Genomic DNA, 230048 nt, shown 5'->3' with positions numbered 1-230048 from the left:
CTCAGGTCAGGGCGTTCCAGGCCCAGGGGTTCCCCTCAGGTCAGGGCCTTCCACGCCCAGGGGTTCCCCTCAGGTCAGGGCCTTCCACGCCCAGGGGTTCCCCTCAGGTCAGGGCGTTCCAGGCCCAGGGGTTCCCCTCAGGCCCAGGCTTTCCAGGATGATAGTTCCAGGCTCAAGTGTCCCATTCAAGCCAAGGGTGCCCAACTGACACACCTCTTCATCCAACATCTAAAACAACCCCAGGCTCCGGCTCCGCCGCAGAACTGAATACTGCTTGTCCCGGGCAACCACCATCATGCGTGTATATTTTGAGGTATCATAGGACAGTGAAACCTGATTAATTTCTCCATGTTTATATTAATAAACAGCAGCTAATTGAAGAAGCCTTGGGCACAAATTCTGACATTCAGCATTAAGCTTTTTGCCTAAAAGCTAGTTTGAATAGACTAATTTAAATCCACTTTTGCAAATTTTACTCTTGCACCTCTGTATTTTATAGATAAGATTTCTATATATTCTATTTAAAAACCTGTTGCAGAACCAAAAATGCAGAAGACTGAAAAAAATTATGCCTGGCCTGAAAGAAGCCGTTACTACACAAAGTTAAAGAGGTTACACAGAGTTAAAAAGGTTCTACATCGTGAAACACTGTAAATACAAGTCCATGTTAACAAGTTTTCTGTCTAATGTGAAATCCCAAGTCTGCACGTGCATATTAAGAACATTTAACAGGCTATAAATATTTACAATTCCTACAAAGGAAGGATGCTTTAGTGGTTGGCTGTTCAGCTCCCAGAAGGACGCTCCTTTAGCACATACAAAGCTGTATTATTGCAAAGTTTTTCTGGTACACTAGTTCCAAAAATACATACAACTATAAATATTGTCTGAAATTTGCCCCAATGCCAAAGACCACCACAAGGCCTATGGATTACTACATCCTTCTTTTGAAAGAGGAAGTTGTTCAAAGGCTTTTGCTAACCATCTGGAGAAGCCAGATTTCATGTTCATAAAATGTTTTATCTCAGGGAACTGAAAAGGAGACTGGGATAGTGATGGGACAGTTCGCAGTCTATGATTCTCAAGTGTCTCAGAAATTTTAGAACAGGCTCTTGCAGTTTGCTCCCTTCAAGCAGGATTCCACTTCCTTCAGAATGAAAGTATTTCAGATGGTCTTCCTTCATGCTTACTCTCAAAATTAAATAAAATATAAAATCCACCCACCCACTCTTTTTTTTTTAATTATTTTTTTGCAAAATAGAAAGCAAAGCTGTCTTCTAGGCACAAGTATAGCATGAGCCCTCCTTTTTTTAAGCAAGTTTATAGTACTCCACTACTGATCCTTGCTGGGCTTACTAATGGGTTTCCAAGCTTGCTACTGTCTTCCCCTTCAGTGAGTAAGAATAAGCTCCTTAACAACAGAACATCAAATATCTATATCCTTCTTCATATCATCTTTTTTGCTTCTGTCCTGCCAGCACCTCTTCTTTATTAGCTTCTCCTAAATAATAAATGCTCTTGATTGGTGCATTTGAAATGCCTACCTAAGTCCTTCTTCTAACTCCAGATTTTTGTCTGAAGGTGTTTCTACAACAGATACAGTTAACTACTAACTGGGGGCGTGGAGGGTGGGGTGGGAAATGACTGTGTTTATAACAGCATGAGCAGTACATGCAGATGGGCAGACATTGGCCATGCATAACTTATTCTTTGGGAAGAAAGTAAGAGCAGAAAATCAAAGAATGGATTTTGAGGAGCAGATGCCAATAAACAGATAATTGGCAAGTAAGATCTTGTGGCACAAAATTAGTTACAAAGTTTCTTTACTGAAGGCAGAAGTGCAAGTATCAATGCAAAGAAAGGAGAAGAAATGTAATAGAACGTGATTTGACAGGGGTATGATAAGAAAACAGGAAAGGAAACAAAGAAATCAGAACTGTATCAGCTTTCTTAAAGGATCAGTATAAAAGAATGGCAGAAGCATACAAGGGCAAAAATTAAAAAGGCCAGACAGATCAAGAGCAACAAGAAAATGTTCTATAGACACACTAGTAGGAAAACAACAACTGTAAGAATTGTTGGTCTGCTGTTCTGAGGGAACACAACTGGGTGGCTAATGTCCAGAAGGCAGAAGCATTTACTGTTCTTCTCTAAAAAGGTTAACAGAAAACAGGAGCTAGGTCAGTTAAACAACAATGACAAAGGGCAAGATTTCAGCCTTCAACAAGGTTGAAACAGGTTAAAGAGTGCTTATCTAAGCCAGGTGTTTTAAAAACTGTTGAGTCTAGACTTCTTCCCAAAAAATGTTCTTACAAGTGTTAACAGTTACCTTTCAAAACTCATGGAGGATAATGAGGTATTTGAAGACTAGAAGTGGCAAATGTGCCTGTCACTCTTTCTCAGAATGCCCTTCAAATCCTTGAAAACTTTGATAACAAATCACCAAACTTCCAGATACAAACTGGTAATTTGTTATCAAGGAGAGGAGTTAGCAGCCAACATAAATCTGTAAAGACAAGGCACATAACACTGATCTGATTTCTTCTCATGTCAGAGCACCAGGCCTCATGGACAGAAGTGGCAGAATATCAGCTTTAGTATAGTAAGACTTTTGGCAGTATCTAGATGGGGTTCTAATAAGCAAGCAAAGGAAGCATAGCTGTGATGAAATTTCAGTACAATAAGTAAAAATCCTGTTGAATATCCATCGCCAGAAAGTAATCATCATCAGTTCTATCTCAAAACAAGTATGTTTGAGTGAGGGTCCAAACATCAATGTGCTATTCCTATTCTGTTTGCTGTTTTCTTTAATCACTTTGGTCACAAAATAAGGAGTACACTTGTTAAACCCAGAAGCAATCTGAAAGTGAGAGGGACTACAAGTGGTAGAACAAAAAATTTTTAACAATGCTCTGAAAAATGCCAAAGTACAATGCAGGCATGAACAATATTCTACAAAAGGAAAGAACTGACTGCACAAGTTCAGGATGGGGCTGCTAGGCTACATGCCATTACTATAAAAGAAAGCAATGAGGGGTGATGGTGCCTGACAAACTGGTTATCTTCCCATCTTTTTTATGCCATGAACAAAGCAGCCTGCTTTCTTTATAACATACAAATCTTTGCTCTGTATATCCCCCCTCAGTTTGCAGGCAGCCTTTTTTCTGAGTCTTATAAATTACAGAGTTTGTGGCCACCTTTATCTACAAAAGGGGATAAAAGAGCAAAATTAACCTTTGCTTCCTTTCCCTTCAAACTGCCCAGCACCAAACTTTCAACGAACAAAGTTATGAAGACTATCTGATTTCTCGTATTTGGACTATTTTTTCAGAATTTCTTGTATCTTACAGAATTTGCAATGGATGGTTGAAGCTATATTTTGTTTTGAATACTCCTTTCCAATGTAGTCTACTAATCAGGACGGGAAACTGAGAACAGGACTCTTAGTACTCTTTTCTTCCAGTGTGAATCCATTTCTCTGGGTCTCAGTGCAGCTTCAGGCCCCACCTTCAAAGCCGGGTAGTATTTGTATGAAAAGCACCAAATTCTGGAATCAGGTGCGAATTAGATACCTAAACTAAGATACCTAGCAAGATAGCCAAACTTACTGAAGGAGTAAGGATGCTACTTTTCTGTGAAAATCTAGGTTGAAGTATTGTACTGTATTATTGCAATTATTATTTACACAAGAGACATTTAAAAGCTACCCAGCCACTTTCTGTATGCGTTATTCTCTCTCCGCTCTAATCCGGGAGTAAATACCGCGTTTTACGCGCCGAGAGCCCCGTGGCAAGTAAGAACACCGGCATGCTACCGGCTAAAGGTCACCATGAGCCGATGTGCTTTCTAAAAGGGAAAGTACCCGGAGCGCTGCGGGAGGAGCGGTCCCGGCTGTGCCCACTTAGGCAGCGGCGGGGTCACCGGGCTCCCGAGCTCGGCAGGGCCCAGCGAGCCGGCCGACCCTCGCCCTCCGCACGGCGAGCCCCTGCTGCTCGCCCCGGCCGCCGCAGGCCTGCCCCGCCGAGCCGCCCCAGCGCGGCGCGGCGCCCCCGCGCTCTGACCGTGACCGGGCCCCGGCCTCGCCCCGCGACGTGCGGCCTCTGCCCCGCTCCGCCCCGCCGGTGAGCCGCCCCCGAGCGCCGCCGGAACCTCTGGGCAGGGTCCGCCGCGCTCCCAGAGCTCAGCCGCCGGCGGGAGGGTGTCCCCGCGGCTCCGCCGGCCCCGTAGGCTGCCCTGGCCGCCTCCCGGGTGGGCCTCCGCCGGGCAGCGCACGGCGGGCGCAGCGGCCCCGGCCCGGCCCGGCCCGCTTTACCTGATCTCAGGCGGGAGCCGGCAAGCCGGGCCGGTACTGCCGCTCCGGGCGGAGGCACAGGCACTCCAGCCCCACCACCGCCCCCGGCCGGGCCCGCCCCGCTGACATCAGGCGGGCGGCAACGGGCCGGACCCCGCCCGCCGTCCGCACCGCCCCTGGGGCTCCCGGCAGCGGGGGGCCGGCCGACTCGGAGGTGCGAGCGGGGCGCGGAGGCCCGGCCAGCCCGGGATCCCACCCCGAGGGCCCCCCCGACCCGCGGCGGGCACCCTCGCTCTGCCGCCGCCGCCGGCTACCTCCCCGAGCCTCCTGCTCTCGGCATCTTCGGATCCGCCGAGCAAGGGCCACCAGTGTGGCCACCCCAGACCTTGTGCAGCCCTCCGGGGCTCCGGGCATCGTCCTGGGGTGCAGCAGCTGTCCCGGTCATCGCCAAAGGCCTTGACCTTGGCTCCACCACGTGTTGCTGTGGGGGTCCCCTAAACCCTTACGCTTCTCACCTTCCTTCAGTACCCTGACACAGGGCTGGTACCAGCGTGTTAATTAAGAATAGTTAGCTTGGTTTTTGTTTCTAACATCATAACCTCATTCACCAAGGGATGGTTTATTTGTGACATTATAATAACACCTTCATGTTCCTTCACAGCCTTCTTTTTAAATAAATACCAGTTTCTTAAGTGAGGTCTGGCCTCAAAAAGACTGGGAACTCTTGTCCTAGTGTGCCGCTCCAGAAAAAAAAAGATGGTTAATGTAAATGAAAAACTGTTAAAATATTTTAGGGCTTCTTCACTGTAAACACTTATTTAAGCACTTTGCCAATTCAGGTGTGTCTTCAGAAGTCTGGTTTCTTTAGGATAATTGAATTTGGCCATATAACTTCTAAGTTACTTAATCCTTTTTTGAAGATGTTTGATTCAGGAGCCTTTTTAATTACTGGCTTAAAGAGCAGTGGATATTACGGTGTCAGAGGAGACCATCCTCTAGCATAGTTCATTAGATGAGCATAAAGGATGCAAAGGATAAGGATTAACCCTCCAAAAACAAATTGGTTTCCCCAGTCTGACATATCTGGGACATCACAGCTTCCCTCTCACCGATGAAAACATCTAAGATTGAAGCATAGTGGACTTTACATAGCTATAAAAGAAAGCGATCGGCTTACAAAGAAGTGTAGGAAACATAACTAAAAGGGATCTCCTCTTTCAGGAGTCCCAGGCTTTTAACATCACAGGCATCCCTACCACATAAACCTCATAACTATGTTAAATTCTGCCTTCAGACTTAGTATGTTTCCGGTCACCAGACAGAGTCTTCCAGAACTTGACTGGTCTAGTGTCTAGAATGCCGCTTCTCACTTAGAAAGAAAAAGAAAGTGTATGGACTTTGGAAGCAAGATCAGGCTACCCTACAGAGATGCTGTTTGCCACTGCAGGGAGAAAGTTTGTACAGCCAAAGCTCAATGGCAGTCGAAACTGGTCAGTACTGTGGCGGATAACAAAGAGATGCTTTTTAAAGTATTCTAACAGCAAGAGGAGGACAAAGAAAACATTGGTCCGTTACTTGATGAAGTTGCTCACCTCACAAATAAGGAGGAAGATAAAGCAGAGACATTTAAAGCCTTCTTCACCTCTCTTTAACATCAATGATGGGCCCTGGGATGCCTGGAGCCCTAGGCTGGACAACTGTCACAGGGGAGTGATAAGCTCCCAGCTGACCTGGAACTTGTATGGGATTTGCTGTTGCAACCAAATGTACATAAGTGTATGGGGCCTGATGTGATTCATCCCAGGGTACTGAAAGTTTGCCCATGTTATTGCAAGACATCTCTCAGTTATTTATCAATGGTCTTGGAAATCTGGCGAGGTCCCAGTAGACTGGAAGCTAGCAAATGTTATTCCAGTTTTCAAGAAGGGCAAGAAAGAAGACCCTGGTAATTACAGGCCTGATAGTCTAACTTTGGTGCCTGGTAAAATTATGGCGAAGGTTATTCTGGCAGTTACTGAAAATCACTTGGAAGACAATGCAGGTATCAGTCGAAGCCAACATGGGTTCCTGAAGGGAAACACATGCCTCACTAGCTTGATGTCCTTTTATGACAAGATTACCTGCCTGGGGGATGGAGGGAAAGCAGTGGATATGTTTGGGGGTTTGTTATTTTAGCGAAGCTTTTGGTACCATCTCTCACAGTATCCTTCTGGGCAAAATGTCCAGCATACAGCTAGACCCACGTGGAGCACTGCCTTCATCTCTGGGGCCCCCAGCATAAGACGTGGACCTGCTCAAGTGGGTCCAGAGGAGGGCCACGAAGATGACAGAGGACAGGCTGAGTGAGTTGAGGTTGTTCAGCCTAGAAAAGAGAAGGCTGCGGGCAGACCTTATAACAGCCTTCTAGTGCTTAAAGCAGGGAGGAAAGCTGAGGAAGGACTTTTTATCAGGGAGTATGGCGACAGGACGAGGGGTAATGGTTTTAAACTGAAAGAGGGTAGATGTAAATTGGATGTTAGGAATAAATTGTTCACTGTGAGGGCAGCGAAGCACTGGCACAGTTGCCCAGAGCAGCTGTGGATGCCCCATCCCTAGCAGTGTCCAAGGCCAGGTTGGACAGGGCTTGGAGCAACCTGGTTTGGTGGGAGGTGTCCCTGCCTGTGGCAGGGGGGGTGGAACTAGGTGGCCTTTGAGGTCTCTTCCAACCCAAGCCCTTCTGTGATTCTATGACCTGATGATCTGACTGGTGGCCAGTAACTAGTGGTGTTCCCCAGGGCTCAATTTTAGAGCAGTTCTCTTTGATACTTTTATCAATGACCTGGACACAGGAGTTGAGTGCACACTAAGTTTGCTGACAATACTAAATTAGGAGGAACCATTCAGGTTATTCTTGAGGGGAAAGAGACCTTACGCAGAGATCTGGATAGAACAGAGCGTTGGGCAATCACCAACTGTATGACATTTAAGAAGGACAAATTCTGGGTTCTGCACCTGGGATGGTGGAATTCTGGCTGTACGTATACACTGGGGGACAGGAGGCTGGAGTGCAGCCCTGCAGAAGGGGGTTTGGGGGTTTCAGTTGATGGTGAGCTCCCTATTAGCCAACAGCATGACCTGGTGGCCCAAAGGGCCAGCCGTATCCTGGAGTGCATTAGGCACAGTGTAGCTAACTGGCCAAAAGGAGTGATTGTCCCACTATGCACAGCATTGGCACAGCCTCACCTTGAGTACTGTGTGCAGATTTGGGCTCCGCAATGTGAGAAGGATAAAAATATATTAGAATGTGTCTAAAGCAGGGCAACAAAGATGGTGAAAGGATTAGAGGTCATGACTTACGAGGAGTGGAAATGACACAACAAATATGCACGATAATTTAATAGGCACTTAGATCCTAGTCTTGGTCAGAACTGCAGTTGTTCCAAATAGCACAGAAGACATCCAGTACCTTGCAACACCTTCTGTAAGACTGAAGTGGGAGGAATAGGAGTACTGCTCTGATAAAACACCCATAGGGTTAAATAGAAGCAAAAATAGATGTCATTTGGTCAAACTGATGGGGTTAACCCTCTGTTTCTCTTTCTGTATCTTACAACACATCCTGTAAGTGACAATATACCCAACCACATGGCTCCATCCCTACATGGAAGCATTATCAACGTTGGGTTCTTCTGCTCCATGTAAGGATAGCTGTGTTCACTGCAGGAGCGATCAAGGCCTAAACAATGAACAAATTCCCTTTAGGCAGTCACATATTTTTCCCTGCTTCTTAGAAATGTCACAGCCAAAATGACATTATATTTTACCTCTGTTAAAGGTATTACCCTCATTCAGATACTGCCGCCATAGATCTCTGGTTCCCAGAAGTATTTTTGTTCATACGGACATTTTTAGCTGGGGAGGGCAGGAGGCCGTCACTCCAGGCTAAGACATTGAGAAACTGAAATTGTGCATACTGTTCTTCCTGTGATGTTATGTAGATCCTTTCTATGCTATTTTGAGCCCACTTTCTAAATCCATTTTTATGATGGTCATTTACCTGTGATTCATTGTCCTTCACTGTTCAGAGGTAATCCTTTTGTCTGCTTTTGCCACCTCTCATTCTGTGGTGTTTGTCAGGACCTCTAATATCTGTAATCAGCCAGTCAGCTTTTGATATTTCATGGGGGTGCCAGCTACTGCTGCAGTGCATGAAAGCAGAAACTTACACTGTAATTGCTATACAGATCTACTATATGGATCCAGAGTGTGAATTTAGAGGGGAAAGGAGGAACTTAGTACGCCGGAAACCCCTCATTTCACTGCCGTTACCAGTGCACTTACACTAGCACCCAAGCCACTCCAATTCTGCCATGACCACAGACAGCTCTGATTCACATCAGAAAGCAACAGAAATATCATTATTCTGTCATTTGATGGCATAGTAGAAGAATGCAAACAGACCACATCGTAAAACCCCATCTCTTAATTGTAAGCAGTCTCCCCTAGAGGTTCTAGTCCTTGTGGTACAGAACCGTGCTCAGATATTCTTCTTAAGCTTTCACTCCAGTTTGCATGTCTCCTGTTTCTTTTCTCCTTGGCAGAAAGCCAGCTGGAGGAGCGTCTCTGCACTGCAGTGAAAAGCTGCAGCTCTGGAAAGCTACCATATCAAAAATAAGCAGCAAGTATTAAGACTGAATCACCTGAAAACAGAAGGCACTTCTGCCAGCTGGTATGAAAATACCTGAAAATCTTCATGTTTTAACATCATGTTTTCCCTCCACGATCTACAATCCTACTTTCATGATAGAATTTATTGTACGCTGCTGTTTATTTGCAGGTTTATTGCTTTATTCACATATTTACCTGCTTCAGTCCAATCCCTTGAGACAAACTAAATTAATGCTGCTATGCAGGTTACAACACACAGAAATAATTTAAAACTTTCTGATGCGCTAATTCTCTCTGTTCATAAGATTTACTTCCTAAAGATCATGGCCAGGGGTATCACCACTATTTAATGTGAAAAAGACCTATTGCATCATCTCCTAATTTATCTGTGGAGAGATAGAGCACCTTTTGATTAAAGATTTCAATTTGAGAAAACCCTGTAAGCTAGTAACATCAGTTGTAGCTTGCAGAGATAATTATTCTGGATTTTTCCCCCTTTCTGTGGTTGGCTTTTTTCCTGATTGTCTTCTGTCGGAGTCTTATGATGCTATAGAATCACATATGCTTGCCAAAATGCTGACTGCCCGAACCTTCTGAGGTTTCGTCTGTGTCCTCACTGCAGGCTTGGTGGGTACTCGGGAACAAAGCAGGGCAGGACACTGGTTTATCTACCGATCAAGCTTCCTAAACTGCAGCTCATCCCTACAGAAACCTTGCCGACTGTGGGGAGCAGAACCTGACACTCTTGTAGGGAACGTTGCAGGTTGTTGCTGACTTGACTCTCATTTTACAGTAGCTGGGTTGCTTTTCCACCCAGCTGCATCAGCACAGGATGGCTCTCCCTTTCTTTGTCAGAAAAGACGTGGATTTTTCTATCTGTAACAACTTTCTGGTGACTCCCTTGTTCAGCATGCAGAAGTCTCACACTGGGAGTTTGCTCAGCTTTTCCACATACTGCATTGAAATGCTTTGAAGATGTGGCTAGCTAGAACTGACTGTCAGTGGTGTGGACTTGTGCCCTTAATTAAGGCCCTCTCTGGTCACTCTGGATGGTAAGAACTCCTGTCTACGCAACTATCTGTCTGCTACACAGCGGCTGGCAGCTCACAACAGTTTTACACTGGGTAGCTAGGAAAGTTCAGAGAGATTTTTCTCTTATCTGATGTTTCTGGAATCCAGGAAACCACCTCACTCACCGCTGGAGACCATTACGTTTGTCTTTAATGGAACAGGAATAAGAACCACCAGAAGAGATGAAGATCTTACTGTTCTGCTTACTACCAAGCGATGGAGAAGAATGAAGGCATATAAATGGCAATGCCGAGCCTGGGCATCTTTCAGCACCTCTGGCTTCCATGATTTTATTGTGGGTATTACAACAACTCAACACCAGGCACTGAAAAATCTCTGTGGATTTCCATATTTAACTAACTCTCTCACACTCAGAGCATAAAGGTAAACTGAAGTCCTCTCCAAATTACTGTTTTCAAGGCCGTGAGCACCTCAGCTCGGCAACCGCACTGCTCTTCCCCTGGTGCGGCAGGGGGGAGCGCAGCTGTGCCCAGCTCAGCTGGGACACCAAAGCCTCGCTCCCCAATGCTGGCTGGAGCCCACCAGCAGCCGCTGTCCCCTCAGGGTGGGCAGACAGACCCCTGCGGGCAGGCAGGGTGCCACAGGCCAGCACAGCCCTTGGGACTGCCTCAGCTGGGAGAGAACTGGGGCCTCTCGGAGCAGGAGGCTGTTTTGCTGATCGGAAACCGAGCAAAAAGGAGTTCCATGTCTAATAGAAGAAGAAATGCAGTTCATTATATTACGATGTAATAAGGGGAAATAGCACGCAGTGCGATAAAAGGAAGCAGTACAAGTTATTATGGATGACACGGTAACAGAGCAACAGGAGCAACATGTCGAATCCTTCCTGCAGAGGGTTACAGGGACCGAGACGAGGCAACACCAGCAACGAAGGCCCCCATGCCACCGCCCGAGCCCACCCTTGGGCCGGGAGCCCCACTGCAGCCGGCACCAGGGTCTGTCGGTAATGGGGAAGCTCCCACGGCGCGACCACCCGCCACGGAGTCCCCTGGCCCGGTCCCGCAGCTCGCCCGCCTTTGCGCTCGGGGAAGGACGCAACAGCTCAGGCACCGAGGGGACGCAAACCTTGACGCTGGTGGTGTCCCACCGCGAGGCCCCGCCGCATGGGACTTGTTGGGGGGCTCAGGGTGACCCCCCTGCTCTGCCAGTTTGGCCTTGAGCTGCCCGAGCTGCCCGCCGGGGTGGCGCGGCCCTGATCAAGGCCAGGGGGTTCCGCAGCAGTGACCGGTTGAACACCTCCTCACCACAGCGGCTCTGCCCAGGCCGGAACGGGGACCGAGAGCCGCCCGCGGGCCAGGGCCAGGGCCAGGGCCAGGGCCCGGACCAGGACCATGGGGGCGGGTGGGCGGGGCCCCACAGGACACGCCCCCTCCCCTCCGCAGTAGCGCGAGCCCACGTGCCAGCCCGGCCAATCAGGGAGGGGCTCCGGGCTCTTTAAGAGCCGTGCGCCAGTCACCGCGCGCTGCAGCAGCGGCTGCCGGCGTTGCCATGGAGACTACGGCCGGGCCGGTCGCTATGGAGACGGCAGCGCCCTGGCTACCGGGCGGGCGGCGGCGCCGGGAGCCGCGGAGGCACGCGCTGCTGGTCGTGATCGGGGAGATCGGGACGGAGCCGGAGCGGGGAGCGCTGCGCGGTGCCCTGGAGCGCGGTGAGGAGCGAGGCCGCGGCGGAAGGCCCTGGGGAGGGGCGGCCCTTGCCCCCCACCCCCCTCCGTTTCCGAGTGCCGCGGGGATGCGAGCGCTTGCCGCGTTGTCCCCGCCGCCCGGGGCTGCCGGTGGCCGCGCTGTCCTGCGGCACCGACGCCCCGCCGCAGAGCTTCGTGTCCCTCCTCCCGGAGGGGCGCGGTGCGGCCCGCCGGTCTGGGCGGGGGAAGAGACTCGGGGCCGGCGGCTGAGGGAAGGGCCGGTGCCCCGGCGGGGCCGGGAGGAGGCGGAGGCCGCCCGTGAGCACGTCCTGGGGGCCGCGAGTCCCGGGAAGGGCCCGGGGCTAGGGGAGAAGCCCCGCCGGGCTCGGGCGTGGTTCGGGCCCGGTGGCCAGGAGGGCGGTTCCGGCGGGGCCGAGCCCGGTGGCATCGGTGCCGAGTGGGTCCGGCTCCATCCCTGCCGTCACCGCACTCGCAGGCCTTCAGGCTGTGAACTGCCCCATCTTTGTTATTTTACCACCCAGCCCCCCCCGCCCCGAGCACGCCGTTATTCGCATTAGCAAAATGTGGTTAACACTGGTTGTGAACATCCTAAAGCTTGAAGATGTGTTACGCTTCTAATTTCCTCGAGTTTCTATTTTGTTAGTGGCTCAGCGGATTACCTCTTATTTCCCTCTTACCCCAGGCTTCTAACTTATTAGTTGGAGGATTTGTCCTTCTGGGCTGCTTCGGTGCAGGGGGACAGCTGCAAACAGGGGCCCCACTGCTGGGGCCTCTCCCTGTCTGAGGAGTGGCTGAGGGGGGATAAGCTACCACAGCAAACTGCTTCGGGAATGACACAGGGCAAAACAGAATGGCCGTGAGGGTTTGCTCCTCCACTAGCTGTACTGTGGCAGTGTCTGCAGGCCTTGGCACTGACTTAGTCTTTGTACATTAGATGCGGCACTGTTCAAAAGGGAGGGGGATAGGAGCTGGTGAGATGGTGGTTCTTGCTTTGTGGCACTTTCTGGCGGTTCTCAAGAGAAAGGAGAGGCCCTTAAGGCCCATCAGGACCTTAAGGGAATCCCTGTTTTAATAAGCAGCTTGGTCTTGCGCCTCTGAGAAATAAATAACAGCCTTTTGACTTTGCATGCACTGCTTTCCCACCCCACCCCTGTTTCCAAGACGCATTAGCTTAAAGGATGCCAGTGATAACAGTTGTAACTATTGGCCAGACTGTTATTTGGAGATATTTCTGTGACTGTTTTCCTCCCAAGCGTCAGCAGCACTGAGGAACAGATGGACAGTGCAATTTAAGAGGGGGCGGGTGTAAAAATGTCAAATTTCATCCAATTTCTCCACTTCAGCATCTTTTCCATCCACCTCTGCTGGCAGGCCACTTACCAGCTACTCTGAGAGCACTGTTTCATTCCCTCTTCCAAGGGATGGCTTTATTCAGCTGGGGGAGGTCAGATTATGACTATTTGGCCTCTGAAAGCCCCTCTTCAAAGGGGCTGTGCCAACTTCCTGCACAACAGGATGATCATCTTTGCTTGGTGCTTCACTGAACGGGTGTGCCAACCTGCGTCTTTATCCGTTCTCTGAATCTTTGAAACAGTGACAGAACAGACTGTCGACTAATGGATTTTGCTCTTTGATTATGCGTTCCTATGCTGATCACCTGGGATTTCCCATTGGAGATAAAAACAAATGCCGATTTTGCAACATAATTTGTAATCACCACAGGAAAAGTTCTAAAGTTAGTTTTTGTCTGACCAGAAACCTACTGAGATTCTACCAAGTGCAGATGCCTCTTGGCATTTAAGCAGTACTGGTAAGTTACTAACAGTAGAAGTGAACTGCTGAGGGAGCTAGGAACCTGGATTTCAGACTTTCCTCTGCCACTGACTTGGAGTAGGACCTCCAGCTAGTCATAGGGGTGTTTTCCCCACTGTGAAACAAGAGAATGACCTCTTCTTGAAATAGACCAAGATCTTCAAATTGAAAGATGGATATAAAAAATAACAGCTAAAATGGCAGCAGGGCCTTGCATTCTGTCAACAGATAGCATATTATAATGTTGGAGACAGTTAAATTCTTGATTCAGGGAGTTCAAGAGATGTGGAAATGTTGCACATGTGACTATTCCCATTTCTTAAGTGATAGCTTGCTGAGGAGGGCTCACCTGAGGCTTGTGTGAGGGTAGAACAAGCTGCTAAGCAGAAGATTTGATTTCCTCAGGAAACAAAGCAGTGTAAATAACAAAATGTTTCTGCCTTTCGGAAAAGTGTTTTTCTGCAACCTGGTAAGTATGGTAAAGGGCTTATAGCCCTGATAACGATCAGATTAACAAAACTGGGAAATAAAGTTAGCAAAGTTGGACCTAAGTGTTACATACTATACATCTAGATAGGTTTTTCAAAAGGATGAAAAAGCTAGGCTTTGTTTTGTCTTTTTGTTGGCTGTGGTGCCCTGTCTGTGCAAAAAGGAAAAATGAAACCACAAAGATTTTTTTTTGAAGGGTGAATAAATCTCTTGCTCTGGCTGATCCAAAAAACACACTTTCCCAGGCTTCTTTCCATGCCTTGGTTCAGGAGAATGGAATAGTGAATTTAGCACATCATGGGAACTGTCATATTTCCATGTGTAGCACTTCTTAGGTAGTGGCATTGTGTATCTGTGGGATGCTTGAACAACACTTACTCTAAAATGCTGGGTTTATGTTTCTGTTCCTGTGTGACTTTTGTCCAGTTGGGAAACAATATCTGGAAGACTTGGTCTAGTATTGAAGGGAAATGCCAAATCTTATAAGCCAGTGACCTCAGCAGGAAATAAAAAAAGTTCACAAGGGCATAAGGAAAGAGATGGAAGGCTGATGAGTCACATGGTACCTTACCCAAGCTGTGCATGTGCGAAAAGCATGAATATTTAGAAACCTTATTATGGTATAATTTGCACTCTTGTATCGGGAGGTAGAAAAGGTTCTAATCATCAAGGACAATGTTCTGGCTCCTGGGCTCTGGGATGGTAAATGGAAATTATGGCAGATGGGAAGAAGTTAGGAATAACTTCAGGCTACCTGGAGGGGAAAAAATGTTGGAGAAATAATCACAAGCAGGATGATGAGTGAGATGATGATTTCACTCTTTTCTTGCTCTGAAAGAGGATCTATCCTCTCTGCATCCTAGAGGGTGTAGCAGTACCTCAAATAGCATTTATTGCTGCAGTAGGACACCATGACAGTGACACAGCAGCTAGAGTCAGCAGGATTTGCCCTGCAGAGTGCCACCTTGTTCCTGTCCAGGTCAGAATACTCATCAGTACTGCATTAAGGTACACTTACATTGGACATTTGTTTAAACAATCATGTTTTCAAAGAGCATAGCATAGGAAAACATTTTGTTCTGCTTCTTGCTCCCTGCCTCTTATTACACATTTCATTTGTGCCTATCCCATACCCAAACTGAGAGGAATAGATTTTTCTGTGACACTGAAAGTGGTAGTAGATGGTTTTCCCAATTTACTAATTACAACCAAAGTAGTTTGGTTTTTTTCTTTTCTTTTTCCCCCCCTGTGATGTTCAGAGGACTTACTGAAGGGGTTTCTGTGCACTTTGCAGTGCACTGTCAGGTGATAAATAAGCTATGTTACTCTACTGTGTCAGCTCTCACCAGAAAAAGAAACTAAGAACAAAGTTTTCCTGAGCTGTTGTAAGTTCTACAGACCTTGAGAGTACTGAACTGTGTGATGCAATGATTACTAACTCTGCCTTGGTTACATGTAGAAAGCTGGAGCTTGTACCTGAGAAGACTAGTGGCCAGCTGAAGCTGTTGCACAACATGGAGTTACTGTGTTGGAGAACTAGAACTGCAGTAACCGGGAACGATATCTCCATGAAAAATGAACATGCTTCCCTTGAAAGAAGGGAGATACCAGATGCAATAAAACATTATATTTACGCAAGAGAGGACATGTCCCCAGAAGACAGTGGAAGAACTCTCAGTGAGAATTCCATCAATTAACAGTGGGGCTGAAATTCTTGTTTCAGTTAACTCCTAGAAGTCTGTGGCATTGGCCTTCAACATCTGTACTTCAGCAGGCAGCAGCACAAGAGGCTGGTTTTGTTCATGGTGCCAAAATGTAGTATCACACCATCTAGGAGAGGATGCTTCTCACTGGGATGTGAAGATCTGTGAGCTGTAGTGTTTGGTGTCACCCAGAATGTACAGCCACTCACACTGAGGTCTGAAGGTGACTTCCCCAGCATGGCATGGTGCCACTTTCTTTGGGAGCAGATGCTGCTTCCTGCTGTGATATGAAGGCGATTAGCTTACAAAGATTATATAGATTAAAGAGCAAACTCCAAGGGTCTTGGTGGGATCAGAGGCTCTGAAGGAGTGATTAAGCAGAGCAAGTTGTGGGGGGGCTTCTGTGGCTTGGAGGATGCACAGGCTATTAGAGCAGAGAAGCTGGTGTCTCTGAGCTGTTTGGTAGGCTAACCATCCAACAGACCATCTCTACTAGTGACCCATGCTGGAGAATGCAGAAGATGTAAGACTAACATAATGTATTTGCTTGGTGAGGCAGTAGTGTAATTCAGCCTCGATCCCTTATAGTTTGCTAGTTTCACTTGTGTGGAGTGCAATTTGAATGAAGGCTTGCTCACTGCATGTACTTCAGGGATAGATGTTTGACAGAAGGTAAGCATCTCGCGGCCCTCCCCTTCTGAAGACTTTCTCCATCCAAAGTATGCTTTTTGGAAGAGCATCACTGGTGCTTGTCTCCTGTTGACTTCTTATCTCTACTTCTGTTTCTGGAGTAAATGTAATAACAGCTCACTATATTCTTTTTTTCTCTCTCTTTATGTTTTTTTTCTTGTTGGGCAGGAATTCGTTCCTGGAACATTAACCTTCTGTCCTGTGACCTGAATCAGCAACTGCGACTCTTTGTAACCCGGCACCTGGCTCAGTTTTCTTCAGAAGTTAAAGGTCAGCTTTTTGGCTTATCAGCATTAACTTTTAACTTATCTTTTGGGTTTGAAACAAATACAGAATAAAGCTAATTTATTTAGAATCAAATCACATGCAAATGTGTCAAATTTAATTAGTGGGGGGTTTGTCTGGGATTCTGCAGACAAGAAAAAACATCTGAAAGATCTGTTGGATGCAAGGAATTGAACTTAAATTACATATCTTACTACTGGGATAGAAAGAATAGAGATATATGCTGTCTAAAAGCCTATTAAGCTGGTAAGTTACAATTTGTCTTCTGTACCTTATTCAGGTAGCACAACATAGTTTTACTTTGTAAGCTATTTATTATGTATCTCTTCTGGGTTTTAGAATGTACTTTTGTATGCTCAAAATGTGTTGCAAGTAGTGTGTAAGACTCATCAAATGACTTTCTGAATCCCTTTTTGAAGGCCTATCTCTTCTTCCAGAGAACAGTGAACAAGAGTATTATAAAAATGACATCTAAGGTTAGAAAGCATGCCTGCTTAGCTTGTAAAAAGATTGAACTCTGGTTAGGCTGTTATAATACTTTTATGTAACATATCTTAAAGTCACTATAGTAAGCACAGATGACCCTGTTGCAAAGTCTTGTTTTATATAAGGCTGTCTTATAGCTCACTATATATTTTTTCACTCTTGTCAAAGCTTCTGAATATATTTTCTAGCTGGGGAAGCTGTTCTCATAATGGGTAGCTGTGAAGGAAGGTACCTGGACTCTTCTTGAATGTGCCACTGATTGAGAGGTCTCTTAACTTTCCTGTGACTTTTTAACATGGGGATGGAAAGTCTTCCTCCTTGCAAAGCAGTGTGTGTGTATACACACACTTGTGGGATTAAAATACTGTATATGAAATGTATCAGTTGAAACACCCAGCAGAAGATCTGTCTAACTTTGAAGCAACTGTAACAGTCTGTGGTACAGATAGACCAAGCACTAGCAAGTCACCATAAGTATAACAGTCGCCCAAGAGTTCTTATAACTCAGGGCTGAAATACCTGGATTAATATTTGCAACGTGTATCCCCCTTAGTTCCTGAGGAGAAGGGTGATAAATGTGATGTCAGTCTATAACGAGGGTTCCATGAGGGATCTGGGGAACTGCAGGTCTGTTAAGTCAGGTCTACTGGGCAAATCAGTAGTCTCTATAATAAAAGGCAGAACTAGTGTCTACCTGGGAAGAGTCACTATCGGTTCTGAGAAGGGACATCCTGCTTTTCAAATGTCTTGAAGTTTTTTTGAAGAGATCATAAAACAGAAATGATTTAGTCTACCAGCCAAAAATGTTCTGGGAATCTAAGTCCATTAAGTCTGTTTAAGGAAGCCTGTTGGCCATAGAATTAGGGGCCAGGCTTTGGTATGCAGAAGTTATTGAGAAAAAGGATGGGCAAACCGAAGTTCTGATGTAAATAGCCAGCTTTGCCAATGGAGGTGGATTGCCAGTTGAGTTCAGCAGGTATATGCTGCTTAGCATCGCTACTGAAATGTTAGAGTGAGCAGTGAGGCAATCCAAAGTCATTTGGGACTCAGTAATGCCGAGTCCTGACTGAAGAATTTAAGCTGTGTAAAGTAAATGCCCATATGCAAAATCAACCCCCAAATGCAGCTTGAAATTAAGAAAAAAGCGGCTTCTGAACTGACCATTACCATGGAGGAATTAAATTCTGTAGTTATGATACAGTTCATGGAAGGATCAATTCAGTGCTTGGCAGCAAACAAACCAGAACAAATGTTAGCAATTATTGGGTAAAAACAGAGAACAAAACAAGCAGCATCATGGCACTGTGTATTAGATCCCAGGTCTTTGAATACTGTGCAGTTTTGGTCCTCTTATCTCAAATGTAGTGGAGCTACAGTAATGCTCAGAAGGGTAATAGAGGATGGTCAGAGGTCTGGAGTAGCTTTCTTTCAAGAAATGATCCAGTAAGCTGAGATGCTTCAGTTTGGAAAAGAATGGACTAGAGAGATGAATAAGACCTAGGGGGAATTAAATTAAACTGATGGAAGTCATGTTCAAAGAAAATATGGTAATATGGTTGCACATTCAGCCAATAGTGGAGCCACAGAATTTATCTCCACAACCTCCTTTGGCTAAAAGATAGGTGGTTCAAAAAGGAAATTGGATAATTATTTGAAAGAGATCCTTTGGGGGGATTACTAAATGAATGAGCCAAAACAGGGGGACTTTATTGTCCCTTCTAATCTTACTTAAGCCTATTACAGAACACTCAATACATATTTCAAAACATTAAATCTCAAATGAGGCAAAACAGAAGAAATGAAGTAGCAAACAGGTCCAATGAAGGATTTCTGTTCACCTGTGCATCCACAGACACTCCTTAGATATTTATGGGCCTTTTCAGTGTGCTGTTACATACATTTAGTTCTGATTAATTTCTGTAGCTAAATGGCATAGGTCAGCTGGCATCTTTTTGCATATCCAACACAAACTTGTGATCTGGGTCTGACAGAGACTTGATCTCACCTCTAGAAGAACATCAGACATGAATGTTATTTTTACTAGCCATTCACAGCCACTTCTGGTCTAAGAAACAGAGGCACCTTGTGGAAAAACTTCTTTGGCCTTTTCTAGTGGGACTAGGAAAGGGTAGAGCAACATACGAGGTATTTGTTCAAGTTGTCTCCTATTATTGCAGCTAGTTAAACAGTGACCTGTTAGATGCCAGTTTTCTATAACTGGTCTGGGGATTTCAACTCGATAGCCCCTGTCTGATACAGACTTACACTGTTGTAGCAAGCAATGAAGAGTTTTCTGCTTTGTAGGCAAATACCAGTGCAAGGGGAAGTCGAAAGAGCAATCCAACATCCAAACATGTCTGATCTATTTTATTTAAAAAAAATAATATCTGAAATATGAAAGGAGTTAACTGGAGAGGAAAACGTTTAACTGAAACAAATCACTGGGCCCTGTTGAAGGGCTGTGTTTCAGTTAAGTATAATGCAGGTCTGGAAGCTCTAGCTATATGGGCCAGACTACTAGAGCAACAGCTGAACAGCTTGTGGCTGGCAGCTTTTTTAGAAAGAGTAAATGATAATTATTGCTAGTTAAAAAGAAACTCATCAATTGAGCTGATAGCCTCCTTTTCTATTGAAGCCTTTCTTGACTCCTATAACCCCAATTTTGGACAATCAAACCCCACTGATAACTGAAAGTACAACGCTTGCGGTTTTGTCTTGCTTCAGCTTTTTGTTACGATCTAGTCTTTATCTGGGATAATGGTGATGTGTGTGTTTGTCACCTCCAGGTTGGACTTCTGCATCCTATTAGGTTCAGGTCTGAAAGCAAGAAATAACAGAACTGCAGTGTGGGTAGGAGACTGCAGTTACTGTGCAGAGCCTCTGGCTACTGGTTCTCTCTGTGCCCCATTTTAAATTCAATGCTTCATGAGCTGGCAAATAGCTGCTCTGTAAAAAGCCTCTGTCATGGCAGGGGCCTTGTGGCTCTGTAGGCGAACTGGACCTAGAAGTTAATCTGACAACCATGTCTCTGGTCATGTATGACAGGACAGCTCTAACTCTGGAGAGGTGTAACTGGAGCCTGAAGCATTATTTTGATTCAGGCTGTAAAGCAGGAAACAATTAAAAGGACTGCAACAATCTGTAGAGCATGGTAAGTCCTCTTGTCTGAAGGCTTTCCCCTATATCAGCAAATACTTAATTTATTAAACATCTAAAAATGCTAGTTATCTTCTCTCCAGAAGTGATTGCTGCAAGAGTTGTATAAGGTTCCATGCAACCTCTGGTGGGCTTCCTCACTTGGGTCTAATTGTCTGGAAAATGTGCTATGTTAGTCATGTGGCCTAAAGGATTGTAGGTTCTTGCCCTTCATCCATTGTGATCTTAAGGACTCAGGTTCTTATTGCTAATATTGCATTGGTAACGTAATGGCAAGGCTAACATTAATCTCTTTAATGAAGTGCTGTGGTATCACTGGACCTGAAAAATCCTTGCTTTATCCCACCAGAGTCTAAAGATCCTGATCTGTTTTCCCAATAGTGCTTAGCATCAGACAGGCATGTGATAAGAAGTGTTCAGTGTTTGCTCAGGAAAGTGCTAAGGTGTGTGTAGCATTCCAGTAACATGAACAGTTCTGTGGTCTGTTTACATGCTTCACTGACAAACTTGCTGATCAGTAGCAGTAATTTTCTAATCTGTATAGAAATACAGATTGTTATAATTATGCTTTAATTTGACAGATATTGGTGGTCTCAACTAAGCAACAGAACAATGGCCTGTCAATTTAGAACAGTTTGCGATCTGTAAGTCTGTTTTCTATCTTCTGGCAGTGCAAAATAGGAAATTGATACCTATTTTCCTTTCCATAATAATGGTTCTAGTGGCACAGTGCAGACTTTAAGCAGCCATTGCTATCTGCAGGATCTAGTGGAGCTGAAGAAACACGCTCTGTGATGCAGGGATTTCACAGTTGCTGTGTATGAACTGCTGTGTGCTGGAGAAAGTTCTGAAGTTGGCTCAGTCAAATGGTTCCTTAGGATTCTGGTGCTGTTGTACTTCAGCAACACTGTGGAGAAACAGCGACAGAGTTTAGACACCAGCAGGATGCTCTCTGTAGTCAAGGACAATTCCCAGCTTCTCCTAGAGGAACTTGCCTGCAAATTGTCCCTGACCAGGCTGTCCCTCTGTTCAACAAAAAAGTTTTTTACCTGGGATCAAGTGCAATTCTAGTTTATCCTCTAGCAAATATTGATGCAGGACATACTGAAGAACAGTCTAGCGTATATGGCTTCTGGAGGTGCTGGAACTGAAGATTAGGTTTTGTTTATGCAGGTGTTGCTCTTGTGGTGTAAGACATTTCCCAGATACTGTTATCTCTCCAAAAGTGATATGCCAAATAAACTATTTTCTATCAAATTTAGTAAGCTAATCTGAGGGAGGCCGTGCTCCTCCTATATACTGTGAAAGTAACTCCTGGTATGAATTCCTAACCCCATTTAGTACGAACAGGGCTATTGTAGCTTCGATGAGTTAGTTACAACCTCAGCAAATTGTCACTGGTCAGTTGGAGCAGGTGACACGCTGTCTAAAAAGGTTGGGTTTTCTGTTCTCACTTACACCTTTTATTTGCACAGAGATACCCCAAACAGACAAGCCTTTAAGCCCCTTGGCAGGTCTTGCCTTTGTGCTTGAGTTTGTCCCATGGGTCTGTTGAATAAAAGTATCCTTATGCTTCAGAGTGGTTCCATGTGGTTATTTGGACAAGTCTCCAGATGTGCTTGTTTTCTGGAAGATGATGCAGGCGTTTCGTGTAACAGAAGTAATGTCTTCAGTAGTTCAATAGCTTTGGAAGCTGCTTGATTGAGAAGAGCTGGGGAGAGAAGTGGGTGGTGGTCAGATTCTTTTCCCTAGGGGGAAAAAAACCCCTACCTAGTTGGTTACAGTAGTTATTTCCAAACTGTATTTGTATTATGTTAACGTTTGGTGTTTGAAGCTGAAATCAAAATGTTAACTGCAGTATTCTGTGAGAACAGAGAGGGCATAGTTATCCCTCTGTCAAATTTTTAGCCTGTTTAGAGAGGATGAGGAACAAATGAGTCTCAAATGTGGTACAAATGAGAGATGAAAAGCTGAGACCGTTGGTAACGGTGAGGCGGTCATACGAGTGATATCTAATGCAACTTATGAAAGTTCATTTGTGTTGGGGTTATTTTTGTGAGTTTTGAGTTTCTTTTTCTCTATGCTATCTTGCTGGCTCTTTTCTGAGTATCACAATGTGACTTTTGCTGTAGGGGTAATCTCACAGCTTAGTTTCCAGGGTATGGATGGTAGGGACAGCAAGAAACCAAGCATGGATGTGATGATGACCTGCCCAAAGGGAAAAAGGGTAGTCCTGGATGGCAGCAGCAGAGCAGAAAAAGGTAGGAACAGCTGTGGAAGACCTTGCAAGACAAACTTTGAATGTGTTATGGAGAATGTGAAAGCTAGTAAATGGTCTGATGGATAAAAAGGGTGGTGTGATGAGGGAAAAAAAAAAACCCAAACCAATTCAAGGTGAAATACTGAAGGCTTGTGTGCTCTTCCATGGTGAGGGTAGCCCAGTTTGCACAGTTTGCACAGAAATAGCCACTGGCTGCCACAATAGTTTAAGATGATGTCCAGTGTCTCCATGTGCTGGAAGCTAATAGTTTACTACAGTCGAGAGGAACTGTCTCTTTCCAATAAAAATTGACATGGTGCAAGGTGAAATGCTCAAAATAATTACTTCTCGGCACAAGGGAAGTGTGCTTTCTGGTATCTGTTTTGATGTTCAGAGAAAACAGCTTTTCCCCCTGAAAACAGTTCTCTCTACACAAAGATTAGCAGCTGCTTTCGGCCTGACTAGGGGATTTTAAATAGCTCAACAGCCATTCCAGTGATCTTTCCTCCCAAATCATACTTTGTGTTAGTCTTAGAAAACTTTTTATAAATAACTAATGACAGAATTGAAAATCAAGCAATTAAGAACAACATTGAGGTTGAATTTGATGGAAGAAATGCATGAAGTCATGAAACATTGATGAGATACTTTTCTTACCTCTGTAAAAGGATTATCAGAAATATTAAACACTTTCACGTATTAGCTTGCATGTTTCTTTGCAAACTTAAATGTTTTATGCTGAAAGCCAGCAGGGTTTGTGTAACAGTCTAATAACTAGCTGCCTTGCAGGCAGATGGCCTTCAGGTTCTGAAGCCTTTCATATTCGACCTAATACACAGGCTTCCCGTCCTACTGATGCCTTTGTTTTACATTTAATGCCAATTGAGGGTACAGATATATCTGCCACAGCCCACTGAGGATGTAGCAAAATTGCATTACAGTTCCAGAAGGCAGCGGTCTTTTTGGATGAGTGCTGCTAGAATGCTATTAACTTGAGCTAGAAGAAGGTTTTTTTTTTAAAAAAATTGTCTTTTACAGCCTCTCTAGAACTTACAGGCAGCCTCAAAGAGGCTGGAGGCTTTCTCTTCCCAAGGGGCAATGAGTGCAAGTTGCACTGGGAGAGGTTTCAATCCAAGGTAAGAAATTTCTGCACTGGGAGAACAATCAGTCACAGGAACAACCTCCCCAGAGACACAGTAGAGTCCCCATCACTGGAAGTTTTCAAGGTGTAATTGAACAGGTTGCTAGATAATATCATCTATGTTCCTTCTCCCATGGAAAATTGGACCAGATGATCTTTTGGAATCCCTTCCAACCTGGGCTGTTCTATGCTTCCATGAATTCAACTTTGCAACAGATAAAGTACAAGGAGTTTTACTTGTGGCACAACGCTGGTTGTGTTAAGTTACAAACCCAATAGGAAGCAAAGGCAAATGCATGAGTCTGCTATGCAGATCTTGGTCTCAAAAGTCTGCATTTGATCCTCCTTTTACAGTAACACATCTCTCATAGGTTAATGTTGTCATTTGTACAAGTGACTCATCTTCTTTGTGGAACTGGGAATGGCTTTGAGTGTCAGCTTGTGCCGTATACTTCTTTTCCACTACACTGCTTAGTTAGTTTTCAGTGATCAAGTCAAATGTGTGACAGTAAAAAAAGCTGCCTTGTTTAATCAAATTATAGCTCCCAGATAATACAGATGACAAGTTTGTGTGCTCAAGCAAAAAAAGCAACAAAAGGCAAAAGACTAATTGCTTGTGAAAATTACAGTGAAAGGGTATGTTCCTCACAGCTATGGCCTCTTGCTAGAGAAACATGGGTAACATAGGTCATCCAGTGATGGATTTGCTTCAGCTTTTGGCTGTTAGGGAAAGGACTACTATGTCATTAACTTGCATGTTTAGGTAGGAAAAAAACTCAGTGGTTAATGTTATTTTTTTCACAGGTGCAATAAAGATTCTTTGGACTTTTAGATACAATTTGTAGTCCTTGAGCAATTAACTTCCCTGCACCGTTTGCTGCCAACATACTTCTGACCAGAGAAATATGAAAGCAAGCACTTGTCAACTTCTGTGCTTCTTCCCTATGTGCTTGGGGACTGCCTTTGCTCTTCTAGTAACCATACTGAGCATGACCTCAAAGATCCTGCGAACTGCAGTCTCCCAAAATACAGCTTCCCATGTTGTAATTGCAGCCCGTGTTTCTGGTTGCTACGTGTGGCTGCAGTGATCCCAAGCATTGCTCTTTTCACCTGACTATCTCACAAACAGCTTTAGATTCTTCTCTCATTTAAAGTATGTAATTTAATAATTAATCATAAACTGGTAAAGAATATCTCTGTGGGACTTGCAAGCACCACCAGGATCTACCAGTTGGACAGACTTTAATCAGTTGCTTGTGCGTTCTGCAAGAATGTCCTGTGAGAATGCTATATGTCAGGGTGTGTAGTTGTACTGGTTCAAGCAAAAGGTGCATCCAGCACAGTGACAAAGAATGGATGTGTGTGCAGGAGTGTAAGATGAGCACATAAATACTGCCTCCTTGTACCATCCTAGCTCACATCTCTTTCCAGTTCATGGAGAGGTATGTTTTCTATGTGTTGAGTAACACCTTTCAACTTCCACAAAGGTTTTGAGTCTTTCCTTGCTAGAAGTAAAAAATCTGGCAAGTTCCATGACATGTTGCAGGAAGAAACCTGCAACCTCATTTTATTTCCTTGGATTCTTATTCGTGTCTGGTTTCATTTTGATGTACCTTCCCACACGGGACAATTCCTGTCCAACCTAGTTATGTTATAGGTTTGGCATATTTGCCTTATTATTTCTCCAGATTGAAGAGGCCTGATTTACCTCATCGTTCCTTATGGGGAAGCTGTTCCATACCTTTAATCTTTCTTGTTTTATTAATGTTGCCTGGATCTTCCTCTTTGAGATGCTGGGATGTGTGTAGTGTTCGTAAGTGGTGTAGAGCTATGTATTTACACAGCATCACAAGTTTGTTTCCCCCGCCTCCCGCCTTGTTTTCCTGATTTCTACCATATCTATTCACTTTCTGACGGCTGCTGAGCAGTGAGCTGACTTCTGAATAGAACTGAGACTATCATAACCTCAAGATCTCTCCCCAGTGGTAAATAGTTAATGTCATTTCATGTGTGATTTATACTGATAAATAATGGCAAATGAAACTCTCTCAGTCTCCCTTAGCAGTTCCTCCTCAGCCATGCTAATAACTTGGTATTATCCATAAGCCACCAGTCTGCTCTGCTCCTTTGCAGGTTGTTTATGAATATAGTGAATAACATGACTCTTGGAGTAGGCTTATATGACATGCCTTATGAAATAATAATTACACTATATCAATACAACCTTTGAGATTTTGACAAGCTTATTTGTTTTTTTTAAGAAGCAAGGTCATATTTTCTGTAATGCCATGCTGATCGGTGTTCATTTTGTGTTCTGTTTGAATCTTTACTGCTGATGGGTTTTCCAGCCTTCTAGGACTTAAATGCCAGAGCACTGGAGCTCAGGCTGGAAGCTGAGAGCTTCTTAGTCCATCTCTTCAATCTCGTACAGAAATTACCTGTTTTTATAGACTTAGTCTGATTGATACAGTCTCCCACCACCATTACTGTTAAAATAGAAATTATTTCATTGTGTCTAAAATATACTCTTCATTTCTTCCAAATACAGAACAAAAATATGTACTGAATATTTCTGGGTCTATTTGCCCTGCAGAGCTAAATTTAAAACGAGAGAGCACAAAAGCAAAAACTTGTAAGATCATATATAAAACTGTATTTCAAAATGCTGCTTTTCCCATCTTTAACAGACATTTTTAACACTAAGAGAGCTCCTCTGGAAACTACACATCTTGAAAATTCTCTTTGATGATAATATTGGGCTGCATTTTATGCATTCGAAGCCAGCATACTGCACCTTCTTTGGTAGGCCAGGCTAGGAAGTTACAAGGATAAATCTTTGTTTTCCTTTTGTGCATTTCAAAATGTTCTTTTATTCATAAGGTGCACATTACGGCTATCACTGTGATACCCAAAAGGCTACTTGGTGAAGATGAGAAACCAGAGCTCCAATAAGCCATTTTGTACTTCAGTAAGCAGAGGTCAGTTTAACATGTTCCTTCCTTTCATGCTGTTCTGACCAAATGTTGATTACTGCCTGAAAGGGCGAGTGGTGCTTCTCTCGCACCAAAATTCATGTACACATTAAAGTGATCCCCTGCAACTGACATTTCTGTGCATTTGTTATACATTTGAAACTGCTGAGGCTTCAGTAAAATCATATAGGATCTATTCACATGAAGCATCATTCCTATGAAAGAAACAATTTTTCGTAGCTGCTCTGGTTCTGTTAAGCTCCTCTACTGAACAGTATGGTGAAAATTCTGTTCAGCTTTTTAAAAGCAAATAAGATCAAAGGAAATGCCTTACTGAATCACATCAGTGGTCTGTCTAGCCCAATATTCTGCCTCCAGAGGTAGCAACAAAAGGTGCAATTCAGGGAAACACACGAGCCTAACTGCTTTTTTTGGCCACCTTCTGCTCCCCCCCGGTCCCTCACTGGGCATAATGGTTAAAGGGCACACCATGAGCACCTCCTTTTACTTGAATCTACAAATGCTGCCTGCCTCCACAGGCACGTGTAGCAGCAAGTTCCTGAAATTCACTGACTGCTGTCTAAAGAAATTCCTCTTGTGTTTTAAGTTGATTTAGCTGTATTGAGTGCTCCCCAGCTTCTAAAACTTTTGGATTTAGTGAGTAACAGCCCAATATACTAGCTTTTATTTAATTTATTTTTAATTAAGTGCCTTTCTAAATTGAAGAGTTCTGGATTTTTAGGACTCATATGATAATGCTACTGTTCAAACCTAACCTAAGCTAAACCTGAATCGATAGATGCAATACTTTGTGTTATCTTCATAAAAAGCAGCAGCATGCGGTGTTATCCTAGGTCATCTTTTACCCTCATAAAGATAATAGAGTTCATGAAGCTGTACTTCTAAATAATGGAAAAAAAACCATCACCTTTGAACAAGGTCCATCACGTAAGTACTTCATCAAGGTGCTAGATTCCCTATTTTAATCACTACTCAGTGTTGCTGCCTTCTGTAATCGTGGGCCCTATTTATGGCATGGTGTGTTTATGACTTCTTGTAGTACTTGACAACAAATATAAGATTTCAAGTTCTCATCCTCGGCTGTTATTCATGAGTGGTATCACCACAAAATAAACCTTCCTACCTGTGCTCGAGACTTCAGCATCCTCTGAAACCTGACTGGCTTCCATGATGTTTGGCTGAGGTCAGTGCACTGCTGGCCCAGGTTCTGGAAGCTGGGAAGCTGAAGCGGCTGTTGGGAACTCAGCATTTGAGCACATAGAGCAGCATCTTTTTTGACCTTGGTGAACATCCAGTTCCATTGTTCTGACAGCTCAGGCATTTCAAGGGTTGCAGGCACTGTTTTTAGCACCTTACATAAGATTTTTTTTTTTCTTAGTAGACACCTGCCATCTTTCAGTTTGTAACCCATTTTAATTCTGTTTTTTGCCTAGAATAGCATTTTCTTTTCTTTCATTGACTGACTGGCCTTATTCTCTTATCTCAACTTTTTTGGTAAGCTGTTTATTTTTTTTTTTTAGGAAGTGTTCAAAGTCTCTGAGTGAGCCAGTTAAGGGGGAAAAAAAAAAAAAGGGGCCTTGTGCTTCCACTCAATGCTAGCAGAAAAACAACAAAGGCTGCTGAAGACACGGTTTTCTCCATCTTATAATATTAGCAGCTTTCACAGTTTGTAGAGGATCTGTATGATGCTGAACAGTTCTTTAAACAGTGCTCTAATAATTATTTCGTGTTGTCTAGCACAGCAGTTGCACACAGAATAAATTTGGGGTGTGTGTGGTTTGGGTGGGGTGGGTTTTTTTGTTTGTTTGGTTTGGGTTTTTTTTTTTGGGGGGGGGGTTAGTGTTGCAGTGACATTCCTTTAACTTGACAAAGGCAGCATTCTCTTGGTGGCCGTGTGCACTGTAAGCACAGCAGCTGCAATGACAAAGTGACCTCTTAAATAAGACTAGTTCTAAATAGATGCTTCTTTGGGAGTCTTCGTGTTGTTCCATGTTTAGCAGAGATGTTGAAGCTAGAGGTACTAATTACAAGCTAATGCAAGCTTTGGGTGACTTTTTATGAATGTTGCTGGGATTCTAGCATAGAGATTGGTAATTAAAGCTTTGTTAATGTATTATTAGCGTAACATAATTTCACTGTGGCTCTTTATGCTTTTCCCCTCAAGCGTCCCTGGCTTCAGTGGCTTAGAGTAGGCTTCTCCAATCCTTGTCAACTGGACCTTGCTAAGACAAACAAGATGAGCAAAGGGGAAGGAGGATTAAGTAGGAAAATAATCTTTAACATGTGACAGTTTCAACAGCTGTGTATAATTTTCTGACAGATTTCTTGGCCTGTTTTTTCTCCTGTGCTATGAATGCAGTTCCCCAGCTCTCTTCCTTTGCTTTTAAAGAATCCTTAGCGTGGGCTTGAGGGGGGAGTCTCTGACCAGCTGCTCTCAATGCCTGAGCATTGCAATTAAACAGCTGGAGGTAAGTGGCTTTGGGTGCTGCAGTGCTGGTCTCTTTTGAGGGCTGAGGACGCTGGGCTGAGCCATTACCATGCCTGAGCCCATGGATACAGCTGTAAAATTTGGCCATCATTTTCTGCAGCACTTCCCATGGTGGCTTCATGAGGTGGAAAGCCTCTCTTTGCTTAGAGCCATCAAGCGCGCACCGTCTCACTGCTGTAGTGTGGAGTAGAACAACTTGGCAGCATTCATGTGCTAGATGCGAGAGGAACGGGCATGTTGTCAGCATCCCATATGGGTGCACCGCTTTGAAATGGCGGCAAGTCCTCAGCCTGAGGAGGGTAACGCTGCTTCTGGTGCTCTGCTGCGTCCAGCTCAGGCAAGAGAACTGAATTCCCCTGAAGTGATCTCGTCTAGCATCTTCGCTGCTATTTCAGGAAATAGGTGCAGATTCAGAAGAGTGAAAAACTGTGGAAGGAACCTGTTAATCCTATTTTGCCATGAGATTAATTGTTGTCATGTGCTATTGTAATTTTAATGCCATAATTCCTACCTCCTTAGAAAGCAGATGTCCCTCAGTCTGACTGGCTCTGTTCCAGGATTTTGTCTTGCCCTGTTAACCATGGCATTGCTAGAACATACACATTTTTCCTCCCCCTGTAAGGACTTCAGATTGCAGACTGGAGGCACTGTTTTCCTTTCCTGGCCTGCTGTTGCTTCTTTTCTGGGGGAGCTGGGATGACATGCTTTCTATTTGACACTGAGAATTTATAATAGCCTTTGCGCTAGGAAACCATGCATTCTGAAGTGGAGTTAGCAGGGATCATTAAGGGCTTGTGTCTAGAGGTATCTTTCTTCTGAAATACCAAATTGTTTTCGCTCCATTCTGTGTAATGGAATGCCTTGCTGCTTGATTTGGAAACTTTAGGGTATTGTGTCCAAAAGCAATCAGTTTTTCCTGATTTCATGCTAGGGCCAATGTGCTACTGCAGAGGATCCACACCAGATCCCTGTTCCATCTGTGATTCTTTCTACTTTTTGTTTTATCCTGCTGGCCTGTATGAAGCAGTAATGGAACAAATGAGTCAATTCCTGAATTCGAGCTTTGGAAAACTAAGAGCACTGTGAAGAACATAAGTTCCCTGCCTGAAGACAGCCCCCTATTTTTATTTTAAACCAAATTAATGTTTTAACTATCGTGTGTGTTTTATTGGGGGTGTATGTGTTACGATTTTTGTGTTATACAGACTTTAAGGTGAGGCATTTTTTGGTGGTTTTTTTTTCTTTTTTTTTAATGCATCAGGTTGCAAGCAGTCTGCTATAAAGCATGGGGAATTAGATTCAGTGCTTAATTACCCATGGTTAAAACTGTGCCTCACTTCTATGTTGAATTTGTTTATTGTGGTTTCCAGCCACTATATTGCATTCTGCCTGTATCTACTGGGACTGAGTTCTCTTCTGGAAGAAGTCTTACTACCCGCAGCTGTCTTTTCTCCTCACCTCATAAAGTATTCAGACTAATTTTGGGTGGTTTGACCTCAAACAATGCTTGTAACTGTGTTAGGATTTTACCAGTTTTAGAATCTTAGAATCTGCCTTTGAAAAATTAAAACCCTAGACTAAAAAAAACCCCACAACCCAACAAAAAATCTCTTGAGTCATCTCTGTAGCGATCACGTTATTGATCACTCTGTTACTCTAAATGAATTACCTGCAGTACATCCACAGCTAGCTCTCTACGCTGAGCTGAGCTCATGCGTGCTGTTCTCAGCTGTGAAGTCGTTTCCTAAAATATATCCAGTTGCACAAGTATGGTGTAAATTGCTTGCTCTTGTCTGTAACATGTTTAGTCCAGTAGACAAGTTAGGTCAATGATTTTGGTACCAATCATGAGTTCCAGTTAACAATTAGAGTATATTCTTGCAGGTAACTGATTCCTTGATAACAACAGTTATATGAGATTCCCCTAGAAATATCGTGAACAAATATCAGCTCCTGAGCTGTCCATCATTTAAAACTGATTTTAACCTTCCCAGTACAAGCTAACAGTCTTCTAGAATGTGAAACTATTTTCTTTCTTTTTGCCTAACAATACAAATGCATCAGACCTGTCCTTGGCTGCCTGAATGGGCTTCCCTGTAGAACCATGAGTCATAGTCCAGATCTTGATTCTCACTTCAGGATGGTCGATGACTTGAGTTCAGGGATAGGATGGCTCCTAACGTTGCAGGGTACAGCTTGTCATAAAAAACTTCACAGGGAGCAGGCCTGCATTGCATGCATGAAAATGGCACATGCAGATGTGGTTTCTGGGAGGCTGCACTTGGCAATGGAAGAGTTCCTACATGGTCTGGTGGCCACCACAAGCTCATTTCTTGTTTGGTATGTAAGTGTGATTCTTCGACCCGCTGTCTCTAAACAGAATACTATGGACATCTGTGTTCATTAAAGCAAAATGTTTGGCACAACCAAAGATCCCTGCTGTCTTGTGGGGGAAATGGTAGAGAATGAGCTGTCTGCCAGAGGTGTTACATGTGGGGCTCATTTGTTGCAGAGAGGCAGTAAGACACTGCTGTGATAAAAAACTTAGCCAGCACAGGCAACTATTGTACTCCACCCCTCTCCTTTCTTTAGTCATCACTTAGGGCTGGTGCGTAGGGGAAGCACACTAGCAAAGCTGTCAGTACAATGCTAGCAGTAGCATTCCCGATGCAGGCATACTTACTTGAGAATAAATCTTCACAAGCAGATTGTGTTGGTACAATTACTTAACTAGAAATAAACTGATGTAGTTATTCTCTACTCAAAACTAGTCCTTACACAAAACACAGACAAAAATAACGCTTGATGATGTTTTTTTCCTTTTCTGCATTTTATGTCCACAGATAATTAACTTCCCAATTTTGCGAGTTTCTTAGATCAAAGCTCCTAGAGTTGAAGTCACCGCAGTCATGAGTTCACTGGTAGCTTTTCTAAAGTTAGAACTTGCCCTACTAAATTATTACTCTTGCTTCTAAAACCAGACATTGTGGTTAAATATTGTTGGCAGTTCATGGAATTCAGATTCTTGAAGCGTATATGGAGGCAAAGAGTAAAAAGCAAGCAGGTTTGTCCTGGAACAGTCTTTTGAATCCTTCAAGGAAAGTGGAGGTAGTGCATTGTGCTGAACTAGTTCTGCTCTACTAGCTTTCATATATAAAGGTTTGAGGAGTCTGTTTGAATGGACCTTCAGAGAAGATTATCCCTTTAATTTCGTAGAAAAGGAAAATAACAACGAGATTGTTGGAAGAGTTGGACCTTTTTTCAGGACGTAGAGCATATTTTGTTGTTTTGTTTTCCTTGGTACTTTGTATGCTGGTAGATGTGGGTGTTTTCTTGTTTGTTTTCTTTTTAAAAGAAATACTAAGCCTACACTGGTCTGTTCTTGTGAATAACTCAGTGATTTTGATTTCTTGGTCCTTTGTTAAATGGGTTTGGTGGAATGTGTTTTAAATCCATTTAAAAGAATGGTGTTTTCCCCCAGGGATATTGGTCCTTCTATGTAGAACTTTCTAGGACAGACAAGCTGGATGAGACTTAAATTTCTCATGGTTAAAAAAAAAAAGGACAGGAAAAAAATCTTTAAAGAACACAACAGGACAAGGCTGTATTTTTCTTTCACATGACACGTTCTCAGTAGTTTTACTCATATTTTAGTAAACTGAGGCCCATTCTGGATTTTCTCTACCTTCAACTACTTTGCCAGTAGTTATTGTGGAAATTGGTTATGGCTTTTCATAATGTTTCTTTTTAGGTGAATGGCCTGGGTTTGACCTAATCATACCTCTCTGCTCCTGAAATTTTATTGAGTACTAATGATTCTGCAGGAAAATCTGCAGTAGACAGTATGACTTCTATAAAAGAAATTCTCCTGGGATCACTGTTCTAGAGGTGGAATTTGCTTGCATTTTTATTCCTGTTTCATGGAGATGAATAATTCAAAGTGGTTATTGATTTTATTTTTTTTTTCCTTTCCTCCCCTCCATTTGTTTTTCATCTCTGGTTTCATCTGAGCTGCATCCTTGCAAGAAAGCATGTGCTGCAGTGCTGATCTCATCCTACAGGAGGGCGTAAACCCAAGAGGGAATAGTGCCTAAAATGGATGTCCTTTTTGATCCAGTGTCTGAAGAACATTTGCTTATTTCGCATCTTCTTTCCGTTTCTTGACTAGTAGGCCTTATAAGCAGCAAGTGGCTGGTAACTGTAATATCCCAAATATACACACAATTTACTAGCACTAGTTCGGAGGGACTAACATTTTACTACTTTACATTTAAAATACACCTGGAAGAACAGTTCCTGTTCTGTAATCATAATATACAGTTATTTCTTGTGGTACCTTTGCATGTAGTAGCAACTAGATCCTGTGGCTGTTAGTTTTTTCTTAGAATTTTTTGTTTGTGTTCAGACTTAAATTCATTGAGAGGAGCCTCCATACAATGCCAGTTAAATCAGTGTGAACCTGATGGGTTACGGGTTCTGCAGCTTCAAGGAATGTGGCAGAGCTGTTCTGCATTGCTTACAGAAAAATGCCTGCATTTCAGCATCTCGCTTTCCAATTCTGTCTTACTGAGGAGAAGTGAGACTTGTATGGGTTAATTAAAACTGTACCTTTTTTTTAAGCACATCCTCTACAGTCTTTGACATAAACCACAGCCAGCCCAAACACTGTGTAGAAGGCACAGGTTTTTCTTCAAGTAGATGTGTGCTGCTTGTTGGAAACACTTTGGGAGAAGCCTTTACCTTGAAGTCAGTATTAGTGGTATTAGGAAAACACTAGGGTTTGATCCCAGTGTCACTAAGAAGTCACTAGGATTTGATCCTCATCCCTCTGTAATAAGTAACTAAGGGTAATTGCTGATCAAAGGGGTTTTTAACAAAAGGAATGATCTTGCTGTAACAGATTTGAGAATGTTTTGTCTGGTGAGAAAAGAGTTAACTGTTAACCATGAGGTTGGAGATGTACCTCCTCAACTTTGTCGTTGTCTAGACTTTAGTGTAAAAATAGTTTAGTTTGTAATGTACAGCTTCTTGCTATGGGACTGAGAGCATAACTGTTTGCTTAAACCGGCCTTGAAGATGAGAATAAAAGGGCTGTGTTACTTGTCGGAATTTGTGAGCCTGGATGGAGCTGCGACTCCCCGGCTGCCCAGCGCTGTTTTTACTTTCCTGCCTTAATAAATACTTAGTGAATTTATTTCGGACTCTAGCTATTTCAATTTCAACTATAACACCTCCTTCCTCTCTGGTGTTTTGAGCCACGCTTTTGGGCTCCAAGGGAGTCATGCTGCACTCATGCAGGGGACACACTGCTGTTCTTACTGTGCCCCAGTATTTGCCTCAGTGCCTCTTTTCATGTTCCTTCTGGTCTTTTAGTGCTGCTCATGTTTGCTCCAGTTTCGCAGCCTTGATTTATAAACCTCTTTATCCTTTCCACCGAGAGTTCTAGACAGGTCATCTTCTGTTGTTTTCCCTAAAGCTTTTGAGTTGCTGAGTTAAATTAGGATCACCATTTTTAAAATCTTATTTTCTGGGACAAGAGAGACCAGAGTGTTGCCACAGAAAACTCACAGGGTTCATGAATTTGTTTAAAGTATGAATTGGAAAAGAGGCTGGTGACAGGTGCTGACAGTCTCTCTGGACCGCCTTGGGGATGCTATTAACACAAAAGTAAAACCTTACTTGGTGAAGAAAATGATACAGAACTAAGCAGAATGGATGACTTGGGCTATCCACCTATAAACTTGTGAAATACCACAGCAAGTTTAGAGAAGCTAGTTCTCTATAGCTCAGGCCCTGAAGTATCAGAAAGAGAAAAAGATTATTCTCAAATTAAAGAATAGAAGCCTAAATATGTAACTGCATTGGACCTGCAAAGCAGCTGAAAGAATTCAATACTTAAGGGATGGAAGGTTCCTTGAAATAGAAGTATACAAACAACTATTGAGGTGTAACTTCATTTAAAGTGGTTATTTAAAAGATAAGAAAACTTGGCAAAAATGAGAAACAAATCTTTAGTCAGAATTTAAGCAACCATACAGAATTAAAAAAGGTACAAATATCTGTAAATAAGAAAGGAAAGAGGAAGTAAGGAAGACTCAGTAAATAGTTGCATAGAAAAATGCAGAAGTATTCAGCAAAAACTAGTAGCCTTTAAAAACATCCCAGTAAAGCCTGTAGGAAAGGAGTAAAAATTGCTGTACCTAGACAGAAATGAGGATAGCCAAGAGGATTTGAGAACTGATTTGCTGAAGACTAACAAGTAATTAGTTCTTTTGGTTTACTGAAAGCAGATAGCCTGTGAAAGTCAGTAACTGGATAGTCAAAGGAAAAGCAAACCTTCCAAGACGACGGATGCAAACAAATCCCTGCGCTTCTCTGCAGTCTTGTCTATAGCCTCTGCGCAGCATGCCATGGTGATAGCCTGCTACCTCTTCTCTTGTAATTACTTTGACAGTCCTGTGTAATGAGATCTCACAAGCCTGGGATGCAGACTAACGGAGGGGTTAGAGTTCTGTGCATTGAGAACTGCACACTTTTTGTGCAGAAGTGCAGAGAAGTAAGTACCTGTCCTTCCTAATAAAAGCATATAAATCAATATCAGGGCTATGGCTGGGTCAGGCTATGGTTATTCTTCTTTGTCCTAACACTTTTCAGAAGCTGGTATACTGTTCATTGGAATCTCTGTTCTCATTAAAGCCCTTGGCCTATAGTTGTGAAGAAAATCAAGTATTTGAGCAGAAGGCAGTGAGCAACTCAGAGCTGTTGTTCAGAGAAGCACGACCTACCTAGACTGAACAGGTATTCTAAGCCCTATTCAGTATTACACTTTAGCTGTAGTTCTTGGAGGTCTCACATTTCATAAAAACACCCAGCCTTCACTTACATAAAAATGTTTTAAATATCATGGTAGAGAAAAGCATGGAGATGTGACCCTGGTGGCATCCTAAAATTTGAAAATAACAGAAAAACATTTTAAGAAGTTGCTCCTGTTATTTTTTGCAGGCCTGGGGCAATAGCCAGTCTGTGGCTTCTTAGTATTTATGATTCAGCACATTCCTGTCTATTTCCCACTGTCTCACGTGTGGAGTTATGAAATAAGCATTCGCATTGTTAACAGTTATATTCCATATGTTATTCCATATCCTAGTCAGAAGGGAGCTTCACCTAACATCCCAGGAAGCTGAGACCTTTTCAAAGCCTCATGAACAGGCAACAGAATTCCTCAGCCAAAAGACAGGGTCTTTGTTTCAAACCATAGTGATTTGGTGACTGTTGTCTGCTTGACTAATTGGAGAAGAACTTCTTTTAGTCTAAGTGGGGAAAACTTCATCTCTCTTCTCTAATTCAAGAGCCGCAATAAATCTGTCCTTGCATCAGAGAGTAATAGTGTCCTTAAATACCAATGTTCCAGTGGTCCTTGGAAGTGAACATCAATGAGCCTTACCTCAATACTGGTAAGAGCACTGGTTTTCTGGTTTGGGATTTTTTGGTTTTGTTGTGGTGTGGTTTTTTTGTTGTTTTGTGGGTGGTTGGTTGTTGTTGATTTTGGTGTGTGTTTGTTTCTTTTTTTCTTTTTTAATCCTAAACTTCTGTGTACTCCTGTTCTATGGTCCTGGTGCCAGGTCTGTGATGTCCTATATCTGTCAGGCAAACCTCCTGATTTCCTGAAGGACTGAAGAAACATAAATATTCTTGATTATAGCATCATAGCTCTGTAGGTGTTACTGGGTTTAGAAAGTAGGAAGTGGAAACTAGAAGCTCAGTGCCCTCTCTTTAGGCAGTGGAAGGGACTTGAAACTCAGCAAGTGCTTTCCTAGTTAGTGCCCCTTTTCTTCTGCTTTTGACAGCTATTTTAAGCCTTTTTTGCTAAATGATCATTTGCTGTGTTCTTTAAACCTAAAAAGAAGAGGTTATCTGCAACTGTTACCTGATCACATGAAGGCAGGAGGGTTTCCTCAAAGAGCTGCTGTGCAGGAGGCTTTTTAGGCCAGTTAAGTAACTGGTGCATGGTAAAGGCAGTAGCTGTTTTAAGAACCTCTTGGGCTTTGAGGAAGTGTCTTGCTGGTCAAGCAGTACATATACACCAAAGGACTGTGCTTTGTGCAGAACACCATACCTCATAAGTAGTTTTTCTTTGTAAAAAAACACTTGCAAAGCACAAAAAGATGCAGTCCTGTCTGCTGGAGCCTGAGCACGTAACCAGGAGTGGAAAGTGACAGTTGAATTAGAGACAGTAGATGCATCAACCTTCAGTCATGAATTCCATAGAGATAACGATTTCTGATGTAAATTCTCTGTAGCAATTGGAAGACACTGAATTTTATGACCTGGACAGAGACTTTGAGGCAAAAGGGAGGTGAAAGCATGATATGATATTGTTGAAACAATGTAATTTCCTTATAAAACAAGGTCATGGATGGAAGATAACAAATTGCCCTGCTATATATTAAAAAAGTTTTAATATGGTTAAGGACATCAGACTAGTTCATGCGTAAAAGTGTACTTGCATGACTGTTGACAGGGAAGGATTTTGGAACAACTACTAATATCTGTAAATGTCCTGATTAGACAGTTATATCAAATCTTACTTTGCTGCTTGAAATAGAATATGCTGTATCGATAGAAAAAAATCAATACAGAAGGAGACCATGCTGCCCTAAATTTCCTGCTAGGGGCTAAATTTGGTCACCGTTGTAATGGGCATAGAAAAGGAAAAGGCTGCAGAGTTGTGTGTCACTGTGTGAAATGTCCTAGCGCGTATGCCCTTCCCATATGTGCTGGGGGGGAGCTGTGAGCCTGACGCGCTCTGAAGAATCTATTAATGGCAGTGCAATTTCCAACACAGAACAGTTCTGGACCGAGGCTGTCTGAGCCCCCTCCCTTCCTTCCCACACCAGTTGCAATGATCTCTGGAGGGACACACAGATGTGTCTCGGTGTTGTGGGTTTATTGGGAAAGACCTGAAAAACTGTAAGCTGGATGTAATTATCCTGTAGGCCAGGTCCATGCTGTAGGCTGCCACCTGGGCATTTCTTACACTTAGCTGGGTGATGTTAACTCAAATATTAAGAAGCCTAGTTTATCTGCAGCAGTAGTGGCAAATATAGTCCCTTGCTTTGTCCTCAGCACTGCTGCAAAGCAGCACCTTTTAGGTAATCTCCTTGGCTCACCTTGTACATCTTAAGGCTGAAGAAGGGGGCTGCATGTTTATTTTGCAATCGTTCTGCATCCCTCGCCTGTTTACTTTGGTCTTTACTTCTGACTCTGTATTCACTTCGACTGTGCAAACCTCTCCAGCTTGTGATATACTGGTTATAGTGGGATGACAGGTGCAGTAAGTGGTTATAATGATCTCCTCTGTTTCTAAGAATATCTGTTGTGGTGCAGAGGGGATAAAAAAATGAGTCTGAAGTAATGATGAGCAGAGGAGGCTGGGAGCATGGACAACAAAGGTAATATATTAATGTTAAGGGTATAGGAGGAGGGCAAATATAGCCTGTATACATATGCCAAAAAAAAAAAAAAGTACAGGGAGTACACTACAATAGATTTTCTCTTCTATGTTTTGATGGAAATTGGTAATCTTTTGCTAACTGGTGGCTAAAAAATTTTCCAGAGCTAGATTGAATATGCAGTTCCAAGTTGTTATATTAAGGATCAACATAAATGTCTTCAGGATATGAAAGAAAAAACCCTGGAACATGGGACCTTAAAAAGGACTTGGAAGGACCTGGGGACCACTAAGATTAGTGTTACACCAGTGTTCTCAGTGAACAGATGGATACTGGCAGATGTTTCCTGATGCTGTTCTTCACCATGGTGAGGGAGGTTCTCACCAGCATCACTGTCACAAGCAACATGCCCTGGATCTGTGCGGGGCCTGTGCTGTTTGACACGTTCATAAATGATTTGGGTATAGTGTTAATGCTGAAATAACAGAGCTGCCTGCTGATTCGAAGTTATTGATGACCACTACATCAAGGGCTGGCTCTAAAGAATAGCAGCAGTCTCAATGCTTAGCTGCAGTCAGAAAGCAAATGGAATGCTAGGAATTAGAACAGTAGAAAACTCCATAGAAAACATCGTTATACCCTTATGTTGGTGTGTAGTGCTCACAATTCTTAAACGTGTTGTGCGGTTCTTCTCCCTCTTTTCCTGTCTCGGAAAGAATATTTTAACAAGAGAAAAGTGACAGGGGTGATCAAAAAGGCTTCACTACAAGAGGAGACTTAAAAACCAACCAACCAACCAACCAAATAAAAAACCCCACAAACCTAGCAGTTCTCACATTATAGAAAGGGCAGTGGAAGAGAGTGTGACAGATCCAAGAATACAAAACATCTAGTGAAGGTTAATGGGAAATTATTCTTTTTTTTTTCTCTCTCATAACCTAAGAATTAGGGGGTATCAAATGAAATCACTAAGCAGAAGCTACAACCCAAATATACAAAAGGAAGTAATCTTTACATGTGATTTATCACTAAACAATTGCCACAGAGTTCAAAAGTCTATGTAGCTTCAGAAGGCAATAGAGAAGCTCATGAAATTTCTACACAAAGATGCAGAAACAACCTTTGTTGGTCAGTGAGGGCATCTGCCAGGAGCCGAGAGGTGTAATTGGGAGTAAATCAGTCTGTCCTGTATTCTGTGCTCTTTCTCTAACTGTCCACTCGTGGCTGTGGGCTAGGTGGACTCATGGCCTGATCCAGTGTTCCCATTCTACAGTTCTGGAGGATTAAGGGTCATGAGAAGGATTTTGAGGCTAAACTTTATCAGATGAGGGAGCAGGGATGCACAGATACACTATGGAATGGGCTTTTCTGCATCATCTCCACTCTTTACAGGCACGGATAAAGAATACAAGGAGGTATGGTGGGCTGTGTTCTGACTGCTGTCCAAACAGTTTTAATTAAAACTATCATACCAAATTGACCGAAATGATTGATCGTTACCTTACAACTAGCAGAACTAATTACAACAGCACCAAGAAGCAGCAGCATGAAAGAGCCTGGGACCAGCAAGCAGGCTTGCTTCTGTTCTTTGAGGCAAACATTTCATAGAAGTGAAAGCTGGAATTCTGTTCCCCGTGACTGAGTGCAGGGTTGGGGAGCTGAGCCCTCCTGCAGCCAAAGATGGGACACTTCCAGTATGTGCAGTGGCTTGCTTCTCCACATCACTGATCACTTGTTTCACAGCCCTGGCTACTGTCAAGAATCCATGTCTGTGAATTCCATGATGACAAGACTTTGCTGAAGTCACATGTAAGTGCTCAGTAGACACTGAACTGAGTGTTAAGATCAATGGGTGGCTGCAGCCATTCAGCTGTGGCCCCTTCTTCAGCATATATAGAACTGTTCTTCATTGTAATTCCAGCCCTGACATAAACCCAAAGGAATTTTTACTTTGAGGTAGTCTTTGTAGTTTCCAGTAGACTTGATCCATTAGTTTCTGAATTAAATAAATGTAAATCCCTAGATTCTCATTCCATATTATGTAGTACACATTTCAAAAAAAACCTTTTCGCTTTCCACCAAAACAGAAAAAGGGTCAGCTTTACTGGGTTCTCTGCTGAGTTCATCAGCTCTCTGCTCTTGTTCAGACAGCAGGAACTTGTACTCCTCTTCAGAACCAAGGCTTTTTCACCCAAAAAAGCTGGCTTCAGACTGAACCCTCATTTTCTTTCCAAAGATGAAACCCTTTTAAGTATTTCAGTTGAGAATCATGCTTGAAAGTGTTGACGATTACCTGTCTGTGTTTATGTTGGTGACCAGAACCTGCTGCCCTCTGGGTCGCTGGCAGGCCGGCGTGCCTTGCTGCAGTTCTTTCAGAGAACTTTCCAACACTTCGTCCCAGGATCTAACAGTCCAAAGGTGTGTGTTAAAAAGAAGCGCTCGATCACTTCATGGCAGTTGTTGCTGTATTCCTGTGGCTGCGAGGTTATGCTGAACTGATGATTCTGGTGACTGGAAGGGAACTGTGTCCCTTACCATCTGTTAGCTGTCTGGTTTGACTGTCAAGTGAGGGGTTGGGCACAGATCTACAGAACTGCTCGCTGCAGTGACTTTTGTGTCAGAGGTGAAAGCAGCATCCAGAAGGCTCTGTTCTCTTGCAGTACTCACCACCGAGGCTCCAGCCCACTGGGAGTGGTTCCCAGCCACCGCAGCAGACTAACTGGCATCATCAAGCAGCTGGTGTTACTGCCTGTGCATTGGAACTGGCAAGCAGGAAGACTGGGATGTGACAGGTGTAATGGAGCAGTTCAGCAGCTCCCATAGCATGGAACTATCTTTTTCAATTGTGCGTCCCTTGTGAGGTTTTTAATCTTTGGTCTTTTTAAATAGGGCATTAAGATGAGGATGTGTTCATTGTTAGAAACATATGAAAATCTAAGAATTTTGATTCCCAAACATTAGTTTTGCCTGAGGTTCACAGATACTTGCCACTGATTGGCAACACCTAAAAACTACGGAAGAAAAGATTCTAGTTATTTTTTTTAAACTCATCAATATTTTGTGATTTTATTCCTGAACGTGCTATTGTCTCTGACAGCCCTTGGAAGATCACTGAGAGGGAGACTTGCTGTAGTCTTTGTAGGCAGGACATCTCCAGCTTCCCCAGTTAATTTGTAATCTAAAAGTAAGACAGGATCTTGTATAAGGCCTAGGGCACCGGTAGCAGTTTCAGCACTTGCTGTGAAAAAAGGTCACTTCTGGTGATTGGCTTGCCTTGGAGTAAATCTGTTCCAATATCAGACTGATAGGCCTAAGCCCAGCAGAGCGAGGAAGCGTGCTTCTCTGTTGGGTGCTATGGAGGTCAAACGAGCCAGGCATCCGTGCTGGTTATGAAGCAAATTGCGAGGTTCTTAGAAAGTGATTTAAACCTTTATCTGAAAACAGTGCTGGAAACAGGTGTCCGGAGGTCAGGCTGCCGGTGTTCTTGCACCGCTCATTCCAGTTCAGTTGTGGGTTCGGTGGGATCCGAGGTCACCCATGACACAGCTCAGTTCGCCAGCCACCGTACACCAGTGGCTGCGATGCCGTGCCTGTGTCCTGGCCCCTTATTGAACTGGGGGAGCTGCTCTGCAGTGGGACCCCAGCATGAGGCTCCGGCTGAAGTGATTCATGCCGAAGCCCCCCTCCGAAGAGATGGGGGGTGTGCCCCTTTGGGGTGCTCCCATGAGGAGTAGCCTGACTGCAGGAAAAACCCGTGCGGGTAGGGTGGGAACCCGCACGTTTGCGGGACTTGGTGCAGTTTCGGGGATTTTGGAGCGCTGGCCAGAACCCCGGCAGTCCGGTGGGACTGCGCTCCCCCGCAGCCGCCGCGGAGCCCGCAGCCCGCAGAGGGTTAAGGCGGCCGGGCTCGCTGCGGCCGGTGCCGGGGGGGGGGGGGGGGGGGGGCGCAGCTCCGCCCCCCGCCCGCGCTGACACCGCAGCTGCTCCCGCAGCCCGGGCTGTGCCGGCGCGTCTGCGGCTCCTCGGGCCCCGCACGGCTGCTGCTGCTCCATGGGCCGCTCGCCGCGGGACGGGATGGTACGTGCGCGGCCCCTTCCCACCCTGCCACCCCCCGCCGCGGCTGCCAGCGGGGCTGGGGGGCTTGGGAGCGGGCAGGAGCGATGCTGCTCGGGGAGGGGGGGTGCAGCAGTGAGCCAGCACCGGCTTTGTTCTTGCTCTGATGCCCTTGGCTGCTAGGAAGAGAGGTGGTGGCCCTGGGGGGGTGGGCTGTAGGTGCAGGTACCGGCTCCTGTCCTCCGCCTGGTCCCCGGGCGTGAGCTGCTGGCCCTGCGCTGCCCTTGCAGAGCAGCGGGCGAGGAAATCTTTGTGGAGATGCGTTTTTCTTTCCTTGGAACTTGAGCCGGAGGGCGGGGGTGGGTGGGCAACCGACTGGTGGCTGAGGGGGAAAGGACTAGTAACGAGAGGGAACAGTGGCTGCAGATGGAGGTGACTTTTTTTTAAAAAAAAATGATCTGAGGACCTCGCCCCTTCTCAGCTGCTTGAGCCCTGAGTATAGGAGCAGAAGCCGAATTCCCCAGCTGCTCAGCTGTTTACTGCACTTGTGTCATTAGCTCAAACGCAGAGAAGGAAGTATGAAGATGGGTCTAGAGAAGAATCTGGAGAAGATATTATGCCTGTCAAGGACTTAAGGAGTCCTGCAGCATTATGATTTATCCCAGTGTGGTCTTTCCTGAAGATGGGGTGCTACTGGGGAAGGGAGGAGGTGGCACAAGGCATCTCACAGATGCTCCTTTCGGGCAGGGCTTGGTGAAAGCCAGTATTAATGTCTGTATCACTGTTCAGCACCGTGCTGATGCTGGAATGAGGCTAATGCCAGTCAGGAGGGGGGAGGGTTGTTAAGGTGGACTGTCATGCTGATGATGAGATGGCAGAGAGGTACAGGGCCCCTTTTCCAACCTCTCTTTCCTTTGGTGCTGCACACCCACACACGAGCGGTCTTGAAGTAGCTGAAGTCTGGCTTTGAGCTGCTCAACGCTACAGTATTTCACTACAGGAAGCCAAAAAGCATCCAAATGCGTCCAGTTAGTGGGGGAGGAAAAAAGGGAAGGTTCTTGTAAAATGTGAGTGATGCAGCCTTTCTAGGGCAGCGGAGAAGAGAAGATGCAGCCAGGCTTGGAGCTGATTTTCATCTAGTAGGCTATAGGGAGGGGTTTTGTGCTTTGGAAATGAGAACAGCAAAGCTCTTTCCTGTTCCTAGCAGTAGTCCTTTGTCATCCCTTACCCTGCTATGTTTCCTGTGTAGCACAGAGGTGCAAAGGGCCAGCTTCTCCCTTTATCATTAGGTCTCCTGCATCACCGGTAGTACTGTGTGGTGGTGACACCTTTGCAGTCCACAGACACACAGGATTCTCTTTTCACAGGGTATCTTTGACATCCTTCAGTGTTGCCACCAGCAAACACCTTGTTAAAAGTGTTAAATCATCTGTATGCTAATGCTAAAATGTGTTGAAGGATTTCAAAAGAGAGCCTTTTATCTCCAGGGTCCAGAGCTAGAGGGGCTGTAGCAGGGTCTGGCACAGTGCACAGACCAGGGTATGTGAACATGAATATCTCTCAGATGCTGCTGTTTTGGGCAAGAGGGAGAAGGAAAAGAGGCAAACCTCATTGACCAGGGAGGGAGCAATGAAAAGAAGTCAGCGGTGATGCCAACAAAAGCTTTCTTAATAGAGAAGAGAGTGGGCTGACAGCGATCAGACTGGGACTGTCAGTGATGTAGGGAGGGGAAAAAGGAGGGAGCTGGACACGTTTATCACACAGTGAGCTTGGAGGGGAGGAGCGTGGCTGCTGCACACTCACACACGCAGAAACACACGCGCACACACACACACACTGCGGCAAATTCTGCAGCTGGTGCCTGCTGGCTTATGACTGCAGAAAAAACAAGCTCTGGTTTAAACTCTCTGATCTCAGAGACGAGGCTGTTTCTATTCCAAGTAGCTCTGGTTCCACTGTGAAAAGCCCTGCAGCGTGGGCACTGTTCCAGAATGACAGGAATTCCTTTTTCTTCTGATGGGGCAGGGGCCTTTTGCTGTATAAGGTCAGTACCCTCCTTATCTCCTTGATGGCTCCGTACTGGTTGGTGGCATCCAGACTGCATGTCTGTCCTTATACTTTCTCCAGCAAGTAGCTATTGTACACAGGCTGGGAATCGGTGGGTTTTCCTCTCCTCCTTTCCTTTCCTGCAATCTGACAAGGCCAGGTTGTCAGATCCTCTGCCCTCCTCACATTCAACAGGCAGAGAGATGTGTAGCTTTGCAGCGGTTTCTTTCCTGACAAAACAATCCAAGTCTTGTCATGCCTTTTTGCCACTCTTCCTCATGTCTGTGTTGTTGGCATACCTGAGTCATGTCCTCAGCAAATGCGGGGGTAAATGGATGATGGACTTGAGCACAGGAGTGTGGTGAGCACAGGCTCTCTCTGGTGAAAGCGAGGAAACCGTGTGTACATGAACAGGAGGTGCAGGGTCTCATTCAAAGGAGCACGGCTGGACACCAGAGTAGGGGTGGAAGATGGGTTCCTCAGCAAGAGCTTCTATGGTCTTGCACTCTTTGTACGTGTTCATACACAGACCATCCTAAGTAACTCCTGGGATGGCTGCATCTCACAAAGGAAGAAGAAACTGAGAGCCAAATAAGGATTCAGCAATTTATCTTTGGGGTAGTTGTCTGAGTAGAGAGATCCTAGCGGGTGCTACTTCTGGCCACTTGGCTAGCACAGCCAAGTGTGCTAGGTGCATTGTCACAGGGTTGCCACTACTAATTGATGGGTAGAGAAGAGAGACTTGAAAAGAAATGCTATGGGGGACCAAAGACGACGAGGTTGTCTGGTTAGCATACAGGGACCGGACAGCAGCAACTAGCTGAAAATGAAGGGTGTATCCACTAGCCTGCAAAGTGTTCGTTAGGCAGAAGCACCTGGGGAAGAAAGGGAGGTGCTAAAGGCTAGCCATCAGCCCAGTAACTGTGTGTGGGAGGACAGACAGTGTTATATGTAAATGAATGCTTAGAAATTACTCTGGGGGGAATTTACTGGGGTGGAAAAGAGGATTTGTTTTTCTTTTTTGCTCAAAAATCCAGAATTAGCTACAAGACCACGTCTTTCTGGACTCCAGCATCAGCCTTGTAGCTGTTGATAAGGAAAGACTAAAGAAAGTATTGAGCTACTTTGGTTCTAACTTTTCTATATTAGTTTTTTCTTCATCTCCTTAGAAGTACTTGGTTGAGTAGTATCGATTCCTCTTACAAATACATAGGCTTTGCGTTTGGAGTAATGCTTTCCCTTCTGCTAAAGCATTAAAAGTAACAAATTTCTACCAGTTTTCTGAAAACTGGTGGGGCAGCAGAGGGGAGTGATCCCAATAGGTGCCTTCGCAGGGACAGTATGCATTCTGTTTGGGCTGCCATCGGGGCACTCACCACTTAGGCACAGGCCATCAGACAGTGCACTTCTGTCTCCAGGCATGCTGCCACTTCACCAGTTGGTGGTTGTGACTCATGAGAGGGGCTGAGGATGTTGTAGGGGACTGCAGGGAACATGGAGGGAGCTGGGATTATTGCAGCGCGACAGTGCAGGGTGGACACAAAAAGCAGCCTTTGTTAATTCCATGCCTTGCTGTGCTTAAACTCTGTGTCTTGTTTTTATCTTCGCTTCACGCTAAAGAAATGGAGATAAATTTCTACACATGCTGACTGGTGACTACAGATCAGTTCTCCTTTCACACCTTTGTCTCCAGGATCTCAAAAGCTACTGGAGTACTAATGGAACAATTAGTTGTGTATCCGGCTCTTCAGGAACTCTCTGTCCTTCTGAGCCTTTATTCATAGATGAATTTGAGCATTGGTGTCCTCGGCTAGCAGGTTCTTAGTTCTCCCAAGACAGGCCTTTAAGTCTTGCTGGATCAATCTGTCAAATGTATAGAATAATATTGGGTTGGATTTTTTTTTTTTTTTTTTACTGGGGAGTGCAATTTTGATTCACTTACACCTTTCTGAAAAGCATCATCATCCCAGTTTCTGTGTTTTGAAAGAAAGCAAGACCCTTCTTTTCTTTTGAAAGTAAAGGCTTGGATAGCTCCTCTAAGAGGATGAAGGTTGAGAGTCTCAAGTGGAAGGAGGCATGTAAGTCACAGAAGGTGTAGGATTTAATATGCGTGTCTATTATCAGTGTGTCCTACTGAATAACTTGTGTGTCTCTTTGCACATACTATTGTCTTGCATGAGCTTTCTTGTGAAACGCTGAAGTCTGGCAATTTACTAGAACCTACCTTAGAGCTCTGGATTCACAGTTCAACCAGGCATGTAAGGTATTTGTGTCTCTGGCATTCTGCAAAACAAGAAATCTGTTGTAAATTTGTGCTAATTCTTGAGGTCCTGGAGAAGAAGGTGCAATAGGAGGAGGACTCATCTGTTGTTGCCAGTCAGACACGTGAAAATCTATCTCCTTGTCTTGAGTGTGAAATGAAGGTGAAAACAAATCACAGAGCTTAGGTACAGCAAGATGGTTTCAGACCCCTCCTAAGCAAGAGGCTGAGCCTCTTCTGACTCCCCTGGGAGTCAGCTAAATGCCTTAGGCAGCACTGGCTTAATAAGTGGTTGTCATTGAATATGCTCATAGAATACCTGACCTGAAATTCTTGCAGCTGTTTTAAGGTTGGAAAGGAGAGTCCGTTCCTGCCTCTGAGATACTGGCCATGGTAATAAAATAGCAATACCAGCTGGCAGGACATAAGCAGCACAAGCTATAGCTTTAGCTCTCACCTGGAGACTTGTCCTGAAGCTGCATGGTACCGCTGCACAGGTGAGCTGGCATTTGCTAGCTCTGCTTTTCATGTGTTTTGGTAGTCCTGAGAAAAGTCCTTTTGGGTGTTTCTAGTGAAAAGATGAAGGCTATAAAAGCTTAGTGCTGTTTTTCATGACGTGTTAGAGCTACAACTAGATTGTGCTAAAAAAGCATGGCAGCATAACTGGCAAGTCTGGATCGTTTGTTTCCTTTATTGACTTGAAAGTTAAAAGATTAAGTTAATTGCTTTTGCACTTGCTGTAGCTGACCTTTATTTCAGCGGGATCTAGCCATCTTGCCTGCACCACTCTATTAAGCTCCAGTGCCAAATTCTGAAATAATTAAGGAGAAAACTGGAAGGAAAAGGCCATTAGTTATCTCTCTTTCGGATGTTGCCTGAGGAATGTCAGTCTGTCGTCAGGCACTCAGGGTGCTAATAGCTGTCTTAGAGGAGAAGTGGACAAGAAGCCAGTGATTTACCTTCTGGTTGACTAGATTTATGTTCTGAAAAGCTTCCTAAAATGGTTTAAAAGGAGTGAATTGCAGTACTTGGACGGAAATGCAAACACTGCCCAGGCCATATAAGAAGTAAGCGGCTTCAAACAAATCTGACTCCTTTCCCTGGTAGAAAAACAATGGTTAGGGTGGTTCTCTGTGGCTTTGACCTTCTTTTTGAAGAACCAGAGTGCAGGCTAGTAGATATGAACACAATATGTGTTTTGGCCCAGTTCCTGGTGGCTGGATTTGCATGGGAGTTTTAATTGTTATGAGGTTTCTTTCTTGCTGTTGGTCCATAGGCAAAGGCAACTGTCAAGGAAGAGGGAGGCATGGGAGTGTGGAAGGGTTTGTGCTTGCACGGCTCTAAGGGAGCTGAACAAGTGAGGGGCCCCGAGACAAAAGTATTCGTTGTAATTGAGGCTCTTCCAGTCCTCTTTATTCTCCCAAGTCAGTAAGTCCAGTCACCGATTCCACTGTGTAATTGGCAAGCTGAAAGAGACCTGGCTAGACCGGGTAGCGTTAAGAAGTAGGGGCTCCTCTTTGGAAGTGAGACCTCGGTGAGCTCAGTGCAGATGCTGGTGAGAGGCAGTGCGGAGCTGGCTTGTCACCAGCACTGAGAGAAGAAGATGTCCCTACTCAGCTGGGAACCTCCTTGGCTTCTCCCAAATGCCCCTCTCTTCAGTGCTGAACAGACAAGGACTGCATTTGCCAGTGGAAGGGACAGGAGGCCTTGAAGCTCTGCACTTTGAAATAACTTTCTGTATCCCATTCATTGTTGCTGTACTCTGAGCTGTAAATCAAATCACAGGAATCCAGACCATGTAAAGAATCTATTAAGTGGCAACTAGACCCAAGAATGCAAAGTTAAAATGCAGCAAAGAAAGATGTTGGCAGAGGACAGCTGCTTCTTCTCAAGGGCTGGCAGAATACAGTCCTTCTGTGCTTTACCACCCCAGCCACACAGAGTCCACAGCTGGGTTAATATCTTTATCTTAAACGGAGATGACATTCAGCCGGTCATCTTCAAAACAAGCAGGTGAGAGGGAAGAAAAGCTACTTAGAATGAAACCGTTAACAGTACAGAACAGGAAGGAGGTTTGAGGAGTCTAAACGGATCAGAGACAGGAGCCTCTTGCCAGAAATGTGGCACCTCACTAGGCAGACAGGAGGAAATCTCAGAATTATTTCCTTATTTGTGACAGCCATCCCTTTCTTGATACATCCAAGCTCTCTTTGCCTCAGGCCGCTTGCTTACACATTTCATGTTGATCAGTTGTCAGGGGGGAAAAAACAAATGAGAGAGAAAAATAGGACAAATCATGAACTGTACCTCCAAGTCAGTCAAGAGTCAGCATTATGCAGATACTTCAAAACTAGAAGAAATGTGCCATTGTCTTGAATCTGTGCTATGTTCTGGTTGTAAGAACATATATCCTGTGATGCATGTTCTTATTAAAATTAAGAAACCAGAAGCTGTCTGACTGGGTGACATAAAGGAGTCTTCAGCTGTGAAATCTGAAACAGGGCATCTGCCTCAGTGCCAAGGGGAACAGTTTTGTGGGAGCCTCTGTTCAGGGACTGGCAGCAAATCACAGCTGAAGTCCCACTGACAAGGAAAACATGAAACATTAATTCTGTTTCCAAAGGGACCTCTGTATGTCTGCCAGGGTGTTGGTGGAGTGAGGGCACCAGGTCAGAGGGTATCTTAAAGTTTAGGTTTTCTCTTGTGAATTTAACTGGAGATGTTTAAGAAGTTACAGCTCCAGCTCCTCACAGCTGGAGATAACGCCCCTGTGCAGAGCTGTGCTCTTGGTTCACGTGAATGCCATACACTGTTTCACAGCAAAAGGACGCAAGGCTAGGTTGAGTCAGCAAAACTGCTGAAGGGAACAGAATCTCTCGTGACCGATTCTGCACCTGGCAAGCTAGATGGAAGTGCTCTTCTTGTCCGTTAATGTAGCTCAGTGGTGGTGTAACTTCCAGTTGAGGGGTATTTAATGAACAGTTAGGAACAGTAACCTCTGGAAATAGATACAGCTGTTTCCAAACTGAACATCTGTGCCTTCAGTTAGTAGTTCTAAAATGGCTGAGCTATCAAATTGCTCTTTAGCATAAAAGTGAGACAGTATGTGCAATTAGGAAGCGATGAGATTGTTGCTATGGTTAGCACAGTATAGAAATAGAACTTGCCGGGGAAGTGGCTGTAGATGACATGAAAATCACAGGGAGGAGGGAAGGTAGGAATTACACAGGCAAATGGTTACGAGGGGTATCTCCTGCCCACAACCTCCCATACCTTAAAGAATATTTCACCTCCTCTGGCCCTGCTGCTGGTTCAGCTTTGTAGCAATTCCCCAGGAGGTGGTCGGTCATTTTGCAGAGCCTGTTCTTACCTTAAAGCATGATCAGTTCTCCTGACATGCAGTAACAGTATGGTGAGGTAAGTTATTAACTATCTCCAGCTAGATCCACAAAAGGAAACCTGAACACACCTTCAGACACCTCAGCCCTCTCCATCCTGACAGACTTGGCAATGGTTCTGGATGCCCCTCCTGCTTTGTGTAGGTCTTCACACACATGCTACAGTTTTTGACAGTATTTAATATGTTGTGCTTTCCCATTTTCTTCAAAATCTGTTGCTGTCTGCTCCTCCCAGAGATAGTAGCCTTTTGACCCTAAAGACTGGTTGCTGCTGTGGTTTTTTTCTTTCTCTGGCCTGCCCAGTGTGATTCTTAATTAATTTCACTCTTTGAGTCTGCTCCTGTTGAGAAACTTCTCTCCTTCTTGGAGCTTTCTTGCTGATGCTGTCTTCCTTCTGTGCCTTTTTTACACCGAGTTCTTTGCTTGTGGAGTTCTGCAGCTTTTAAGGCTTTTTCTCTGCCTCTGAGCTGTTGCAAAGTTAGTGCCTATTCTGTCCCAAATCAGCTGCTCTCTTCTATCCTGATCTTAGCACTTGATGGCTCCTTTTACACTGAGTTAAGTTGTACCAGTGTTTCCTGGAAGCATGTCTGCAACTGATTGTCCTGTTTGTCCTCCTGAAGACAACTGGGTAGATGCTCTGGTTGGAAACTCTCTGTCCAAAGCCCTGGGAGGGGTACAGAATGTGTCACCGGCTCTGCTCTGGCTCACCTAATGCTCTTGCATGTGCTGCATCCTTCTCCACTCAGTCCTCTGTGTGCTGTGCTGCCAAGCCTCCTGTCACCTGCCTGTCACCCTTTTCGCCATGCACACAGCCACACATCAGGAAAACCTTGAACTCTTAAGGGGGTTTTAGTGGATGTGGTGGTGTATTCCTGAGTGGGTGCTCTTCTACCCTCTACCTAGCCTCAGTCTAACTGGAGTGTGGGTAATAGTGGTAAATATACCATGTGTACCCAAAATTCCCATCCATCTGTGGCTGGGACGTTAACGAAAGCTAAAACCAGTACCTGGAGATTTCCCCTTGTTAACAGGCTGAAGTCAATGTGTGTGTGCTTTCAGGTCTGCAGTCCCTAGGGGATGCTTTGCTTCATAGAGCTGTTTGTTTTATCTTCAGTCTTTCTGCACACTGCTTTGTGTTTTCCAGTCCTTTGTAACTGTCTATTCAGTTCCTCCAGATAAGGCAAGTCTCCTGTCACACAGTCACAGGCTTTATTTCAGTGGTGCCATGATTTTAACTATGTGATTCAGTATCCCAATACAAAAAATCAGCACAGACTATTTTGAAACTTGCATAAAAAATAAAAACTCCCACATACAAAAACGCTTTCCTGCTCAAACACCATTGCCTCCCTTCCCCTTCTCTAGGTGCAGTTTAAAATCCCTCATTTTATGTTCCATGTGGTTTCATCTGTGACCTGTTCGGTGATCACTTGTATGCTCCCTTCCATTGCTACCCAGGGCAGCCCATAGCTCTGCCCTAGCCTTCCCTTACAGGGACTCAGCTCTTTGCTTCTCAATTTTCAGCTGATTTTCATATTCCTACTAAAAATATTTTTTCTCTTTGCTAGTATTCAGTGATTCTCTGTTTCTTTAAGAGAAAAATCACAAAAGAAAATCTTTAAGGAGATAGATCTTAGATTTAGCCATTGATAAATAAATAGATACTTATTTATCTATTTCTCCAGAGTGTTTGAAGACCTAAAAATAGAAAGTATAGGAAATAAATCTTTACTGTAGACTTTTTCAGACCACGAGAGGCAGAACACTTGCTGGTGGACCGCAGAGCACTGCCTGAAGCCAATTCCTCATCAGTCTCAGCTGTTGAATCACACTAGAAAGCTAAAACTACTGCATTTTCCTAATGATGTTTTTATTGTAAGTGGTTACTGTCACTGTTGCATGTTGTGAATACAAGTTGGGCAGAGGCGGCTGTGGGACAGCCCTTTCAGCTGTGATCGCCTCCTGAGCTGGCTGTACCCTTTGCTCTGCTCATCTTTGGAAAAGAAACAAAGAGCTGGATGTGTCCAGAACTGCTGGGACCGCTGCATCTCTTCAGGAGCCTGCACCCAGCAGTCAGGCACCAGTGCATGCCGCAGCCTCCCCCCTAGCCCTCCCAACGCCTCTCGGTCTCTTCTGGGCAGTTCACACCAAGCTCCAGCTGTAGTCCTCCGCTGGTGTTTCTCCACTTGCCTTGCCTGAAAGCCTCAGCTCCTCTGACACAACGCTATGTTAGAAGGTAGGGAGCTGTACGGTGGGAGTGTCCTGTCCTCCTGCTAAACAGTCTAAGGGCATCCACGGGGCTGTTAGAGATTGTGTTGGGATTCCTGAGCTGGAACCAGCACACGGATTTAGGACTGGACCAAAGCAGAGATACCTCCCTAACCGCAGGGCGCTGCCAGTCCAAGGGTGTTCTTTGTGTCTCCTGTTGAGATAGCCGTGGCTTGCATAATTAACTAATTATTCCTTAGAGTCGTTGGGGGAGGGAGCAAAGACAGTCACTGTACAGTCTGGTGTTCGGGACGCAGATGTGTGAAGATCCTCTTCACGTCTCTGTGCTGGTGGGTGCTAGCTGGTACAGCTAGCTTCAGCCAGAGTGGCTGAGAGCAATCCCTCTCCATCGCTGGCACGGGGGGAGTCCGTGGTCACCTGTCCCCTGAGAGTACATGCCAACAAGCAGGCCACTGTGCCGTCTTTCTTTGGGTTCTCATCATCCTCTGAGAAGATGGTGACTGGTTACAGGCTTCCAGCTTTCCACCCAGGCTGCAAGGAGGAGCTGCAGGTGAGAATCTCTTGTCTGAGGAGGACAGAAGTGATGGCGTAGCGTTGGGGCCCAGATTTTATTCCTCGGTGGCTGCCTCTGCAGCTGCTAAGCCAGTTGGTGCCTGTGGAGCCAGAGCAGAGGCAGCCGGCAGCTGAGCCTCTCGTGTCCCAGGAGAGCTGAAACAAGCTCGTCCCCTTTCCTTAATACTCTTTTAAGGCAGACCAGGATTAGGATGTAAACAGCATGTTGATGGTAGGCATGGCCAATAGCAAATTGGAAGGTGTTTCAAACAGTCGAGACAAATGAAAGCATAATCCCAAGAGCCCAGAGAGCAAAGTGGTGGTGGCAAGAAAGAACAGGGAGATTCAAACTGAGGAAGTGCAGTGACCTTGTCATATCTTCTCGATCTGAACATATGCTGAGCCCAATACGGCCATTGTTGTCGGGAAAAAAAAAAAAGAAAAGAAAAAAAACCCCAACAACTGGATGCCTGGGATTCTGTGTACGTAAATAAATGAGTATTCTGAAAAGAATTTTCTCAAAGTTTTTAGGGAAAAGAAAAAGAAGCAAAAATAACTGCTGGATTACAGCAAGTTTAAGAGAAAATATTTAATTGCTTTTAGCAATAATTGTAGCCATTATTTTACTCTAAAAGGATGTTCTGTTGTATTCTAAAGCCCTGAATATTTTGCTTTGAAATTAAAAAAAAATGTTGTTCAAGGACAGTTTATTAGTAAAACCATTTATTGTTGCCGCCAACTTAAGCACTGCATCAGCTTCGGAATCTAATTTACAGCCTGTGGAAACTAGTTGAGATTGTGGGTCATCCCCTCTGTCTGGAGTGGGAGGAACTGGCCAAGCCACTTTCCTTGTGTCTGGGTGATGTGGCTGGGAAGCAGGCTGTAACTGGGGACGTGGCGGTGGCCATCGCCTGCATGGCTAAGCTCCCAGAAGTGGGCACAGCCTGCTTCCCTCGGAAGTCACGGTTTTCTTTAAAATTGAATCTGCCTAAAATTTTTCCTTTCTAGAACCCACCACAAATGCCCATGTGCCATTCAGAGTCTCTTCAGCCCAGCCCTCAGTGGAGGGGTTTCTTTTTAAATTTGAGGGCTCTCCTCTTGAATGGTTTGGGCACACAGACAGCAGGAAGGCTGTGTGCAAACTTCCCTCGTGCCGCTCTGCAGCACTTTTCAGTTCCTGCTGCTGGTGCTGTGGTTGCCCACAGAGTGCCCACAGCTCTGCCCGCAGCTATGAAATCCCCTAAGCACGTCTCTAGGGTTGATGCACCCCTCTGACCCCTTGTGACAGGTCAGGGCTGTTACTCATGACGTACAGCAAAGATGCCCAGGTACAGGGAAGCTGAGAGGTGTTTCTGAGATGCACAAGTCCAGGTAGGGAGGAGCTGAATGGTAAATTTGCCATTGCTGGCTTGTGCACTGCCTGCCAAAACAATCTTTGTGTTTATTTTATATAAATTCCTGAGCCTATCTGACTAGCTGGCAGAGCGTCTGAATCTCCACCAGCCGGAGCCGGTCCTACCAGCTGTGCAGTGTTCAGCGTGCGTGCTGGAGGAAGGAGCTGCCGCAGCTGTGTCCCCTTCAGGTGCTGGGTGTAGGATGTTGCTACCAGCCAGAGCACATCCACTCCTCTCCCTCCCTGAACAGCACAGGGCTTCCATGGTAGATGGGGGCGGTGTGTCCATATTGCAGGAGGGGTATTCGCACACAAGAGAGGCAGGACCCTGCTCAGAAGTCTGTGTGGGACCTTTCCTCCCCTCTGGTCTTTATAATCTCTCCCCCAAGGAGCTGCGGCTTTGCTGTACTCGGGACAGCAAAGTGTTTGTGAATGAATGCGTTGTTTCATTTTCTCTGAATGGACACCATCTGGGGCTGGATCCTTTTTCTCCCATTGGCACTGAAGGAGCTGCAGTCGGAGACTTCACAGCCTCAGAATGAAAGAGTCAGTTACTATCTCAGTGTTATGATGTCATTGCAGAATGAGGGAAATGGCAGTCTTTCAGCTTGCACTAGCTGATGTTAATTATGCAAATATATGCACTCAGAGAACCCTCATGCACAGTTTTGACTGTCTTCAGGGGTGGACTTTTTCAATAGAGCATCAGGAAGACGCTGTCATACAAGGCTCAGCTCTTGACTAAAGTGTAGCAAAAGGTACTGAAGCATAGCGATAGCCGGGTTCTGGTTAAGAAGAGTCCTTTCAGAAATGCCGCCCTGAAGAGTTATGTTCATAATATCAGGTAAGAGATCAGAAAGTTAGGAAGAATCATTTTTTTAATCACTGTGGCTTGTGTGCCTTGATAACATGTCCAGACTGTGGCTTTACAGGTAGAACCTGGCCTGGTAAGGCCAAATAATCTTGGGGACAAAAGAGGTAAAGGGTGCAGGAAGGACGAGGGAGGTAATGAGGAATCAAGAGTGCTCCCTGGATGGGGAGAGGATTGGTTCCCATGTGGTTAGATGAACAGTCTCCACCCTTTGTATGGTGAGGTCCTGAGAGCTTTGCAGCTTTACGCCCTGCCATCAGATACATACAAACACCAGTAAGATCCCTCCCCTGAGTTTTCTCTTTTCCAGGCTAAAGAGTCGCAGCCCCTCAGCCCTCCTCTTATCAGAGATGTGCCAGGCCTTTAATCACCTCTGTGGCCCTCATGCTCATTACAGTTTGGCGTACCAGTCTGATATTTGGTGTATCATGACTGACTTCAGCACAGTCTTTCCCTTAAGAGATGACTCATTAGCGCTCTGGCCTGGGTGATTGTATTTCGCAGAGATGAGAGCCTGGGTCCCACTGCCCTGACACTTGGTCTCTGATTTCAGCACGGTGATTAGTAACCATGGTTCTTCCAATTCTGATCAACAGAATAACAAGATCTCTGAGGTTTGATGGCCTGAAAGATTAAAAGCAAATGACAAGCAGCAGCCTTTGCAGCTGTTCGGACCAGCCCAAAATTTATTGTTCAACTACAGGGGGGGTCAGGTGCTTTCAATTAGAGTGGCAAAACGCACGGCATGCAAGGATCTGTACTGGCAGCATGAGCTCCCTTTCTGCCTCTGCGGCCATCTGTCTCCTTCTAGGATCATCTCTTTCTTGGGCATCCTGTTTGTCACATAGTTAACCTAGAGCACTGTTCTTTGTTTTAGCCTAGAGTGACCTCCCCGCATAGTCCTTTTTGCTTGACTGCTCGTCACTAAAACAACAGTGTCTGGTCCTTCGTTCTCTCGCCTTCCGTCTCTGTGCGCATGTAGGGAGCCCTGGGTGGTTAATTCACATCGACCCCAAAATCTGTGTCGCTTTGCTCATCACTTGCTGTCCTCTGCCAAAACCAAATTAATTCTACACTCAATGGGCCACATAATCATAGAATATCTCAACTTAGAAGGCAAGTCCAACTCCCTGCTCCTTGCAGGTCTGGCTAAAACGAAACCATATAACTAAAAACATCGTCCAGACACTGCTTGAACTCTGGCAGGCTTGGTGCCATGACCACTTCCCTGGGGAGCCTGTTCCAGTGACCGACCACCCTCTCTGTGAAGAACCTTTCCCTAATGCCCAGTCTGAGCTTCCCCTGGTGCAGCTCCATTCCGTTTTCTTATGTCCTATTGCTGGTCACCGGAGAGAGGAGATCAGCACCTCCCCGCTGCTGCCCCCCTTGAGGAAGCTGTAGAGTGCGATGAGGGCACCCCTCAGCCTTTCTAGTATGTAAGCTATACATACTCTTAAAAAAAGTAATAATAATCAGACTTTTTCCTCCCTCCTCACTAATGATCCATGACTGCAGCCTGTACGCCCTGAAGTGCCCCTGTAGTATTAGCCGTGGAAGTTCCTCTGGCATGGCCTGGGGAAGCTGTTGTTCATCACCTCTGGGATTTTTGTGTAATGCCTCTGCAGCCAGTTCCTGCTGACTGCCATCCAGGAGGTGGCTGCCCTGTAGAAAGAGTTTTATGTGTGCCCTCTGTGGTGCGTCAGGATGAAGGTGATGCTCATTCTGCACAACAGCAAGTAGTGCAACCTGTGTGGAGAAGGAGAAATGCCTGTCTGCTCCTGAAATTTTCCATGAGGTCATGAATGAGGTACATTTGTGTATTAAATCTTTACATATGTTATGCAGCAAGCACTTTGTGCGGTAACTAAAGCCATGAGTCAAAAACTGCCTAAGAGACAGAAAACAAATTGGAAAACAAATATATGGTCAAGCTTGTGCAGCACCCAGAGGTAAAATACAAGGGCTTCATGACTTCACGCTAAATATAAAGCTGATCGATACAGTAATGGTGAGGAAAGGGGTTGGAACGAACATGGAGGTGGCTAAATTTGTAGATGACTCAGTTACTTGTACCTAGAAAAGACCATGAAGAACTTCTGCAATTAAATTGAACAGTCATCATCATGTCCCTTTAAATTCATTGTCAAAAAATGCAAAATCAAGCACACTAGAAAAATGAAACCTTTCAGACTCCTTACAAGGGCTCAATTAATAGTGTCAAAGCAGGGTGAAATTTGGATATCACTGTGTACCCTTAACTGAAGACTTTTATTTGGTGCAAAGCTAGTGTCAGGTTATGTTATGATACATAAAAAAATGAGGATGGGGGATAATACTGAAAATACAATAATGCCATCCTAAGAATCTTCTGTGTTCATTTTCATCTTGTATACTTCTGCTTTTACTCCCAATGGGCGTAGCAGAACTAGAAGAGTTTGAAGGACAGGTGATGGTGGTTATGAGGGACTAGAGAAACTCCTCTTAAGAAACTGATGGCGAAGACTGGGGGCTTTCTGCTTTTTGGGGACATGATGGATAGGAACATTCTCTGGAAGCACACAGGCATTGTGGTGACTGCAGTGATCCAAATGTGCCTAAATATGCACAGTGAAAATTCGTATGAAATGAGAAATTCAATGTTAATGATGTTTACTCCCACAGTTACTGGGGGAGAGGAGATTCCACTTAACACAGCAGCTTGTGAGCATAGTTTAAGAGGGCTGAGCAGCGTCAGGGATCGGTGTTCAGAATGCATCTGGGGATGTGTGGTCGGAGAGAGATGTTCGGATGTTTGTTCGAGGCAAGTTGAAGACTGCAGTCTTCAGGAACCTGAGAAGGATATTCCTTATACTGGTAAATGTAATTAGGGGATTTTGCCATTTGCAGTGGTAGCTCCAGGCATGCATTTCACTGCGATAGGGCTCTAGTAAGGACAAATACCTGACAATGACCTGAACAGTGTGCTTTCAGTCACACCTCTACTCATTTCTGTGGCACGTAATTTTTGTTAGCAAGAAGAAGGGTGCCCCAGTCTGTAAGTTTAAATCACTTGTCTGTACAGCTGCTTCTGCAGGCCTGTATAGAGGAGGCAGCCAGCAAAGGGCCCCTCAGACTGATCAGCACTTGGACTCAAAGAGACTTTGCGATGGTGACGGGTATTCCCTCAGCTGGGCACAGCCCAGCATCTGCTCTGTCGCATGCAGGGGTGCTGCTGGCCCCAGGCTGGGGGAGGCTGCTGCGGGCAGCCTGGCTGGGAGCAGGGGCTGGGGTACCCACCCTGGGGAGTTCACAAGCCGGGTTAAGGTCACCGTGTTGCCATCTCACTCACAGTTTGCAGTTCAGCCTGGGGTTTGTGTGCTGCTCTGCTTCATCACTGAATTAAGCTGAAGAACAGTTTTGGCATGCGTGTGTGTGTGCAGTGACTCAGTGTTTCTGGAAATGGCCTGTCTGTGTGGCTGTGCTCCTGTATCCTTCTGAGAACTGACTGCTGCAACTGAAGAAAGGGAATCTGTCCAACAGTGAGTCAGAAGCAAGGCTCTGGAGGGCTGCATGGCTTCATGGAGTTACAGGATCACCGAATTGTAGGCTGGAAGAGACCCCTTCAGATCGACTAGTCCAATCCCACCTCTCAAGAAGGGTCAGCTGGAGCAGGTCTCCCAGGACTGTGTCCAGCTGAGTTTTGAGTATCTCCAAGGATGGGGACTCCACAACCTCTTTGTACAAGCTATTCCAGTGTTTGACGCACCCTCACAGTAAAAAAAGTGTTTTCTTGTGTCCTGTCACTGGGCACTGCTGAGAAGAGAGTCCGACCTCCTCTTCTTCATTCCCTCCCATCAGGTATTTATACATATCAATAAGATCCCTCCCCCTTCCAAGCCTTCTCTTTTCCAGCATAAACAGTCTTAGCACGCTCCACCTCGCCTCAAATGAAAATGCTTCAGTCCCTTAATCATCTTCGCAGCCCTTCACAAGACTCGGTACTTCACCACTCCTGCCTTCCATCTGCCAGCAGCTGCTGGCCCCACGGCTTGATCCCTTCTCTTTCTCTCAAGTTTGAAGGGGACAGCCCCTCGGGGGGGCGAGAGGCTGCGAGCAGAATGCTAACCAGCCCCGCTTTGTTTACTAGTCCCAGCAGCGACAGCTCAGCTGCTTGGGCTTGAACCAAAGAAATGGCAAAGAGCAGCAGTGTTTTCATCCCGTTACCCTGCAGACAGGCCCCCTTCCCTGTACAGCTGGCGTTGCCCACCCAGCACTGGCCAGCCTGCAGCCCTCCGCCTGGCATTGCCCCTGCAGCACCTTGGCACCTGGTGCCTGGAAGGATGCCCACAAGCTGGGCACCAGTGACTGCACTGGGCCCAACAGCCCTCCTCTCACATGGCACAAGCAAGAGGCTGCTGGTGTTGCGTCTGCACACCAAGCCGTGTTCTCCAAATGCCGTGGTAACAACTGCCAAAAAAAGGCTGTCTGGGATGTCTGGGCAGGAAGGTGGGAAAAAGCTGAAGCCTGGGGAATGGCATGGTTTTCACTTTGTCCCAGTCCTGCTAAAAAATGGGAGCAGATCACTTCTGTTCTGGGTGCTCTGAGGAGCACATGAGTGGAGGTCCTGGCGTGGGGTGAGCAGTGTGAAAACTGCCCAATGCAATCAGCGAGGAAATGAGGTGCTCCTTGTGTTCGCTGCTGGATCCTAAACAATGCCGAGGTATCAGCAATGCCTTTACAATTACCATTACCCCGAGGGTGAGTGGGTTCTTGCTTCTTTTGGCTGCAGTGACTGCCCCAGGACGCTTCCTGGGCCCCCCTCCTCTGCCCACCCTCCCGCACTGCTCCCCACGAGCTCACTCGCAGCATTCCTTCTTTGTGCAGGGGCTTGGTTCCCAGCCTCTGGCATCCATACACCACATCCCACACTGAGTGGCAGAAATGCCACTGAACTCAGTGCAGGCATTTCCTTTGCACAGTGATGGTTTTGTTTTAGTCTGGAGGGACTGTTTTCAGATAGACAGAAAGGACCCAAGCTCAGAAAGCAGCCAGAGATGCAGGGTATAAATAGTTCTGCTGATTGCTTAGAGCTGCTCTCATTTGGGGCTGAAAGTTGCCTTCTGGGCATATCTGTCTGGCTTGTACTTAATTGCTGGCAGCCAGAGTACAACATCCCAGTAAACTGAGTTTGATTAAAGCTATACTGAGCGTTGGCCTTTCCCTGACTCCTTTCTTTTTGTGTCCTTTTGGTGTCTCTTTGCAATAATGGTTTGATCATGCTATTTCAGAAGGGTTGATACCTGCCTAGAAAGAGAGCGGGTGGGAGGCTGTGGAATAGGGAGGATGGAAAGAACAACATTGTCAGAGAGCGGCAGTTGTCTGGAAGAGGAAAAACAGAAGTTAATTTTCAGTGAATATCTCTGGTCCTCCAGTCTATATGAGGGGTTAAAGCCTATGAAAGATTTAAACCCTATAAATCATACATTCTAACAGTTAAGTTCTACGTGCCTGGCTTGCAGAGTGGATGTAATGTCCAGAGGTAGGTATTTGCAAAGCCTAGAATCCAAAAAATTATGCGGTGCCTGCAATGTCAAGGGAAAAGCTGCAGGAAGGTCCTGTACCTCATCCTGCTTCCCAGGGCCGTCTGACGTGGGCACACAGCGATGGCTCTAGCCTCGCCTTTCAGGGTGCCAGGCACTCACCACTGATCTTTCTAATAAATTAGTAGGACCCAGGCATTATGTCAGGATTTTGCTAAATACCCATGTAATGCTCGTGCTAAGGTAAGCACACAAAATGCTTTTTTGCACTACCAGGCTCTTGCTTGCTCTTCTTTGGTTCTTCCTTTTTTGTCTAAATATGCATAGAGTGAGCAGAGCCCTGTCTGAGTGCCTGAGTGACTCTCACAGGAGGGAGACAGGAGAACCAGCGCTTTTATCACCTAGGTGGTTCCCATAGCAGCATTTTTCCTCTAGGAGTGCCCATTTGGATTAAAGAAAAACACTTGTAAGGGAAAACATTACTAAGAACTACGAGAGATTCATTATTACTGCTGCACCACACTAATGAAGGGTAAGTTGGCACGCACCAGCTGGCTCACAAAGCCCTGTGGTGACTAAGGCTTGGACAACCCAAAATCTCTCTCCATGGTAGCTGCAATGAGACAGGACACTTCTGTCTGGAGGGGGTAACTGGTCTGTGCCAGTGTTTATGGGGCACAGCTGTCTGGCACAAGCGGGCAGCTTGATATGCCTGGCACTGTGGACTTCAGAAGACGCTGGAGTTGAGTTGCAAATTGTGCTGATCCAGAACTAGGGTTTTTTTTCCGTGTTACTGAAAAGAGTTTGCTTTGTTCTATGAGACTCAGGTATTAAATTGGGTCTAGAATGCAAGTTGAAGCCTTGCAATCAAACCAGTGCTGAAGTGGAATTTCTGAGGCTAAAACATCGGTAGGCAGATATTGTCTCACCAGCTTCTCCCATCCTGTCTAATCCCCTACCTCTCCTCAGGCCAAAGAACCCTCCATCACCGGAGTGACACCCTGGAGACAGTGATCCTGGTAAATCCCAATGTGGACAGCATCGTGTCTGAGGTAAGCACGAGATGCCCGCAGGTTTTCTCCGCATCAGCTCTCCTGCCTTTGCTTGACATAGCGGTCACGATCACCACACTTTGCACCTTCTGGACAGTTTGAACATCGCTGCCAGTCTACTGCAAGGAGTAGTGAAGTGGCCAGGTGTCCTGTTCCTGGTCTTGCCAACAAGATATATGCAGAATTTACTGCTAGACAAAGAAACACAGAGAATGTATTGTTTCTTGTGTGCTAGCCCTTTAGGAATGAACTTTCCTTGGAAGAGTTAGTGCCTTAGGATCACCTGATTATAAGGATCTCTCGGGAGCTTGTAGAGTTTCCTAGCAAACAAGGTGGAGGGCTTCTGAACCTTGAGCACTCTACTTGGATAAGAGTCTAAATGTGCCAGCCTCTTCCACAGAAGTGTAATGCCAAACATCTTCTCTTAGCATTAGCCTACTTTCTCGATGTGAGTGATGATGTGACATGGAGCTGTGTCAGGCAGGCAGCAGCAGTGTCTTCCCTCTTCAGTAACCTACTCTCTTGTATGTAGAAAACTTAACGTTTTGGCTGTTTGTGAATAATGTGTTAAGTACTGCCTGCCTGGCTGATTGGGTGTCTGCGTGCTCGTGAGGAATCCAGATAACTTGCTTTTTGACTGCAGATCTGTCTCATGGTAACAGGTCCGCTCACTGGTGTGTGATTCATCAGCCCACAAACTACTGATCTTCTGTGGTCAGAGCTCAGACCAAGAAGGAGACTTGATCCTGCAGACGGGGACCTTCACATACCAGAAGTTTGCTGAGATACTTTCAGACCCAGAGGTGGGTGTGAGCAGTAAGCCAGCATGTTCACAGAGCGCGTGACCAGAGCAATGCAGCCTGCACCACTGCTTCAGGTGGCAGATCCACAGAGGGATGGGCTTGAAATCCAGCCAGAAAATTGCACAGCGTAAATAATTAATGCTATAGTCTTGGGCATCGTGCTTTAACTCCCTGGCTTAAGTTTTCCAAGGTGGCAGGCACTGAATTTAGACAATTGATAGCAGGGTTGCTGTAATTACATCAGCAAATCTGCCCACCTTCATTTATTTTAGGCTGATTGTTCTCACTTATTTCTGGTACCCATTTATTTGGACATGAACTATTCAAAACAAATGGCTGTCTAAGCAAGAGAATTAGTGCAAAGAAGTGCACTAACCTCATTCCACAGACTTAGGAAGTTTAATGCTTCTTTGCTTGGGATATGTTCAGCACAGCTCTAAGGAGCATTGGAAATTATACTGACCTTAGTTCTACCTATAAATCATGTAGTATGTCCCCCAGACCTGTATGTATATCGGAGATGGAGTCACAACTTTCAAGATAGGTCCCAGGAAAGAAAGTAAATCTGAAAAAAATAAAGTCCTGTGGCACTAAAACTGCACAAAAGTGCTATGTGATCTTTTGGTAGCTGATGAGTGAGGATAAGGTCAGATGATGATGCTTAGCACTGGAGAGGGTACCTGAGGGTTAGAATTCACAAATCAAAAAGAAACTGCTACTTTTGAGCCCGAGCCAGGGACTGATATCCCAGGTGAAACAGGGAGAAGTAAGGAAAGAGGACAAGGCGGTTCCTGCTTTCGTTTTCTTTCCTGAGGTCTTGTCACTGTGCACTCCCAACAGTCAGGAAGCATAACAGCCCATCAACATTAAGAGTCTCAAAATAGAGCAGAATGTGGCCCCGTGCATCTATTTGCAGTGGGCTTTTGGACTGTTTAATCTACCCACAGTGTTCCCTGTCAGTAAAGTGCTCCCTGTGATTTCAGTATTTCTGCATTAACTGGCTTTTTTTTTTTTTTTAAGTGCTGAATTGGTCTCAGAGCTCTGTTTGACCTTTATTTGTCTGTGCTTGTCTCATTAGGTCACCCAGATTCTTAGCAACATTGATTCAGATATCAAGGCCTCCCTTACTGTGTCGTGCTTGGGAGAAGGAGACTGGAGCAACCTTGGGCATCCTCGATTTCAAGAAATTATTAATCTGAAACTGAATCCCGATCCAGTTCTGCCAGAAATGGATGGGGTGTCTGAGTTTGCAGAATATGTCTCCGAGACAGTTGACGTGCCGTCTCCGTTTGATCTCCTGGAGCCACCCACGTCAGGGGGCTTTCTGAAGCTTTCTAAACCCTGCTGCTACATATTCCCTGGGGGAAGAGGCGATTCTGCTCTCTTTGCTGTCAATGGGTTTAACATCCTTGTGGATGGTGGCTCTGACAGGAAATCCTGCTTCTGGAAGCTGGTAAGGCACCTGGATAGAATTGACTCAATCCTGCTCACCCACATTGGTGCGGACAACCTACCTGGCATCAATGGGCTGCTGCAGAGGAAAGTCGCTGAGCAAGAGGAGGAACAATCCCAGGGCTCTACCAACTACAGTGACTGGATGAAGAACCTAATTTCCCCTGAGCTAGGGGTGGTTTTTTTTAATGTTCCTGATAAACTGAAGATGCCTGAATCATCCATGAAAGTAAAGAGGAGCATCGAAGAAGCTTGTCTGACACTGCAGTATCTCAACAGACTAGGCATTAAATCAGAGCCTCTCTACAGGGTGGTGAGCAGTACCATTGAACCTATCACCCTTTTCCACAAAATGGGAGTGGGTAAGCTGGACATGTATATACTGAATCCTGTCAAGGACAGTAAAGAAATGCAGTTTCTAATGCAGAAATGGGCTGGTAATAGTAAAGCAAAGACTGGCATAATTCTCGCGAGTGGGAAAGAAGGTGAAATTTCTGTTCCCTATCTCACATCCATCACAGCCCTAGTGGTGTGGCTTCCAGCTAGCCCAACAGAGAAAATTGTCAGGGTTTTGTTTCCTGGAAATGCTCCTCAAAATAAGATACTGGAAGGTCTTGAGAAACTCAAGCACTTGGATTTTCTGAGGTACCCAGTGGCTACTCAGAAAGATATCACATCTGGAATACCTCCACCTGTGCTGAAGCAGACCAAAATTAAACAAAGAACTGACAGTAAAGAGAGTCTTAAATCTTCCCCCAAGCCATCTGTGGCAAAGCAAGCTAAGAAAGAAGAGGCAGTTGAGGAGGGGATTAAGGAGGTAAAACCAGAAGTCGTAAAGGATGCTAAAATTGAGAAAAAGGTTAAAGAACACTCGGAGAAAATCCCTGAGAAACCTGTTAAACATGAAAAGATAAAGACAGAAACAAGTGATGCTCTCAAAGCTGAGAAAAGAAAATTGGCAAAAGACAAGGTTGGAAAAAAACACCTCAAAGAGAAAGTATCCAAACTAGAGGAGAAGAAAGACAAAGAAAAGAAAGAGATTAAGAAAGAGAAAAAGGACTTAAAAAAAGATGATGGAAAGAAAGAGGAAAAAAAAGATTCAAAGAAAGAGGATAAAAAGAAAGAAACCAAACCAGAGCCCAAAAAAATTTCTAAACCAGACTTAAAACCATTTACCCCAGAAGTAAGAAAAACATTATACAAGGCAAAAGTTCCAGGCAGACTCAAAACTGAGAAGATCAAAGTCAAACCTGAAAAGGAGGTACCTGCTGACCTGAAGACTTCACCAATGGAGAAGGCACCTGTACAGGTGGAGCCAGGAGAGACTTCCATAGCTGAACAGAGGTTAGTCCTGTCTTCGCCAGAAGATCTTACAAAGGACTTTGAGGAACTGAAGCATGAGGAGAAAGGGGCCTTGCAGGTGACTCAAGAAATGTCTGATATTGAGGTTAGTGATAAGGTTGTGAGAGTACCTGAAACAGAGATAAAAGACTCTGCTGACATGATTGTTCAGAGTTGCCTTGAAGCAGATCAGATTTTGAAAACAAATATTCCTGAACAGGGGATAACTACTACTGATACAGAAAAAGAATCACCAGCAGAGGAAAAGGCAGTCCATCAGCTAGAACTGAGAGCAGGTCATGCTGAAAAAACAGAGGAGGAAAGAAGAGCCGTAGATGAAAATTATGACATGAGATACGGCGAGGGAAAAGCTGAGCAAGACAACGAAGTTCAGCTCCTTCCAGACAAAGTACAGGTACCATCACAGATAGACCTCTTAGAAAAGGGTGCTCGGTCACCAGTGTTCAAAGAGGAAGAAAAGGAGGAAGAGGAGAAAATCTCTTTGGACAGAAAACAGTGGGAAGCAGAAACAAAGACTGGTGAAAAGTATATTGCAGGGACAGAGGCACAGGAAGAGGGTGAGAAGGAAAAGAGAGAAGATGTGATAGAAAAGGCAGAACTGGAAGAAAAGGAAGAACAGCATATGAAGGCAGAGGAGAAGGTGGAAAAGAATAGAGACTTATATGATCAGGATGAGAGGAGGGACAAAATATTTACCAGTACAGAAAAGGAAAAAGAATTTAGTGACATGGGTGAGAAAAACAAGTTAATTGGAAAGGACGTAACAAAGGAAGAATCATATCTGAGCAGTCTGCCAGTCCCACCAGGAGCAACAGCAGAACATGTTTCATATATCCAAGATGAAACTATCCCAGGCTACTCAGAAACAGAGCAGACTATTTCTGATGAAGAAATACATGATGAACAGGAAGAGAGGATCCCACACTTGAAGTATGATGTCAGTGCCTATGACATTTCTGTTCCTGATCACCCAGGCTCTTTTGAAGCAATACATGGAATACAGGCCATGCCTGCTGCCGACCTTTCAGCCAAGGGCTATGCTGGCCAGGAGTCTGAAATCCTGGCTTATCCTACAAACATTGTGGCAGCACCTCTAGCCGAGGAGGAGCATATATCCTCTGCTACCTCCATTACAGAATGTGATAAGCTTTCGTCTTTTGCAACTTCAGTAGCAGAAGATCAGTCCGTTGCATCTATAACAGCACCCCAAACAGAAGAGACTGGGAAAAGCTCTCTACTTCTAGACACAGTAAACAGCATGCCCTCTTCTCGGACTGAAGCAACCCAAGGTCTCGACTACGTTCCCTCCGCTGGCACAATCTCTCCCACATCATCCTTGGAGGAAGACAAATATTTTAAATCTCCACCCCCTGAAGATTTCCATGCATTAGCAGAAGGAGAGAGAAAACTGGAAGCTCAAAAAAAGGATCTTCATGAAGAGGCAGAAGAGGAAGAGGAAGAAGAAGACGAGACTCCAAATATTGAAATGCCTGGGAAACTCAGAGGGCATTACAGTGCCCCCATGTTTGCTCATCAAGAATGTCCCGATAACGTGTTAATCGGCGTTCCCACGGAAGGGATGCAAACTTCTGGTCTGCCATTATCCACTGAAGAAACACCATTTTCCCAGGTTGACTCTGGAGAGGCTGAAGAACGATGCATGAGTCCTGATGACAGTACAGTCAAAATGGCCTCTCCTACCCCATCTGGCCCCACCAGTGCAGGACACACACCCTTCCACCAGTCTCCAGTGGAGGAAAAACTAGAAACGGTAGATTCAGATCTGTTTGAAAAACAAACAGATGCTGCTGCCAAGAAATTGGAAGTCCAAGCTTCTCTTGCGGTGAAGGGAGCCAAGGGTGAACCTCTCAGAGAAGATGAGGTATCTGCAGCTAAATACAGACATGAAAAAGAAGTGCCTGGATCTGTACAGCACCAGCTGGACTTGACCAGTGACGTTCCAGTGTGTCCCAGGGAGGAGGTGCAGGAAGAACCAGTGGGGAAGGAGGAGTTGCCCTGGCTCTCCTACCACAAGCAGGACACAGTGGTGATAGGGGAGGAGGAGGAGCGTCCCGAGCTGCCCCATCCCAGCACAGATAAGTTTCTGGAGCCAGAAAAAGAGCAAGGAACTAAAACCATGACAGAAAGTTTAATGGGATTTTCAAAGCACTTGTCCTTTGAGCCATTCTCTACCACAGAAACGTCGCCAGGAAGAGTGAGTCCTCCACAGTTCACAAGCCAAAGCAGATCTGAAAGTGACAAATCCTCACAACCTTCACCAGATGATGCCAAATCACTGTCTTTTACAGAAGAAAGTAAAGAAAAATCCTCGGATATTTCCATTAAGGGAGTGGCTACTGAAGAAGGAAAACTGCTGTATTTCACAGGAGACACCCCAGAAGAAGAAAAATCATCTCATGTTTCCCTTAAAGACATTTCTCCAGAAGAGACCAAATCCATTTCTCTCACTGAGAGTCCCAGCAAGGAAATCTCTTCAGACCTTTTTGTTAAAGGGACTTCTCCAGAAGACATCAAGTCTCTTAGTTTCACAGAAGAGATACCTGTAAAAGAAAAAGCTATGCCTGACTTTACTGACAAGTTCCCTTCAGAAGCTGTGAAATCCATGGATTTCACAGAGCAGAGCCCAGCTATGTATGAAAAATCACTGAAAATTTCTGCCAAAGAACTCGCAACAGAAGTGTCAAAATCTTTTCCTTGCCCAGAAAGTAGCTCAGTTAAAGACACATCACCCAGAGATACTTCAATTGAAGAAATGTCTCCCGATGACAGCAGTCTATTTTCTGCATCAGAAAAGGGCCCTTTTACGGGAAGGACTGCAGGCTTGGACGCCCAGCAAGTATCTCCAGATGCGAAGGGCTTACACTTCACAGGATCTAGCCCAACTGAGGGTAAAACACCTTCACCCATTTCTGCTGAAGGTATAAAATCTTGCAGGTACAAGGAAGCCCAGGAAGAAAAATCTCCGGAAATGGAAGACTTTTACATGAAGGATTTAAGTTACGAGAAGAAAGTATGGTTTCCAGAAGAGGTGGAGGAGATCCCTGTTCAGGGAAGGCGGCAGAGGTATGATAAAGAGCGAGAGAGCACGTTCTTGGATGAGGTGCCAGAATATGAAACAAAATCCCTTCCCAGGATGGGAGAGGAGGAGATCCTGTCTCCTGCAGTGCCTGGCAGCCTCACCTGGAGAAGAGCAGAAGATGAAGCGTGGGGCTCTGCGTACGGGTATCTTCAGGAAGGAAGAGAGACTGGAAGAGAAGGGCAGTCACCTGGTGAGAAGGGTGAGGGTCTCCATCAGGCTGAAGACAAACCTGTGCTACTGCAAGCGGACGCAGAATGTTTAAAGATGGAATCATGTGGTTACAAAGACGATACACAGAAGAGTGCCAAACCTATATCAGAAACAAAGAAAGTGGAAGTAATTCCTGCTGGCATCACTCTCCCAGAAAGAACCGAAATGGAAAGTTCCTCTCTGTCTTCTCAATGTGTCTCTGGTGAGGAAAATCAGGCCAAAGCATTAACTGGAAACAAAGAAAGGCAAGAATTGTTGTTGACATCTAAAGATTACTCCTTCTTAGGTGATGAGGAGAAAGCTGTCCTAGATATCTACGCAAAGTCACTAGACCAAGCACTGATGTCATCTCCCCTGTCTGTAACGGCCACTACTCTGGAAAAGGAGATTGACACCTCACCAGAAACAGAAAGGCCTTACAAATTAGATCAGCACAAGCCACTTTTACAGGAGGAAGTCCCATCAAAGACCACAGAGAAGAAATCAGACATCAATGGTCTGTATCAGGAAATAGACAGTAAATACAAGTCAGATAGAAAGCAAGAGGATGACTACAAATCCACTGAGGGTCTTTATGACTCTGCAGGAAGAAAAGAGCAGACGGCAGCAGCATCTGCTCTGTTGCAATCTACAAGACCAGCAGAATATGAATATATAGCAGCGTCCCCAGAAGAAAGTGCTGCCGTGTCAGGGCAGCGTGCACACTCCCCTCTGGGCCCGGGCCCTTGTCAAAAAAGCAGCGCTGCCATGGGCCATGCCGAGGCTGTGGATTCTGCCGGCCAAGTGGCATATCCTCCGGAGACCTATTCCAGCAGCTCCCCAGAGCCTTATTCCTATGAGGAGGGGTTCTGCAGAGCCAGAGGTGATGACAGTGCTACAAGACAGGAGCAAGAAGAAAGAGAACCAACTCCCTACCCCGATGAAAGAAGCTTCAAGTACGCTGACATCTATGAGAAGATAATTGTGTCTGGAGTTGGACCCTCCTCCTTCACACCCAAGGGTGCAGACAGCCCAGGTCACACTGACAAGGTATCACCAACAGCGCTGATGTCTCAAAAAGGTCAAAGTTTTCACGTCTCCGCAAAGGAAGAAGAGTCCTGCCTTTATACCTCTGCTGAGAAGGAGTTGTCATCTCCAGCATCCCCTAAAGATAAAGCAGATTCGACCTTTGACTATACAGACATCCATGAGAGATACTTGCCCTTGTCTGAAACAGATAAGGCTCAGATGTCTGAAGGACAGGAAAAACTGAAGGTGTCTTCTGCCTTGCCAGAAGAGCTGGACTCTGAACTGCACCCATCGTCAGCAAGCACAGCGTTCGCCTCTCCCACAGACGTGACTGACACGTTTTATCAAGAAAAATCAGCTGCCTATATTGACGCTGCGTGTCCAGATAAGAACATTATTTTGTCTAGCCAGGAGCAGAGCTCCCCATCCCTGAAATCTGAAAGCCCAAGTCCCAAAGATTCCTACTATGAGAAAGCAGGTCAGGGGGAAGAAAGCATGAGTGACTCAGAGTTAGAAAAAGGCGCTAAGGAGAAATCTGAAAAAGAGTCTAAACTGCACAGCCCCGTTGAAGCTGCAGGTACTGTCTACGCACACATCTCAGCGATGGACAAGTTTCACGTATTGGAAGCCCCTCTGCACAGCAAGCATCAGGACTCCATTTCACCCACTTCTACTGCCTCTTCACCCTCCGACCTGGGCTGGAAAGAGGAGTACGCAAGGGAGACTGCGTCAGCCGCTCTTGTGGGGACATACAGTGCTGGTTACAGTGACCTGCCAGACGCAGGCAGAGGTGACCAGGCTTCAGAAACATGCCATTTAAGACACGATTCTTCACAAAAGAGAGAGGCTGCTGAAAAATCCACAAAGGAATCACATTTCTGCGTAACAGATTACCCAAGTGCAGCGGTGGTCTCAGAGCGCCAAGAGCAAGCCATGTGCTTGAAGTCTGCTTCTGAAAAACAGAATGAGGCATACAAAAAGGACCCAACAGTAGAGGGCAGAGGGGTGGATAGCTCTTCTGGGTTTGAATACTCCTTCCTAGAAAAGAGAGAAACACCCAGTGTGTTCAGACACGAGCAAACCTCTGCAAGCCGTTTAGGGGATATCTCTCTTCCTCTAAAGACTCCTTGTGCTTTGCTTTCAGACCAGGGAAAGAAAGATGAGTACTTGGAGGTTTCTGAGAAAATCAGCAGCCTTGACTCATCTTTCACTAAATTCTCACCACTGAGTCCATACGAAGAAGATAAGTTGTTCTCCAAAGCTGTGGAAAGAGAGTCTGTGCCCCAACAGCAGCTGAAAGATGACTCTTCCAGCCTGTCAGAGGAACCTTCGTCTGAAGCAACCACTCCTGTGATACCGACTACAGCAGAAAGTTTCTACTCCCATATGCTTTCCACATACACGGGTGCAGGAGCAGAACCAGGTTCCAGGAGTCTTTGGGACGTGCCTCCACAGGTTGCAGATAATGTTGTGAAAACACATACAGCTGAAACCAAAGACTCTGTGTTTGCTGAAGAGCATGGTTCTCCATTCGCAAGTGGCATGAGGGACAGCATTTCGCCGTGCAGAAAGGAGTGCCAGAGCTCGCAGCCCACACCATTCTCTGCAGAGAAACAACGGCAGCCCTGTGTAAGCAGTCCAGAGCAGAAGGCACCATTTGCAGAACAGCTAATGACACTGACGCCTCTCCCTGATGTGTTGACATCATTTCCTCATCAGCAGCATGAAGATGAGACCACAGCCAATGGTCCAACGGAGGTGAGCACCAGTCTGCAAGCTTTCCAAAGTACATACCGTGCAGCAGAGGCAAAAGATGAAAAACCATGTCCTCGTTCTGACAGCAGTTTTTCTCCATGCACAGGCAAAGAGGACACAGAGAGGCAGAGCCGTCCTTCCTCTCTGGTGTCCCCTGAACACAGTTTCCAGCCCTTTTTCCCAGATGTGCAGAGGGGTGGAAAAACAGAGGACCATGGAGATGCTTCCCATGAGATGGAGCCACATTTAGGAGGCAGTTTTGATTGTGGACATAAATTTTCCTCATGTGAATACAAGCAGAGGAAGGGAGAGCTCTCTCCCTCATTCATCAACCCGAGCCCTCATGAGCTCTCTGAAGATAGTGACCTCTCACAGGAGGACGGGCATCCTTCAGTGCAGGGAAGACCACCCCACACTGTTAGTAGCCCCATGCAAAGTGCCACAGTGGAGGAAACCCCTCCAACATCAGTGAGTGATTCTGGAACCTCCCAGTCAGACTCAGATGTCCCGCCTGAGACAGAAGAATGTCCGTCCATCACAGCAGATGCCAACATGGACTCGGATGAAGATGCCGATTTCCTCCCAGTGGACAAAGCTGTTGGGAATGCCCACCATGCCAGCTCAAGGTCCAGCCATGATCCTCAGCCCGTTCCAATGGTAGATCCCCATCCCCATCCTCCTCACCCTGATGTTTGCATGGTGGACCCTGATATGTTGGTAAATGAGCAAAGCATGAGCAGAACTGATAAAATTTCCAAGAAAGACATAAAAGAAAAGAACAAAGGTGTGAGGAAGCCTTTGAGCAAACCCAAATCTTCCTCACCTGCCCGGAAATTAGATGCAAAAGGGAAACGATCACCCACTCCTGTGAAACAGCCATCGGACAAATCTTCAAAATCTGTCACTGCCAAAAAAGAAAGAGATGGAGGAGAGAAGCCCAAACCACGTAACACACTGGTGCAGCCTCCTCACACAGAGGATGAGTTATCCCGGAGTAGTCACAGCAACCCTGGCAAGAGCCTTGTTAACGGCATCAAAACAAACCCTGGTAAGAAATTCTTCCTTAAGCATGCGTTTTCTCTTTAGGTCCAACACAGCGAAAAAGCACTGAGTTGAATGTAGCAGAACAGAGAACAGGACTTCCCAGTCAGTCATAAAAAGTTATAAGCAGTGATAAGGTAGAGAGATTGTCTCACAAAGCACTTCAAAAGATCAAAGCCAGGAGGAAAACAAAAGATCAAGGCGAGAGGTCTCTGTGATTCCACAGAGAGGAGGAGGTTGTGAAGGGACAGTCCTATGGGCTCTGTGTGTGTATATATATGCATATATACTGTGGAGTACAACAGCTCTTGTTTGACCATCTCTCATCTTGTAAACATAAGCAGCAGCAACTGAAGAAAAGAGGTACAAAAGGTTGATAGGAAAGAGCAAGAGTCCTTGGAAGAGCAGTGATTCGCAGGGATGGCAGAAAGCCAGGGTGGAGCTTCCAGAAGGAATACTGTAGTACCCGAGGATACCATATAAAGGCCATCAGAACGGGTTTCTTCAGTAAATGTAGGTTATTAAACAACAAAAATTAGGACTAAATACTGATTGCAGCGACAGCTCTGGAAAAGCTAATAATGGAGATTTTTGATTCCCTTCCCCAGGAAAAGCTTCCGAGCCTAAGGCCTTCCAGTCCCTCCCCAAAGAAGGGCAGAACTCCCTTTCCCTCCCCAGAGCTGTGACAGCACTGGCCCAGAAATACACCCAGGTCGCTTTGTTGCTGCAGCTGCAGAGAAAAACCTTTCTGGAATTCAAGTCCTTCAGCGTTAATTTGAGTGTTTGTTCTTTCCAAAAGCGTTTTGATAGCCTCTCTTCTCTTTTTTCCAAAGCTTCCAATAGTCCTAAGAGCAGTTTGCCTGTGCCTATGGGTCCACCTGTCTATGTGGACTTGGCTTACATCCCCAACCACTGCAGCGGCAAGAACACAGATCCGGAGTTCTTCAAGCGGGTTCGAGCATCGTATTATGTTGTGAGTGGGAATGATGCAGCCAACGGAGAACCGAGCCGTGCGGTGTTGGATGCGCTCCTGGAGGGGAAGTCTCAGTGGGGGGAGAACCTGCAGGTAGGTCATGGAAATGCCCGGGAGCGTGTGTGATGCTGCTTGTGTCACAGGTGCTGGGGAGAAGGTGTATCACACCATAGCCAGAGGGAGCACACCAAGAGGAGGCAAATGGCACTGGGCATGCCCTGCTCTGCAGTCTTAGAAGAGTTTGTGTCCAGGAGGAGGAGGAGGCCTCCAAAATAGTGCGAGTGGAAGCAGCTCTGTCTTTTCACATCCTTCTGAGGGGAGGAAGCATTCAGAGATCATACAGTCCTACTTATCTGCTACAGGACAAGCCTATCCTCACGTGAAAACAAGCACCATCGCAGACTGAATTTTCATCAGTGTCCCACACCCAGGGGCATGTGTTGCTATGCCTGCTTGCTGATGATCTTTCTGATAGCAACTTTTTATTAGTGCTTTTAAACCAGAGTGTTCTTACACATAGCTCTTCCTTAGTCAGGTTTGCAGGACATCCCAGGTGGGCGCTCTTTCTGCAGACAGGTACAGGACAGTGTGAATGTTCTTTCAGATGAAGCGGCCTCAGATTTCAAGGTCCCCAAGTTGCACGTTGGGTGAAAAGGCACACAAAGTCTAATGTCGGGCCATTGACAGTGACACTCTCAGCATTGTTCACGTTCACACTGAGGGATCTTTCTAAGGCTGTCTCTGGAGCTCCACAGAGCGATGCTGTCCCCTGCACCGCAGCCATTTTCATCACTACGGTGTTGGTACTGCCAGTTTGCAGGCAGCTCAGAGCACCATTGTGCTGGCACTGCATAAAATAAAGCACTAGCTCTGCCTTAGAGGACCTGACATCTGAAAGACATTAAATGGAACAAGCAGTACCAAGGGTACAGTGTTCCAAAATTAATTGGAAATTTTAGCCTCAGCTCCTATGGGCATTGTTTGTCACTGCAGTTGTTCTCAGACAATCATCCCTGCTGCTTTCTTTTCCCAGGTGACATTGATCCCAACACATGATACTGAGGTGACACGAGAATGGTACCAACAGACCCATGAGAAACAGCAGGAGCTAAACATCATGGTACTGGCAAGCAGCAGCACTGTTGTGATGCAGGATGAATCTTTTCCAGCCTGTAAGATCGAATTCTAAATCTCCCACACTTTGCGTTCATCCATTGACTCTCCAATCACCGAAGCAACATCAGAGACACCATCTAATCACAGTCCAGTTCTTCTCTGGTTTAGTCCTCTACATGGTTCCCATTTGTCAGGCAATCGGGTATCCATCTAGCTCAGCACTGGATGCCATGAGAAAGAAGTGCAGGGCTCTGTAATATTCTGGACTGAGCTAAGAGTTTGTGCAAGAGCAGTTGCAGGCCAGGGGCACTTTCACTTTCCCTGCTTTATTCTGCTGCCTGTACAGTTTCTGTAGACTATCTTGGCTGCCTTGCTGCTGTGAGAGCTTGTTCTACTCTCTTCCTGGCTGCCTTGCCATTTAACGTGTAGCACCATGAACCTCATCTTTCTGGTGAGGGCTGCAGTGCTGCTGCTGCATGTAGACAGTGCATGGGGGGCAGGGGGGGCAGACAAGGAAACTAATTTGCAAAGAAAATGCACCTAGAAGATGAGGGAAGGTGAAACCCTCCAACTGCATCATGACAGCGAAGGTCATTCTTCCATCTCCCATCCTGAACGCACAGGTGGTGGTCTGAGCAAGGGGACCTTACTCCAGCTAGGCAGGACCACCCTCTGCCAGCTCTGCAGGTTTCTGTCCAAGGCGTTTGGTTGCGGCATCCTGCAACACCTGCTCGCAGTGCTCAAGGAGCTGGGCTGAAGGACACGTTTGTGTGGGGCAGCGATGGGAGGGGAGGGTTCAGCCTGTTCTTCTTTGCTACAAAGAGCACATTCCTAACCTGCTAACTTGAGCTTTGCACACAGAGCGGCCAACCTACTCCTGCGCAAGAGCAGCGTGACCGCAGGAGGCACGGAGGGGCCGCTGCCTGAGCAGGCACACAGGAGTGTCCAAACGCACAATTACAGCCCTCTCTGACGCAGAAGGGCTGCAACGACCCTGGCCACTGTCGGCCTAAGATGTACGAGAAACCTCCCTGTCCTCATAACCAAAGGCTTTCCGGAGGGCTGCGGTGAGGCAGCAGAGGAGCCCGCACGCCGTCCTGGAGTGTGCCCGCTCTGCAGGCAGCAGCAGTTTCCTCGCCGCCTGTGTGCCGGCGGGCCCAGCCTCTTAGCTGTGTTCAAGCTTTTTGTTGTCCCCCTAAGTGTCCAGGACACAGGGAATAGAACCTGTGGTGTGACGGAAGAGAACCCCCTCCCAAGAACACTCGGGGAAAGCAGTTTAGTAAGCGCAGTTGCTCTTAGTTCCCCCACAGCCGTGGCGGGGACAGGCAGACTCTGGTGGCCAGCGCAGACGGGGTGCTGCCCGACCCGCGCTGTGCTCGCTGTGCGGCCCACAGCCCCGCGGTAGTGCCCAGGGTGGGTGACTCTGGCCACCCGGCAGAAGCGTAGCTCTACGCCGTGAGTGCCCCATTGCTGCAGAACTGTCGCGCAGAGCCACCTCGGCATGCAAACACCTTTGCAGGCGTGGGGCTGGCCGTCCTGCCGGCAGAGCAGCTCCAGGGGTGGTAGCACGCGGCTGCAGCGAGCCTGCAGCACTCGAGAGCCTTCGCTGCACTGAGTGCTGCAGAGCGTCTCAGCACAAAGCTAGCTCTTCTCCTCCCGTAAGACGGAGTGGCAGCAGGGTGTGCTCTGGGGAAGGCGAGGCGAGATGGAAAGCGATGCTGCAAGGCTTGACATACAGCTCGGGGGTATTTCCACCTGCTGTGTCACCCGCTGCGCCTGGCCCCGTGCCGAGGTCCGACTCCCTAACAAGCACCCTGGGAGCCTGCGTTGTGCTTGCCTGGGACGCTCCAGTCCCAGCGCTAGTTTTCTGGCAGCTGACATAAAGAACGTGCTGCTTAGAAACCTGCTCCTAGGACTAAAATGGAGTTTCTAGGGAAAGGGTTTATTTTGCATTTAATTTATATATTTATTTTTTGATGTTAAGCTGCATTTTGTGTGGACTTAGTAGTTTAATTTATACATGTTAACATGGACACCACGTGCTCTTAGTGTCAGTAGAGAGGTTTCTCGGTACAAATACTTAGATGCTGCAATTTAAATTACGACAACAACCTAAAAAGACGGTAGAGAACATGCTGGCAGTGAAAGGGGTCTCTCCGCTTGCCACCTGCGAGGCTGTGACTAACACCCAGCAGCTGCAGGACAAAGCCCGAGGCTCGCAGCCCCTCCCCCAGGAGCAGCCGGCCCTTTTACACAGCCCTTGTTAGGAGCATGTGAGCTTACGGGGGATTTAGCAAATCCCTGCCCTGTGCTGTATGCATTTTAACCATGGAATCACGGTGCGTCTGCCAGAATAAATGTCATTCTCTGTAACCCGATGGGGTCAGCGTCCATGAATGTTGGTTATGGCAAGCAACTGCAGGTAGTACCATGCTCCTGCTTCCCCTGGACACTGCTGGGGCGGGGGGGGGGGGGGGCTGCCTTCGGTGCTTGGGGGAGAGCCTGGCTCGCCTGCCAACGGGGCTGGCTGCCAGCCACGCAGGCGCAGGATGCCAGATGCTACAGAGGAACAAACGTGACCCTCATTGACTGGCTCCCTGGATCCCTAAGCGTGGCTAGGTGTAAAAGCTAATGCACTAACTTTAGATAGACCCACACATGAATGTTTTCTCAATTTTAAACTTGAAGCAATTCCGACTAAACAGCAGTAATAGTGAAGCTTTGCAAGGTGCCTGCGTCCTCCAGGCAGGAGCGCGGCCGTTGGCACGTGTTCCAGGACAAACACCTGCCCTCCACGCGCTGTGCTCCTGCACTCCGCAGCAATGCTGCCTGGACAGCTTTATCCCACACCAGTTCGCTTCCCTGTCCTCAAGGCTCCACAGTTTTACTTATTTATTATTTTTTTTAAAGCCTTTTGTGGCAGTCTGTTCTGCCTTCAGCTTCTCTCCCTCCTGGTCTTCCTCCCCTCGTCCTCGCCCCCTCCCTCCCCTCCACCACCCCCGTCTTAAAAACTATGGGCAAAAAAGACTTGTAAAAATGCCAATTTGTAAAGATTCTGACCCTGCTTAGCCTGCAGGAGCCAGCCGAACCCAGCCGGAGCCAGAGGTAACACAACACTATAGAGAGAAACAGTTAAACTCTGCTTTTGCTTGTTTCTGCATGTGGGCAACAACGCGTAATCTTCCTGTATGTAATAGGTACAAAATACTATTTTAAACCTATAATTAAAAAAGTGAACGTCTTAACTGTATTGAAATGGCAACTTGTGCTCCTAGCTTCTTCTATGCTAAATGTTTTAAGACCAGAGCCCTGATTCTTTTCTTCAGCATCATGTTTCTATTCAAATTTAGTTCCTTGAATTCTGTCCTTTTGCCCATTTCCATGTGAAACACTCTGTAACTAACTGCTGTCAAGAGAGGAGCCCAACACATTAATAATAAAGCCACATTAATTGCGAACAAGAACACTTCCAACGGTTTCAAACTGTTCTTTGAGTGAGTCCACACAGGCAGGGGGCCCAGGCGCGGCTGCCATCCCGTCCCTCCGGCACCGGCCAGCTGCCTCCCAGCCATGGCTTCAGGTGAGCCCCGGCTTCCCCACCACCAATTCCCCCCCTTCCTGCGGCCCCAGGGAAGGGACAGGCACTGCAGGGGCCGTGAGCCCACCCGGGACACCCACCCCTCCCCCCGGCCCCAGCAGGGCGATGCACCGTGCCAGCTGCCTCTGCTCCAGATGACATTTCGAGCCCTGGTGGGGACGCAGCCCTGGATGCCCCGGGATGGAGCCCAGCACGGCCTGTCCTGCTGACGCTGCAGCTCTTCGTGGCTCCTGAACCGCTCTCCGGGGCGGCCCTCTGCCCGTCCCCGCGCTTCTTGGGAACGGCGGCTCCGACCAGCTCTGCTGGCGCTCCCGGGGCTGGAAGCATCTCCGGTGCTCGGCCGGGCGCCCGCTGCCCCCAGCCAGGCGGTGGCACTTCCAGCAGGGCCCTGGCGCGCGGCTTGGCCAGCACGTGGTGCCCGCTCCCAGCGCGGCGGTGGGCCCCGCCGCGCCTCTGCCGAGCTGCGAAGGAGAGTCCCGTTATTTCGGCTCTCGTAGCTACTTGGCAGAGGGGCGGCAGAGCGGCCCTCTGCCCTGCCCCTGCGGGAGAGCTGCCAGGCGAGGCTGCTGCCCGCTCGGCTCCGCTCCTGCCCGGCCGCCCTCGGGAGGCAACACCGTGGCGCAGCGGAACGCAAGGGAAAAGGCAAGCAGGTACAGGGCTACGCCTCTCCCCACCGCGGCCACGGAGCGTCCCACAGCCTGAGCAGCACGGGACGAGAGCTCGGGGCAGCTCCCGGCGCTGCTGCTGGCGGGGGGGCAACCGCAAACCACCACCATAAACCAGGAGCTATTTCCACAGCTGCTTCGCAGCTAAGCAAGCACAGAGACACGGCCGTGCTCCTGCCGACTGAGAGGCTGGGACCACGCGTGCATTTCCCATAGGGGTACAGTGCTGGGGGTCTGAGGACCTACTCAGCACCATCCTGCAGAGCAGAGCTCCCTGGCCAGCTGTTGAGATACACCACACAGGCTGTGGTGAACACACCTACTACAGGCTGTTCTGCAGGAGAAGGGAGGCAAAATCAGGTTACCACAGCAGAGCACACACGTGGCGGCGTGCAGGGAAGTGGTGTAAGCCAGGTAGCTGTGTCCCGAGGCAGCAATGCTCCTCCAGCAAAGCGCAGGAGTACACTGAGTCTGGGAAGCTTTCAAGTGCCCATGAGACCTGGATAGAAGCATCACGGCTGATCCACGGGCAGGTATCTGCAAGGAGGAACTGGATCAGCCCAGACCTCCAAGGCAAGCCTTGGCTTTGGCAGCACTACAGGTCAGCGACAAATCGGACTTCTCTCAACAAAAACAAGGCAAGCGGCAATCCCTCAGGCTCCCGGGCCTGCTGCTCCCCTGTGGCCAGCAAACAGAGCAGGCATCAGCTGGGCGGCACAGGAGCCAACAGACCTGGAGCACAGGGGCGGGGGGAACGGGCCTTTCACACAGAAACCCCCCGGGTCCATCACTTCTGCAGAGGACTCGGGGAGATAAGGGTTAGTAATCTGTGGGGAAGTGGCATGGCTCTGAGAAACCAGAGCAGATCAGCAAAACCAGGTCCCAGCACGGCGCTGCCACCGCCCTCCCTTAACCCGCTCTTTCAGTGTCTGCAAACGGCTGCGCCAGAGATGCCTCCGAGGCAGCAGCAGCAACGCCGAGGTCGGTCTCCTTTCAGCAGCTGGGGCTGCCCGGACCTGCCACGCCGATGCCCAGCGCCTGCATACGCCGTACAGCCCGACAGGTTCTCCAAGGACTTTGCTCGCACGTGCCGTGACGGGGACCTGTCACACTGCAGTCTACACGAGGCATCGCTGTACACCGGCTCCTCGGTGCGGACAGCTGGCGTTCCCTCCTCTTCTGCCACACGACCCCGACCCGTTTCTCTGTACGGCTTTCCCATTGCACACGGTCACAACAATTCGGGGAAAAAAGTTTTGCTTAGCTGCGTCTGCCAGGGATCTGACAAGTCCATCCCAGCGACTGCAGGCAAAGCTTGTGGCTACACCCAGCCCGCCACAGGGCCACGCAGCAGCCGCTTGTGCCTGTTGCTGCTTATGCAGCCCAAAGGCATTTGCAAGCGGCTTCCACACCAGCACAGATCTGAGGAGCCAGAACAGGCTTGGGCAGGATTAAGGCAAAAACATCGGCTCCTGCCATTGTATCCAGAAATTGTGCAACTGTCCTTTTTTTTCCTCCTTTGTGTCTCACAGCACTTCCCTACACCACCTTCTCTTCTTCGGAAAGGGCTTTGTCATTATTCACTGCTGCCACTAAGCCAAGAAAAACAGGGTAAAGGCACTGCGTAAGAGCAGATGGTCAGTGCTCACATTTCACAGCCCACTCTGCAGGTGTTCATTTGGAAGCGTTAGAGCATCATGAAAGACCACAAACTTATCAACAGGGGCAGCTATTAAGCAGCTCTTTTAAAATGAAGGGCACCTGAGAACCAGGCCCTCACCCCACAATCTTGGGCCATCGCTTGTGCTCCTCTCCACAATGACAGCTGGCAGTGGGCAATGCTGGGTCCAGCAGGGCAACCCCCCTGCCCAGCTGGGCCACAGCCTCCGCTCCATGACAAAACCAGGCAAATCCCGGCAGCAGACACAGCCCCCGTGTGTGGCAGCGATGCTGCTGCTGGGCTGGCGGCAGGTGCCTCGCGCTACCGACCCTGCGACGGCGGGACTGGGGCGCGGGCATTGCCTGGGGCACAAGCGGGACCTAGTGCCTTCCCTCCAGGAACGGAGGGACCTTCCTGTTCCTCCAGGTCCCCGACACCAACGCAAGCACGAAGCGGGCCCCTCTCCCAGTTTCTCCCAGACCTCGGCGCACAGCCGCACCGGAGCAGCCCTGCAGAAGGGGCCTCCTCCCAGCACAGCGCTGTGCTCCAGGCAGCTGTACGGCTGCTGCATCTCAAGTGCAAGTAAACATGACCTTTCTTAAGTACCCACGCTGGCAGCCAGGGATTATCAGCATGAGGAGGAGGATACCGTACCCAAAACACACTGGGAAGTGACGAGAAGGTGAGGACCAAGTGAAAGGAGCCAAACACGTCACCCTGGCATCTTCACTCTACCACAAACCACCCTGGAACCTGGGAAGCCAGGACCTTTTGCCCAGTATGACCAGTTCTTCTGTGGAAGTAAAAAAAAAAAAAAAAAAAAAAATAGAGGTATCTGGCCTTCCTGAGCAAAGCCCCGTGCCTGCGCACACACTTTGGTTGTGGCTTCTGCCATGGTTCCTCCTTCAGGACGCTGGGGCACAGGCAGGGCCGCTGTCCCGGGCACCTGCAAGCTCTGGCACGTGCACACCCTGCTGCGCCCGTCGGCATCAGAGACAGAGACACCAGACCCACAGCATAGATTTACTGTGAACACACATCATCACAACACAGCGTGGAAATCTTTGGGCACAGCTTCACAAAAACACAGAACCTAGCTACAGACGAACACGCAGACTTGTCCATAAATACAGGAGGCGCAGGAGGCACAGCCCCGGCCTGCACTCGCGGTGCGGCAGGGCCACCCGTATCAATCTTGCCCTCAGGCTTGTGCTCACAAGTCTTTTACATAAATATGCATTAAATACTTTTCATTTTATATATAATAAAGATTTCTCCTTACTGGTTTCTAATAATCCTGATTTGTTCAAATAGCAGTTTCTTTTAATTTCTGTCACCAAGACTTCAGAGCTGTACCCTGCCTGACCCTTGGGGACCAGAAAAAAAAAAAACACCCGTGTGTGTCCTCCCTGCCCACCTCTCAGGCTGGACCCCCAGGCTCCTGCCTGCCTGCCCCAGCCCAGCAGGAAAACGTCCAAGTCCACGCCAAAGAGACGTTTTCTTGCAAGCAGCGGTCTTGAACCCGATCCCCTCCATTACTCTCCTTCCCACACTCACTCAGAACGCTTTCTGCTCCTCCTAGTCTTTCTGCCATGGACTCTCTGGACCTGGTTTTGGTGGCCAGTGGTGGGAACTGGGAGAGGAAGAAGGAAGGAACAGAGAGGAGGTTGGTGGTCATGACAGATCCAATTAGTCTGGGCCCAGAACGCCTTTCTCTGAAGGCGACGGGCCAAAATTTCTCAAGGGAGCATCTGTCCCCTTTGGACTCACCACCCCAAATGCCTTGGCTGTACCATTCCTCTCACTGCCGTCCCGGCGAGCCATACAGCCCTTGGGAACAAACGCAGCCCCATGTCCCTGCTCCACGGAGGCGCCACAGCAGCACCAAGGCTGCATTTCTTGTTCGTTTAACAAGGCAGATGGGGCACTGCCTCTTGCCGAGTGGCGGATAGCTGGCTTGTGGAGGAGCCGAGCAGACTCTCCCACACCCCAGAGTCCTGTGGCCTTGGGACATGGCTTGTTCTGTGCTGCGGACAGCCAGCTGCATGAGGTGCTGTGCAGGAAGCTGGGCTGCCTCCAGGCTAGAAGCACGTGCAGTGTGCTGGCCCGCGAGCCACTAGTTCTGCTGATCCTCCCGACACAGCGGCTGCAGCTCCTCCACGCCTTCCTCAGGAGGCGGTGGCTGCACCTGGCACAGGTGACCAGAGAGAAGCTGGCCTGGCCGAGCACCATCCCCCAGCAGCTCCTTGCCCGTGTGCTCTGGGTCCAACCCCTCTCCCAGCAGCTCCTCTTCACAGGGCGCCAAGATCTCCTCGGACAGCCCCGCCTGATCCAGGCCAGTCATTCCCCCCGGGCGCCCCTCACCCGGTGCCACCCCCTCCCCAGCCAGCCTCGTATCAGACCCTGCGCCACACTCTGGGTTCCCTGTGTTACTTGGCTCTAACATTTCCCCAGCTGATTCCTCTTCATCCAGCTCCACCACGCTCTTCTCCTCTGGGTTAGGGTCCTTCTCCGCCAGCTCCTTCTTGCACAGCTCCAGGACCCTGCCCGGCTCTGGGCCCTTACTCCAGGTCAGGGTCTCGGGGGCACGTGGCTCTGCCACCGCCAGCCCGGCCGTGCCCGCCTCTGCACCCAGCCCTCCGCCTGGAGGCTGCCCCGCTTCTTGCTCGGGGGACTGGCTGCTCGGCTGCTCGTCGCCTTTCGGGGGACTGACGGAAAGTTTCTCAGTGAAGCTGAAACGAGCACAGTTGTCCACGGAGGTTGGGGAGGACGGGCCTGCACTGGAGACAGTGCTGGAGGGGCCACTGCTGTCTGCAAAGAGGAAGAAAAACCTTCAACATTTTGCTGGTATTCCCAAAACCTTCAACATTCCGTGGGTATTCCCAAAACTCTCAACATTTCGCGGGTATTCCCCCGGCCCAAAGCCTGGGCAGACCCGAGCTGTCGCAGTCCCACAGCACTACCATCAGCAGGGAGGGTCACCCACGTGCCACGCAACGCGGCCGGGGCGTGGAGCTGCTCTTGGGTGTGTTTCTGGCAGCTCAGCTGATGAAAACCCAACACAAACACCACAAGGACACCTCGTCACACAGCGCTATGCCGGCATGCAGCCAAGCGTGGGTTCTGCTGTCATTACAGAGCAAAATGGGAAGGGTGGTGCTGGGCTTTGAGCTGAAAAGCAGCTTCTTTTGTTCCCTCCTAATTATGGAACACACTCAGCTTCAGTGTTGCTCCTCTTGGTTCCTGACACACAAAACCCCCCAATGCTGAGCTAGAGTCACCACTGGAAGAAGAAATATTGCTTCTGCACTAACGCTTATTCTTGCCTCACATTGTACAATGAGCAAAACTAGAGAACAGATCTAAATTAGAGCCAGCCCAATAAAGGGAGGAGGATCAAACAACTGTTTCCAGCCAGATCAGTTCCCTGCCCTTGCTGCCTACACAAACACACGCTACTGCTGGCACAAGGGCTGTGCAGCTTGGAGAAGAGTAGGACTGCTCCTTCAGCAGCAGCATGACTTGTGTGAAGGCACTTGCTGTGCGACTGCTGGCCAACGCTTTCGCCTTCGAGCTCCAGTCAGTCTGCAAAGGCGACTAACAGCAGTCAGCAGCTCTGCAGAGGCTGTGACAAGCGAGGCCAGGAGCTGCAGAAACACACTGAAGTGAAGAACTGAATGCTCGGCTGTCCCATACAGAGCTCTGAGTGAGGCACGTACGTGGCTGGTTAGGGTAAGAAGGCACTTCCACATGCCAGCACTGAGTTGGCCACACGTCATGGAGAATCACAAAACCTGAAGTGAAAATGAAGGGCATTCAGGCCCTCCGTGTTCCAGTACACGGAGCAGAGGATGTCTGGAGAGACAGCCTCCACCCAGCAGCAGATGTCCCCGTGATATACAGTCCTACAGAGAGCCCCTTTTAGCATCTTTTTTGGAAGTTCTTTCTGGGGGCACACGACTACTTTCCCTTTTACCTATTTCCTCCTTCTGTTCCTGTTCCTCCAAGGGGAGAGCATAGAAACCCTGAGCACAAATACTTGGCCTCCACCATTTGGCACCCTTTACTTCCCTCCCTCACCATCGCATTCACCCTGATGAAGAAGGGAGCGCACTCACACCAAGGGGGCTTATCCGAACGCTGGCGCAACGGCAAAGAGGATGATGACAAGATCCGCTGGGACATAAAGGGGTCTCCTGGTATCTGGCTGCCAATCATTGAATCAAACAGAGCTTCGAGAGAAAAACAAAACACGCAGATCAGCACTACTCAGACAGACATCAAGGAATGGCTCGTAGCCCAGCAGCCAGGAGCAGGCACTCTGGGAGGAGCTCAGGAACAGTGCAAATCCAGAGCCATGCCTGTCCACCAGCTGCGGGGAATATGAGGCCAAGATTTCCCGAGCTGGAGTTTGTATCCACATCACTGTACTTGTCAGCTACAGACGGACCTGACCCACTACTTGTCTCTCAAGCAAGCGGCCTAGGGTGGCTCTGGGCTGGATCCATAGCTCACTCCTGGGCTCGAACACCCTGGAACAGGCTTCAGGGACTGTGCTTATTGCCAGCCCTGTCGGGCTGAGCTGTCCTGGTAACGTAAAAGACAAAGTTCTCCCTGCCTCAACTGCTCTGGTTACCCAGCGCCAAGCCCACCTCACCAGTACCTGCAGTAGACTGGACATGCGATTCGCTGCAACTCTTGCACACAGCCGTCAGGAACTCGTTGACCTGTCGCAAAGAGAGGGAGTTGTGCAGGGTCTCCAGGGGATAAATGGTGGGAACCATGGAACAGCCTTCAAAACCTGGAAAGAAACCCAATCAGAAAATGAATAGAGCAAACAGCAACCGAAATCCATGCAGGACCGCTCATGGCTGGAGGAGCTGGGCAGTCTGGGAATCAAACAACAGGCACACTCAGGCCTAAGGTCACCTCTTGGAGGCCAAGAAAATCGCCACTAGGCAATCACATGCAATAACAGACCTGAAAGCAAGCATCCAGGCACACGCAGAAGGAGGGGGAAGAGGAGGAAACCTGTCTAGCAGCAGCCGTGTTTGCTGCAAAGCCTGTGACCCTTTTGCTAAAATAGATGGTTGTGATGGAGAACTTGGCACGGTGCCCACACTTTACAGAAGCCAAACAGAATTTGAGTGAAGTCAACAGAATTTCCCGCAGAAGGGCTCCCACCGCTAGTGACACCCCGCATGGCGCACAGTCCGCCCTCCCCCCCCCAGCACGGTGGTGCACACTGCTACAGACGCGGGGAGCAGCAGAACCTCCCTCTCTCACAGCAAGACCCTTCAGTGTATGCCCGACAGGCCATATCCCAAGGAAGGGGTGGGACACAGCCCGAGTTACTTGTCCCCTTAACAGACATCACTGCCAGCAAAGCCAGAATTAGCAGAAAGGTATCTCAACGTGTAACAGACACTTGCTCAGAGCTATGCTGCGTCACAACTGCTCACGATAAATTCTTTGCTACTCAAACCAGTGGAATACTATGGCAAAGCATCTTCCTCTTCATCCAAACTTCTCGGCGATGGTTTGTGGAACCAAGCCAACCTGAAACTGCCAGAGGAGCAAGGAAGGAACAAATGAGTCTCTGGTCATATGGGAAAGATGCCTCCTTCTCCTCTGCACCTCTTGACTTTAAAGCCCTCTAGACTCCTTAAGCTTAGGCTTCCCATTCTGTGATGTCTCTGTCCCTCCAAGGAGCTCAAAAAGACCCCAGGAAGGAACTGGGTTTGTTCCTACAGAGAAAGGAAATCACTCTTGATCTAGTACTGCGTCAGGATTTCTGCCCAGCACACTGATGGGCTAAACTCAATCCCTGCAGCTTGACAGCACCTAAGGAGAAGACCTAGAGCACCTGAATTATCTGCTAAGTGTTCCAGTCACCTCCGGGAGAGTCTCGGCTCCAATCCACTCACCTAACCCGTTTCTCCAAGAGGCAAGGAGCAGGAGCCAGCAGATGGCATTTGTGGATTCACATGCAGTATGAGAAGGCTGCAGACCTGATCATCTCTAGTTTGCGATGCTGCAGGGACGTTCACTGTCATACGGCTACTGGAGATAAAGAACCCTCCAGACAGCCCAGAGAGGCTACCTACACCACCAAGGGCCTACAGACATCCATTCAAGACCCGGAGGACAACAAATCCTTGGCTACAATGAAGGACTGTAGAAAGACACAAGAAAAATATCATACTCCTCTGTCCCTTGCCGAGAGGTCCTTAGAGTGGAAGTCCTGAATAAGGAAGGGTGTCTGTTCAGTATTTTCTCACAGGCATTCTGGGAGGCAGAGCTAAAGGAAAATGGGGAGGGCAAGCCTTAACAAACAGCCGTGTGGAGATGGTGGTGGAGCACAGTACGAGCCTAATGTCGCTTCCCAACAGAACCTGGCTGAGGGGCCGAAGTTGTCTCAGCTATTGGCATCTCCAAAGAAAAATAAGTTTGAACATAACATAGGGCAAAACAACGCAGTTACAAGACACATCGTAGGCACTGATGGGGGTCTGAGTGCTTGGGCACTCCTCTAATAAAAAGAGGAAATGAAAAGTCCAGCATTAAAGGAAACACGGGACATGGACAATGTTACGGATGTGGAACGATACACCCATATCCCTGAAGTGCCAAATGCCAGCTTGCAAGGCTCTGCTCAGCACTGTGCCACCTAACCAGTCTCAAGCAAGTAGAGAAAGAGGCAAAAGCTTCCCTTCTCAATGTGAAACATCAGTATTTTCAAGAAATCCCTCTCACTCCTGTACGGCAGCCCAGTTCCCTGCACACCTGCCCTGCCCTGCTTAGCTGCTGGGGGCAGTTTGACAGCACCGCAGCCAGGGCAAAGCAGAGGTTCCCACCACAGCCCGCGACCCTGACGCGTGTCGCAGCAGCCGCCGGAGTCCCCGGGGAAGGCTCTGACACTGCCACACCACATGCATTCAGCAAAGAACTGACAACTTTGGGAAGGGGCAGCAAAACCAGAGCAGGAGTGCAAACCGCAGGAACCCTGCCAGCCTGACAGTCACCCGGTGCTGACTGCTGGGCTCCTGCCGATGCTTCCCAAAACTTTTCCTGGGACTGGCAGGGCAGGAGTCTGTGATACAGACACCGGCACAAGAAATTAGACAGAATTCCATTCATTTTGTACCAACATCAAGCAGCAGCAGCCCACAGAGGAACAAGTTGTTTTTCATTTTGTTCAGGTTTGACTATGCTAGCTGCATTAGGGATGCAGAAGGCAATCTGCTTCCTCCAGAGTTAGCTCTGCCCCGCAAGGAGGGGCACGTGGTGGGGGGCTGCAGACCAAAGTAGCTAAAAATGAATCCCAAAGTCAACTGTAGCCTTCTCTGGGCAAGAAGTACAGCTGGTCATGTCTCCAAAATTTTTCTTCAGTAAAATAGGAAGAAACCATCTATTAGAGTAAAGAAAACAAGCTCTGGTTATGGGAAAAACCCTAAAATACACAAGGCAGAGGAGTCTGCTGAGGATGTATTCTTTTGGAGACTGTGTGTGATGTGGGGGAGCAGCTATGGGGGAATGTCCACTTGGAATCAGTAACGCAGCAGCATCCTGAGCCAGCAGCAGAGAGACTGGTGCTGCCTGCAGCCACTCTGCCGCTGAGAGCACCGGAGGTACAATCCCGCTGGAGGATTACAAGTCCTGTTTTGTCTCTCCCAGGGATGCTGATGCCAAGGCTGAAGGCCCACTCACATTACAGCTGAGTTAATTATGTTCCGGTCTGAGCGCTTCTCCCTGGAGCTCCAGGTTCTTGGCATGTGCACGCTCTACTGCTCCCTGTCAGAGTCCGCTTGGCGTGATCAGGGTTATGGAGAAGTCTTCTGCACGTTCAAGGAGGCAAGTGACTCTCCCCCGAGAGCCAGGCTGTTCCAGAGCTGCCTAGTGCCGACACACAGCACTTCATAAGAGCATTAAGGAGGGGATTTGGGTGTAAGGGGCCTTTTGCAGAGATCACCTAGCACACTACACCAGATAAAGCAAATGGAGACCTGCACCTGCCTCGCACCTCCCAGCTAAACCAGAGAATCCCAGACTGCCAGGAGACTCCAGCAGGCTGAAGGGACACAAAGAACTCTTGTGAACAGATGACCTCAAAGAAAGAGCTAAGAAGTGCCACCTTCTTACCTGGACTACACAATGATGAATTCTGAAACAGCCAACACCTACTTTATGATTGCATGGCTTGAACACCAAGCAAACCCAGCACAGCTCTCTGAGCGAGCCCTGTACGCTGTGTTACCCCACTGCTCTTTCGCTGCGGGTCTAACAGGTATGTTCATCTGTTTAGCTGCATTTCCTTCAGTCACCCTGAGGTCTGAAAGAGAATTCAACCAAAGGTGTTTGCAGCAGAACTAAAATAAGCAGATTTTTATACTGGGAAAAGGGAAGAACAAAGCGGGGAAAAAAAAGACCTTGAATTCATTTGCATCATCTTGGTTACTGCAGGAGATGTCCCAGTCTAAACCCTCAAGAGGAAATCAATACAATCTTATTAAAAGGAAACACCTAATTTCAATCAAGGTCCCACAGTTTCCTAAATTTTATGTATGTGCCAGAGTGACAAGAAGAAAGCTTCCTGTGTAGTATGAGCTGAGAAAGTTGAGTTTATACGGATCACGTGCCCCGCACCGAATGAAATCAGTGGCGGTGTGATCACCCTCGGAGCTGGCAATTCAGCAGATCACCAGGAGCCAACAGACCTCCTGGCTAGTGGGCACAACAAAGGAGCAGCCTTCAAGTAGTCCACACGGCACGTTCCTCAGCTTTACCAAGACTGAACTGAGGTCCCAAAGACAGCAAGCTTCTCTGCTAGCAGAGTGGAGTTGTTAAAAGAGAGAACGTACTCACTGCTGCAGCAGGCTGGCAAGTAGAAAGCAGCCAAAACCTTGCCAGCCAACAGAGAGAGAGCCCAAGGAAGACTCAGGTGAGAAGACTTTCTGGTCTGAAGCAATCCTTTTTGTGTATTATATTTTTGCCTAATTGTTCCAAACATTATTAGCACAATTTGCCAGGTTGCTGCCCGGCTCTCCAGCTGCGAACCCCACACCGGAGCAGAGAGGGTGCCTGCTCCTTTCTAACACAGATCCTGAAAGCAACGAGCAGACCGAGGGCACCTGGCACATCCCCAAAAGGTCTGCACGCCAAAGGGCCGCACGCCAGCATTTGGGGAGTGAAGAAGCACTTGCCCAGCCTCAGCAGAGATTCTGAAGGGCATGAGAGAAAGCGCACTCAGCAGCTTCCCCTCTAGCATGCTCAGTCGGTCCAGCCTTATGTTGTGGGGAGAACTGAAGTATGCCACGTGTATATTTGCATATGTTTAGGTATGCATACACAATGCTTACAGGAACTAGGATTTTTGCTACCCAGCCTTTCTAAATCTAAGCCTGTACAGTCAGCCTGAAGGTCTGTCCTCGTTCAGCACCTCTGCCCACAGTGCCAGAGGCAGCAATGAATGAAGGGCTACAGGGGCGGACAGCTGCAGCGACCCTTCCCCCCAGCAGCTCCCCAAACCGCAGTGACCTACAGCTCAGAACTGCTCTGAACCTGAGATGTCTCCTCCATAATCTCCAGCTTCCCCTTGAGCCCAGTTAAGCTCCCAACACCCCCACGTACTGCGGGGGAAAAAATCCCTTCTGGCTGAAGCTGCTTCTGCTTGCTCTGCTAGAAGCCTCCCAGGTCCTGTGTGGGAGCAGGCACTGACCGCAGGTCCCCCACCCCACTCCAGCCCAGTCCAGCCACCACCACCACCATCCTTCCCAGACTGCACATTCCTGCCTTCCCCACATCGTACGAAGTGGTGATGGTCGGATCAGAGCCCACCATTTATATATGCATTTGGGGCTGTTTCCCCTCATCATTTAATGTATTTACACTGAACATCAACTGCTGGTTTACTGCCCGCTCGTTATCACAGAGCCATCCCCTGTTTCTCCACAGCTGCCCTCCAGCTTCCGTACCACTGTTACTTATTACCACCATGGACTGACCTCACACTTCTTTTCCCCAGCTATGACCACACAGAAAAGCACAGGCTGCCAGACAGGCCGCTTCAGGGCTCCACCGTTGATCCTTGCAGCTATGGATGCCAACTGCATACTTTTAACTCTCTGATTTTATCTTCTAATTCATGTTTTCTTTGTGTGGATATGGTTGAAAGCCAAGAAAGTGCAGATAAGAGTATGTAGTTCTCACAAGGGGGGGGGACACCTGTGCTCTCAGCTGCAGAGACCAAAGAAACATTTGCTCTGAGAAGAACTCCAGCAGGAATTCCAACCGTGCTAATTAACTGTGGGCCTGATGACAGCCAGAAAACAACAAGAACGAGCTCACTGATCACAGAGATCTGATTCCCACGCAGAAAGGCTGCCGCACCGAGGTACACAGCTCATCCATTTGGCTGCACTGGGGCAGGCTGCACCACCCAGCACCACCCAGCACCGTGCTGCAATATTTGGCGAACCACTGCCCAAAGCACCGAGTTCCTTCCCTCTCCCTACCAGAGCTCACAGGAGACAGCTGAGATCTGCAGCAGGGGAAGCTCAGCTTTGGCTTTAGAGCACTCTGCTGTGTTCCAGCATCTCTTCCCTTGAAGCAATTTTGCTCCTCTTTAGTATTTGTTGCTAGGAGACTGAGGATTGTCCTAATTATATATGAAAAGCAACTGCCATCTCCAAATTACCTACTTGACAGAAAGGGCTGTATCAAGAAAAAACAGACTGCGTAAGAAAAATTTCATTTTCCAGGTTCTGAAAACCCCTTGATGCTATTGCTTCACTACATGACAAGCTATAGTGTCTCTGCCCCACCTGCCTATGGGTCTGAAGGCAAAAGGAGGCCCATGCATCACACCACACAGCTCAGCAAGCCACATGCACCAAGCAGGTTTTATGGTGCAAGATAAACATCAACAGCCGGCCCTAGCTAGCTGTCCCCCTCAGAGAGGAATCCTTCTACTTGTCTTAGAAGCGCTGAGACCTCAATGCATCAGACTTCCCATCTGTGCCAGAGGCTGAAAAATACCAGAGAAACAAGAGCAAGCTTTGATGTATAATGCTGATCTGATTCAATGCTGAAATCGCCTACCTCTTCCCATCAGAGACGACACGCTGCGAAGGTCCTGAGGCAGAACAGATGCCATGCAATGCAGCCACGCAGCAGCTCAGCTCCTGCCCTATGTTAACTTGGTCTCTCTAGAAACAACACAGTCCCACAGGAACTCGCTTCCCCGAAATTTCCACAGCAAGTTCACTCTGCACGTGACAAGCTGCAGCACCTCCTCAATCCTCTTTCTTCCCAGACTCTTACTATTCACTCTGGCTCCTCCGTTAGTAACGGGGCACCTCATGGCACCCCACTGAGACCTGCACTGGGCTGTAATGTCAGCAGGGCATTGTATCAGTAGAAGCTCAGCATCTAACTTGAAGGAAGCTTAAGGGCTTACCCTGGCTAAAGGAAGGAGGCAACGAACAATTGCCAGAGATGGAAAGAGCACAGTTACAGCCACACGAAGAGCCCTGGCTCCACGTGGAAAGGCCACTGCCCAAGGCTCCAAAACTGCCGGGTGCGACAGCCCACACAGCTTGCTGCAGCAGCCGCCCAGAGATTTAAGGGATGCAGTGAGGGAAACGCTTTCCTTTTTTAGAAGCAAAGCATAGTTTGCATTCTCAAGCAGACAGTGGTCTGTGCTCAGCTACAAGAGCATGGGACCAAGGCAGCTGCAGCGTGCAGTACCGTAAAGACACTCCAAGTCATCCTGCCCTGAGATCAGCCAGCTCCTGAAGAGACGCAGGTGGTAGGAGCACTGCTGCAGGTGATGGGCTAGAGTGGCATCCAGGGAGATGTTCCGGCTCGTGGCACAGTCAGAGGAAAAACGGCGCAGCAACTGGGCAACGTGGTGGTGCTCAAACGCATCTGGAGGAAAGGGGCCACAGAGAGTGAGAGGAGAGGGGCAAGCGCAGCTGTGGATAGAGAAATTGTGGAGGTGTGCGGATGGAGCTGCCAGCACCAGGGACGCTGGGTGGGAAAGACCCACACCACAGGCTGAAGCCCAGCCCCCCCGCCACGAGCAGACCAGGGACACCCTCAGCTCTAACACCCCAGGCACATCGCAGCAGGCAGCCTCCCCCCAGCCCAGCCTTCGCCACACGCAGCGGCAGCCCCTGAGCAGCGAGGTTTTGTCTTTGTCAGTCTGCCAAGCCACTACATTTTAGGATATGTTCCAAGCCCAACACAGTTCAGGTTTGGCTAGATAAGAAGGTCAGGCTCACGTTCACCCTCCCTCAGCCGAGACAAGAAACCCAGGCTGCCAACAGAGCGCTCCGGTCCTGGGGCCGAAGGCAGCCAGCCACGCCGGCACACGAAGGACAGCAAACGGCCCAGCATCAAACAACCAGAGGCTGCGAAAGGGATGCCGGGTTTCGAGCAGGGTTTGACTGACAACGTAGTGCTTAGAGCATCGAATAGAGAAGGCACAGAAGGGCTGCCCTCCCCTCTCCGGACTCTCAGAACAGCCCTGTGCAATCTTCTGCGATATCCGTGCATGGCAGACAAGATGCTAGCATGCAGGCATGTCTTCTCCACGTATAGAGCCTCAGGACTCATGCCATGCTCCCAGGACGCACGAGACCAGGGCATAAACCACCTGGCCTGATGCTGTGCTCGGCCACTGCTCTGGTTCACCCCTCCCATTTCACCGCAGAGGCAGCTCTTCAGACACAAAATCCGGATTCAGAGCTGTGAATAGCTTTTGCATTCTCAAGCAAGTGGTTCATGTGGCTAAACATCCTTCCTGCCTGACTTCAAGCTCACCCCTGCCGGACCTCTGTCTTTGTTTTCCAGATTAAGGAGCACTTTGCCATTAGAAACATCCACTGGGTTCTTGGGGGGAAAACCTGATGCCCAGTTTCACTTCACTGTATTTGGGGTGGGGGCAGTTGCTTCGTCGTGTGGCTTAGGGAAGGCTGCCGCTTGGTACAAGTTTTGCTGGTAAGATAGAACAACACATCCTGCTGACATACACCACGTGAGCTCAGATGGTATCCAGACATACAAACAAATCGAGCAGTTGGCCACTCTGCGAAAAACAAAACCAAGCAAACACAGAAAATAGGTTGCCCTCAGTTATTTGATATTATAAAGCCGCATTTAGCTGCCCCTTCCCCTTTCATCTTTCCCAAAATTTTGGTCTTCACAACAGTCTTCTGAACTTCTTTCACCTTCCAGATCACGCAGAGCAGAGTATCTTCGTATTTACTAAGCGACAAGATTGCAGAAGCATCCTTGATCACTTAAGACAGAAATAGTTAACCCGGTACCTTCCAGTGATCTGCTTTGGTGCTACCTTGTCACAGCAGCAGGAGCCAAGAGGTAGCAGCGGTGCTGTGAAACCTTGTCAAAAGGTTCTGGGCAAGACTCAGATAACAAACACTAGTTCAAGGCACCTTCTACAACAGAGCTAGTGGTGTTTCACCTCAAAAGACTCACACTTCAGGTGTCAGGTTAGCAGCAATATGAAGCAGAGGCAGCGAGTCAACAGAAGCACAGTCAGAGGTCCTTTACCGAGCCTTCCCATAGCTACGAGCAGGACCGGAGTGAAGCAGGTTCCATCCCCCTGGATGGATCCCTTCCTACCTCAGGAGGTGGCAGGCCCCAGCCAGCACGTCCACCATGAGCAGACGAGTCAAAGCTCTTGGAAAGACACCATTGCCAGGATAACTTCTGCAGGAAAGGCAAGCCTACTCCCACCAACATCTCCAAGGGATCACCCTAACAGACAACTTTGCCAGGGAGGCCAGGAGGTTACCAGTACTCCTAAAACGACTGTGCTGAGGAACACTGTGCGCAGAGGGAATGCTGCCAGCACCTCCTCTCCCACCACAGACTGAGCTCTTCCAGGCGACACACGGGCAGCCTCAGGCTATCCTTGTTTCTGTACTGCACATCTGCATTGTAGAAACCAAGGACCTAAGCTGCTGATGCTCTTAGGAGTGGATATTCCCCCCCTCCCCAAATCCAAGAGTATTCTCCCCCCAACCCCCAACCCCACAAAAGGGAGCGTGAAAGAAGGCCTTAATGTCAGCAGTGGAATTAAAGGCTGCTTTAGGAATCCACTCGCAGAGCCACTGCTCTTGCTTTTTCACCTGGGACACAAATGCCTTGGGGGACAGCAGAGGAACCACTGAGCGGTAACAGAGGATGAATGGACACGTTAGTCACAACAAGACAATGGGGGAAGGTGAAGCATGTTTGGACACCAGATACACAGACACAAAAAAACCCACAAGAAGGCTGAGAGGAGGACATGTGCAGAGAGAACTGAATGTGAGCATGGGGTTAGAAGTGTGAGGGAACGTCAAATCAAGGAAGCAAACGTACCATTAGTCGGATGCTTTGCAAACGACACAGAAAATCGTTTTACGGCTGGCATAGACAAGAGCTCTGAGGAAATAAAAACAGATCATCTCAGTTAACAGCCTGCTTCTAAGGATCCCCCGACCGTCATATGCTTGCAACTAGCCTTTCAGGTTCACCTTCTTCTTGACCCCTGTAACTCGTGGTCCCGGTGGCACTTCTGTAGCACCCCCGGCACTCTCTGTCTGTGGGTCTGGCTGAACCTCTCGGCTTCTTCACACTCTGCCAGCTCCCCGCTCCCTTGCACTGCCCTGCCAGGGTCTCCCCTGACGCTACAAAGACCTCAGCCACGCTCTCTCAGTCACAGACAGCATCTCACACCTTCCCACCACACTTCCAGACATCCTGAGAGCGACCCAGGCTCAGCCCAGTGCCAGATGCAGTCAGCCATGCCCACAGCCACACGAGCACACGGCCAAGCAAGCAGCAGCAGCACAGGAGGACAGTTCTCAGGATTCACCTCTGCCCAAAGAAACGACAGCCATTCTGCAGAGGAACTGAAGAGCTCTGGCACTGGTAAGTGTTCAGTTCAGTTCAGAACATCCTCTTAACACAAACTAAACAGAGCTATTTATGAGTTTAGAGGTAAATAGCTGATGAATTGGGGAACACAAGACCCAATAAGACATGCCTCTACAGTTCTGTTGCTCAAAGCATTTCAGTACAGAAGAGGTTTGGGGATACACCTGTCAGAGTGGTCCTCAGGCTTCTCCTGGTCATGTCCCAGGCCAGGTCAAGCTCTCCCATAGAAATCACACATTGGAAAGACAGTGCAAGGACAGATTCTATGTATCTAATGGGTGCAAACAGATGACCTTTAAAATACATGAATTAGTCTCCATATGCACAAAAAAAAAAAAAAAAAAAAAGAGGCTGAAAATTTCAGTTCTTTCCTACTCTGGAAATTCCTCAGCTATCACGGGAAAAAGTGGCCTAGATCAGACCACCTGTTTGTAGGATTTGATGTGAGAACCCAGCCAACTGTACCTTTTGCTGCTATTTAGGAATTTTTAGGAAATATTAGAAAATGCTTTTATTTCTCTTTCATGTTTCACGTGTCCCTTCTACCTACTCAACAGAGTCTGTACGCCTATCCCTCTGCACCAAGGTTAGGAGATACATGCATCAATTTATGGTCCATACCCTCACCGTGCTTCTCTAGCTATATCCACTGACTTGGCCAAATAACATATTTAAACCATCCCTCAAACTTGCTGCAACTTCCTTCACCAGCCTAACAGCCCTAAAAATTGTCTTCCTTTCTTTAAACTCAACAAATAGAGCGCGACCATCTTCCCTGCACATGCAGTCCCTTAGAAGTGTCCAGGTCCTGGAGCTGCAGTCAGCCAGCTCCATTCCACTCCACATCCCCTCACTATGTAAATGCACTGCAACACCGCTTACTGCACCCCTGGCTCCAGGCAAGCCAGCTTCAAACCACAACCACCAGCCGACCTTCCCTCAAGCTGAGATTGGGACACAACTTTCCACTGAAGCGCTCCTTACCTCCCTTCCAGTCCCAAGCAAAAAAAGACTTCAGAAATAAGGGCTATTTTAACTTCACTTGAGCAAGACTTTGATGAAGTGCTGTAAGCCATGCACCATACCTTGAAGCATCACAGCCATGGAAAAATATCAGAGTTCATGCAAAGATGTGCTCCGGAATCTGAAGGTTTTTAAACATTATTAGCCTGATGACTGTGAAAAAGGCCTTGATATAACTGTACTCCAAGAGTCCGCTGTAGCTGCTGTGTCACCGTGTTCAGCTCTAGTGATGTCTGGCTTAAATGCCATTGTTCAGCATCTCATCGGTGCTCATTTACGCAGGAACAGACAGACCAAGGGCTTGTTTCACATTCCAGACTACCTTCCCCAGAAGCTGAACGCCCTTCTGCCTCCTACTTGTTTTTCTAAGGCCCCCACTTCTTCCTCACAATTGCTTTTATTGCAGCAAGGTGCTGGTAGCACAGAGTGCCATAGCACGCTACGAAACACAAAAGAAGAAGTGTAACATCAAGATGAACAATTTTTGGCTGTGCTAGTCATACACTAAGTAAATAAGTCTGCCTTTTAAGTACTTGAGGGTACAACTGTGTCTCAGCACACAGAGACCTGGTCACTGAATTTAGGCTAATGCAGCAGGACTCTGCTCTGGACCTTGAATGCGAGCAGCCAGCTGCAGGCATGCTCCTACCACACAGCCTACAGAGCAAGGCAGCACAGCACCAGGACTGAGCAGAATCTGTTCTGTTCCCAGCTGAGTACAGAGCAAGCAGTCTTTGCTGCTTTTCCCTGAGAATTAGTGCTGCCTTGGATTCACGCTGCTTGCAGAGTTATGGAAGAGAAGCAGCCAGAGCCCTTGCTGGCCTTTTCAGTGGCTCTCCTGGTATTCACACCCCAGTTTTGTGCCAAACCCCATGAACTTATTCTGGGACCTATGAGTAGCCAGCACATGCTGCCTTGAGCAGCACAGACTGTTACCGCAGGGCTTAAAATCCTGCTGGTTCACCCTCCTTGTCTCCATCACTCACAGCCTGCTGTGTGCTAGGGAGCTCCCTGAAGAGGTGAGAAGCAAACCACTTTCCCCTTACACAGTGAAAAGCAGCACGGAAACCCAGGATGCAACAGCGTTCCAACAGGTCTGAGAATCGGGCAGCATCTTTCCCCCCTGATTTGTTAGGCCGTTTCCCTTGCCTCAAACCTGGACAAAAATCCAAACAAACCAACCTCCTGTTTTCTCCAAAGGCCCCATATTACTGCCTTGATCATCTCCCCACCTTGTAACCCACCAGTGCTAGTGTTCTTTATGATCGTGGTAAGAAAGGTACTCGGACTCTAAAGTAAAATACCATTTGTTTGAACTAAGACAAAAGGGAAGAAGAGAGGACAGATAATCTTATATTCACTCAGGCGCTGGGAAGCCCAAGTTGTGCAACATTAGGTGGATTTCCAACTAGGGCACAGCACGCTGTGCAGATCCAGCCCATGGGGCAGTTTGTTCAGTGCTGCTCAACTCAGCATTCCAACTAACGGCACGTTAACCAGCACTTCCAGAGTCCCAGTGCCTTTCTCACTGGAATCACAACAGACACTTGCACTTGTGCATTACATCCCTCCAGGATATCTCAGTCTTTCCCTGTGCTCCAATTTCCTTGAGAGCAGCAACACAGCATCTGCTTCTCAATGTGTAATGCACTAGTACCGACTGCAGATCAGTTCACAGCTGGCAGCACAGCCTTCACTTTTATACTAATGACCCAAATACATTTTAACAGATTGTCTTGCTGAACTTTAAGGCAGTTTCTGCAGAACTGCACAATAACTAGACTTTCCGGTCCTTTGGCAGTATTTCATTCAAGTATCCCACTTACCTCAAGCATTTCAGGCATATTACACTTGCTTTCTGACAGCTACCTCGGACCCTTCCGTATGCCCAGCCTTACTCTGGTGCCCGTCTCATCCACTCCCCCAAGCACATCATTCTGCCCTCGGGACGGCTCCATCTTCCATAGGGTGAGGATTACTGTCTCCACAAAAGCTTCATTTAGCCTCAGCAAGATCCCAAGGTAAGCAAGATGATGTGATATGCTGGATATCCATACCAGGACAAACCTATTTAGTATCTAGACCAATAAATCCTCCTCCACAACAGCAAGTAGTATTAAAATGTCAGACCAAAGTCAGACCCCAGAAATACCATACATCAGCATAAAATCCTCACACAATGTCAGCTCCTGTCTTGTCCTAGCAAGGACCACGATTTCTTGGGATATGATAAAGTGCATTACTGTAGATGCAGCGAATATACACATTCAACTGTCATTCTTCTTAGCAGGCTAAGTTTGCCTCAGTAGCATCCTGAGACACCAAAGTCCACAAATCAATCACCTGCTGCACAGGGAACACACATACCGTCTTTGTATGTCAGGCTGCTGGCAAACTTTTTGCCATGGCTGCGTGCGTAGTCCTGGAGGTTGGGGGCACTGGAGGAGCCTCCCAGCACAGTGGTGCTAAACAGGCCGGTGCACTGTGACCCTGGAAAGGCATGGAAGGTGTTAGTATTGTATCTCCACTGCATGCAACTACAGAAAAGCAGGGTTAGTCAAAGAATGAAGAATGAACTGGCCACTTCACAGGCAATCTCAGGTAAAAAAACGATGCTGGGGAGGATAGGGAGGCAGTATTCCCCGTTCTAAATTCAGTAGTGCCAAATGCACAACAGACAGCCCAAAACTCAGCACCAGGAAAGTTCCTAACTCCGTCCAGGGTTTTATTTCCAGAGAGAGACACCTTGACACCCTCCAGTCAGCAAATCTACATACTCAGAAAAGCCAGGATGCCAAATCACTGATGTTCCTGTCACAGGGCTTCATTTCTCTGCTGTTCTGCCCTTTCTCTTTGGAAAGTTCCTTTTTCTGTAGGACACCAAGAAGAAAGGACTGCTTGATCTGTTAATCAACAAAAGTGGACTAATCACTCTATCAAGCAGTAAGGAAAGCAACGCGACCACAGAGCTTTCTTTCACAAGCTGCTGCCCAGATGATATTTCACATCCACTTGGTCTTTTGCTCCTCCAGAGCAGGTCCAAGTGCTCCATGAACTACCCTTGCAAAGCAGCAGATGTGCACACAGCATGGAACGTGGCTTACCCTATGGCAAGGAATACAGCATGCAAGACGGGCTCGTGCATAGAAGGGCAACCTAACAGCGATGGCTTTGGCAACTGCTGGTGTTTGCTTCTCCAAGGCACAGTGTTCTGCAGAGTGACTTGACTTTATGTGATATTTAGGGAACATCAGGCATTTGAAACAGGATTCTTTCCACTGAGGAAAGCAATCACAAGTGAGACAAAACTTTATTATGAGCCAGACAAAGCCACTGATGGGCTATAAATTCTCCGCTAAACTGTCTTGATGCTGCATTCTGTACTGAGAATACCAACTGTTAAAAATAACATTACTCTTACATACAAAAGGCTTCCAGAAACAAGCACGTTGATCTTGTTCCACCTTGTCTGCCAAGGCAAAAAAAAATGACATATTGCCTATTAGTATTTAACTCGAACAGTGCAACTGTTACTACTGTTAAAAAGATCCTGCCTATATTGCAAGAAGTTCTTGATTCTAAAATACAGCATCAGAGCATGACTTAGGTTGGAAGAAACCTCTAGAAGCTTCTTTCTCAACGCCCCAGCAGCAGGGCCAACTTGGATCAGCTTGTTAGGGTTTGTCCAGTCAAGTTCTGAATAGCTCCAAGAAAGGAGATTTCACAACCTCTCTCGGCCCCTGTTCCAGTATCTGGCACATTCATGGTGAAAAATTTATTCCTCCCAGCTAATGGGAATTTACTCTGCAGACACACTGCAGCTTGTGTCTATCGGTTCTCACCCTGTCACCACCCGCCTTGGAGGACAGTTTGTCTTCTCTGTAACCTCCCATGTAGGTGGCTGAACAGCAGTAAGGTCTTCGCTCCCCTCCACTTCTGATCTGAACAAGCACCACTCTCTCAGCTTCTCCTCCGAGGTCGCGTGCTCCAGCCCATCCGCCCCCACTGCCCCTTCCCGGGCTCACACCCGCTATATCCACCCCCTTCTGGCACCAGGGAGCCCAGGGCAGGACAGCAGCGCTTCAGACAGTCTCACAAGGGGTTAATAGAGGGGAAGAACCAAATCCCTCAGCCTGATGGCTGCACTCCTGCTAATTCAGCAAAGCATGCTGTTGGCCTGTGCTGCTGGAAGGACACACTGCTGCTTCATGTCCCAGGACCCCAGCTTTCTCTGCAAAGCTCTTTTTTAGCCAGAGCTTCTTTGGAAAAAAACACACAGTTCCTGAGGTTTGAGCTATTCACACATAAGCTCAGTCTAAGCTGATGACATCTGCTGCTGGGAACAGTGGAGGATGACCAAAAGGGTTCTTGTGCACGGAATTTAAGCTATTCCAACACCATGACACTGCTGGTAGCTTTTCACAGGACAGACTAACACATATGTGTCCTTGGACAAACAGGCAAAGAACTGATACACAAGTCTTAGAAAATTTCTCCTAATGCCTTAAACGGAAGCTCAGTGCTGACTCAGCATGAACCGGAATCTGTCACAACACAAACAAAATTTTGTCAAGCAGCAGCCGGCATGATGCTCCTAATCATCCTTCCATGGCTTGAAAGCAAACAAACAAAATAAAAAAAAAACTCCAAACCCAACAGACTCATTTACTGGCAGATAAAAATGGAACAGAAGATTTTTATGACTTTCTATCTTGAGCAACCTCATGTCATTAATTATAAAGCTAAGGATACCCCCATGCTTCTGCTATCCTACAGCAGACAGAGGCATTTTGCTAGCACCCTTATGCCAGAAAAGAATTCACAAAAATGACTCTATGGATGACAGCAATTGTCTACAGTGAACTCTAGGAGACCACTGTAGGCAAAGTAAACACACACACGTGCATCCTAAAGAACATAATGGTATACTAGCCATTTGGATTTAATTTGGACAGCAACATTTGCTACTGTATGTGCTGGATCTTTTTTGCGTATTTAATTTTCAGATGTACTTTCAAAATTTCAGATGTTTAAAAAATGGACATCCCTTATTTCCCTATGGGAGTCTAGCACAAAGCTTCATGCCCACTGGCAATACAACACCTCCACTGCTCAAACAGCAAGGAGTGATGTTGCCCCATTTTAAAGTGTTCTTGCAAGCAAAGAAAGGCACTGAAGCTTCTCTAGGCTCCTCAAGCTAGAAGCACACACGCTATTGCAGACAATCCACAGTAATGCACGCGCTCCTGCCCAGAACAACGTGGCACACTCTGAAGCACCACTTTGCACAGACAAAGCAGCTGCAGCCCGCCCCTCTTCCAAGCAGACACTTCAAGGCATTTTTTTAAATTACAGTAAAGACACAACTCTGGCAGGTATGGCAGCAGGGTGGTTACGGGAGCTCTGTCCTGCTCCCCGTTCCTGCATGGCTAAACACACGCGGTTATACCTGATGTTCTTCCAGAGAATCCATTCTCCCAGAGATAACGATAGCCAGCCACTGACAAGGTCAGGCAACAGGAGATAGGATCAACTTCAGAAAAGCTCAGAAACAGCAGGCAGTATCTGAATGAACCCCCTCATCACACAGCTGCTGAGACAAGAATTAAAGCCACAGCTCAAGCTCCTGTGAGTTCTATATTATTTCTCACAGAGAGCGCCCATTTCAGGTCCTAAAGGGGGAAGAAATTAGATTTCTACAAAACAAGCAGGAAAGGAATCAGGAAGATTCCTTGAAGAGCTTGACTTTTACAGGTAAAGAAGCATCATTCTTCTAACAGTTCTCAGGTTAAGAGAAACACAGACAGCCTAATAACCAGGGACTGTGCAAGCTGGTGTTGCACCACAGGTCTCTCCTGCTCAACCCTTCTGCGCCTGCAGCTGCCAGACGGAGAGAAGAATGATGGCTGGACTGAGTATCCAGCTGGAGGTCTACTGTCACAGGTGAGGTCTATCATTCCTACCCAAAGTTTCGTCTTTGCAGAGCTTCACAGTTGGGAGAGACCAGCACAGGCTTCCCAGCAAGGCGAGTCAGGCAAGGACCTGAAATTAAACCGGCTGGGATTACATTACAAAATTTGTTGTCAAGGAAAAGCAGTACTGTACAAGGGTCCAGTAGAGTAGTAGTCTTCTCTATGGCCAAAACAGACATTCCTCAGAAAGCTGAAAAAGGCTATAGTAAATAGGCTGTAATATCTGCTTTCCAGAGCATGTGCCTTCTGGTATCAGACATCCAAACAGCAAAGATTGTTTGCACGTAGCATTTGATGTACTCAGTAATTCTCCAAGCAGATGCACTTCCTTGACTGTGTGCCATCTCAGAAATTCTCATATTGATTCACATGGATTCACAGAATAACCACAGGTTTCTTGAAGACTAAGCAAGGCAGTCTGTTACAGCTCACTTAATCCTGCAGGGGGTCTGTGAAAGGCAGAAGTAGATGCACCACATGAAATAACACATTCAAAAACCACTATGGCCAAGGCTATTGTGCCTTTGTGAAAACAATATGCATCAGCCATTCCTTCTTAGATTTTTCCAACTGGCTGGGAGCATAGCTGGCAGACTCCAGGGATGCCTCCTAACGACTCTGAGGAAAATTCCCTTTACCTGGTAAGAATTAGCTTCCAAAGCAGCAGCTCATTCAAAAGTGACAAAGAAATGATCAGGCCTTTCAGAAATCTCTTAGCTGCAGGATATCCACGTAACAGAGTGAAGAACTGATGAGTCAGAACTGCTGCAAGTCTAGAGCCATGCCATAATGCAAATATGTTTTTAAAGAAAAGGAAAGTGGGCATAACTTGGGCATTTCCACCTCCTGGTGCTTATTAGTCATCTGCAAGATGTAGGTTTCATAGCTATCTGAACGTCATGACAGCAAATACAGCTTTCCAGTTTCCAAGTACAAGGAATGGTACTCTCAAGACAGGCAGCGAACACTAAGCACCCCAACACATTCTCTTCTGCTGGCTACCATGCAAAGGATGGCTAACCAGGGATTCAGGCTCAATTAGGGAGCTGTCAAACACCACTGCAGATGACAGATCTTTTCCATACAAGAGATCTTTGTCAATCAAAGTAGAAATAGAATAGTCTTACATGAAGAGTAGCTTTGCATGTAAATTACTGTTTTACAGAACAGAAAGCATGGTAGTTCTCAAATAAAAGATCACTTCCTACTAAGTTCAGAAATCATATAACAAATGATAGCAACACAGAACCAGAAGGCCAACCTGCAAGTACACAGCTTGCTCTGTTGCTCCCATACTATAAAGGAGGAAAAGTGCATCTTCTGTTGCTAGAAGGTGAAGGAGAAGATCATACACAAATGGAAATACAGCAGGACAGTCTCCACAGTGGTCTAAATGGTAACACTAAAAGAAGACATGATACACACAGAGACACATACAAGGAACTTAAGCCAGATGTATATGCAGGGAGACAGACAGATGCCCACAGAAATACAGAGATACAGGTGAGCAGGCTGGTTACAGGTCAAGTACAGTACCTAAGCCACTTTGCTTCATCTCAGAAGACTGCCTGGAATAAGTGCTGAAGAGGCGATAACCTCCTGATTTGGAAGAAGATTCAGAGAGCACCTGCAAAGACAGACAGTATAATCAGTGTTGTGCTCTAAGGTACCCACTGGTCTCAAAAGGCTTGATACAGCAATGGAATGTAAAGAAAAGTACGTCTCTTCCTTAAAATCACAATTTTCAAGAAGCATAAAAGTACTCATATGCTAAGGCTGTGACAGTGCACACTCAATTTTAATTTGAAGTTTGTGTTGGGCTGTGGAAGAGCAGTGATTTCAAAAGTATGAAGGGTTCCTTGTCTCCCAAGACTCTTGCTGGGATCACTGGGACACAGAGTTCCTTCTTTAGCTGCAGGGAAGTATATCCCCTTTAACTTAGTATGTGCCTGCTACAAAGAGCCCCTGAGCGCTGCATGGAAGGATTACATCATGGGTGACACAAAGATGGAACCAGCTACAAATACCTCAAGCCCTAACTCTCTGCTTTTACTGGTTCAGAGAACAGATGGTAAAAAGGCCTGTGAAACCCCTCCAAAAGGAGGAGCAATTCTAGAGCACTTTGAAGGTGCCAGCTACCTGCGGACTGTGAAGCTAGTAGCCTTATGACACATAACAGCCTCGAAGGAGAGAAGTAAGGACAGTAAAATCGATCTTTGTTATTTTAGCAGATCAGTGAATGGGACAGACAACACTGACAGTTTAAACACTCCATAATAAACCCACTGGTTAGCAGGGACCTCCGATTTGCATGACATCTTAGATGGGAGACAGGAACAAGATACATGGAGCTGAACTGCGAGAGGCAAAGGCTGGAGTCTATGGGAATGCAAAGATGTCTCCGTGGCTAGGTGAACAGGTTGCACATAATCTCATTGCTGGTTACACTGATGCCTCTACAGAGCACGTAATCCAAGTAATGCTTCTCTTTCTCAAGCATTTCCTTACTTGCTCTTCCTCATCGATTCCTCTGACCTGTGTTCCCCTTGTCCTTCCTCAATGAGGATGAGTCTGGGAGGTCTACCTTCCAAAAAATCCCTCCTTAATTTCTGCAGATCCTTTCCCAGAATCAATTCCAACTCTGGCACATTGAAAGAAAAGCCAGGAAACCAAAAAAACAAGCAAAAGAACTTCCTCAGAACAACCAAGAGCGCCCATCACACTGTTACCTCCATGGACCCTGTCTTGCGGTTCCTGATCAGCGGCGATCTCCGATGAATGCTGACCGGTTCGGAAGGCTGCGGGGACCTTTGCTGTGCGCGGTCTGGCTCATCCGTGCCCTTCTCTTTGGAGAGGTCCTCCAGGCTGCCTTGGTCCGCCTTCTTGTCCTCATTCTGCAGCAAGGAAACATTGACACCTACAGGCACGTGGCCTTGGCCAGCGCTGCCCCGCCACCGGCTCCAGCCTTGGGTCTCCCAGCTCTGCGGAGCGAGGCAGGATGCCAGCGCGCTCAAAGGCTGCCTCAACAAACCCTCGGAGCGAGGCAGGGAACACAACTCGCTAACAGCCTGCGGGCGCAAGAGAAAGGAAAATGTACCGTGGGAGAGCGGGCAGCGGCAGAGGCCGGCAGAGCGGCGAGCCCAGCACTCGCCACGTCCCCGGCGGGCAGGGCAGCCCGTGGCCCAGCAGGGCAGCGTGCTCACCTCTGCAGAGGCGGGCCGAAAGCCAAACCCCGTGGGCACGTTTCTGTCTTCCTCACAGCCTTTCACGCCAGGGCTGAAATGCAGCTCCACATGGAAACGCTCTTCTGAAGAAGGGTCCTGTGAACACAGGGCAGGGGGAGTAAATCAATACACAAAAAGCAGTCCTGCTGTCAGCACAGGCCGTGTCGGGACCCCGGCCACCTGCCATGCCGGTGCAGCACGCATCCCAAGCGCATCCTTTTGGAAGGAAAGCAGAAGCAACAAGAAACCACAAACATAATGGCTCTAGGTTTGTCTCATCCAAAAGGACAGCCCTTATTAGCACGAAGCTGAGGCATTCAAATTGTTGTTATTTTGTGACAACAGCCACCAGAGGACCAAAACAGAATCAGGCTATACACATGTGTGTGTGTGTAGGTATGTATATAGGTAGATTAGATACACACAAACCTAGAACGTAGCCCCTTCCAATCCACTCCTGTGGCAAAACCAGCACACGCTGGGGCAAGGAGAGACTGGTTCCCTCCTGGACCTTTAGTCAGGTTGTTCCAAGATTTAGGTCTCTAATGTTTTCTTTTTCTTTTCCTTTTTTAAAGGAAGCCAGAGCTTTTACAGTATCTGGAGCTAATGATTTAAAACCACAAGTTTCACCATCTCTTCTTACTAAAAGATTTACACCACTCCAAAGAGCTCTACCCAGACTTTTTTTTTTTTTTTTTTTTTTTTTTTGACAAACAGCACTAGGAAGCATTTCACTTCTACCATCAGAACCCCACATCAGCTTGGTGAATACAAGATTCTAACCGCAGCGTATGGAGGAGCGGGACTGCTCCCCTCACCCACCGCAGCCTCCTGCAGTACGGGACCTGAGCCACAGGACCTGGGATTCAGAACATGCAGTTCAGTGCCAAACCAAGTTACAGTCATCACCACCAGCTTCCACATTCGGGCTGGTTTTTAAATTATTCTCTTTACTTCCTGAAGATACCAGTATATAGTTCCCTAACTGTATCAGTATATTTTTAAAGTAACTAAAGGTTACGAATGTGGAATTTCTGGATATTTTCTAGAAATATTTGGAAAAACCTGCCAAATACAATTTGTTTTTATTTATTTTTTTCTACTGTTCATTTGTCATTAATATTAAGAAACAGCAAATTATTTTGTGGTAGGAAATGCTTTAAAATAGATAGTATCGATCACATAAGCTTGGTGTTACTGCTCAGGGTGGCACTCTGCTTACATGTAACAAGCATTAACTGGGTCACTGCCTCCCACCTAAAAATAAAATCTAGCGGCTGTGTTAATGACCTGTCCATCTTTATTCACAAGCAGAGAGTGCTCAGGTTACAGACTTCCCAGCTGAACCGCCTCTTGGTGACTGCCCCTTGCATCATGGCAGGAAGTATTTTATCCTACAGCTATATCCCTCACCTTGTTGTTGTCCTCGTAGAGCATGATAACAATCTGGGTCATGTAGTTCAGCTCTGAGATAGCACTCAAATAGTCCATGGCTCTCTTCCACTGCTGGTCTTTGTTTTCCTGATATATACACATAAACAGTCGCATGGTATAAGCAACAGCAGACACCTTGCAGCATTCAGTGAAATGGGTCTGAGAGACTTTGTCTCTCCACAAGATAACAACATTGGCAGGACAAAAACCACCTTGCTTAACTTGTACAGAGAGAGATGGCCTTCAGTGGGGTGCTTACAGTAAGGAGCAACTGCATAGAGGGACACTCAGCTACCCACACAACCCACGTGCAGATCTGAGCACATCCAGCTGCCAGCCCTGCTATGCCATGCTGACCGGAGAAAAGCATAACCCACAGCAGGTCCCCAACACAGTTATTCTTAAGTAGTGGCCTCCAGAATGGAATAGTTTAGAGAAACATAGAAAAAAGCACAAGGGATGAACTTGTGCTAAATAAGGGACCAAGTGAAGCTCCTTTTACATGATGCTGAATGAAAAGTCTACAGAGCCTCGCTGGACCCTTGGGCTCGACAAGGCAGGGCAGCCCACCCCTCATTGCTTCCCAGCACTGCTGGGGAATGGCCATACCTGAAGTGCCACTCGTGTTTGCTGTGGAGCATCTCACCACCTTGACAGACACGGAATAAACCCCACCGGTACAAATGAACCCAGATGCAGCTTAATATCCCTGTGCTGGCAACACAGCATCCTCTGACACTCAAGTGGGGGAGTGAAGTAGCATCTTACTCAGTGAGCAATTCAGAGGTACTTGCAGGATCACTGACTACAGATACAGTGAACTTCCACAGACATCAGAAACGACGCCTGCTAAGCAAGCCCAAATTCTTAAGGAGTTTCAGAACACCACGCTTAAAAATGGACAGATAAATCAGAAAGCCTCTTGAGGAGTCTAAAGCAGAGCTGTTCTCAGGGTCTGCACGCCAATTCCTTCAGGAGGCAGGTTATAATAGCAAGTGAAGGTTAGACTGGATGAGTCACTCCCCTAAAAATGTGTCATCGGTCCCTCTGGTAGGGAGCACCCACTATGCATTTGCGACCTCAAATCTCTTCCTCTGTAAGCAAACTGATTTTCTTGACTTCAAATTGACAGAATGTCACTAAAGAATAGAGCCAAGCTCTTGAAATAAAGGGTTGAAGGAAGCAGGAAGAGAGAAATTCCCTCATCCCCATTGTCTCATACTGCTATCCTCCTACACAGGTAAGTCGTCTACTCAGCTGAAACCAGCAGGACAGCTCTTGGAGAAAACATGCCTCTGTTACAAGCAAGGCAGGCAGTGTCAGGACTGAGGAAGAACAACCCTCCTGCATGCCAGAAAGGCAGGAAGCTGCAGCATGCAAACACAGCAGAGATGGAGTCGGCCAGAGGCCACTGATGCACATCATTACTGGGGGTGCTGGCTAGAGGGGCAACCTATGAACATACACCGTCCACCTGGGAAAGGGGCCACTGAAAAAAAGCAGGGAGGCTTACTCTGTGAGCATTGCTGGGACACTTACATCCAGGAGCCCCCCATAGCGGAAGATACTGAGCAGAGAGTGCACATGGCTCTCACTGGTGAAGTAGAGCCGTGTCCGAACATGGCGACCTGGTGACAAAACTCCTCTTGAGTACCTAAACCAAAACCAGCGCAGTGTTACTCGCAGCCTGTCAATGAATCGCCATCTACCATACAGCAGCGTTTCTGCAGGCTTAACGGAGTGAGATAACCCCGCACTGGGAACTGTCAGAGAGCAGCAGGAGCTGAACAAACAGTGAGAGCACTGGGCACGGAAGCAGCAGCTTTTATGGAATCCTAACGAAGACACATGGTGGGGCGGCCGTGGCCTCAGCATACTAGCACTTGCCCCTTGCAGAGACAGGGATCAAGGCACCACCATCCAACGACAACAGGTTTAAGCTTCTGTGGCACGCTGCTCCTGCTCAGCAGTCTCAATGTGCCTTTCCATTTCCCTTCTAGTCCCAGGAGCATCAACATGCCTCCGTCTTGGTGTGTCCTTCAGTGTATGTTCAATGCCTCCTTCCACACCAGTACACTCTCCTGGTGTGGTTCCCACACCCTGCTCCAAAGCTGCCCTCCCCACCAGCAGCAGCATGCAGCACAATCCTTACAAGGGATGTAGTTTGTTGACAGACTCATCTTCATGGGTTCTCTGTAGGTCCAGCTGGATCTTTTTAATGAGAGGAAGACAAAAGCCAATAGCAATCTCCAGTTTCTCCTCCTTATTAATCCCATATTCCTGCAGGAACAAAACAACAGATAGCCTTCAGCCCTGGTTCTTTGCCACATCCTCATATGAAAGGAGGCTGGACTTCAACAGTCCTGTCCGCAAGCACCCCGACAGCTAAGCAAGGACAGAAAGGGAAATGTCACTCAGCACCTTTCTCTTTTTTATCCCCCACACATATTGCAGAGGGCAACAGAGGACAGAGACTCCTCCAAAAATCCCAGTCTGACCAGACATGACTGTCAGTATTCTTCCAACAGCTGAGAGGGACAAGTACCATCAGGGAACCTCCTCTCATGACACACAAACTCATACCCTCACCTGGCATGAGCATTAATGCAACAACTGCTATTTGCAAAGATTAAACTTCAAGTGCTACGTTGGAAATAGCCAAACTGCATCTCATCAGAAACACTGTGGACAAGTTTAGAAGACCAGTTCTGCTCTACACAGGCACAAGTGCAATTGGACCTTGCTGGTAGAAGTTCATCCCTTCCAAAGGAACCATTTCTGCCAGAACAACGGTGAATACAGAGATCCGTTGCATGGCACTCCTTTGCCTTCCCATGTTCATGGGCACAAACTTTGTGAGAAGCAAGCCCACCGTGCAAACTGAACAAGTTCTAGTTTGACAAGAATATCATACTTGCCAGAACAAGCCTCCACCTTCAACACAGAAATCTCTCTTCCCCTGCACCATCTTATACGTGGAGAATGGGGTGTTGCTACAGCACACACATGCAGCTTGAAGCTGGGCTGTAATGCACCATGATGGATGTGGAAAAGCTTCTGCATCAGCTGTTCATTATTCTGATGCTGTCAGAATCCTCACCCAGGAAGCCCTGCCACATCTTCAGTCAGAAATGGTTTTAGCCTTATACAACCACTAAGAGATATACCTGTAACATGCAGTCTTGAGAGTTAATGTGGAAGAGAATAGAGAAAAAACAAGACAGGGAAATGATCAGAAACTGACACCACAAGACATCGTCACGCAGGCAGGACAGGCTATACCTGGGGTATGATCACATCTGCCAGGGCTTTGGAAAGTTTGAAGAGTTCAGCTGTGCCTTCCAGTTTCAGTGCGCAGTTGTGCTGTACATCATACTTGATGCAGTCATAGATATCAGGGATCTTGCTGATGTCGTAACGCCCATTCTTCATGCGGAAATCTCGCTCCAGCTTACTCCAGCGTTGCAGCATCAGTTCTAAAGTCTCACTGTGGTACAGCTGCAGGTCTAAACAGCAAAGAACACGAAACCACATTCACGCCCTGACCTGCGTAGATTTCAAGTGACAGCTGTAACCGACTTCTCCCAGCACAAAACAGCTCTGATTAGTATGCCACCCACAGGAATCCTAGACTGGAAAAGCCACTGGACCTGTTGCAAGGAGTTTTAACCTGCAGGAACAAGCTATTTCCAAAATATTTGATAGAACTGCTTGCCTGTTGACTTACATCTGCCATAAATCATGTGAAATGTTCCACAGATGCCTTTTTAAAACCCCTGCACTGTTACTAGGAAAGATCTTAGAGATGAGCAAAACGTGACTGAAAGGTTTTTTGTTTATAGTCTTAAGCTTCACTTCAGGAAATGCCTGAAAAAAATCAGGCTATACTGCTGCTGTTTACATTTGCTCTAAACCTAAGATGCACGTATAATTTCCTTTACATTAAGGCTCTCTTTAACAGCAGTTAAAAGTGATTCAAATAAGAGCCTTCTACATCAATAACAGAGAGAATTTCACTTTAGAATTTCTTTGCTACAGATAAACACAAACTATAGTGGTGTTTGGGAGCTCTGAAGATGTAACAATACATGAATCCATTCCAGACCCTTTCCCATTCTGATGCTCACCTGCAGATTTGGGGTCTTCAAGACGTTTTTGTATCTGGGACGTGAGATTCTCAATCAGAGTGAACACCTGGTTACAAACCTCTACTGGGTTCTGGATAAATGTCATGGAGTTGAGCAGAGAAGCACTGCCTGTAGGTGCTAGCTGAGAGAAAATACCAGCAGAGATTAGTTAGTATCTTTACCAGCTGGCAACACAAAATGTCTGCCTTTTGCAGCTGTACGTATTTAGGCATGTTTTAAAAACTTCTTCAGGACCAAGCTCAGAGGGAGCAAACAACTGCTCCTATCACATCAGACCTCCACCTACAATATCCACTCTTGTCTCACTTTGCTTCTGTGCTTGAACAGAAGGGCTTCATAGAAATTTCAAGTAGTTCTTTGAGGTGATAAGTATGTTGCTTAATGGTAATGGATTTCAGTCTGGTAATCAGATCTCAGCCTGGGAAAAACAGTGTTTTGGGGACTTGTTGGAGAAGCAGCTATAGTGCTTTTATTGGTTGCTGTGCTGGATGTAGCACGCGCTCTCTACTCTGCAGTTATCAGACACTGACAGGACACAAAAGGGTTTGTGTCCAAAAGATCTGTTCACACATGCACAAAGCACCGATCTAGAACCTGGCAAGGCATACTCCTGGGTCTGCAGCAATTGGGATTGTTTTGGGCAGCATGCAGTAAACTACAAGAACTCTTCTTTTAGCACACCCACGAGAATAAAATGCACTGGGACTTCTAAAGGGAGAGGAAGGTACCATGATGATTCTTGAAGGGGATAGTAGAGCAACACTGGAGATTTTCACTCTAAGAAGGGCAGGGGCTATTTTCACCTGGAGAAGGAGCTATTAAACAGCCGTTTCCCTTCCTAAATTCTGTTTATATTGTGTAATTTTGACCAGAACTGATCTCAGACTAACCAAACTACTGCTCACATACCAGCAGGCTTCACAACAAACCACTGGAGCAATGCTATTCTCCTTCCAGATGCAGAAAACAATAAAGCCACACAGGTGCTTTACCTTTTCATAATCCTCTTCACAGAACTCAGCATCCTTCTGCATGATTTCATGCAGTCGTGCCTTCACTCTGTGTTGACAGCTGCTAAGGGAATCACTGTCACTGTCCAGGAGGCCATTCATATTGGCACTTTTCACCATTTGCACCAGGATGGGGGTCAGCTCTCCTTCCAGGGCCAACAGACCCTAAAGCAACACAAGGACAAGACTTCAGCAATACAAGCAACAAACACTTCTGGTAATTTCATGGCCAGCCTTCAGTCGAGTGAAACCTCAGCTGTCCTTGAAGAGCAGATTTACAGCAACAGCACCTACAGTCACCAGTGACTCTGGCATGCCTCTAGAGCTATCTGAAGCAAAAGGCAGGCTCTGCCTGCAGCAGCTCCAGATTTATCTAGGTAATTATTGAGTGGCCAACTCAGTTTGCTGGAAAATATTGATATAGCAGAGGCTCTGAAGCACACTAAGATCACTACTGGATTCCCTTTGGCTCAAGCTTTAACTGCAGATGGACCTGTCTTCTCCCTAACTCCCAGCCCACACTGAACCAAAGACATTTCATCCCCCTTTTAAATCCAGCAGTGAAGGAATAACCCCTCTGGCTAGGCAGTCATCCAAGAAACACTCATTTTGTAGGCAATTAATACTCAGCAACAGGTTTGATGTTGCTTTAACATCAAACACCAGCAATAATCCATAAATAATTCCTTCCTGGTCAGAGTCCTATCCTGGACAGGATGCTAAAGGTAACATACATGTGCAGCTACGCTGGATTTCCAGTACTGCCCCATGCACTTGCTAATAGCATGGTATACCACTGTCCTCCCAACAGAGAGGGCAAAGCTCCCAGAACAGCTTTTCCCTCATTACCAGAGGTTTTCCTTTAGAACTGGCATATTTTAACACTAATGTAGCCAAACTAACAGATGCCTAAAAGAAAGAAAGGACCTTTGCAAAAGCTGCTGCTGTCATCTGAACTCGTCCCTCATCTGAGGCATAGATCTTGAGATCATGACGGTAGGTGCTGTGCAGCCTGAGCAAGCCACATCCAGGGAAACCAGCGTAATCACCTGGAACAGAGGACAAACCCAAAATTAATATTCTGACTCCTGCAAAACTATCAGCTGAATACGCTGCTTTAGACAACAAACTTTATTGTAGTGACAAAGTTATGTAGAGATTTAATCACTTTCATACCCAGCATTTAGGCTGCTCCAAAATACTCTACCTATACATGATAACTAGAAGTCTGATTCAGGCTTTGCTTAACTTGGGAAAGTTCATTTTGAGGAAAAAAAGTGAGCATTCACCAGTGAAATCTGATGCTGCACAAATTCTGCAGCAATCCTCTCTGAACAGTCTATAATTGTTCTGCTAGCCTCAACACCCCTGTGCAGAATAAAGATGCACACAAAAAATTGCCTCCTGCTTGTCCTCTGCAGAAGAGCAGGTACTGCTGCCACCAGAACTGCAGGCAGAGCTGTTCAGTAGGGAGGCACCAGACTTCCAAAGCATAAGCTGTAGAGCTACAATTATCTTGCGGCACAAAATTGGCTGAGTCAACCACAGAAGTGAGATCAGTAATGGGAGAAAGCAACTCATGCAGCGCTTGAGTCTGACCCTCCAAAGACAGCGCTGTGGTGACTAATTTGTTGCTGCCTGGAATCCCGTGATGATTTTGCCACGGTACCCAGTCACACTGCATGAGAAAACAGGAAAACTGCTCCCAGCCCTGAGCTCACAATTCACAGGATGGGACGGGAGACAAAAGGACAAAGCTTACCTTGGCCACCAGGGTACATACAGCGAAAGGCCCGCCCCAGCTCTTCTGCCTGCACTCTTCCTGCTGGCGTCAGCTCTCCACCCCACTTAAGCACCAGCAGAAGGGATGGGGAAGACTCCCGGCGACCTTCTAGAAGACAAACAGGTACTCACTACATCAGATGTCAAAGCTGAGCTTGCAGAGGGAGAGGAGGGGAGGAAGAAGAGGTTGTCATCAGCACCTTACAGAGCCTGACCCAAAATCCCCAGGAACCAAATCAGCAAGTACGAAATTAAGTCACCACTTTTTGAAGGTATAGGCTGACATTCATGAAATTGGAAGCATAACACTTGTGGCACCATCCAGAGTATATTGGTCCACTACATTACGCGTCACTCCAACCCTTCATATGATGTGAGCAAAGCTAAGGTATGGGTCACTAATTTTGCTTGCACATCCAGAGGCCTATATACATAGGAAGCTGCATGCACTGCTTGAAGATCATGGCAGCAACATCAAATTTCTTTACCTTCATCTTCACTTGCAGCTTTTGGATGTCCATGAGGCAGATAGGTCAACTGAACCTTACGGTTAATGCCAGAAAAATGTCCATACCTGTCACAAGGGAAGGGGGGGCGGAAATTTAAACAAATCAACTCCACTCACCCTTTGCCCAGAGGTCCCTAGGCAGCACACAGCAAAAATACAGCACAGGTAAGAGACTTTCTGCTGCAACACCAATTGCCACAGGACATGAACATTTTTGCCATCTACCTGTGACCCAGCACATACCCTCAAAAAAAGCCAAACAACTCCTCCAAATGAAATTCAAAGATCCATTTACTTGCCTGCACTTCAGCTGACAGCACTCTGTGCTGCCATACCTCACCAGGGTTTTAATCAACCTTAGTTAATTTCTGTCTACATCTTTAACAAGTGAACTAATGAGATCACAGAAAAAAAACAATAGCCGCTCTGAGGATAACCACATCTCTATTGAGCAGAATGAGCAGGGCAAGACATCATAGCAAACGTTCATCCTCTGTGCTCCACAGACATGGCTTGAACGCAGACACCGCTTGCATGTGCCACAGTGAGCTATAGCTCTGAGAGAAGCCCTTCTTTTGTTTCTAAGATGCCAACATCACCATACTGTCTTTTATTTTGGCTGCACAAAACCTAAGAGGACACAAACATCTTTTCATGTTTTCCAAACTCCTTGTTATTAAGCTTTTGGCACCAGGACAACCTTATTTAAAATAAGATTTGTTCCAAATTTATCAAAACGCTTCCTTCATATCGGTGTGGTCCCTGCAGGATTCCAGTTCCTCTCCTGCAGCAAAGGAAGCTCAGTTTTGTCCCTATTTGTTTAGCCAAACACCAGACACAGTTGGAAGAAGAATCAGCAGTGGTTTGGATGCCAAGGAGAAAAACATTAAGAGCATGGCACCTTTCATGTACAGCTGCTAACAGGGGATGGGGGGGACCTCTGAGGAGCCAGCTGGGCAGGACATCAGCAGCACAGCTTGTTTCTACACTGCATGCTGACCCACAGCTCTGAGACAAACTCATGGTGCCCCAAGATATGAACCCTTACATCTCCAAGACGCTCTTCAGCTGTTCCAGTTTGGATTTCCTCTCCTCAATCTCACAGTCACTCTGGGTTCCCAGGTCCACCACAAGCTGCCGTGCAATGTCCAGCACTTCCTGTTGGAGAGCAGACAGTCTCAGGCATCCCACAATCCTGCCTCAGACTCACCACTGTACTCTTGCAAAGCCTTCAGATGGCTTCACCCAGCGCCAGGTCCACGCAGACACTTGCCAGAGACATGTCATTTCATAAGACATGGCTCAGGCAGGACAAACTTTCACATTGCAGTTTGCTTCATCCCCACCCTGTGCTCCAGCCCCGTTCAGAACCACGCGGGTGCCTCCACCTGCCCCGCTCCCTAGCCTGGACCCATCTTTCACCAGAGGCAACCACAACAGATGGGCAAGCTGCAGCAGGTCATCCCCATCCTACAGGCTTCACATCAGCCAGGAACAGTTTCCATTCTGCTCTCATACTATCACCCAGCTGAGAATGTATGGGGTGGGGAAAGAGAAAGGGAGCATTTGTGCAACAGACTGTTGCTCTTCTAAGGGTTTCCACCCCCCAAAGAATTGCCTCACACTGATCCACATTACCTGCACGTCCCACACAGTAATCCCAGAGAGGACTCTCCTTACCTGTAGCTGCTCTGGTTTCTTCAGCTTCAACTTCCCTGTTTTGTAGCCATCGTATTTCTCAAATAGCTCAAAGAACCTGAACAGACAACAAAGAATACTGATCCATTTTTCTGTTCTTTCAGTGCTACAAGGACTGTCATCCCTATGTATGCATTCATGCTCTGTTCTTCAGAGAGAACGAGAAGGCCCCCTGGCTCCTTCCTGTGCTTCAGAAACTATGAAAAAACCAAGTGTTTCCAGCCGCAGGTACAAAAAGGAAGCAGCCACTAGCTTCCCATTCAGTGGGGCATTTCCCTCTGCAGCACCTAGCAGACTTTCATACTTTCTTCCAGGCTTCACACAGAGGATGTGAGGATCTTTATGGAGAAAGGGGGCTCCCTCAGCTGGGCAGAAAGCATTTGCTTGAATGCAGCCAGGAAAAAGCACTGCCTCCCGTGCACCCAGCCCTTCTGCTCCTCCTCTTGCTTCAGAGAACAGGCCTGCCTCACTTCCCAGCAGCACAGCATCTTCTCGCCTTGACTCTTACCGGGGATGCTTAACTTCCATCTTCATCTTCTGCTTCGGGGTGCGATCTCCATGCCGGATGACTGCAATAACACAACGAAGCTCCATCCTGGGAAAACACAAGATTCACCTGACAAATGTGCCCCTGCACTCCAGAAGTCCCACCAGAAAGTAGTTTCCCATTGTTCTTTCTGTTCCATCCTTTTGGCAGCTGCTCTCCTCAGTGGTGGCAGAACTTCTCCCAGACTAAACCAAGCATAAGTGCCAAGGCTGTAAAAGCAATCAAAGCACTCCAGACCCTGCCAGGTCATCTGGTTTCCTATCAGGGAAAAGCACCACAGAACCATAATATGACAGGCAGGACCACATCTTGGAAAGGACAAGGCTGGATGTTACAGAATCTACAGAAACAGCACTTTGAATTGTTCCAAGCTTGTTCTCATGCTCAACTTGTGCAATGCTCATAGGACCAATTAGAAAGACCCAGGGGGAAAAAAAAAAAAAAAAACAAACCAGAAGAATTGTTATACAGCTGCGATCCTGTCTCTGAACGAACAATAAGAGATGTATGTAAAAAGATCCCACAGCGATCAGACACCGGCAGCAACCAGTAGTTAGGCTGGCTAATTTCAGAAGGGCTACATGAGCTTGCTTTTTCAGATACTATAATATCCAACTATTTCTTATAGGATCCCAGAGAAACAGGGATCGACTCTCGGCAGCCTCATTGTCACAAGGTATTGTTAAAGCCAGCAATCCTGTCAGGTGTGCAGTGTTTTGTGTTTGCCAACTTTTTTCAAACGATCACACGGTAAAGGAAGGATGAATACATACTCTGAATCTGTCTTTTCTGTAGCACCTACTGCGTTCACTTCATACAAGTGTGCAGGTGTGCTGAGGATCGCAAAGAAAGTTTTGCCTTTGGTCTTTTAGCTTTATGTGGTGGAAAACTAGTAAAGCCAACAGTATCAAATGAGGGTCTGCCAAGCGTACAGGTAATGTGAATACTTCAGCTAACTGTTTTCCACCCATTTAATTTTTTTTGCGTTTTCTATGAGTAGCAGAGTACTGAACCGTGAACCAGCTGCAGCAGTGCCCTCATGTTTTCTGTGCTGATCAAGAATTTGGGCCTTCTGAAAGCCATGGGAGCAATTTCGGCAATTCCTTCAATGACTGCTCACCTGCATTGATCAAACCTGCAACTAATCTACCATCTGTCACCCCTTCCATGTGCACGGCTAAGCCTTTCCACAGGCCTTTCAGGGTTGCAACCCACACAGCAGCTGGAGAACACCGTGCTGCTGGGTGGTGTCTGTCCCTAAAACAGGGTTTGCACTTTGTCCCTCATGTAGCCATCACTGGCACTCTTTTGAGAAGACAGCAGGTACTCACATGGTGCCTGAAGTTGTGGGGACAATGGGAATGTCTTCTGCCTCTGTTGGGATGGACCAGGGAATATGAAACTGCGGAGCCAATTCCCGCATGATGATATTTCTGGAAGAAATTAGAATCCAAAACTCAAGAGTACAAAACTCACAAGAAATTCCATTCCCTTGGTTCTCCACCTCCTCCTTAGTGGCCTAGCTGAAAGATTTGAAGACAGCCACAGAACTTCTCCTCACCTTCCTCGCAGAGACATCTATCACACCACGGGCTAGTGAGGGCACCCCAAAGGGACACCAATTACATCACCAACACTGCAGCTGGGCTTAGCACCCAATTAAAAGTCCTGTAAGATACATCTAGCTGTAGATGAAGGCATCTAATGCCAATGCAGGCAGGAGCTCCAGGGGCTAAAAATAAATAACCCATTCCTCCCAGAGCCAAGCCTTCCTCTGCTCAATAAACATCCCCACACGAACCACCTGCAGACTTCTCTGACATAGAGATCAGGACTCCACATTCATTTTATTATGCTATGAGTTACCTGACCCGCTGTCAGAACTTGAATTTTACATACCCGAGGATTTTGGCACAGTCATCATAATACTTCATAGAGTTCTTCACAAAACTGAAGCCGTTCACGTCACAAACAAAAGAGTGGCCGTTGGCTCGCAGGAGGTCAAACCCACACACCGTTTGCTGCAGGAGGAAGCAGAGGACACAGGACTCAGGCTGGCTGTGAGGGACAGCAGCAAAGGGACAGCCACTGCCCAGCCAAGCAGGGCACACACACAGACCCAGCCATCATACACTGCCCAGGTCAGCTCCACTGGTGCTGCAGCTGTCCTCTGCTCCACACCTACCTCACCAGCCTCGAAGCAGTGCAAAAATACAGCCACTAGCCAGCAGTAACAGGCCCTTTAGAGGCACCTTTACACCCTCACAGCTGTATCCTAACAGATAAGCCCCCATACTAAGCTGTCAGGGCAGCCCCACCTGCCAGAGCCCTAAAGGCTTAAGACAGAGCGGCTCCTGGCTCTCCTGCTCTTGCCTCTAAACCCAACCATTTTGAACCAGACTGACAGGTACAGACAGTAAGTGGTGCAGGCAAAGATACCCATCACTATGTGTAAAAGGCTACAAGGTAAAACAAGCCCACGGCTGTATCAGCACAACTGCACAGGCTGCAGATTGCAGTGAGGGCAGGAACAAGTAGCCAAGTGCTTCTTCTGCTGACATCACTGACCATGTCACGTAAGCATACCTAGATCATACACTCACTCTACCATCCTGTAAAATAGAACACAAATATGCACTAAAGTCAGATCAAAAAAATAAAAATCAGGTTTGAGTTGGGTTTGGGGTTTTTTTTCAGAAAACCAAGTTTCCACACAAACACAACTAGGAAACAGTAAGGGCGTGGTGAGCACAGGTCAGACGGACAGCTGCATGCTCAGAATCTGATATTAAATGCTCAGCTGTACATTGGACACCAGCCACCTGGCAGCACAAACAGCATTTGCTGCAGGCCCTCTTGCCTTCCCACTCACCTCTGACCAGCAAACTGCCACGGCCAGCAGGACAAGCTGCACAGGCCAGCAGAGACAGCAACTGGCACCAGGTGCAGAAGACTGCCACACCAGAGACACATCGGGGTAACAGAGCTCAAGCTTTAACACTGACCAAGATTTAAATCGGACATTCATGGAGTATCTTGCTTGCATAGGAGAGAAAACACAGACCTTAAAGGCTACACAGACTTTCCGGGCAACTAGTTTCTCCATGGCAGTCAGCATGACTGGGTAACGGATTTCTTTCCCTTCGCTGTCCCGTTCAACCTTCCCATCCAAAGCAGGGGATTTGCGAGCCTCAGCATGGGCATAGTCTGGCCCAACAGTGTACACCTGGGAAGAAAAATAGTTACACCTGATACAACCACCTAGACTAACTGGAGCTTCCAGAAGGTACTTCTGCTGCAGACACGGAGAGAAGATCAGACGGTCTCATGCATTTGTCCTGTTATGACCTACAGAACATCCGCTCCCCGCCTTGGGATCCGAGCTGCTCAGTCAGCACCTCACAGCTTAAACGAATACTCCAGAACCTAAGTAGGACTAAGCAGGACTGCCCAACCTTCAGCTGTCCTGGGTCTGCACAAGGAAAAAGCTATTCCAGGCTTTTCCTTACCTTTACATCAGTGCCATCTGTAGGCATGAACTCCTCATAAATGTATGAGCCTGTCTTCCTCACACTGCTCTCTGGTGAGTACACGCTGCTCCGGCTGCCAATCTGAAAGCACAGAACAAACACCTCAAGCAAGAGCATGGGGGCTTCTTTTCTTAGAGGGAGGAACAAAAATCCTAAGTTTCATCCTGTATGTAGAGAATTAGCGGAGCATCTCTCAGAACCTCCAGCTATTACAGCACACTTATTTATGGAGGACAAAAGAGACTCCAAAATGCAGATAGTAGATATGTTCTTTTCCAGGCTTTAAAGAGGAGAAAAGTTTATTATAGACCATTAGGTTGACTCCAATCACTACAAGGATATGGAACAAAAAATAGTGGATAAAGACCTAGAAAGTAAGGAGCCTAGCTAAAAACCAAATGAAAATAAAGGATGACAGGTAATAATCAGACCAATTTAACTTCCTCCTAAGACAGCTGGCTGATCTTATGGACAGAGGATGATGTTTTCATTTTTGATAAGGCTTCGGAAACAACCTCATATGGCAGGCCTATATGTTACCTAAAATGTTAATCTTTTTAATATTATTAATGACAGATGCATAACTGATAGGAAAAAAAAGATATATCACAGCTATTAACTGTTCACTGGCAAAGTGAAAGAAATGCATAAGGGCGGATTACCTGTGGAATATAGGAATAAATACTGCGTTTATCAAATTTGCAAGCTACGCTAAGCTGAGAAGGGCAACAGCTGATGTTAGAGGACAGGAACACAAGTTTGAAAAAAAAAAAAAAAATCATCTTGATAAACTGAGGAAGTGACCTGGAAAAAAACAACATGCAATTCAGTAAGGGACACCGTTCTCCATGACTGTCTCCATGACACGGGACACAAGTCAAATAGAGGTTGGGGAAGGAGAAGTCAGCACTACCACTAAACTATGCCCTTCTGCAATTCCCAGGTAGATGGGATTGAACTGGAAGTTCTAAGAAGGTCCAGATTTCCCCAACACAAATCTTCCTTTCTCCTTCAACTGCCCCAACGCTCCCTCCTGAAGCCACGAGGGTCTCAGAGCCACAGATCTGTTGGTTCCAACACCAAAACTGGTGTCTGCCTCCTCACCTTCCGAAAGAGCCGCTGGCTGCCCCCACCTGCTGACGTCGGGTAGTAAATATACACATTATGGTCTTCAGCACTGACTGGCTTCTCTACAAATGGCTTTGGGAAAACAGCTCCATTTACCTCCACGTGGTCCTCTCCTTCCACCAAGTTGCACTCTGAAGATAAAGCACAGCAGCAGCATGTTAGGAAAGGGTGAGTGAGACAGCTCTAGGGCAGAGCTGAAGCCCTTCAGTCCTGGTCAGTCAGCCAGTTTTGCTGTTGAGACCTTTGTCTGCAAAAAACAACAGACTTGTGAATCAGGCCTCTTCAAGCTGATTATCAGTACCTGTTCTCTGCAGAGTATCTTAAGTATGTGAAAACAGCTTTCAGTAGAGCCTGCGCACTGACCTTCTGGTCTGTCAGGGTCTCGATTGAGCACAGCATAGCGGGGCAAGTCAATTCCCTCTTCTTGAAGGATCCGATACACTTCACGCCTGTAGAGGACAGAAACAGTGTCAGAAGAGTCTAGAAGGTCCTCAGTACATGCCAAAGGGAAGGCTTCACTCCCACTGATGAACAAAGTAAAATGAACACAAAAAAGCTTCAAAGACAGAGTACAAATACTTCTCAGCACATGCTCCCCAGATAAGACCTACAGGCTATAGGGCACGCCTCAGTCCTACTCCCAACAGAGATGTCCCAGAGTAAATCTCTACCTGGCATAAATATAGATGCTCATTTACTAGCAGATGCCCAATCCACAGCAACACACCCAGCACCTGCCACCTACCCAGATCTGCCCTCTCAAAGGGTGCCCAAGCTACCCAACACCCAGGCCAGGCAGATGAAACAGAGCCTCTTTTCACCCTGTGTCAGTGAGGAAATGGCTATTTTTCACTACAGTTACACCTTAGGGTGCCTGTCAGCACCCACAGGGATGCCGCTCACAACCCAAGGCATGGCAGAGGTCTGGGGTCTGGTACGAGCCCTACCCATACAGAGCCAAAGCAGCCTGGCTCTATGCACTGAAGACATGGCTGCAGGTGGCCTCTACCAAAAGCCAACTGAGAAGCCTCTTGAAGCGTCTGGCCAACATAGGTTGGTCACATACCTGAATCTGACCTGGCCTTGCTCCCAATTTCTGCCCCAGAACCCCATCCCGCTACCTGGCTCTCTACTCAGAGACTAGTCTTTTTGCTTCCATTGTGGCAGTCTCATTCTGTGAGACCTCTTCCACTTCCTACTTCATCTCACCATTCCTTACAAGGCACTTGCACCAGAAAATAAAACATGCCAAGTCTCAATGGTTTTACCCCATTGTCTATTCCCCTTGTTTTGGAGAAACAACCCCTAAAAAGCCACTGCTATGGTCCCCTTCCTCCCCAGCTCACTCATTTGCTTGTGGCCAGGAAGATAAATCAGACCCAGGAAGAGGGAAGGGGCTTTAGTGGATCACAGGCACCTACCTGTCCTGGATGTAATACTGCATGTCAAGGTCATTAATCAGAAATGGCTTGCACAGCTTGGCATAAGCGACCGCTTTATCCAGGGGGAATCCTGAAATACAGGAGGAGGGGAGGGGGGAAAGAATGAGTGGAAGCTCCCTTGCCCAGATCTCGAGTAGGCTACGACCTGCTGCAGCCTTTTTACCTTTGGAGTGGAATGATATGAGGCAGTCACACGAAGGCCAGTTCTCCACCGGTTCGTTCAGAATAACATCTTCCCCCATAATCACCACTGTGATATACTCAAACTTGCACAGACGCTCCAGAATCTGTGTCATGGGCTTTGACTTGGACTTTTTGGTCATGGCACAGATTCCAACCACAATCTGCCGCTCAGGTGGCTAAGGGAAGACAGGGATCAGTTTAGTACAGGATTAGCTACTTCACGGACTTCAAACTGCAACAGTGTAGAAATGCAGCAATGTGGAACAAACAAGGGATTTTCTTCCAACCTTATGCACTCACAGCTCTTGCTAGACATGAACCCATAAACACTCCCAGTTCCCAGCAGCGTCCACTGGAGGACATCATTAAGGAGCAGCCCAAAACAACCGCTTCTTTGCCAGGTAGTACGTACCTCCTCTTTTTACTGGGCACTAATGCTAAGGTCAAAAATAAATATCTGACACCTGAACAAGCAGCCGGGACTGGAATCCCACACCATGTTCTCTGGCCCATAACTCACCAAGACAGTTGATGGACTTAGGCAGGCTCAGAGAACAGCCGCAAATGTTTTATAGCAAAAAAAGTCTAGGAGCTCAGTCTGTTTGTCTTATCTGAGAGAAAACGAAGGGGAGATTGCAACAGTAAGTAGCTGTAAGTAGAAAAGAAAAACTACCAAGTGCTCTTCCATATATCTGCCAAAGGTACAACAAGGTCCAGTGGGATGAGGTTAAGTTGAGTAGGTCAAGAGAGAAGGTGTGCATTCAAAAAGCATTGCTAACCGTAACAGAGGAACAGTCTGAGGTCTGTGGTGGACTTTTCTCCACCATCTAGAAACCCCAGACTGGATGTTTTCCTGACAGATTAATTCTGGCCCAAGCAAGATTAAACGCAGTGAGATCATCTGAAGTGACACACGCAGGACTTCGGGTTACCCAGCACAAACAATTGCAGCTTCAAAGCATAAGCCGAGACTTTAGAAGTTACTGCACGACTTGCAAAGCCAAGGCTCCATGGCAAAAACAACATCTGAGAAGTGAAAGGGTTTCCAAATCCTTCACTACACCTGATAAATAGCTCCTCACCAAGCACCAAAGTACACAACACTGCGTGGGTTTGAAGGAAGCCCCTGTGGGCTCCTAGGTCAACAACCCACTTGCAGAGCGGCAACAGAAACGACGGTTGCACTGGCGTATGGTCCCAGCCAGCAGCAATGTCCCTGCTGCATCCAAGTCCCATGCACAGAACAACAAATATAACATTTAAAAGAACACTGAATAGGGGCCGAAAGCAGTCAGGAGCTGGAGATCATTCTCCTTTCTGCACCCTGTTCCTGGAGGTTACAGAAAAGAACAAATGCTTCCTTTCTGCAGACACACTTCTGCCCTTTTCACAGTTCCCAGAGTTTTCCTCAAAAATTTCCCTGGTGAGACAGAAAGGTTTACAGGAGTGCCAGGGTTAAGTTGCTAGGACAAGGAACTCTGCTATTGTACCTGAAAAAGACTGGCAAGCGGAAAGGCCGCGAGTAAGGCAGTATGACACAATGCAATACACCCCATCAGAAATGACAGTGCCATTCCCCACGGTTGTGCCCCACAGCCTGGTGTCATGTCCCCTGAAATCCCAACTGCCTGCAGCCTCAGCAGCAACCACACAAACCCCAGCTGAGACCCAGGAATTCTGCACAGATGCTCCAACCCAGAACGCCAGGACTTCCTTACCGACTCCTCCTCTTCATCATCTTCAAAGAAATCAGTTTCGTCTGTCTTCATGTTTGATCCCAGAAAGTCTGTCTCATCATCCCTGGAACCAACAACAAACCTGGGAGTGGAGTTGTCTCCTTCACTGGAGGTCGTCAGGGACGACATTGCAGCTTCGGTGGCCGACCATCCCGCTCTGGAATCACAGCATGCAAGAAGGGATAGAGAAGGTCAGATTGCAGGGCGAGCCAGGGGCTGGCTGCACTGGAAGCAGGTGATGGTGGGGAGGGCAGGGACTGATCTGGCACAGACAGTGCTGCCCAGCACAAAAAGAGGGAGTCAGAAGAGACCCTCGGGGTAGGAGGGGAACTGGACACACAATCATTTTAGATAGGCAGCTCCATTGTGCAATTAACCTCTTTGCACCAACTGGGAACCACCAGCGCTGAAATCATGTAAAACCTTACAATGATGCATGCTCCACGCCGCTGTCTAAATCATGGAGGGGGACAGTGGACACTCTCAAAGGCTCGTACACCCAAAGGCATCAACCGGGACTCCAGAAGTTAGAATGAAGCTTAGGACAGTGACAGTGACTTTCCAATTGCCTATTTTCATCCTTTCAGCCCGTGAAGACCTACAGTAACAGAGAGACCAGATTGAGAGGTGCATGAGTTTGCAGGGAAGAGGGTAAAGGAAAAAGTGACAACTCTTTGGCAAGGAAAGAGGACACAGAGTAACATCAGTAACAGTCTGGGTTGCAGGTCAAGGCTTCTGGGTTTGCAAGCTGGCTCTGATTTACTCTGTGACCACGGAAGCCAATTGTCAAGATACAAGCTCTGCTTTATAAACGCCAGGGAAGGAGCGTGTCTCGCGCTGTCACCTACAATAGCAGCACTGTCTGCCATAGAAGCGACAGAGTTTGAATGCACAGTATGTGTGACCTGGACACACCAAGGACACAGCTGTTTACCTCTAACCATAGCTGCACATACATAAATGTCAAGTGACTGCCCTTTGCCATGTTTTCCCCCACTAAGAAGTGGGCAAAAGCATTCCTCCCACATAAGCAAGCGCAACCTTGACAAGAGGACGTTGTGAACACCTCATGTTAAGTACTTCCTAAAAATGGACACGAGACACTGTGTACTGCTGCTTCTCATGCTCTCACATGATTTCCAGCATTCCCCAGACCGAGTTACTGTATTTCCTCCTCTTTTAAGCATGCTTTCCCTTACAGCCAGTACACCGTAGGAGACTGTCCCGCCACATACAGCTGTCAGTTCCCAGTTCTCTGGCAGCAATTCTTCACAGAGCAGAGGAGCACTCCCAATGCCACCAGCCTGCCACCAGCACCATTTCACCATGAGAATCCCATCACCAAGAACAACTGAGGGAGAGTGCCTTAATCCATTTGAGCAGGGTGGGAACAGGCAAAAGAAACAGAGCAAACCAGCTGCTCGTGAAATCCACCTTGGAAATAAAGGTAAAAATAAAGCACATCTCCACACAGAAAGGCTGTGGGCGCTCCTGGGAAGGACAGGAGATGTAACAGGTAAATGCTCAGAGAAAGTGCTGGAGCAGAAGCACACAGGACAAGGTCCCGCAGCCACGCCATCAGGCACTGGTTCGACAGCAAGCCCATCAGTTATCATGCCAGATCTACTGGGGGAGCCGACACCAACCCACCGGAAACCAGAGGGGTGACACAGCAAGCCCCAACTTTGCACCTACCGCTCGACAGACAATCTCCGCTGCCCGACTCCCAGCTCACACCGGTCTTCCACTTGTGCACCAAGGCCAGTGCTGCCTGCTCCCACACAAACCTGGAGGCACAGGGCACACCCAGCACAGAAAAGTGTTCCGATCAGCAAGAGTTAAAGCTGTAATTTCACCATCAGTGCTCTCCACTGGTGGGAGCAACAGTGCTGGCAGACCAGGCTATACCGGCATGCTACTGTGTGCTCCATATAGTCCTACTATTTCCACAGGACGACAAGAGTGGGATTCCTGACACGCTCAGGAATCATTTTCATTCCTGCGCCCTGCTGCCTCAGCACACCAGTGCAGACCGAGACCTTAGCAAGTACACTACCAGCTTGATGGCTGATGATTTAATGAAGTAAACCATGCAAGAATAGGAGGAGGGTTGTTTCCTCCAATCCCTTACTCTCCCCTCCCTCCTGGAAAAAAACAGATCAAGCAGCAGGAAAACCTTTGCCCTAAGAAGTAAGCAATGAGCTCTCTACATCCCTGCTCCTACCCCAGAAAAAAACCCTCTGCCTTGCTCTGTAGCTATTTCTAGAGGCCAAGACATGCCATATTCAAACCAGGTAGAAAAACTAGAGCCTCACTGAAGCCAACAGCCACTGATGCATCAATCATGCCCTTAGGGTTAACAGGGAAAGCCTCAGGATCTCAGGTTGTTTCTGGTGTGGAGAAAAGAAGAGAGTATAACCAAAACCTTTTTCAAGTTTCTCTTTAAAGTAGATCCCTCATCTGACTAGATTAATACCAAGAAAGACTACAGACTCTTGATGAAACAGAAGTTTTAGCTACAGGCATAAAACTAAGGCATCTAAAACTCAGACAGACTGTTGCTTTTAAAGGGAAACAGGGAAGTGCAGCTCTATATTCCGGTATCAAAGCCTAATAACAGGAGGTTTTGCCAACATGACTGAATCAGCCCTAGTGCTAGGCTTTCAAAGAGTTCATGATGCCAGGAGGGTGGCACCTTTCCTCACAGAAATGGTACCAGCAAGGTTCCTGTGCAGCACGCAGCCCACACCACCACCACACCATTACTGCTTTTCTTCCAGCCTGGAGCTACGTGAGGCACTGACAGCATGCGATACTGATGGTTCTGCATCATTCTCACCGCCTCCTGAGCGAACTGCTCCCACAGGTCATACATTCAGACCAGTCTCCACTTGCTGAGAGTGCTGCAGGTCTCACCTTTTGCTAATCACAGCAAGAAAATTTAAGCACCGAGTTAATGCCACTGGCTGTATCGTCCAAGAGAAACAAAAGCATTAACACAGCCCTGGCATGCATGCAAGAAAGGTAAAGATGGTTCTGGCTTTGAGTATGGCATATTCAGGCTTGCTAGTCTCATCACAATACAGAAGGCAGTACAGAGCAGCCACTACAGCTAAAGGCATTCTTGCACTCTCTTCCAAGAAGGGCAGTGATGATCCGGTACGCAATCATAACAGAGTTTACCATAATCACCTAATGGCAATAAGAAGCTGCTGACACACAACCTGAAACAGAAATGTGCACCTTGTCTCTTAAATGTACTGGGACTAATTCAGCTCCCTATATTGGTGATAGCAAATGGGATAGTAGGTTGTTTTCCAGTTCCCCGGCAGATCATTCTGGTGCTGTTCAGGTAAGAATGCTCACAGACTAAAGAGACTTATTCTTTGTGTCGCTGTATCCTGAGGTACCAGAAATTTAAGAAAGAAATAGGTTATGATCAGGTCTTATATTAACTTTGTTCTTAGTGTAGCATCAACCACCAAAAGTGTAGGTGTGGGTGTGGGGGTTTTGTTCCCTTTTGTTTTTTAAACACAGCCTGCATGGTGCATGATTTGAAAGCGCAGTCCCTGCGGTGGAGGGCTGAAGGGCCAAGGACTGCAGCAACCCAACAAGGCTGATCCTATCGCTGGTGGCAGCAGCCACAGGCGGTAGAAGAGGCAGCTCTGGGAGTGGAGACCAGGTCTGCGCACCCAGGCAGCACTAGGTGGGAGGTCCAAGGAGCTGCATGCGGGCAGGCTGCAAGGACGATTACAGACCCACAGCCCGATTTAAGCCAGGTCAAGTATCTGCAGGATTGGAAGCTTGAAGAATACACATAGCTGGCATTTTAAAATATTAATGCCGGCAACGTCTTGTTGAACTACCTGAAACCGCTGTGGGCACTAAAACTAAACAAAAAAAACCCAACCCTGAAAGCTTAGGCCTTGATCAGGGAAGTACCTTTGCCCAAAGAGTTACTCCCCTTGTCACAAGGGCTATTTGTATTAAGGTTAATTACATACTTACATACAAAAGGTGAAAGCTGTACTCTTATCGTAGACACTTAATTGCTTCAGGAGAAAAAGAACACCTATTCCAGAGTTAATAATTAAAAGCTATTTCGCTGTGGCGTATCAAAGAAAGCTCTCTGTGTTCTGTTAACGCAGAAGTCCAACGCGTTCACAGCCAGGCAGCTGAAGGCAAGCTTCCCAGCGCTCCAGCAGCACTTTCGGTAACTCCAGATCTATCGACATCTTCAAACCCAGCGCACAGCCAGGGCGCAAACACGAAATGTCTCCCGAGCAGGAGCTGTTTCTGCCAGACAATGCCATTTGCAAATTTAGTAAAAAAACCTCTCGGCTTATTGCTTCTACACCTGAGCAAGCCTTCTGCTGCTCACATAGCAACCGCAGCAGTAAGGTCAATCCTCACCTTTGGAGACAGTTTTTAATGAGATTTTAAAATTACACACACAGGTGAAGTGTGAAACCCGGCAGCATCAGAATGTCCCTGGGACTGTAACCGTTAATGAGGGTTTATTAACGGGCGAAGGGCCGCGGCTCGCCCCTTCCCTCAGGCCGCGGGCGAGGCAGACACAGCCCAGCACGCCGGGCCCGGGCCCGCCCGAAGGGAACAGCCGAGACCCCGGCAGGGCACCGCTGCGCCGCTAGGCCCCGACGGGAACCCACGGGCCCCCGCTCCCCGAGAGAGCTCGCCGCGGCCGGGAGGGTGCGGGCTCCGCTCGCCCGTGGCTGGCCGGGCCGGGGCCCCCCCCGCCGCCACACCCGCGCCCCCGTGCAGAGCCCGCCGCGCCCCCTGCCGAGCCGGGAGGGCAGGCCGCGCCGGGGGGGCCGAGCGCGCTGGCCCCAGGGACCCGGGCGGGGGGCGCGGAGAGCGGCCGGGCCGGGCTGGCCGCGGCAGGCCCGCGGCAGGGGGGCTGCGGGGCGGCAGGCCCGCGGCGGGGAACCGGGCCGCGCCTCACCAGTGGCCGCCGCTGCCACCTACCCGGCGCTCCCCGACAGTCGACGACGACCGGGCCCAAGAGCGGCGCGGCCCACTGTCGTGTGTGTCATGCCCCCTCCCACTCCCTTCGCTTCCCCTCCCCGCCCCGACCCGGGGGTCAGTCTCGGGCCCGCCGCACCGGGGACGCCCCGACACCCCGGCGGCGGCAGCAGGGGGCGCCACGCCGGGCGCCGCCATTTCCCTCCCGCTCACCTGCGGCCTCCGAGCGCATCCTGCGCCGCCGGCGCTGCCGCCGGCCAATCACAGCCTGCTGACGGGCGCAGCCGTCCAATCGGCGGGGAGGGGGGCGGGCCGGCCGGGCCTCAGGCGGGTGCGGCGTGGCGACCCCTAGCGGCGGCGGCGGGGGAGGCTGCGTGGCCGGGCGTGCCGCGCGCACGTGGGGCGCGGGCCCAGCGCCGGGTACCGGCAGCGCCACCGGGTCCCGCGTTACCACGGCAACCGCACCGCGCCGGCTGTCCCCCGCCCCGCGGGACCCGGGCAGGAGGCGCGAGTGTGCCGGGCGGCCGCTGCCCAGTGCGCCGGGGAAGTCCGGGCGACGGGTCCCGGGCAGCGCCCGTCGCCTCTCTCGTCCCGTGGGGCTCTGCGGCGGCGGAACGCGGCGCGCTGCCTGCCCCGGGGCTGCCGCGGGCACTGGGACTGCGCGGGGCGACCGCCCCGTCCCGGCGTGTGGGGCCCGAGCAAGGAGCGCCCAGCGCCGGGCAGCGGCACGGCGTGCGGTGGGAGGGCCGGTGACCGGTGACCGCCGCCCGCGCCAGGCCGTGCCGCCGAGAACCGGCCGCTGGCCCGTCCGCTTGTCCCGGCCCGCATCCCACGCGCGGCTCCGGGCCGTCAGGGAGCCGCGCCCGCCTCTCCCGGCCCCAGGACTTTGCCCCAGCCGCGCCCTCGCCGCCGCGGCCCGCGCCGTGCCGTGCCGTGCTCGTGGCCCGCCGGTGGCGGGGTCCGGTGCCGGGGGGGGGCCCGGTGCCGGTGCGGGGGGGGCCCAGCGCCGCTGCCCCGCCGGCGCTGTCCGGCGCGCAGTGCTGAAGGCGGCGGCGACTCCGGTGCGGCGGGCGGGGCGGGGCGGGGCGGGGCGGGGGGCCGAGCAGGTGGCGGTGCCGCTGCGGCCCCCCCGTGCCCGGCCGGCTCCCCGCCCCCCGCGCGTCCTGCCGCCGCCGCCGTTCCCATTCCCGTGCCCGTTCCCATTCCCATCACGTCCGCCTCCCGGCCCCGGCGCACTCGCTCCGCCGCTCCGCGATGGCCAGCACCTTCGCCCGCGCCCTCTCCGGCCGCCGCTCCGCCGGTCTCCTGGCCATGGTGGGCGCCGGCTCGCTCGCCGCCGGTTTCCTGCTCGCCCGGGACACGCTCAGCGCGGGCGACCGGCAGCGGCGGCGCTACCCACCCAGGTACCGGGCGCGGGCGGCGGGGGCGCCCGTGCGGGGGGCGGCGGGCGGGGGCCGGTCCCCGCAGCACCGGCACCCGGGGAGGGCGGGGGTCCCGGGGCGACCCTTGGGGGCGGCTGGGCGGCCGCTGCTCGTCCGCGGGCGGGGGTTGACCGGGACGGCCAGGAACCGAGCCCGTGCTCGGCGGCGGGGAGTGGGAGGCGCGGCGGCGGGGGTTCGGCCGTGTTGGACGGAGCCGCCCCGCTCCGGGCCACCGGCGCCGCGAGGCCCCGCCGTCCCCGCGCCCAAGGGCACCGGCGCCGCCGCGGCGGGGCCTCCCCGGCCTCCCCAAGCGCCGGGCGGCCCCGACAGCCGCGCTGGGCGCAGACCCCCGGGGCCCCCCCGGGCGCGTCCCCGGGACCGGCTCCAGGACCCAGCGTCCCTCCAGCGCGGCTATCCAGGCTGGGAGCCCCGGCACTGCGGCGGCCCTGGAGCACCGGGACAAAGCCAGCCCAGGGACAGGCGGCAGCGGGCAGGGGACAAGCTCCGGGGGTCCTTGGGGCTAGGGGCTGCCCCGGTGGGGGGCTCAGCCTGGCAGGGCAGTGCTGCCGGGATAGCCAGTGCAGGCCAGGACACAGCCCAGGCTCTGCCCGGTGGTGGCGGGAGCCAGGGGCCAGTTGCCAGCGTCCTGGTGGGAACAGGACGGAGCGAACAGGTTCATTTTCTTCTCCTGGCGAAACACCCAGGAGCTCTGTCCGGAAAACCGGTGTCGGAGCAGTAACTGCGGCGCCGTGACAGCCCCCGGGGGCTGGCAGCAGCTCCTGGCCCGAGCCCATCTGCCTGGGCCAGCCTCCGCGCCTGCCTTGGGGACAGGGGCTTCTCTATTTAAAAGCAAAGGCTTCCTGGCTGCTCCTCGCTCTTCCATCTTGGGGGCAGTTTTTAAAGGGAGCCGGAGGGGCCCGCAGGTGCTGAGCAGCCTGCGGGTGAGTTTGGGGTGAAGACGAGCCCTGGGATGTGCAGTCAGGATTTCTGGGAGGTGGGCACGGAGCTGAGCTGGGCCGGGTGGGCACATGCACAGCCGTGGCCTGGCTTAGGGGTGCTTTTGGGGTAATGCTGGCTCTGCGAGAGCCACTGGCCGTATTTGCACAACGTGTGCCTGGTCCCTTAAGCCAGATAAGTGTCACAGCTACAGAGCGGTGCTAAGGTTCAAGCACCAGCACAGAAGGTCTTGTGTCGCTCCCCCTTTGACCTGCTCTTTGTCAAAGGCTGCCTTGGGGAGCCCGGCTGGGCCCCAGGAGGGGCACTGCTGTGGGCAGAGGTATCAGCGCTGCTCCGCTCGCCCCCGCTTGCCATAGCACCAAGGAAGCGAGGGGCTCAGGCCAGGAGAGGTGGAGGCAGGTCCCGCTTGGCTCCCTTGCTGCCTGGCCCCCGGGACCGTGGGGGGCCAAGGCACAAATGGGAGCTGAAGGCAGGAGCTGCCTGTGCCTCACAAGGACCAGGCAGGGTAGGGACAGGGTCAGGAGGGGAGAGGGACGAGGTGGTCCTTCCACCTTGCCCTGGTACTGGCTGCTCGCCCTGGCAGGTCAGAAAGCGAGGAGCAGGTTTTCCTCCCCATCCTGATGCCGGCAGAGCCTGCGCAGGGTGAAGGAGCGGCATGGGGAAGGAGGCAGCACGTTACTGCTCCAAACACACGCAGCTGCTGCGATCCCTGCACCAAACACCGTGCAGTTAGAGAGCGGCGCTGCATTGCAGGCTGAGAGCCCTGCTCGTGCAGAGCTGTGTGCTCAGCACCGGTGCTGGGGGCTCCGATGTGCTGGGTCAGGCCACAGAAAGGAGGGGGCAGAAATGGAGCAACTCTGGAGAATGATGAAGGCTGGATGTTATTGTTTACTCACCTCCCAAGAGGACTGTATTTTCAAGCTTTCTGAACAACTGCAGGGTCATAGACATCAGGTCTTTACCGAGGGAGGGTGGTGAGAGAAAAACACCGGGACCTGTGAGACCTGCTGTCTGGCGTGAGAAAGGCAGGCACCCTGCCCGCGTCCTGCTCCTGCCCGCAAGGGCACCAGGGACCGGGGACAGCTGGTGCCACTAAACCTGGACACATCAGTGTCCCCTTGTGCGCACCGCTAAGTCCTTGTTTGTGGCTAGGGGCAGGGGCCAAGCTGGCCGTGCTGTAAAGGCATTGCTGTAGCAGGATCAGTGGGCTGGGGAAAAACAGCAGGGCAGGACATCAATGATGAAAACAAGGACAGGGCTGGGGGAACAGCCAGGCACCATCTGCGGGAGGGAGGGGGCTGAGGTGAGCCTGGAGGGGGGGGGTGAAACCAAGGTAGGGGATGTGGCTTGAGAAGCTCTAAAATGAGCTTCCTGGGAGGGTCTGTGTGGCTGGGTCTGGTTCAGTGATGGTGCTGGCACGGGCAAGCCAGCCTGCCTTTGTCCGGGGATTCTGCTCCTCTGGTCTTTACGTGAAATAATGAGAGACACCGGCAACAGCTTTGAGGGATCTGAGCTGCCCTCCACGGTCGCTTGTCAGAGGCACCGCAGGGCAAATGGCCACGCTGGGGGTGGTGGCATGGGCACCCCCCGCAGAGGTGACATGGGCACAGATGCCGGAGGGGGAAGGGGGGTGTCTGGCACCATGCCACGTTTGGACGGTGACGCCGGGGCTCCCTGCCAAAGCATCTCCACACAAAGCCCGAGCCCCCTCCTTCCTGCGTAAACAAGCCACATGCTCTGCTGCTGCAGCACCCTGCCAGCACCCTGCTCCTCCCGCCCACCGCCACCGCGCAGGGTCTGCACCGCTCGTCCCATGCACCCCCATGCCTCCCAGGAGGCCACGTGCAGCAGGAGCTGCCCGCAGCGTGGCACCCACAGGGACGCTGGTGCCAGGAAGGGTGCCGGAGGTGGCTGGATTAGGGTGAAGAGCCCAGAGAAGCTGCCCAGCCAGCAGACGGACTAATAATACCTGCTGGGAGCTTAGCAGGTCCCTGCCCGGGTGAAGCACCTCCTGGCACAAGGGCAGGGAGGGCGGTTGCTGCAGGCGGCTGCACCCTGAGGTGGCAGGCAAGGTGACAGCGTGGAGCAGCCTCCAGGGCGCTGCAGGTGGCAGCCCAGCACCCACGCTGAGTTGTGCTGCTGGCAGATATCCACCTTGCACAGAAGACGCTGCCAGCCCCTGCAGCCGGGGGGGAGCCCAGCCTATTGCCTGGTGCCATGGCACCAGGGACAAAATATGATGCTGAAAAGGGTCATGATTTTAAAGCCAGCTTTGGGGACCAAAACCAAGGGGCCAAGGCAACCTGAGTAAGGCCAAGTGCAGTGTCGCCTTTGTGCCTGAGGCAGAGGACACCTGGACACCCAGAAGAACACAGTGGGAGCCATCCCACGCCAGCCTCAGGACCAGCCCAGGCTGCAGGGTTGGGTGCTGCTCTGGTTGTGTGGGGCACCGCTTGTGAGCACAGCACCAAGCGCTCAGCACCTTCATCCCTGCATCGCTCTGCTGATCCTGGCACCATCCCGCTCAGTTCGGGTGCTTTGGAAAGGCTGAAGAGCGATCCCCCAGATTTGCTGACCATGGTTTGGGGCTGTTTGGGGGGAGGGTGTGTTTGGACCAGGAGTTGAATCAGCACTGCAGCAGGCACAGAGCCTGCAGGCAGTGGCCAGAATCTCAAGGTTTTGGAGTCTGAGCACCTCAGTGAAGGTATGGATTGCCCATAGCAGAGAGCATGTTTAAACCTACAGCAGTCCTCCACTTAGTGAAGTAGGTTTGCTTCCCTTAGTAACCTTTGCTGCCGCTTTGGATGTAGTCTGCTGCCACCAGGGTGGAAAGCGCCACAGGCTGTGGTCCTGGCATGCCAAGCGGCACTAGCCATGCTGAGGACAGAGGAGTTACATGTCCAAGTGTCACATTCTGATCAACAAGTGCTTTTATGAGAGTGTGTCCCCCTGGGGAGACACAGGTCAGTAGCCAGCTGATGGCAGAGGCAGGAGCGGTGCAGGAGGCTGGGGCCGGCTGCTCCCTACACATGACGAGCCAGCCTCTGAACTGGAGCATCTCAATGTGGCCCAGATATGTGTGTGGGCTGGGGGAGCAGCCCTCAGCCTCCGTGTCTGGGACAAGTTGCTGCCTTGGAGCAAACTCCTCCTTGCGTTGGTCCAGGCTGGAGCTGCCAGTGCTTCCCTACGCAGAGCAGACAATGTAAGCCCTACCTCCCTTTCTTTCTGCAAAGCGCAGGAAGTCACAAGCAGTGCCCAAGCTGTAGGCAAAGGGCCAATGCACATTCCTTGGCCTGCAGCCGCAGGGGAGGAGGCAGCAGCAGCGACAGCACTCTGCATTGCAGCACGGGGGCCGGGTGCTGGCAGCCAGACCTGGCGCCCTGGGTGGGCACTCAGCCCAGGAGCAGGACCCGAGTGCCGGGAGGGTGCCAGGACTCGCTGCTGGTGATGGTAGTCGGGCATCGCTCCCACTGCTCCAGACCTGCACTAGCTTCAGCATCTCTTCGCCCACATGGATTGCCCCCGCCAGCTGGGCCACCTCCAAAGCAGTGCCCCTCCAGGCAGAGGAGACAGGCATCCCCAGGGCTTTGGGACCCACTGTGGCCACCAGCCAGGTCTCCTGGGCTGACAGGGGCCAGTCCTGTCCCACTAAGGCAAGTGGAGGCACCACCTCCCAGCATGAGGGATATGGCCAAGGAGAGTGCTGTCGGGGTCCTGCCCTGCCAATCCCCCCGTGAGTGCAAGAACAAGCACAAAGCCTGGCTAAAGTGGGAATGAGGTCAGGAGAAGGCCTCCTGCTAAGCTGATTAGACGAAAGCGTCCCCCTAATACAATAAACTGCACCAGAGCAGTGCAGTTCCCAACGGCTGCTGATCCGGGTCAGCCGATCTCCTGCCCTGTGGCATCTCAGGGGACGGGGATCGAGGTGCCCAGATGGGGCCCAGGGGCCAGACACACCAGGACCCCCACGGGCTGTGTGCCCTGCTCCTGCACTCGCTGCATGGGCAGACCCTGGTACTGGGCAGAAGGAGCAGTGGGAGCAGCCACCCCCTGCTTGGGCTGGTGTGGGGGCAGCCTCAGGAAGGAGAAGGGGAGTGAGACCCTCCCCTCCACAGCCTGGCCACCCTGGCAACACAGTGCACAGCCTCTTGATGGCTGCCCACGCCCCAGCGCCGAGCTGGGGCTGACGTGGCTGCCACCGCTTGCCCAGCAAGCTTTACCAACCCCATGGCCCTGGTACGTGGCTGATAAGGAGCCGCACCCTAACAACCAGTCCAGATTTTCTCATAGGCTCTTATTCCTGTGGCAATGTCAGCCCTCGGCTCAGGCTGCTCTCTGCCCTCGACACGTGATGCCCATAACTGCCTTCCCACTCCCGGCTGGCCTTTGCTGGAGTGGGCAAGCAGAGCAGCTTGACCGCCCTCCCCAGAGCATCCCTGCCCACACCTGCCCTGAGGGTCTCTGTGGGGCAAGGGCATGAGCACTTGGGGTCCCCTGGCCCCAGAGGACTCATCAGCCTCTCCTCCCACAGCGCTGAGTACCCCGACCTACGGAAGCACAACAACTGCATGGCCAGCAACCTGACACCAGCCATCTATGCCAGGCTCTGTGACAAAGCAACCCCTAACGGCTGGACCTTGGACCAGTGCATCCAGACAGGTGTTGACAACCCTGGCCACCCTTTCATCAAGACCGTGGGCATGGTAGCTGGTGATGAAGAAACCTACGAGGTGAGTGGCTGGAGCCTTGCCATGCTCCGGGCTCTCCAGGGTGCCTGCAGCAGCCGGAGGGGTCCCAGTACCTGCAGTACATCCAGCAGCCCAGGACATTACTGCCCGACTCCTCCTGCCCAGCCCAGGCAGCTGGAGAGGCTCCTTGGCCAGCCCCAGTGTGTCCCAGTGGGACACAGGGCTGCTTCAGAGCAGCTGTTCCTAGAGCCCTGCAACCTCCTCCTCCTCCTCCTTGTCCCCGAGCCCAAATTGCCCGGGCAGTGTCAGCCCCATGGATTGCTACTGCATTGCAGGACACACCGTTGGCCCCCAGCCCCCCTCTGCATGCCCCCCTGCTGCCACATCCCCCACGCTGGCAGCAGGACTGTGCCACACTCACGGCAGGGGCTTCGTGGGGCGCTGGGTCTGCAGTGCTGCACATCATCCCGCTTGCTTCCAGGTGTTTGCTGACCTGTTCGACCCAGTGATTCAGGAGCGGCACAATGGGTACAATCCCCGCACCATGAAGCACGTCACAGATCTGGATGCCAGCAAGGTGTGTGAGCCAGGCAGTGGTGCTGCACATGGGGGAACTTCCCCGGGACTCAGGGGACAGGATCTCTGCCAGCACTGGTGCTGCCCCACGCATCCCCATGGCTCCTGTCTGTTCCAGATCAAGTTTGGCCACTTTGATGAGCGCTACGTGCTCTCATCCCGGGTCCGGACTGGGCGCAGCATCCGTGGGCTGAGCCTGCCACCAGCCTGCACCCGTGCTGAGCGGCGAGAGGTGGAGAAGGTGGCTGTGGAGGCGCTGAACGGCCTCACCGGAGACCTGGCGGGCCGGTACTACCGTCTCAGCGAGATGACGGAGAAGGAGCAACAGCAGCTCATTGACGTGAGTCGCTGCAGCTCCCAGCCAGCCACCCCAGGTGGCCGTGGAGCAGGACCCCTTCCCTGGCACTGCCTCTCTGGGAGGCTGTAGCCTCCTTTCCCAGCCCTGCTGTCCTATGGGACCAGGACCCCCTTCCCCAACGAGGCTGCCCCACGGTGCTGAGGGTGCTCACGGTGCCACTCAGCCCTCCTGAGCCAGGGGAGGATGGAGCTCGCTGAACACAGCCCCAGCAGCTCACAGCCCCCTCTGGCTCTCACCCCATGTCCCTGCCCACGCTCAGGGACAGGTGGGCTTGTGGCACACAGCCGGTGCCGCACCAGCCCCTGGTATGGGGTGGGCTGTGCACCAGCAGCCCTCTGCCTTCCTGGCCAGGCAGGCAGGGACTCCTGCCCTCCGTGCTGACAGTGGGTGACCTTGCCCTGCCTGGGACAGCTGGTACATCTCCTGCACGGCAGGCTGGGGGCGGTGAGACGGGATGCCCTGGCACCAGCCGTGCAGCCCGGGTGAGCCCACACACTCTGCCTCCCTCCAGGACCACTTCCTCTTCGACAAGCCGGTGTCTCCGCTCCTGACAGCAGCAGGAATGGCCCGGGACTGGCCTGATGCCCGAGGGATCTGGTGAGGATTTGCCCCAGCATGGGGCAGTCAGCAGGGCAGAAAGGCAGGGGGTGTTGCTGCTCCATCCGGCTGCCCCAGCCCCACCACCCGCGTTCCTCATGCTTGCTGCACTGCAGACCTCAGTACGTGTGGCACCGGTGCCCCTGGGCCGTGCTCATCCCAGGCTCTGTGGTCTGACCTGGGAGTCCCTTGTGTGCTGCCACCAGCAGCCAGCTGCTCTGTACACAGACCACAGCATCCTCCTAAGAAGTGGGACTTCAGAGCTAGCCCCTGCTGTCGGTCCTTCCCACTCTCACCATCCTGCAGCACCCTGCACTCCAGGCTGCCAAAAATCCGTAACTGCCTCCTGCTCCCCAGGCAATCCCCGGTGCTCCTTCTGGCTCTCTGCATACTCTGCCTGCCCCCAAACTTAGCCTACCACGACTGCATCTCACTGCTCCCTCCCAGCATCTCTGCACAGCCATGCAACGTCCCACGCAGCATCCCCCACACACACACGCAGAGTGACAGCCGGCACATGCACCCGCCCATGCCGCCCTCGCTGGCACAGCGCCTTTATAGCAGCTTCATGGGAAACACCTCCACAGCACCCATGGTCCCCAGCTCCAGCTACCCCCTAACCCAGCACCCCAACCTGCACCCCATGCCTCACAGACCCCTCCCACTGCCTGCATGGTGCAGGAGCCGTGCTCCCATCCCCAGTTCAGGCAGGGTTGCCACCACGCTGGCACCATGCTGCTCCTCCCCAGCAGCACTTGCCTGCACCCACAGCACCAGGGCCGGCACCCATTGCCTGCAGCAGCACACATGGATGAACGCTGGCATGTCACCAGGAGCATCTCCTGGCTGCCTCACTGCCAGGCAGTGCTCTGGCAACATGCTCCCAGCCATGGGTGCAGGCAGAGCACCGGGACCGCGGGGCAGCACTGGCACCATGGTGGCAGGGGCAGAAGGGGACAGCTGGGGCTGGCATGGGTGGCTGGGTGGGCACGGGACCTCTGCCAGCCACCAGCATGGCTGAACGCAGCCCTGTCCCTAGGCACAACAACGAGAAGACCTTCCTGATCTGGATCAACGAGGAAGACCACACGCGCATCATCTCCATGGAGAAGGGTGGCAACATGAAGCGCGTCTTCGAGCGGTTCTGTCGGGGGCTGAAGGAGGTGAGTGCCCACCAGCCCCGGCTGCGCCAGCCCCATGAACAGGCAGGCAAACAGGTGGGCAGGGATGGGGCTGGCACCTCCTGGCTGCGGGCTGAACGGCTGCTGGTGCCTCTAATCCAGGTGGAACGGCTAATCCAGGAGCGAGGCTGGGAGTTCATGTGGAACGAGCGGCTGGGTTACATCCTGACCTGCCCCTCCAACCTGGGCACTGGGCTGCGAGCAGGCGTCCACATCAAGCTGCCGCTGCTCAGTAAGGTATTACCATGGCCAGTTTTGTGGGGAACCAAGCCAGGGCTGCGGGGACCACCGGCTTCCAGGGCACAGGGAGCCCAGCCACGCAGGAGGTGCAGGACTGCGTGGGACCCGGCTCTGGACCTCTCTCAGGTTCCCCCGGGAAGTGTACGGTCCAGCCCCCGCCTGCTTCTGTGGCTGGAGGGGCCAGGGACCCAGGTGTCAACCCGGGTCTGCTCAGGGCAGGGCTCTCTGCAGGGATTACGAGCCCACTGACAGGGTCCTGCAAGCGGCGGGAGGGCTGCCCCGGGGGGCTGCAGAGCCCTGACCCCCCAGCTGATGGTCCCGCTGAGCACTGACACCTTCTCTGGGCACCAGGACAGCCGCTTCCCTAAGATCCTGGAGAACCTCCGGCTACAGAAGCGCGGGACGGGTGGTGTGGACACCGCAGCTACTGGCAGCGTCTTCGACATTTCCAACCTGGACCGGCTGGGGAAGTCAGAGGTGGGTGCCAGGCAGAGCTGCATTTGAGGAGGGGGGGGGCTGGAGTGCGTGTGCATGACGGGCCCATGGTGCCCAGACAGCTCTGGGATGTGCGCTGGGACCAGCACATGGGTGCTGGGGGTGGCAGCGCCTGCCCTTGGCGGTGGGGCCAGTGGGGCGCCTCGCCGGGCTGGCCCCCAGGACAGCCCCTGAGCCAGCACGTGTGTGCTCCCGGTGCAGGTGGAGCTGGTGCAGCTGGTGATAGACGGTGTGAACTACCTGATTGACTGTGAGCGACGGCTGGAGAAGGGGCAGGACATCCGCATCCCCTCCCCAGTGCCACAGTTCCGGCACTGAGCTGGACCAAGGCAGCGCCAGCCCCATGGGACCCAGCTTCTGCCATAGCTTACGTGATCCCTGTGCCCAGCATGTCGCTGAGTCCTGTTACTGCAACGCGCCAGGCCAGACCCCATAAACGTGCGCTGCTGTAGCCGTGGCTCCGTCTCCTCCTTACCCCAGCACCCACCACCCGGCTGATGTCCCCAGTGCCCTGTGCCCCTGCAGAGAGGCACCCACCCACGTCTGGGTTTCCTGCACCCGTCCCGAGCAGCACTTGCTGGGATTGCCCTGAGCCACTGCTGCCCTGGGGAAGGGTCCTGGGGGCCGCTGGGGCTACCCTGGTCTGGGGGGCTGCAAGGGACTGCATGTGGGTAGGGAGCTGGGTGCCAGGAGCCGCTGGGACAGCCAAGGCCAGAGGAGAAGGTGCTCTGGAGCCACATGTCGCTGCAGGGAGCAGGGCTCGTTGCTTGTGCCCGTCACAGGTTTATTACTGGGATGCTCACAGAAAGCAGCAGGGCAGACAGAGGAGGAGAGCCAAGGTGAAGCCAGCCTGGGGCCTGGCACTGCTCCTGCCTGCAGGAGAGAAAGGCACCATGAGAGCTGAGCCTGCTAGCCTCAGCACCCCATGGAGGGGCTCACATCCCTGCTGCTGCTGGGAGACCTCACTCTGGGCAGGGACAGCACCATGTGCTGCGGCCCCCACAGCGGCCGTTCAGGACCTGGCTTTAGGGCAGGGGCAGCAGCAGGAAGGTCACATCTGGGCAGAGGTGGCATGGGACATGTCCCGAGGGGAAGCATGAGCTGGGCAGGCAGCGGGGACAGCCTCCCCACAGCCGAACCCACACGACCCGAGCTCTCCCAGCATCCCGGGGTGCCCGTGCTGAGCCTGGGGGTGCAGAGCCAGGACAAGGGGCGACCGGGCAGAGCAGCCCCCTGCGGCACACAGGCTGGGTGCCACATGGGGACAGAAGCCACCCTGCTGCTCTCACCTTGGCCATCCTGGGGAGCCTCTCCCTCACACTGGGCACTGGCCAGGGCCTGGCGCTGGGCACTGCCGAGCCACCGGCGCTGCTGTGGGGTGACAGCCACAGCCTGAGCGCTGGAGAGGGTGCGCAGCTGCGTGGGGCCAAACACCACCTGCAGGGAGAGGGCAGCCAGACATGGTGAGGCCCTGCGCCCTCTCCCCGGCAGTCAGGATGCATCCCACCTCCATGCCTCAATGTCCAGCATGGGGAATTCCCACCATGCTGGTCCAGCCAGGGATCCCCCTCCCCTGCATGCAGGGGGACGGTGCCACATGTGCCCGGCCAAGCGCTCCAGCCAGGGATGCCAGGAACTCACTGCGAACTTGGGTGCCGGCACCGCAGCGATGGCCCGGGGTGTAAGCGCCCAAATCTGCTCGGGGACCAGTGCAGAGAGGACGATGTCGGGGAGCCCAGCTGGGGCACAGCAGGCAGGGTCAGGATGCCATCCCTGAGCACAGGGGCTGGCAGCAGCTGCAGGGCACAGCCCCATCCAAGCACTCACCTGCCAACGTCCCGATCTCCGTGAAGATTTCAGGTCCCCAAGCAGCAGCTGGTCCGAAGGCAGCGTTGGAGGTCAAGTGGGTGGCCAGCACCTCAGCCTGCTGCTCTGTGCAGCGCAGGCTCAGCGAGCCCAGGAAAGGGGCAGCTTTGCTGTGAGGAGCAGGCAGCATCAGGCAGCCAAGCGCTGGGATGCAGCACTGCTGTCTGCACCAAGGCAGCCAGTGATGCCCACACCTCTTGGCCCCTTGATGGGGGGCTTGGCCCATGCCCCCGCTGGGCACACACCCACCTGAGCTCCCGGCTGTCCAGGCCCTGCAGCTCAGCCACCGGCAGCCCACAAAGCAGGTGCCCCAGTGCCACCAGCTCAGGCAGCCCCAGGTCCTGAGCGCTCGCCCCGCGCTGCCGCAGGAAAGCAGAGACCACAGCCCGCATCTGGGGGAGCGCCGGTCACAGGGGGCCAGCTGGTCCCTGCCCACCCCAGCCCCAGGACCTCACCTGTCCCTGTGACCAGCTGTCCAGCTCCCCCAGGGCAGAGAGGGCCCCCCAGTCCGGCAGCCGCAGCTCCCGCAGCTCCGGCTCACCCAGCTGGGTGGCCAGCCGGCCCAGGCGCAGCGTCTGGGCTGGCTCCAGCGCCCAGGCACTGCCCCACAGCTGTGGCACCAGCAGCTTCACCAGCTGCCGGCAGCCCCCAGCCCAGCGCCGCCAGGCAGCACCTGCACAGCTCCCCACGGGCAGCCCCCCAAGGTGAGCACAGCCACCCACAGCCAGACCCCAAGGCCACCACAGCCCTCCCCAAGGACAACCCCCACAAGGCCAGCACAGCCCTCCCACAGACAGCCCCTCGGAGGCCCCCCAAGGACGTTCCCCCACCACCGCGCCAGCACAGCTCCCTGCATCCAGCATCTCCCCACCAGGGCCAGCCCAGCCCAGCAGAGGCCCACCACCCCCACCAGCACAGCCGCCCATGTCCCCCCCAACCCCACCCATGTTCCCCCTCACCCGCCAGGCCTGGCCCAGGGCAGCCCGGAGCTGGTCAGGGCGCAGTGCAGGGTCCTGGCTGAGCAGCCCCAGGCAGCTCTCCAGCTGCTGGGGGGCCATGGCGGCCAGCTGGGCTGCGCTCCACGCCGCGGGGAAGGTGGCACGCACATCGGCACAGCTGGGCACGGGGGCTGCAGAGCCAGCCTGAGCGGGCTGGCCCCAGCCCCAGGGCCCCCACAGCACCCACTGCAGCGTGCATGAGGGGGACACACCAACTGGGGAGGAGATGGCATGAGGACATGGGGACACAGGGCCAGCCTGGGGAGGGGACAGCATGGGGACACTGGGCACCAGGAGCACCAAGTGTGTGGACAGAGTGCTGGGAGGGCACCAGGGACAGGAGGTGCACCAGTGGGGACAGAGCTGGGAAGGGGAGTCCACAGTCTCACCTCGGTCCCCTGGCCTGGCAGCTGCCACCAGTGGGGCCACCAGCACTTCTTGTGGGCTGGGGTCCTCATCCAGGCTGCCCAGGGGGTGACAGAGACGTCCCAGCTCACTCTGCTCCCAGTCCCGCTGGCTCTGCAGCAGCTGCTCCACTGTGTCTCTGCTCAGTAAGTCCTGGGGCAGCACCAGGCAGATGTGGAGGGGGGCCAGGACAGACCACAGACCCCACCAGTAGAAAGGCCCAGGGGAGCAGCAAGGATGACACAGCCATGGGGGTGGGAGTGCTGATGGGGTGGCACAGCCACAAGGATGGGGCACCGGCAGGGACAGCGCACCCACGAGGATGGGACACCATTGAGGATGGCACAACCAGGAGGATGTGGTACTGGTGGGGACAGCACAGCCACGGGGGTGGGACACCACTGGGGATGGCACAGCCACAAGGATGGGACACCATTGAGGATGGCACACCCAGGAGGATGCGGGACTAGTGGGGACAGCACAGCCATGGGGATGGGGCACTCGGAGGGTTGCACAGTTGCAAGACCAGGTGGAGGGGCTGAGGCATGGCCAGCCATGGGGCAGCGTGGTGGCAGTGGGAGGGGACGCGGTGCTCACCCGGGGGATGGCACGCAGGCTCTCGAGGGGCAGCAGGAAGACCAGGTGCCCCAGCTGCTGCAGGGTGGGCAGGTGCCAGCCAGGGGGAGGCCTGTGGAAGCAGGCGTCAAGGTGGCACTGACAGGGCCCTGTGCCCCCCTGCCTGCCACCTACCCCAGCGCCTGCTCCGACAGCAGCAGCCGCCCCAGCTCAGCGGCTGCTTCCCTGGCCAGGCAGGTGCCCTGCAGGTCCCCCAGCCGCGGCAGCAGGCTCTCAGGCTGGATGCGGGCCACGCTCTCCCGGTCCAGGAACCCCACCAGTGGTCCCAGCTGGTCCAGGTCTTCCCCACCAAGCTCCACCCCTGCTGGGAGGTGCTGCAGGAGGGAGAGCCTAGGAGCAAGGGCAGGCAGCCGCATCTCCCCATACCCCATGCTGGGCTCCCTGCCCTTACCAGGGAGCGCAGGGCCCTGCGGGCCAGGGCTGCCCGGCGGGTGGCCGGCAAGGCCAGCAGGCTGTGGGGTTCACGGGTCACGTGGTCCAGGACCAGCTGCACCACAGCATCAGGTAGCATCTCCACCAGCTTCGCCCTGCAGAAGCCCGAGCACGCCTGGGCACTGCAGGGCAAGGGGCTGCTCTGCCCAGGGATGAATGGGGCACCGAGACACATCTTGCAGACCCCCTCTCATGGCAGGGGTGCCCAGGCGCCAGGCAGGGGCTCGCGGTAGGGCTGCGCCAGGGACAGCCAGGACCAGGGGCTGGGGGTGCCAGGAGGGCGGCGGTGCCTGCTGCAAGCTCCTGCCAGCAGTCCTGCTCCACATTTGGGGGCAGCAGGGCAGGGGCTTGCTGGCCCCTTGCAGACACAAGGAGGGTGATGGGCTCAAAGAGGGGGCTGTAGGCCAGGAGACAGTTCTTTCCCCCCACCCGAGGGAAAGAATTAGTGGGAGCAGAAGGGGTTGCCCGTGGCCCTGCATCCCTGGGCCAGCTGCTCCCAACACCTACGGTAACTCCATGAGGAACCGAGGTCCCAGCCATGCCAGCTCCTCCTCGGAGAGCGCAGGACGTCTGAGCACCTCCTCCTGCACGCAGCGCCGCTGGGGACACCGTGCTGTGAGCGCAGGACAGGGACAGGCTGCCCGCGAGCCTTGGGGATCTTGGAGCCTCCTCCTTACCAGGCTGGCAGGCAGGGAGCGAGGCTGCACATAGAGGGTCCGGAGAGCCCCCAGGAAATCCTCCCGGCCCGGCTCCTGCAGCTCGGCACAGCTCATGCCCACCACCAGTGAGCCCAGGGCACTGCAGGACAATGACGTTGGGGCTTCACTTTCCCCAGACCCACCGAGACCTGCTCAATCCTGCCCAGGGCAATGCCACGGCTCCCACCTCCTGCCCAGGGTACCCAGCCCTCTCCCAGCTCCCTTCCCTCCATGGGACTCCAGAAGGTGCTCCCAGCTGCCTCCGTCCCGGTGCCCCAGCTGGTGCCTGTTGGCCAGCCCAGGCCAGCTGCTCTCACCCAGCAGTGCGGTGGCTGTGGTTAGTGCCGGCTCCCACCTCCATCCAGAGGAGCTGGGCCTGTTGGGGGGCAGTGGTGGGAGGCACAGGGGTGCAGCACCTTCCCCCACAGCCCTGTGCCTGGCCTCTGACCTGCTGTGGAGACCAGGGCAGGTTGGGGTCCCGCAGAGCCCCGTGCAGAGCCTGGGCGCTGGGACGCAGGAGCTGGAGGGGCAGCAGAGGCAGCAGGCAGTGAGCCCAGCTGTCCAGGGGCTGCAGAGCCTGCAGCAGGGATGCCGTCTGTGCTGCCAAGAGCAGGGGTAGGGCTGGCCCCAGGCATGCACAGCCTTGGACCCGGAGAGGGGCCAGCACAGCTGCCAGTGATGTGGGTCCCAGGCCTGGCAGCAGGGGACACATCCAGGATGCTTCCCCTGCCGTCACCTGCAGAGAAACACGCTGGCCTCACTGGGGACCCTGCGGCAGCACAGGCAGGTGTGGGGGTGCAAGATCTGGGGCTGCAGTCAGGCACCAGGGCATGACACCCACAGCCCATCCTTTTCCTGCAGAGGCACCTCGGACACTCACGTTGTCCCTCTGGAGAGCCCATGTGAGCAGGAAGGATGCCTGAGGAGGACAAGGCAGTGGTGATCAGCAGGGCCAGCACAGCCCTGGCAGGGTCCGGTGGCAAGGCTTGGAGGCTACCCAGCTGCATCGTGCTGGAGTCTCCAATGGTGTCCAGGGCACAGGGGGCCCCAGCCCAGGGCATGGGCAGTCAGGCTGGACTCACCTGGGCACGCGTCAGCTGCGTCGGCTGCAGCTGGAGCAGGAGGGAGTTCAGCTGGGCAGCTGACAGGTGCTCCAGGAAGCCCACTCCCATCTCAGGGAGGACGCCCCTCCATGCTGGCAGCTCCCCAGGGCTCACCATGGCCAGGTTGGTGGAGCGCAGCAAGTCTGCCAGCGCGAGCATGACCTGCCGGCACAGGGCAGGAGAGGCCATGAGCCCAGGGCTGGTGGGCAGCCTGCCCCAGCCCCTGTCACAGGAGGAGCCACAGGATGAATGTGGAGCTGGTGCTGGTGCCTGATCAGGACTCACTGCCCTGGCCCCCCTACTCGTGCCGGCATGCTGTGGCCAGGCTCCCACAGAGAGCGAGGGGATGGGAGCCAAGCTCCGCAGGGTGCCCATTCACAAGGTGCCCCTGGGTGCCTGGCACAGCCCACACATCCATCGCATCCCTCCCGGGGGCTTGCTCACCCGCCCGTGCTGCCGAAGGGTCCCTGCGGCTGCACACGCCAGCAGGCTCTGCTCCACTGCCCCCCGGGCATCCTGCAGCCACTCCAGGTCCTGCAGCTCCTCGGGGCTCAGGAAGCAGGCAAGGGCCCCCAGCCTGCGCAGAAAGGCCTGTTAGCAGGCAAGGGCAGCCCTGCCAGCACCCATCCTGGCCCCATGCTGCAGCAAGGCCACGGCCCTCGCAGCAGCACCGGGGTCCTGCGCCAGCCCAGCTCAGGGCATGGCTGTGCCGGCACTGCCACACTCACCTGCGCCCCAGCTCGGTGCCAGCCGCACGGCTCCGGTTCGCCAGGCTGCCTGCCACGTGGCGGCCCTGCACCAGCCCCAGCCGCAGCAGCTGCCAGCCATCCCCCAGCCCCCAGATCTGCACAGGCAAAGGTGAACTCGGCTCAGGCTTCCTGACCAGACCTGGGGCTCCCAGCCAGGGCTGTGGGTTCAGCGTGCAAGGCCAAGGAAGGTGTTGCAGCCAGGGGATGCAGGATCAGGGGTGCAGGGTCGGGCAGGGTGGGATTCCCAGCTCCGGATCCCTGCCTGTGCTGGGCAGGGCTGGGGGTGCAGGGCTGGGATCCCCGCTGGCCGTGGGGTGAGGGCATGCTGGCCAGGCAGAGCAGCCTGCATGGGGGGCCAGGGCTCACATCCCACCTGCTGGGGCGTGAGCTGCAGGAAGCAGCGCAGCGGCAAGTGGGGCAGCAGCGGCAGGACAGCATGGAGGAAGCCAAGGGGCCATGTGGGCACGGCCCCGAGGCAGGGGACTTGCAGCAGGCGCCTGGCAAAGGCAGCCTTCTGCCCCTGCGTCAGGCGCGCGCTGTGAGTCCGCAGAGCAGCAAGGCTGTGGGGACAGAGAACCGGGGCACAGCTGCAGAGACCTCCCAGGCCCACGCCAAGCCTGCACCCACCTCAAAGGGCACCCCAGAGACCATCACCAAGCACATGCCCTGTGGTGCCCAGAACCTAGGGGTACTTAGTGGCCTTCTGCATGGCTATTGCATGGGCTGCTTGGGCTGGGGCTCTGCAGGGGACAGGGCAGGATGGGGCTGGGCTGGGGGTCTCTTCAGGTGATGGCAAAATGCAGCGCACAGGCCAGAGCTGGCCGTAATGTGTGCAGGCAACCGGGGCACCCAGTGCTGCTTACACGCTTTCATTGGCCAGGAGGGCTGGGGGGAGCCTTGCAATGTCAGTCACGGCCATGAAGGGGATGAACTGCGACAGACCGACAAACAGCTGCGGGGTGAGATGGGGCAATCTGCGGAGCAGCAGCACAGCCAGCGACGGCAGTGCATCCTCCCCGGACACAGGCGATGGCACCTGCAAAGCTTCATGAGTCCAGGCAACGAGCACAGGCCCAGTGCCACCCAGCTGTGTGCTGGGACAGCACCCTGTGGCATGGGCTCTGCACCCCTGTGCCTGGGCGCTGCAGACACACCCCTTGTGCACAGGCTCTGCACACACACACCCTGTGCACAGGCTCTGCACACCTGCGGTCTGCACACACACACACACACCCTGTGCATGGGCTCTGCACGCCTGGGGTCTGCACACACCCCCTCCCCGTGCATGGGCTCTGCAACCCCTCATGCATGGGAGCTGTGAACTCCAGCGAGCACTGACTGCACCTGCCCTGGTGCAGGGTCTACACCCCCATGTGTGGGTCTCTCCCCACATGCTGTGCACCACCCCCACCCCCCCCCGGCTCTTCCCACCCATCACACAGGCAACCACCACACACGGGCTCTGCACACCCTGCCCTGTCCCAGCCCCTGTAACCACCTTGCCACGCAGCCGGTGCCAGGTGCGGTGCAGCAGGGCCAGGAAGCGCTGCACAGCCTCGGGCCCCACCGCATGCAGCAGCCCCTGGAAGCTCTCCTCTGGCATCCGCAGGTACTCCTGCAGGGAGGCCACACTCAGCACAGCCACTGGCAGGGACCCAGGCCATGGGAGTGCTGGGGGCAGGCAGGCCCTGTGCTCCGCAGGATCCTGGGTGGGTCGGGAGCCAGCCTGGCTGGGTCAGGCAGTACCTGCGCCAGGATCTCCAAGGCAGGCACACCCTCGCTGTCCTGGAGCAGGTCCCAGAGCACCGCCTGCAGGAGAGAGCAGGGCTGCACTCCCTGCCCTGGCCCAGAGCTCCTCACCCAGTGCCCCACAGCAGGTCTGGGGCAGCCTTGCTGCAAGGAAGCTGACCCAGGGGCAGAGACCCCCCTCTTAGCCCTGAGCAGCAGCCCTGAGACCCCAATCCAGGACTAGCCATTCCCAGCCACTGGTGGCTGAGGAGAGCACATGCACCAATCCTGCTCCCAGCCTGGCTGGCACTGGACAGTGACCCTGGGACTGGGGCACATGCCCTGGCTGGACCCCACAGCAGGCAGGAGGGCTTCCCCGGGTCTGGCACCCAGACCACCGCCTCGGACCCAGGGAGGCCCTCACTCGCTGCCCCAGCGCTGCCCAACTCACGCTAAAGCAGCTCAGCAGCTCCCTCTTGGCCGGGACCCTGCGCTCCCACCCCAGGTACTGGCCCACGGCTCGCAGGATGCCTGCAGATGAATTCTCCCCCAGCAAGCCCCAGAAGGAGGTGTTGTCCAGGAGGCTGGAGAGGAGGATGGCCTCGCTCAGCTGCTCCCTGGCCACCTGCCCAGCCTCCTCTCGTCTGGAGGCGGTCAGGCTGTGGTCAAGCAGGCGCAGGAGGTAGTTCACGTGGGGGGCCCAGCCTGGAGCCTCCTCCTGGCACCGCGGCAGCTGCAAGGCCAACCCCAGCAGGTAGGCAGCCAGGTCTGGGCAGAGCTCCCCAGCATCCAGCCTGCGGGGCATGGGCAGGAGTGCCAGGAGCTGCTGCAGCAGGCAGCGTCCACTGGGCAGGGCACCCTGGCAGTGTGCCCCGACCACAGGCTGGGGATGCCCCAGCAGCTGCAGGAGGGAGGCATTGGTGCACACCAGCTCCTGGAAGCAGCAGGGACACACAGTCCTGCACAATTCCAAGAGACCAGTGCTCCCCCATGCCCACAGGCTCTGGCCCCCGAAGGAGCAAGGGTCTGCGCCCCCGGGCTCTGAGACACCGGGCATCTGTGCCCGGGGCTGGGGACCACCACACAGCTGGGAGAGCGAGGCCCAGGGGTCAGCGGGCAGCAACTCACAGCTCCTGCTGCCACAGAGCCGGGCATCCCAGAGCATGGGGCTTCCCAGGAAGCAGCTCCAGGCGTCCTCCCAGCGTATGCAGGCACTGCAGCTGCGGGGCCCAGCCAGGTCAGCACAGAGCTGCTCCAGCAAGACCTGCTGGGGCCCAGGGGTCTCCCTCAGGGAGGTGTTGCTGCAGACAGTGCTGTTGAACTGGGCAGGGTAGTGCTCCCGGCAGGCCCGGGCCCATGCCAAGCCCCCCTCACCCATGGAGAGGTACCAGGCTGCGTTGGAGCAGGCAGCCCCCAGGTCCTCTGGGCGCTGGCTGGAGCCCTGGGAGCTGTTGAAGAGGTTGCAGTAGAGGTAGACGGTGAAGTTGGAGACACCCGGCAGCCCAGGGATGCTGTCATTGCACACAGCCTCCAGAACAGGGGGCAGGAGCGAGAGCTGGTTCTGGGGCACGGCTGCAATTCCCCGGGGGACAGGCTGGAGGCAGCTGGGGAGGGGTGGTGGAGCAGGGAGCACCCCAGCTGTGAAGCCCAGGCCCCGGGCATCCCAGCTGATGTTGTGGTGGAAGCCCCTGCAGGGCAGAGACCAGATCAGCAACCGTCTGGCTGGGGCAGCCCCAGCACCCCTCTCCAACATAGCTGCCCACTGCAGCCCTGCCTGCCCTGGAGGAACCCCTTGTCTGCAGCCCAGGTGCCCGTGCTGCCCGTCCCATCCCATCCTGTCTGGTCCTGTCCCATTTCATCCCATCCCATACCTTCCCACCCCAATCCCCATCTGGTCCTATCCTATTTCTTCTCATCCCGTCCCATCCCACCCCGTCCCATCCCGCCCCACCCGCCCGACTTACCAGAGCAGCAGCTGCGGCAGCGTCCCTGCGGGCGAGCCCGGCGTCAGGCGGCGGCGGCGAGGCACCGGGCACCGGCACCGGCGGCATCGCTTACCTACACAGCGCCCGGCGCCGTCGGTGCGCGGGGGCCCCAGCGCGCGCCCCGCCGCCCGCAGCAGCGCATCCCGCAGCCCCGGCGCGCGGCTCCAGAGGGGCCCGCACGGCCCCGGCCCCGCGCCCCGCTCCTCCGCCCCGGCCCGGCCCGGCGGCGGCTCCCAGCGCGGCCGGGGCTCGGGGGGCGGCCCCCCGCCGCGGCGGCCCCGCAGCCCGCGGTGCAGGCGGAGGAGCGCGGCCCGGCGCCGGCTGCCCCGGGGCGGGAGCAGCAGCCGCCCCGCTCCCCGCCGCTCGCCCGCCAGCCCCGGCCCCCCCGGGGGGGCGGAAAACTCGTCCGCGCCCCCCCGAGCGCCCCGAGGGGTCGAGGCAGCGCTGCTCGCCGACGGGGTCCCCACGGCCGACAGCCCCGCCGGCGGGTTCTGCCCGGGGGAAAGCGTCCCCCCGCACCCCCGGGCTCCGGCTGGTGGGACGGCGGGGACCGCTCCGCTGGGTTGCCGTCGGGCCTGAAGGACGGGGACGAGGCGGGGTGGTGGGGCGCCGGTCCCTCCCGGGGCAGCTCCTGCGGGGCAGGGTCCAGCTGGCCGCATGCCGCATGCACTGACCCCCCCGACCCCCGCAAGAAGCTGCATCCCTCGGGGGCCCATTGAGCATCGCCCCACCGCAGGCAGCCAGCGTGCACCGACGTGCAGCCCCTGCTCTTTGGGACCCCTGCAGCTCCCGGCACAGACCACCCCAGACCACCACCCATATCGCCAGAGCTGTGCAGGGGGCAGCCCACACCCTGGGGGCGGGGGCTTTACCCCCGGGAGCCGTGCCCCCACACCTGCACCGGGGGCAGGGGCTGGGAGAGCAGGACAGACCCTCGAGCATGGCTCCATCGCACCGAGGTCTGTGGTCCCAGAGGGGTGTGCTCACTCACCGGAGCTGGGGTCCCACAGCAGCAGCAGGAGCAGCAGCCCAAAGCTGGGAAGGGAAGCAGCCATCCCCGCGGCCTGCAGCCCGTGGGAGCGAGGGAGAGATGGACCCACACAGCCTGCACGGGCAGCTGCCGCAGCGCTGCCCAACTAGCCTGGAACTAGCTTTGCCCCTGCCCTTGCCTCTGCCCCAGCCCCTGCCTTTGCCCCTTCCCAGCCCCTACCCTTCACCTTGCCCCTGCTCTTGACCTTGACCCTGCCCAGCCCCTGCCCCTGCCCGCTCACGCCACCCCTGCCGCCGGGGCTCAGGCGCGGCGGCACTGACTCCCGCAGGCCTCGGCTCGGGGGTGTAACCCGAGGCCACCGCCGAACGCCCCCCTCCCCCCCGCCGCCGCAGCCGGTGCCGAGCTCTTGCATTATTGATGCCGGTAACCCGGCAGGGGCGGGGGCAGCGGGGCTGCGGGCACTGCGGGAGCAGCTCCCACCCTGGGTCTCCGCGGTGCACCGGCGGCGGTCCCGGAGTGGACGGCAGCGCTCCCTGTCGGCCCCGGGGCGCGGGGGAATGGGACAAGCAGCGAGCGGGCTCTGGGCTGGCGGTGCCCGTGGAATTGGAGGCGGCGGGCAGGAGGCTCCCGGCGGGGCGTCCAGCACGCTTTGCAGGCACGGTGCCCACGGCAGGGCTTCTAGCGAACACAGAGCGGTTTAATGAGTGAAATCCTTGGCGGAGCCGCAGTCATTGCGGCAGCGAGGAGCTCCCGGCCCCCAGCCCCGGCGGGCAGGCCCTGCGCTCGGCGGGCCGCGGGGCTGGCCGCTGGGACGGGCGACGGGAGGGGGCGCAATTCTTCGCCGTGGCTCAGGGACGTGGCCGAGCCCCGAGTGCAGCGCGGCCCAGCACGGGCGAACCAGTGCCGTCCCGGGAGCGGTCGAGGCCCTACTGAGGCCCAACGGGGCCCGGAAGCCGCTGCCGCCGCCCCTCACCTCACGCCGCGGCCCGAGCGGTGGCCAAACCGGGCGGCGGGGAACGGAGCAGCGGGGTCGCCGCAAGTGGCCCCGCCCACCCCTGCCGGCAGCTCATTGGCCGGAGCTGGCGTGACGCATGGCGTGGCGCCCAACGGAGAGCTGCCACACGGCAGATCCGGCTGGGGGGGGTGGGACTTCCGGCCTGCGGCCCCCGGCGCCCGTTCAGCCGCCGCCGCCGCCGAGGAGAGAACCCCGCGCCGCGCCGCCCCGCCAGCCATGTCCGCGCCCCGGCCGCGGCCCGCCGCGCTGCTGCTGCTCCCGCTGCTCGCCTTCGCCGCCCGCGCCTCCGACGTGGTGGAGCTCAGCGATGCTGACTTCGAGAGCGGCCTGGCCGAGCGCCCGGGGCTGGTGCTGGTGGAGTTCTTCGCGCCCTGGTGAGGGGCCGCCGGGGGCGGGTGGGAGCGGCGGAGCCGGGCCCTGCGGGGCGCCAGGCGGGCGGGCAGGGCCGTGCCGGGGGATGGCGGGCAGGGCCGGGGCGCTGCGGGCCGGCCTAACCCCCTCCGGTCCCCCCCAGGTGCGGGCACTGCAAGCGGCTGGCGCCGGAGTACGAGTCGGCAGCGACCAGGCTGAAGGGGATCGTGCCGCTGGTGAAGGTGAGGGCTGCGGCGGCGGCTGGGCCCACGGCGGCGCTGGCACGGCGGCCTGCGGCGAGGCTCTGAGCAGATAAAAGCTTTGCAGTCGCAGTCGGCCCACAGCGCTTGCCCATGTGCATGTCGGGCCTGCTCGGGGGGCTCCAGAGCTCTGAGGGGCTTCGTCTCTCTGAGGATTTAGACACGAGGGAACGCTCTGGAAGGGGAAGCCTGCGAGGGCTGCTGCCACTCGGGTGGTGTGCGTGTATCATGGGTGTGTGCGAGTGTGTAGAAGACTGCTCACCCAAAGTGGGAGGTAGAAGCCACCTCTGAGCTGTGTAAGCGAGCCTGAGAACTAGCCCTGTGCTGTACTTCACAGTGCTGTCCCTTGGCTTATAAAGCAAGGGTTGCTGTCTGAGAGCTTTCTCTTCCACTGGAAAACTTGTGTAGTTGCTGCAAATCAGAGTTTTCCTCTTCCTTTATGGGAAGTCACATGGACTCTTGACACTGTGGCCTCTGTCTGTTGAGGTCGGCCTGTTTTCTTCAGGTGTCGTAGGAACTTCAGGAATGATAAGGTACTGAGAACAGCTGATTCCTATTAAGCCTGTCATTGATTACAAGAATCTACCCTTTCTATTTTTTGCACCTAGTCTGACCAAACTCGCAACTATGTAATCTTTCCAGTATCTCCCTAAACATTTTGCTGGGCCTGTGGTTACACCCATGCTACTTCCTTTCCCAGTCTTGACTCTCCCGCAGTAGGCTGCATAGATCCCCTTCCAACCCCTTGATCGAGTGTGTTAGGCCTGGCTTTTGGTCTTGTGCACGTGGGTCTTATAGATGCTTTGCAGCTCCTTGCACTTCATGTGAAAGGAATCTAGCCTTGGTTAAAGACACACGAGGGCTTTCAGACCGTCTAGGCTTTGTACGTGATAATGTGGGCAATGGCAAAGCTGCTTTTTTCTGTGCATATGAATGGCTTGGTTTCCGAGCAGCAATGTTTCTCTTCCTTTAGGTTGACTGTACAGCAAACTCAAACACCTGTAATAAGTATGGAGTCAGTGGATACCCCACCTTAAAGATCTTTCGAGATGGAGAAGAGGCAGGAACCTATGATGGGCCCAGGACAGCAGGTAAGAGCTTATCAGCAAGCATCTGGCTTGCAGAAATGGTGCTGGAAGGAAGGCCCACGCATGATAGAATTGTGTCAGGGATGCTACGTGTGTTGAAGGATACAAAGAAGGTCCCCACCTACACGCTCACCCCGCTTTGTTCTTTCCAGAACTCTTTGTGCTGGTGGAGCCCTGAATGTTTATTATCCCTTAAAACCCTTCTTTAAAGGTGAAGGTTTCCACATTAATCCCTAGTACCCTTGGTGAGTAGTATCTGCAAATTGCTAGAAAGTTCCCATGTGAAGCTGGTAGTACCTCTCCTTTGGTTAACATCATATTGTTGTATGGGAGAGGTGTATGGATTCTGCAGAAACAATTTTTGTTTTAGGAAGTGTGAAAAATGTCTTGTGGAAATTTGTATAGATCACTTTAATCCTTTAACTTTTCTTTTAAGATGGGATTGTCAGTCACCTCAAGAAACAGGCGGGACCTGCTTCAGTGGCTCTCAATTCTGTGGCTGAATTTGAGAAATTCATTGGTGATAAAGATGCTTCAGTAGTGGGTGAGTAGATACGGTGCAGCGCGGAAATCGGTAGATGCTTGACTCTGGGAGATGTCCTGGGGAATGTGCTGTGAAAGGATAAGAGGCAGCATCACAGGCTGTAGCAAGAGAGATTCCAGATGGACATGAGCAGAAAAGTTTTTCGTAATGAGGACGATAAAGCACTGAAACATGTGCCCAGAGGGATTTTGAATCATTCAGTCTGGGAGGTTTTTCAAAACTTGGTTGGACAATGCTCTGAGCAACCTGATCTGACTTTGAAGCTGCTTCTGCTTTGGGCAGGAGCTTGGACTCAATGGCCTCTGGGGATTCCTTCCAACCTTTTTTTCTTTTCCCCTTCTGTTTGTTGGGGTATTTTCTTTCCTGTGACTCTTGAACTTCCTGGCACCATAGTGTCTATTTTTTTAAAGTTTGTTACTCTTTTGGCTGGCTGACCACAGATGGCTTTTGATTGCTGTAAAGTACATTCAGGTGTTGTCTTGTGACACAGGTAGGGCGGTCAACATTATATGATTTGACCATGGTTTATGAGTGGCGATAGCAGCTTTCCTTTGTGCTGATCAGGTGCCATCTTACAAGCATAACTGGATGAGTATTGATCAGCGTTCCTGAACTTACTTTTATGAAGTACCATTGGCAGTTGTTACCACTACTAGTGCCACGTGGTTACAAAGGGTATCTCTGTACTCAGAGGACAGCTGCCTTTTGGCTGAATGACTAAGCTGGGCAGACTCTTGAGTAACATTCTGCTGGTGGAAGGGAGGGAGTATGGAAAGGTTCCAATAAAAACAGGAGAGAAGCTGTCAGAGATGAAGGCCTGAACGTGCATTGCAGGACTGGATTCAGAAGTGATCTTTCAGTGCGTTGTAGAGCTAAATGATGAGCACTGTATGGTGACTGCTGCTGAGTTGGTTTAGGATCACTGTCTGTCTTTCTGCTGCAGGCTTCTTTGGAGATGCATCTGGTGATGCTTATTCAGAATTCATGAAAGCTGCCAACAACCTAAGAGATAACTACCGTTTTGCGCACACCAGTGAGGACCAATTGGTGCAGAAGTATGAGGAAGATGGAGAGTAAGTTAGTTGTCTCAATAACAAGGAATCTTGGTGTTATCTGAAAAATTCTTGGATTCCAGTTGTTAACTGGATTCACGTTCTGAACATAGCTTAAGCTCTTGTTTCTTCCCCAGCTGCCAGTGGCATATCTTTTTTTTTTTTTTTATCTCTTTTGGGTTGAGATAAAAAGGTACAGATGTTTGCAGGCTCTGGAGGGTTAGTCTCTGCCCCTGGGTGGGAAGTATCTCAACAGAGGCATTTTGTTTAGCCATTGCTCGTTATGGTGGGGCTTTTGTTTCTCATTATGGCCTGTCCAAATAAGGGAAAGGGGTCTGACAAGTAGATCTGTAGTAGTGCTGCCAAGGAACTAGACTGTCTTCATTGAAGCTATGAACAGTGAATGGGGATAGTCACTGGAGATTGGGCTCTTGCCTCATCTAGCTGCCATCCCTGGAAGCTCACAGATACTTAAACTAATTGACAATACCCGCTTCCCCACAGGGGTATAGTCTTATTCCGTCCTCCGCGCCTGACCAACAAGTTTGAGGACAGCTCTATCAAGTACACGGAAGACAAAATCACCAGTGGAAAGATCAAGAAGTTCATCCAGGAGAACATGTGAGTGATTCCTCACCAGAGAACTTGATAGACTAGCCCCAGTTGGATTTGGCCCTCTAAGAAATTTTTCTCTAGCTGGCATTGCTGTCACTTCCTGGCTTAGTCTGCAAAAGAGCTGTCATGCCTCTGCTGTCTCCTTTGGGGACCTCCTTTCTAGAAATCCTGGCGTGGCTGTTGGCATTTACTGTCCATATTCCAACAACCACACTTGTGTTTAAAAACTGAACTTCTTGAAGTTATACCAGTTTTGGTCTTGTTTAGGTCAGATACGGCCCCTGCTGTTGTGGCTCGAGGTGGAGATTTGACTTAGAATAGCATGATATGTGAATGAGCAAAGATACCTTCCTCACGTCTTACTTATTACTGGAATTTAATGTTCTTGGGTGGGCTACAAGGTTGTGCTGCATCAAGGGCATTCCTGGGAGGTGATGGGTTCTGGGCATTCTAACTGAAGTTGCTAACATCTGTGTTGCTGATAGCTTTGGCATCTGCCCACACATGACTGAAGACAACAAAGACTTGATCCAGGGTAAGGACTTGTTGGTGGCATACTATGATGTGGACTATGAGAAGAATGCAAAGGGTTCCAACTATTGGCGCAACAGGTATGCAGCGGTGGGGTTAATCAACCTGTCTCATTTGTTCCCTTCCTTGTTGCTGTTCCATAGCTCAGTTGACAGAGTTTCTCCTGTTGTTCATACATGAATTCTCTCCCAGAAAGCTTCCAGCTGAGTTTCTAATTGGAACTGTTGGGGTGGCTGCTGCCTGCAGAGCCCAAAGCATGCAATACGCGTATCCTTTGAAACCCCACCGGCTTAGTCTTGGATCCCTGTGATGTATGAAGGCACGGACTCTGGTTGTGGTGCAACCAGAGACACTTTATTGTACAGAGAAGCTCTTATTTCTATCTCTTAGCCCGGATACAAATTCCAGCTGTATGTACCACCAGGCTCAGGGCAGAAACCATTCATGCAGTTACATAGTTACATATCACTACAAGCATGCAGACACCTATTTGCTACTAGATAACCATGTGTATCTTCCTTATTCTCCTTCACAATACCCAGCTGTTAATCTCCTGCCAGATCAGACATTCCCCATCCTCCTCTCATACATCTCTCTTCAGACATTCTCTATCCTCCTCTCCCATAGATCCCTAGTCCTTAGACCTTAAAGACAAACATACTTACTGGTGTTGTGTGGGATTCCATCCTTTGTATTCCCCAGTGCCTGACACCCTGGTGGTCACGCTGACAGGGGTAGAGGATGAAAGCAGACAACATTTGCATAGGCTTCATTCACAGTAGACACAAGCTTACTCCTCTTTAACACCATTTCTGTAGGACTAGCCTATGCAAACACATCACACCGTTGATTGTCCAGGGTGCAGTTGAAGGATGTTATGTCAGAAAATGTTCCAAGGAATAATGCTTTGTGTTTTATGGGTTTTGTTTGTGTTTGTTTTTCCCCCCTCAGAGTTATGATGATTGCAAAGAAGTTCTTAGATGCTGGGCACAAACTGTCTTTTGCTGTTGCTAGTCGGAAAACCTTTGGCCATGAGCTTTCAGAGTTTGGTCTAGAGAGCAGCGTGGGTGAGGCTCCAGTTGTTGCCATCAGAACTGCTAAAGGAGATAAATATGTCATGCAGGAAGAATTCTCGTAAGTTTTTGAACTTAGCGGTGTTGCCTCGCACTTGCTAGGCTTATGATCTGGTCGGAGACCTTCAGACCAACATCATTAGCTTGGAGGAAACAGGAAAGCTGGATATTCCAGCTGGACAAAATTGCTCAGAATGGCTCCTACTCATGTGTTTTCCTGCCCTCTAGAGAGCTTACAACCCCTCCTATTATACAGAGTTAGAGAATTTAATTCAAGATACTTAAGTGTCTGGTTAGGAGCTAAGATGCATTAAAGGGTAGAGGAAATAGTTGTACCTTTCTTCTTGAAAGAAGAAACGTAAGGGTGCTGGAAGGCCTAAAACTTTGAATGGGATGTGCATCCAGCCTCCTGTCAACTCTCCTAAGAGCATCTTTGCACTTGTTCTGGGGTCTTCTAAACCAGCCCCAGACTGGTGCTCTCAGACATACAGGTGGCATCTGTTCTGTGGGTGGAAGGAGCTTAAATAAGCCTTGAAAGTTTTCCCCTCTCATCCTGTATGTGTGGTGATGGCTGTAAAATGTCACTTCCACTTTCAGCCGTGACGGAAAGGCTCTGGAGAGATTCCTGCAAGATTACTTTGATGGAAACTTGAAAAAGTATCTGAAATCGGAGCCTGTCCCTGAAAGCAATGATGGCCCTGTGAAGGTGAGCACCACATCAAGTGTAGCAGCAGCTCCTATCAGTAGATGTAGAAATGCTGTTCAGCAGCAGCTTTTAGACATATGCCAATATCCCATGCTGCACACACTGTGTTGTGGCATCTTGAGAAGCCTCTGCTGTGATAGATGGAAGAATTCACTTCCTTGTTATACTGCAGTTTTCTGAGCCAAGGGAGAAATGCAACTTGCAGTTTTGATTCTATTTTGTTATCTTGGCACAGTAGCTGCTGCTTGAGCGTGCTGGTGATGTGCTAACAAGTGCAGGATCATCCAGATTTACAGGGATTATGCACAGGCCTGCTGTCTTGGCTTGTGCTCTCTCATGGCACAGCCTTCAAGTTGGTCGTGACTGTGCTATTTCTAAGGAGTTATGTGTCTCTCATCACTGCAGAGGGGTGGTATAACTCCTGCCCCACCCCTCATAGTAAATTCTGCCCTGTGTTGCATGGCCTGGCGTTATGATGAGGGCCTTATAAGGGAGTGGAACTTGCTGTGTGGTTTTGTGTGGATGGGGATAGCCTCAGCCGGTCTTGCTAGACTGATTCCTCAGCCTGGAACCTGCTGGGATTAAAAAGAAATTATTTTGTCCTCTTCCTGCAAGGATACCAGAAGCAAACCTCATTTGCAGGTAGTGCTGGTACCTTGTGATGGGTTTTTACCTGCAAGTTGGGGGTGTTAGGGCTTGGTGAAGAGTTGCGTGTCTGATGATTGTGCTGCTTGCTGTGTAGGTGCAGTGTGACTTGCTGTGGGAGGGCCAGGCTTTCTTGGGCAGAGTATGTGGAGCACGTCATGTTACAGTCTCACTCTTGACTTTAAAAAAAACCTTGATTTGTGTGATCAAATGTTATCAGGTGGTGGTTGCTGAGAACTTCGATGAAATTGTTAATGCAGAAGACAAAGATGTCCTGATAGAGTTTTATGCGCCCTGGTGTGGCCATTGCAAGAATCTGGAGCCCAAATACAAAGAATTGGGGGAGAAGGTAAGTCTGGGACATTATTGGAATCACAAACTAGAATTTTGCAGCACTAAAAAATTGTTCGGGTTCTGTCTGTCTAGCCTTTATGATAACAGGGCATAATTGCGCCTTCCTGAGGACTATGAGTTCTAGCATCTCCTGCGAATGCAGAAGTAGGTTAGCAAGATCTGGAGTGCGGTAGTAACCACACCAGTAGGTTTAACCTGTGCCCATTGTTGTGGCACATAAATATTCCCTGATTCAGCAACTGGCCTCAGCTACCAAAGTTCCTTCTTGGGTCTTTTCCCTCTGTGTGAAGGATAACACTGCCCTGCACGCAAGTGAAGTAAACCTGTTCCCCCAGATCTGACCAGCCTTTTGCTGTTTGGCCATCAGGCACCCCTCCTTCCTGCATATCCTCACAGCTCACTTTCTAAGATGGAGGGTAAGCAGTTGCTCTGGGGTAAGCATTCTCCAGAACTTGTACCAGACCAATTCAGCAGGTACCACTGGGAGATGTGGGCTCCATGCAGCTGGCTGAGGAGGGACTTTGTTCCCTGTGCCCCTGCTGAGGCAGAAGTAATAAACTGCTTAGAAGAAATTTGCTCACCTTTTAGCATACTGTGTGCCCTGTCCTCTGACATTGCTATCTTGGATGATAGCAGGTGAGTTCCTGTGTTAACTGCTATGGATTGGGTACTAATAAGCTCTTTCTACCAACAACAGCTCAGTAAAGACCCCAATATCATCATTGCCAAAATGGATGCTACAGCCAATGATGTGCCTTCTCCGTATGAAGTCCGAGGGTAGGTGTTACCATTGTTATACCATTGTGTCACCGTATGAGTTCACACTTGTGTCTCCGGCCAGCAACCACAGCAGAATTGCTGAGAGTCTCGCAGGGAGGATGGGTGGGAGCGATTGGCATGTGATCACCAGGCATTTGCTTAGTGTGAAGAAATCAAGAGTGAAAACAAAGGACATCCAGCTGCCTTGTTTCTCTGGGATTCCAGTGCCCTGGCTGTGCCCGGAGGCCTGTCTTGCTGCTTTTGAATTTGCTGTGATTCTGTTCTTGGCAGTGTAAAAACAGCTCACTTTTCCGAAAACAGTTTAGCTAGGCAACTCGGACATTCTTGGGCTCATCCAACTCTTTGGACATGGCCAGGCTTTCAGAGGCCACACTTGCTGGCATCAGAGTTGCTGAAGCTGTTGGTGTGTTAAACCAGGGGAATGCAGGGTGCAGGTCCCTTCAGTGAGGGCTGGTCTGAAAGAAAACAGAGCGCATAGGAGCTTACATGCCTCTTCTCTTTCCCCAGCTTCCCCACCATCTATTTTGCTCCAGCTGGCAAGAAGCAGAGTCCAAAGAAGTATGAGGTGAGTATTTTGCTGCTTTGTAAAGAAGTGAAGCAGCATCCAGCTGTCCAAACAATGCCAGTCCTCTCTGGAGTTGCAGTTGGCGGTCTGTCCTGTTACCCTGGGAACATACCCAGTGGTACCTGCTGGGAACGTGCTGCTGCACGCTGCAGACCCACGGGGAGAGCTTGGCTTGCCATCACGTTGGTCTCCTGCCTGGCACCTGAACTGCCCCTCTAGTAAAGGGGAAGCCCACAGGGAGCACAGGCACTGCCTTACTGTCTTGTCCTTTCTGCAGGGTGGCAGAGAAGTGAGTGACTTCATTAGCTACTTGAAGCGGGAGGCAACCAACACTCCCGTGCTGCAGGAGGAAGATAAAACCAAGAAATCCAAGAAAAAGGCGAAGGAGGATTTGTAAAGTACCCACTTGCCATCTTGGTCAGGATGAGCTCTGTGTGAATCGGGGAAGCACTGGGCAGACTGGGGCCAGTTCTGGGTTGTGGAGAGCCAGTGACCATGTGGGCCGAGGGGACCCAGCTGCTGTATCTAGTTCTGTTTAATTTCCTGCCGTCTCTTAGCTGCACTGTTGTGGGGCTCCCCAGACTGGTTTGTTTTGTGGTTTGGGAGGGGGTGGGGGGTAGGGTTATTTTCTAATTTTTTTTGTACATTTGGAGAAGTGAAACAATAAAATGACCCCCTTAAGACCAAGTGTCCCTGTCCTATGGAGACCTGTCAAACCTAACACTGGGACCCCCGCTCTTCATAGGCAGCGACTTCCTACTGTGAGTCTAGTTTCCTTCGGCGAGCCCTTAGAAGTCTGTTTCTAAGTATTAAGGTCAGCCTTTAGCCTGTTCTCCTTCCTCAGCTAACAAGAGTCCTTCCAGAACATTGTAGCAGCACCTGTCCCGATGTGCTGTGCTCTGGGTGCTACATTTACACAGATTTGGGGCTCGGAGTCTCTGGTCTCTGATCCTTTTGCTGTCTGCATGCTGCGTCAGCGAGTTTAGATGCATGTAGTACTTAATGTGACACTTGGATCCAGACAAGCGCAGGCATGGAGGGCAGGCTGGCATAGGGCTTGCTCACAGCATACAAGCAGCAGCATTAAATAAACTTTTAAGCTGATGCAGAAGCGTAGGGGAGGAGCACTAGCAACTATGTACTCAAACACAGGTAGGGCAAGTGCTGAGGGTGTTTCTCACAGCCACTGGGCTTGTCTGTGGCTTGTGTGGGGTTAGGACAATTAAGGCTTGTTAACTGGAATATCATTACTTGTCTCTTGGTAGAAAGCAGGCTGGTCGCTGTGGCTTTCCATTCAGGAGGGAGAAGAATAGGATCCTGTGCTGGGGTCAGGTGGTGTGGGCTGTGGCTGACCATCTCTGGGTAAAGGCAGTCCTAACTTCCTTTGGCCCAGAATGTGCTGACTGGGAAGGTCAGGAGTGGGCTGGGCTGTTGCCCTGGCGTTCTGAACTCCTCGGGTTGCATGTGTGCTGAAGCGAGGATCAGCAGGCTCACAAGACACTGCTGTATTGCAGCAGTTACCATGGTAAGAGCCAGTGCTTGCTTTCTCTGTGGATTCCTCCCCCACAGCTCCAAAGGCTATGTACCAATTATTTATTGCTGGAATTCTCCAGGTACAGTAGATCATACAATGCTCAGCACATGGTTCTCTGCCTACAGCAGCTATGCAGTACAAGAATTTCCTCCTGGGCTGCATCGACATCTTAACCCCTATCTACCTTCCGTACTCCGCTGCTGGCTAGCGTGTGCTGTGTTGCAGAACAGACGTCAAGGCACCTTGGGGAAGGGGGGGTGTGTGTGACATCAAGTGGTCCCTGTACCTTGGGCTGGCAGCACCCCTGCAGACCTCAAGACACTAGTGCAAGGAACGGGGTAAGCTCTGCTTCTGACTGGTTTTACAGAAGGTAGGCATCAGCAAACTGGAGCACTGCTTCCTTAATAGACAGGGTACTAGCTTCTGTTGGGCAGGCAAGGGAGAGACGGGAAGCTTTTCTGATCCTTGCTTTGCTCCCTCACCTGTGACTTCAGACCTGCTGGAAGCTGTGTGCTATTAAGCACGAGTTCAGTTCTTCATCGTGTTTGGCCCAGAGCCCTCCCTTAGTAAGCATCGGTGCCAGGACCAGCAGGGTTGAAGTAAGCACGGGCTTGGTGAAGCTTTCTGGCAAGAGGGACAAAGGACATGGGAAAGGGCCTTATGCTGGTGGCTGCTCAGGTGTCCCTTACCGTGTGCTGCAATTAAGCTGAAGCTAATGATGCTTTAGGTGAGGAGAAACAGGTATCTGAGCAAGGACTTGGGTTAACTCAGCAAGCGTGATTGACACGGGCCTTGCTTTCAGCAAGAGACCTGCATGGAAAGCTGGCCCAACCCTGTGAGAGGGCAGCTGCCACCCAAAGGTTTAAGAAACACATCTGTGCGGGTTGGCACAGCCTCAGCAAAGGATCTCTGAATGCCCAGCTCTGCCTCTCCACTGCAGCACTCCAGCAGGGAGCTGGAGACCAGCTGGCCCCAGGCTATGCAGGGCAGCAGGCAGCTGGAGCAGCCCGGCAGCTGTCCCATGCATTAGCCACGCACCTGGGCACTGGAGAAAGCACTGATGGCAGCAGGGCACTCCCAAACCTCATCCTTAATCTAATGTACCCTCAGGGATCTGCTTCTTCCACCACTTCAGGGACCTGTCCTGGTGAGCAAAGAAAAAAGACTTGCAGCAGCAGTTTGCCTAGGAGCTCCCGCTTCCTTCAAACTGTAGAATCAGGCTTTTGATGTGAGACAGCTTCTGATGGAGGTATTCGCAGCGATTCTTCTCCTGGTGGTAGCTAGGATAAGTCTGGAGGAGAAAAAAAATTAAAATACAGATCACCTCTGGGAGGGAACCCAGCCCCTGCCCTGCATCCAGCCTCACCTTCTTGAAGTGGCTGTGCTCATGCACAATTGTAGCTTCAAGTGCCTGAAACCCAAGAGAAGTAGGTGAGCAGAACCACCGCGTGGCTGCATTGTGCCATCCTGCCCCAGGTCTCCCGCTTGCCTTGCGTTCCTCCATTCCTTGTTTCAACATCTTCATTTTGGCTCCCAGCTGAATGAATTTCTGGCTCACGTTACCGACGCGAGCACGCAGATGGCGGTACTCCGCGTAGTCGGCGCTGAACGCTGCCTTGTAAGCACTGCGCTGCTCCACTGAGCAGACGGTACAGTATTTCCTGCCGTGACCAGGAGATACTTGTTCTCCCTGGGCCTCCAGGACCCCTGCAGCAGAACTGAGCCCCCTGCCCTGCTGCTGCCGCCACTGGAGGGGAGGCAGGTAGCTCGCCTCAGCCCGCCTGATGCTGTGGAGCTGGGCCAAATTACACTAAGCAACAGGGAGCCCCGTGGCAGCTGGTGCCAAGTGTTCTTACCATAAGTAATCCAGGATCTCTGCTAAGGTGGAGCTGCCAGCCTGGGACCTGGTGTCTGGCAAGGAGCAGAAGATGATGAGGATTAACGTGCTCTGGAGCATCTCTCCTCCACCTCGGCCAGGACCTGTCCCATGCCTGGGCTCACTGGAAGGCCCCTCTACAAAGCCAAGCTTGCAGCTGCACGGCTCTGGTGGGTGTAGAGCCCCTGGCCCACCAGGGAGATCCCAGGGGATGCAGCTGCGGCAGAGATGGCCGCAGGCTGTGAGGCTGGGCGGTTCACCCAGGCTTGCACTGTCCCCATGTTTGCCTCGGCCTCCTGGCCAAAGCCTCCCTGCTTGCCAGCAGCCCTGGTTTGGGCCTCCCACCTCCTCCTAGGGCACCCGGGGGTCTGACCCAGCCTCTGCTGCATGAGCTGGTGGGGCTGTGTCCCTGGCTGCCTGCACCCCCAGGCAGCCCCTCACCTTTAGGAGCAGCGTGGTGCTGCTCCGGGCATGGGGCACCCTCTCCCCAGTCACTGCGTGCCTCCTCGTCCTGCGGCTCTCCAGCTCCCCGGCACGGCTGCTGGGGGGCAGAAGCCCACCTTGCTGCTGGCCCCACGTTCCCGGCTGCTGTGTGCCAAGTGTCTGTGGGCAGCTCCAGTGCCACTCTTGAAGGCCAGGGCTGGACACTGGGGTCCAGGGCTTCTTGTTGGCTCTCAGCTCTGAGAAATCCAGCAGTGCCAGGCGCTTCTGAAAGACAAACTTGCTCTGCCGCAGGCCTGTCCCAGGCTCCTGCCCAGGACCCGGGTCCCCTGCCAGCTTCAGCCTGTGCGGCCCAGGGCTGCTGCATCCCTCGCACTGTGGCAGCGCTCAGGCGTGCCCTGTCCTTTGGGCTATACTGGGGGGGTCACAGCTGGGGCTGTGCACCGCTGGGGCACAAGGCAGGGGCTGAGTCCCAAGCCCTGGGGTGGTTGGGCTGGGGGGCAAGGGGGCCTTTTCTGGGAAGGGGGCACAGAGAAGAATAATCCTGATGCCTTGAATGAGGCTCTCCCCACACCCCCGCACCCTGGGGGATTTCTGCTGCCAAAGCCCAAAAGCACTTACCACCCCCTGAAGGTTTTTGCTGGTGGCCTGAGGGGAGCCATGCTCTGGAGGCTGGGGCGGAGGCACCAGGAAGGATGGGGCCAAGGGACTGTGGTCCTGGCTCCTGGGGCACGAGAGACAGCAGAAACCAAAGACCAAGGCTGGGGAAAGTATCTCCAAACACCAAGTGCCTGGGCAGCAGAGGGGTGGCTCCAGCCTTGCCCAAAGAGTGCTGAGTACCTGGCAGTAGATGCATCGTGCCCACGGCCAGATGCCCGCAGCAACCGAGCCCCCCCAGACCCCACTGCTCTCATTGCTGCTTGCCCCAGGGCCCTACCTGTGCTGCTGCAGGGCATTGTGCCACCGCTCCTGGGCTGTGCTCCGTGGCCAGTCCTCCCACACCCGGCCTGGCAGGGTCCCCTCCAGGCGGCAGCAGGAGCCAGTGGCATCCAGCCCTGTGCCCTGGGGGGTGCGCGGCCGGGTGGGCATGGTGCAGCACCCCGGTACCTGCGCAGGACCGCAGCTGGCATCCTGCCCTCCTTGGGTGGCCATGGCCTGCCCGCCATCATCCCTTCCAGATGCTGCACGTGCTCCTGCTTGCAACGGGGCTGCCAGGCATGGGGCTGAGCCAGGCTTTGAAGGGACACCCTGGGGCTGGCTCTTGCAGGCCTGTGGTTCCTGCTCTTGGGGACATGGCAGGCAGAGCCCTTCCTCAGCAGGCTGGTCACGCTGGCCTTCTCGGGAGCTGTGACACCTTTGCTTGCAGACACATCGGGACAGAGTGGGGTCAGCCCCAGAGGAGAATCACACCAGGTCCTGCTTTCCTCCCCCATCAGTCCTGGCACACCGCCCCCCCCCGAGCCCCCGTGCCTCCACAGCAGCCCCCCCCCGCCCCAGCTGAGGGACAGGGACACTGCACAGCTCTCCCAGTGCTGCTGCTGCCTCGCTGCTGCAGCCTGACACCCCCAGATGTGCAGAGCTGCCGAGAGCAGCTGCTGCTGCATCCGGGGACCAGCTGGTCCCAGAGGAGGCAGAACCGTGGTCCCAAGGGGCGAGCAGGGTCCCCCACAGCCATCAAAACCCCAGCCTGGCAGGCAGCGGAGGCTCAGCCCACACTGTCATTTGGGCCACCAGCACCCACGGCACCCCACTAACCATAGCCAAGCACAGCAGGATTGAGCTCAACAACTGCTCTGCTGCGGGGCTCCTTCGCCAGGGATGCAGGCTCCTGCAGCAGTGGGCAGCTGCTCTCCCAGGCACAGACCATGATTTTTGCCTGGATGCTGCCCAGGCTGCCCAGCCAGCCCTGACCTAGTCTGGGAGAAGACACCACCGCCTGCCAGCCAAGCCCAGCCTGCTCCGCCCAGCCCTGCGCAATGCCTGGAGATGGCCCTGCAAGGTGGGCATCCAAGGAAAGCCAGGGTGGAGGGAGCCTGTCCCCAGACTGTCTCCAAAATCCCAGTCCACACAGAGGCCATTGCCCTGACACTTGGGATGCCGCTATGGGTACCGGGAGCTCAGGATGCTGTGAGCTCGGGATGCTGTGAGCTCAGGGAGGGCGGTGGGGACTTTTAGATGCAAAAAGCACCAGGCTGCTTGGCCAGGGCCACTGGGAACCATGAGGAGAGTGGGAGCAGACCCAGCTGGTGGGAACTGGTGCTCCAGAGCAGCGCTCCTGCCTGTCTCACCAGTGGGAGCAGGGCTGGGGCTGACCCCGAGGCTGTGCCACCAGCACAGCCCTGAGCATGGACAGATGGGAGGGCTGGCAACCAGACCACCAGGGTCTGGTGGGCTTACTGGGGCATGGCCAGCCACATGCACTCAAAGCTGGCCCCTCGTTCATTCCGGCTGCAGCAGGAGAGGGAGAAGATGAAGAGCCGTGGGGGGGTCGCAGGGCCTCCCAGTACCGTCAGGTACTGCCAGTGGGACAGGCCATCAGGGCTGGGGCTCCCTCGAGACCCCTATCCCCCGGAGCACGGCGGATCCACCCCATCACACTGGCCCCTGTGCCCACCGGTGGGACCTCGACCCACCCTGATGCCCCCCCATACCCGGCCTCCCTGGTTCCTTCACCCTTCCCTCATCCCTCCACTCCCTCATCATGACCTGCCATGCCCCAGCAGCCCTGGGCTCCCCAGTTTGCCCCCGATCCACCCAGCCCCCAGCCACCCTGGGTTCTCTGGTCCCCCCGGTCCCCTGCTGCCCCCTCACCCCCCAGCTGCCCTGGGTTCCCCGGTCCCCCCGCTCACCCCCTGGCTGCCCCGAAAGGCAATCACGGGCCCCGACGCCCCCTGCAACAACAGCAGGCACCAATGAGTCCCACCCATGCCCAGTTCCCCCCAACGCCCCCCACCCGGCCCAGTCCCACCTGCCGCCGCCCGCAGCCGTGCAGCACCCGTGCCGCCGCTGCCGAGAGCCACACATGCAGGAGGCTGAGCCAGGGGCCCGGCCCGCAGCCCCGGTACCGGAGCCGCCCACAAAGCAACGCCCGCGGCCGTGGCATAGTCCCGAGTGCGAGGCCACGGCGGGCGGGGCCGGGCGGCCGGTCCCGGGGGGGGGCGGCGGCGGGAGCCCCGCGGCGGGGCTCAGCCTGAGCCGGCTATTTTTGCCGGCGGCCCCGGCTAATCCGCTGAGCTGCTTCCCGGCGTTAGGTAACGGCGCGACGGGATGCGCTCGGCGGCCGCCCTGGGCAGTCGCGGTGCGGCGGGGCCGGCGGCGACGCGCCCTGTGCGGGCTGAAGGCCGTGGGCCCCCGCCGTCGAACCCCGGGGGGGCCGCACCGAGGACTCCCGGTAGCGGCGGGCCATGCCGGGATCCTCGCCCGGCGGCTCCCCGGAGAGGGAGGCGGGGACCGGACGGAGGCCGCGGGAGCCCGGCCGGGGCAGGCGGGTGCGGTTCCACCTGCCCCACGCCGCCATCGCGCTGCCGTCGGTGCACGAGGAGGAGCGGCCCTTCTACCGACGGCTGGAGGCGCTGGCGGCCCCGGGCCCTGGCGGCTTCGGGCCGCTCTTCACGGCCGACGGTTGGAGCGATCTGACAGGTGAGCGTCCGCGGGCGGCCCCGGGGGTGCCGGGCCGGGGGTGCCGGGCCTCGGGGGGCTCCCGAGGCGGGTCTCAGGGCCGCCCTCGCCTGCAGAGGACCGGCTGCTGCGGAAGCGCGTGGTGCGAGACGGTCAGGGCGGGCCACAGCCGGGGCCGGGCCAGGAGGTGTCAGTGAAGGTGCTGGGTGCCCTGGAGGACGGCGGGCTGGTGGAGCGGGACCCGCGGCTCACCTTCGTGCCGGGCCATGGCGACGTCGTGCAGGTCAGCCCCGGCCAGGACGCGGGGCGGGCTGAACGCTGCCCGGTACCGCGCCCGGCCAGCCCCGTCGTGCCCGCGTCCACAGGCCCTGGAGCTGGGCGTCCCCACCATGCAGCCCGGGGAGGTCTCCTTCTTCCTTGCCGCTTTTCCATATGGTTACGGCCGCTCGGGCAGGTAGGGCGGGCGAGCAGGGGGCCTGGGAGGCAGGGGCACCTGACGGGCAGGTACAGGGGGACCCGGGGAGGCAGGGGGCCGGGGGAGACAGGAGACTGGGGACAGGGTCACCTGACGGGCAGGTGCAGGGGGACCAGGGAGTCAGCGGATGGGGGGGCACAGGGGACCGGGGGGGCAGGCGCAGCCCGCGCTGTGCCCGCAGGGAGCCCGACGTGCCGCCCGAGGCGCCGCTGCTGTTCGAGGTGACCCTGCTGGAGGTGCGGGACGACCCCGACAAGCAGACGCTGCCGCCCGCCACCCGCCTGCGCCTGGGCTCGCAGCGGAGGGAGCGGGGCAACTTCCACTTCACACGGGGCGACTTCATGGCGGCGCTGCGCTCCTACCGCCTGGCCCTGCGCGCCCTGGACGGGCCCGTCGCTGGTGAGACGGGGCGGGGGGCGGGCCGGGGCTGCGAGGCCAGGGCGCTGAGGCTGTGCGCCCCCGCAGCTCCCCCCGGGCCGGAGGAGGAAGAGGAGCTGCGGGAGCAGCGGGTCAAGTGCTTCAACAACTGCGCGGCCGCCGAGCTGAAGCTGCAGCGGCCGGACGAAGCGCTGGCGGCCTGCGAGGCGGCCCTGAGCATCAGCCCGGACAACGGCCGGGCGCTGCTCCGGCGGGGGCAGGTGGGCTCCGCGCCGTCCCCCGCCGCCTCCCGCCCCGGCCGCCCGCTACCGCCCGCTCCTGTCCCCGCAGCTGCTGGCACAGCAGGGCCGGGATGCGGAGGCCACAGCCGTCCTGAGGAGAGCCCTGGAGCTGGACCCGGCCAACAAGGTCCGGCCGGCCGGGTTGCGGGGGCGCCGGGGGTCCCGTCGGAGCCTGGCTCGGGGCGCACCGGGACCGTCGGGGGAATCCCGCCGCAGCCCAGCACGCCGCAGCAGCCCTGCCGCCTGCAGGTGATCCACGCCGAGCTGTCGCAGCTGGTGAAGCGCCGGAGCCCCGCGGCCCTCGTCGCCCCCCAGGAACCCCACCACGACCCGATGCCGACGCCAAGCCCTGGGTGCGTATGTGCGCCGGTGGACCGAGGACTGCCTGTCGGGGCGGGTGGCCGTCCCAGGCCCGCTTGGCCTCGGCGGCCCGGGTAGCGCTTACGGCGGTACCTCCCCCTAGGACCCTGGCACCGCCCGCGGCGGAAGGAACGGCCTGAGCGGCCCCGCGCCGCACCGGAGCCGGCCCGGAGGAGCCGCCCCGCCGAGGATGGAGGCGGGGCTGCCGGTGGCCCGGCCCAGGGGCCGCAGCGGCTCCGGGCATCGGACTGAGGAGAGGAGAAAGCACCGACTCCGCCGTGCCGTGCCGTGCCGTGCCGTGCCGTGCCGTGCCGTGCCGTGCCGTCCCTGTCCCGTCCCGTCCCGTCCCGTCCCGTCCCGTCCCGTCCCGTCCCGTCCCGTCCCTGTCCCTGTCCCGTCCCTGTCCCTGTCCCGTCCCTGTCCCCGCGGCTACGCCCCCCTTTTGCGTCACGACAAGGCGTGGCCTCCTCGTGCCCCGCCCCCTGGCGCGTGGGCGCGGCTCTGGCGCCTGCGCTCCAGCTTCCGGCTTTTTCGCCCCCGCCGGCAGAATGGCAGCCGTAGCCTGCGGCCAATCAGGCGTGGCCTAGCCGGAGCGGTGTACCAATAGGAGGACGGTGGGGGCGGGCTCTGCGCGGCGATTGGCCGTGCCGCGTCCTTAAAGAGCGGAGCGGGGCGGGGCGCGGGGGGGTCAGTGCGGGACGTGGCGGCGGAGCGGAGGGCGGGAGGCAGCGGCGCCATGACCCGTGAGTGCGGGCTGCGGCCGGGCCGGGGGGAGCGGCACCGTGACCCGCCCTGCGGGCCGGGGCTGGCCTGGGGGGCGGGAGGGAGCGGCGCCGTGACCCGTGAGCGCGGGGCCGGGGCGCGGGCTGGGCCCTGGGGCTGGGCCCTGAGGCCGGGCCCTGGGCCGGGCCGTGCTGAGGCGGCCGCGCCGTCGCAGGCGGGAACCAGCGCGAACTGGCGCGGCAGAAGAACCTGAAGAAGCAAAGCGACTCGGGCAAGGGCAAGCGGCGGGACGACGGGCTCTCGGCCGCCGCCCGCAAGCAGAGGTGAGCGCCGGGCCGGCCCCGCCGACACCCCCCCTTCCTCCCCCCCTTTCCCCGCCCCGATCCCCCCGGTCCTGAAGCGGTGCCGGTGCCGCTGCCAGCCCTGCGCCGCGCTCTCCCGCAGGGACTCGGAGATCATGCAGCAGAAGCAGAAGAAGGCGGACGAGAAGAAGGAGGGCGCCAAGTAGCCCGCGGCTGGGCCGGGCCGCCATCGCCTCGGGGCCGGGCCGCCCGCCGGCAGGATGCCCAGCGCAGCCTCGGGGCCGGGCCGCCCCGCCGGGGACCCCGGCAGCACCCTGCGCCCGCCTCGGGTCCGTCTCCTATTAAAGTAGTTTGTGGAGCCGTGCAGGCCCTGTCTTCTCCCTCCGTGTGACCGGGCCGGGAGGGGCGGGGGGGCTGGGGTTGCCCGGGGAGTGGGAGGGGGCTCTGCCGTCGTGGCCCCCCCCCTCAGCTGGCAGCGAGCATCCGTGGCCGTGTTCCGTGCTGATGAAGAGGAGGGACGAATGCACCCAACACGGCTGTTGCGCTGTGGAGCAGCTGCATCTTCATGGTGAGGAACAAAGATGGGGCCTGGCCTGCCCCCGTGGGCATCACCTGGGGGGGGTCTCTACAGCCGGTGGGACCCCAAGTGCAGGCACGTGGGTGGTGGGCTTGGTGGGGCAGGGGAGGCTTGCGGTGAATGCCCTGGGGAGGATGGGATTGCTGGAAGCCCAGAGGAATGAAGCCAAGAAGGGATTGCACCGGAGAGGGCTGGGTTGTGGGGAGGGTGGGAAGGAGGGCTCAGGGCTGGGGAGATGCTGGCCAGGCCTGCGCAAGGACCAAGGTTCTCCTGCAGCTGGTGGGACAAGCAGGCACAGCGGCTGAAGCTGGGCGAGCTGCCTGCTCAGCACCACTGCTGTGGGCACAGTCGGAGCAGAGCATTGCCTGTGGAGAGGATGTCAAGCTGGCAACTGGACCATCTCCTGTGCTAGGCCCAGCAGCAGAGCAGAGCTGCCTCCAGGGGCATGCTGATGTCCAGCCCAGTGCTGCAGCCTTTGCTGTGACCCACCATCCTCTTCACTTCCCTGCAGTGCCAGGAGCAGTGGCAGCAGCCAGTCCCACCACCCCGGCAGGACAGAGCCTGGGGACCCCAGCACATCCCAGAGCCCAGTGCTGCGGCAGGCAGGGCTCCTCGCTGGGCAAGGTGCCATCCTTGGCACTGGTCTTGCAGAACAGGGAGCTGTGGGCTGGGCAAGCAGTAGGTGTCAGTAGGGTCCCTGCTACCCTGGGGCACAAGGCACACCTCATTGATCAGCTGCTGCCTGTGGGCTGTGTGGACCCCCACTGCCTCTGGCAGACTGGGCTGCAGGTCAGTATTGATGCCCACCAGCATCAGTGGCCATAGCCTGTGCGAGGGAGGGTGGCTCAAGGCTCTGTGGGGCTGGCAGCCTGTGGCTTATCTCCTCCAGGAGCTGCAGAACTCCGCCTCATGTACTGGCTGCATCATGCCTGGGCCGTGCCCAGGAGCGGAGTGTGGTTCCAGACCTGTCACAAACACTAAATAAAAGGGAAAATTGGGGGGCTTCCCTCCACCTTGCTTAGTAAGCAGCCCAGCTCACTCCAACCTGGTTCCTGCTCCCCAAGGACTGTCTGGGGCTTGGTGCAGCCCAGCTCTCCCTGAGGAAGCCCATCCCCATGGAGGCTCAGTGCCTGTTGGACCCTTCCCACTACCTAGATGTCCTCAATCCACTGGCAGACATTGAGCAACCTGTTTGGGGAGCTGATGCTGTGGAGGAGCAGCATGCCATAGGCTTTGCAGTAGGACTGGGTGATGCTCTGGTACCTGGGGCTGGTGGTTTTACTGCTGCAGGGCTAGGCCAGGGCTGCCCTGCTGCTCCTGTGGTGACTGCCAGCCCATGGGGCTGCTGCTGGAGCAGGACAGGGCATGGCAGCAGGACCCCCAGCCCCAGTACTCTTAAGCTCTCTTGCCTGGCTATATCACATATCTGTTATGTGGTGTGCTCCCCAGGTGCTCTCTCTGGAGGTTCACCCCTGTTGGGAGGAACAGTCGGGTGCTGCCTCTGTCCCTGCTGGGGTGCTGAGGGTGCTGGTGGACACCCTGGCCATGGGTGTTGGTCTCCATCCTGCACGAGCCACTGCAACCTGTGCCCCTCAGCGTGGCTGGGCTGGGACCCCCCGATGCTCTGGCACCGGGTGCTGGCAGGTACTGGGGGCTCTGTCCTTCCCGGGGCTCCCAGAGGGAGGGGCAGAGGCTGTGGTGGCATGGGAAGGGCCGGGCATGGTGCCCGCAGGACCCCACAGCCTGGCATTGTCCCCAGTATCCTGGGGCAGGTCCTTGGCCAGGCAGCTTGGGGCAGTCCCTGCTGCCCAGGCAGATGTTTGCCTGCGGCTCCTGGCCCTGCTGCAGGCTCATGGGCACCTTCTGGGTCTGTGCACCCAGCACCGCATTGTGCTGGAGTCACCCCTGTGTCCTGGGTGGCCCTGGCTCCTCCAGGGACTCAGCTGGGAGTGTGCTGGGGGTACCAGCTACGGGCTGAATGTCCTCCTGGAGCCCCGAGCCCTAGGCCAGTGCTTCCTGCTCTGCCACCCCCCAGCTTGTCCCCCCTCTCCAGCAGAGCTGCCCCAAAGGTGCCCTTGGTCGTGGCTGCTGCGCAGACGTGGCCGATGCTGGGGCACTGCAGGCACCTCCATGCCCAGCCCCACAGCTGTGGTCTGTGCGTGGGTGGATCGCACAGGCTCAGCTCAGAGTTTTATATAAAAATGTATTCAAGGAGCTATTTACAATGAGCATGTGGCCAGCGGGTGGGCTGAGCCACGGAGGTGGCTGGGGCAGACCCTCGCTCCCCCAGCGGCCCCAGGGCTGGGGTGGCTGGGCTGGGAGCTGGTGTGCAGCAGCAGCTGCCCCCAACCCAGGGGGAGCCGGGGCTGAGCACCCACCACCCGGCTCGCTCCAGCTGTCCCCGGCTCAGCCAGGACCAGTGTCCCTGGGAGCACCCACCCCTCGGGTCACCCCCCAGCGCTCTCAGATGCCACTGTCTCCTGGGACAGGGTGTCAGGGGAGGCCAGCAGGGCCAGGGCGCAGGCACAGGGCACGGCAGGGATCAGCCCTGGCTGCTGCCGGCTGCGGGGCTGAGCACAGTCTGTCCTGGCAGGGACTATGTGGAGACGTTGATGCGCTGTGAAGCCCGTCGTCGTCGCAGGACACGCAGGGCTGGCCTGCCACGCTGGTGCTGGGGGGAGCTGTGGAGGCAGAGGGGGCTCAGCAGCAGCCACAGGTAGAGCAGGACACAAGCCCAGCACGAGGACACCTTCACCCAGAAGGTTGACCAGCTGCCATGCGTGAAGGTGGTCTCCAGCACGGCGTTCTCGTAGCTGGTGGGAGAGGGCAGGTGTTGGGTGCTGACACGGATCCCGGTGCCAGCTGCAGCCACCCCACAGGGTCACCTCATGGCACAGCAGCCACGTGGCTCTGGGCACGTCCCACCTGCTGTGGAGCTGCCCCAGCCCTGCAGACCCCAGCCCATCTCACTGCAGTGCACGGCTGCTCTTGGTGGAAGCAGTGCCTGTCTGTGGGCGCAGAGCCATGTGCCTCCCCAGCAGGCACTGGCTCGGTGACGCTGGCACTGCCTGGAGCACGGGGCCAGCGAGGAGTGCAGTGCTGCAGGCTGAGTCCACGCGGGGAGCAGCTTGGAGCTGGTGGGGTGACGATGCTGACGGGGTGATGCTGCTGACAGGGCTGCAGTCCAGCCCGGGTGGTTGCACTAGCAAGAGGGAAGGGGAGCAAGAGCAAGGAGGGCTGGGCAGCAGCGCAGGGCCCTACCTGAACCAGTTGGTGAGGGTCATCATGACGTAGAGCGAGGCGAGGAAGAAGACGAAGTGGAAGGCTGAGTAGCTGTAGACCACCCGGTCCCGCTCGTCCTGGATGAGGCACTGTCCCCTGGCAGGCTCCTCTACTTGCTCACACGTCTGCTCAGCGCCTGTGAGAGCACAGGGGCATGGCAGCTCCTGCACACCCTCCTCACCAGCACCGCAAGGCTTGCACACATGCACCTGAGGACAGGCTCTGCCCACCCACCAGGACCCCCACCCTGCACCCACCTCTCAGCTCTTCCTCCATCTTCTCGGGGCAGCAGAAGCAGCAGGAGGGTTCCTGCAGAGACAGCAGTCTGGTGGCAACTGCTGCCAGGGCAGGGCTGCCTGGCCCCATGGCCACTGCTGCAGGGCTGAGCCCTGCCGCAGGATCTGGCCCTGCCTGGCACTGGGGCTGCCTGGCTCCAAGGAGCCGGCGCAGGCTGGGGTGTGCCATGAGAAGCCCCCCATGCTTGGTTGGACAAACCTGCCCCAGGCCCTGCGTGGGGATGGGGGCTTGGGATGGCAGGTGTGGGGTGCCTGTGGCTGGAGGACACAGGGCACAGCTGGGCAGGGGGAACATCTGTACTCACTTTGAACTCGAAGCTGTACACTTTGACCATCCAGAGGGGACCGAAGACCTCGGCAAGGTAGGAGGCCTCATTGCTGTGCCCGAGAGAGAGGCAGAAATCATAACATGGGCATCCACCACCCTGTGCCAGGCCCCCAGCCCACCCCATGGATCCAGCATGGCTGCAGGAGACCTGCTGTGCCATGCCTGGGGTCACTGCGCTGCCCCTGCCCATCCACCGGTGCCCCACCTGCTGTGGCCCTGCCACCCCTTGGGACATCCCCGACTCTGCTGGCCGTGCCACATGCTGAGGGCACAGTCCCTGTGTGGGGCGGGCCGTGCTCAGAGGGGACGGTTCTACAGGTGCTCTGCCCCCCGCACCCCGTGCTGCAGGCACACGCACCATGCAAAGAGCACGCAGGCGTACATGATGGCAGCCCCCAGGACAGCGACGGTGGTGTCCTCCGCCTGCAGCTCGTCCTGCCGGACGCCCGGGAAGCAGACGGTGAGGTTCTGCCCCTTGTAGAGCACTGCGGGGAGGTGGAGGTGAGATGGGCGTACACCCCGGTGGGGGGGCTGCTGGCAGCAGATGGGAGCACCCACCTCTCTCCGGGGGACGGCTGGACAGCGCAGAGAAGGTGAGGTACATCACGTAGCAGCTGATGATTGAGGACTGCAGCAGCCCTGACCGCGGCTGCTCTGCAAGGGTGGGGTCAGAGGTGTCCATGGAGCCCCTAGAGCACCATGAGCGGGCAGATGGGCTCTGCATGGGCCCCGGGAAACCCCCTCCCCTGCTCAGCACCCTGTGCCATGGTGCAGAAAGGATCAGTGGGAGCCCTGCGGAGCTGGGTCCTCCCTGGGTGCCTGAGCGCTGGCCCTGAGCTGGGAGCCCCCGGCCACCCCCCAGCCCCAGGACACAGCCAGCCCTGCGATGTGGCAGCCTGTGCCGTGCCGTACTCACTAAGCCGCACGCAGGGTGTGATGGAGATGAAGGACATGATGCCGCAGAGGCTGCCGTTGATGGTGAGCAGTGCCTTGTTGAGGTGGCAGGCGGCAGGGTGGGTGTAGTACTTGTAAAGGAAGGAGAAGGCGGCAGAGGCAAGGGTGTAGAAAGCGGCCGTGGCCAGCAGCATGGCCAGGTACCAGCACTTGTCCTGCGCAGCGCCGGTCAGCCTGCCGGGAGAGCGGGTGAGGGTCTGCAGCGGACAGGCACGCAGTCGGCGCCCCAGCATCCCGGCACTCACCAGTTCTTGTTCCAGGTGTGTGCAAAGGCAGTGATCAGCACCAGCTGGATGAGGATGAAGGCGAAGCCCCCGCAGACACCCATGTAGTGCCAGACTGGGGGGGGACAGGGCAGAGAGGGAGCTAGCACAGGGCCATGGGCAGGGGTCCAGGTGCCAGCTCAGGCAGGGTGGGGGACGTACCTCGGATGAAGGTGTCCTCAGGGATGAAGAAGCTGGCGGCACAGAGCCCCACCAGCACCAGCAGCTTCGGGAGCCAGAACCTGTGGGGCAGGGAGCATCAGGGAGACAGGACCTGGCAGCCCCCCGCAGCCCCATCCTGCACCCCGCCCCTGTACCCGTTTTGGAGCTGAGCACGGCAGTCGGCGCTGGAGCGCACGTTGAGGAGCAGGGCAGCCTGCGCCAGGTGGAAGCAGGCGGTGCCGAAGCAGACCCGGTACACGGCCGAGGAGCCCACCAGCCGCTCGCAGTCTGTGCCCACAGGCAGGTGTTCGCACAGCACCACCGAGAAGGGCACCTGCAGGCACAGCAAGTGCTGAGATGGGGCTGCTGGTGTGCCCAGCACCCTTTGGTGCCCACAGTACCCAGCACCCCTGGACTCCTGACACCCCCAGAATTCCCAATACCTTCTCCATCCCCAGCACCCAGGGTGCTGGGCAAGTCATGCATCTTCAGTACCCGTGGCACCCCTTCCCCTCTGACATGTCCAGCACCCTTGGCACTCCTAGGAGCCCTGTTATTCCCAGTAGCTGCAGTATGCCAGTACTCCAGGCTCCCGTGCCAAATCTGGCACCCCCAGTGCTCCTGGGACACCTAAGTGCCCCTGGGATGCCTGGCACCCCCCACCCCCAGTGCCTCTGAGACCCCCAGCACCCCCAGGACCCCTGGCTCCCCAGCACCCCGGGTATCCCAGCTCCCATTGTCACCTTCTCCCTAATGGCCTGGGCCACGGTGCGGGACAGCATGAGGCAGCACACAGCAGAGGCCAGGACATGCAGTAGCGTGTAGAGGATGCGGGTGCTTGTGGACACACGGAGCCCGCGGCAGGAGCTGCAGCCACAGCCGCAGGCGCAGCACAGCTGGGGGGAGCATGGTCAGCAGGGATCCCAACGGGCCAGAGCTGACACCCCAGCCTGGCCTGGCACCCCCACCCTGGTCCAGCACAGCCCCCAGCCCTGGCAGTCCCCTCAGTCTCACCTGGCAGAGTAGGGAGTGCAGGAGGCGGCCGTGTGCCCGTGTGCCCGCCATGGCCCGGCTTGGCTTTGCTTGCCCCCCCCCACACCCTGATGGGATTAGGGGGATTGTCGGCTCGGCCCGCCCCACCATCTGCTCACTGCTACCTCCTGGCAGCCACCAGCGGGGCACTCTGTGGGGAGCCTGTCCAGGGTCCACCAATGATCCCTGGCCATGGAGATGCCTGCTTGGGACCCTGGCCCCTCGTTGGGCAGGATGAGGCCACGGCAGCCAGCTGGGGCACAGGTGGCATGTGGGGAACCACGGGGTGCTGTCCCCTGTGTGGGGATGGCTGGTCTCAGAGCGGTGCCGTGGTGCAGCGTGGCTGGGGGTCATGGGGGTACCAAAGGGCTGGGATGGTGCAAAGGTACCCACGGGCACCAAGGCACCCAAGGGACACGGGCACCCCGCGGGGCAGGAGGATGGCATGAGGTGCATCCAGCTGGGAAGCAAGACCTCCCTAGAGTGGGCAGGAGCTGGGGAAAAGCCGGGGGAGGCAGGGGGCACGTTGCCACCGCAGAGGCCCTGTGCGGGGGCTTGCTGGTCTGGCGTCACCCTCCCTCAGCTCCTTGGCAGCTCGAGGTGTGGGTGTTGGGGCTGCGGCTGCACAGGGCTCACCCCCCCGCCGGGGCTCTCCCTGTTCCTGCTCTCCCCCGCAGCCAGAAGGCAAGGGTGGGCAGGAGGTGGGAGGGCACAGAGCCAGGACAGCTGACCCTGGCAGCCAAAGGGACAGTCGGTGACACAGCGTTGTCCTTGGCGCTGAGGCTGGAGGCAGAGGAAGGGTTTTGGCTGCCAGCACGGCTGTTGCTTGGAGACTGGCTGGGCACTGGGCCGCTGGTGGGAGGCGATGAGCGCCTGCCTTCACGGCGCTGGGATTGGGTTTGGTTTTCCCCTTTCCTTCACAGGTTAATCTGTCTTTATCTCAGCTCATGACTTTTCTTTTTTTTTGCTTTTGCTCTTCCTCTTCTCTCCCCTTCACACTGCGGTGTGGGGGGAACGTGAGCACTGGTGTGGGTGCCAGGCTGCTGGCTGCGGTCAGCCCACCCCAGGATCCCACGGGACATCTCAGGTGGCCTCATCCCCATGCACATCCCCGCACGTGGAGCAGCAGCGGGAGGCCAGGAACGGGGTGGGGAAAAGGCCCCAGACACTGCCACAAAGGCAGGTGTGGTGCGTGGTACAGCAGGCACAGGAGGCGGAGGAGCTGGCACAGCACTGGCAGACACAGGCAGCATCCAGGTGGCAGCGGAGCTGGCCGGCTGCCGAGGCGGCCCTGGCAGCTGTGCGGCCGGGCAGGGGGGCACGGTCCTCGCACCCACAGCCCTGCGTGCCCACAGACAGCCCCCGGGATGCAGCCACTGCCACACAGCCACCTCCGGCAGGGACACATCCTGCTGCCAAGGTTTCTGGTGGCAGCGCTTCGGCTCCTGCCCCAGCAGCTAGGCAGCTGCACCGGGCACTGCGGGGCCCTCGGCACCCTGAGCCACCCGGTGCCCACACAGTGCGGGGTGCAGCCTGTCCCATGGGGACACCATGTCCCCGTCACGGTGTGGCGGGTGACAGGCAGGGGCAGACCCTGCTCTCCTCGGCCTGTGCCCCACGGCGGGCGGCCGGGCGGGCCCTGGCCTCACCGAGCTCCCGGGGCTGCGCTGCAGGTGGGGCCTGCGAGGCCCGGTGCCGGGGCACACCGGGGGCACGGCCCCGGCCTGGCCGCCCGTACAGCCAGGGCCACCGCGGTGGCACAGGGCCAGCCCCATCCTTCCGCGGCAGGAGCCAAATCGGGCTACTTAACCCTCTTACCCGGCTTAGCTCGGCCGGCGGGCAGCCCGGGGGCGGCGGGCAGGGCTGTGCCCTCCCCGGCCCGGCCCCGGGCCCGGGCCCCAGGCCCGGGCAGCGCCCGCCGAGGCACCGATGCACCCAGCCGGTCGGGCCGGGGCTGCCGCCTAGGGAGCGGCGGCGGAGAAGCCCCGGGGTTGGGGGGGCTCCCCGCAGGGAGGATGACGGAGGGGCCGGACACCGGCACCGGGCCGGAGCCACCGCTCTGGCCCGCCGCTGCCGCCCGCTCGCTGGTTCCGGCGGCGGCGCACGTGACCGGAAGCGGGGGGCTGTGGCGGCCGCGAGCGGAAGCGGAAGCGGGGAGCGGCGGCGGGATGGCGGCGGAGGGCGACGTGGAGCTGGAGCTGGAGACGGAGCCCAACGGCTCCGGTGGCGGCGGCGATGGGGCGGGCGGGCGCGCGGCCGAGAAGCCGCGGAAGCACGACAGCGGCGCGGCCGACCTGGAGCGCGTCACGGACTACGCGGAGGAGAAGGAGATCCAGAGCTCCAACCTGGAGACGGTGCGGCGGGCCGGGGGGCGGGGGGGTGCCGCGGGGCGGCCGGGCCGGGCAGCGCCGTGACTGCGCTCGTCCTGCAGGCCATGTCGGTGATCGGAGACCGAAGGTCCCGGGAGCAGAAGGCGAAGCAGGAGAGGTAACGGCCGCGCTCGCTCGGGGCTCCGGGGGGCCTCCCGGTCTGACATCCCAGCCCTGCCTCGGGAGCTGGGGTGGGTGCCTGGCCCTCTCCCGGAGCACACCCCACGCTGCTGCAGGGGTAGTGACTGGCCACCGGAGCTGGGGGGGCCGTGTCTGTTACTGGAGCGGGACAGTCCTCTTTATCACCGGAGCAGGGGGTGCCGGTCGGTCACTGGAGCAGGGCGGGGGGTCCCATCAGTCACCGGATTGGGCCAGGGGTGCCAGTCGGTCACCAGAGCTTTGCCTGTCTCTTGACCCAGGGAGAAGGAACTGGCCAAAGTGACCATCAAGAAGGAGGACCTGGAGCTGATTGTGAGTAGGGGTGGGACACCAGGCTGGTGCAGCCAATGTCTGGTCACCAAAACTGCACCCAAAGCCGAGGCTGGTGCCCACCAGCGGTGCGGTGGGTGCGCGGCCCTTGCTGCTGACCCCCAGCCCAGCCTGCACCGCCATTCTGCGGCCACTGTATGAGGCTGTGCCTGTTTCCCTGCAGATGACAGAGATGGAGATCTCGCGAGCAGCCGCGGAGCGCAGCCTGCGGGAGCACATGGGCAACGTGGTGGAGGCACTCATCACCCTCACCAACTGAGCGCCGCGCCAGCCAAGCACTCCCTTGCCACACATGAGACTGGCTGGAAAGGGGCTGTGTTACCTTACCCAATAAAGGCACTGCTGGGAGGGGGCTGTTGCTGTGGTCTGCACTGGGTGCCCACCCCTGCCCCACGGGCTGCAAAGGGCTCAAAGGATTGTGCCGGCAGCACCCAGACCCCCCTGCGACTGGCACGGGACATGCCAAGGTGCTCAACAGACCCAGGCACGAGGGTGGGGGAGCAGTGGTGAGCCAGGCGCAGTGAGGGCCACCCTCCTGCACTGTGCCCAGCCCCTTCTTGTGTCTCCTGGGCTGTGCCAGCCTCCCATGGTTCACAGGAAGGTGCAGAACAGGCCGGCTGCGCTCCACAAACATGGCCAAAACATGTAAGAAAACAACCACTTTAATCAAACTGCCCTCCCCAACACGTAGAAAAGCCAAGCCCTGCAGAAAGAGGGTGAGAATCCGGCGTCGCTGCTGTTCCACACCAAAAAAGGGCCCAAACTGACACCAGGGAACGTACAAGCAATAGGAAGATGCTGTGGACCAGACAGGTACAAAAGTCTGCTAATTCCTCCAAAAGTGGGTGCGCTGGGGCCAGGGGTGTTGTTGCACCACTCCCACACAGCCCTGCTGGGTGCTGCCGAGGTGTTCGGGGCGGCTGCTGGTGGGACAGCGGTGCGACCACGGGCCAGGCCAACGTGGACAGGCTGTCATCCCCCACAGCACCCGGAGCAGGGAGCCCACTGGGTCTCCGCAGCACAGGGAGCAGGGCACTTGGGCAGAGGGCTTGGCAGCACACGAGTCCTGGCACAGTGCTGTGTCCCTTGGGTCCCTGGCCAGGCTCCTGGCACTGGCACAGCAGTGCCCTGCCTGGCTGTCAGCCGTGCTGCGCCCTCCTGCCCACTCCCTTAAGTGGTTTTTCGCTTCTTGGCTGAAGGTCTCTCAAAGACATCCCGTACACCCGCTGCTTTCTGCTTAAAGAACTTTGTGTTCTGTGCGCTCTCCTGGCCCCAGGCAGAGTCGAAGGAGGTGGTGTCCTGGTCCACCAAGTGTGTGTACTTCGTCCGCCCCGAGCGCCCGAAGTTCTTGACCTGGGGAGCAGAAGAGCTTGTCAGCAGCTGTCCCGGAAGGACACAGGGACCCGCCACTCCCCCCTCCCAAGGAGCTGCGACCCCTCGGTGTGGCAGGCAGGCCAAGTGCCCTCCAGCCAGCACACTTACCTGCATGACTTTGGGCAGGATGGTCTTGTTGAAGTGGTCCTCGAGGGTTGGGGCACTGAAGTCCCTCTTGTACACCTCCTCATCCTCATCCTGCAGGAGAAGGACACAGCCTGCAAGTTTCCAGCAAGCACTGGCAGAAGTAGGGCAGAGCCACCAGAAGCCGATACTGTTGCTCTGCCAGGGGCTGCTGCAGTACTTAAATCCTATTAACCTAATGCCGAAGGCAGGGGACATGAGCATTGTCCCCCAGGCCTGCCTCTGGTGGCCACCCCTCATGGCCTCTCAGGCCACTTCTCCAGAGCCTGGGCCATAGCTCATGCAGAGCTGGCTTAGTTCTGACAGGGTCTGTCAGCCCAAACAGCAGCATGGGGACAGCTCTGCTGCTTTGACTCAGTCTCAGCCAGGAACGCTCACTGCAGCGTGCTCGGGTGAGGCAGCACAGGCTGTACCAGTCCTCATCGGGCCCCAGATGGCAGCTGTAAGGCAGCAGCTGGCAGGCCACCATGGTGTCACTGCTCACACTCTCCCACCCCTGTTAGTGTCACTGCTTGCCCTCTGCCACAAGAGCTAGCCAAGTTCAGATCACCTCCATCGTTCTGGCCCCACGCCACCTCCAAGGGCTGGCTCTCACCCCAGGGCACCCCCAGCCCCAAGGCACTGCGGTGGGGGCTGCCCATAGGGAGAAGCCGGCCCTGCGCTCTCGCCCAGCGCACAGGCCCAGCCCCTGCTGCCAGCACAGCCATGCCCAGGCCCCGGCGGCAGCACTCACCATGAAGAATGCACCGCGGTGGTAGTACTTCTGCAGGAACTTGTACTTGCCCTTCACTGCCTTGTTGGTGATGACCTTGCCGTTCGCCCGAAGCTCAGCCCGGCGTTCCTCCTCCGTCAGGTTCCGCATGCGCTCGATCTCTGCCTTCTCCTTCTCCATGCTGGGCAAGAGAGAAACCCCTGAGACCCCACGTCCCCACAGCACCTCCCAGGACGGCCGCTGTCACTGTCTGAGGGATTACACCTTTCCTGACTATGGAAGCAAAGGCACCCTGAGGGCAGGCAGTAAGGGAGGGCTCTGGGCACTATGTCTAGCAAAGACTGCTGCGGGCTCTTAGCCTCCTGTCTACACAGACGATACTTACGCTTCTCGTTCTTCACGGTCCCGTTTAATACGCTTCAGCTCACGTACTTTCCAGGCTTCATACTCCTCCTCGTCATTCTCATCATCTGTATCAAGTGCATCCAATGCTGCCAGCGAGCGTTTGTTCTCCTCCAGCTCCTTCTTCGCTTCCTCTTCTACAATCTGCAGCAAGGACCACGCTAAGCTTGCTGTGGTGACCCCCCCCTCCGTCGCATGACCCCCAGCCCTCCCCTTGGCACCTTGAGCGTGTACTTGCGCCTCTCCTCTGCCATCCTCTTTGCCTCCTGCTCCAGCTCCTTCTGCTTCAGGGCTTCTGCTTCTCGCTCCTGAACTGTGATCCGGTCCTTCCTGCAGGCAGAGACCACAACAGCCTTCAGCCTTCCTGTGAGCCAGCACAGCTGCTCAGCTCCTTGCTGACTTCTCCCGCTCCTGCACTGCTGCTGCTTTCAGCCTTCGCTCCCTCTAAGGACGGGCTGAGGCCCAGGGCTCTCCCCCTTCCGGCATCACCCTCACCAGGGCTACCACACTATTCCCCTATGGCTGCGGGTGTGCACACGAGCAACCAAGCCACCAGCTGTGGAGCACAGCCCACTGACAGCTTCCCTTTGCCACCGTGTAGCACTTGCCCAAGGGCTCTGGGCAGACCCCACTGAGACTGTGACCCACAGCCTGACGCCACAGCGACCCAAGGCAGCTGATGAGGGGCTGTCAGTGGAGGGATTGCCCCACACTCCCCGGCTGTGCCCTGGCAGGCTGTGACCATCGCTCCCCCACCCTGGGGGAGGTGAACTGCTGCCCCACAGCAAAGGAAGATGAGACCATGGCAGTGGCATGTGCTCAGCCTCCAGCTCCTAAGTCTTGTGTCCTCGCCCAGGGCAGACCAGCATGGCCGTGTCACCTACTTGCGGATGAAGACAGGTTTGAGACGTGGCTCCATTTCATCCTCGCTGTCTGTGTACTCCTCATACTCGGACTCCGACTCTGACTCTTCTCCAGATCGACCCTCGTCTTCCAACTCCATCACTTCCATCTCCTCGGTTTTCCTCTCCTGTGCTCGCTGACGCATCATCCCACGCCGACGTTCAATCTCCTAATGGAGGCAAACACATGGGAGTCAGACAACCAGCCCCACTATACCTCCCTCTCAGTCTTCTGCCAAAAACATGTGATGTCGAGTGTTGGCTATGAGATGATGCACCCATCCTTCCAGATGCAGGGTGGCCTCTCCCAGCGTCCCATTCCATGCAAGAGGACAATAACCCACCAGTTATGTCACTGCCTGCTCTGACACCTGTCCAGCTGCACCAGACAGGCCACACATCCATGCAAAAGGCAGTTCCAGCCCGTACCACTCAGGGGCTTCCCCATGCCTGTTACTTGGCTCTGCAAGCATACCTCATCATCGATCTCCTCCTCTTCCTCTTCGCTGGTGTCCTCCCGCTCTAGGCGCCAAGCTTCCCCCTCCACCTCTGAATCGCTTTCTCCAACCACTTCAGGCTCCACAATTTTACGGTGTCTTGCCAGCCTGCAACAGACCCCGATTAAACGACGGTGCATCAAATGTAAAAAGGCTACAAGAAGTTGGTTATCCATGAATCATTCCTAACAAGGCCGTGGTGAACACTGGAACTGCCAAGTGTGAGCGAAACCTGACATGTTCTTTTTCCCAGGAGGCTGGAGCAGCCATGCACTGGCAGCTCCTCCCTGCCCATGCACCAAGTAGGAACAGAGTTCTCAGCGGGAAGTCTCCCTGTTACTGGAACTGAAAACAGCAGCACCTCCATGGCAGAAGGCAAACAAGGTTCAGTTACTCCCTGCCCAGAGCATGCTTCCCATGACCCCATCCCTTTCCACTACCCCAGACCTCAGTCCATTACATTAATTTTTATTTCAGAGCCTGTTTTCACCTGCACCCCCCCAGCTGCACCTGGATGTGGGGCTGTGCCCTGGGAAGTGGTGACTCCTGGCTGAAAGGACTGCTCATGGCAGGGCCAGAGGCCCAGGCACAACACGGCACAGACATGAGAAGTCAGAGACTCTCCCACGCTGCCTGGAGCTCGCTCCCAGCTTCTGCCCGGTTCTGCAATTCCCCACTGCAGCACAGCAGAGCAGGCTCCCAGTCTGCCTGCTAAGGCAAACCTGCTGGGAGGCATGGCAGAGGCACAGCTCTCACTGACCCCAGCACTCACCGCTCTTCCACATCTTCGGCAATGCGGTTCTGGAGGCGCCGGAGCCGGGGGTCGTTGGCGAGTTCCTCCTCCTGCTCCTCGGGCTCCACCTCCTGCTCTTTCGCCTTCTTGATGAACTGGAACTCCTCATCCTCCTCCTCCGAGGACTCCATGGGCGCATAATCAGGCCGCTTCCCCGACACATACCGCTTCACCTTCACCTTCTCCATGGAGAGCTCGCCTGCGGGCACCCGGGCCGTCAGGAGGGGCCCCGCGCCCGCCTCCTCCCGCCGCCACGGCTGGGCCCGGGCCGCGGCCCCCCCACTCACCCTTCTCGTTGCGGACGGGCACGGCGCCCGCCGTGGACTGTATCGGCGGCTGCTTCATGAGGGCGCTGGGGACCGCCATGGTGGCGCCGGGAACGGGACAGACAGGAGCCGAGCAGCGCCCGCTGACAACGGCTTCTCGTAGCCGCTCACCCGGAACTGGAATCGCGCCCCCACTTCCGCCGGAAGCAGAACGCAGCCTGCGGCGGGTGACCGGAGGTGATGCTGTGCGCTGGGGTCACTTCCGGGGCGCCGCGCGGCGCTGTGGGTGGTGCGGGCCCCGGTGCTCGGGGCGGGGTCCGGTGCAGGCTGTGCAGGCCCTGCCGGGCCGCGTCGCGTCGCCCCCTCGGCCGTTCTCGTCCCGCGCCGAGCCGGCGGCAGCCCCGGCCGGGAAACTCCCGCTCCGGCGCCTCCCGGCTGGGGACGCGGTGGCGGCGTGTGCCGGGCCCCGCGCTGGGCAGGGGGCGGGTGGGTGCCGGTGCTTGGGGGCGGCCGGCGGCTCCGGGCTCCCGACCCGCGGAGGTTCTTTCCCGGGTGCCGCTTTTCCGCTCTCCACCGTGGCGTTCGGGCGGGGTGGCGGGCAGGGCCGTGGCGCGGCGGGGCAGCGCCGGGGCAGGTTCCCGCTGACCGGCTGGAGGGGCCTGGCGCCCGCCCCGGCCTGCCGCGTGGGGCATGCCCCGCGGGGGGCCTGCGGCGGAGCCTCACCGGTGCCGCGGTGGCTGGGGCCGCCGCTTTAGTGCCCCAGCTGCCGCCCATTGCCTCTCTCGAGTGTGGCTGTGCTTTGCACGCGGCTGGGGTGGCAGTGACAATCCTCAGAGGCTGAGCCGGCCCCTGCTGGTACGGCGGGGGGAGCACAGAGCTTGGCATCACCGGTGATTTCCCTGGGGCCTGGCTGGGCCACGGGACACATCCTGCGCCTGGTGGGATTGCTGAACTCCCCTGGCACAGCCTGGGAAAGCCACTAGAGCCCCCACTGGGCCTGCAGTGTGCCCACTGCCAGCGCAGCTGCTCTCTGGGCAAAGCTGGAGCTGGGCGGTCACTGCCTCTCCAGCCACTGAGCCTTGGCCCTCCTGCTGTGCCTGCTGCCAGCCAGCCCTGCCGAGCCTCTGTGCTGCCACCAGGTCTCCCTCTTGCAGGCACTGGGTTCCCTGCGCAGCCGCATGTCCCACCGCAGCCCTCGGGACAGCCAGTGCCGGGAGACGGGGCTGCTTCTGGTGCAGCAGGGCCCTCCCACCATGCTGTGACATGGGGCTGGGGGAACCCCTGAGCTTCCCCTTGGCACTGCTGAGGTGATGGTGGTGGCGTGTATGTCAGGAAGGGTGAGGGCTGTGCCTGCTTTGTGGCAGGCACGAGGGGTTTTCTGTAAGTGGGTGGGTGCTGCCTGCATCAGTACACGTCAGCCTCGGAGGGGTGTGAGGTTTCGCTGGGGAAAGTTGAGGGCAGAGCTTGGAGCGATTGGCCCGCGTGAGTTGCCCCTGCTCTGGCATCCAGCCGCAGAAGATAAAATTTCTTTTGAAGTTGGGCAAAATTGGGTCACAACCCACCGCAGCCACGTCTGCCATCCTGTGTGCCTTCTCAAAAGAAAGGAAGAGGTTTTATCTTCCAGGAAGTCTGTTTGCTGGCACCCTGCGGCAGGGGGATTTGGGAAGCAGAGGGGCCAGAGCCATGCTTTAACCCCACCCTGCCAGGTGCCTGCCCTGCCTGTGCCGAGGGCTAGCACAGCTGCCCTCGTGGCCGTGTCACAGAGGCCATGTGGGTCAAGGCCAGCGCCGCACATGGCAGCCAGGAAACCCCAAAGCAAGCTTGCTTTTCCAGTTGAGTCAGTGCTGCAGCATGATCCCAAAGGAAGTGCAGGGAGGGAATTCTTTTCCTTTCAACATCCTTGGTTCTAGGCTGGGAGATGTCCCCCCAGGAGGATCTCATTCGGGAAGGGCAGACCCAGTACTGCCCCTCATTGGGTCCCAGCGGTGGCTGCAGAGCCTGAGGCTGGCACAAAGGCAGGCTCTTTCCTAGGGGACTCTCCTCTCGCCCCAGCACCGGGACAATCCTGCTGGGCTGCAGGTGGTGGAGTGGCTGTCCCAGACATGGCGGGTCATGTGGACCAAGCCCCTCACAGCACTGGCTGGCTGTGCCCAGCTGTCCTGGGCTCAGCCCTTGCTGTGGCACTGCGTGACAGCTCTCCCTGCAGTGCCCTCCACAACTGTCCCCCACAACCCCGGTTCTGCCCCAGGCAGAGCTGTGGGCTCCCTCCGGGCCCCCCCCTGCTTCAGTGTGTCGATGCAGCAGCTGGAGGAGCCAGGACAGCCCTGTTAGAGCTGTGCAGGGAGGAGGGACGGGGTGTGTGGCAGGACCCTGGTGCTGTGGGGCTCCTTTGGTGCCCTGTAGCTTGTGGTTTGCCTTGACAACTGAGGCATTAGTAGCTTTATAATCCTACAGCAACTGCAGGTCCCAGCCTTACTCAGGAATGAGCAAGAGCTCATTTGTGTTTCTGGCCTTTATGCCCAGGTGGCAATTAGAGCTCCCGCTCTGTGTTCGATCATCTGATGAGATACTAATCTTGAGGGTTATCACAGTGTGTTCCCACCTAGTGAGTCCTGTGCCACCATGGCAAGGAGCAAGCTTTGACAGGGGACTCGGTGAAACAATTAGACACACCAGTTAAAGGAAAGCTTGGGAATTGCACACAAAGCACCTAATGTCCTGTTCAGGTGAAGCAAAAATAAAGACCTCGGCAAACAGGGAAATGCTTTCGCAGCCTGGCTCAGTTCTGTGACCGCAGGCATTGGAGGCCGTGGTGAAAGGCAGCCCTTGGCCTGCGACGTGTCTTCTCAGCCCTGTGTCCCCCCGAGAGGCACAGCCAGGCTGGAGAAGCCAAATGCCAGCATTGCCCCTCGAGCTGGTGCTGCGGGAGCCATGGGGGGACCCAGCCCCGTAGGCGGGGGTGCAGGAGGTCTCCCCAGGCAGTTTGCGGGGCTGAGCCCCCCGTTCCCAGGGCGGTGCGAGGCTGACTGGTGGGAGAAGTCCAGAGCACGACCAGTGCCCAGCACAGGCCAGCCTGCTCCCCGCTGCTCTGCCAGCTTGCTGGTGAAAACCTGTGCCGGACAGGCTTCGGGCTAGACTGGTGTGCTCGTATCTGTCAGGACCCCCTCCCTGCCCCATCGAAGGCCATGGGCAATTGGGGCTTTTCCTGAAGGGCCACCGGTGGGCTCTCTACCCTGGTGTTCCCTGCACACGCGTGCTTGTGTCACTTGTGTGGAGCCCCCCAGCTGCTGCAGGCCCCGTACGGTGCTGGGGCCGGGCTAAGGTGTCCCTGTACCTGCAGAGCCGCAGTCACAGGGGGCCAGGCGACGGCAGGGTGCGACGCCGCAGCCCAGAGCAGGGGCAGTGCTGTGGCAGGCCCTGGGTCAATACCTTGGCAGCGTTACAGCTGCTGATGACAAAGTCAGAGGCAGATAAAGTTACAGAACCACCCCGAGCTGCTGCTGTTTGTGTCTGCAGCTGTACCGCAGGGCAAGGTCAGGCTGTTTGGGCTGAGTCTTGAGTCCCCTGTGTGTGACCGCAGCGAGATGTTGTGTCTGGGAGTGTGGCCATGAACAGAGCCTCCGGGGCCGGCGGGACCCTGCGGAGCGCAGCTCCTGGCTGGGCCACGGCAGTCCTGGCACCGGGGCCTTCCCGGGAGCCTGCCGGTACCGTCCAGTGGTGAGGAGAGGGGCTGGAGAGATTCCAGGGAAAGGGGACAGCAACCGGAGCGTCAGGAGAGGGTACAGGTGGGTGAAGGGAAGGGGGCTGGGGAAACGTTCGCAGCACAGCAAAGGGGCTGCAGGCTCACCCCTGCCTGCGCCAGCACCAGGGCAGGTTGCTGCGCTCCAGGTAAACATTAAGTTACTGATTTAGTCCCTCTGGCTGTCCCCTGCCTGCCATTGCTGCCCCTTATTTGATTTTCTCCACTGTTTGAGGGCCCTCTGCCCTTCCTCTGCTGGTTCCCCACTCACCGGTCTGTCGCAGGGCAGCGGCACTGCTGCAGTCCTGCTGCAACCCCGAGCCCCCCCCCAGCCTGGGGGTGCCTGCAGGCAGGGGTGCAGCCCCATTGCCACTCTGCCTCCCAGAAAGCTTGGGCAGATGGGCAGTTGCATCACTGTAGGAGCTTGTGCAATCTCTGCAACCCGAAAGCCAAAAATTGACCTGATTTTTCCATGAAAGTAGGTTTCTATTGATTGCGTGTGCTGTCAGGCCATGCTGCATCGTGTGCTTGGTGCAGAGGAGCACGGGGGGGTGTCTCCCCCCTGGCCCTGGTGAGCAGGGTGCCTACAGCGTGGGCTCCAGGGAAGTTACAGGACATCACCTGGCTAGGAATGCCTTGTGGGGAGCTGCTGGCTGGCTTGCAGTGGTGCGCTGCCGGTGTGCCGGGAGTTGCTGCATGGGGCAGCTTGCTCTTGGCCACTACCCGGGAGCATGCTGATGCCTCCAGGACAGCTGAATGTCCAAGAGGATGGTTCGTGGTTGTGGGAGACGTGGCTGCTGTAGCTGCTTAACCTCCTTGCTGCCCCACAGGCAGGGGCTGACGAAAGGGATGCCAGGCAGCCCTGTAAGGTGTGGGGGGCGCAGCAGGCAGCCCTGCTCCTTGCTCTGTCGGCCCTTGGCCCCGGGGCACTGCTGGGCAGGCAGATCCTGATCATGTCCCTGGCTTTGTGCCACGAGCCAGGTGCTCCCGGGTTACAGGCGTTGTCTTTGGCAGGTGTGCGGGGTCAGCGTGCGGGTCCAAAGCCAGTAATTTATGTAAGAGAGATGTTCTTCCTGCCTGCCCGCCCTGCGGCACCGAGATAAGCCCCGTGGTGACAAGGGCCCTTTGTCAGCTCTTCTCCCCAGGGTGACATGTCACTGGGGCCAGGTGCAACAGCTTGTCACCTGTGGGGACACAGCCGCCAGCGCCTAAATGATGCACCCAAAGATAAGGTGTGTGGGTGGGGGGAGGCAGCCTGCCCACCACCCTCTCTCCCACCACGGGGCCAGGGTCTGGCTCAGGACCTGCCCCCAGCGTGGGTCCCCGCCATATAACTGTGGGGTGCTGCCGGCTCGACTGTGCATCCCGATGCTGGCCTGGGGACGACTCCCGACCAGGCTGCGGTGGTCTGGGGGTGAGTGCCATGTGTCCGTGGGGTACCGGGGCCCCCCACCCCGGGCTGCCTGGTGGGACCATGGTCCCAGAGGGTGGTCGTGGGGTACTGCAGCCCCTGTGGCTAGTGGTCTTCAGCAGCAGCTCTCGGGGCCGCCACTGGGGTCAGTGGCTGCCCCTGGGGCGGTGCAGCAGCCAGGTGTCCGCCCTGCAGAACTAACCCACTTTAGAAGAGAAACCTGCCCTGTGCCAGATTTTCTGGGCTGTTCTCAGCATCTCAGTTACCAAGGTGACTGTTTCCTGTGCGATTGCTAATGCTTCATGATCTTGATCATGATATCCGAGTGACTTCCTTTCCTCTGTAAGGAGCCGGAGGACCCGCTCCTGCCCGGGGCTGCCCAGAGCCCTGCTGGGGTGTGGAGAATTCAGGTCAGTTTGGGTTCTGCTGCTTTTGCTTTTTGCGCTTGACCCGGCTCTTGCATTGCTCTTGATGTGGCCCCACACACGCGACGGCCAAGAGCATGTCGTTCTTCACAAATGACCGAAGCCGAGATGAGCCGCAATTCACTTCTCACCTTTTCTCCTTGGTGAAAACCTCTCTCCTGCAACCTGAAACTGGGCTGATGGATTTTCCTTGTGTTGCTGCTCTCCAGACAGTTTTCCATCAGGCTGCCGGCCCCTGGGACCGAGCCCCCACAACATGGGACTTTGCGGGAAGGCCAGTGCTGTTCCCGTTGGCCTGCTTGGGGGACCCCCTGCTCCGGTGGCTGCCGGGGCTGGAACGGGCCGGTGTGGGCAGGTTTGTGCCTGGCCACCCCGTGTCGCAGTGACCCGGTGTGTGCCACGCCGGGCGCGCGGGAACGCGAGACGGGGCGTCTTCTGAGTGCCCGTCTCTGTGGGTGCCCTCGCACCCCTGGTCGCTGCCCGGGACCGCGGGCGTCTGGGATCTCTCGGGGCAGATCCGGGGCTCCCGCTCGCACTGGCACGGGTTGGCACCGGCAGCCCCATGCTGGGAGGGGGAGAGGCGGCGCTGAGCCCCGGGCCGTGCCCGGTGCCGCTGGGGGGGTGTCCCCAGACGGGGGCGAGCGGTGCGCCGGAGGGTGCCGTGCCGGGGGCCGGGCGCTGCGGCGGGCGCGGAGCTGGCGGCGGCGGCGGCGGCGGCGGCGGGGCGGGCGGGGCGGGCGGCGGTGACGGCATCCGGCGGCGCCCGGCGGAGCGGCGGCCGTGCCGCGCCGTGCCGGGCTGCGCCGGGCCGAGCGGAGCCGGGCAGGGCCGAGCGGGGCCGGTCGGTCGGTGCGGGGCCGGTCGGCGCGGGGCGGGGCGGCGGGCGGCGCTGACAGCTGCTCGGCGTAAACAAGCGGCCCCGCCGGCCGCCCCGGCCGCCCCTGCCTGGGCCGGGCCCGGCTCCGGGGCGGGCGCTCCGGGCGCCCCGCGGCGTGACGCGGCGTCGCCGCCAGACGGGCCCGGCCGCCGGCGGGACGGGAGCGGGCAGGCCGCGCGGTAAGGGCGCGGGCGCGGCGGCGGGGACGCGGCCGGGGACGGGTTTCGCCCCGCCGGCGCCGGCGGTTTGACAGCTGGGGCGGCCCCGGCCGGGCGGGGACCCCAGGCGGGGGCGGCCGGTGGCGCCGCGGGCCGGGCCGCCCCGGTAGCGGGGGAGGCTGTCCGGCGGCACGGGGGCCGCCCCGGCGGGGGGGAGCGGGCGGGGTCCGCGCTCCGGGGCCGGCGGGGCCGCGGCCGCCGCGGGGAGCCGGGGGCGAGAAGGGAGCCGGGGCCTGGTGCCGCAGCACCCTCGGGGCTGCCCCCGGCCCTGCCACTGGAGCCCCGGTGCCGGTGGGCACCGGGCAGGGGCCTGGCCGGCAGCTGCCCGCGTCTGCTGGGTGCCACGGGCGGTGTGGGGCCGAGGGCTCGCCGGTCCCCGCTGCAGCCCACCGTGCGGGGCTGGACTGCAGCTGCCCGGGCTGCCCCGTGCCTCGCCTTCCTTCCCCTCCTCCTCCCGGGGGTGAGCGGGCAGCACCGGGTGTGCGGCCGGGGCCGAGCGGGCAGCCAGCTGGCCTGGGGAGGGCCAGGCCCGGCACCCCCCGGCCGGGGCCGGCCATAGCGCTGGCCCCTCATGGAGCGGGCATTGCCGGGCAGCGGGGCGGCTGCCGGCTTGGGCACGGCGAGGCAGAGGCAGCTGCCAGCCCAGGGACCTGTGGAGGGGCGAGGTGCTGGCACACAGGCCAGCCATGGCAGACAGTGTCCCCTTGTGCCCTGCTGTTGCTCCCTCCACTCTTGCAGCAGCTTTTCCCCCTTCCCTGGGGGCTCAGGACCCTTTCCTGCAGGAAACTGGGCCCTGGCAGGACTGGGCTCCCATCCAGCCTCCGGTGGGTGCAGAATTTGGGACGTCGGGGCTCCCGGTGTCCCAGCAGGGTGGCCAGGCCCACAGCTGGCCGAGGTCTGGTCAATGAGGGATAGCCACAGCATGCCTGAATCGCGGCACTGTCTGTGCTGCAGCCTGCGGTGAGGGCTCCGGCGCCTGCCAGGAGCTGCTCTCCTCCCCTGGCAGCACCACAGGCTCCCTGCTCGCCGTGGCCGCTGCTCGCCGGAGGGGGATGGGGCTCCTCTGGGCAGTGCTGGCTCTCACCTTTCCTGCTGTCTCTGAAACACGACCAGATATTTCAGGGTCCCTGCGGAGCTCCGTGCATGGAGCTCGCACCGGCGCCATCCTGTCGCGGGCGCCTCTGACCTGGGTGCGTCAGTCCCAGCCCTGCTCCCCACCTGCCTTCCCCCCTTCTTGTGTTTTCCCTCCGACACGGTGTGAGCTGTCCACAGGCATCCCTGGGTGCGGGTCCCTGGGTGCGCACTGGAGGTGACGGTGTGCCTCTTTTCCTAGTCCCTGTGCCGGTTTCCTTTCAGTTGTGAAGATGAGTCACACCGGTGTCACCATGTTGTGCTCTGGAGGAAGGGCAGAGCTGAGCTGTTGAGGGTGACAGGCAGCTCGGTGCTTGACACTACTACCGGGCACTGCCTGGTCGCTCGCTCACTGTGGAGGTGCTGGGGCCAGGGGCTACCCAGAGAGCAAGGGCTCTCCCTGCCTTTCTTCCTCCCAGTCTCTTGTTTAGCTGGGGTTCCTCGCACAGCATCTGCGGGCGTCTCACCAGGTTTCCGCTTGGGACTGGAGAGACAGGATTCCCATCCCAATTGTTCCCAGCTCCATACCCAGACAGGCCCGTGCCGGTTGGAGAAGGGGCTCTTGTCCGCTGCAGAGCATGGCGGCAGGAGGCACGGCTGCCCTCGCCTTGCCTCTTCCCTCCTTTGGTGCTCTTCTTCCCTCCCAGTTTGTTTCATGTGTTTGTAAGCCCAGTGTAAGTACACATTGGGCAACAGGCAACGTAAACAGTGGCTCTGTGCTGGAAGCAGGAGCACGGGCAGGGGCAGGCATGCCAGGGCACCCTGCAGGGCCAGCTGCTGCTGTGGCTCCTGGGGGCCCCAGGTCACATCTGGCTGTCCATGAGCCATGGTGGGCAGCGCGTGCTGTGTGCCAAGGCCCCGGTGGCAGAGCCGCAGCTTGGTCTGGCGGAGCCTGTGCTCCCTGGGTTTGAAGAGAGGCACCGCGGGGCCTGACCGCTCTTCCGTCTCTCTGCAGATCGTGCTGCTGTCCTGGACGGTCTGTTCCTGCTGCCTCTGGCCCAGCTGCTGCGGGCTCGGCCCCATGCTTGCGTGGGCTGAGCAGGGACCAGCGGGGCAGAGAGGCCGGCGCTCCTCGGGGTGCTGACGCGGGGAGGCTGCTGGACCCGCCGCTCCTGGGACCCTCCTGCTCCCCAGCTAGAGGAACCCCGATATTCTGATGGATCTGAGGCCCTGCTCGCTGCTCCTGCTCTGGACTCTGGTGGTTGCCCTCGCTCTCCTGGCCCAGGAGGTGCTGGCCCAGCATATTTACACCAACACCTGGGCTGTGCTCATCCCCGCAGGGCCCCAGGAGGCTGACAGAGTGGCCAGGAAGCATGGATTCCTCAACCTGGGCCCGGTAAGTCCTCTGCTTCCCTGTCCTCATGGAAGCAGCATCCTCTGCCACAGTCTGGATGGGCGCTGGGCTCAGCCCTGGAGCCAGCTCGGGGGCTGCTCTCTCTGGCAGCAGGGCGACTGTGTTCGTGCCCGTTCACTGAAGCCTTACAGCATGTGCTGTGTTGACTGAAGGGTGGTAATTAGCTGGATGGAGACAGGGCCTCTCCTCACCAATGGGATGGTCTGGTGGCATGGCATGATAGGACAGGGCGCACTGCCTGCTGGAGGGGGAAGAAGGAAAAGCCCATCCTAGTGTGAAAAAATTGGGAGTGCTGTGCATTGGTAGAGGAGGGGAGGGCTCCGGGTTCACGGTGGTGCTCCCTGCTGCAAGCTGCCCCACTGCGGCACAGCCTCGGCTCAGCTGGGGAGGCAACAGCACCTCCTGGGTGTCCCCAGAGCAGGTGGTCTGACAGCAGCCACGTGTCCTGGGCCCTAAACAGAAGGTGTCAGCAGGTTCCCACTGCTCTTTGCTTTCTCTGCCCTCATCCAGGGATGGGATGGCACACGTGGCTGTGTTGGGACCATTGCCTCCCTCCTGACAGTGGGGTGGGGAGAATGGGGTGACAGTGAAGGAACCGGGACCCCTTGTGTTCCCTGCAATCCTGGCTGTTCCCAGCCTTGTCCCCAGCGGGAGGAGTTCCCCAGTGCTGTCCTCCTGGCAGCCTTGGCATAGCCCAGCTGCCCTGTGCTCCAGGCCCCAGGCAGCTGGCTCTGCTTTCCCTGGCTGGCTGTGGGCTGTGCCCTCGCTGGTAGCCAGAGTGTTCCCAGGTCTGACTCTCGTAGCGGTGGTGTGAAAGCTGAGAGCCACCGGGGGGTGGCCAGGCTCCTGCTTGCCAGCGCAGTGCTGCAGGCAAGACATGTCTCTGTTGGCACACCACGTCTTGCAGGCCAGCACTTCTTGATGCCACCGTTGTAGTGTGATGCCACTGCCCCGTGCTCTCGGCACGGGCTGATCTGTGGGGCTTTTCTTCACCCTGTGCCACGGGCAGGGCTCTGGCCTCTGCGCTGGTGGCAGGTGGGGACTTTGCCGATGGAGCTGGCACCAGCACAGCTGTTGTGATCACAGAGGGGGCCAAGGGGATCCCATGGGAGTGGTTGCAGCCGGGCTGGCCCAGAGGAATGCCTCCCCACAGGCATGGGGAGCAGGACCAGTGCTGCTCCAGCAAGGTGAGGCTGGTACTGGCAGAGCAGAGCCCATGTGGCTCTGCCAGCCCTGGCTGGGCTGTCAGCATGCCTGGGGGTCTGTTGCCCCGACAGCAGGATGCTGCTGCCGGGCTGGGCTGGCTCTCCGGGAAGGAAGCAAGGAGCAAAATCCCAGAGGAAATTGCACAACTCATGGCTGCGGTGTCAGGACCTCGCTGTGAGCAGCTGCCGCGAGCCATGGCGGCGGGAAGGTGGCTGCTGCTGGAACCAGCGGGTGCCTTGTCCTGCCACCCAAAATGAGCCCTGCATGGGGCTGGGGGTGTGCAGGGCTCTGGGGACAGGGAGCCCTGAGTCTTCCAGGGCTTGTGCTGGAAGAGGGAACTCTGTGGGGGCTGGGGCCAGGTGTGGGGGCAATGGGGTGGCCTCATATAGGTGCTGTTTGGGGTGGAAGTGTCTTAGAGCCAATGTCGGGGCAGAGGATGTGTCGGGCCAGGGCTGCTGCCGTGCAGAGGGGACTGGGAGAGTGGCCCAGGATGCATCCACTGGGCCAGGTCTGTGCCAAGACGCCTGGGAGCAGGGACAGGGCTGAGGTGCCATCATCCTGCTCCTGACAGCGTTTCCCGTTGTGCTGTGGTGCAGAGCCCCGTGGCCCAGGCCTGTTTGGGGTCCGTCCCTGGAGCTGTGGAGGCTCTGCACCAGCTCTGCCCAGCAGTGCTCACCTTCTACCCATGCTATTTGTTCTGCTGCCAGAGGCTGGCACCTCTGCCCCGGGCTCTCCCAGCCCACGGCAGAGCAGCGGTGAGGCAGCACCTGCAGGCAGTGCCCCGTGGGCTGTGGCAGCTTGGGCTGCGGCAGGAGCTGCTGGTCTGGGCATGTTTTCTCCCGTTCTGGAGCCTGTCCCAGTGTCTGTGCTGTGGGATGAAGCTTGGCTGGCCCAGGTAGCCTGCTCCCACAGAGGGGCCATGGTGGCCCAGTGGGAAAAGCAGGGCTGGAAGGAGCTGGGCTTTCCCTCCTGGGAGGTTTCTGAGCTGCTGTTCCTGGGGGGTGCGTGCCGCTGGGACAGGATGCGGGCAGCCAAGCTGGAAGGGGGGGAGCTGGGTGCTTCTGGCAGTACCCCAGTGTGAGGCCCCCCAGGGTCCTTATCTGAGAGGATCCTGGCCTCAGCATGGGCTCTGGACACTGTCCTCAGAGGCGTGCTGTCCTGGCGTACTCCCCGCTCCACCACTGCCTGCGGAGCGGGGCAGGCGGGCAGTCCCCTGGGCCAGCGGTGCCTCCAGCAGAGAGATGCCAGGACCCGCGTCTGATGCCAGCAGCCTTGAAGGGGACCCAAGGACAGCGTGGGGGCGGGGCGGGGGGTCAGAGGGGAGGGGACAGATGCAGCAGCGAGGCGGGAGCACAGTGGTTCATGCTGTTGGGGCTGGTGCAGAGGAGGGGGCACAGCCAGGGAAGGGCCCAGCTGCTGGTGCCAGCCTTGGGCTGCGCTGGCAGGACACCGGCAGTGCCAGCCCAGGGAGGGGTGAGCGCTCCCACCTCCCATACCGCTGGGCTGCTGGTCCCCGCTAGCCCCCACTGCCACCTGGCATGTCACCCTGCTCCCAGGGACGCAGGTGGGAGCACGGGCAGCCTGCTGGCCGTGGGGCTGGCTGAAGTGGCTGGGCAGGAGCCACGGGCTGGCACTGCTCTCCGTGGGATCAGCGCCGCCTGCCCTGGAGACGCACGGGGCTGGAGGGGCAGCTCTGCCTTGCTGAGGACAGGGACTGTGGGGATTAGGGTGGAAGCGTGTGGGCTGGCTGGCTGCTGGATGCCACCACAGTGTCTGTGCAGACCTAATCCAGTCGGGTGACCAGACAGAGCCATGATGTACGTGCAGGAACAATCAGGGCTCTGTCCTTACCCCCGGAGGGGGTGACGGGGTGTTGGGGGGAGGGTGGCTAGCTTTCCCCTCTGCCAGCCCAGTGCAGAGGCTTTCCTCCTCAGAACCTCCCCAAATGCTCTGAGCTACCGGGCATCCCAGGCTGTGCTGGGGGATGCAGTGTGCCACGGGGAACAGGCCCAGATCTGTCCCCAATGACTTGGCGGTGCTGGAGGTACGATGCTGCTGTAACAGGCAGGACTGCAGCTCTGCAGCCGGCTGTGCCAGGGCTCCAGCTGCCTGCCCGTGCCCTCAGGGAAGGGGTGTAGAGCTGCAGGCCAAGTCCTGGCCTTTCCTTCGCCAGCCCAGGGCAGGAGCAGTGCCCAGCTGCCACTGGCACCACAGAGCGCAGCCCCACATCACAAGCACCACGTCCTGGGGAGCCGGCACCGTCTGTGGCTTCCCTGGATAACACCAGCTGGCGCAGCATGGGGTTGATTTGCCCGCTGCACTGTCCCCCACTGCAAGCTTGCTCCCCACCATGGCCCAAAGTCTGGGGGACACACACAGAAAGGAGTGAGGTTCTGAGCTGGCAGCCAGGGGCTTTGCCTGCCCCTTTCCTGGGGCCTGGTGTGTGCTGGCATGGTGTGAGCACCAGACTGCCCTGGCGATGGAGCCATGGACACAAGTCCTGACCCTGGTGCTGGGCTCCTGCTGTCTTGGGCTGCCATGAGTCAGGTCTGTTCCCTTTCCTGCCCACGGAGCAGCTGGTGCATGGGGGGCTGCGCTGTGGGGGGAGCACTGTGGAGCAGAGCGATTCCTTTTGGCAGGTGGGGGCTTAGCCTGCTGGTACACGGTGCTCCTTGAGCAGCGGTGGTGCAGGCCCGGCTCCAGGTGCTGGGATGTGTTTCCCTTCACCCCGAAGCTCCCCTGTGCTCCAGAGGGTAAGTGCACGACTTGGGGAGCTGCAGCCCAGATTTGCTGCCCTGGGGCTGAGGGTGCTGCTCTGCCGGGTGCACCTTTCCTCCCCTGCTCAGCCTTGGAGGCTGTGTGGCTGGCCAGGGTGGCAGCACATCTGCAGAGCTTTGATAAGCTTGTGGGGGTTCATTAGCTGCAATCAAACTGTTTTGCGGCAGCCTGGGGAGGCAGAGGGCGAGATGTCCTCCCCCTCGTGTTTGTTCCTGCAGCCCTTGCACCCAGCCCCCCAGGTGACGGCACAGCCTGGGCAGCTGGATCCTGCCCATGGTCACTGCCCAGGCTCTGTGGCTTCCAGGGAGACAGGGTGGGCGCTTGGCCCCTTCTCCCCTGCCCAGGCAGGCTGCTGGGCTGGGGACCCTGGGTGGCAGGGGTGGGACCGCCACGACCCAGCCAGCCTCTGGGATCTGCGGGAGCGGGTAAGGAAACAACAGCACCGTAGGGGGTTTGGGGTTTAAGTAACCGTCTGGGTGGATGCGTGGCCGCCTGGCCCAGCTGGGCTGTGCTGGAGTCTTGTCGTGCCCCTGCCCAGGCTGGGCTGTCCCGGCGTGCGTGGGAGCTGAGCTGGGCTTAGCGCAGCATGGCGCCTCGGCTCGTGGCTGTCCCCAGCTGGGGTCGGACGCCTGCGTTCCCCACCTCATCTTGCTCAGCTGGAGCTGGCTGTGCCCCGAGGTAGAGACCAGCGCCGGGTGGGTGCTCCGGTGGGGTGCTGGCCTGGGGCACACGGGGAGCAGGGCTCTGCTAGCAGCCTGTCCGGAGGGGCAGAGGCTGGCTCAGACCCTCCCTGCTCTGGCTGGGGCTGCCTGGGGAGCAGGGCTGCAGGCTGCCCGGGACCCTCCTGCACCAGTAGCAGGGGGTGCTGGTTGACTCCAGAAGAGGAGCGGTGGGTTTGGCACCTGAGGTTGGTGCCTGTCCCAGGCTGGCTCCAAAAGGCCTGTCCCTCTCTGCCACCTGCAGCAGTGGAGTGGGCTGTGGCCGGGGAGCTTGGCGCTGCTGCCTGGGACCACCCTGCCAGGGCAGCAGCTTTGTTGGATAATTTGAGACTTAGTGCCATGCAGGGACCCACAGGAGGCTGAGGTGGGCAGAGGCTGTGGTGTTGTGGCCCCAGGGTCTCCCCAGCTGCCTTGTCACCAGCTGCTGCAGCCTCTCACAGGAGGTCCTGCCCTGTGCACCCAGACACAAGCCCCACCAACCACTCCAGAGTGGGGCCCAGTCTGCCCATGGCAGCCCTGGGGCTCGGGATTGCAGGTGCGGAGATGGGGAACTATGGAGAAGGGGCTCTCAAGTCCATCCTGCTCCTTTCTCTGTTGCAGATCTTTGGCGACTATTACCACTTTCGGCACAGCGGTGTGGTGAAGCGTTCCCTCTCGCCCCACCAGCCCTGGCACAGCCGTTTGGCCAGGGAACCGCAGGTACCTGCAGCAGGGGGGCCTTGCCCGCCATGCGTGGGGGGCCTGGCTTTGGGCCTGGGCACTTCACACTGGCATGTGAGCCGGTGCTGGGCACAGGATGGAGCTGAGCTGCCTTGAACCGTCCCTGGCATCGAGGCCCTTGGCAGAGCCAAGTGGGAGCCCAGCACGTGGCCGGCAGGGGCAGGGGGGCAGTGGAGCCAGCGCCACTGGCCTGTGGGCTGCTGTGGGCCCAGGGCACGGGGCAGCCTGCGCTCCCTGGAGGGTTCTCAGCCCTCGTACATGGGACAAGGTGCGCAAGGGCAATGCCAGCAGTGCCAGATCGCTGTGTGGCAGGGCTGCCGTGATCTCTGTCCCCTGGCGCTGGCCCAGGGGCCTGGCAGGCTGGCAGCAGAGCTGGGTGTGCAGCGTGTCACAGCAGCTGGCAGGCTTTTGGCAGCCCGCTGCTCGGCAGAGCTCTGTGCTGTGACCTGCCCGCTCCGCTGGAGCGCAGCCTGTCGCGGGACACCCTGGCCAGGAGGGATGGTCTGGGTGCTGCTGTAGCTCTGGGGGGGTCAGATACTCTGCCAGCCCAGGGGTGGCTGTGAGCTCCCCAGGGAGAGCCCCTCTGGGCAGGCTGCTGGCTGTGGGGCAGGGTGTCTGGGGAGCTGCTGGCATGGGCATGAGCTGCTTCTCTGTCCCCAGGTACAGTGGCTGGAGCAGCAGGTGGCAAAGCGCAGGACCAAGCGAGACATTTTCATGGAGCCCACAGACCCCAAGTTCCCGCAGCAGTGGTATCTGGTGAGTGCAGGGCAGGGGCTGCACGCTGCCGGGCAAGGAGGGGAGCCATGCAGCCACAATAGCGGGTGGTGAGTTCTGGGGATGCAGACGTGGCAGCCAAGGCACTGCTGCCAGCCAGTCTGGCAGGGAGGAGGAGGAAGAGGAGGAAGGCCTGAGGCAGCCACCTGGTGCTGTGTGTCAGGGGGCACCCCAGGGAAGAGACCATGCTCGCGGAGCTGCGGCTCCCTGCTGGGTTGCTGACAGGGCTGGGGAGAGCCCCGGGCTGGACTAGGGGGGAGCAGCCCCTTGCCGGGCCCAGAAGCAGGGTCTGTGCCTGTCTGCATCGTCGAGCTCAGGCAGAGCCGTGTTTGGGGGGCCCAAGCACAGCCTGCGGCTCGGTCTCATTTCCGAGTGGCCCTCCCGGCTGGCTGTGCCCAGCCCTCTGCGCCCAGGTCCCCGGGGGCTTCCTCATTCCCATGTCACAGCAGAGCAGGGTGAAGGCTGCCTCTTGCCCTCCTGTAAGCCAGGGCTGGGAGGGGTCCAGGCACACCCCCGCTGCAGTGCCAGCAGCTGGGTGCAGCTCCTATTGCGAGGGCTTCTCTTGGCAGTACAACACCAACCAGCGGGACCTGAATGTGCGTCAGGCCTGGGAGCAGGGCTACACGGGCAAGGGTATCGTGGTTTCCATCCTGGATGATGGCATCGAGAAGAACCACCCTGACCTGGAGGGCAACTACGTAAGTGTGAGGCAATGCTGCAGGACATTGTGCCATGCGAGCCTGTTTGGGTGGCTGTGGCTGCTCAGAGCAGCCCCGTTGCTGCGTGGTGGAGGGCCTGTGCCTGCTATGGCGGGACATGGAGGAAAGCGACGTAGTTGTGGAGCCTTACCCCCTGCTCAGCTCGGCCTCAGGAGCATGGAGCACAGGTGTGGCCCCAGGATTGGTGGGGCTCAGTGGCCAAGGTGGACAGTCTCTAACTGCCAGATCTGTCTTCCAGGATCCAGGGGCGAGCTTTGATGTCAACGACCAGGACCCAGACCCACAGCCCCGCTACACGCAGATGAATGACAACAGGTGAGGCAGGAGGTAGAGGCAAGTGTGGCAGAGCCCAGCTATGGCAGGGTTTCAGCGGCAGTGCCATCCCTCATGGATGGCAGGAGCATGCACGGGTGGTGGCACATCTTTGCCCCATGGAGAAACCCCCTGACATCCTTTCTGATATGAGCAGCATCCTCTGGGGCTGCCCGGTGCCAGCGCAGGCCATTCAGTCCCCCCTGCCCTGGAGCAGAAGGGTAGACAGAGGAGCCCTGCAGGGCTTTTTGTCAGCTCTCTGGTTTGGGAGGGATGGGAAGCAGCTCAGGTGCTGGTTGCTGCAGCCAGTGCCCAGCCCTGTGCCCCTTGCGCCCCATCCAAGCATGCCTGGTCCTGTTTTGACTGCAGACACGGCACACGCTGCGCTGGGGAGGTTGCTGCTGTGGCAAACAATGGAATCTGTGGTGTTGGTGTGGCTTACAACGCCAGGATCGGAGGTGGGTGCCACCCTGCCCTGTGCCGAGAGCAAAGCCTGTGCTGGGCTCCGCGGGTGCCTCATGGCCGGAGGAGTGGGCTGTGCCCGGGGATCTCGGCGCTGCTGGCCAGGGCAGCCCTGTGATGGCTCGTGGCACAGGGTGGCAGCAGTGGATGGAGGGCTTTCGCCAGCGGCACCGCTGCCCTGAGGTGCGCGGCCACCCTGCCCCGTCCGGTCGCCCGTGACGTCTGCTCTCTGGCCCTAGGCGTGCGCATGCTGGATGGGGAGGTGACTGATGCTGTGGAGGCCCATTCCCTGGGCCTCAATCCCAACCACATCCACATCTACAGTGCCAGCTGGGGCCCCGAGGATGACGGCAAGACTGTGGATGGCCCGGCCCGGCTGGCAGAGGAGGCTTTCTTCCGAGGGGTCAGCCAGGTGAGCAGGAGAGTTTGCCAGGGGAGCGCCAGCTGAGCTCCTGCCCCTTCCCCCAGGTCTCCCTTGCTCTGCCTGCCCTGGTTGTTGTCCCGGCCCTCCCGGGATGAGCTGTCTTCCAGCCTATCTCCAGGATCAGGCTTTGTTGGTTTTTCCAGTTCTTCTTGTGTGATGGCCCTGAGTCAGGGCTCCTCCCGTGCGTGCGGGATGCTTCTCACACCTTTCTGAGCAGCCCCATGCTCCCAGCTGAGAGCTCCTGTGCAGCCCCGTGCCAGGCTGGTCTCTCCCTGCTCTCTGAAGCCCTGTGCTGGTTCCTGCCTGGTTTCACACCAGCCACTTGCCCTTGCTTCCTCCGCCTGTCTTTCCCCTGCTGTCCCCGTGTGCTGTTGGTGCAGCAGCCCGCATGGTTAGCTGTGCCCCATGTTCCACCTGGGATTCCCTGCGTGGAGAGACGCATGTGCCGTGCAAGGCATGCTGCAAACCCACCCCGCTGTGCCACGCCAGCTCTGTCACAAACACAGCGAGTGGAGCTGTGGCTTTTGGGTACCGCGCCGCCGGTTGGGGCTGCTCTGCTGAGCTCCCGCAGCGCTGCCAGGCGGCTGCAAATCCCACACAGGCAGAGTCAGCCTGGGTGATTTCCAAGCAGAAAAAGGCATCGGTTCTTGGAAGGCCCTTCTGCCACCCAGTGCCTTACATGGTGGGGCAGCCCCCGTAGCCTCTGCAGAGGTGCTCTGTAGGCGTGGTGGTGGTGAGGGATGCAGCACTGCGTGCCCTGGCCAGTGGGCTGTGACCAGTGGTGTCCCTCAGTGTCCCAGCTGCATCTGCTCGGTCTTTCCCACTCAGGCTGCAAGAACCCTGGGGCCAGCACCATCTGCTTGTCCCCAGCTCCAGCCTGGGGCTTCCTGCCCTGCGGCAGCGTGGGTGGCACCGGCGCTGGCCCTCACCCTGCCTCTGTTGCTAGGGCCGAGGGGGGCTGGGCTCCATCTTCGTCTGGGCATCTGGGAACGGGGGCCGCGAACACGACAGCTGCAACTGTGACGGTTACACCAACAGCATCTACACGCTGTCCATCAGCAGCACCACGCAGTATGGTAACGTGCCCTGGTACAGCGAGGCCTGCTCCTCCACCCTCGCCACCACCTACAGCAGCGGCAACCAGAACGAGAAGCAGATTGTGAGTCGGGGCTGCGGTGTCTGCAGGCGTGGGGCTCGTGGGGGGTGGGATGCGCCGCGAGCTGCATCTGCCCTGGGCATCCCTCTGGGGACCGAGTGGGATGTGGTGCTGGGAGCAGGGCTGGCCCCGCTGTGCCATGCTGCTGCCTGCCAGGTTGCTCCCAGGACTGCGGTCTCGTGAGCTGAGGGTTTCTGGAGCTCATGAGCTGCCCCAGGAGTGGTGGCTCTGCCTCGCCTCCTGCAGCCCTTGTGGGGACACAAGTCCCCAAGACCCCTCCATCCTGGACATGGCTGGTGCCCACAGCACCTCTTACCCCAGCACTCCTCCTTGCAGGTGACAACTGACCTCAGACAGAAATGCACCGAATCACACACAGGGACATCGGCCTCGGCGCCCCTGGCCGCTGGCATCATCGCCCTCGCCCTGGAAGCCAAGTAAGGGCAGGCACAGAGCAGGGCTGGGCTGGGGGCGGCCGTGCAAGCCCCACAAGGCAGCAATGCCTGGGCACGGACCTGCCTGGGGCTGGCAGGACCCGACGCTGGTGCCTGAGCCCCGTGTCTCCCTGCAGCAAGAACCTGACATGGCGGGACATGCAGCACCTGGTGGTGCAGACGTCGAAGCCGGCTCACCTCAACGCCAATGACTGGGTCACCAACGGCGTCGGCCGCAAAGGTACTGGGGTGCCAGGGATGGACCAGGGACCCCCATTCCTGCAGGCACTGCTAAGCTGAGGGTGCTGGGGCACAGCACCCTGGGGGGCAAAGGAAGCAGGAGGCCCCGGTGGGCTGCACAGCGTGGCCGGGCACACGTCCCCTGCCAGGGACCCCCGGGAGCAGCACTGATCCCATCTCTGTCCACAGTCAGCCACTCCTATGGCTATGGCCTGCTGGACGCGGGGGCCATGGTGAGCCTGGCCAAGAACTGGACCACGGTGGGACCTCAGAGGAAATGCGTCATCGACATCCTCACGGAGCCAAAGTAAGGGCTGCTGAGCCCAGGAGGGCATCGCCCAGCGTCCTACCCACGCATGGCCCCACACAGGAGCACAAGCACCTCTGGTTCCAGGGCGGGGAGTGGGGAGGGTCTCCAGGGCTGAGCTGCCCCCAGGACCCCAGACCATCCTCCTGTGAGAGCCTGGGGAGAGTTGGGGAAGGTGCCTTCCAGCTATCCAGTGCTGAGGTCGACTGCCGAGCTTGCCTGCTCCTGCTGGGGCCGGGCTGGGCGCAGCGGGGGTGCGGACGGGCTGGGGCACTGCGGTTTGGGAGCTGCCGGCACAGTCATCCCCAGACAGAGGGGCTTTTCAGGGGTCAGACAGAAGCTCCTTTTAGTCCCGCTTGGCTGCCCCTGCCACAGCGCAACATGTGCCGAGTCTCGTGTGCGGCCAGGGTGCTCCCTGGGGGCTCTCGGGGAGGTGGAGGGGGGCATCCCTGGGCACGGATGGAGCCACAGTCTGTGCCTGCTGCCCTGCTGCAGTCCCCCGGGACCTGCCCCTGCCCATCCTGAGCGGGCAGTCCTTGTGACCAGTGTCCTGTGCTGGCACCAGGGCTGGCGCTGCGGGGCGGGGGGGCAGCTGCATACAAGCACCGGGATGGGATGTCTGTGCCCGTCCCATCCCTCCCTGGCCGCGCCGTGCAGGGTGTAGCTGGCCCAGCGGCGGGTGAAGAAAGGGCCCATTCAGGGCTGGCATGGGGAGGCGGCACCGGGCAGCGCGTGCTCGGCAGGGAACTGGGGCAGCCCCGTCTGCTGCCTGCACCCATCTGGGGATGGAGAGGAGGCACTGCCAGCTGTTGTGGGATCGATTCTCACTCCAGCTGCCCTGGGGCACAGCGCCCAGTTCCTAGGGCAGCCGCAAAGCCCCGCGGTGGGGGCCAAGGCACCCTGTCACGTGCCCCCCAGGCTGGAACGGGGCTCACTGTTGCCTGTCCTCGGCAGGGACATTGGGAAGCGCCTGGAGGTGCGGCGGAAGGTGGACGCCTGCCTGGGGAAAGCCAACTACATCAGCCGGCTGGAGCACGCGCAGGCCAGGCTGACGCTGTCCTACAACCGGCGGGGGGACTTGGCCATCCACCTGGTCAGTCCCATGGGCACCCGCTCCACCCTCCTGGCTGCCAGGTAGGTGCCAGGCTGCAGGGCACCCCAGGGTGGCCCCCGGGCTGGGCTGGCACGAGGGTGGATTTGCGCGATGCTGGCACTCACCTCTCGCCCCCTCCTCACCCAGGCCTCACGACTTCTCAGCTGATGGCTTCAATGACTGGGCCTTCATGACAACGCACTCGTGGGACGAGGACCCCTCTGGGGAATGGGTGCTGGAGATCGAGAACACCAGCGATGCCAACAACTATGGTAGGGCTGGGCCAGCCTCACCCCCACTGCTGCTTCCCTCCAAGCCCAGGGTGGCCTGGAGCAGTATGGGCACCCACATGCCCCCGAGCTGAGGGGCTGGTGACACCTCCGATACTCTGCAGTGACCTGGCTGGGGAGAGGCTGGAGCTGGGCACATGGGGTGGGGACGCAGCTGCTCTGGAGAGGTGGGGGCCTGGGGCAGCAGGTGCCCCTCGTGCCAGCCGGCCTGGCCCACTGTCCCATGGGCAGCCCTGCACTGGGGGTGCTCTTCCAGGTGGTGGGCACAGCCCCCCTGTCCCCTGACAGCCCGTGGTGGGGGGACCAGTGCCCCTCCCTGTGCCTGTCCCAAGTGCAGGTGGTCCGGCGGGCACGGTGGTGGTCCTCACCCCATATGTTGTTGCAGGCACGCTGACCAAGTTCACGCTTGTGCTGTACGGGACAGCCACCGACTCCCCCAGCCTTTCCAACCAGCTGGAGAGCAGCGGCTGCAAGACGCTGACCCCCAGCCAGACCTGCGTGGGTGAGTGTGGGGCGGGACGGGGGTGCAAGGCGCAGGCGGCCCCCCAGCCTGTGCTGACCCTGCCTTTCCCGCAGTCTGTGAGGAGGGGTACTACCTGCACCAGAAGAGCTGCCTGAAGCGCTGCCCTCCCGGCTTCGCGCCTGGCGTCCAGAACACACACTACAACCTGGAGAACAGCGTGGAGCCCATCGCGCCCCACCTCTGCCTGCCCTGCCACCCCTCCTGCGCCACCTGCGCAGGGCCCGGCCCCAACCAGTGCCTGACCTGCCCCGCGCACTCCCACTTCAGCAGCCTGGACCTCTCCTGCTCCCACCAGACACAGAGCAGCCGTGCATCCCCTGCCCTGGCAGACAGCGAGGGGCTGGCCGAGGCCCCTTCTCCAGCCAACCTGCCTGTCCTCATTGCCAGCCTCAGCTGTGTCCTCATCGTTGTCATCTTTGTCACTGTCTTTCTGGTGCTGCAGGCACGCTCAGGCTTCAGCCTGCGGGGCGTGAAGGTCTACGCCCTGGACAGCGGGATCATCTCCTACAAGGGGCTCCCCTCCGACATCTGGCAGGAGGAGGGCCCCTCCGAGTCGGACGGTGAGGAGTACGAGGCCCACAGCGAGAGGACTGCCTTCATCAGAGACCAAAGTGCCCTTTGATGAGCCCTCCCGCCCCTCCCTCCTCCCTGCCCAGCACCGCAGGGCCGGGGCAGGCGAGGCCGAGGGGCCCCGGACTCTGTCCCTGTCCCCCTCCCGCACCGCAGCCGCCCGGGGCTCCCTACCTACCGGCACCGTCCCTCAGCCCCGGCCTGGGCTGCCAGGCACGGCCCTGCTGGCACCGTCCCCAGCTCAGCACCGTCCCAGTCTTGCACCATCTCTCTTTGCCCCGCGTCCATCCTGCACCCCATGCTGGGGTGTTTGATGGCAGCAGGACCCCAGGCGCTCACTGGCCCTGCGCTGGCAGCTGTGTCCGCTGCCTGAGGTGGGCAGCTGCTGCTGGGGGTCATGTCAGTCCCCCAGGGTGGGGAGTGCGTGGGGTCCCTGGCTTGTCATTGCTCAGGCTGGGCTGGCCAGGGCAGGGGGGGCTCTGCCCCACCAGAGCTGAGCCCAGCCCGCGGCACGGCATCCCCCTGCCCCTGCCGCCCGTGGCACCGCCGGGGCCGCTGCCTGCCTCCCTGGCTTGGCCCGCTGCCTCCTGGCTCCCCGCCACCTCCCGAGGGCCTGTCCGCCTCCACCCGTGCCCTTCAACAGCAATAATGGCCAGGCCTCAGCCTCTGCTGCCTGCTTGCCTGCTGCCTGCCCATCCTGCCGCAGCTGCTGCCTGCAGTGCAGACGGGCCCCCCCCCCCCCACCGGAGAGCGTGGGGCAGGGCAGCGCCTTCCCCGTGCCCAAGGCTCAGCCCCCCCAGCGTGGGCAGGGACCCCTCGCACAGAGCCCATGCTGCGGGGCTGCCCCGGCCCCTCGTGCTGTGCCCCTGGCCAGGGCTGTGCGTGCTGCTGGCAGGGGCAGTGGGGCAGCGCCCGTGTCTGCGCTGCCCGGCTCTGCCTGCACCCTGCCTGTGCTGGGCAGAGCCTGGTGTCCCTGCAGCCTCAGCCCCCAGAGCGCCCCTGCCCCCCAACGTGCCTTGCCCCCACTTGGTGACAATCCGTTCTGCTCCCCGCCGGAGCCCCCTCCCAGTGCCGCCTGCCCTCACTGCCCCTGCCCCATGGGCTGGGGGCCGGTGCCACGAGCCCCTTCACCGTCCGTTGCCGCACACCGGGGCCGTGGCACGGGCTTCTGCCCACCCTGTGCCAGCACCAGCCCCGGCCCGCCACGGACGGAGCTGCCGGCCGGGGGCCACAGGACTATTTTTCTATAATAACTTTTTGGTGCACAGTAATTTTTTCTTGTAATTTAATCAGCCGGGAGCTGCCTCCTGAGCCTGTTTTTAATTTAATGGATGTGGATATAACGCTAGAGAGACTGAGTTATTAAATGTTCAGAACTATGCAAACCAGCTCCGCTACCTGTGCTCTGTGCCCCAGCCAGGAGGGTGCCAGGCTGGGGGTCGCCACCCCATGCTGCAGCCCCCCGTGGGGTGTCTGGATCTGCTCTGCAGCCACAGGAGGGGGCCTGGGGTCCTGCCTGCAGCTGGAGGGGAGCATCTTGCTGGGGGGCGTGCTTGCTGTGCAGGCAGGGAGCCCTGCTGCTGGCTGCTGCCAGAGCGCAGCTGCAGCCCTAGGTCCAGCTGCAGCCCCCGGACAGGACAGAGAAGCCCCCTGTTCCACCCCACAAGAGGTAAAGCACCCCCAGAGCCATGGGCTGCCCTGCCCAGGTCGTGGGTGCTGTGCAGGGGCTGCTGGTTGGGGACTCGGCACCCAGGCAGGGACTGGCCCCTTCACCTGAGCGTTGAGAAGCAGCTGCTCATTGGTAATGCAGAGAGAGGAGCTAATTCGGGAGCCGGCTGCAGCGCATGGAGGTGGCTGGGGGGGCAAAAGCCTGGGGAACTTGCACGCCTGTCCCACAGCGCGTGGGCTGAGCCCCTCCACAGCAGCCTGGGGACCAGCTGGGCTCACACGCGGCAGCCCCCGTGTCCAGCACCACCCTGCAGCAGCAACACGATGCCCACAGGGCAGCCCTAGGATGGGGATGGCCGGGCTGGACACAGGACCCTCTCATGCCCTAGCCAAGTTCCAGGCAGAGCCCACCCCAGCCCCCCTGAGCCCCCCATGGGGTCCCAGCCCCCAGGAGGATGTGTTGGGGCTGTGCTTACTCTCTCAGAAGCAGCACCTCTCTGCAGAGCTCCTCAGCCTCGCTGCACCCGTGGCCGCGGTGGCTTCCTGTGGTCAGGGGCGAGTTCCTCGAGGTGTGGTGGCAACTGCAGGCGCTGCGCAGCCCGCTCGGCCTTCTCTCATGAGGTGGGGGCAGGGACAGATCCCGGCCACCCCTGGGTGGAGGGCTGCGTGGGCCCGAGCTGGCAGCCGGGCACGGCGGGCGGGCTGCAGGCATCGTGTGCTGCGGTGATGGCTGCGGGGGAAGCAGGCGGAGTGGCCGCAGCCCCACCGGGCTCTGCAGGCTGCAGGAGGGTGGACAGAGGATGTGAAACTGGGCGAGCTGTAGTGTGGCCCCCAGTAACCTTCCTGCTGCAGGCAGTGGCTGGGGCTTCCAAGGAAGGAGAGGTTCTGCACTCACTGTTGCGCCCAGCGCCTTGCAGCATGATCCTGACTGCCCTGGCACCACCGCGGGGGAAGCAGCCCCCCAAGCCCCCAGGCTCGGATGTCCCTGATGCAGGCAGGGAGGGGGCCTGTGCTGCCTAGGAGCTGCCAGGGGATGCCAGGGGATGCCGGGGAGAAGCAGTGCCTCAGCCCAGCTTGTAAAACGCTTGTTCCCCCAGCTTTCTCTAAAAGTGGAATCAGCTCGGCTGTGTCCTGCAGGTGACCGTGACACCCCTGTGGGGCTGTGACCTCCCTGCCAGATGCTAGACATACCATGGAGGAAGCGGCTGAGCGGAGCTGAGCAGAGCTGAGCCATGCTGCACCAGTGGCGGGGACATGTGGCAGTGCTGCACAGAGGTGGTGGTGGTGGCAGCTGCCCCTCCAATGTGGCTGCCGGGGCTGAGCCATCCCACCGTGGCGCTGGTGAAGCACTTTGAGGGGCGAAGCACCTGGGGCTGCTTAGGAAGTGGGGTCCTGGCCATGCGGACACATGCTGGCAGCAAGGGCTGGGGCATGGCTCCGTGGGCGTCCATGCAGTGGATGCTCTGTCCCGTGGCCTTTCATGGTCACAAGGGCCCCCTTGGGGGTGATGGCAGGATGGCCACCCTTTAGCAGGGCTGCACAGAGTCCTGGGGACCCCCGCTGGGTACCCCACCAGTTCCTGCAGCCCCTGGGGGAGGCAGGGGCACGGAGATGGGCCGGAGGATGGGCAGGACTGGGAAGAGCTGAAGGGCCTTTGCTGGGTGAAGTCACTGTGGGGCCGGGGGCTGTGGACCACAGCTGGGGCAGGGAAGGGCCCTGGGCTCCTGCACGGCCACATCTTGCCAGTGCCAGGCATTGGTGTGAGGCAGCCGGGAGAGGCAGCGGTGCTGGGGGCTGCCCAGCTACGGTGGAGTCGTGTGCCGGCATTGGCCCCGGGCGCAGGGACTGGCAGGGAGGGGAGGAAGCACAGGAAATCTCGCAATGGCTGTATGGTCAGCGCTGGGTTTCCTGTTCCTCCCCAGGAGCCGGAGCTGCACCAGGTCCAGACTGCGCCAGCCCCAGCCCCAGGAGGACGCCAGCACCAGCGCCAGTCCCACGGCGGGGACATTGCGGCACGCACAGGTTAGAGGGGCCATGCCCCAGCAGGGCACTGGCAGGGATGGGGACCCCTTTGTGGGGCTGGGGGGGGTCTAAGCCCAAGCCCTCTGCGGAGTTGAGGGCTCTGCCGGGGGATGTCATACCCGGCACAGAGCCATGCCCAGCACCCTCCTGCTCCTGCTGTGCCCTTGCCGCAGGGCAGATCACCCCAAGACTGCGGCTGGGACCAGTGTGGCTCACAATGGCCGTGCTGGAGTCCCAGGTGCTGGGACACGTTCCGGATCAGCACCTTCCTCCAGGGTTCAGTACCCCATCCCCTTCCTGACAGCTTCCCACCTGTGCCCTGGCCCCCGGGAGCTCCCACACCGTGGGCACAGGGGTGACTGTGTTAACGGGCAGGACGGGGCCGGAGCTGCCCCACCACATGGGGCCAGTGCCCTGGCCAGAGTGGGGCCACAGCTGCGCTGCCCTGGGGGAGCAGCCCCGCGCAAGGCACAGGCAACGCTGCTGGTTTTGCTCCCACACTTCCTCCTCCCTGGCACCTTCCCTGTGGGCCCCAGCTGCTGGGGCTTGGGGCTCACTCAGCCCTCCTGCCTGCTTTGAATGTGCTTTGCAAGGCAGATTGTGTAGGACAGGAAGGACTCTGTCCAGCCACCCCCCGCCAGCTGGCCCGAGCACCACCTCCTGTGGCAGGTCGATGGGACCGTGAGATGCAAAGGGCTCCAGCCACCGGTCACCGTTGAGGGCAGCGCGTGGTGCAGGGTGGCAGCCACAGCTCAGGCTCTCCTGGCACTCCACAGCCTCCTCCCGCCCGGGACGACGGTGCCATGGGCTTCGGGCCAGAGCTTTGGTGCCCTCAGGGTCACAGCGCGCTGCTGCGGCTGCAGGACAGTGAGCTGCGCCTCTTGGAGCTGATGAAGAAGTGGATGTCGCAGCGTGCCAAGAGCGACCGGGAGTATGCAGGGATGCTGCACCACATGTTCTCCCAGCTGGAGAAGCAGGAGGGCCCTGGGCAGCTCCGCACCGGGGACCAAGGCAGCCAGATTGGAGAGGTAGGGATGCCCGGGTGCGGGAACATGCCATGCAGGAGCCCAGTGCGGTGCTGGAGGGTGGCCGTCCTCACGCCATCCCTGATGCCCTGTCCCTGCAGTCCTGGTGGGTGCTGGCGAGCCAGACAGAGACGCTGAGCCAGATCCTGCGGCGGCATGCGGAGGAGCTGGTGGCGGGGCCGCTGGCCAAGCTCAGCCTGCTCATCCGCGACAAGCAGCAGCTCCGCAAGGCCTTCAGTGAGCAGTGGCAGCAGCTTAGCCAGGAGTATGCCCGGGTATGTGGGTCCTGGTGGGGCAAGCGAGGGGCATGTCCCAGCCCCACGCCCCTGACAGCATCTCCCTCCCCAGACCACGCAGCAGGAGATGGAGAAGCTGAAGGCTCAGTACCGCAGCCTGGCGCGCGACAGTGCCCAGGCCAAGCGCAAGTACCAGGAGGCCAGCAAAGGTGCCTGCCAGCCTGGTCCCCTGCTGCCCCCGTCCCTGTGTCCCCCCAGCTCCCCTCGTGGGTCAGCGATGGCTAAGCACCCTGCGCCCTGCAGGACCCATGGCAGAGCCTGCGCTGGGTGGGGCTCTGGGGGTGAGCAGCAGCCTGGCCCCGGGGAGCTGGGAAGAACTCCTGGGGGTTACAGCCTTGGGACACTGTTCTGTGGGTTGGGAGCATCCCTTTGTAGGGGGAGTTGTGTGTGAACACCCTGGCCCTGGCCCCCTGCTTGCCATGGGACCCTGTCCCAGCCCTGTCACCCCCCTGCCCCACCCTCGCCATATGCCCATGCCCCTTGCTGGCTGCTCAGGGGGATGTGCTGCAGTGCGGGGACCGGCAGCGTGCTGTCAGCGGGTGTTTTCCATGGCCTCTTCCCCCAGACAAAGAGCGAGACAAGGCGAAGGAGAAGTACGTGCGCAGCCTCTGGAAGCTCTATGCCCTGCACAACCAGTATGTGCTGGCTGTGCAGGCGGCCACATTCCACCACCACCACCACTACCAGCGGGCACTGCCCAGCCTACACCAGTCCCTCTACAGCCTGCAGCAGGAGATGGTCCTCGTCCTGTAAGAGCCCTGCCTGCCCTGAGCCCTGCTGCCCATCCCTGGGCACCCCTATGGCCCCTCAAGAACCAGTTGTGCTCCCTCCTCCTGCCAGAGCCCCACCAGCCACATGCAGCTTCTCTGCCCCATCGCCTGCCCCTGTACCCACTGCCCCTCGTGCCGCAGCCCGCACGGTCACGCCCCCCAGGGCCACGCAAGATTTGGGGACCAGGAGGCAGGGCTGCGGCAGGCGTGGTGGCACCTGGCCACAGGTGTCCTGGGCTGGGGGGCACAGGAGCCTGGCAGTCCCCAGCACCCGTGTCCCCGCAGGAAGGAGATACTCAGGGAGTACTATAGCATCAGCAGCCTGGTGCAGGAGGACATGCTGGCCGCGCACCAGGAAATTGCCAGTGCCATCCAGGCCATCGACCCGGCCACTGAGTACAGCAGCTTCATCCAGAACCACAGGTATGGCCCTGCACGGCTGCAACCTCTTTGCTGGGCACGGTCCTGCTGGGCACAGGTGCCGGTGGCCAGCACAGGGCAGGTGGGAGGCAGAGCCACGCTGGGTGCCCACAGGTACAGCTCCGAGGTGCCACCAGCTGTGTCCTTTGACGAGAGCTTGCTGGAGGAGACCGAGAGCCTGGCACCGGGGGAGCTGCAGCTGAATGAACTGACTGTCGAGAGCGTCCAGCACTCGTGAGCAGGGCTGGGCCGTGGGCAGGGGCCACCGCCACCAGCAGAGCGGCTCAGCACCATCCAGCACCTGTGTCTCTTGTAGCCTGACATCGGTTGAGGACGAGCTGGCTGCTGCCGTGGAAGCTGTGAGCAGCAAGGAGCAGCGGGTGCGGGAGCTGCAGGCGGAGATCCGGGGCGAGGAGCAGGGCCGGAGCCCTGGGGAGCGGTGAGGTGTGATGGGCGGGGGGGCGAGGGGCTGGGGGTGGCGGGGGCTGACCACCCTGTCCCGTCCCCAGGGTGCACTTGCTGGGCAAGCGGCAGGGGCTGCAGGAGGCACAGCAGCAGCTCGAGGGCTGCCTCTGCACCCAGGCCAAGCTGCAGGCGCAGCGGGACCTGCTGGCCGGGAAGCTGGCGGAGCTGGGTACCGGGGAGCCCCTGCCCGCCCTGCCCCTGCAGGATGACCGGCAGTCAGTCTCCTCCGTGGTGAGTCCTGCCCCACCGTGCCCCCGGGATCTGCAGGGATGCTGGCCTCGGGTCACCCCCCAGCCAGAGCACAGCTTATGCCTCTCCCCAGGAGCAGGAGCGGAGCGGGGCCACGGCGCTGGAGACCCTCAAGAACCACATCTCGGGCATCTTCAGCCCCAAGTACTCGGTGAGTCCCTGGGCACCTTTGACCACCCTGCTCTCCCACCCAGCTGCCCTGCTGAGCCTCCTGGCCGCCCAGCACCTGCTGCCCTCCCCTCTCTGGCCCCACAGCCCCCTCCCCTCCATATTCCAGTCCCTCCAGGCTCTGTTCCCCCTGCCCTGGGCACAGCTTCCAGGCACTACTGCTGCCCCCACCTCCGGCACATCCCGGAGGCACGGCTGGGCTCACCCCTGTCTCCATCCAGCTGCCGCCCCCCGTACCCCTTATCCCGGAGGTGCAGAAGCCGCTGTGCCAGCAGGTCTGGTACCACGGGGCCATCCCGCGCTCGGAGGTGCAGGAGCTGCTGAGCTGCAATGGGGACTTCCTAGTGCGGGAGAGCCAGGGCAAGCAGGAGTACGTGCTCAGCGTGCTGTGGGATGGGCAGCCCCGGCACTTTATCATCCAGGCTGCTGACGTGAGTAACCACAGGCTGGGGGAGATGGCCAGGGGTGGCCCTGCATGGGCAGGTGGGGACCCTGCCCAGGCACAGCCCCTGGCTCTGCAGCCGCAGGGCCCCTGGTGTGAGTGCACGGGACGTGTGCTTATAGTACAAGCTGTGCACGCCCGTCCTTGCATGGGCTAAGCGTGGAGTGTGGGGTGTGAGCCCTGCATCGTGCATGTAACTCACACGTGTGTGTGCTTGCCCTGCTGGGTGTGTGTGCATGGCCTGTGCCATCTGTGCTCGTGCATACTCACCCATGCATGCACACCTACGCACCCCAGCCCTCGTGAGCATACCCATGCGTGCGTGCAGGCACAACCCCTCAGCTCCCCTCCCCACAGAACATGTACCGGCTGGAGGGGGAGGGCTTCCCCACCATCCCGCTGCTCATCAAGAACCTCCTGCAGAGCCAGCAGCCCATCACTCGGAAAAGCGGGATCATCCTGGCCAGGGCTGTGCCCAAGGTGACGGTGGGCAGTGGGGAGGGGGACGAGACCCCTGCGCACAGGGAAGCCCTGCCCAGCCCTTCCTCCTGCCCACAGCTGGGCAGCTGTGAGCCTGGGACAGGCTGGGGGCTGCCTCACCACCTCTGGTGTCTGCTCCATGCAGGACAAATGGGTGCTCAACCATGAGGACGTGCTGCTGGGGGAGCGCATCGGCCGCGTGAGTCAGGGTGCTCTGGTCCCTGCTGGCCTGGGGTCTGGGGGAGGGCAGGGCTGTCCCAGGGGGTCTGCAGGAGGAACAGGGCTGTCCCCAAGGCATCTGCGAGTGGGCAGGGGTTGCCTCGGGCCATGCTGCAGCAAGCTGGGTCAGTGCACCCGTCTCTTGGCAGGGTAACTTTGGGGAGGTGTTCAGTGGCCGACTGCGTGCTGACAACACCCCCGTTGCTGTGAAATCCTGCCGGGAAACCCTCCCATCCGAACTCAAGGCCAAGTTCCTGCAGGAAGCCAGGTCTGTGTGGCCATCGTGCTTGTCCCAACCCATCTGTCCATCCTCAGAACGTGGAGCTGTTCAAATCCCACTGGGCCTGCAGCATCTTTGTGCTGAAGGCTGTCCCCCCAGGCTGGCCGGTCAGAGTGTGCTGGGCACGGCACAGACGTGGCCTGTGCCAAGGGCAGCCATGCCCCCCGTGCACTCACAGTGCCCTTCCTCATCCCTACAGGATCCTCAAGCAGTACAACCACCCGAACATCGTCCGGCTCATTGGTGTCTGCACCCAGAAGCAGCCCATTTACATCGTCATGGAGCTGGTGCAGGGTGAGTGGCCTCATCCTGCAGCCCCCGTGCCGCTGGGGCACCCTGCAGCCGGTGCCAGCTCCCCATGGAGTGCCAGGGCAGCCACCCACCAGCTCCCCAAATCTGGGTGCAGGGGGGGACTTCCTGAGCTTCCTGCGCAGCGAGGGGCCCCACCTGCGGGTGAAGGAGCTGATCAAGATGACAGAGAACGCTGCTGCTGGCATGGAGTACTTGGAGAGCAAGCACTGCATCCACAGGTGGGCTCTGGCAGCGTGGGTGGGCACCGGGCCGGGCAGGGTGAACCCTGGAGCCCTCGCTGCCCCCTGTCCTGTGCCAAGCAGGGGTCCCTGGGGACAGCTGGGCACACGGCTGATGGCTCTGGGCCATCCCAGGGACCTGGCTGCTCGCAACTGCCTGGTGACAGAGAAGAACACCCTGAAGATCAGTGACTTTGGGATGTCGCGGGAGGAGGAGGATGGTGTCTATGCCTCCACAGGGGGGATGAAGCAGATCCCTGTCAAGTGGACCGCGCCTGAAGCACTTAATTATGGTACGGGATGGAGCTGGGCACAGCCTGGCAGACCTATGGCACAGCTGGGAGCCAGGAGCGTGGGGCACCCTGCCCTGCTCCCATGAGCCTGGTCCTGGGGAGGGAGGCAGCGACACCTGGGGCACCCCAGCCCTCATGAGCACAGGCACAGCCAGGGCAGCAGTGCCGTGGGTGTCCCGGCCAGCAGCACCTGTCCCGCCCTGTGTCCTCAGGCCGATACAGCTCAGAGAGCGATGTCTGGAGCTTCGGGATCCTGCTGTGGGAAGCCTTCAGCCTGGGCGCCATCCCCTATGCCAACCTCAGCAACCAGCAGACGCGAGAGGCGGTGGAGCAGGGTAAGGGACGTGGCCAGGGTCTGGGTCTTGAAGGTCACTGCGGGGTGGTGGGTCTGGCACAATGGCTCTGCAGCGGAGCCCGTGGGACAGGCAGGATGAGGCTGGGGGTGGCGAGGGGCCAGTGGCTGGGGCTGCCATGTCCCCACCCCAGGCATGCGGCTGGACCCCCCGGAGCAGTGCCCCGAGGAGGTGTACCGGCTAATGCAGCGGTGCTGGGAGTATGACCCCCGCAAGCGGCCCAGCTTCAGCACCATCCACCAGGACCTCACCGTCATCCGCAAGAGACACCGGTGAGGGGGAGCACCGGGCTGAGGGCAGCCGCCCGCCGGCCCCGTGTGCCTGGATCCATCCCACCGACAGCGCCCGTCCCTTGGGCAGGGCTTGCCTGCGAAGCAGGTGCTGCAGGGCGGCCAGACGCGGCTGTGCCCCCTCCCCAGCCCGGGGCAGGGGGCTCTGCACGCCCCGGGGATATGGCACCCACAGCTCCTGCCGGGTGTGATCCTGCGTAATAAACCAATGAGCTCTGCAGCGCCATGTCGGTGGGGGCTGCGCGGGGGCACCGACCCCAGGGAGCCAGCGGGGCCACACACCTGCGTCGTGCTCAGGACGACCGGCACCCCAGCCTGGCCCCGGGGCTACAGGGGGCCACTGGGCTATGGGGGGGGCGACGCGACTGGGCCTGTCCCTAGGGGTGTGGGGGGGCCACTTGTCTATGGGGAGGGAGCAACTGGGCCTGTCCCCAGGGCTACATGGGTGGGACTGGGCTATGGGGGGAAGACTCGGCCTGTCCCCGGGGCTGTGGGGGACCACCCGGCTATGAGGGGGACAACCAGGCCTGACCCTGGGGATATGGGTGGCCACTAGATTATGGGGGGGGCAACTGGGCCGGTCCCCAGGGCTATGGGGGGGCGTGACTGGGCTATTGTGGGGCGACCGGGCCTGGCCTCGGGGCTATGGGGGCGGGCGTGTGACCGGGACCGGCCCCCGGGGCTACCGCGAGTCCCGGCGCGGTCAGTCCCGGCGCGGTCGGTCCCGCCCCGCTGCCGCCCGCTGCGCTGCCCGGCGGAGCCGCCTCCCGGCGGGGCCGGGGCCGGGCCCGGGGCCGGGCAGGCGGAGCGGCGGGCGGGGCCTGGCCCATCCCGGCCGCGGCAGCCGGCGGGCCCGGGGCGAGCGATGTAAGGAGCCGGGCCGGGCCGCGGAGCCGGCCAGGGTAAGAGCCGAGCGGCCGCGCCCCCGCCCCCGCCCCCGGAGCCGTCCTGCGGTGGGCGGCCCCGGCCCGGACCTCCCCGGCCCTGGCCCCGGCCCCCTCCGCTCCCGGCGCGGAGGCCCCGTGCCCGGCTCGGCGGAACCGCTGCGGCCTGCCCCGGCTGCGGCCCCGGCTGCGGCCCCGTCCCCCCCGACCCCCCGCCCGCAGCCCGCGGCGGCCCGGGCCCGAGGCGCGCTGGGCCCTGAGCCCCGGCCCGGGCTATAAATACCCGGCGCCGGATTAAGCGAAGTAGGACGCAGCGGGGGAAGGGGGGGTGAGGAGGAGGAGGAGGAGGAGGGGGGTCGCAGAGGGGGCGGCGGCCCCGTGCTGCGCTGCCCCGGGACCCCCGGCCTGTGGCGGCCCCGCGGCTGGGCTGGCAGGGGCACCGGCACGGCGCTGTCCCGGCGCAGGTCTGCCCCGGCGGCCCCGGGATGAAGCTGAAGAAGCAGGTGACAGTGTGTGGAGCTGCCATCTTCTGCGTGGCCGTCTTCTCCCTCTACTTGATGCTGGACCGGGTGCAGCATGACCCCACGCGCCACCAGAGCGGGGGCAACTTCCCCAGGGTGAGCGGTAGGGATGGGCAAGTGGCCCAGGGCTAGTGGGAGCCAGCTGGCACAGCCTGAGGCCAGCCGGTTGCCTGGGCCAGGGCTTGTTCCCCGCTGCTGTCAGGGCAGGCGGGGGCCGGGACCCACCTGGCACAGGGCACCAGAGGCTCTCACGGTGGCATCTGTGTCCCCAGAGTCAGATCTCGGTGCTGCAGAACCGCATTGAGCAGCTGGAGCAGCTGCTGGAGGAGAACCACGAGATCATCAGCCACATCAAGGACTCGGTGCTGGAGCTGACAGCCCACGCAGAGGGGCAGCCGGCGCTGCCGCACCACATGCCCAATGGCTCGTGGGTACTGCCCCCCGAGAGTCGCCCGAGTTTCCTCTCTGTCTCCCCACAGGACTGCCAGTTTGCCCTGGGGGGCAAGGGACAGAGCCCAGACCTGCAGGTGAGGGACCGGCATCCCAGCCCAGCAGCTCAGGGCCCATCTCTGCTAGTATGAGGGGGTCCACAGCAGGGTGTCCGGGGGGCCCTGGCCCTACTCCTTGGGGGTCTCTCAATCCGATATTTGCCCTGAGCCCTGTCTCCCACCCGGCAGATGCTGGCTGTGTACTCCCTGCTGCCCTTTGACAACCAGGACGGCGGCGTGTGGAAGCAGGGCTTCGATATCACCTATGAGCCCAATGAGTGGGACACTGACCCCCTGCAAGTGTTTGTGGTGCCGCACTCCCACAACGACCCGGGTGAGCAGCCGGTGAAGGTGGGCAGGGGAGGGGAGGGGCTAGCCCAGGCCCTGCTGGTGAGGAAGCGGTGGGCCCCGCACAGTGACCCCCTGGCCTGTGCTGACAGGCTGGATCAAGACCTTCGACAAGTACTACTATGACCAGACGCAGCACATCCTCAACAGCATGGTGCTGAAGATGCAGGAGGACCCACGCCGGCGCTTTATCTGGTCCGAGATCTCCTTCTTTTCCAAGTGGTGGGACAACATCAGTGCCCAGAAGCGGGCTGCAGTGCGGAGGTAGGGCTGCCCCCCGGCCACACTGCCTAGCGCAGTCGCTGCCCAGAGGCAGGGTGCTGCAGGAGGCATGGGCTGTGAGCATGGGGTGCATGAGGGAAGGGCCCTGGGGAGACGAAGGCTGTCTTGTGGCCGCAGTGTAGCAGCTGTGGGCTCCACAATGCCCGCCATGGGGTGCCCTGCCACTGCAGCAACCTCTCAATGCAGCAGGACGTCAAAACCATAGCAGTGTGGAGTACGAGCCAGGGTGCTGCCAGTGCTGGGGCATCCACAGCGGGGGCCTGGGGGGCCAGGGGAGGCAGGTCTTGCCCTACGCTACTCCCTGTGCTCTCAGGGCTGGGGAAGTCCCTTTCACCACTCTAAACCCAAGCATGCGAGCACCGCTGTGCAGCCTGAGCAGTGCCAGTGCTTTGCAAGGCCCAGGGCACCCTCAGAGGGGTGGGAGACCTGGAGAGACAGATTGTGCGGTAGGAGAGGGCTGTCTCGTCAGCCCACTTGTTCTGGGAGTGCTGTGGGTGGAGGACAGAGGCAACGTGGGCTGCAGGACACAGTGGAGGATGCTGGCCTGTGTGGAGATGGGCTCTGGTTGAGGCTTCAGCCAGTGTGGTTCTGTGGAGGGTTGTCTGTCTGTGTAAGGACAGCGTGGGCAGTGGGACTTGGCAGCCAGTGGTTGCAGAGGCTGCAGGTGAGACGCAGGAGGCTCGAAGGCAGGGAGAGGCTCTGCCATGGACACACAGCTCACTGCTGGGCTCTGCCTGGAGCTGATTGCATCTCGTGTGCCCCCCTTGCAGGCTGATTGGCAATGGGCAGCTGGAGATGGTAACTGGTGGCTGGGTGATGCCTGACGAGGCCAACTCCCACTACTTTGCCATGATCGACCAGCTGATTGAGGGGCACCAGTGGCTGGAGAAGAACATCGGTGAGAGCTGAGTGGGATGTCGGGCAGGAGGGGCAGCATGTTGGCTGGGGGCCTGCTTGATGTGCCAGTGGGCACCCCCATCCCTGGCAGGAGCCTCCTCATGGGAGGTGCTGAGAGGCCCGGTGCAGGGCTGATGGGTCTCTGTGTCCCCAGGTGTGACGCCCCGGTCGGGCTGGGCTGTTGACCCCTTTGGGCACAGCTCCACCATGCCCTACCTGCTGAAGCGCTCCAACCTGACAGGCATGCTCATCCAGCGCGTGCACTACGCCATCAAGAAGCACTTTGCAGCCACCCAGAACCTGGAGTTCATGTGGAGACAGACGTGGGGTGAGGGGCTGCTGGGAGGTGACTGCAGGGGGGCCCCTGCCGGGCTGCGGGGCAGCAGGGATTAGCTACCAACCACTTTCCTGTATGGATGGCGAGCCGAGTGCCGGGGAGGGAATGTCTCTGCCCTGCTGCTGTTCTGCCCTGAGGGACAGCGCCCGGGTGACCACCTCCGTGCCCATGCCCAGCATTCTGGGAGAGGCTGCTGTGCTCTCTGGGCTCCAAGCGGGTGACCCTGTGTGCCAGGTGTGCTCTGCGCCAGCAGCCTTTCACGTGCCCGTGGGGCTCCCCTGCTTGTGAATAGGCAAGGGAGAACCATTGCTGGTCCTCACCTGTCCTTTGTCCTGCAGATCCAGATGCCAGCACCGACATCTTCTGCCACATGATGCCCTTCTACAGCTACGATGTGCCCCACACCTGTGGGCCAGACCCCAAGATCTGCTGTCAGTTTGACTTCAAGCGCCTGCCGGGTGGCCGGATCAACTGCCCGTGGAAGGTGCCTCCCCGAGCCATCACCGATGCCAACGTGGCAGAGCGGTGAGTGCTGCAGGGGCGAGTGGCTCTGAGCCCCACAGCCCTGTCTGGGAGCCAGCCTCACACCCTGGCCCCCATGGCAGAGCCCAGCTGCTGCTGGACCAGTACCGCAAGAAGTCCAAGCTGTACCGCAGCAAGGTGCTGCTGGTGCCCCTGGGAGACGATTTCCGTTACGACAAGCCGCAGGAGTGGGATGCACAGTTCCTCAACTACCAGCGCATCTTTGACTTCCTCAACTCCCGGACCAACCTCCATGTCCAGGTATGTGCGGGGAGGTCTGGGGCAGCACAGGGGGCTGGAGGAAGCCAGGCCCCACAGGCGGGGGTGGTGGGGATGCCACCTACAGAGCCCAGTGGGAGGGTGGGCAGTGCTGGGAGGGGTGGTGGGAGCCCTGGCTGTTCCCCGTTGGGCTCAGGGCTGCGATCCTGCAGGCGCAGTTTGGGACGCTCTCCGACTACTTCGATGCTCTGTACAAGAAGGTGGGCATCGTGCCGGGGATGAAACCACCCGGGTTCCCAGTGCTGAGTGGGGATTTCTTCTCCTATGCGGACCGGGAGGATCACTACTGGACAGGCTACTACACCTCCCGGCCTTTCTACAAGAGCCTGGACCGGGTGCTGGAGGCCCACCTCCGGTGAGGGGAAGCGGGCCCTGGGGCAGGGTTTGTGTGCAGGGGGCACGGGCAAGGGTCGGCCAGGCAGCACCGGGGAGCCTGGGCAGTCCTGCAGTCTGCGCCCACCTGCCAACACGCTGCGGGTGGCCTGGGCACGGGCCGGGCAGTGCCAAACCCTTGCCCAGCCCCAGGGCGCTGCTTGGCCCGGAGCATTGGGGTGCTGGGGCAGGGACCTTTGGTGACTTTGTCCCTGCACAGGGGGGCAGAGATCCTGTACAGCCTGGCGCTTGCCCACGCTCGCCATGCTGGCGCCGATGGCAGGTACCCGCTCTCCGACTACGCCCTGCTGAGCAATGCCCGCCGCAACCTGGGCCTCTTCCAGCACCACGATGCCATCACCGGTACTGCCAAGGAGGCTGTGGCAGTTGACTACGGAGTCCGGTGCGTGCAGGGGGCCAGCGTGCAGCCCTGAGGGGTCTGTCTCAGATGGGGGCTGGTGGGCAGGGGGCTGGGAGCATGGTTGGGTGTGGGGGTTCCGTGGGGCTCCTCTCCTGGGGGGAGGTGGGGGATGTTGGGGGAGCTCTGGGACAGGACAGGGGGCCGGTCCCGGGTGGCTCACTCTGCCTGTGCCCCAGGCTGCTCCACTCCCTCACGAACCTCAAGCACATCATCATCAACGCTGCGCATTACCTCGTGCTGGGGGACAAGGACGCCTACCGCCACGACCCTTCTGCACCCTTCCTTGACACAGTGAGCAGCTCCCAGCCCCGCGGCTCCCTGCGCCCCAGCATGCTGGGGGAGCTGTTCCCATGGCCCCGGGGAGCAAAGCCCTGCTTGCCTGCTCAGGGCTGGGTGGGGGCCTGTGGAAAGGGTCCCAGCCTGTGCCTGTGTCCCTGGACCGGGCTGGCAGGGGTGGTGGGTGCACCCCAGCTCTGACCACTCCTCTCCTCAGGATGACATGCGCCCCAGCCAGGACTCCCTCCCGGAGAGAACAGTGGTCAAACTGGACACCTTGCCTCGGTAGGGGCTGTCTGGCTTGCTCTCAGGGCTAATGGGGCTGTGGGAAGGCAGTGAGGGGCTACCTGGGACCCAGCAAAGCAGTGGGTGGGTGCACAGGACTCGTGGGTGGCATGGGGCATGGAGCACCTGGGATGCTGTGGGGCTGGGGTGGCCATCCCTGTGTGCCCCTACCCTGCAGGTTCCTGGTGGTGTTCAACCCACTGGAGCAGGAGCGGCTGAGCATCGTGCTGGTGCTGGTAGACTCCCCACACGTGTGTGTGCTCTCCGAGGAGGGGCAGCCCCTGCCTTCCCAGCTCAGTGCGCAGTGGGGCTCTGCTACGGACATGGTGCCCAACGTCTACCAGGTACAGGGTGCCCCACTGTCACTGCCTGTCCCCATCCTCAGCCTGCACAGCCCACATGTGCCAGCCTTCTGACCTCACACGCTGCCCCCTTGGCTGGATGTCCCGTGAGCCCTCCTCTGTGGCAACAAGTGTCCCCACACCACAACATGAGCTCCCACTGCTTGCAAACCCCCAGTCCCCCATGCACTTCCCTTCCTCAGCAGAGGCCCCAGAAGTTCCAAGCCAGGGTCTTTGCCCCAGTGACGGCTGGCAGGTCCCCGCACGCCAGCTGCCCTCCTGCAGAGAGGCTGGCTCAGGTCTCCGTGTTGCTCGCAGGTGTCCATCCTGGCCCGGCTGCCTGCACTGGGGCTGCGTGTGCTGCAGTTGCACAAGTCCTTCAACAGCCATGCCACGCTGAAGTCCTCCGTGCGCCTGTACCTGCACGGCCGGGACTTGCCTGTGCGTAAGCAGGAGGCCGTACCCGTGCACGTCTTCCCAGCCACCACTGATGACTTCTGTCTGGAGAACCAGCACCTGCAGGCCTGCTTCTCGGGACACTCAGGCTTGCTGCAGGTGAGTGCAGGGGTCTTGACGGGTGGCATGGAGGTGAGGGAGGGGAGGGGGACACAGCACTGCATCGTGACAGATGCGCTCACCGCTGTGCTGGCTGGCACCCCGCAGAGCATCCGCCGAGCTGGGGAGGAGCGGGAGCAGAGGGTGAGCAGTGAGTTCCTTGTCTATGGCACCAGGACCTCCAAGGACAAAAGTGGAGCCTATCTCTTTCTGCCTGATGGCGAGGCCAAGGTACAGGGACCGCCTCTGCGAGCCAGCTGGCAGCTATGCCCGCGGCCACCTGACAGTCCTGCAGGCAGCAGCCTCAGCGCAGCTCTCCTTCTCCCCAGCCCTACGCGCCCAAGGACCCCCCAGTGGTGCGAGTGACAGAGGGACCCCTCTTCTCAGAGGTCGCCAGCTACTACCAGCACATCCAGACTGTGGTGCGGCTTTACAATGTGCCGGGTGAGACAACGCGAGGCTGTGCTGGGGGTGTCACTGGTGCAGGGGTGCTGGGCGATGCTGCCCATGGGTCCCAGCCCCTCACTGCCTGCCCACAGGGGTGGAGGGCCTGTCCCTGGACATGTCTTGCCTGGTGGACATCCGTGACCACATCAACAAGGAGCTGGCCCTGCGCTTCAGCACTGACATTGAGAGTGATGACACCTTCTTCACAGACCTCAATGGTTTCCAGGTATCCCTGGGGAGGGACAGCAGCTGCCCATGGGGGGATGGTGCCCTGGCACCACGGGAGCCACCTCCAGCCACTGACCTCTGTCCCTCGGCAGATCCAGCCCCGCAGGTACCAGCGGAAGCTCCCGCTGCAGGCCAACTTCTACCCCATGCCCACCATGGCCTACATCCAGGACATGCAGAGCCGCCTGACGCTGCACACAGCCCAGGCCCTGGGGGTCTCCAGCCTCGGCAGCGGTGAGCTGGGGCCGTGGGGCTGTGCCTGGGGCAGGGGTCTGCCACAGAGCTGGGGCTGCCCTGGGCGGGGGATGGAGGTGCTGAGGGCTGGGCACAGGGTGCCCTGGTCCTGCTGTCTCTGGGGGTTCTCTGGCTGCCCCCAGCCCTGCAGGAGCATTTCCATGCACGGTGGTGGCAGAGGGGCCATGCGGGGCGGCTGGCTCCTGCTAAAGCCCAGGGTGCTGGGACCCGTTCTCCGCAGGCCAGCTGGAGGTGATCCTGGACCGGCGCCTCATGCAAGATGACAACCGGGGCCTGGGCCAAGGGCTGAAGGACAACAAGCGGACCTGCAACCGGTTCCGCCTCCTCCTGGAGCGCCGTGCCACCGCCAACAAGGTGCATGGGCTGTAAGGCCGCGGGACGGGGCTGTGGTGCAGTGCTGCTCGCCCGGAGAGCTCAGCCCAGCCTTGGGATGGAGCAGGGTGGGGGTGTCTGCAGAAAGCCCCACATGCAACTGGATGCAGGGTCTCCTCCCCTGCTGTCCTGTGGCCCTCCCTGCCGTCGTGCTGGCACTGCACTGGGACAGGCCTGGAGCAGGGGGTATGGACAGGGTGGGACCGTGCAGTGGGGTCTGTCCATGTGGAGCCATGCTGCCCTCATATTCACAGTGTTCTTGTCCCATCCCCTCGCTGCTCTCTATGCATGCTCCATGTCACCCATTCAGAGCTCCAGCTTCTTTTCCAAACTGGCCTCCGTGTTTAAAGCCTTGGGCTTCCCCGGCACCAGGACTGGCAGCCCAGAGGTAACGGCCAGCTTGGCCCCGCTGTCTCTCCCTGTCTCGTGCACTAGCTGCTAGCGACTAGCCTAGCCAGCCCCCGTAGCAGGCCTGTAGTCTGAGCATTGGCTAGCCAGGGTCTGTGCAGGCTGCCCGGCTGGCAGCCACTCTCCCTGTTTGGGTGCTGGGGAGGGGGGTCTTGCCTGGGCAGGGGCAGCTATGGGTGCCCTGTGCTCACAGGTGCCTGTTCAGGTGCTGCTGGAGAGGCTGTGAGGAGCAGGAGGTCCCGTGGGCCCTGTCCAGGCTCTGCCTGGCCCTGCTGCTGCCCTGGCCTTTGCTGAGCCATGTGCTCTTTGGCAGGTGCAGGACAGCCGCCCGATCAGCTTCCCCTCCCTGCTGAGCCACATCACCTCCGTGCACCTCAACGCCGAAGCCTTGGTCATGCCCGTGGCCCAGGAGAAGCCGCCAGCCCTGCGCTCCTTCATGCCCCTTTCCACCACCTTCCCCTGTGACTTTCACATCCTTAACCTGCGGATGCTGCAGGCAGAGGTGAGCTATGCCCCATGAGCAGGGTGGGCAGTGGGGTGGGCAGCGGGACACCTGGGCGGGGGGGTTGCACTTGCTGTCCCCCGCATTGCACCTCACACCCCGGCTCCCCAGCAGGATGACTCCCTACCCTCGGCTGAGGCAGCCCTGATCCTGCACCGCAAAGGCTTTGACTGCAGCTTGGAGGCCAAGAACCTGGGGTTTAACTGCACCACCAGCCAGGGCAAGGTAGGACCAGGCTGCCACCTCCACCCACCGCTGGGTCAGAGGCAGGGCCCCCCACTACGTCCGGTGCCAGGCCTGCCTCCTGCCTTCTGTGTTCACGCCCAGCCAGGCTGCAGGGTGCCCGAGGTCCCCCAGCACCCCAGCACCAGTGGCTGGTCAAGCGTTCCACAGCGCAGCATGCAGCCCTGCTCTGCTCCTTGCCCAGGCAAAGCTGGAGGGTGTTGGTTTCTCAAGAAGTGGGTCTGGAGCCTTCTATGAGCCCTGCACGCCCAGCAAGGAAGGGCAAAGCCTGGGCTGGGCTGGGCCAGTATGGTGCCCTGGGTGCTGTGGGGGGCCTGCGAACTGGCTGCTGGCCCAGCACGTGTGGGGCTGCCCCGTGCACGGCGCTGCACTACCGAGCTGCACCTCATCCCACTCATCCAGGCCACCCATCCTTCTCCCTCCTCTCTCCCTAGCTGGCCTTGGGTGGCCTGTTCCAGGGGCTGGAACTGGGCTCCCTGCAGCCCACCTCGCTGACTTTGATGTACCCGCTGGGCACGGCCTCCAACAGCACCAACATCCACCTGGACCCCATGGAAATTGCCACTTTCCGCATCCGCCTGGGGTAGTGTCTCCTGGAGTGGGAGAGAAGACTGGCTGGGCAACGTGGGAGCAGCTGCTGAACCCAGCAGCACCAGCATGGCCCAGGAGAGGCTGGGCCAGCAAGCCCGTGGCAGGCAGGCAGGCGCTGGGCAGGAGGTGCCAGACTTGCAAAGGCTGCTGCCTTCTAATTTATTAGTCCTGTGTTCTCTGATAGATTTCCGAAGTGAACTGCTGCGGCAGGGCTGTGCAGACTGCCGGGTGCTGCCCGGGCATAGAGGCCACAGGCTGAGTGCTGCCCTGAGCACAGCACGGCTGGCAGGGGCGGCGAGCCGGGCTCTGCTGCTGCCGGCAGGGTGGGCACAGCCGCCCTGCTGCATTCGCTTGGCTTCCCCAGAGGGTGCCCACCCCGGCGTCTTAGGGCAGGGGCCCGTGCTGCAGTCCCCCAACCAGCGGGGCAGCATGGGGGCTGCCAGGAGCCTGGTGGGGTTGGGGCAGCTGGCCGGGAAGGTGCTGTGGACTGTAGTCTGAGCTCGCCTGGAGCTAGTAGGAAACATGAGGCTGTTTCTAAGGGCCCTGGTCTGTGTCTGGTTTGTGTTTCTTGCACTGTGTGGGAAGCGGGATGGTGCTTGTTGGGGTGACAGGGCAGCACCCCAAGGCAATGTGGAGGCAAGCTCGGAGCTGTGGCCAGGGCCCAGCTGGGTGGGCTGCCAGGGCTGTGCTGCTGTGTTCTGGGGGGGTCCCTGCCCTGCTGGTGCTCTGGGGCTGAGCCAGCTGTGGGGCCTCTGGCACATGTGAGAGGCCGGTGGCACAGCCAGGCACAGCCATGCTCAGGGACAGGCAGCACCTGGTGCTGGCAGGAGCAAGGGGGACAGGGTGCGGACTGAAGTTAGGCAGCTCCCTATGCAAGCAGCACCATCCGGATTAAGCGTGGAAATGGCCTCTCCCAAGTTCAGCACCTTTAGCCCTCTTTTGGTGTGAGCCTAGCAGCCTGGTCTCTACTGGGGCTGCCAGCAGTTGAGAGGCAAGTGATGACAGTCACTGGGGACCCCCTAGCACCCCAGGAAGGTTGGGCCAGCCCAGCAGTGAGGGGATGGACATCATCTGCCACAGCACCCACATGTGCACCCCTGCACAGCTGGAGCGAGCACCTGGCACAGCAGCCTCCCAGGGCTGGGGACTGCCGGCTGTGCTCAGGGCTGAAATGCATGCAGCTGCTGGGGGAGCTGGACCCTGTGGGGTGCTGCCGTGGGGTGCTGCTGGCTGTGCCTGGCGATGCTTTGGTGCCCGAGGAGCCTGGCTGGCCCGTCTGCAGCATCCCAGGGGCCATGGGAAGCCACACCACCAGGAGCATCCTCCCAGTTGCTGTGGGGACTGAAGGGGCTGCCACACTCCCCTGGTCCCCCCGGGGCTAATTACTGCGAGCAGGTGCCAGTGCAGAGGGCCACGGGGGGGGCCAGGTGAGGAACTGGCTGAGCTCTGTCTCGGTTTCCTGCGCAGCATCCCACGGGATCACCCACAGCCCCGCACGCCCACGGCCCCGCGAATGGGCAGAGTGCACGGAGCTGGTGTGGAGTGTCCCCAGCAGCTCAGCCCCTCACGCTGCCCCAGGGACAGCCTGGTGGGGCAGGACCCCCGGCTTGGTGCAGGGCTGGGGGCGTGAGCATGTGGCGGGGCCGTGCTGGGGAGCAGGAGACCACGGCCCTGTGTGGCACAGCGTGCCGCCGGCGGCTCTGTGGAGCCTGGCTAATGGCACAGCTGGCGGGGGGCCAGGCTGCTGGTGCAGGGCCTGCTGCCCACCGGGGGCTGCCGGGGGGCT

General features: G+C 55.0%; 14 protein-coding genes across 36 annotated transcripts; 9 read left to right on the top strand and 5 right to left on the bottom strand.

Annotated features, from left to right (window-relative positions):
• The first annotated feature begins 11506 nt into the window (after window positions 1-11506).
• MAP1A (microtubule associated protein 1A) lies at window positions 11507-78287 on the top strand. 2 transcript variants are annotated; one of them, XM_056347077.1, is made up of 7 exons: window positions 11507-11678; window positions 16538-16639; window positions 61921-62003; window positions 62666-62806; window positions 63885-72741; window positions 73568-73800; window positions 74741-78287. In XM_056347077.1, the coding sequence occupies exons 1-7, from the start codon at window positions 11519-11521 to the stop codon at window positions 74894-74896; spliced, it is 9732 nt and encodes a 3243-aa protein (XP_056203052.1). In that variant the 5' UTR covers window positions 11507-11518; the 3' UTR covers window positions 74897-78287. The 2 variants fall into 2 exon arrangements, with proteins under 2 accessions (XP_056203052.1, XP_056203053.1); XM_056347078.1 differs by lacking the exons at window positions 11507-11678; window positions 16538-16639 and adding an exon at window positions 42623-42707.
• Window positions 78288-81754: 3467 nt separating this feature from the next.
• Window positions 81755-130353, bottom strand: PPIP5K1 (diphosphoinositol pentakisphosphate kinase 1). 14 transcript variants are annotated; one of them, XM_056346421.1, is made up of 33 exons: window positions 130257-130320; window positions 129069-129356; window positions 126756-126847; window positions 125489-125658; window positions 125043-125217; window positions 123305-123500; window positions 123121-123211; window positions 122063-122148; window positions 121676-121830; window positions 120551-120652; window positions 120106-120267; window positions 118941-119062; window positions 118373-118474; window positions 117003-117089; window positions 116477-116552; window positions 115845-115954; window positions 114777-114862; window positions 114269-114397; window positions 113434-113555; window positions 112489-112671; window positions 111476-111617; window positions 110631-110854; window positions 109501-109628; window positions 108888-109002; window positions 107328-107435; window positions 105894-106010; window positions 105420-105758; window positions 104227-104317; window positions 99086-99208; window positions 95138-95200; window positions 85410-85547; window positions 84865-84978; window positions 81755-83557 (listed from the first exon to the last, which is right to left on the bottom strand). In XM_056346421.1, the coding sequence occupies exons 5-33, from the start codon at window positions 125187-125189 to the stop codon at window positions 82863-82865; spliced, it is 4353 nt and encodes a 1450-aa protein (XP_056202396.1). In that variant the 5' UTR covers window positions 125190-125217; window positions 125489-125658; window positions 126756-126847; window positions 129069-129356; window positions 130257-130320; the 3' UTR covers window positions 81755-82862. The 14 variants fall into 14 exon arrangements, with proteins under 14 accessions (XP_056202396.1, XP_056202404.1, XP_056202407.1 ...); XM_056346429.1 differs by lacking the exon at window positions 126756-126847 and having other exon boundaries at window positions 81755-82379; window positions 83191-83557; XM_056346432.1 differs by lacking the exon at window positions 126756-126847 and adding an exon at window positions 92495-92674 and having other exon boundaries at window positions 105420-105584; window positions 130257-130319.
• A 795-nt stretch (window positions 130354-131148) lies between these two features.
• LOC130152596 (creatine kinase U-type, mitochondrial) lies at window positions 131149-141007 on the top strand. 2 transcript variants are annotated; one of them, XM_056346434.1, is made up of 9 exons: window positions 131170-131446; window positions 136953-137151; window positions 137591-137686; window positions 137804-138025; window positions 138555-138640; window positions 139680-139803; window positions 139924-140058; window positions 140413-140538; window positions 140758-141007. In XM_056346434.1, exons 1-9 carry the CDS (start codon window positions 131298-131300, stop codon window positions 140872-140874), a joined length of 1254 nt encoding a protein of 417 aa, XP_056202409.1. In that variant the 5' UTR covers window positions 131170-131297; the 3' UTR covers window positions 140875-141007. The 2 variants fall into 2 exon arrangements, with proteins under 2 accessions (XP_056202408.1, XP_056202409.1); XM_056346433.1 differs by having other exon boundaries at window positions 131149-131446; window positions 137591-138025.
• Window positions 141008-141581: 574 nt separating this feature from the next.
• Window positions 141582-150944, bottom strand: STRC (stereocilin). Its single transcript, XM_056347396.1, has 20 exons — window positions 149623-150944; window positions 149190-149252; window positions 148942-149058; window positions 148307-148479; window positions 147817-148003; window positions 147423-147601; window positions 147139-147271; window positions 146674-146856; window positions 146472-146510; window positions 145909-146327; window positions 145401-145691; window positions 144853-144988; window positions 144576-144775; window positions 144423-144513; window positions 142878-143978; window positions 142672-142814; window positions 142384-142532; window positions 142198-142295; window positions 141846-141993; window positions 141582-141613 (listed from the first exon to the last, which is right to left on the bottom strand). Exons 1-20 carry the CDS (start codon window positions 150922-150924, stop codon window positions 141582-141584), a joined length of 5184 nt encoding a protein of 1727 aa, XP_056203371.1. The 5' UTR covers window positions 150925-150944.
• A 2346-nt stretch (window positions 150945-153290) lies between these two features.
• Window positions 153291-162413, top strand: PDIA3 (protein disulfide isomerase family A member 3). Its single transcript, XM_056347104.1, has 13 exons — window positions 153291-153536; window positions 153677-153755; window positions 154747-154864; window positions 155298-155405; window positions 156349-156478; window positions 156962-157078; window positions 157558-157683; window positions 158555-158737; window positions 159274-159382; window positions 160248-160376; window positions 161079-161158; window positions 161669-161726; window positions 162004-162413. The coding sequence occupies exons 1-13, from the start codon at window positions 153379-153381 to the stop codon at window positions 162121-162123; spliced, it is 1515 nt and encodes a 504-aa protein (XP_056203079.1). The 5' UTR covers window positions 153291-153378; the 3' UTR covers window positions 162124-162413.
• Window positions 162414-164373: 1960 nt separating this feature from the next.
• Window positions 164374-168646, bottom strand: ELL3 (elongation factor for RNA polymerase II 3). 2 transcript variants are annotated; one of them, XM_056346798.1, is made up of 5 exons: window positions 168546-168646; window positions 166199-166301; window positions 165578-165844; window positions 164627-164671; window positions 164374-164551 (listed from the first exon to the last, which is right to left on the bottom strand). In XM_056346798.1, the coding sequence occupies exons 1-5, from the start codon at window positions 168599-168601 to the stop codon at window positions 164444-164446; spliced, it is 579 nt and encodes a 192-aa protein (XP_056202773.1). In that variant the 5' UTR covers window positions 168602-168646; the 3' UTR covers window positions 164374-164443. The 2 variants fall into 2 exon arrangements, with proteins under 2 accessions (XP_056202773.1, XP_056202774.1); XM_056346799.1 differs by lacking the exons at window positions 164374-164551; window positions 164627-164671 and adding an exon at window positions 165202-165353.
• Window positions 168647-168843: 197 nt separating this feature from the next.
• LOC130153224 (peptidyl-prolyl cis-trans isomerase FKBP8-like) lies at window positions 168844-171019 on the top strand. The gene is given in 8 exon segments (XM_056347769.1): window positions 168844-169216; window positions 169312-169538; window positions 169540-169649; window positions 169852-170069; window positions 170136-170308; window positions 170379-170456; window positions 170579-170682; window positions 170793-171019. Coding segments are annotated over 8 exon segments (1182 nt in total). The 5' UTR covers window positions 168844-168981; the 3' UTR covers window positions 170830-171019.
• Window positions 171020-171314: 295 nt separating this feature from the next.
• On the top strand, window positions 171315-172078 carry SERF2 (small EDRK-rich factor 2). Its single transcript, XM_056347770.1, has 3 exons — window positions 171315-171432; window positions 171627-171735; window positions 171857-172078. The coding sequence occupies exons 1-3, from the start codon at window positions 171426-171428 to the stop codon at window positions 171918-171920; spliced, it is 180 nt and encodes a 59-aa protein (XP_056203745.1). The 5' UTR covers window positions 171315-171425; the 3' UTR covers window positions 171921-172078.
• A 2402-nt stretch (window positions 172079-174480) lies between these two features.
• SERINC4 (serine incorporator 4) lies at window positions 174481-179567 on the bottom strand. Its single transcript, XM_056346126.1, has 12 exons — window positions 178591-179567; window positions 178320-178472; window positions 177732-177910; window positions 177577-177656; window positions 177397-177490; window positions 177114-177325; window positions 176756-176851; window positions 176556-176682; window positions 176175-176247; window positions 175831-175882; window positions 175553-175709; window positions 174481-175104 (listed from the first exon to the last, which is right to left on the bottom strand). The coding sequence occupies exons 1-12, from the start codon at window positions 179062-179064 to the stop codon at window positions 174888-174890; spliced, it is 1914 nt and encodes a 637-aa protein (XP_056202101.1). The 5' UTR covers window positions 179065-179567; the 3' UTR covers window positions 174481-174887.
• Window positions 179568-180015: 448 nt separating this feature from the next.
• HYPK (huntingtin interacting protein K) lies at window positions 180016-181814 on the top strand. Of its 2 annotated transcripts, XM_056346129.1 has the most exons (4): window positions 180755-180962; window positions 181040-181095; window positions 181397-181448; window positions 181630-181814. In XM_056346129.1, the coding sequence occupies exons 1-4, from the start codon at window positions 180777-180779 to the stop codon at window positions 181723-181725; spliced, it is 390 nt and encodes a 129-aa protein (XP_056202104.1). In that variant the 5' UTR covers window positions 180755-180776; the 3' UTR covers window positions 181726-181814. The 2 variants fall into 2 exon arrangements, with proteins under 2 accessions (XP_056202103.1, XP_056202104.1); XM_056346128.1 differs by lacking the exon at window positions 181630-181814 and having other exon boundaries at window positions 180016-180962; window positions 181397-181456.
• Window positions 181815-182112: 298 nt separating this feature from the next.
• On the bottom strand, window positions 182113-186754 carry MFAP1 (microfibril associated protein 1). The gene is made up of 9 exons (XM_056346127.1): window positions 186578-186754; window positions 186270-186489; window positions 185476-185605; window positions 184983-185170; window positions 184320-184428; window positions 184082-184242; window positions 183718-183877; window positions 182949-183038; window positions 182113-182819 (listed from the first exon to the last, which is right to left on the bottom strand). The coding sequence occupies exons 1-9, from the start codon at window positions 186654-186656 to the stop codon at window positions 182637-182639; spliced, it is 1320 nt and encodes a 439-aa protein (XP_056202102.1). The 5' UTR covers window positions 186657-186754; the 3' UTR covers window positions 182113-182636.
• An 8558-nt stretch (window positions 186755-195312) lies between these two features.
• Window positions 195313-209826, top strand: FURIN (furin, paired basic amino acid cleaving enzyme). The gene is made up of 15 exons (XM_056346130.1): window positions 195313-195693; window positions 201015-201113; window positions 201795-201890; window positions 202478-202606; window positions 202866-202942; window positions 203309-203397; window positions 203641-203813; window positions 204772-204984; window positions 205318-205418; window positions 205553-205656; window positions 205845-205962; window positions 206917-207096; window positions 207203-207327; window positions 207731-207847; window positions 207922-209826. The coding sequence occupies exons 1-15, from the start codon at window positions 195514-195516 to the stop codon at window positions 208488-208490; spliced, it is 2370 nt and encodes a 789-aa protein (XP_056202105.1). The 5' UTR covers window positions 195313-195513; the 3' UTR covers window positions 208491-209826.
• Window positions 209827-211980: 2154 nt separating this feature from the next.
• FES (FES proto-oncogene, tyrosine kinase) lies at window positions 211981-218628 on the top strand. Of its 4 annotated transcripts, none has more exons than XM_056347448.1 (19): window positions 211981-212128; window positions 212905-213156; window positions 213255-213428; window positions 213502-213598; window positions 214015-214198; window positions 214505-214642; window positions 214754-214873; window positions 214956-215078; window positions 215149-215335; window positions 215427-215504; window positions 215743-215952; window positions 216321-216443; window positions 216589-216642; window positions 216812-216930; window positions 217142-217236; window positions 217349-217472; window positions 217608-217765; window positions 217978-218100; window positions 218252-218628. In XM_056347448.1, exons 1-19 carry the CDS (start codon window positions 211988-211990, stop codon window positions 218392-218394), a joined length of 2643 nt encoding a protein of 880 aa, XP_056203423.1. In that variant the 5' UTR covers window positions 211981-211987; the 3' UTR covers window positions 218395-218628. The 4 variants fall into 4 exon arrangements, with proteins under 4 accessions (XP_056203423.1, XP_056203422.1, XP_056203421.1 ...); XM_056347449.1 differs by having other exon boundaries at window positions 211996-212118; window positions 212992-213156; XM_056347447.1 differs by having other exon boundaries at window positions 215797-215952; window positions 217978-218628.
• A 555-nt stretch (window positions 218629-219183) lies between these two features.
• MAN2A2 (mannosidase alpha class 2A member 2) lies at window positions 219184-228805 on the top strand. 3 transcript variants are annotated; one of them, XM_056347432.1, is made up of 24 exons: window positions 219184-219310; window positions 219757-219909; window positions 220086-220340; window positions 220491-220635; window positions 220742-220913; window positions 221702-221829; window positions 221983-222156; window positions 222504-222690; window positions 222771-222948; window positions 223119-223321; window positions 223559-223741; window positions 223936-224050; window positions 224253-224320; window positions 224499-224664; window positions 224980-225216; window positions 225325-225447; window positions 225546-225660; window positions 225756-225889; window positions 225984-226125; window positions 226367-226500; window positions 226829-226906; window positions 227240-227428; window positions 227543-227653; window positions 228106-228805. In XM_056347432.1, the coding sequence occupies exons 2-24, from the start codon at window positions 219778-219780 to the stop codon at window positions 228256-228258; spliced, it is 3522 nt and encodes a 1173-aa protein (XP_056203407.1). In that variant the 5' UTR covers window positions 219184-219310; window positions 219757-219777; the 3' UTR covers window positions 228259-228805. The 3 variants fall into 3 exon arrangements, with proteins under 3 accessions (XP_056203407.1, XP_056203406.1, XP_056203408.1); XM_056347431.1 differs by having other exon boundaries at window positions 227540-227653; XM_056347433.1 differs by lacking the exon at window positions 226829-226906.
• The last annotated feature ends 1243 nt before the right edge of the window (window positions 228806-230048 follow it).

The sequence above is a fragment of the Falco biarmicus genome, chromosome 7, assembly GCF_023638135.1.
Source record: "Falco biarmicus isolate bFalBia1 chromosome 7, bFalBia1.pri, whole genome shotgun sequence".
Lineage (NCBI taxonomy): Eukaryota > Metazoa > Chordata > Aves > Falconiformes > Falconidae > Falco > Falco biarmicus.
Note: the sequence above shows the minus strand (reverse complement) of the source record. Positions and strands in the feature narration are given on the sequence as shown.

What these genes read in the sequence shown, in the direction of transcription:
- MAP1A (XM_056347077.1), top strand. Translation starts at nt 11,519, where the DNA reads ATGGAGACTACGGCCGGGCCGGTCGCTATGGAGACGGCAGCGCCCTGG. An exon ending in GTTTTCTTCAGAAGTTAAAG is followed by an intron (nt 16,640 to 61,920) that starts GTCAGCTTTTTG and finishes ACCTCTCCTCAG; the next exon opens with GCCAAAGAACCCTCCATCAC. An exon ending in CGGCATCAAAACAAACCCTG is followed by an intron (nt 72,742 to 73,567) that starts GTAAGAAATTCT and finishes TTTTTTCCAAAG; the next exon opens with CTTCCAATAGTCCTAAGAGC.
- PPIP5K1 (XM_056346432.1), bottom strand. Translation starts at nt 125,189, where the DNA reads ATGTCGTCCCTGACGACCTCCAGTGAAGGAGACAACTCCACTCCCAGG. An exon ending in CAGTATTACATCCAGGACAG is followed by an intron (nt 122,149 to 123,120) that starts GTAGGTGCCTGT and finishes TGTCCTCTACAG; the next exon opens with GCGTGAAGTGTATCGGATCC. An exon ending in GCATGTCCAGTCTACTGCAG is followed by an intron (nt 84,979 to 85,409) that starts GTACTGGTGAGG and finishes TTTCTCTCGAAG; the next exon opens with CTCTGTTTGATTCAATGATT.
- LOC130152596 (XM_056346433.1), top strand. Translation starts at nt 131,298, where the DNA reads ATGGCCAGCACCTTCGCCCGCGCCCTCTCCGGCCGCCGCTCCGCCGGT. An exon ending in AGCAACAGCAGCTCATTGAC is followed by an intron (nt 138,026 to 138,554) that starts GTGAGTCGCTGC and finishes GCCTCCCTCCAG; the next exon opens with GACCACTTCCTCTTCGACAA. An exon ending in ACCGGCTGGGGAAGTCAGAG is followed by an intron (nt 140,539 to 140,757) that starts GTGGGTGCCAGG and finishes CTCCCGGTGCAG; the next exon opens with GTGGAGCTGGTGCAGCTGGT.
- STRC (XM_056347396.1), bottom strand. Translation starts at nt 150,924, where the DNA reads ATGTTGGAGAGGGGTGCTGGGGCTGCCCCAGCCAGACGGTTGCTGATC. An exon ending in CCTTGGAGATCCTGGCGCAG is followed by an intron (nt 149,059 to 149,189) that starts GTACTGCCTGAC and finishes GCCTCCCTGCAG; the next exon opens with GAGTACCTGCGGATGCCAGA. An exon ending in GCAGGGCCCTGCGCTCCCTG is followed by an intron (nt 144,776 to 144,852) that starts GTAAGGGCAGGG and finishes TCCCTCCTGCAG; the next exon opens with CACCTCCCAGCAGGGGTGGA.
- PDIA3 (XM_056347104.1), top strand. Translation starts at nt 153,379, where the DNA reads ATGTCCGCGCCCCGGCCGCGGCCCGCCGCGCTGCTGCTGCTCCCGCTG. An exon ending in GGATCGTGCCGCTGGTGAAG is followed by an intron (nt 153,756 to 154,746) that starts GTGAGGGCTGCG and finishes CTCTTCCTTTAG; the next exon opens with GTTGACTGTACAGCAAACTC. An exon ending in GCAATGATGGCCCTGTGAAG is followed by an intron (nt 159,383 to 160,247) that starts GTGAGCACCACA and finishes AAATGTTATCAG; the next exon opens with GTGGTGGTTGCTGAGAACTT.
- ELL3 (XM_056346798.1), bottom strand. Translation starts at nt 168,601, where the DNA reads ATGTGTGGCTCTCGGCAGCGGCGGCACGGGTGCTGCACGGCTGCGGGC. An exon ending in ACGGCTGCGGGCGGCGGCAG is followed by an intron (nt 166,302 to 168,545) that starts GTGGGACTGGGC and finishes CTCGTGCCCCAG; the next exon opens with GAGCCAGGACCACAGTCCCT. An exon ending in GCACCACGCTGCTCCTAAAG is followed by an intron (nt 164,672 to 165,577) that starts GTGAGGGGCTGC and finishes CTTGGGTTTCAG; the next exon opens with GCACTTGAAGCTACAATTGT.
- SERF2 (XM_056347770.1), top strand. An exon ending in GCCGCCGCCCGCAAGCAGAG is followed by an intron (nt 171,736 to 171,856) that starts GTGAGCGCCGGG and finishes GCTCTCCCGCAG; the next exon opens with GGACTCGGAGATCATGCAGC.
- SERINC4 (XM_056346126.1), bottom strand. Translation starts at nt 179,064, where the DNA reads ATGCACCTCATGCCATCCTCCTGCCCCGCGGGGTGCCCGTGTCCCTTG. An exon ending in CACACCTGGAACAAGAACTG is followed by an intron (nt 177,326 to 177,396) that starts GTGAGTGCCGGG and finishes CTCTCCCGGCAG; the next exon opens with GCTGACCGGCGCTGCGCAGG. An exon ending in TGTACAGCTTCGAGTTCAAA is followed by an intron (nt 175,883 to 176,174) that starts GTGAGTACAGAT and finishes CTGTCTCTGCAG; the next exon opens with GAACCCTCCTGCTGCTTCTG.
- HYPK (XM_056346128.1), top strand. Translation starts at nt 180,149, where the DNA reads ATGGGGACACCATGTCCCCGTCACGGTGTGGCGGGTGACAGGCAGGGG. An exon ending in AGAGCTCCAACCTGGAGACG is followed by an intron (nt 180,963 to 181,039) that starts GTGCGGCGGGCC and finishes CTCGTCCTGCAG; the next exon opens with GCCATGTCGGTGATCGGAGA. An exon ending in CAGAAGGCGAAGCAGGAGAG is followed by an intron (nt 181,096 to 181,396) that starts GTAACGGCCGCG and finishes CTCTTGACCCAG; the next exon opens with GGAGAAGGAACTGGCCAAAG.
- MFAP1 (XM_056346127.1), bottom strand. Translation starts at nt 186,656, where the DNA reads ATGGCGGTCCCCAGCGCCCTCATGAAGCAGCCGCCGATACAGTCCACG. An exon ending in AGGAGGAGATCGATGATGAG is followed by an intron (nt 185,171 to 185,475) that starts GTATGCTTGCAG and finishes TGCCTCCATTAG; the next exon opens with GAGATTGAACGTCGGCGTGG. An exon ending in GGCGCAAGTACACGCTCAAG is followed by an intron (nt 184,243 to 184,319) that starts GTGCCAAGGGGA and finishes TCCTTGCTGCAG; the next exon opens with ATTGTAGAAGAGGAAGCGAA.
- FURIN (XM_056346130.1), top strand. Translation starts at nt 195,514, where the DNA reads ATGGATCTGAGGCCCTGCTCGCTGCTCCTGCTCTGGACTCTGGTGGTT. An exon ending in GATTCCTCAACCTGGGCCCG is followed by an intron (nt 195,694 to 201,014) that starts GTAAGTCCTCTG and finishes TCTCTGTTGCAG; the next exon opens with ATCTTTGGCGACTATTACCA. An exon ending in CCCCAGCCAGACCTGCGTGG is followed by an intron (nt 207,848 to 207,921) that starts GTGAGTGTGGGG and finishes CCTTTCCCGCAG; the next exon opens with TCTGTGAGGAGGGGTACTAC.
- FES (XM_056347446.1), top strand. Translation starts at nt 211,988, where the DNA reads ATGGCTGTATGGTCAGCGCTGGGTTTCCTGTTCCTCCCCAGGAGCCGG. An exon ending in TTATCATCCAGGCTGCTGAC is followed by an intron (nt 215,953 to 216,320) that starts GTGAGTAACCAC and finishes CCCTCCCCACAG; the next exon opens with AACATGTACCGGCTGGAGGG. An exon ending in GCCTGAAGCACTTAATTATG is followed by an intron (nt 217,766 to 217,977) that starts GTACGGGATGGA and finishes CTGTGTCCTCAG; the next exon opens with GCCGATACAGCTCAGAGAGC.
- MAN2A2 (XM_056347431.1), top strand. Translation starts at nt 219,778, where the DNA reads ATGAAGCTGAAGAAGCAGGTGACAGTGTGTGGAGCTGCCATCTTCTGC. An exon ending in GCCGTGCCACCGCCAACAAG is followed by an intron (nt 226,501 to 226,828) that starts GTGCATGGGCTG and finishes TCACCCATTCAG; the next exon opens with AGCTCCAGCTTCTTTTCCAA. An exon ending in GCACCACCAGCCAGGGCAAG is followed by an intron (nt 227,654 to 228,105) that starts GTAGGACCAGGC and finishes CTCTCTCCCTAG; the next exon opens with CTGGCCTTGGGTGGCCTGTT.